This window comes from Haliotis cracherodii, unplaced genomic scaffold (assembly GCF_022045235.1).
Source record: "Haliotis cracherodii isolate W230 unplaced genomic scaffold, xgHalCrac1.p SCAF_4, whole genome shotgun sequence".
Taxonomy (NCBI): Eukaryota; Metazoa; Mollusca; class Gastropoda; order Lepetellida; family Haliotidae; genus Haliotis; species Haliotis cracherodii.
The window spans coordinates 1,768,339-2,001,815 of record NW_027266297.1 but is presented as its reverse complement, the minus strand read 5'-3'; the positions used below and the strand labels follow the sequence as shown (position 1 = coordinate 2,001,815).

Genomic DNA, 233,477 nt, shown 5'->3' with positions numbered 1-233,477 from the left:
GCCCGCCATCAGCCACTTATTCGGGATATGCCCAACGGAAAAGATGGGACTTGAGTAGAGATGTGACAGAACTTGACAGAAAATCAGAAATCACAACTCGCACACATGATATGTCGTCATGGCTGAGCGCTCCTAATCATGACCTGGACCGAAGCTATCCTGCTACCACAGTTGTGATGTTAACATGCGTAGAAGGATAATTTGGGGAATGTGAACTGTTCATACTCTACTCCACTGTTCCACATTGTACCCTTAGATTGATCAATACCAAAGCTGTGTGGCTCTTTACACCTCTGCACAGACCATGTAAAACCAGTATTGTTGTGATATGAAATCTCCCCTTCATAAATTCAATAGTTGAATACACAATGGAGATGCAGAGTTAAAAAATTATATGCACCGATCAATAAATGTGCAATGAGCGTAACACAGTTTGGCCGGGTATTTCACTTCCTCGTTCGTCAACATGGCGGGTGTCAGGGTACTCGGTGTGGTGGTGCTTGTGGGGTGGATACAGCTGACACGGGGTGAGTAGATCAGACTGGCTTATCACGATGATATGTTTATGTATTCCTCAAGTATGTATACATTTTTGAACGTTAGCTTATGTTAATTTCACTACACAGACACCCGTTGGTCAGCAATATCAATAGCATCGAAATATCGTGTACACGCCTAACGAAACAATTTTGTTAGTGCTTTATATATATATATATATATAATCGAAGATGATGTGATGACACCAGGTGTTCGCGAAAGTGTAAGCATGTCCTGTTCTACCGGTAGCACCCTCTACTCACACAATTTGCATACAAATGTAAGTGTGTGTTGCCTGACGCCGCACATTGTTCAGGGCAAACATGGAGAATATGGGACCTCGCTTCCATAATGTCACGCTTGCATCCAGGCGCAAAGTTGTCTTTCCTCTTCGTTCTCGGTGCCTTAGGTTTGTCGTGTCAGCTTAATATGGGAGAAAAGACCGAAGTGATGCAGGTCTCAGACGTTAACCACGTCGGTGAAACCCGCGAACACGGATATGATGCTGACAAACCTAGAAACATAATCGAGTCGAACCGGGATTCGAACCAACAGTGATAGGTTTCAAGCGTGCCCAAGGGACGCAACGCTGCACAGCGAATCGCAGCGCCTTAGACCACTGGGCCACCCGTGCCCCCTTTAAATTTCGTGATTTAAGTATCCATGCTTGACACATGATGCGAAGAATTACATTAGGATTTTACTTATACAATAAGACAACATGATAATTTATGATGTTTTTATATCAGATTATTTGGTTATGTAACTTACTGCGTGATTTTGGTTGTTTGCATTACGCATGCGATTGATTTCTAACAGGAAGTATCTATAATTTCTAAATCTATCGTACACACGTATCTGTCAGCTTTCTCAAAGAAATCAGTGTCGTGAAGAGAATTGATAGCTTAAAGATGGATTGTCCCTGATAAATCCTACTGTACTGTGCATTGTGAATATTGTTTAATGTATTCCGAGTATGACAATATGTAATTACACAAGCTATCAATAACCGTGTGATAAACGTGATTTATGTACTTTTCACTCTGCCTTCAGTGTACACGTTCATTGATGGTAGATATATCCACACCAAAAATAGATTTGTGTATCAAGCATTCTGTCAAATGTGTTCATGACCAAAGAACTGCCAGGATTTATAAGGAGTGGTACATCGGTGATCATATTGCAGTTTTCCTAAAGATGCGTTTCCTACCTGCAGAACAGCCGATGAGGTAGCCACAAAGATTTACAATGTCGTGAACACATGTTCATCTGTATACCAGTCATAGTTTATTGTATTGGACCCTTAATTCACAAATGTACGACGTGACCGCACAGTGTTGTAAAACTGTAAAATTAAACATTGTGACCACGACTGCAGGAAGTTTTCCCTTCAACAATTTCCTGGTGTAGGTGGTCATAGCTTGTATGTATCTGCATTAATCCAGGATAAACATGGCTTTGTATTCATTGTATGTTGAGTCCTTTCAGTCTGCCAATTATGGTACATTTGCTTTACACAAATGCCATTCTTCAAACCCTGCGGGCCGCACGGGTGGCCCAGTCGTCTGAGGCGCCGCGATTCGCTGTGCAGAGTTGCCTCCCTTGGGCACGCCAGAAACCTATGATTGTAGGTTCGAATCCCAGTTCGAACCGATTATGTTTCCAGGTTTGTCAGCTACGTGGTAAAGACCTGAGACCTGCATCACTTCGGGCTTTCCTCCCACATTTAGCTGACAAGCCGTGATATTACTGGAATACTGTCACTCCTGCAGAACATGAATGGTAGAATGTATTGGTTGGTATACATGTAAAGTAGGTCAACTGCAGCTTCTGTATGCTTCGTCCTTTCAGCATTGGACTTTGATTTGTTGTAAGAATCTATTCATACTTGAATGAGGGCGACTTGACGAGAAGTTCAAGCCACACCTGTAAACAGTTACACATATATATGACCCGGTTAGTGTATTGCCAACCTTGCTTAAATGCGGTACGAATGTAGCATGATTGTGTCTTAAATACCTCAAGTGTGATTGACTGGGCCGAACTGTTTGATTACATTTAGCGCAGGTAGATATGAGTTATACAGACGACAGTTTTTACTTCATCAGGATCATTCTCTAACACTATAAATCAGCTTCAGAGAGCGAGACACCAACAAGTCATGATGGATTGAGTGAACGTTGATCAGTGAGTGAATGTTTGGCGCTGTCAGTAATATTCCAGCTATACCGGATGGGTTCAAGGGTGTACATTTGTGAGGTGAAATAGGCTTAATATCTGCAGCGTGTACATTTCTAAGTTTTAATCTCAACGTACTATGCTCATATTCATTACGCTTTCACAATGTGATGCCAACTACAACTTCTGTATTACAATTAAACTATTTTCTCAGACATACTAGAGTACACATGCTTGTGATCTGTATAGCTGACGTCCCAGTCAGTCAACGTGTGTTGACACAGGATATGTTATTGTTTGACAACTGCTAAAAATGAACATTAAATCTGACATAACACCATCCAATGAAATTTGAAATGGAGCGGTAGTTTGCAGTTAATTCAGTTTCTCTGTAGGTGTACCATTTCACAAACATCTCTAAGTCACAATTCATGTTTTCCTAACAAATCACAATGAACAAGAAAGGGATGCGGTATCATTTATCCATAACACATCCTTACTGTATGTCCTGCATCGATGTTGGAATATTTGCTGAGATCGATGTGAAACAACAAACAAAACGATGTCGTTGAAATGATCACAAACACTATGTGCAAATATGCAAGTGCATGAAATATGTATGTGTGCGTATGACAAAATGATTAAGGTGTGAGTGGCTTTTAGCAATATTCCAGCAATATCATTGCAGGAAACATCAGAAAAAAACCTTCATACTGTACCCATGCGGAGAATCAAACCCAGATCTACAGCATAACGAGTACACACTTTGAGCTACAGTGTCGTCACCATAAGGTATGGCGATAGCTGGAAGTGTATTGTGTATGGTGTCCGTGCCTTGTATAAGGACTAGGCTATGGTTGTCGAAAATGCAAAGTGTGTCCTTGATAACGCCACGATTGCTATCACTGGCATGGTATAGCTATAGCGTCAAACACCTGATTTGTTATGCAAATTGTATGCATGGTGGGTGCTACCGTTAGAGCATGACATGCCCACTATTAACGCCAGCACCTTATCAGTGTCACTTACTGTTAGTGCCCAATTCATATAATTGTCAATGGAATCTGTTTGGGCAGATAATTGTGACTGGTTATTCTCTGGCGTTGCCTTTCCATGTTTGGTGTATGTTCAATGGTTTATACTCAGGGGATGTTTCCTTTTCCAAATGTTATTTGCAAAATGTATTATGATATACAGGTAGTACAGAGGTACGTTATATATTTTACATTTCACATTTTCATTGTTACTGTTACACTGCGTGATTCTAAACATAATGTTTATTCCAAAGAAAATTGATATTCTATATCAATATTTGACAATACATTTTGAGAAAATATTGTGTATTGATTATAACCATGATATGAAGTCACATGTCCAAGTGATTATTAGCTCGTTAAGTACCATGTATGATAGTTTTCCATTTTACACTGAATGAGATAGGGATACACAGAGATCCACAATTTAGTCAACATATGTGTAGAGATATTTAGCAGTCAAAACTTGTTGTGTTCTGCTAACATTACTCGCATCAACGACGTGATAAAGCAATGTGTTGAAAGTTCCATGACAACATTACACTTCTGTCATGTGCTTCACTTGCAGATGAGCTATTTTCGTTATTGACTAACAGTCAAACATGCTGTTAACTTAATTAGGCTGGTTTACTGTCAACAACTTCCTGATGTAGGTGATTAAAATTCATCGACCATATAGCAAGGCCAAGTTGAATATATTCAAGCGAAATATGACTCGATTTTCTTTGTTGGTGGATGTCAACAGCTGCTCCTTCAATCAACCCATTATCATATCTTTGCCATTGTTGAAATGACGCAATGTATGAATGGTAGAATTCATATTCGGTATGCTTTGTCCATTCAGCATTTAACTTTTCCAATGTGGTTACTCTGTCTGAATGCAAGCAGCAAAATGATCACAATCAAATAAGAATAACCGTCTGTAAACACAATGTTTGCAACTTGGTCGAAATGTTCGTTTAAAGACGCGGCTGTTTGAATTAAGTTATACAGACGATTATTTACATTTAATTGTGATCATTTTCAGATAGTATACTACTGTGTCTGTTTCAGAGAGTGACACTGATGCCTATTTAGGGTGAGATGATATGAAAGTTTAAAGTATGAGACATCAGCACAACCATGATGGAGTGAATACCGATGAGTTGGGGAATGTTGTTAGCGCCGCTGTCAGTAATATTAAAGCTATAACGATACTATTTGTTAGGAATAAATTGCACTGTATTAGGGGTCTTCAGTGTCTCAAGGGAATGTCTGAACCACTCGTCAAGCCATGGCGTTTTGCATTATTGTCAAATGATTACACACTTATACACTTATAGAGGCACGTCACTAACGTGAGGGTACATGTTTACAAGTCGGTTGAAACATCTTTGTGACCATTTGTAAATGTGCATTTTGTGTTGATGCATATGGAGCTGTCACAAATTAACGGCCAGTAACAACCCGTGACATCGGGAAATTCATCCAGTCCTCGCAGCCTGCGAGGTGTATGTTGGGTATTGTAACGTGAGGTTACGTGTTAGGTATTTGGCATCACAACTATTATAAAGTGTATTTGGCATCACAACTATTATAACATGAGGGTACGTGTTTCGTATTTGGTTTCACTTCTCTTGTAACGTGAGGGTATGTGTTAGGTATTTTGCATCATCACTATTGCAATATGAGGGTACGTGTTTGATAATTGGCATCACCACTATTGTAGCGTGAGGTCTTCGCGTGTTACGTGTTGGGTATTTGGCATCAGCCCTATTGTAATGTGAGGGTACGTCTTGGGTATTTCACATGACCACTATTGTAACGTAAGAATACGTGTTGGGTGCTTGATATGTTCATTTTGGTTTAGACATCACTACATAAGTTGTAGATTTCCCCGCGGGTGCCTATGGTGCCCCTCACCCAACTGATCTATTTCTCTCAGCATACAAGTCAGGTTCTTTTACTACTTTTGTAAATAAAGAAAGGACACCTTGCTTTGAAGTTCAACTTCAGTTTCAGATATATAGATCACCTCATGCATTTCAATTACATATTGATTTCATGACCATATGGTTTTATAATCTATGTTTATGATAGGCATAGTCACCCGTGGAGTGTCACTGTCTATATTTCATGTAGATCAACGTACATATATTATTTCTGTTACAGGCACGTGCCCTGCAGGTCAATACGGTTACATGTGCAGCTACCATTGTCACTGTCCCCCAGACTATTGTAACACTACTTCCAGTTGTCAACCTCCAAATTGTTCCAAGGGATGGTCCGGTCCAACTTGTCAGAAAGGTACGCATGATAATTTGATTCCTTTTTTGAATTTATGACAATTTATATTTGCTCGCACCATGCATGATACAATTATAAGCCTACTTCGAGTTATCAGCCTCTACACAGTTGTCCTGAACTTGTCAAAAAGAATAGCTTATCGCAGAAATGGCATGTTCATTCAAAGTAATAAATCCAGTTTATATTAACTGGTCAGTTAGCATCACTAGACCAATCATTTGTAAAAATTGAAACACTAATGGTTATGAGACTAATATGTTTTAAGAACAAAACGTATAAACGTGTAAAACGTATAATCAACGATATCCTTATGTTTGATAATAAACTATTTCTAGAAGTGAATCTCGTGAATATTTCGTACTGTCGTGTGCTGTGTTGCGATTTGAAAATAATTCTTCTTAATATCACAGAAAATATTGCCCTAAACAAAACAACAACTTCATCCGATGGATACACTTTGCCGTCATCAAATGCCGTCAACGGGGACACGAGCGGGAACGATGAACAGAGATGCATTCTGTCAGCTTTTAATGACCCCAATATAACAGCTGCCTGGTGGAGGGTGGATCTGGGACAGGAAACACTGATACATGACGTCATCATCTACTTCAGAACTAACCGTGAGTAACATGAATTAATCCTTTCTGTGCCATTTTAAAAATTGAATGTTCCTAAACGGAACATCATGTTCATCTTCATTTTAATGTCATCCGTCGACGATTTTATGCCAGGTTTATACACCTTTCTGCAGAACAAACAATACTTAGGAAGTATAACATTAGCTTCCACATCCCCGGAAACGAACCTCATTGATCTGTTGGAGGAAAGTGGACGACGTGTTCAACTTCAAATGTAAACGCTACGTGATGTTGCTGAAATCACCCAAACCTTGGTATGCGGTGTCAGGCACGTTTTTTTGCTAATTGTGTGAATGGTGGGTGCCACAAGTAAGGCAAGACATAGCTCTTTTTGCGAACACCTGGTTCAGTCACAGATTTTCAGTGATCCATTCATATAATTTTCACAGCTACTTTGTCTTTTATGCCAAGTGTAAACTGTTTCGAAGAATAATTGAGACTGGTTATTATCTAGCATTGATGTTTTATATTACAAACACACACAAACTCGCATTCAGCATTTATTTGACACTTCGTCGCTGCAAACATGTGTCAGATCAAAAGGTGTACACATATTGTACCTGTCTCCATCATCACTCCTGAATGCCAAAATGTTTGTTCTGCAGTGATTATGTTTAATGTTGACATTCACATTCAAATTCCGTTTGAGTACCTCTATGGACACTTGATATTTTGCAATAAGCCTCAAATTGGATCGTTACATGGGTGGCAGAGCATTGCGCGGACCAAATTATTGTTGACACGCTGTCATGACATTGGATACGGCGTCGACGGCAATCTTTGACTTGAAACGGACGTGCACGCGTGTGTAAGGACACCATAAATAAAAATAACTATTTGTGAATTAAATCTGTAAAGAAAACTTATTTTAATCCATCAAGTAAGAACATGATGTTGCAATTGTAGTGAAGCCTATTTGATGCGAGAGGGAGCTATGACCTCGCATTCGAATGCGTTATGATAACAAACAAACAGTTTCTGATCATATTTTTGCAACAACGCCAAAGTAACCCATTCCTGATGATGGTTACTATAAGAAACTGATAATACTTATCACGCACATAATGTTTTAACTCGCTCACAGTGATATTCTTTGAAAATTTGATTTTATTTCAATTAGACCTAACAGAAATGATTAATGATTTAATACAAATAACAACCTGCGAATTCAACTGGTGTTAACGATTCACCGTATCCCGTTGATGAACATACTGTTGTCATGTTCCCATAACGTTAATAACTTTGGTAATGGTTTGGGGCTATTTTCACATCGAGCCATGATAAAGAATACATATTAATGTTACTTCTCAGATATAAACTAAAACGTTCCTGAGGCTAAAGGTAATGTTTTAAAAAAAGACAAAATTACTAAGACTCGAACCTGTTACAAACCAATAATCATAATCCTGATGTTTGACGTGTAACAGATAAAGTTCGTCGGAATGGTATCCAGATCTACATAGCTGATACTGCCACCTCCCCTACTGATGGAACCAACTGCTATACGGTAACAGGGAACAGGAACGGGACAGACATACCTGATGTTTTGACGGCCACATGTTCTGGTGAAGGGCGGTATCTGGTCCTGTACACCACCACTGTCAACAACGATGGATTTTTTAACATTCCCATCATGGATTTCTGTGAAGTAGAGGTTAACGGTGGGGAGTTTCACATTATTCATTAGACAAACAGACATCCGCCAGATCTTCTCTTACCTTATGCAGCTGACAATAAATTAATACTGACCTTAATCGGTATTCTATCCAAGATCTAAACCACATGCACTTATATCTGAATCACACTATTACAAGAATCTTAATATTCTTGATGAAAGGATTGATTCTCTCAAGTTATAATAGTTATATTATATGTTGGTAGTTAAAGCTTTCGCTAGTCATGCCGAAGACCCGAGTTCGATTCCCGACATGGGTACAATGTGTGAATCTCATTTCTGGATTCCCTCTCCGTGATATTGTTGGAATATTGATAAAAGCGGAGTAAAACCATACTCCCTCACTCACTCGCGATTGTATTTAGTTTATGGTTTTCGTTTACTACAGAGGATTTTATCAATTTCATGATTCTAGCTTGTGATGATGGCAGTTATGGCACAAACTGCGCTCAGACTTGCTCAAACAGAAACTGCAAGGGCGACAGCTCTGGCTGTAACCACGTGACTGGGAAGTGTCTTGGGGGCTGTGAGGCTGGATGGGCTGGTACAGACTGTACGCAGGGTAAGAGGATAGTGCACCCAATTTCCGACAAAGTAGTAAAACACGTAATTACGACAGACCGGACAAACTTATTGAACTATCCCAAAGCTCGTGCTGAACAAAACAACAACTAGCAAGCATGAACATGTATTTTAAATAGATAAGCATTTCGCACGTGGCTCTTTTCAAATGGCCTGATATTGTGAAGAATACAGAGGCAATTCGTTGTAAGTGAAAATGTATATGCCCTCACATTATTTACCTGACATAATCAGATGCATAGTATCATAGTTGATATGATTAACAAGGAATACATTTTGCTAAATTCGGAAAGAGACATCAGAAACGTCTTCTTGCCTTATGTAGCTGAAACACCGAGAACATGATAAAAATAATTATAACAGTACTGACCTCAATCGGTTTTCTGTCCAAGATCTAAAACACATGCACTTAGATTTGAAACACACTATCACAAGATTCTTCATATTCTATAAGATGTGGATATACGATGAAAGGATTGATTCTCTCAAGTTAGAAATATGAATAACTCGTCACGCCGAAGACCCGAGTTCAATTCCCGACATGAATACAATGTGTGAATTTCATTTCTGGATTCTCTAGATCTCACCGTGATATTGCTGGAATATTGCTAAAAGCGGGGTAAAACCATACTCCCTCACTCATTCACGATTGTATTTAGTTTATGGTTTTCGTTTACTACAGAGGATTTTATCAATTTCATGATTCTAGCTTGTGATGATGGCAGTTATGGCACAAACTGCGCTCAGACTTGCTCAAACAGAAACTGCAAGGGCGACAGCTCTGGCTGTAACCACGTGACTGGGAAGTGTCTTGGGGGCTGTGAGGCTGGATGGGCTGGTACAGACTGTACGCAGGGTAAGAGGATAGTGCACCCAATTTCCGACAAAGTAGTAAAACACGTAATTACGACAGACCGGACAAACTTATTGAACTATCCCAAAGCTCGTGCTGAACAAAACAACAACTAGCAAGCATGAACATGTATTTTAAATAGATAAGCATTTCGCACGTGGCTCTTTTCAAATGGCCTGATATTGTGAAGAATACAGAGGCAATTCGTTGTAAGTGAAAATGTATATGCCCTCACATTATTTACCTGACATAATCAGATGCATAGTATCATAGTTGATATGATTAACAAGGAATACATTTTGCTAAATTCGGAAAGAGACATCAGAAACGTCTTCTTGCCTTATGTAGCTGAAACACCGAGAACATGATAAAAATAATTATAACAGTACTGACCTCAATCGGTTTTCTGTCCAAGATCTAAAACACATGCACTTAGATTTGAAACACACTATCACAAGATTCTTCATATTCTATAAGATGTGGATATACGATGAAAGGATTGATTCTCTCAAGTTAGAAATATGAATAACTCGTCACGCCGAAGACCCGAGTTCAATTCCCGACATGAATACAATGTGTGAATTTCATTTCTGGATTCTCTAGATCTCACCGTGATATTGCTGGAATATTGCTAAAAGCGGGGTAAAACCATACTCCCTCACTCATTCACGATTGTATTTAATAAAAGGTTTTCGTTTACTACAGAGGATCTTATCAATTTCATGATTCTAGCTTGTAATGATGGCAGTTATGGCACAAACTGCACTCAGACTTGCTCAAACAGAAACTGCAAGGGCGACAGCTCTGGCTGTAACCACGTGACTGGGAAGTGTCCTGGGGGCTGTAAGGCTGGATGGGCTGGCACAGACTGTACGCAGGGTAAGAGGACAGTGCACCCAATTTCCGACAAAGTAGTGAAATACGTAATTACGACAGGCCGAACAGATTTATTTGACCATCCCAAGGCTGATGGTGAACAAAAAATACAACTCTCAAACATAACCATGTCTTTTAAATCAATAAGCATTCCGCATGTGGACTCTTTTTCAAATGGCCTGATGTTGTGAAGAATACAGAGGCATTGTGTTGTAAATGAAAATGTATATGCCCTCACATTATTTACCTGACATAATCGGATGCATATTATCATAGTTGATATGATTAACAAGGAATGCATTTTGCTAAATGAGGAAAGAGACATCAGAAAACGTGTTCTTGCCTTATGTAGCTGAAACACCGAGAACATGATAAAAATGAATATGATAGTACTGACCTAAATTGGTATTCTATCCACGATCTAAAACACATGCAGTTATATTTGAGACACACTGTCAGAGGATTCTTTCATATCAATTTAGAAGATGAATATCTCACGTATTTTCATTACATATTGTAGTAATTAGAGATGAACTTTTCTGTCAAGAAAGTTGTAATGCAAACTGTTTTTATTCAATTCCCATGTCTGTAATCACCACTGTTAGAATCCTACATGAGATGTTGATAGCGATGAGATGATTGACTCTCACAAATTAGAAGTATGATTTAGAATATTTCCGCTAGCTTTTTATATGCCCCTACACGAAAAATTGTACACGAGCGAGTACATGTTTGATAGTATTCATGTCTATGGTTTAAAAGTGTGTGGTCCTGGTACTTTCGGTACTAACTGTAGCAAATACTGCCAAAGTGACCAACTTTATACCACACGTTACTATGTCTGATAAACATTTTAGCTAACAAACAGTACATGTTGAAATCAGTATAAACGATTTGTTCAAAATGACACTGGCAAATACTAAAAACGTCATAATTACACATCGAATGCTACTTACATTGCACACTATTCATATCCATATTTCAGAATGTGTACATTCCTACGGAGTTGGCTGTGCTCACCAGTGTTCCTCCAGAAATTGTAATGGAACCTCTTCCTGTAATCACGTGACCGGGCAGTGTGAAAATGGATGCAGACCCGGATGGAAGAATATTGATTGTACAGTAGGTTAGTTGTCTTATCATTTACTATCATATTACCGCCAGGTACGATTAGCATTTCAGAATTGACCAATAATGATCATACACATTAGAGAAGACATATTCTTTTCTCTGTCCACAGCATGCGTCCAAGGGCTGGAATACAGTGCTGGCTGTGGGCGTAATTGCAGTAGCCGCATGTGTGAGGGAGGGACGGACACTTGTCCCCAGGATACAGGCCTCTGTGAGTCGGGATGTCAGTCAGGGTGGAAGGGAGAAGACTGCTCCACTGGTAAAATACATATGAAAATATCATATTCCACCTATTGCATGAGTAAAACAAGTATTACATCCGTCACTAATGAATATCACTCTTTGTTTTCATGAAAAACATATGGTGTGTGCATGTATGTAATGTAAATTACTGCACACATGAAATGTCTGTAATCCAATCATAATCACTATACACCCATCAACTGAAGTAGGACACCCTAACACGAAGACAATATGTGTATTTGATTCAGTTTGTAGTCGTGGAACATATGGTGCCAACTGCACTGGAAAATGTGGACAGTGTCATGACTCCAAGACCTGTCACCATGTCAACGGTACCTGCCCGAGTGGATGCATTGACGGATGGACTGACCATCACTGTAAACAAGTTAATGTTTTATATATAATATACACGCGATACAGAGTTTCCAAAAATGTAATCTAAACGTATTGTACTATACTGCTAATACCAAAAAACAACATTACGTGCATTTTTTCATGTGCATTTTCCTGTGATGGCTAGAAAGGGAAGTATATATGTATATCTGTAGATATGTATATATGTATATCTGTATAACATACATGGAGCAGCATACGCTAAGATCTTGAAGGCGATCGCGAACTCCTGGTATCACCGATATCTGACAGTGATTCAAACAAACGGTATCATCACTGTTTGATAGCGATTCATAAACATATGCTTATGATAAATATGCAAATTGTTTTGTTTGACAGGCATCACTGTTGTAAAAGAGAGTATGTCTAAACAACGTGTAATATTCCTGGAACATAACAGATTATTAAATACAGTAGTGAAAACATACATGCTAACATTTGGCATAGTGACTTATTTTCATATCATATATTTCTCTGTTCTAGCAATCATCATTTTACTTGTAAATAATGCGAGCGCCATAGCTGGGTCTATTGTTGCTGTCCTCGCTGTAGTGTTCATGCCTTATGTAGCTGACAAACTGAGAACATGTTGAAAATGAATAATTTATTATGATAGCACTGACCTTAATCGGTATTCTGTCCACAAGCTTGATAGAAGGTTGGAATGCATACTGCTTTTATTAAATTCCCATGTCTGTAATCACCACTGTTAGAATGCTACTTGAGATGTGGATAGCCTTGAAAGGCTTGATATTCACAAATTGGAGCATGATTTAGAATATTTTTGTTAGCAGTTACATGTAGCTTTTTATATGGCTCTACATGAAGTTATGTACGCGAGCGAGTACATGATTGATAGTATTTATGTCCATGGTTTAAGTGTGTGGTTCTTGTACTTTCGGTACTATCTGTAGCAACTACTGCCACTGTGACCAAGTATATCAGTCAGTTAATTGTATTGCATCAGTACATAATAGCAGCGCTCGACGATTATCCCATGTTGATTCTGTTGTAGACATTATGTGTAATCCTTAGTCGCAAGAGATTACAGTCCATGGGGTTGTGAGAAAATTTAGTTTATTCAGGAAGGCATGAAGAAGACACTCCTGAAACGATTTAAAATCACAATATATCACGTGTTTCAGAATAAATCTACAATAACACATTAAATGCAAGGTATCGATCTTAATAACTCATTACATTGCTACAGCAGATAGACAAATATATTTCTGCCTCGATATCTAATCAGTACAGATGTACCTTCATATACAAAGACAATATAATTACATATTATTAAACACATAACTGAGGAAATAATTAAATCATTACATAATCATATTATGCATAATGAATGCACAACATGAACATATTACATAGATAAACTATATACAAAACATACCCTGTGTGTGACATCAGAGTGTAACATGCCTTCTGCCAGTCGTCTCATTCGACAGTCACATGACCCTAAATACAGATACAATATTAATTATAATATTGTAAATAACATATATAATTACGGCATATACGTGCATCACTGAAATACAATTTCAGTCATTCATTCATACAACTATCAATAAATACATGCATACATCTAGAGAGGTATGTACAAAGTCTAGAAATACACCAGGTTTACTAACTAATAGCAAATATGCATCAAATACCAAAATACACAAAATACCAAATAACCAATGCATTGAAATATAAAAGGAATTTTTAGATAAGCAATACTCATGAATCAGACTCCAATCTCATCACACTCACCTCATTCACTCAACCTATCGTTTGTTTTTGTTTACAAGTTATTTAAAACCTATTTTATTATTTATGTACTTGATTTAAACTAATGATTGAAATTATAACGTTTAGATTGATACAAAATTATTATGATTACTAACCTTGATAACTTGATGCTTAATCCATTGCTGTGCAGTGCAGGTGGGTGTGTGCAGCATAAGATTAGCAATGGCAGGTGAGAAAGGGATTTGAATTGAAAGGTATACTAATTGGCTAACAACAGGTAACCCTAATGACGAGCAAACAATAGAACGAAACACCCTTGGAAGTAAAATAGACTGGACCATTGACCTTTGATCCAGTAGAAAGTTATCAGTAGCAAATACTGATAAGGACACAACTAATAATAGATAGAACCAGGAAATGACACAACCCTCTGTTGAATCAACAAGCTGAAATAGAAAAGACATGATACTTTATCTACACTAAAAATACTAACATATTTACAAGCTGCAGAATTAACACCTACTACAATTTCATTTGGGAATTGTTGACACAGCAGCACATATGACACAGGACAAGGTTATCTGTACACATTGAATCGTTGTGAAGATTGTGTTGTTTTCAAATATATTTCCGTTGACCTGTGTCCTGCTGGATTTTGCGCAGCCTTCATTTAACCTGACATAACAAGGATCGGTCGTAACACTACATCGTGTGTGAAAATTGAGACTGGTTAATCTCTGGCGAATGGTACTTGTGTTCTTGATCAAGCATAATCATAAGGGGTCAATGAAAAGCTGGTGTCGTATTCAATTCTTACATATGTCATTTTGCAATATTTGCAATAGCCTGTACGTTTTAATTACAGAAACAAAGAACAATAATCCACCTCTCATACACAGCATTAGTCTTGTCATTGGCTTGGTTGTGGGTATCGTCATAACACTGTTGCTGGGAGGTGCTGTACATCTATACCTGCTAAAAAAAGGAAGGTAAGTGTGAAATAAATAAACTGCAAGTAGCTCACAAAGTAATTTTATTGTAATTTATTCTTCTTAACTCCGTGTGCACACATTCAATAAATTCGTCACGTGGATTTTACGTTTATCCCCCCTTACAAATATTGAAGTTAGTTCTTAGATAAATCTTGACTTGGCAAATACTTTAGAAGACCACAGCAAGATATGTTGTTGCAGTTTGGCATGGATCCATGGCAATGTGAAGGATGGCGACAGAAGGGATACAGTTGACCCCAACATGACACTAGGAGACAACTACACATCTATATCAGAACTGCCACGCATTGATGGGCGCAACACTCAGGACAGTGACTATGCTGGACTGGACGAAGACACAAGAACTGACAACAAACACTATGACGCCATCCAGAATAAATTATATGTAAACACATAAAACAACCAGCCTAAAAACATACTAAATAGAGTTGCATAAATATAAAACGTCAACGCCAGAGAATAACCAGTCTTGATTATCCGCCGAAACTTTCCTGTAGGCGCAAAAGTAAGAACAAGCTGCGAAAGTGATATGAATGGATTACAGGAAATCAGTGATGACACTATGTTATGCATAAATCATACAGTGATTCTCAGTGTGCATTCAACCACGAATCTTCAAAAACATTTAAATTTCAGAAATCAGCAAACGGGAAAAAGGTCTGAACCATAGCTGCTCAGTACGACAGAAACATACATGCGCATTTGATAATTATTTATTCAACTAACTGTAAAAGTGATGCGAATATATATGTATTCACATACTGTACTCCTTAGAATCATCCAGACCAAAACAATGAAATAGTTCATCTGCTTACATGTAGTCAAGAACCACAATCATGCACTCAACCTCACGTATATATAATAACACTAATACTATATCACCAATTACTTTTGAGCCACTATATGTTTGCTGGCAGAAGGTGTTCCGACACTGGGTCTGTGAATAACCTCTGGCAACTTGGAAGAAATACATATTGTACTCGTGAGATGCATGGACTTATGGTGCACTGTTCAAAGTAACGCAGGTTTCCTAAAAGCGGTATTGCCAAGCTCAACGTAAAGTCTCGGATCAAAAAAGGCTGTGGTTATTTAAGGATATATATTATTTTTAATGTTTACATGTCACACTTAATGTTATCCATACGGAGCATTTTGATCACTGTTTTGTTTGTTTGTTTGTTTGTTGTTTAACGCCACACTCAGCAATAGTCCAGCTATACGACGGCGGACTGTAAATTATCGAATCTGGACCAGACAAGTCAGCGATTGACATCATGAGCATCGATCTACAAAATTAAGATACGATGACACGCATCAACCAGGTCAGTGAGCCTGACCAACAGATCCCTTTGGAGTGTTTGTAATTATCATTGTCTGTCAAAGGAGATATACAATTAATAAGAATTCAAACATATTAATAGATACATGTCATCAACAACTTGCGAAAATATGTGCTTTTTATAGCTTTATGTAAAGAAATCAGTTCTTATTTCATTTCTCTCATTGCACAATAAATGTGATGTTTCCCACATGTCGTTCACGCCTTTTCCTTTCCGCCAGGAATACCCTGCATCTCACATAAAAGAGACAAAGCATACAGAAACTCTCTGTCAGATGACCTTCAGTTTTGACATTCTTGCTAAACATTTATTGGCCAGCTTTCCATCTTCAATTAACCGACATGGCTTAACAAATATAGCGATTGAAAAAAAATCATATTCACATTTAAATAATACAGAAAGATCTCTTGATAATGACACCATTAATGTGTGACATAGGCGACTTACACTGTTCCGACTATGGCATCGGGGATAGAAGTTCAAAAATTTTATTATTCCAGTATTGTACCATGGCAGGTATCACTCAGTAACTATCAGACTCGTGAAGATCCGGGTTAGAATAGGGCTTCAACCCAGGCTTGCCGCAAAAGGCCACGATGCTTGTCATAAGAGGCGACTAACGGTATCGGGTGATCAGGCTCAATGACTTGGTTGATACATGTCATCGTATCCCAATTGTGATGATCGATGCTCATGTTGTCAACCACTGGATTGTCTGGTCCATACTCGATTATTTACAGACCGCCGTCAATATAGCTGGAATATTGCTGAGTGCGGCGTTAAACAACACACAAACAAACAGTAACTATCAATCACTGCATGCATAGCGTTCCTTCTGTATACCACGGCTTTCCCACGCTGGATTATCGCTTCCCTTACAATATCACTGCATTCCCAAGCAATAATCTGCGCGTTCCCAAACAGTGGTTTCGCTTTCCCTTGCTGTGCATACTCTCACGCTTCATGTGTATTCATGTTATCTATGACTGCACAGGAAGGACAGTAAGTGTTTAGTTTGGGATATGATATTGAGGAAAACGTTTGTGCCATGAAAGTCAAGTCAAAAGAAGTTTATTGTACATAAATCCCCCAACCCATATACATATAAAATCATGAATGGTACACAAGGTAGGATATACACTATATATCATAGTTTAGTTTCGTTCTTTGTAGTTAGAATCAACACAAATCGTATAATTGTGACATTGATATTAAATATTCGTATTAACTTTTTCTGGTATCTGTTTCTCGGCTGGTTCTTCAGAAGTTTAACTTAAGTTTTATGTATATTGATGTTCTGATTTTTGTTCAATTACAATCAAATTGCCAATTCCCTTAACCAGAAATAAATTAGACCAGAGAGACCACTCCATCTGTTTCATAATTTGATCATATCAAGACGTATGACAAGAGGGATGACTTCAAATTTCCAAAAGTCAACTTTCCCTTCATGTTGAGTGATATTCCAGCAGCTTCAGGATTTGGTGTTTACATTTTACAACTTTTGAGATACAATCGAGCATGCTCTTTCTCCCAAGGGGCCACTGTTTTGTCTTTTTGCATAGATCTAAATATGAAACTGACGAAGCGGTCTCACTGGTTTCCTTTCTTTTCAGGTCCAGGTGGGTAAATCAATGGAAGGAGGTAGTCTATTTGATTGTTATTGAACAATATCAGATCATCGATATACATGAAGATTAAGTTAATCTTCTTGGCGACAAAGATTGCGTCCAATGCCATCGTTGGTGAAGAGACGGCTCGACTTATTGACCGAACGCGAACGTACTGACGTTTTCTGGGTGAAGGACGTCAAAAGTATTGCTTTAAATGACAATGATATGCCGCAGATGAAAGAAAACTCCGTCAATATACATTGCGGCAGACAGCCTGGAGAATCGGGGTATACAGAGGTCAGTTGAAATTAAATGAGATGTATAACATTATTTTGACCAATAAATGTTGTGGAATAAATTAATACATCAGGTCTACTTGCAATACATGCAGTCTGCTCCATCTACAATGTGAGTGCATCAAAGTTCACAACGTTTTACTTTTTTAGGTTCATGTAATCGACGGCAAAATGAGGTTGATTTCGACACAATCGCATTAAGTGACATGGCTAGAATGTTTCGCAAGTATTACATTATTATCCTGAACAAGGAAATGTAACATCTCCTCGTACGCTGAACTCACTAAGAGCTGCTATACACCGAAAACTGAAGCCACTATATATACTATGAACTACTATCAACTACAATGTAATCACAAAATCTGCTCCTGAAAACTGCGTAAACCAATAGTGACAACAAAAATATGATTTCAGCTTTCCTAAAGTCAATATTCCCTTTGTGTCGAGCAATGTCCCTACAGCTCCAGTCTTTGGTGTCTACATTTCCCAACTTTGGAGGAACGTTTAAGCAGGTTCTTATTTTGAAGGTTTGATCATGAAAGAGTTTTTGATCCAGGTTACAATAGTAAAGGATTCAGCATTAGAGATGTCGAGGACGTTTCCAAATTAGACGCATCTGTGACAGAAGTGATCTCCGATGCAATGTCCTATATGCTCAGTTATCCCGTGATATGCCAAGGAGAGGCACGGGCCACCGAGCCGTGGATGCCCGTGCCTATAATAAAAACAGAAGATGAGATTGGGTTAAATGGCCGAGGGTGTGCAGGTACTAGTGGGCTACTTAGCTGCTAATTGTGTATACCAAAATGCTACCGTTGCCATGGCCACGCGCGTGGCCAACGGCGATTGCAGCTAGCGCTGCTGGCCTGAGACTGCTACCGCTGTCCGGCCCCCACGGTAGCATATTTAAACGCTACCATTGCTTGGCAACTCCCACGCTGCCAAAAGCAGCTCCACGCTGCTGGCCTAAGTCAGACTACCGCTGCCCGGCCCCAGGTAGCCGGCCAAAGCAGATCCCACTGCCTGGCCCCATGAGCAAAACCATTATGCGGCTCCCGCCGCGGACCCAACTGTCAGCTACCGCTTGACAAGACGACTTCCGCCGCCGGGCCCATATACGTGGCAATTGTTTGCCCCAACGTATGTTATTTTACGATTCCCCGGCTGAAAAGTCGGGAAAGACAAGGTTCCCACTGAGAAGCAGGTAACCCCGGAAAGGTTCCCGCTGAAAAGCAGGTAGCCTTAAGCACGAGTATGAATTTGGAAGCAAGTTAATTTGTTACTAGCAGTGTAGCCCACAAGAACCCCACCACAAAGCACCAGAGTGCTACCCCACACCCACGGCCACGCGATACGCGGAGATAGCATTGTTGCCGGCTTGCCTATGTACTGAAAGGAAACATTAACCTGTGGAGATAATATCCTTACTGGCGCAAAACAAGCACCAGGGCATGCAACAAATTGTCCGTAAACACACACAGACCTGTGTCACTGAGGTGGACGCCCTCCCAGGCGTACCATGTCTTGTCTGATGCCAGGATCTGGGGATGTGGCACCATTGTACCGCCGAGCTCTTTGACTCGGTTGGCCAGTCGGCGGTTGATATTCTTCCGCATCCCCTCGATCTTTAGTGGGTCCCTGGCATCGTGCCAGTAGCGCCTGGGCAGCAATGATGATACCATGATCTTGGTGTCAGGAAGTTGGAGTTGTATCCGAAGGATTGATGCCACCATGTCAAGGTAGAGTTGGCTGCCCTTGACCGAGCACAGGTCGTTGGAGCCCAGGTGAATGATGAGCGCTCTGGGGCTGCGCCGTGTCGCCTTGACCTGTGCATCTAGAATGGTGTCCAGCTCCTTCCACCTCATCCCCCCTCGTGCCAGCCATAGCATCCTCGGTTGGTTCGGACTGGTGCCCTTAAGGAGCAAGTACTGCCGTGCCCTGGCCATGTAGCTGGATCCCACCATCCAAACTGTAAACAATAAGAAGTGTAGTAAGTACCATGAAAGGCTATTGGAATTAATTGTGCAACATTGAATTTGTTGGTAAGCGTATGTAAGCATTGTAGCAATCTGATTTCCACCTGCCGTATTGTTGTATGAGGTGTTCGGGCACCCCGTTCATGGCTGCTGATGTGGCTTTAGCTTTTAGCAATATTCCAGCAATATCATTGCAGGCAACACCATTCTCATTGTACCCATGTGGAGAATCAAACCAGGGTCTGCAGCGTAGCGAGTACACACTTTGAGCTACGCTGTCGTCACCACAAGATATAGCAATAGCTGGAAGTGTATTGTGTATGGGGTCCGTGCCTTGTATAAGGACTAGGCTACACATAGTCGTTGTGAATAATCCGTGCACTCAGTAAAAACCTGCGTTCTACGTCAGAACTTGAATGTAGACAGTAAGACTTCCTTGTGTAGATGTCCTCTCGTCAACATGGAGGGGTACAGACTAGGTGTCCTGCTGTGGAACTGTGTCTGTGTGCTGGATGGTGTGGCAGGTAGGTGCTGAACAATGTACAGGGAATGGTTGTCGAAAATGAAAAGTGTGTCCTTGATAGCGCCACGAATGCTATCACTGACATGGTATAGCTATGGCGTCAAACACCTAATGTTTTATGCAAATTGTATTCGTGGTGGGTGCTACCCGTAGAGCATGACATGCCTACTATTAAAGCGAGCACCTTGTATCATCACTTACTGTCAGTGCCCAATCCATTGATTGTTAGTGGAATCCGTTTGGGCAGATAATTGAGACTGGTTATTCTCTGGCGTTGCCTTTGTATGTTTACTGTCTGTTCAATGGTTTATGCTCAGGGGATATTTTCCTTTCCAAATGTTAGTTGCAAAATGTATTATCATATACAGGAAGTACAGGGGTACGTTATATATTTTACATTTCACATTTTCATTGTTACTGCTACACTGCGTGATTCTAAACATAATGTTTATTTTTAAGAACATTGATGTTCTATATCAATACTTGACAATACATTTTGAGAAAATATTGTGTATTGATTGTAAACCATGATATGTAGTCACATGTCCAAGTGATTATTAGCTCGTTAAGTACCATGTATAATATTTTTCCATTTTACACTAAATGATCCTCATTTTAGTCAACATATGTATGCAGATATTTAGCAGTCACAGCTTGTTATGTTCTGCTAACATTACCCGCATCAACGACGTGATAAAGCAAAGTATGGAAAGTTCCATGACAACATTACACTTCTGTCATGTTATTGACTCACAGTCAAACATGCTGTTAACTAGCTTAGGCTGGTTTACTGTCAACAACTTCCTGGTGTAGGTGATTAAAATTCATGGACGTTATAGCCAGGCCAAGTAGAATATATTCAAGAGAAATATGACTCGGTTTTGTTTGTTGATTAATGTCACCGGCTTCTCCTTCAATCCACCGATTATCATTTTTTTGCCTTTCTTGAAATGCCGCAATGTATGTATGGTAGAATTCATATTCGGTATGCTTTGTCCATTCAGCATTTAACTTTCCCAGTATGGTTAGATTTTACTCTGTCTGAATGCGAGCAGCAAAACGATCACAATCAAATGAAAATAATCGTCTGTAAACACAATGTTTGCAACTTGGTCGAAATGTTGGATTAAATACGCGGCTGTTTGAAATAAGTTATACAGACGATTATTTACATTTAATTGTGATCATTTTCAGATATTATACTACTGTGTCTGTTTCAGTGAGTGGCATGGATGCCTATTGAGGGTGAGATGATATGAAAGTTTAAAGTATGAGACATCGGGACGATCATGATGGAGTGAATACCGATGAGTGGGCGAATGTTGTTTAGCGACGCTGTCAGTAATATTAAAGCTATGACGCGACTATTTGTTAGGAATAAATTGCACTATATCAGGGGTCTTCAGCCTATCAAGGGAATGTCTGAACCACTCGTCAAGCCAAGGCGTTGTGCATTATTGTCAAATGAGTACACACTTATACACTTATAGAGGCACGTCACTAACCTTACTGTATTACATTGTTTACATTATTTACTCTACGAATGACCAAGTGGGAAAGTTGTTTCACAACGACATTATCTATTAATACATAACTAACAGGGATATCATCCATGATTTCACCACAAGACAACCGAAGTTGGATTCACCAACTGTAACCATGTGGGCATAGAACCCGGGTCTTCGGGATACTCATCCAGTTCTTGCACCCTGCGAGGTATATGTTGGGTATTGTAACGTGAGTGTATCTGTATTTGGCATCCTTCCTATTGTAACATAAGTGTACGTGTTAGGTATTTGTTATCACCACTATTATAACGTGTTAGGTATTTGGTAACACTACTCTTGTAACGTGAGTGTACGTGTTAGGTATTTGGCATCATTACTCTTGTAACGTGAGGGTACGTGTGAGGTATTTGGTATCACTACTCTTGTAACGTGAGGGTATGTGTTTGGTATTTGGCATCACTACCCTTGTAACGCGAGGGTACTTCTTGGGTATTTGGCATCACCACTCTTGTAACGTGAGGGTACGTGTTAGGTATTTGGCATCACTACTCTTGTAACGTGAGGTTACGTGTTCGGTATTTGGTATCACTACTCTTGTAACGTGAGGGTATGTGTTTGGTATTTGGCATCACTACCCTTGTAACGCGAGGGTACTTGTTGGGTATTTGGCATCACCACTCTTGTAACGTGAGGGTACGTGTTAGGTATTTGGCATCACTACTCTTGTAACGTGAGGGTACGTGTTAGGTATTTGGCATCACTACTCTTGTAACCTGAGGGTACGTGTTTGGTATTTGGTATCACTACTCATGTAACGTGAGGATACGCGTTTGGTATTTGGCACCACTACTCTTGTAACGTGAGGGTACGTGTTTGGTTTGGTATCAACGCTATTGTAACGTGAGGATACGTGTTGGGTATTTGGCAGCACCCCTATTGTAATGTGAGGGTGAGTGTTGGGTATACGTATTTCGTATCACTACTATTGTAACGTAAGAATACGTGTTGGGTACCTGGTATGTTCTTATGGGTTTATACATCACTACATAAGTTGTAGATTTACCTGTGGGTACTAATTGTGCCCCTCACCCAACTGATCTATTTCTCTCAGCATACAAGTCAGGTTCTTTTATTACTGTCCAGTTTCAGATATTTCACTACATGCATTTCAATTACATATTGATTTCATGACCATATGATTTTATAATCTATGTTTATGGTAGGCATAGTCACCCGTGGAGTGTCACTGTCTATACTCCATGTAGATCATGTATAGAAACGTTCTGTTACAGGCAGGTCAATACGGCTCCAGATGCAGCTACAAGTGTCACTGTCCCCAGGCCAAGTGTGACCCTACTTCCGGTTGTCAACCTCCACATTGTTCCAATGGATGGTCCGGTCCGACTTGCCAGAAAGGTACGCATGATAATTTGATTCCTTTATTGAATTTATGACAATTTATGTTTGCTAGCACCATACATGTTACAATTATGCGCCTACTTCAAGTTGTCAGCCTCTACACAGTTAGCAGGGATGACTAGGGCTAACGTGTCAAATAGGTAGTTTATCGCAGTAGTGGCATGTTCATTCGAAGTAATAAATCCAGTTTATATAAACTGGTCAGTTAACATGACAAGACCGATCTTTTGTAAAAATGAAAAACTAATGGTTCTGAGACCGATATGTTTTAAGACAAAAACGTATAAACGTGTAAAACGTATAATCAACGATATCTTTCTGTTTGATGATAAACAATTTCTAGAAGTGAATTTCGTAAATATCACGTACTGTCGTGTGCTGTGTTGCGATTTGAAAATAATTCTTCTTAATATCACAGAAAATATTGCCCTCAAGAAAACAACAACTCCATCTGATGGATACACTATCCCTTCATCAAATGCCGTCAACGGGGACAGGAGAAGGGACAATGAAAACAAATGCATTCTGTCAGCTCATAAGGATCCCAATATAACATTTGCCTGGTCGAGGGTGGATCTGGGACAGATTACACTGATAAATGACATCATCATCTACTTCAGAACTAACCGTGAGTAACATGAATTAATCCTTTGCGTGTCATTTTTAAGATTGAATTTTCCTATATGGAACATCATGTTCATCGTCATTTAATGTCCATCCGTCGACGATTTTATGCCAGGTTTCCAAACCTTTCTGCAGAACAATACTTAGGAAGTGTTACATTAGTAAGGCAGGACATAGCTCTTTTCGCGAACACCTGGTTTAATCACTGATTTTCAGTGATCCATTTATATAATTTTCACAGCTACTTTGTCTTTTATGCCCAACGGAAATTGTTTCGAAGTATGATCGAGACTGGTTATTATCTTGCATTGATATTTTATATTACAACCATGCCACAAGCTCCCATTCAGCATTTATTTGATGCCCCGTCGCTGCAAACATGTGTCAGATCAAAAGGTGTATACATATTGTACCTGTCTCCATCGTCACTCCTGAATGCCAAAATATTGCTCTGATTATGTTTAATGTTGACATTCACATTCAAATTCCGTTTTAGTACAACTATGGACACTTGATATTTTGTAATAACCCTCAAAGTGGATCGTTACATGGGTGGCAGAGCATTGCGCGGACCAAATGATTGTTGACAAGCTGTCGTGACATTAGATCTAGATACGCCGTCGACGGCAATCTTTGACCTGAAACGGACGTGCACGCGTGCGTAAGGACACCATAAAAAAAAAATGTTTCTGAATTAAATCATAACTGTAAAGAAAACTTATTTTAATCCATCAAGTAAGAACATGAGGTTGAAATTGTAGTGAAGCCTATTTGATGCGTGAGGGAGGTATGACCTCACATTCGAATGCGTTATGATAACAAACAAACAGTTTCCAATCATATTGTTGCAACAACGCCAATGTCACCCATTCTTGCTCAGATGATGGTAAGTATAAGAAACTTATAATACTTATCACACACATAATGTTTTAACTCGCTGAGAGTGATATTCTTTGAAAATTTGATTTTCTTTCAATTAGACCTAACAGAAATGATTAATGATTTAATACAAATAACAACCTGCGAATTCAACTGGTGTTAACGATTCACCGTATCCCGCTGTGAAACAAGAACATTGCATATACTGTTGTTATGTTCCAATATCTTTAATAACTTTGGTAATAGTTTGTCGCTATTTTCACCTCGAGCCATGATAACGAATATATATTAATGTTACTTCTCAGATATAAACTAAGACGTTCCTAAGGCTAAAGGTAATGTTTTCGAAAGAAGACAGCATAACTAAGATTCGAACCTGTTACAATACAATAATCATAATCCTGATGTTTGGCGTGTAACAGAAAAAGTTGATCGGAATGGTATCCAGATCTACATAGCTCCCTACTGATGAAACCAACTGCTACACCGTAACAGGGAACAAAGACGGGACAGACATACCTGGTGTTTTGACGGCCACATGTTCTGGTGAAGGGCGCTATCTGGTCCTGTACACCACCACTGCCAACAACGATGGTGATTTTAAAATTCCCATCATGGATTTCTGTGAAGTTGAGGTTAACGGTGGGGAGTTTTACATTTTTCTCTGGTATGCATTATACAAACGACAAACAGATATCCGCCAGATCTTCTCTTACCTCATACAGCTGACAAAAAAATAAGACTATGATAAAAATGAATATAATAGTACTGACCTTAATCGGTATTCTGTCAACGATCTAAAACACATGCACTTATATCTGAAACACACTATCACAAGATTCTTTTATAGGAAGTTAGATGATGAATGTATCTCGCTCTTAAATAATACATTGTAGTAACTATAGATGAACATCAAAAAGCTCATGGTGAACAAAACAACAACTAGCAAACATGAACATGTCTTTTAAATAAATAAGCATTTCGCACGTAGCTCTTTTCAAATGGCCTGATATTGTGAAAAAGACAGAGGCATTGCATTGTAAGAGAAAATGGATATGCCCTCACATTATTTACCTGATATAATCAGATGCATACTATCATAGTTGATATGATTAAAAAGGAATGCATTTTGCTAAATTCGGAAAGATACATCAGAAAACGTGTTCTTGCCTTATGTAGCTGAACAACTCAGAACATGATAAAAATGAATATGATAGTACTGACCTTAATCGGTATTCTAAAACGATCTGAAACAAATGCACTTATATCTGAAACACACTATCACAAGATTCTTTTATAGGAATTGAGAAGATGAATGTGTCTCGCTTTTAAATAATACATTGTAGTAACAATAGATGGACACTTTTGTCAAATAGGTTGGAATGCATACTGCTTTTATAAAAAAATTCCCATGTCTTTATTTACCACTGTCAGAATGCTACTTTAGATGTGTTTATGCGATTAAAGAATTGAGTTTCTCAAATCAGAAATATGAATATGTTCGTACAAGGCTTCTTTTATGCACATACATGATGGTATGTGCGTTTTCGAGTACATGTTTGATAGTATTCATGTCTATGGTTTAAGTGTGTGTTCCTGGTACTTTCGGTACTAACTGTAGCAACTACTAGTACTGCCACTGTGAAGGGAAGCTGTGCAACTCCGTGAACGGCGTCTGTCCGAGTGGAGTCTGTCATCCTGGATGGAAAATGGACAAGTGTGACACGGGTTTGTTGCTGAAAAACAGATGTCAATTAATGAGTGAGTTATGATTTTACATCGCATCGGCAATATTGCAGCCATATCGCGTCAATTAACTATGGCTACTTTAGTCATTCCTTTCAAACGGTATATCTGTTATGAAAAATAGTTATAAAATTTCATCTGATAAAAGGTCATTGTACTATTGTATTTAGAGGGGCGGTCGGTTAGCGTAGTGGTTAAAGAGTTCGCTCGTCACGCCGAAGACCCGAGTTCGATTCCCGACATGGGTACAATGTGTGAATCTCATTTCTGGATTTCGTGATATTGCTGAAATATTACAAGAAGCGGCGTAAAAAATATACTCCCTCACTCGCTCACGAATGTATTTAGTTTATAGGTTTCGTTTACTACAGAGGAACGTATCAATTTCATGATTCTAGCTTGTGATGATGGCAGTTATGGCGCCAACTGCACTCAGATTTGCTCAAACAGAAACAGCAAGGGCGACAGCTCTAGTTGTAACCACGGGACTGGGAAGTGTCTTGGGGGTTGTAAGGCTGGATGGGCTGGAACAGACTGTACGCAGGGTAAGAGGACAGTGCACCCAATTTCCGACAAAGTAGTAAGACACGTAATTACGACTGCCCGAACAATCTTTTTGAACTTGAACTATCCCAAAGGGTGATTGTGAACAAAACAACAACTATCAAACATGAACATGTCCTTTAAATAAATTTCGCATGTGGCTCTTTTCAAATGGTCTGATATTGTTAGTGAGTGAGTGAATGAGTGGGTTAGGTTTAACGTCGCTTTTAACAGTATTCCAGTTATATCGCAGCATGTCAGCTTAATGTGGGAGGAAAGCCCCAACTGATGCAGGTCTCAGACGTTTACCACTTAGGTGAAACCCACGAGCACGGGTATGGTGCTGACAAACATAGAAACATAATTGGGGCGAACCGGGATTCAAACCAACAATCATAGGTTTCTGGCGTGCCCAAGGGACGCAACTCTGCACAGCGAATCGCGGCGCCTTAGACGACTGGGCCACCCGTGCCCCCTCTGATATTGTGAAGAATACACAGGCATTGCGTTGTAAGTGAAAATGAATATGCTCTTATATTATTTACCTGACATAATCGGATGCATAGTATCATAGTTGATATGATTAACAAGACATGCATTTTGCTAAATACCACACGTTACTATGTCTGATAAACATTTAACCTAAAAAACAATAGATGTTGAAACCAGTATAAACGATTTGTTCCACATGACACAGGCAAATATTCAACAAATAGTCATAATTGTACATAGCATGCTACTTACATTACATAGTATTCATATCCTTATTTCAGAATGTGTACATTCCTACGGAGTAGGCTGTGCTCACCAGTGTTCCTCCAGAAATTGTAATGGAACCTCTTCCTGTAATCACGTGACCGGGCAGTGTGAAAATGGCTGCAGACCCGGATGGAAGGATAGTGATTGTACAGTAGGTTAGTTGTCTCATCATTTACTATCATATTACCGCGGGCCACCAGGTACTATTCGCATTCCAGCATTGACCAACAGTGATCCTACACATTGGAGAAGACATATGCTGTTCTCTGTCCACAGCATGCGTCCAAGGGCTGGAATATAGTGCTGGCTGTAGGGGTAATTGCAGTGCCTGCATGTGTGAGGGAGGGACGGGCATCTGTCCCCGGGATACAGGCCGGTGTGAGTCGGGCTGTCAGTCAGGGTGGAAGGGAGAAGACTGCAACACTGGTAAAATACATTTGAAAATATCATATTCCACCTGTTACATGTGTAAAACAAGTATTACATCCCTAACTAATGAATCTCACTGTTTGTTTTCAAGAAAAACATATGGGGTGTGCATCTATGGAATGTAAATTACTGTGGCAGCCATGAAATGTCTGTAATCCAATCATAACAAGACATGTCACCATGTCAACGGTACCCGCCTGAGTGGTTGCATTGATGGAGAGACTGACCACAACTGTAAACTACTGTAAATTATGTATAATTTATAACATACACACGATACAGATCTAAACGTAATTAACGATACTGTTTATAACAAAAAAACATCACATGTAATATTCCATGTGCATTTTCCTGTGATGCCAAAAAAGGGATATATATGTATATGTGTATATCTGTATACCATTGTATGATGCCAGTACTTAATGTGTGCGAACGGAAAATAGTAACTGTTACCTGTGCTTCCTTCCTGTGCCGATTTCCTTCAGCCGAGAGATTTACCCACCTAAACTAGAAATAGAACAGCTCAGTGAGACGGCCTCTTCTGGGTTTTTTTATTTAGATATATGCATACATATATTCAGAATAACAAAAACACTATCCACTGTAGGACAAGGGGGGTGACTTCGACTTTCGCATGGTCAACACTCATGGTTACAACATTCAAGGTTTCTGTAGAGCTTTCAAAACGTTTTGTGGTAGTCATGATGAGGACATGTCCAAACTGATTACATCATTGATCAAATGATGTACTATGCAATTCCCTATTTCGACCCTAACATGAAGACCATATGTATATTTGATTCAGTTTGTAGTCGTGGAACATATGGTGCCAACTGTACTGAAAAATGTGGACAGTGTCGTGACCCCAAGACCTGTAACCTTGTCAACGGTACCTGCCCGAGTGGATGTATTGACGGATGGACTGACCATCACTGTAAACAAGGTAATATATGAGAAAATAGTAACTGGGCTTCTTTCCTTCAATCGAGAGATTTACCCATCTGAACTCGAAATAAAACAGACTTGTACTATATGTTCCCGTGTTTGGTTAGGTGTACAATTGCCATTTCAGGATACGTTAAATCTTCGCGAACTCCTGGTATCCCCACAATCTGACAGTGATTCGTAAACACATGCTTTGTCGTTTTATTGCTCATGAATACATGTATGTATGTTTAACTTCCGGATCTACCAATGCAGAAAAGGTAGCGAATTTAGCATTTTGTTTAAGCAATGACGTTTTCGGACACGATGTTGTCAAAAATACACATACAAGCCTTGGATACAAATGCTATTTCGAAGTCACCCGTTTCAATGGAAACTGTGATTAGCTACAGTAATTCTTATGATAATCTTGTAATACGTGTATAGAAAACAGTTTTGACAATATTCGTATCGCCTTAAAAAGAACTAGGGACATATCAGTTAGTTAATTGTATTTCATCAATACATAATGGCAGCGTTAGACGAATATCCCATGTTGACTTCATTTGAATATTGTGGACGGTGTAGCAGCACATATGACACAGGATAAGGTCATCTGTAAACATTTAATCTTTGTGAAGAGTGTATTGTCTTCAAATATATTTCCGTTGACCTTTGTTGTGCTGCATTTTGTGCAGCCTTCATTTAACCTGACATTACAAGAATCGGTCGTAACACTACATCGTGTGAGATAATGGAGACTGGTTATTCTGTGGCGAATGGTACTCGTGTTCCCTGATCAAGGCATAAATAGAGGGAGTCAATAAAAAGCTGGTGTGGTATTAAATTCTTACATGTGCCATTTTGCAATATTTGCAAGTCTGTACGTTTTACTTGCAGGCACAAAGAACAATAATCCACCTTTCATACACAGTATTAGCCTTGTCATTGGCTTGGTTCTGGGTGTCGTCATGACACTGTTCCTGGGAGGTGCTGTACTTCTATACCTGCTTAGGAAAGGAAGGTAGGTGTGAAATAAATAAACTGCAAGTGGCTCACTAAGTAATTTTATTGTAATATATTCTTCTTAAGACCGTGTGCACACATTCCATTCACATGGATTTTACTTTTATCCCCGCCTTACAAATATTGAAGTAAGTTCTTAGATAAATCTTGACTTGCAAAATACTATAGAAGACCACAGCAAGATATGCTGTTGCAGTTTGGCATGGACGCATGGCAATGTAAATGATGGCGACAGAAGGGATACAGTTGACCCCAACATGACACCGGCAGAAAAATACACATCTATATCAACACTCAGGACAATGACTATGCTGGACTGGACACAGACACAAGAACTGACAACACACACTATGACGTCATCCAGAATAAAGTATATGTAAACACATAAAACAACTCAAAACATACCAAGTAAAGTTGCATAAATATAAAGTGTCAACGCCTGAGAAGGGCCTGATTAAGTAAGTATAAGAGTGATGCGAAGATATAAGTATTCACCTACTGCACTCTCCAGAACCAACCAGAACAAAACAATTAAATAGTTCAGCCGCTTACATGTAGACACGAAACACAATCTTGCACTCAATCTCATGTGAAAGAGAGAATAAAGGAGTAATTAGTATACTGACATATTCGCACTTATACTATATCACCAATTACTGTTGAACTACTATATGTTTGTAGGCGGGAGGTGATCTGAGAATAAGCTATGGTAACTTGGAAGAAATATATATTGTACTCGTGAGATGCATGGACTATTCAAATTAACGCAGGTTTCGTAAAAGCTCAACTTAAAGTCTCGGGTCACAAAAGGCTGTGGTTACTTTACGATATATACAATTCTACATGTTTAGATGTAACACTTAATGTTTTACATACGGAGTATTTTGGTCAATGTTCTGTTTGTTTGTTTGTTTGTTGTTTTACGCCACACTCAGCAATAGTCCAGCTACACGATGGCGGAATGTAAACAATCGAATCTGGACCAGACAAGTCAGTGATTGACATCATGAGCATCAATCTACAAAATTGATGACATGCATCAATCAAGTCAGTGAGCCTGACCAACCGATCCCTTTGGACTGTTTGTAATTATCTTTGTCTGTCAAAGGAGATATACACTTAAGAAGAATTCAAATATGTTAAGAGATACATGTCATCAACAACGTGTGAAAATATATACTTTTTATAGTCCTATGTAAAGAAATCAGTTCTTAGTTCATTTCTCTGATTGCACAATAAATGTGATGTTTCCTACATTTCTCACGCCTTTTCCTTTGCGCAAGGGATCCTCTGCATCTGACCTAAAAGGGACAAAGCATACAGAAACTCTCTGTCAGATGACATTTCAGTTATAACATTGTTGCTTAACATTCATTGGCTAGCTTTCCGTCGTCAATTTACAGTTTGGACTAAAGACATATAGCGATTGACGAAAGATCATTTTCGCATTTAAATAATGCAGAAAAATCTCTTGATCATGACATCATTAATGTGTGACATCGGCGGCTAAACAGTTCCGACTGTGACATCTTGGTTAGAAGTTCAAATTGTATCATTCCGGATCCATAATTGTACTATGGCAGATATCACTCAGTAACTATCAGACCCGTGAAGATCTGGCGTAGAATAGGTCTTCAACAACCCATGCTTGCCGTAAAAGGCGACTATGCTTGTCGTAAGAGGCAATTAACGGGATCGGGTGGTCATGCTCGCTGACTTGGTTGTGAATGTCATCGTATCCCAATTGCGAGGATCGATGTCAATCACTGGATTGTCTGGTGCAGAATCGATTATTTACAGACCGCCTTCATATAGCTGGAATATTGCTGAGTGGGGCAAGCAAACAAACCAACAAACATGAACTATCAATCACTGCATGCATAACGTACCTTCTCTGTACCATGGCTTTCCCACGCTGAATTATCGCTTCCCTCAAAATATCACTGCATTCCCGAGCAATAATCTTCGCGTTTCCTAAATGTGGGTTCGCTTTCCCTTGCTGTGCATACTCTCACGCTTCATGTGTATCAAGCACGAGATCTGCATTGAACACAACAATGTTATGTGTGTCTGCACAGGACGGACAGTAAGTGTTAGTGATGTTAGTGATGTCATATTGAGGAAAAAGTTTGTGGCATGAAAGTCAAGTCAAACGAATCATTGTACAAAAGTCAAATATATATATGACATAGAAAACTTATAAGAAAACTTTTCTGGATTCACTCAGTGGCATGTCCGAATTGATTGCTTTTGCTTAGTAGAATACGGATGTCTTGAGATGATGTTGTGATATAAAAGTTCTACCTCACTGTATCTCATCATACAGGATTGTTGATGATGTTATCACAGAAATAATTACAAGTGGAATTAATTTGGCCAAGGAGTTTAGCTTTAGCTTTATGTATATCGAAGTTCTGATTTTCGTTCCGTTACAATTAAAAAGCCAATTCCCTTAACTAGAAATAAATAAGACCAGAGAGACCGCCTCATCTGTTTCATATTTTGATCGATCCGTGAAGATTCCGGGGCAGAATAGGTCTTCAGCAACCCATGCTTGCCATAAAAGGTGATTATGCTTGTCGTAAATGGCAACTAACGGGATCAGGTGGTCAGGCTCGCTGACTTGGTTGATGCATATCATCGATCCCAATTGATCATGCCCATGCTCATGATATTAATCACTTGATTGCCTGGTCCAGACTCGATTATTTACAGACCACCGTCATATTGCTTGAATATTGCTGAGTGCTGAACAAACCAACAACCAATCATATTTTGATCATATCTTGACTTTCCAAAAATCAACTTTCCCTTCATGTCGAGCAATATTCCAGCTGCTCCAGCCTTTGGTGTTGATATTTTACAACCTTTGAGATACAATTGAACATGCTCTTTCTACCAAGAAGCCGCTGTTTTGTCTTTATGCAGAGACCTAAATATAAAACAGATGAGGCGGTCTCACTGGTCTCGTTGATTTCTAGGTCAGATGGGTAAATCAGCGGAAGGGAACTGCCTGTTTGATTGTTATTGAACGATATCAGATCATCGATATACCTGAAACTTTTGTTAAACTTCTTGGCGCCAAAGATTGTGTCCAATGCCATCGGCGGTGACGAAACGGCTCGACTTATTGACCGAGCACTTCACGTACGTACTGACGTATTGTGGGTGAAGGACGTCAATTTTATTGCTTTAAATGACAACAATATGCCGCAGATGGGAAACAAGTCCGTCAATATACATTGCGACAGATAGCATAGGGAATCAGGGCATTCAAGGTCAGTTGAAATTGAATGAGATGTCTAATATTATTTTGACCAATAAATGTCGTGGAATAAATTAACATATCAGGTCTACCTGCAATACATGCAGTCGGCTCCATCTACTATGCGAGTGCATCAATGTTAACAACGTCTTACTTTTTACATCTTCATGTAATCGACGGCAAATTGAGATTGATTTCGACACAATCACAATAAGTGACATGGCTTGAATTTTTCACAAGTATTTCAAGTATTACATGAACAAGGAAATCTAACAACTCCTCGTACACTGAACTCACTGAACACCGAAAACTAAAGCAACTATATATACTATGAACTACTATCAGCTACAATGTTATGACAAAATCGTCTCCTGAATACTGCGACAACCAACCATGACAGCAAAAATATGACTTCAACTTTCCTAAAGTCAACATTCCCTTTATGTTGAACAATATTCCTGCAGCTCCAGCCTTTGGTGTCTACATTTCACAACTTTCGAGGAACATTTAAGCATGTTCTTACTTTGAAAGTTTCAAAGAGTGTTTGGTCAAGGTTACAACAGTAAAGGTATCAGCATTAGAGATGTGGAGGACGTTTCCAAATTTGACGCATCCTTAACAGAAATGAAGTCCGATGCAATCCCCTATATGCTCAGTTATTTTTCGAGTGAGCAATTGAGTTTCCTTTGCATGTATTTATGATGGGTGAAAACGTTGGGGCAGGATACATGCACCTTAAATTAATTTCCAGATTAACTTTAACTATTCATATTGTATATATGCTGTATCACACACACTGATCAACTGAATTCAACACACACACACACACACACACACACACACACACAATTTGCATAAAACAACAAGTGTTTGTTGTCTTAGACGCTTACCACATTGTTCAGGGCAAACATGGCGAAAATGGGACCTCGCTTCCATAATGTCACGCTTGCATCCAGGCGCAAAGTTGTCTTTCCCCTTCATTCTCGGTGCCTTAGGTTTGTCGTGTCAGCTTAATATGGGAGAAAAGACCGAAGTGATGCAGGTCTCAGACGTTAACCACGTCGGTGAAACCCGCGAACACGGATATGATGCTGACAAACCTAGAAACATAATCGAGTCGAACCGGGATTCGAACCAACAGTGATAGGTTTCAGGCGTGCCCAAGGGACGCAACGCTGCACAGTGCCCCCTTTATAATTTCGTGATTTAAGTATCCATGCTTGACACATGATGCGAAGAATTACATTAGGATTTTATTTATACAATAAGACAACATGATAATTTATGATGTTTTTATATCAGATTATTTGGTTATGTTACATACTGCGTGATTTTGGTTGTTTGCATTACGCATGCGATTGATTTCTAACAGGAAGTATCTATAATTTCAAAATCTATCGTACACACGTATCTGTCAGCTTTCTCAAAGAAATCAGTGTCGTGAAGAGAATTGATAGCTTAAAGATGGATTGTCCCTGATAAATCCTACTGTACTGTGCATTGTGAATATTGTTTAATGTATTCCGAGTATGACAATATGTAATTACACAAGCTATCAATAACCGTGTGATAAACGTGATTTATGTACTTTTCACTGTGCCTTCAGTGTACACGTTCATTGATGGTAGATATATCCACACGACAAATAGATTTGTGTATCAAGCATTCTGTCAAATGTGTTCATGACCAAAGGACTGCCAGGATTTATAAGGAGTGGTACATCGGTGATCATATTGCAGTTTTCCTAAAGATGCGTTTCCTACCTGCAGAACAGCCGATGAGGTAGCCACAAAGATTTACAATGTCGTGAACACATGCTCATCTGTATACCAGTCATAGTTTATTGTATTTAACCCATAATTCACGAATGTACGACGTGACCGCACAGTGTTGTAAAACTGTAAAATTAAACATGGTGACCACGACTGCAGGATGTTTTCCCTTCAACAAGTTCCTGGTGTAGGTGATCATAGCTTGTATGTATCTGCATTAATCCAGGATAAACATGGCTTTGCATTCATTGTATGTTGAGTTCTTTCAGTCTGCCAATTATGGTACATTTGCTTTAAACAAATGCCATTCTTCAAACCCTGCGGGCCGCACGGGTGGCCCAGTCGTCTGAGGCGCCGCGATTCGCTGTGCAGAGTTGCCTCCCTTGGGCACGCCAGAAACCTATGATTGTAGGTTCGAATCCCAGTTCGACCCGATTATGTTTCCAGGTTTGTCAGCTACGTGTTCGTGGGTTTCACCGAAGTGGTAAAGACCTGAGACTTGCATCACTTCGGGCTTTCCTCCCACATTTACCTGACAAGCCGTGATATTACTGGAATACTGTTAAAAACGGCGTTAAACCCTACTCACTCACTCCTGCAGAACATGAATGGTAGAATGTATTGGTTGGTATACAAGTAAAGTAGGTCAACTGCAGCTTCTGTATGCTTCGTCCTTTCAGCATTGGACTTTGATTTGTTGTAAGAATCTATTCATACTTGAATGAGGGCGACTTGACGAGAAGTTCAAGCCACACCTGTAAACAGTTACACATATATATGACCCGGTTAGTCTATTGCCAACCTTGCTTAAATGCGGTACGAATGTAGCATGATTGCGTCTTAAATACCTCAAGTATGATTGACTGGGCCGAACTGTTTGATTACATTTAGCACAGGTAGATATGAGTTATACAGACAACAGTTTTTACTTCATCAGGATCATTCTCTAACACTATAAATCAGCTTCAGAGAGCGAGACACCAACAAGTCATGATGGATTGAGTGAACGTTGATCAGTGAGTGAATGTTGTTTGGCGCTGTCAGTAATATTCCAGCTATACCGGATGGGTTCAAGGGTGTACATTTGTGAGGTGAAATAGGCTTAATATCTGCAGCGTGTACATTTCTAAGTTTTAATCTCAACGTACTATGCTCATATTCATTATGCTTTCACAATGTGATGCCAACTACAACTTCTGTATTACAATTAACTATTTTCTCAGACATACCAGAGTACACATGCTTGTGATCTGTATAGCTGACGTCCCAGTCAGTCAACGTGTGTTGACACAGGATATGTTATTGTTTGACAACTGCTAAATAAGAACATTAAATCTGACATAACACCATCCAATGACATTTGAAATGGAGCGGTAGTTTGCAGTTAATTCAGTTTCTCTGTAGGTGTACCATTTCACAAACATCTCTAAGTCATAATTCATGTTTTCCTAACAAATCACAATGAACAAGAAAGGGATGCGGTATCATTTATCCATAACACATCCTTACTGTATGTCCAGCATCGCTGTTGGAATATTTGCTGAGATCGATGTGAAACAACAAAAAAAACGATATCGTTGAAATGATCACAAACACTATGTGCAAATATGCAAGTGCATGAAATATGTATGTGTGCGTATGACAAAATGATTAAGGTGTGAGTGGCTTTTAGCAATATTCCAGCAATATCATTGCAGGAAACATCAGAAATAACCTTCATACTGTACCCATGTGGAGAATCAAACCCAGGTCTGCAGCGTAACGAGTACACAGTTTGAGCTACAGTGTCGTCACCACAAGGTATGGCGATAGCTGGAAGTGTATTGTGTATGGTGTCCGTGCCTTGTATAAGGACTAGGCTACACATAGTCGTTGTGAATAATCCGTGCACTCAGTAAACAATATACCTGCGTTCTACGTCAGAACTTGAATGTAGACAGTAAGACTTCCTGGTGTACATGTCCTCTCGACAACATGGCGGGGCACAGACTAGGTGTCCTGCTGTGGATCTATGTCTGTATGCTGGACGGTGTAGCAGGTAGGTGCTGAACAATGTACCAGGAATGGTTGTCGAAAATGCAAAGTGTGTCCTTGATAACGCCACGAATGCTATCACTGGCATGGTATAGCTATGGCGTCAAACACCTATTTTTTTATGCAAATTGTATGCGTGGTGGCTGTTACCGGTAGAGCATGACATGCCCACTATTAAAGCAAGCACCTTGTGTCATCACTTACTGTTAGTGCCCAATCAATATAATTGTCAATGGAATCCGTTTGGGCAGATAATTGTGACTGGTTATTCTCTGGCGTTGCCTTTCCATGTTTGGTGTATGTTCAATGGTTTATACTCAGGGGATGTTTCCTTTTCCAAATGTTATTTGCAAAATGTATTATGATATATAGGTAGTACAGAGGTACGTTATATATTTTACATTTCACATTTTCATTGTTACTGTTACACTGCGTGATTCTAAACATAATGTTTATTCCAAAGAAAATTGATATTCTATATCAATATTTGACAATACATTTTGAGAAAATATTGTGTATTGATTATAAAACATGATATGAAGTCACATGTCCAAGTGATTATTAGCTCGTTAAGTACCATGTATAATAGTTTTCCATTTTGCACTTGATGAGATAGAGATACACAGAGATCCACAATTTAGTCAACATATGTGTAGAGATATTTAGCAGTCACAGCTTGTTCTGCTAACATTACTCACATTAACGACGTGATAAAGCAAAGTATGGAAAGTTCCATGACAACATTACACTTCTGTCATGTGCTTCACTTGCAGATGAACTATTTTCGTTATTGACTAACAGATGAACATGCTGTTAACTTGCTTAGGCTGGTTTACTGTCAACAACTTCCTGGTGTAGGTGATTAAAATTCATGGACGTTATATCCAGGCCAAGTTGAATATATTCAAAAGAAATATGACTCGATTTTCTTTGTTGATCAATGCAAACGGCTGCTCCTTCAATGCAACCATTATGATTATAATATCTTTGCCATTGTTGAAATAAAGCAATGTATGAATGGTAGAGTTCATATTCGGTATGCTTTGTCCATTCAGCATTTAACTTTCCCAGCGTGGTTAGATTCTACTCTGTCTGAAGGCGAGCATCAAAATGAGTGAGTGAGTGAGTATGGTTTTACACCGCTTTTAGCAATATTCCAGCAATATCACGGCGGGGGACACCAGAAATGGGCTTCACACATTGTACCCATGTCGGGAATCTAACCCGGGTCTTCGGCGTGACGAGCGAACGCTTTAACCACTAGGCTACCCGACCGCCCCCGCAGCAGCGAAATGATCACAATTAAATGAAAATAATCGTCTGTAAACACAATGTTTGCAACTAGGTTGAAATGTTGGATTAAAGACGAGGCTGTTTGAAATAAGTTATACAGACGATTATTTAAATTTAATTGTGATCATTTTCAGATAATTTACAACTGTGTCTGTTTCAGTGAGTGACACTGATGCTTATTTAGGGTGAGGTGATATGAAGGTTTAAAGTATGAGACATCATCACGATCATGATGGAGTGAATACCGATGAGTTGGCGAATGTTGTTTAGCGCCGCTGTCAGTTATATTCCAGCTATAACGCAACTGTTTGTTAGGAAAAAAATGCACTGTATCAGGGGTCTTCAGCGTTTCAAGGGAATGTCAGAACCACCACCCCATCCCATCGTCCAGCCAAGGCGTTGTGCATTATTGTCAAATAAGTACGCAACTATAGGGGCACTTCACTAACGTGAGGTTGCATGTAAGTCGGTAACGTGAGGGTACGTGTATGATAATTGGCATCCCCACAATCGTAACGTGAGGGTACGTGTTTGGTATTTGGCATCACCCCTATTGTAACGTGAGGGTACGTGTTTGGTATTTGGCATCACCCCTATTGTAACGTGAGGGTACGTGTTTGATAATTGGCAGCACCCCTATTGTAACGTGAGGGTACCTGTTTGGTATTTGGCATGTCCACTATTGTAAGAATACGTGTTGGGTACCTGGTATGTTCATGTGGGTTTAGACAACACTACATTAGTGGTAGATTTCACCGCGGATACTAATTGTGCCCCTCGCCCAACTGATCTATTTCTCTCAGCATACAAGTCAGGTTCTGTTACTACTTTCGTTAAAATATAGAACGGACACCTTATATAGGCACGCCAATAACGTGAGGGTACATGTAAGTCGGTTGAAACATCTTTGGGACCATTTGTAAATGTAAATTTTGTGTTGATGCATATGAAGCTGTCACAAAGTAACGTCCATTAACAACATTTCTGTATTACATTGTTTACATGATTTACTCTACGTAGGACCAAGTGGGGAAGTTGTTTCACTACGACATTATGCATGAATACGTAACTAGTAGGGATATCAGCCATGATTTCACGACAGGACAATTGAAGTTGGATTCACAAACTGTAACCATGTGGGCATAGAACCCGGGACTTCGGGATACTCACCCAGTCCTCGCATCAAGCGAGGTGTATGTTGGGCATTGTAACGTGAGGGTATGTGTTAGGTATTTGGCATCCACCCTATTGTAACATAAGTGTACTTGTTAGGTATTTGGCATTATCACTATTGTAACGTGTTAGGTATTTGGCATCCCTACTCTTGTAACGTGAGGTTACGTGTTTGATATTTGGCATCACCGCTATTGTAACGCGAGGTGTTCGCGTTTAGTATTTGGCATCACTACTCTTGTTACCTGTGGGTGCGTGTTTGATATTTGGCATCACCACTATTGTAACGTGAGGGTACGTGTTTGATAATTGGCATCACTGTTGTTGTAACATGAGGGTGCTTGTTGGGTATTTGGCATCACTACTCTAGTAACATAATGGTACGTGTTAGGTATTTGGCATCGCCACTATTGTAACGTTAGGGTACGTCCTTGGTATTTTGCATCATCACATTTGCAATATGTGGGTACGTGTTTGATATTTGGCATCACCACTATTGTAACGTGAGGGGTTCGCGTTTGGTATTTGGCATCACTACTCTTGTAACGTGTGGGTGCATGTCTGGTATTTGGTATCACCACTATTGTAACGTGAGGGTACGTGTTTGGTATTTAGCATCACCACTATTGTAACGCGAGGGTATGTGGTTGGTATTTGGCATCACCACAATTGAAACGCGAGGGTACGTGTTGGGTATTTGGTATCACCGTTATTGTAACGTGAGAGCACATGTTGGGTACCTGGTATGTCCATGTGGGTTGAGACATCACTACATAAGTTGTAGATTTCCCTGCGGACTCTTTGCTTTGAAGTTCATCTTCAGTTTCAGATATTTAGATCACCTCATGCATTTCAATTACACATTGATTTCCTGACCATATAGTTTTATAATCTATGTGTATGGTAGGTATAGTCACCGGTGGAGTGTCACTGTCTATACATCATGTAGATCATGTATAAAAACGTTCTCTTACAGGCACCTGCCCTGCACGTCAATACGGCGACATGTGCAGCTACCAGTGTCACTGTCCCCTGGCCAAGTGTGACCCTACTTCCGGTTGTCAACCTCCACATTGTTCCAATGGATGGTCCGGTCCGACTTGTCAGAAAGGCACGCATGATAATTTGATTCCTGTATTGAATTTATGACAATTTATGTTTGCTAGCACCATACATGTTACGATTGTAAGCCTACTTCGGGTTGTCAACCTCTACATAGTTAGCAGGGATGACTAGGGCTAACGTGTCAAATAGGTAGCCTATCCCAGTAATGGCATGTTCATTCAAAGTAATAAATCCAGTTGATATTAACTTGTCAGTTAACATCACAAGACCGATCTTTTGTAAATACTGAAAAACTAATGTTTATGTGACTGATACGTTTTAAGACAAAAACGTATAAACGTGTAAAACGTATATCCTTCTGTTTGATAATAAACTATTTCTATAAGTGAATGTCGTAAATATCACGTACTGTCGTGTGCCTTGATGCGATTTGAAAATATTTCTTCTTAATATCACAGAAAATATTGCCCTCAACAAAACAACAACATCATCCGATGGATACACTTTGCCGTCATCAAATGCCGTCAACGGGGACACGAGAGGGGGCAATGAAACCAGATGTATTCTGTCAGCTTATAATGATGCCAGTATAAGATCTGCCTGGTGGAGGGTGGACCTAGGACAGAAAACACTGATACATGACGTCATCATCTACTTCAGAACTAACTGTGAGTAACATGAATTAATCCTTTGCGTGTCATTTTTAAGATTGAATGTTCCTATATGGAACATCATGTTCATCGTCATTTAATGCCCATTCGTCGACGATTTTATGCCAGGTTTACAAACTTTTCTGCAGAACAATACTTAGGAAGTGTTGCATTAGCTTCCACATCCCTGGAAAAGAAACTCATTGATCTATTTGAGGAAAGTGGACGACGTGTTCGACGTCAAACATAAATGTTACGTGATCTTGCTGAACACACCCAAACCTTGTTATGCAGTGTCAGGCAACTCACGTTTTTATGCGAATTGTGTGAATGACGGGTGCCACCAGTAAGGCAGGACATAGCTCTTGTCGCAAACACCTGGTTTAATCACTGATTTTCAGTGATCCATTCATCTAATTTCCACAGCTACATTGTCTTTTATGCCAAGCGGAAACTGTTTCGAAGAATAATCGAGACTGGTTATCATCTTGCATTGATAGTTTATACAACAACCGTACCACAAGCTCGCATTCAGCATTCATTTGACACCCCGTTGCTGCGAACATGTGTCAGATCAAAAGGTGTACACATCTTGTAGTACCTGTCTCCATCGTCACTCCTGAATGCCAAAATGTTTGTTCTACAGTGATTATGTTCAATGTTGACATTCACATTCAAATTCCGTTTTACTGCAACTATGGGTACTTGATAATTTGCAATAAACCTCTAATTGGATCGTTACATGGGAAGGAGAGCATTGCGCGGACCAAATGATTGTTGACAAGCTGTCGTGACATTGGATACGCCGTTGACGGCAATGTTTGACTTGAATGGACGTGCACGCGTGTGCAAGGACACCATAAACAAAAAATTGTTTGTGAGTTAAATCATAACTGTAAGGAAATCTTGTTTTAATCCGTCAAGTAAGAACATGAGGTTGTAATTGTAATGCAGTCTATTTGATGCGAGAGGGAGGTATGACCTCGCATTCGAATGCGTTATGATAACAAACAAACAGTTTCTGATCATATTTTTGCAACAACTTTACTATAAGAAACTTATAATACTTATCACACACATAGGGTTTTAACACGCTCACGATGATATTCTTAGAAAATATATTTTATTTCAATTAGATGTTTAATGCAAATAACAACCTGCCAATTCAACTGGTTTTAACAATTCACTGTATCCCTTTGATAAACATACTGTTGTCGTGTTCCCATATCATAAAAACTTTGGTTATGGTTTGTCGCTATTTTTACCTCGAGCCATGATAAAGAGTACATATTAATATTACTTCTCAGATATAAACTAACACGTTCCTAAGGCTGAAGGTAATGTTTACAAAAGAAGACAAAATTACTAAGACCCGAAACCTGTTACAACGCAATAATTATAATCCTGCTGTTTCACGTTTAACAGATAAAGTTCGTCGGAATGGTATCAAGATCTACATCGCTGATACTGACAACTCCTCTACTGATGGAGTCAACTGCTACAACGTTACAAGTAATAGAGACGGAACAGGCATACCTGATGTTTTGACGGTCCCATGTTCTGTTAAAGGGCGTTATCTGGTCCTGTACACCACCACTGCCAACAACGATGGTGATTTTAAAATTCCCATCATGGATTTCTGTGAAGTTGAGGTTAACGGTGGGGAGTTTTACATTATTTTCTGGCATGACATTATACAAACGACAAACAGATATCCGCCAGATCTTCTCTTACCTTATATAGCTGACAAAAAAGACCTTGATAAAAATGAATATGACAGTATTGACCTCAATCGGTACTCTATCGACGATCTGAAACACATGCACTTATATTTGAAACACACAAGATTCTTTTATAGGAATTTAGAAGATGAATGTGTCTCGCTCTTAAATAATACATTGTAGTAACTATAGATGAACATCAAAAAGCTGATGGTGAACAAAACAACAACTATCAAACATGAACATGTCTTTTAAATAAATAAGCATTTCGCACGTGGCTCTTTTCAAATGGCCTGATATTGAGAAGAAGCGGAGGCATTGCATTGTAAGTGAAAATGGATATGCCCTCACATTATTTACCTGATATAATCAGGTACATAGTATCAGTGTTGATATGATTAAAAAGGAATGCATTTTGCTACATTCGGAAAGATACATCAGAAAACGAGTTCATGCCTTATGTGGCTGAACAACTGAGAACATGATAAAAATGAATATGATAGTACTGACCTTAATCGGTATTCTATCCACGATCTGAAACACATGCACTTATGTCTGAGACACACTATCACAAGATTCTTTTATAGGAATTCTGAAGATGAATGTGTCTCGCTTTTAAATAATACATTGTAGTAACAATAGATGGACACTTTTCTCAAATAGGTTGGAATGCATACTGCTTTTATTCAATTCCCATGTCCTTATTTATCACTGTCAGAATGCTACTTGAGATGTCTTTATGCGATTAAAGAATTCAGTCTCTCAAATCAGAAATATGAATATGTTCGTAAGCAGTTAGCTTCTTATATGCACATGCATGATGGTATGTGCTTGAGCCATGTTTAAAAGTATTTATGTCTATGGTTTAAGTGTGTGGTCCTGGTACTTTCGGTACAAACTGTAGCAACTACTGCAACTGTGAAGGGAAGCCATGCAACTCCGTGAACGGCGTCTGTCCGAGTGGAGTATGTCGTCCTGGATGGAATATGGACAAGTGTGACACAGGTTTGTTGCTGAAAAACGGATGTCAAATAACTATGGCTTCTTTATTCATTCCTTTCAAACGGTTTATCCCGTGATATGCCAAGGAGAGGCACGGGCCACCGAGCCGTGGATGCCCGTGCCTATAATAAAAACAGAAGATGAGATTGGGTTAAATGGCCGAGGGTGTGCAGGTACTAGTGGGCTACTTAGCTGCTAATTGTGTATACCAAAATGCTACCGTTGCCATGGCCACGCGCGTGGCCAACGGCGATTGCAGCTAGCGCTGCTGGCCTGAGACTGCTACCGCTGTCCGGCCCCCACGGTAGCATATTTAAACGCTACCATTGCTTGGCAACTCCCACGCTGCCAAAAGCAGCTCCACGCTGCTGGCCTAAGTCAGACTACCGCTGCCCGGCCCCAGGTAGCCGGCCAAAGCAGATCCCACTGCCTGGCCCCATTAGCAAAACCATTATGCGGCTCCCGTCGCGGACCCAACTGTCAGCTACCGCTTGACAAGACGACTTCCGCCGCTGGGCCCATATACGTGGCAATTGTTTGCCCCAACGTATGTTATTTTACGATTCCCCGGCTGAAAAGTCGGGAAAGACAAGGTTCCCACTGAGAAGCAGGTAACCCCGGAAAGGTTCCCGCTGAAAAGCAGGTAGCCTTAAGCACGAGTATTAATTTGGAAGCAAGTTAATTTGTTACTTGCAGTGTAGCCCACAAGAACCCCGCACACCTTGACGTAGTTTATTGTTGAGACAGGTATTGCATATATACACATATACAGCTATTAAGAAGTCATGTTTATTTACATATATCAGAATCGTTTAGAAGTATGTACATATATACAAGGGCCCTGAAAACCAATTTTACATATGTACAGGTTTATTTACATATATACAATCCGCTCTGCTGTTACCTGGAATAGGATAAATGCTGAAGAAAAGAAGTGATTAGCATTCCAGGTGAAGAGGACACGTCAGGCTGAAAAAGAAATAAAATGAGTGGCAAGCTGGGTGGGTGGGTGGGAAGGCGATTAGATACAGTGACACACGTGTGTACTTGGAGAAGGGCTGTTCGCGAATGACGGACTAACAAAGGGTGGGATGATGCTTGCGCGGGATTATTCCCCGGGCACGGTGCCGAGTGGTGGCCCGGGGGTGATTGAGTTACGAGGGGTGATTGGGTTACACACGTAATTAGCCCATGGTTTGGATACGCGTGATAAAGTCATTTAGTAGTTAGTACTAAATGTAATTATCCCGTGATATGCCAAGGAGAGGCACGGGCCACCGAGCCGTGGATGCCCGTGCCTATAATAAAAACAGAAGATGAGATTGGGTTAAATGGCCGAGGGTGTGCAGGTACTAGTGTGCTACTTAGCTGCTAATTGTGTATACCAAAATGCTACCGTTGCCATGGCCACGCGCGTGGCCAACGGCGATTGCAGCTAGCGCTGCTGGCCTGAGACTGCTACCGCTGTCCGGCCCCCACGGTAGCATATTTAAACGCTACCATTGCTTGGCAACTCCCACGCTGCCAAAAGCAGCTCCACGCTGCTGGCCTAAGTCAGACTACCGCTGCCCGGCCCCAGGTAGCCGGCCAAAGCAGATCCCACTGCCTGGCCCCATTAGCAAAACCATTATGCGGCTCCCGCCGCGGACCCAACTGTCAGCTACCACTTGACAAGACGACTTCCGCCGCCGGGCCCATATACGTGGCAATTGTTTGCCCCAACGTATGTTATTTTACGATTCCCCGGCTGAAAAGTCGGGAAAGACAAGGTTCCCACTGAGAAGCAGGTAACGCCGGAAAGGTTCCCGCTGAAAAGCAGGTAGCCTTAAGCACGAGTATTAATTTGGAAGCAAGTTAATTTGTTACTAGCAGTGTAGCCCACAAGAACCCCGCCACAAAGCACCAGAGTGCTACCCCTATCTGTTATGAAAAAAATAGTTATAAAATTTCATCTCATAAAAGGTCATTGTACTATTGTATTTAAAGGGGCGGTCGGGTATACTAGTGGTTAAAGCGTTCGTTCGTCACGCCGAAGTCCCGAGTTCGATTCCCGACATGGGTACAATGTGTGAATCTCATTTCTGGATTCCCTCGCAGTGATATTGCTGAAATTCTTCAAGAAGCGGCGTAAAAAAACATACTCCGTCACTCGCTCACGATTGTGTTTAGTTTATAGTTTTCGTTTACTACAGAGGAACGTATCAATTTCATGATTCTAGCTTGTGATGGTGGCAGTTATGGCACAAACTGCACGCAGACTTGCTCAAGCAGAAACTGCAAGAGCGCCAACTCTAGTTGTAACCACGTGACTGGGAAGTGTCTTGGGGGCTGTAAAGCTGGATGGGCTGGTACAGACTGTACGCAGGGTAAGAGGAGAGTGCACCCAATTTCCTACAAAGTAGTAAAACACGTAAGTGCGGCCGGCCGAACAAATTTAGTGAACTATTCCAAAGCTGATGGTGAACAAAACAACAACTATCAAACATGAACATGTCTTTTAAATAAATAAGCATTTCGCACGCAGCTCTATTCAAATGGCCTGATATTGTGAAGAATACAGAGGCATTGCGTTGTAAGTGAAAATGGATATGCCCTCACAATATTAACCAGACATAATCAGATGCATAGTATCATAGTTGATATGATTAAAAAGGAATGCATTTTGCTAAATTCGGAAAGAGACATCAGAAAACGTGTCCATGCCTTATGTGGCTGAAAAACTGAGAACGTGATAGAAAATGAATATGATAGTACTGACCTTAATCGGTATTCTATCCACGATCTGAGACACATGCACTTATATTTGAGACACATATCACAAGATACTTTTATAGGAATAGAGAAGATGAATGTGTCTCGTATTTACATTACATATTGTAGTAATTATAAATGAACATTTCTATCAACAAGGTTGAAATGCATACTGCTTTTATTCAATTCCCATGTCTGTAATCACCACTGTTAGAATGCTAATTGAGATATGGATGGCGATGAAAGGATTGATTTTCAAAAATTAGAAGTATTATTCAGAACATTTTCGTTACTGTGACCAAGTTAATATGTAATTATGTCTGATAAACATTTTACCAAACAAAACAGTACATGTTGAAAACAGTATAAACGATTTGTTCCACATGACACAGGCAAATATTAGCTACTTACATTGCATGCTATTCATATCCTTATTTCAGAATGTGTGGATTCCTACGGAGTTGGCTGTGCTCACCAGTGTTCCTCCAGAAATTGTAATGGAACCTCTTCCTGTAATCACGTGACCGGGCAGTGTGAAAATGGCTGCAGACCCGGATGGAAGAATATTGATTGTATTGTAGGTTAGTTGTCTTATCATTTACTATCATATTACCGTCAGGTACGATAAGCATTTCAGAATTGACCAATAGTGATCATACACGTTGGAGAAGACATATACTTTTATCTGACCACAGCATGCGTCCAAGGGCTGGAATACAGTGCTGGCTGTGGGGGTAATTAATAAATTAAGTTACTATTAAATCTCACTCTTTGTTTTGACGAAAAACATATGGAGTGTGCATGTATGTAATGTAAATTACTGTGGTACACATGAAATGTCTGTAATCCAATCATAACCACTATACACCCATCAACTGAAGTAGGATACCCTAACACGAAGACCCGATGTGTATTTGTTACAGTTTGTAGTCCTGAAACATATGGTGCCAACTGTACAGGAAAATGTGGACAGTGTCGTGATTTCAAGACCTGTCACCATGTCAACGGTACCTGCCCGAGTGGATGCATTGACGGATGGACTGACCATCACTGTAAACAAGGTAATCAATAATATATGACATACACACGATACAGAGTTTCCAAAAATGTAATCTAAACGTATTTTTACTATACTGTTAATAACAAAAAAAACATCACATGCATTTCTTCATGTGCATTTTCCTGTGATGGCTAGAAAGGAAAGTATATATGTATATATGCATATCTGTATACTAAGCATGACGCGTGTACTTTATATGTAGTAACAGAAAATAGTAACTGTGCTTCCTTTCTGTTCCGATTTCCTTCAACTGAGAGTTTTACCCACCGGTTAGATATATGCATACAGATTCAGAATAACAAAAAACTATCCACTATAAGACAAGAGGGATGCCTTCAACTTTCCCATGGTCAACACTCAAGAAAGGTTACAACATTCAAGGCTTCTGTAGAGCTTTCAAAACGTTTTGTGGTAGTCATGTTGAGGACATTTCCAAACTGAATGAATCAATGATCAAATGATGTACTATGCAATTCCCTATTTCGGCATTTACTATATGTTCCAGTGTTTGTTAATGTGTACAATTGACATTCCATGTATTTGCGAGAGATGCAACCGATGGGGCAGCAACGCTAAGATTTTCGTGAACTCTTGGTATCACCGATATCTGACAGTGATTCGAACACACGGTATCATCACTGCTTGATAGCGATTCATCAACACTAAGACATAATAAATATGCTAAATCATAGAGGTGTCCCGGTCTTTCAATTGTTAGTAACCAAAGTCTGTATACCTTAGGTGATCGTATAAGAGAGTATCGTTTTATGTTTTCTCTTGAATGATTCTCTGCATGAATTACGTTATGGTCACATACGCTTATTTGTTCTTTAACTCGACTCGCGCGCCCATGCATGTTTAATATTAATTTGGAAGCAAGTTAATTTGTTACTTGCAGTGTAGCCCACAAGAACCCCGCACACCTTGACGTAGTTTATTGTTGAGACAGGTATTGCATATATACACATATACAGCTATTAAGAAGTCATGTTTATTTACATATATCAGAATCGTTTAGAAGTATGTACATATATACAAGGGCCCTGAAAACCAATTTTACATATGTACAGGTTTATTTACATATATACAATCCGCTCTGCTGTTACCTGGAATAGGATAAATGCTGAAGAAAAGAAGTGATTAGCATTCCAGGTGAAGAGGACACGTCAGGCTGAAAAAGAAATAAAATGAGTGGCAAGCTGGGTGGGTGGGTGGGAAGGCGATTAGATACAGTGACACACGTGTGTACTTGGAGAAGGGCTGTTCGCGAATGACGGACTAACAAAGGGTGGGATGATGCTTGCGCGGGATTATTCCCCGGGCACGGTGCCGAGTGGTGGCCCGGGGGTGATTGAGTTACGAGGGGTGATTGGGTTACACACGTAATTAGCCCATGGTTTGGATACGCGTGATAAAGTCATTTAGTAGTTAGTACTAAATGTAATTATCCCGTGATATGCCAAGGAGAGGCACGGGCCACCGAGCCGTGGATGCCCGTGCCTATAATAAAAACAGAAGATGAGATTGGGTTAAATGGCCGAGGGTGTGCAGGTACTAGTGTGCTACTTAGCTGCTAATTGTGTATACCAAAATGCTACCGTTGCCATGGCCACGCGCGTGGCCAACGGCGATTGCAGCTAGCGCTGCTGGCCTGAGACTGCTACCGCTGTCCGGCCCCCACGGTAGCATATTTAAACGCTACCATTGCTTGGCAACTCCCACGCTGCCAAAAGCAGCTCCACGCTGCTGGCCTAAGTCAGACTACCGCTGCCCGGCCCCAGGTAGCCGGCCAAAGCAGATCCCACTGCCTGGCCCCATTAGCAAAACCATTATGCGGCTCCCGCCGCGGACCCAACTGTCAGCTACCACTTGACAAGACGACTTCCGCCGCCGGGCCCATATACGTGGCAATTGTTTGCCCCAACGTATGTTATTTTACGATTCCCCGGCTGAAAAGTCGGGAAAGACAAGGTTCCCACTGAGAAGCAGGTAACGCCGGAAAGGTTCCCGCTGAAAAGCAGGTAGCCTTAAGCACGAGTATTAATTTGGAAGCAAGTTAATTTGTTACTAGCAGTGTAGCCCACAAGAACCCCGCCACAAAGCACCAGAGTGCTACCCCTATCTGTTATGAAAAAAATAGTTATAAAATTTCATCTCATAAAAGGTCATTGTACTATTGTATTTAAAGGGGCGGTCGGGTATACTAGTGGTTAAAGCGTTCGTTCGTCACGCCGAAGTCCCGAGTTCGATTCCCGACATGGGTACAATGTGTGAATCTCATTTCTGGATTCCCTCGCAGTGATATTGCTGAAATTCTTCAAGAAGCGGCGTAAAAAAACATACTCCGTCACTCGCTCACGATTGTGTTTAGTTTATAGTTTTCGTTTACTACAGAGGAACGTATCAATTTCATGATTCTAGCTTGTGATGGTGGCAGTTATGGCACAAACTGCACGCAGACTTGCTCAAGCAGAAACTGCAAGAGCGCCAACTCTAGTTGTAACCACGTGACTGGGAAGTGTCTTGGGGGCTGTAAAGCTGGATGGGCTGGTACAGACTGTACGCAGGGTAAGAGGAGAGTGCACCCAATTTCCTACAAAGTAGTAAAACACGTAAGTGCGGCCGGCCGAACAAATTTAGTGAACTATTCCAAAGCTGATGGTGAACAAAACAACAACTATCAAACATGAACATGTCTTTTAAATAAATAAGCATTTCGCACGCAGCTCTATTCAAATGGCCTGATATTGTGAAGAATACAGAGGCATTGCGTTGTAAGTGAAAATGGATATGCCCTCACAATATTAACCAGACATAATCAGATGCATAGTATCATAGTTGATATGATTAAAAAGGAATGCATTTTGCTAAATTCGGAAAGAGACATCAGAAAACGTGTCCATGCCTTATGTGGCTGAAAAACTGAGAACGTGATAGAAAATGAATATGATAGTACTGACCTTAATCGGTATTCTATCCACGATCTGAGACACATGCACTTATATTTGAGACACATATCACAAGATACTTTTATAGGAATAGAGAAGATGAATGTGTCTCGTATTTACATTACATATTGTAGTAATTATAAATGAACATTTCTATCAACAAGGTTGAAATGCATACTGCTTTTATTCAATTCCCATGTCTGTAATCACCACTGTTAGAATGCTAATTGAGATATGGATGGCGATGAAAGGATTGATTTTCAAAAATTAGAAGTATTATTCAGAACATTTTCGTTACTGTGACCAAGTTAATATGTAATTATGTCTGATAAACATTTTACCAAACAAAACAGTACATGTTGAAAACAGTATAAACGATTTGTTCCACATGACACAGGCAAATATTAGCTACTTACATTGCATGCTATTCATATCCTTATTTCAGAATGTGTGGATTCCTACGGAGTTGGCTGTGCTCACCAGTGTTCCTCCAGAAATTGTAATGGAACCTCTTCCTGTAATCACGTGACCGGGCAGTGTGAAAATGGCTGCAGACCCGGATGGAAGAATATTGATTGTATTGTAGGTTAGTTGTCTTATCATTTACTATCATATTACCGTCAGGTACGATAAGCATTTCAGAATTGACCAATAGTGATCATACACGTTGGAGAAGACATATACTTTTATCTGACCACAGCATGCGTCCAAGGGCTGGAATACAGTGCTGGCTGTGGGGGTAATTAATAAATTAAGTTACTATTAAATCTCACTCTTTGTTTTGACGAAAAACATATGGAGTGTGCATGTATGTAATGTAAATTACTGTGGTACACATGAAATGTCTGTAATCCAATCATAACCACTATACACCCATCAACTGAAGTAGGATACCCTAACACGAAGACCCGATGTGTATTTGTTACAGTTTGTAGTCCTGAAACATATGGTGCCAACTGTACAGGAAAATGTGGACAGTGTCGTGATTTCAAGACCTGTCACCATGTCAACGGTACCTGCCCGAGTGGATGCATTGACGGATGGACTGACCATCACTGTAAACAAGGTAATCAATAATATATGACATACACACGATACAGAGTTTCCAAAAATGTAATCTAAACGTATTTTTACTATACTGTTAATAACAAAAAAAACATCACATGCATTTCTTCATGTGCATTTTCCTGTGATGGCTAGAAAGGAAAGTATATATGTATATATGCATATCTGTATACTAAGCATGACGCGTGTACTTTATATGTAGTAACAGAAAATAGTAACTGTGCTTCCTTTCTGTTCCGATTTCCTTCAACTGAGAGTTTTACCCACCGGTTAGATATATGCATACAGATTCAGAATAACAAAAAACTAACCACTATAAGACAAGAGGGATGCCTTCAACTTTCCCATGGTCAACACTCAAGAAAGGTTACAACATTCAAGGCTTCTGTAGAGCTTTCAAAACGTTTTGTGGTAGTCATGTTGAGGACATTTCCAAACTGAATGAATCAATGATCAAATGATGTACTATGCAATTCCCTATTTCGGCATTTACTATATGTTCCAGTGTTTGTTAATGTGTACAATTGACATTCCATGTATTTGCGAGAGATGCAACCGATGGGGCAGCAACGCTAAGATTTTCGTGAACTCTTGGTATCACCGATATCTGACAGTGATTCGAACACACGGTATCATCACTGCTTGATAGCGATTCATCAACACATGCTTATGATACATATGTTTGTTTGACAGGCATCACTGTTGTAAAAGAGAGCATGGTTATACCATGTGTAATGTTCCTGGAACATAACAGATTATTAAATACAGTAGTGAAAACATACATGCTAACATTTGGTACAGTGACTTATTTTCATATCACACATATATATTTCTCTGTTCTTAGCAATTGCCATTTCACCTGTAAATAATGCGAGCGCCATAGCAGGGTCTATTGTTGCTGTCCTCGCTGTAGTGGCCATCGTTGTTGTCGTTGTTGTCCTCCTCAGGTAATGAACACCCCCCCACACACATCATGCAGTATGTGGAGTAAATAAGTACAAAATGAAGTAGAAGTATGACCAACTTGTATTTTCAACAAATTATAACGCAGGGGGTGATTCCGAATGTGTTAGGTGACAAAAGGACTGAAGACCTACAACTTCTCAGAAAGTAAACCAAAACGTGTCATGCTTTTCAAAAATTCGTATATCCGCTTAGTTTTCATCGACATTACATTACAACTGAAACTAATGACATGACTTGTTCTTACCAACTCTGCAACGGTTTGAATGCCCATGGCCATGCGATATATTATAAGCTGAATTTCTGTTTAATCTCCCTCAAATGCATATAACGTTCTATAGCATAGCATAAAGAACGTGACAGGATATATGGACGTTCTGAACAGAGGTCAAAGTACATAATCCTGCAATGACAAACCTGTTTACATTTCTACTGGTTTACAAACCACTTTATCCATTTAAAACTGTTTCATAGAGAGCAAATTAACAATATACTTGTATAATTATATCTAGATATAACAATGTTTGGTACACACATCAAATACAAATCCTATTTTAATGTGATCTGCATGTGCAGAGAATTAAATTGTATTTTCTTGAGCAGAAGGCGGAAGAGTCTGAGGCAGCCTGATAATCACACAGACATGTTGCAAATTCACAAAGGTTCGTAGCAGTAACACCCAAATCGTCTGGGGAATTGTTGAATTTTTTATAAGGGAAATATTTTTTTAGAAAGGACATATATAGTTTAAACAAGTCTCAGGTCGCTAAGGCACACACGCCATGGTGCCCTACCTGTATAGATTTACTGCATGTCAATGAAAATGTATTGCCATGCAATGTCGACAACATGGATCTATTCATCATATGATAGATCACGTGTCTGACAAAGGACTTGACAACCCAGCGCATAACGGTGTCGTGGAGGAGACCGATGTTGACGACATTGCGGAGGACCACAATGCCACCTACTACAACATAGCGAGTGCTCCTGCAGTAACGGTGGTGTCTGTAGATCAGCTGGGGGAGAGGATTATGGAGCTGCAGGTGCCTGCCGGTGGATTCCAGGCAGAGTTTCAGGTGACAATCAACATTAAGGAATGTGATCAACAATTTATAAAATATATGCTGTTTCACAATACACATTTTGCAGTTATCATTATTCTATATTTAGTTATCATGTGGCTCGAAATCTGGCTCGGGCTAAAAAATACATTTTCATGATGATCGCATTCTGCTTTCTAACCTTCATCGATGATCACGTAAAGATCCGTGTAATATATGCGCATATATCTGCCTCCAACTGATTGTCAACCCTCCTTCATGAACATTAGTATATAACCAATATTTAGTAAAATAACCCATTGTTCCTCATTTATCGCAGAAGCTGTCCAACACCTTCTCCCGAACTTACAACGACTCCCAGCTGGAGGAAAACAAGGGCAAGAACAAATACATCAGTTATTACCCATGTAAGTGTGTACATGTTATTTTCCAATGTCTAACCGCTATTTGTAATAGCTCCAAGTACTTCAATGTCATTAGACTATTTTTTTCATTTCATGTTATATAATTGCAATCATGCTTCTTCTTGAATTGTATTAAGAAGGATAAAGATAAGGTTATAATTGCGTCAACTGTACAAACGTGTGGCGTTTTAAATATCAAACTAATGACATTCTATAGTTTCCTACATTTGACAGAATGGTTTTCTACCTATCATTATTTTCAATAACTTTTCCTTATACCCAATTCAAATAACTAAGACACCATAACTTGTCACACTGTTATCCTCAAACTTACTGGAGAGAGAGATGCGATTTCCTCCAGATGTCATTCCGAAGATTACAATGAAAATATATTCAATTACACGCGGTTAACACTATAAAAGAGGCTAAACATATTTACATTTACACACAGTTGATCAAATTCAGATACTTAAACGAAGTCAGATATTCATTAAAAGTTATATATCAAAAGATGCTTTTGTTTGTACGGATACGAGGCGAATTGGAGTATGATTGTTTCCCAGATGTGTTGATCCAGATTGTGAGTAAATTTTGTTTCAGCCCCCAAATAGATTGATAACATATCTTTTTTGTCTTGCATTTCAAAATCAACATATTTTTTAATGACAAAAAAAGCATTCTTTCTGGTATAAGCGCTTCCAAAGGTAAGACAATGTGCCAATTACAGAGTATGCACTCTTTATGACCTCGATACAATTAAAGAAAAAGATGATAAATGTAAAATGGCACCCGTATACCACATGCTTTCACTTGTAAACAAGTATGAACTCAATAATGATATAAACACATGTACCACCTATTCTCATTTCCCCCAAAAACATGCATGGGCGCGCGAGTCGAGTTAAAGAACAAATAAGCGTATGTGACCATAACGTAATTCATGCAGAGAATCATTCAAGAGAAAACATAAAACGATACTCTCTTATACGATCACCTAAGGTATACAGACTTTGGTTACTAACAATTGAAAGACCGGGACACCTCTATGATTTAGCATATTTATTATGTCTTAGCGCCTACAGTATACAATCTGATGAATGTTTATGCAGCACATTTGGTTTTGATATTATCAAACATGTGTTTATGTATTGTAAAAAGACTCAACAACAAAGAAATATTCTTGTTGAGTCTATTATTGATTTAATAGATGTGACAACTTTTTCTAGTATCTGTAACGATGATGACGATACCTTTCTGTCCTTTTTGCAGAAAAGTACAGAAAGTACTATGGCAATTGAATACAATCTATGGACAAATATAATGCTACGTGTATGTAAAACTTTTCAAATGTTGAAAAACCTGTTAAGAAACATTATTTGATAACGAGGTGAAACTGCCTGTACATACCATACATCAGCTGTTATATAATTATATATATATATATATACATTTGTAGAACACCGTAATATCTCATATCAATGTATCTTCATCAACTGGAGGAAACGAAATTGATCTATGTATCTATCTGTCTGTACTGTAAGAGATACGTAGAGCACATGTTTTTCAATTTTCTCATTGCACGGTGGTATTCATATGATCAGTTTATAGTCTCTGTCTGACGTCTGAACCCATTCTTAAACACGTCTTCATACATACAGTTTACATTCACTTATGTATGAAATATAGGCAACAGGGGCACCAGGTTTTGGGTGTTTAACTCTCCAAAAGAAGCCCCCAAACATGACATAGCTACAGAATGTTGTATGCCCTGTTACAGGTTGAAAGTAATATGCCAGTTCAACCCCAGTATATGTTTATTACATAATCTCCTACATTACAGATGATGCCACTCGAGTCGTGTTGAAGGAGGTGCCAGACCAGCCTGGTTCCGACTACATCAATGCCAGCTACATCGATGTGAATAGGATATCATGTTTCCTTAAATAAACATTTGGAATTAACTATTTATGTATGTCATTCGGTTAGTATTATGCCATATGATATGTCACATTGTATCTGTTATAACCATGTATTTTCGTTAATAGGGATGGTCCCAACCCAGAGCCTACATAGCAGCACAAGGTACAGTTACTTACACTCGTGTAGTGGTCTATCCTGGTACTTACACTCGTGTAGTGGTCTATCCTGGTACTTACACTCGTGTAGTGGTCTATCCTGGTACTCACACTCGTGTTGTGGTCTATACTCGTACTTAAACTCGTGTAGTGGTCTATCCTTGTACTTACACTCGTGAAGTGGTCTATCCTTGTACTTACACACGTGTAGTGGTCTATACTCGTACTTACACTCGTGAAGTGGTCTATACTTGTACTTACTCACGTGTAGTGGTCTATCCTGGTACTTACACTCGTGAAGTGGTCTATACTTGTACTTACTCACGTGTGGTGGTTTATCCTGGTACTTACACTCGTGTAGTGGTCTATCCTGGTACTTACACTCGTATAGTGGTCTATCCTTGTACTTACACACGTGTAGTGGTCTATCCTTTTACTTACAAGCGTGTAGTGGTCTATCCTGGTACTAACACTCGTGTAGTGGTCTATCCTGGTACTTACAAACGTGTAGTGGTCTATCCTGGTACTTAAACACGTGTAGTGGTCTATACTTGTACTTACACACGTGTAGTGGTCTATCCTTGTACTTACACTCGTGTAGTGGTCTATACTTGTACTTACTCACGTGCAGTGGTCTATCCTGGTACTTACTCACGTGCAGTGGTCTATCCTGGTACTAACACAAGTGCAGTGGTCTATCCTGGTACTAACACTCATGTAGTGGTCGTCTGGAACCTACACTCGTGCAGTGGTCTTGTCTGGTACTCGTGAAGAGGCCTTTTTGGTTAATTTGAATCAGGTAATCATAAATTGATGGGATAAGCCAGATGATGGACAAGCCTAACAGTTGGTGGTATTCAGCTCTTCCTGAACCAAACCTGTACTAAGAACCACGTGAGATGTTAAAAAATAGTTTACCTGAGCCATTGAACAGAGATGAATATGTGTTAGTTCAATATTGTGTACGTGAAATTGTCCGAAATTAAAACGCTATTTCGACACCAGTATCGATATCGATTTGATTCAAAGGGCGAACTTTAACGTTATTGTTATACAACAGTCAATGAAACTAAATACGCCATATGTTTATATACTTATTGCTTATTACGTATCATACAGCATTCCCTTCAAACGAAATGTTTTCACAAAAGCACACAGACTAACCTATATGTGATGTGCAGCTCCTAATGCGAAGACTCTGACTGACTTCTGGAGGATGATCTGGGAACAGAACTGCACGCGAATCGTCATGCTGACAAATCTCACGGAGTTGGGAAGGGTACGTTTCAGGGAACCACCATTTATCATTGAAGAGTAGACGGTGCTAACATTGAATTCATTGGTCAGACATGTCATGCATGTGTGTAACCTGTGCAAAATACCCGTTTTAGCAGCATCCTATTGTTTGTTTTCGCTCATGACCAGGTGTGAGCGTATCAGTATTTTGCTTTGGTTTTCAAAACTCAATAAACAACCAGTCAATGATGTTGTTATGTGAAACGTACAGGCTCTGGTTTTAATATTGCAAAGGTGAAAATCAATGTATTGGTCAACACCCAATCCCCAAATTACAAAGTTATTTTGTTTGTTAATCGAAGGTGAAGTGTGAAGCATATTGGTCAGATACATCAGACATGCATGTGGAAGACTTTATCATATCTGTGACCGACTCCAGAACGCGGGCTAACTGGGTCGTCAGGGAACTACAGGTTACAGAGAAAAGGGTAAGCCATTTCATATGAAATTACATACAGAACTTGACAGAAAATCAGAAATCTCAACTCGCACACACACACACACACACACACACACACACACACACACACACACACACACACACACACACACACACACACACACACACACACACACACACACACACACACACACACACACACACACACACACACACGTACGCCATTACATTAGAATTTAGCTTATTTAGAAGTTCGTAATACCAGCATCAGAGTAAAACCTGGAACCATTGTCTTGATAAAGCACAATTCTCAGATGGTCGGGTTTTGTCACAACTTCAGACTAACACAAGTCGATGTTTCCACCATTTCCACTTCACAACATGGCCGGATCATGGAACTCCTGAGGAGACGGCCTTGACTGAGTTTCTGTGGCTGGTCAGGATGCTGGGTAACACACAACATGACCCTCTGTTGGTACATTGCAGGTAGAGTAACTTATCTAATCTACTCGTGAATATCCCGGTTAGAATTGGCTTTCTGCAAGCAATGCTTGTGGAGGCGACCAACAGGTTCTGATAGCCACGATCATTTATTTGGTTGATACATGTCGTCGTAAGGCTCAAGATATCACTCATTGAGTTGTCTGGTTCAAATTCGAGCGTCGATTTATACCTGAAATATTGCTGAGTGCTGCGGTAAACAAAACAACAAACAAAATAAACAAATCTATTCCTATGTCATTATCTATTCCTAGTCAATATGTTCCTTGTAGTGGTGAGTGCAGTGTAAAAAGTCTGATCGGAAGATATCAACATCGTTACACACAAAGTTTATAATGTAAGCACGGATAGTAATTACAGCTTCGCGACCTAATTAAACTAAACTCATGCAGGTTCTTTCACAAACAGGCAATTGACAGGTTGAGCACATGTTTGTAAAAACGATGACATGGCAATAAGGTTCATATTTAAGGTGTTAAAAGGTCTGATTTAATGTATGCTTAATAAAATGAAATATGCGCTTATGATATTGACTCTACACTCAGTGCTGGGGTCGGCCGGACAGGGACTTACATCGCCGTGGACTACCTGCTGGACCAGGCACTGGCTGAAGATAGGGTGGATGTGTTTGGTTGTGTCTCGAGGATGAGAGACCAGAGGAAGGGCATGATACAGACAAAGGTGGGACACTGTAATAATATATAACACATTGCAACGCATACGAAAAGAGAAAACTGAAATGCATATACAACTGCGTACAAATCAGTACATCGACAACAGTTTTAGCAACTATTCATTGATCTGGAGAATGCATAATGGCATAATGCACGATATGTACTTGCTGTTAATGATGTGCTTGGCGTATTTGTGTATAGCAATGTAAGCAGTATACAAACCAAACACAACCTTGCTGGTGACATTGGTGAAATTAGTGTCACTGATATATTATTATACTCTCGGATTCATTGAATGTTTTATTGTATTAGGAGCAGTACACTTGTGTTTATATGGCCCTGTATGAAACACTCGAATTTGGTAATACTGCCATCAGCGTTGAGGACTTCAGAAGCAACCGAAATGTGAAAGGGACGTTCAGCACGGGACGAATGCCAATCACCAAGTTCATAGAGGTAGCTGTTTTGTCGTTATTTAACTTTGATCATGTATAATTGACAGCATCTTGTATTGATAATGAAACATAATGATAATGACATATAGAGTATAATAACGCTAACATTATCACATACAAAACGTGCAAACAAATGTTCGATCTGTTGTAGGCCCTGAACACACAAAGGCAGGAGCAATCCCAGGGTGAGTATGAAGTGGCAGACAGATTGATAGGATCTCAGCAGTTGGGAATCTCACATAAGTCATTGCCATTGATTCATTATTGAAGAGTTGCATTAAGAAAGCTGGTTGTGATAAGACCGTATCGGATTCAGTGCAGTCTGTGACCGTTTTCTCCAAAGGTAGTATAACTTCTCAAGTTATAAACTGTGACACGTAAAGAGTAGTTCTCAGTAATATAAATTAACTGTATCAAAGAGTTCAAAACCTATTCTTGAAACTGTTTATACAATTAAGAATGTTGGCACCTTTACAGGAACATAATGTTCATTACACATTGCCTTTTACGTGTATTGTTATTAAAATCCGAACAAAGGGATGTTTAGTACTGAATGAATTTTAGGTTGTCTGAAGTAATGTTATAACCGACTATTGAAGTCCTTCAGCAATAAAAGTAATATGTCAAAGCTTGTTGCACATTTAAGGTGACACAAATACTTGGCGTTTGCTGTACATAAACATATAAACACCTTTTGAAAATTATTACCAAAGACTGAAGATGGTATTGCCTGCTGATTGCATTGTTGTATTGTGTCACTGCTTTTGTGGAAGCATGGATGTGTTTGCTACCCCAAATTATTCTCATACGAGTTCTAGCCAGTCGGCAAAGGCGCCGCAATTCGCTATGCAGCAAGTGGAAACCTGTGATTGTATGTTCGAAATCTGTTTTGTAACTGGAATACTGATAAATGAGACGTTAAACCCCACTCATCTACTAATACATAAAGTAGTGAAACGAGAAAATCTATATCATCAGTCACTTGTTTTCTATGCATGCCAAGACAGCAGTTCTAACTGTTTGTTTCAGGACCCAGCGTCAAAGGCCATGTGTGGATAAATGGACGCTCCGACATCCTAGCTGTCAGCTTACGGGTAGGGCATTGTATTTGTTAAATGATGAATCAAGAAATACCTGAAACAACAGCGCAGCGTGACCCGGATTTTATTTATGACATGAGGAACTTAGAAGTACCTGTAAGTTCAGTTCACATAAGTAAACGTATTGCGTCTTATATACAAGATTTTGTAAATTTCAATTATGTCTTATATTCATTAATTAATCCATTCTTCACTACGTGAAAGACATCACGCGAAATCGCTTTAGAAACACAGTGGAACATTTAATAGCATTATTCCTTCAGTCCCACCTGTCAGTGAAAGGCTACCTGTTAACTGAGGCCCCCTCCGTCACCACGGCGTCTCTGTTCTGGAAACTCACAGATGAACAGGAGTCTTCCACTGTCATTGTCCTGCCAGACTCACATCAGGTGGGTTATATTTCTCCAATCATGATATCCGTTTGTGTACATGCTCCAATTCCATCGCTGCCTGATTTTGAAACTTGACTCTTTTGTTGTCAGAGTCTGTCCAGTCTGGTGCCATCTCCAGGTGATAGCCTGGATCTGGGCTCTGTGAATGTCAGATGCTCCACAGAAATCTCTATCAACACTGACATCACCCTCTTGAACATCCACAGAGAGATGGAGGTGGGTTCGCAAGGCATCGAGGAACGCTTATGAATAGCATCCAAATGGAGAAACTGCTTATGTAGCATGTTACAACATAATATTTGATGACATATTTTTTATCTTATCATTAATCAATTATTTACCTGTCTTCAGGTGCCAATAATCTTACCAAGGCATTATATTTCTTACAAAGATCACGTAAAAAGCTCACAATGATTAGAAAAGTATGACTTTAAAGATGAAATAATGTACTAATCTGAAACTGTAAAATCGATATGTCCAAGGAAACCTAGTACAGTGTGTCCGTTAAGGTTCTTAGAGACTAAGATAAAAAATAATCCCAATATATCGACTAATGGGCTTTATTGTGAGACATTACATTATGTCGTCGAATTGTCCGAGCTGCCACGACTCATCTTTATCAGATCACCACACCATAATACGTCACTGCGTTGCTCACATTTTGTGAGAGGATGAGATAAATATTGAAAACTCCAAAGTAATTTATGCAGATGAATTAATTTGATGAAACACAGGCCTATTTGCTGTTAGCTGGAGGATAATACAACTATATATAGCTTCGATATTCACTTGTTCAACATGTACAGAATTCTCGCCACATTGTCACTCGTGCTTGCGCTATATGTGATTGGGAAGATGAGCTCAACACCCTTTATATAAATAAAAGAAAATCTATCCAAAAGTGATAGATGATGATTTTCATGATGAAACACACATCGACCTTATGTAAGCTGAAGATTATTACGCTTATCACTTACGATTGTAATTTGCTCAACAGAATTCCCCAACAACGCTTGTGCGTGTGTATGTCTTGAACATCCTACCCTCGGAATCCCCCTCCACTTTCTTGGAGCTGCTGGAACAAGTCGACCGCCACACAGGAGATGCCGACAACCACACAGTTACTGTCTTATACAGGTAAGGGGCTTACATGAAACAAGGACTCAGGTCTAGCATGGGATCTCAAACAGCATTTCACAGCATGCAAAATCTGACAGAAATAGTTGTCAGGGAATTATTATATTATTAACATCTATTTGTCGAACACGTATTGCCAGAAAAATAAATAGATTTCATAAGGGCGAATAATTAGGTGCAACTGGTAAAATAATACCACTTCATAAATAGCACATGACGCACAAGTCATTGGATTAGGATATTTAAACAGTAAGCTTTTTAAGAGTCCTTTCTGTTAACTGAGGGTTTACCTGAATTCACCTGTACCTTCTGATCAACACAATAAAGCATAGTGATAACGTTTGGTTTCACATGGTATGTGTAATTCATGAACGGGTACATTTGATGCTGGTATCCCTCAACTACATGTTCCTACAATGAAACTGTGTGCGGGTTCCTGATACGAATAGGCCTCCCTGCCTGTAAAACAATCCCAGGTGGTAACTGTTTTTGACATGGTTTATGGCGTGTCATCGTACCTCAATCTTCTTTGTGTGACAAACCCTTACACTCTACCTGGCCTCAACAAGTCACTGTGAAATAGGTAGACTATTCTGACAACGAGGTGTTCATGATTCAGGCATTCGAATACACTTGTTTCCGATTGGCTAAGTCAAAACAAGATAAGTTTTAGCCAAGACGTTTACCTTAAAGTATATTGATGATCTGATATCGTTCAATAACCAGGAAATAGTCCCTTCCCTTCCACTGATATACCCACCTTAAGTAGAAATAGAGGAGAGGTGTGATCGATCTGTTTCATATTTAAATATACACAAAGAAAAAGGTTAAGCAAACCGTATTTCTGAACCATGACAAATGGCAAAAATCATGGCATGGGATGACTGACCACAGGAGCTGGGCGATACCAATGTCATCGGATAGAACAAACATTTAACAACAAATGAGAACATATTGGTGAGTTGTGATTTAAATTCACTGACAAAAACATCATGGTAACACAGGTACTCTTTTTGACCTTAGACAATGCCTAAACAAAGTTTGGAACTGCAGGATTATGGAAACGAGTTACGTTTGATGTTTCATGTGAAAATGTTCCTTAAAGTCTCTACTTGACATGACATGTGAAACAGATCAGTAGCGGGTATAACCATCACGTGCCCGGATTACGCATCCCACCAGACGTCTCATGCCTCCAGTCAGACTTTGGATCTGTTGATTGGTCAATAACAGCCACTCCAATTCGCGCAAATCTTGTACAGGAGGATCTCGTGCCAGAATGCGCCGCCCCAGAATATCCAACCAAAACCAACCTGCAATCGGTCAAACCATTACCGAGCTCCCGCGATAGGTAACAGTCAGTTTAATGTTCCTAGGGGTGCAGGCCGTATTTCGAAGCCTCCAAACTCTCGTTCTTTCATCAGTGACGTGGAGCAGAAAGCGATTTTCGTCTGAACGATGGATCCGTATCCATGTTCTCAGATTCCAGTTCTGTCGCACAATACACCATGCTGAACGAGCAGCTTTGTGGTGATCTCTCAACTCGGTCCTGCAGCTTTCAGTCGCCTCCTGGCATCTTGCGTTTCATAATCGCCTTCGTGCCATGGTCACACAATGTCATGGTATAACTGTTTAAAACCGAGGTTAAGAAAGAAATTTTAACGTTTGGATGTACCATTTATAGAGATACTCAAAGGTAGCACGCTGCGCGGGCATACCATGCATGACACGTGAGCTTCCGTCATGCATGGCTGATTTCATCATCTCGAGAAAACATAAATCTTCCCGTAATTATATATTTCATGACTTTTGCTAATATTGGGACCAAACAATAATTACATTTGTGTATATATGCTCAAATATTTAGAGTGAGTGAACACTCTCCACAAGAATGTATGACAATAGGCATGCTTTCTCCTTTTCAATAGTCAACTTTTCCTTTGTGTCGAGCAATATGCCAGCAGCTCCAGGCCATAGTGTCTACATTTCACAACTTTTTAGGCTCAATCAAGCCTGATTTTTCTGGCCAGATTTCAAAGAAGGTCAAAAGGCTCTTGCTCAGAAGGTGTTTGTACAAGGCCTCACTAAAGCTTTAAAAAAGTGTTTTGGTAGACATGTGGAGGACAATTCCAAATAAGACGCATCAGTGACAAACATTATATGTCTGATGCAATGCCCTATTTTGACTTGTAGTTTTTGCAGGTGAACAATTTACTTTATACTCACCTTTATACAACCGGGTGTCGTCATTATTTGACAGTGATTCAAAAATACATGGTCAATATAGTCGGAATATCTTGCCTCTGCTTTATCCTCTCAGGGGGAGAGTAACATAACTACTTGAACCCCCGTCGAGGGCATAGCCACGAACACCCCCAGTTATAAAGCATACACTGCCGATTTTCTATTTACATCAACATTTGTGAATCAGTTCTGTATGTTCTGGCAGAGATTAGATTATGAATATAGAAAGGGTTTTGTCATATAACTATACAACGTTATCACGCGTTCTAATATGGATCACCTTGTTTTGTTACAGCGATGGCGGCAGACAGAATGGAGCCATGTTGTGCATCCTTAGCAATATCATCCAAGGTTTGAAGCATGACAAACGAGTTGAGATCTACAACAACATGAGATCTATTGCCCACTGCCTGGATCATGACATCACACAGGTATGCCAACTTGTAGTTACAATACAATCAGCCAATCGTATGTATAAGTGAATATTTACCTGCATTGTGTACGTGTTAAGCATAAATCTTAAGGACTTAGCGATGCGATGAGATGGGGCAGGGTGCGCTCAGCGTTTCGCGAACATCATCACCTTGTCATTACTTTTATTTGATTAACTTCCTCAAATAACTTCCTGGTAGGAATGCATCTATGCTTGATTTCATGCACTCACTTTTTCATCACTTGTTCAGAAAGCTGTATGTTGAGCAGGTCAATGTGGTTAAAATGGGCGTGCTTTTGATACTTGTGTCTGCGCGAGCATCGTTGCCTATTGGCAGTACTACTACATTTATACAACTCGAATTAATTCTACATATATTCTGTAATATAATGTCATGCATGTAAGGAGGCACTGCCATATATACAGGGATCTTACATTCGACGACGCATGGCATAAAAAGCTTCATATGAGATGTAACTGGATACAAGTCACGATGAAATACTAATCCTTCGGTGATATTGAATACGTTCAGTCCTGGCGATTTCTCCTTCCCCCACCTGTGTAAATATCATAGTTATACAACACTGGCTGCACACGTGTATCGCCTTCTGTCTTCCAGGCTGACGTTGCCCTGTGTTACGACATGGCCTCGGCTTACATCGAGTCCCAGAACATCTACGCCAACGTGTGATGACCAGCCCTGTGTGTTGCATCAATACTGCACTAACAGATTGGGAACCTTCAAGGATAGAGATCTCAGTATCAGATCTTGATACGTCTAGTTATTAATCTTTAGGTAATATTTGTGCTTTATTATCTTACCTATAAACAGCATCGTTGTGGATTTCTTAAAACAATCAGACTATATATTTCTTTTTGATGAAATCATGATGTAATGGATGACATCTTGAGATCACTGACATGGCTTCATACGTGTGTATCTTTATTAACTGTTTGTAGTTTTTCATTCCGGAAGAAATAATGTCTTGGGTAATTATTCTTAATTTAGCAGCACAATATAAAATATTTGAATATTCATATCCTCAACCACGAGTCATATGTATTTAAGTGTGTCTTAAATCGACGGAGGCATCTTTGATTTGATTTATATTTGGCAATGGCCGAACCCTTGCCAAAAACTGATAACAATAATTCTGACATCACGCGTGGAACCATGTTTTTTTTTTTTAAAAACACACTTTTTAAAAGTTTATGTTTCAAAAAGTTTTGGGGATGTGATCAATTTGCTAAGAATCATAGTGTTCAGATTTCCAATTATGTATGTGTGTATGCTGCATTTCCTGAAGGACAATATTTTTGTCAAATTTGAGGATAGCACATTTAGACAAGTAGTAGATATCCCCATGTGCCCTGTGCTTGCTGATATGGCTTTCTGTATATGCAGATCGGATTTGGACCTTTGTACATTACGTATTGCAGGAAGATTTAGTGGAGATTCCTATGATTATAGAAATGTTTTGAGGCTTCGTCATGAGTTAAAACAAGGAGCTAGCCTCAATGTAAGATATGACATTAATATGTAGATGACATCATTCTTTTGAATAAGATAGATGAGTATCTTCACCTTATCTTTCTACTAAGATGAAATCAAATTCATTATTTTATCTGTGACATAAATGCAACATGGTGGTAAACCCCTGCACCAGCAGTAATTGAAGAGGGAGGAATTCGATTTTTTATTATTTAGAGGTGAATTTCCCCTTCATGTTGAAAAATGTACCAACAGCTGTGCATTTCACAATAGCTTGTCAGTATGTTTTTGAGCATGTACACTTTAGTCAGATTTCTGTCACCTCTATAGGACTGGTTATATCACTCCACGTTGCCAAGGTTTTTACGTACGACACGGCAATGTGATTGGGACCATGATGCAGGATTCAGTCCCATGCACAGTCTTTACCATAGGGTTTTTACTCTTCATGCCTCAAACGTAATTGCCAATGACAGGTTCTACCAATAGTTGAGGACATGCTGACACTTTCGCGAGCATCTCGCGTCATCAGTCATTTTCAGTGATCCATTTATGTCATTATCTGCACTAATTTTCATTACACGCCAAATTGAATCTGTTTCCGCCCCAAATCGAGGCTGATTATTATCTTCAGAATTGACGTGTTATACATACTACAATGGTGACATGGGACTTCCATGTATTACAGCAACTGATTCAGTACTCTAGAATATATTTCACCAAGTATAGTACATTTTCTTGAGTACTGAATCAGTTGCTGTAATACATGGAAGTCCCATGTCACCATTGTAGTATGTATAACAGAGCTGTACTTGTATTGTAATGTTTAACAAATAGAGAAATATGAAATAATGTGATACGAGAGTAAATAAAACATATTTTCCATAATATGGTTGTACTGTTGTTATGACTCATTCTCAGGAGACCAATTTGAACTTCATGTGTTTACATAAAACAGAAGAAAGACACAGTGTATGTTGGTGTAATGTGCAAAAGTTTGCTTTCACGCGTCAATATACGATTTCTTGTAGACAATGTGTAACAGCAAACTTTTGTCTGTTCAGTGTGTTGGTGAAACACACCCAAACGGTGAGAACAGATACATACATGTTCAGTAGCATTTAGAACCATATGTTAAAATATTGTGATTTTGAAGAGTTGAACGTCGTCCACTGAAGGAAGCACAGAAAGCCAATACATACATACATGAGTTAAGACACACTGTAACATCTGAATCCCGCAAATGTTCTAAATGTTTGAAGCGTGATTGATATCATGAAGTGTGATGTGGTACGTGTGTGGAAATAGGAAGTATACATTGTCTCACTTGGTGTGTCGTGTAGTACGCACTGTGATGTGATGCGTTTCCTTTTTTGAACGTTAGATTGTGGTGTGATGCATACGAAATTATGAAGTATTGATTGTGGTGTCGTATTTTGTTAAGCAAGCCCAGGGACATTTATACACAATACATATGTGGTAAAAATATAAAAATGTATTTCTCATAATTATGTAAAAAATAGTTTCTTCCTTTTCGTCATCAATTCAGAAACATTAATGCAAACAGTTCTGACAATTGTCTGGAGTAAACCTGAAATAACCTACAATGCGTCACCAGCCCACTGTAGGATTGCGATCAGATATATCCTCCCATGTGGTTATCGTGTGAAAATATAATACGTGTGTCATATATTTGATATGGTCATTTGGGGTAAACATTATGCAATAGTCCCTGCGTGTGAATAAGCAATACATGTCAGTGATGTCAGACGAAACTGGTTTGGGTCGTGTTGCATGGTATAGAAGGAAGTTATCTAACAGGTCCTACTGACAAGTTAAAGATGTGATGAAATACATTTAGAAGGATCTCCCATATGACCAATATGTCAGGGAGTCGGTTCTATGAAGATACAATAGTAGTATCTCCGTGACACTTGGCTATTGGCAATCGAATAGTTATGTGCCGACGTTGAGTGAACAGAAATCTCCTGAGCTATGCGATATCTTTACAAAACATTGTAAACATTTCAAGTGGGCTCACCTACAAATATGTTTTCTATACATTGTGAATTGTTGGGTGGGTTCAGACCAGGCAGTTTATCGGGGGCGCCCTCTCATGCACTGACTAAACTCCCTGACTATTTCCAGCCTGCCACGTACGGCACAAAAACAGAGCACGCATTCACTCGTCAGTGTTTGGCGCGATTTTGAATACAGTTTCATGCTATATCACGGCGTGGCTATTCAATGTTGGAGGAAAACCGTAAGTAGTGCAGATCTTGGACTTTAATGGCTGGTCAGAGAGTCTGATCGGTGTGTCCTGTACATGTAACGTGAAACCAAGACTTTAGTCAGTTGGCTTACGGAATAAAACGATTAGAGCAGCTGTTGATTTTTTTATTCCATTGAAACATTATGGAGATCGCCACATAATATTGTTTTGGATACAATAGGTTAATCTGCAAGAAAATAAGTTATAATAAATGGATACAATAGGTTAACTGACGACCAGGCTTTTTCCACACAAACAATCAAGGAAACAAATTAAACAAATTGATATTGTGGGAAAATTTAATATACAATACGTCCCAAAGAAAGGCTGGGCAGTGGTTGTGCAATTTCATTATTATTTCTTTCGTTTGAGGTACGAATAAGAAAGAAATTACTTTCTCCTATCGTAAGAAAATACAACATGGTGTTGTGTAATAGTAGAGGGCGCTTATAAGGGGCTATATAAGGTCAGGCATGTATAGAGTGGTCATTCTCGCTTGCAGTGCGCCACTGAAAACATTACTTTATTAATGATTGATTCTAAGTTGCAGTATGTGCGGTTAACGGTGTTAACCATGATGGCCTGTCGCCCACGACGATGTATGTCGCCAAAGATGGAGGCTTGTCGCCCTGAGTGTTGTGTTATTTGTTGTATTGGAAGGTGATATTTAGGAGAAGCGTGGAAGCCGGGGATGTGGAACACACGTAAGGCCTGGTGCAGGTCGTGGAGCTGTTGTGTCAGGGTGGTAAGTAGGAGATGGTGCAGGTCGTGAAGCTGTTGTGTCAAGGTGGTAAGTAGGGCTGGTGCAGGTCGTGAAGCTGTTGTCAGGGTGGTAAGTAGGGTCAGGTGCAGGTCGTGTGGCTGTTGTGTCACTGTGGTAAGTAGGGCTGGTGCAGGTCGTGAAGCTGTTGTGTCAGGTTGGTAAGTAGAGCCTGGTGCGGGTCGTGTTGCTGTTGTGTCAGGTTGGTAAGTAGGGCCTGGTGCAGGTCGTAAAGCTGTTGTGCTAAGGTGGTAAGTAGGGCCTGGTGCAGGTCGTGAATCTGTTGTGTTAAGGTGGTAAGTAGGGCCTGGTGCAGGCCGTGTGGCTGTTGTGTTATGGTGTTAAAAAGGGCCTGGTGTATGTCTTGGAACCTTTTGTGTCAAGGTGGTAAGTAGGGTCTGGTGCAGGTCGTGAAGCTATTGTGTCAGGTTGGTAAGCAGGGCTAGGTGCAGGTCCTCTATATGTTGTGCCAGGTTTGTAAGTAGGGCCTGGTGTAGGTCGTGTGGCTGTTGTGTCAGGGTGATAAGTAGGGCCAGGTGCAGGTCGTGAAGTTGTTGTGTCAAGGTGGTAAGTAGGGACTGGTGCAGGTCGTGAAGCTGTTGTGTCAAGGTGGTAAGTAGGGCCAGGTGCAGGTCGTGAAGTTGTTGTGTCAAGGTGGTAAGTAGGGACTGGTGCAGGTCGTGAAGCTGTTGTGTCAGGGTGGTAAGTAGGGCCAGGTGCAGGTCGTGTGGCTGTTGTGTTAGGGTGTTAAATAGGTTCTGGTGCAGGTCTTGATCCTTTTGTGTCAAGGTGGTAAGTAGGGTCTGATGCAGGTCGTGTATATGTTGTGCCAGGTTTGTAAGTCGGGCCTGGTGCAGGTCGTGAAGCTGTTGTGTCAGTGTGGTAAGTAGGGCCAGGTGCAGGTCGTGTGGCTGTTGTGTCAGTGTGGTAAGTAGGGACTGGTGCAGGTAAACATAGTAGTATCACATCCACCACCACACGTAGGTTATATGTTTATTTGACGAAATACGGGATAATTGATAATGATGTCGATGGTATCTGTATACCTATCTATGCTGGGAATATTTTTGAGGAAAATTTGACTCGAAAAGAGTAAGCGCTTATCATAAAAGCATACGGACAGTGTCAGGTACACGACGTTATATATATGATCAGGGTGGTAAGTAGGGACTGAAGTGGTTAAACAAAGTGTAATCACATCCTCTACATTTAGGGCACCGAAAAAGTCATGTCATTGTAGAAGGCAACGTACAAATCGATAGATAGTGTCTGACTGTGTGAGGCAGCCACTGGATTGGAAGACGATAAGCCTCCATTACACCCATATTAAACGAATGAGGACATGATTTCATCATAAGAAAGCCCAAGTGACTGTGTTTACAACACTCTGGCGCGTGGGGTGTGGCGACTCAAGTTGATAACGTCCTTGTCATCTTTATGAGGACACTACAATAAACATCCTGGTTTGTTCACTCGGCAACATGGAGGTCTCCGTGCTCGGGGTGCTGCTCTGTGTCTGCATGCTGGACGTTGTGGCAGGTAATGTCGCGTTGTCTTTAAAATAAGTTATATGGTATTTGCTATCCTGCCTGGTAATCGGCATTACAGTGATAAAACAACTTAGTCGTAGACCGTCTCTGAGTAGGATAGCACTATTTAACCGGCATTAGCCAGGACCAGTAGACGCAGTCACACACACACACACACACACACACACACACACACACACACACCCATACATACATACACGTGCATGCACGTTGTTATATAAGTGAAATGATCTTGATGAACGCGACGTTAACCCCATTACATTTCACATCATCATTAATTTAAGTACGTTGATGTTGAAGTTATGTTAATTATATGTATGTTTATCTGCTTAAGTTGAATATAAAACAGATTCTAATGAAATGAAAACTATTGTCAATATATCAGAGCATTCGGGTGAAACCAGACACTGCGCTGGTTTTTTTCAACGTAGGAAAAACAGTGACAATGAGCTCTCCAATGGTGCTGCTGGTTACAACATCTGGCGGCACTGTTGATGTGAGATCTCAGGGATATGTGTGTATCTTTATGTCAGGAAGTATATTTTGTTTGTCTCCTACGTGTGTCTCAAGTCGGCAATAAAGCATCACAGAGGCTGAGGAGTTTGAGTGTTTGCAGGCATCAACCTCCTTTTTTATATTGACCCCATCACAGGTTCATTGGGGATGTTTAAGCGGCAACTGGAGCAAATAAAACACACATTGCTAATACCTGTGTAGAAGTAGCTGGTAACGTTATCTACAGACCGGGTAACACATGGCGGTCTGATCTGGGTGCATGCCATAGTGTTGTGATTTATAGCGGAATGCAAGTCTGACCTGAGTCTCTCTGTGTTTACATACCGTCAGCCATTTTGTTGATGTGATATAAAGCTATATCACCCGACACAATCTGTTTTGTATTTATCGTAACCTATACTTCCACACCAACTGTTTAAATATCTTTAACTTAAAGTGCTACTTTGGTCGCATATTTTTTCTTATGATCGCAATTTCCAGTTATTTCAATTATGTATTTATTTTTTTCGAATTTTTATGTTTTTCTCGTAATTTAAGTTATTTTCTCGCAGTTTCAGTCATTTAATTGTTATCTAAATTTTATTTCGAAATTATGGATTTATTTCTCGAAAATTAATTTACATTCGCGCAAAGCGGATTATTTTCTCCTTATGACAAAATACTTCTTTCGACAGTGAGATTAATATTTCCCCTATACTTATGTTCTCGTAATTTAGAAAATATTCGTTCCAGGTGCTTCCGTACAGAACGTCCTGCAGCTCATATGCGTCCTTTCATCGTATGCACCTTGTCTATTGTGTGACAAAGTAAAAACAATATTCCAATAACTGGACAAACTTGAATTATCTAGAAAATAATAGTAGTGAGTGAGTGAGTTGGGTTTAACGCCGCTTTTAACAATATTCCAGTTATATCGCGGCGTGTCAGCTTAATGTGGGAGGAAAGCCCGAAGTGTTGCAGGTCTCAGACGTTTACCACTTCGGTGAAACACGCGAGCACGGGTATGGTGCTGACAAACCTAGAAACATAATCGGGGCGAACCGGGATTCGAACCCACAATCATAGGTTTCTGGCGTGCCCAAGGGACGCAACTCTGCACAGCGAATCGCGGCGCCTTAAACGACTGGGACACCCGTGCCCCCAGAAAATAGTAGTAATATCGAGGAAATACTCGAAATTACGACCAAAAAACGGAATTTCTAAAAGAAACAGACAAGTGAAATGAGGAAAACAGTACGAGATATTATTCACTTAAAGATAAGATATGCTTCCCTTGGTATCTCGTAGCTATCTTTACACTAAAACTATCCATGTTTTGATAATAAGGTTATAAGTGATCGGGCTTTACAGTTGCTAGTTACAGGCAGCTGTTCTGATGGTACATACAGCTACCAGTGTCACTGTCTATCTCTGATATAATTCTGTTATAGACAGCTGTGCTGATGATACATACAGCTACCAGTGTCACTGCCTATCTCTGATATGATAGGTCTGTTACATACAGCTGTCCTGATCGTACATACGACTACCAGTGTCACTGTCTCGCTCTGATATAATACTTCTGTTACAGACAGCTGCCCTGATGGTACATACGGCTACCAGTGTCACTGTCTGTCTCTGATATAATTCTTCTGTTACAGGCAGCTGTCCTGATGGTACATACGGCTACCAGTGTCACTGTCTATCTCTGATATAATAATTATGTTACAGGCAGCTGTCCTGATGGTACATACGGCTACCAGTGTCACTGTCTATCTCTGATATAATACTTCTGTTACAGGCCGCTGTCCTGATGGTACATACAGCTACCAGTGTCACTGTTTATCTCTGATATAATACTTCTGTTACAGGCCGCTGCCCTGATGGTACATACGTGTACCAGTGTCACTCTCTATCTTTGATATAATACTTCTGTTTCAGGCAGCTGCCCTGATGGTACGTACAGCTACCAGTGTCACTGTCTCTCTCTGATATAATCCTTCTGTTACAGGCAGCTGTCATGACTTTGGCGTTTTATATTCATGCTACAACCAGTGCTGCTGAACATATCTGTTATAGCTCATATGTATTCAGTGTCAGGCATCTGCCCTTACGTTACATCTATATTATGTTACAGCCATATGTCCTAGTGGAACATACGGGTACGGATGTGGGTACCAATGCCATTGTAATTTGGCGAATTGTGATCCTGCCAATGGCTGTAACTCTGAAGATTGTGACACAGGTTGGTCAGGACTGACATGTCAGAAAGGTGAGTCTACATTGTCGATTGAAAGTTTAATTAGCTAAATTTGTGTGTGTGTGTGTGTGTGTGTGTGTGTGTGTGTGTGTGTGTGTGTGTGTGTGTGTGTGTGTGTGTGTGTGTGTGTGTGTGTGTGTGTGTGTGTGTGTGTGTGTGTGTGTGTGTGTTTATATACCTTGGAAAAACCAAACTAAAATGCAATTGAGCTTCAATTACTGAAGTGGTACCAAGATGGGTGTTATTTAAATAGAACATAGTTGATTGGGAGCTGCCATCACTTTCAGAACTGTGGAGGCAACAACATATATTTTGGTAAGAATGTACTATTACTATTATCATAGCGACTTTGCAGTCATCAACATGTCATCCAGTGTGATTAAAGCATTTCGTGTGTCGTCAGAGTCGTAAAGTATTCATTATTCTACGTCACATTTCACACGAATCAACACGAATAGGAAGAATAGATTTATATCGGTCACTTTATCTTCGATCTAGCAGATGTTATTGCGTGCATGTATTGTAAACTTTAAGGCTACTCCCAATCAGTGTTAGAAAGGCACCTCATGGGAAACGAGTAAACTCAACAGTGTATGTGATTTTCAATTCAGAAGTAAGTTTAATGTTTTGTTACAGCTAGAAGTCTGCTCTCTATGAATTATAGCTTGTCTGTTTAAACATATGTGGATAATATATGAAGCTGTGGGGGATCATAGCAAAACGGAAATAAACTGTACCTCTATCATCAACTCGCAGAAAGCATCGATACATTGCAAGGAACCTAAATCTTGAACGTTCACCTTAAACTGTATTGATTGCTACTCACCAGGACCGCCACTCCGCTTGAATAATTGTGGAACATGCACCGTACAAGAACTAACCAGCAAACCAAACAGGAGCAACACAGAAGTTCATTGCTTGAAACATCCAAAATTTCATTTTTCAACAAACAACATATCACTCATCAAAGGCTGTATTTACGTGTATATTTTTGGGCAAAACATCACACTGCTTCGTTTCTCGGTCCGATAATCGTCTTTGCAAGCATTACACCACTATGCTGGCACTAACTATCGAGAAAAGCACTGGAGTCAACTCTTAACTCTCCAATCAACACATGGCCAATAGTATTTTGGACAATTAACATTGTAATGGCTGTATAACTGGTTGACGCGTGCTGTGAAATGTTTCTGGCCATGAGATTATTATCAAAAACAAAAACATACATTGTCACAATACAGGATTATGGTAAATCAAAGCCTGTTATGCAACGCGATCATAAGTTCTGATGATATATCCGAGATGGGATTTATATTTATGCTTTGTTTAATACCTGTATACGTGATATAGTCTCAAAATAAACAACTTTAAATGTGTGTGTACTTCTATATATATATATTCCTTTCACCAGATAATTACAGGCAAGACATAATGCACGAACCCATGTATTTCATTACAGGCAACATGGCTCTAAAAAAAACCACATCAGCCAGCTCGGTCCATTGGCAGCCAAGCAATGCTGTAAATGGCGACACCACAGGAAACAACGGGGACGTGTGCTTTCATTCACAGTGGGAGGACGGCAACATAACAGATGCATGGTGGAGAGTTTATCTTGAGGAGGAAATACTGATATATAACGTCACCATATACTTCAGAACAGACTGTGAGTACAAAGGAATCCAACTGACCACAGTTTTGGCCAAATTATATGTTACGTTAAAATACACCAGGAAAAAGAGCCAAGGACAAACTGAAATATTTCAGTGACTGATGAAACAAGTGCATTGACGTAGAAGACAAAATGCGATCAGTTTAACGATGGCGATCTGGACAACCCACTGACAATGATAAATAATCACCATTGTAAGTTGAGTTTAAATGTTAATCGCGATATTGTAGCATGACCGTCAGTTACGTTTTGGTCCAGAAACAGGGTCCCTTTGAAATATGGAGCTGCAGTCTCTATACAGAGCTTACAGGGGTGTTTGTTCTGAACAAAAAGGTCACTTTGAGTCCTTAAATGACACCCGAAAGTTTAGTAACGAGTAAATCTTTTTCATGCCCGGATGACGGCCTCCACCCTGCGCGTCATTCCTCCAGTGAGACATCGAGTCTGCTGACGGGGCAACTGCAGCCACTCCCGATGCAAATATGCTTCCAATTCACGCAGATTCTGTACAGTAGGCCCCTGTGACTGCATACGGCCCCCAGGCATGTCACACATGACGGAAGTAGGCTGACATTGATGGAATGAGGGGGTCTGGCGTTATTATCCATGAACTGAGGTCTGGTGACTAGTTAATGGTTGTCGAACAACAACTGGTTCTAGTATTTCGCGGATGTGCTGATAACCTGTAAGCTTGACTTGTATGGTAACGCGGCCGGGGATCAAACCCCCGACCTTCCGCTGTCCGTACAGATGCTCTATCCCTAGACCAAGGAGACAGTAGTTTAGTTTGGAGAAAAGTAGATATAGGAATATGTAAGTAGAGGAATAAGTATAGGTATTTTGAAATATAGGTGGTTTAAACATAAAGATTTATCAGAAGTACGTGAGTTTTTATACATCATTTTTTTTTATTCTGTTTTAATGTTATGATTCATATTGTACATTTTGTTTGGTGATATACTAAATTCCTTATGTTTCTGCACATATTGTGTCATTATTCTCCTCATGCCTTGTTCATGAGCCGAAACAATGTGCTTTCCACGACTGTCCCAACTCGCTGATTCGCAGATGAAACCGACTGCACCATCTTAATGAAACACAATGCAAAGTGCTGTGAGTCAGAGTGTTGGATGCGAACTGAGCACTCAAAGATCAGTGAACTCCTCGGTCACTGGGCAGGTTCACGCTAGGAGCGCCCTTACAATGTATTTAGAATTGTCAGACGTTAAAGGTAAAATATTAATCAAGAATACGCCTTATTATTATACAGACTTTGACATGGTGCAACATGCGGAAACATACCATGAAGTAGTTAAACTTATAAGTCAGCGCAGATGTTCACCTGGGGTATCTAAAATTATTGACCATAATCATGTACCACAAAAAAAATATTACTTAAAGGCTTCGTGAGTATATCTCAACAGGCTACGTATGGGACTCTGAGCACATTTATAGCATTTTAGTATATTAATTATTGTATACAGCGGTAATGTTGAAGTACTAACATTGGTGATTTATTGATCAGATATAGTACGTCGGAACGGTATCCAGATTTACATAGCTGATACTGCCACCTCCCCAACTGATGGAGTCAACTGCTACAACGTGACAGGGAACAGAAACGGGACAGACATACCTGATGTTTTGAACGCCACGTGTTCTGGTGAAGGGCGCTATCTAGTCCTGTACACCACCACTGTCAACAACGAAATTGATAATATCAGCAAACCAATACTGGATTTCTGTGAAGTGAAGGTTGACGGTATTGGTTATGTTTCATACTACACTTAAGCCGTCATTAGAACCCAATAACTTTAAATGTGGTTACATAATTTAATTTTATAATTTTCCCTCACAAAACAAACCATATTCATCCCAAAAGCATCTTATCTCTTCGTATAATTTGGTACCTTCAAGAAGCACACACAAGGCAAATAACACAATTACCCATCTTCTTTTATAGTTTTGGAATTGGAAGCGTTAAATAACTTGTGTTTGCAATACGAATACATAACTCGCAGTGTACATATGTATATATACGTATAAAGGAGGACGAACCTTTTTATTGACATAATAACAGCATATATTTGTGATTTGATTTTTGTTAGATTTCAGAACTTCTGTTGAAATCATTGCAATGCTAGTTTACATGTTTTGAATGACTCTTGTGCTGGTAAAGGGCACTATCTTCTCCTGTATACAAACCAGATATTATAACTATCCAACAATGTTTTCTTTGAAGTAAATGCTCATGGTAAAAAGCAATGATCTCTTTGTGTCTACTTCTATTGTTCTAAAATGTAAATACATGTATTCTGTTAGTGAATGTACTGTATCTATTCTAACAACTATACAACCACAGACTGAGATATATTTTACTTGAAAGCTAAAAATAATTTTGGCGAATTTGTCGTGACAAAATCAAGGTTTGAACACAAATCTGCTGCATGGAAACGAATTGCAGACAAACTTGTCAAAACAATTTCCGTAATGATTGAATGTTGTATCAAGGTAAATATTGATAAATATGTTTGTTTGACTTCATGAAAGACAACAATGTCAAATAGTGAATCAAATAGAAGAATGGTGGTTATTGGGAATACATGCTGCAAACCTATTTAAACATAAGCAGAGTATATTGTATGCTTCCGACTGTACCTTAAGCATGTGTTTATGAATCACTAACAATAACTCATGATACCAGGTTCTCACGAATAGATTACCTATCCTGTGCCACTGTTGGCACCTTTGCCCTAAATCCTTCAATAAGTCGACGTCGAATATGGAATAGTACGTGTGTGGTTCGTTCAGATCAAGGACAACCAACTTGGAACGTAACACGTTTGTGAATGTTCGTTCAAGCCACAGAATGTTATATTATAACTGGCTGAAATCCAGAGGCCACAAAGTGCACGAGTGCTTGATTGAATGAATATTAATCAATACAATAACACACACTTAGACAGATCAATTGTTGAAACAAACGCTATAAAGCTACCCAGGATCTACCTGATAATGTTTTCTCAAATAGATAGGAAAGGTACCGATCTAGAAATCCATCATGTGTACAAAGGACTTGACATTCAATCAGACGAATATGTTTGCGCCAAAGGAAGACTTAGTGTACATGCATAAGATGGTTTGTTCGGTTAAGCATGCGTTGAATTCATACTCTTCAACTTAAAATCCAGACATGTTATACTTTTCTCATAGCGTTTTACTCTAAATGAAAATGAATCACATTTTTTTCTCTCGACCAAATGTACAAAACGTGTTGAACATGTTGCTCTGCAGGGTGTTTTTTATGGACTTCATGCATTAACAGTGTGCAGCAATGGTACTTTCGGCGCTGACTGTGACAACTACTGCCACTGTGACGGCGAGGTGTGCGACTACGTGAGCGGTGTCTGTCCTGGTGGAGTATGCCTACCTGGTTGGGCAACAGAGATGTGTGATACAGGTCCGTGCGTGTTGCCTGCGTGTACTTTTTAATGAAAACGTGTTCTTCACTGTCATTGTGTATACATTTAAATGGCCTATTCATTCAATATATCACGGAATTAATCAAGCATTATACGACTCGCTAGAATATCACTGGGTATTGTTTTATCTTTAAGAGTGTGAATCTGGCAACTATGGAGCCAACTGTAGTGAGATTTGCCCGAACAGAAACTGCAAGGGCAACAACTCTAGTTGTGACCACGTGACAGGGACGTGTGCTGAAGGCTGCAAGGCAGGATGGAATGGAACAGATTGTACACAGAGTAAGAAAATAATTCACCAATCAGCTGCATACAAATAGCTTTCCAACCGACACAGAAGGTGTGGTAAATGACATATTCAGAAAAAGAGTTTCACTAACACAATTAGTCGTTTAAAACGTTCTGCATGTGCCATTTATCACAGAATGCTTACAATCGTATGGCGACGGCTGTTCCAAAATGTGCTCAGAGAGGAATTGCAATGGGACCTCACCAGACAACTGTGATCACGTGACCGGCGAGTGTGAAAGTGGTTGCAAGCCCGGATGGAAAGACACTGACTGTACAGCAGGTTTGTTGCCGATTGTTTTCTTTTTGCGTTGATTGAAACCAAACTATAACATTGCATGTCAGCAGTTAGAAGACATACATCACAATTCTTCACTTTCCTGTCGACAGCATGTGTCCTTGATGTTGAGTACGGAGCTAACTGTGTGGGTAACTGCAGTGCCCGGATGTGTGAGGGAGGGACGGGCACCTGTCCCTGGGATACAGGCCGGTGTGAGTCAGGATGTCAGTCAGGATGGAAGGGAGAAGACTGCATTCAAGGTTATATACAACAACATTTGTCCACGTGGTTATGAATCTTTTCCACATTAAATCATCCTTTCTTTCATTACCCTTGATCGGATTTCGTTGATTTATATGAACCATTACAGTGGCCTTGCACACAGGTCACAGACTGACTGTATCATCCATACATGCACATACATTTTGATGTATTGTAACTGCATGAAAAGGATGTGATTAGGTGTAAACAAATAATTGATAGCAGTATTTTTGCTGACAAAACTAGATACATAAACAAACGTAACATTCTTATCAGTTACTTTGATTCCAATTAGCATCAACAAGCATATGCAAATATGTTTATTTTTTCTTGTTTTATCATTTATGTAATGTATATTCTGTTCGTACATGTCCAGATTCCAATGCGGTACAACACCAAATTTCAAAATAGAGTTTTGTGATGGATTATATGAATCAGCATCCAAAAATACGACATGTTGGATTTATCTGTATTTATCTGTTTTAGAAAATGCAGTGTTGTTACGTCTCAGCATCTTTGGCTTGTTGGTACGACTTTGAAACAAAAGTCATGAATGTGATGTCATTTAGCCGGAAGTATTCGGCACAGGACGTTATGTTTTGTAAATTTGCTTCATAGTCGTGTTGAATTCTTTGTGATTCAGTGTGTAGTCCTGGAACATATGGTGCCAACTGTACTGGAGAATGTGGACATTGCCGTGACTCCAAGACCTGTCACCATGTCAACGGTGCCTGCCCGAGTGGATGCAGTGATGGGTGGACGAGCCAGACCTGTACACAAAGTAAGAGGCGAATCATTTCTTTCTGCACTTGTAATATAATGTGATTGTTTATATATCAATTGATTTGTTATTTACGTGTTCACTTATTACCTTCAGACAAACATACAGCGTTCTTGATGTAAGAAAAGATGATGGATTTATCATCAAATTTGAAAATAGTTTTTCTATTATTCTCATCAATACGAAGTAATGCCATAGCAGACGGGATTGTGACATATGGAGGAGTATGTTGCCACCTTCACTGACGTATAATATCAAAACATTGCTTGGTTTGCTTCCCTGAAGGATGCAGTCACGGCACATTCGGAGCGAACTGTTCCCGCGTGTGTGGTGAATGTCAGGACAAACAAGCTTGTCACCACGTGAACGGCACGTGCTGGGGACTGTGTGGCCCAGGATGGGCAAGTGACGGCTGCAGGGAAGGTAAGATTTGTCTGAAGTCGGAAACTTTGACATGGAGAAAAATCGAAATTGATACACTAACGTTTCCTGCCATCTGATGACATAAGGTAGTGTTATACTGGGAACAGTTCACAACATTTGGTTGATATTCTGCACTGTTGATATATCGGTTTAAAATACTGCGAAAATTCCCAATTTAAACCAGATGATTAATAGTGGTTTAATGTGCTAACCTCATGTTTCAGCCTAATGTTTAGGAAGTACCAGTCTGCATAGCCAGATACGTTTCAAGAGAGTGTACATTGGAAACAATAGACCCCAAATCAAGAAAGTAGCTTCCCTGCTGTTGTTAAAGAAATCTTCTATAGTTAGCCTTTTCGCGTAAATACTGTAGCAATTCAACAACAAATACAATAATCTGGGTGTCTTCTGTGACCAGAGTGTCAAGACGGAAAGCACGGTGCTGGGTGTGGCGAGGGATGTGGACACTGTTTGGGTGATGTCGTGTGTAACAAGACTAACGGGGCGTGTCCTGGAGGATGTCGGGAGGGATACACAGGAGACATGTGCATTGTGCAAGGTGAATCTGTGTATGCTGTGTGATAGTACTCGTTTGACTTGACTTTCAAATACATGTATACTCACGACAATACACGCATGACGCAGAGCTGTGATGTATTCATGTTCAGCAGATATTCATAAACGTCACTGCGAAGTTTTTGCTTAGATTCATTTGGGGAAATTCCGTTGAAGTGTTACAACTAATACCGTTTTGTTATTTTTGGAAAAAGATTTCTATTATTGGAAATAACACTAACGATTACTGTCACTTTCCGTTGTAGAGCCTGTAGAAGCACCGCCGACGGATGCAGGTGTCATAGCAGGATCTGTAGTTGCCGTGGTCATTGCAGTAGTCGTCGTAATTGTGGCTGTGGTCTTCATTAGGTGATGCCCACAGAATGTACATAAACACTCCCGACTGATATCATCAAACAATATTTTTAGTCTTCTTAGTTCAATCTCATTTATCAGTTGGATGTGTAACTTGTGGCAGTGTATCATTACTGATATATGTTGTTAATGCACAAATTCCAATACAGTCACGCAGGTCATTGGCAGCACTGAATAAAGCCATAATGGAAGGTGATCATCCCACCAACCTCGCCACACGTAACAACGTTCAGCATCCGATGTCCCTGCAAACTGTATAAGTTTAAACATTAATGTATAACAATCTATATCAAACAAGTATCATATGCCATAGATCAAGAGCAACAAGGACAATTATACTAAAAAACATCTTCGTTTTGTTCTTAATAGTAAGATGGATATGATGTAGTAATGTTGAGCATAATCTGTTTTTCCAGAAGAAGAAGAGGTAATCATCAGAAATCTGAAAACGAAACCAGTATGGTCAAGATGAAGGAAGGTCAGTTTCGGAAATGTATCTTATACATGTACTACTTGTCGATTGGTGGCCGGTTTCAAGACGGGTGTCTCATGAGATTTCTGGGGCTTAAGCCGTGCTTAACACTAAAACACGTGATCCGCTTTGCGTCACTTTAGGCAAGTGTCCGATATACGTACACATTGGTTCACCCAGTAGCGATTTGGTACCATGATGAAATGGAGATAGTTAACCCTCAAAGGCCGGCCTTTTTTCAAATTTTGAAATACGTAACCTTGATCAAACAACTTTTGATGAAAAGTCATATGACGTTCATTACATCTTAGTAGAACGAGCTGGAGCTCAGCACGTATTACTTCCATGTATGCAACAGAGGATGCACACGAGACGGGAGTAGACAACCCTGTACGTGTCCTAGAGGAGGACGAGGGTGATCTAGAGGAGGACCACGGTGCCACGTACTACAACATAGCGAGTGCTCCTGCATTGACGGTGGTGTCTGTAGATCAGTTGGGGGAGCGGATCAAGGAGCTGCAGGTGCCCGTCGGGGGATTCCAGGCCGAGTTTCAGGTCAGCTGGATGAAAGTCAAAGAATGCGTTCATGAACATAATATGCCTTGTATAACTGCCTGTTACTGATGTTCAATGACCAATCATCTGTATACAGATCTAAGACTTATATATCAACTGTTAACCGGTTGTCTTAAATTCCAAGATATCAATACTAAAGTTCGTAATATTTCAATTGTCATTTGTCACAATAGGTTATATTTTAACGACCGCAGTCAGTTTTCATATGCTTTCTAGTGTTTGAATATATGCAAGTTTCATCAGCTGGGTGATTTGGCAATGTCAATGTTGATGTAAAGACCCGCGTCATATTATGGACATATACATAGAGGTTATCACGCGAGTGAGTTTGGGGATTGTAAATATCCTGCATTAGGAATAAACATTGTATTTAGCGAGCCTTGGCGAGCTAAATACATTGTGTTTATTCCTAATTTAGTACTTAAATATTTTAGTATAGTTTATGGCATCCTCTGGTTGGACAAGGTCCCTTCATGTACATACCACACAATGTATGCCTCATACGTTTTTCTCCAACCTGGTTTTTAATAACCTTACATTGCATCACAACGGTACAATCACTTTCCGTTTCATATATTCCCATTTTTTGGTAAAACTTTTGGAATACACAGCGGCTGCAATCACTGTCTATTAAATATTAGTCTTATTTGTATAACAAACTTAATTATCCTAATGCCCTTTTATCATCAAAGTTTGTGTATCAGTCCGTAATTAGCAGTTGTTGTTTTGGTGGGGTTTTTTTTGTTCGTTTTTTTTATTTTTTAACTTGTAATATGCGTATGCAGTTCAACCACGGTTCGTTTATGAATCCATATTTTGGTATAAGCCAGGTAAACATAGGTCGCGCGCATGCGCAACTTTTCCCTTTGTTCTACCAAGTCAGCCATTAATCGTGTCTCGGGTAATTTGAAGTGCAACGTTATCCCACCTCCACCCACATCACCACCTTTATTTTCAGGTCATCGATTGCCTCCAGCATGTTGATCTTCTTCTCATCCGTTTAGGTGATGCCCTCCGACTCTTATTAACACATTTATTTCAACTTGCTCAAATATGTTTATATCATCTTCTAATCTAGCTCATGCCTTTGCATGTCCTTTGTTTTGTACCACCATGCCACGTACATCATGGAATTCTAGTGGAGCCGGCATGTATTACCCCAAAATTATCTTCAATAATTCACTTTGCTTAGGTAAGGCATACACCTTCAGTCGGCCACACCCGCCGGGGTATTGTCGGTTGGCTACACAGTTATGTAGCTAGTTATACCCGTCGGGGTATCGTTAACGTTGGCCAGCTACACTGTCATCTGTAGCAAGTTATACCCGTCGGGGTATCGGTTTGTCTGGCGTCAGACTATAGCCGACTGAAGGCGTATCTCAATTCTATCACGTAGCATACCCTTAGTTAGCTTACCCATCGGGGTAAAGCAGTACCGTTCTATTTCGTCAAATAACAGGGGGCTACTGGCTCCACGAGAATCCCCAATCAACCCAAAAACAATAAATATTTTATTTTATCAGTTGCCTTATGTTGTCTTGTCCGAATCCGAGGAAATAAAACAGGATATTTACCATCCCCAAACATACAAGCGTGATAACCTCCTGATCATATAATGTCATTCTTAAATTCTGTGCTTTAAAATCGCTTTCCCTCTCTCACAAACATTACCGAAACATTGCCACTTTTCCTTGAATGCGCGCATTAATATTTATTACGTCACAGGGTAAGTGATGTGTCAGTCGGACAGTGACAGTAGCCAATATAGTTCCAACTGAAATCTGTTTCTTATACACTGGCGAAGCAAACATATACGCAAAACAACAGTTGTTTTTAATTGCCTTTCGCGGCAATCCATCGGTCTGTCCGCTAGAGTAACTGCCCTTTGTCAAAGGGAAGCTACTCTTACCCTAGTCTATGAGTGAGTGAATGAGTTTGGTCTGTCCTGTCATAACGTTAAGAAGTGTAGTCAGATGTACACACAGCGGCAAAACGAAAGGTAACAATTCAAACATATTTCGGCCAAATCCAACTATTTTAATTTGTGGAGAAGGTTTCAAGCCGCAGAGGTCTACAAGCGCATATATGGCTACTGATCCCGCTTGGCTAGGCCTCGTCCCCTCGCAAAATTGTTTCGAAATTTATATCTCCAAAGTTGCCAAAACTGCCTTAGCTACGTCACAGTTAGACACTGGTTTTCAGTGTATTAGACTGTTCTTTTGATAATGATAGCAATTATCCCTGTAGTTTATCCAGATTCCGAATGGTTAATTCTGACTCGATCGCCGAATGACGAGGGCGACGCCATGTTTGTTTATAAACAGTGAAAGTAGTCCTACTTGACCTTTGATATTTGCATCTCTATCCGCATATGACCCCAACGGATATCGTTTTTATCGAGAAACCTACCCATTATATGATAAATGTGTTTATATCTGATCCTCAATTGATTATCATCCATGCTTCATAGATGTCAAGTTTAACATAAGTTGTTCCTTTATTTCATTTACCACAGAAGCTGCCCTCCACCTTTACCAGATCTTACAACATCTCCCAGCTGGAGGAAAACAAGGGCAAAAACAAGTACCGAAGTTATTACCCCTGTGAGTATTTTAATGCTTAAACATATAATATGGGCATTATGAGAACTAAACGTATCATAATGATAGTAGGTTTTTATCTGCCTTTGCATTAATGTCAGTAGCGTGACATGCTTTTTCATTTTATTTCAATTGCAGTTGTGATATATGTCATAGCTGTCATAATTTGAGCATATGTATCAAATCAACAAGGAGGCAAATAGGACATGAGATGCAGGGTTTTGACTCACTGTCACTCCTTTATGCTAATAGCATGTGTTATTCATATAATCAATAAGGTTAGTTTTCACCTCATGTAATTCTAAGTCTGTTTTGTAGATATTGCACTACTTATGCTTGTGCCTATTCTACGAAGCGAGTGAAGTTTTATGCATTGCAAGGTATTATGTCCGTCTCAAGTTTCCTAAGTTTTCAAAAAATGTGCTTCTAGTCTTCCAGGTTTCAGTATTCGTGAATGTTTTGTCACTTCAATTAACTTTGCATATGAATACTACAGCATTAAGTAGTTGGTTGGTTTGTTGTTTAACGCTGCACTATTCCAGCTATATTACCGCGGTCTGTAAATATTCGAGTCAATCCGGTGGTTATTATCAGGAGCATCGATCCACGCAGTTGGGATCGATGACATGCATCAACCAAGTCAGCGAGCCTGACCACCCAATCCCGCTAGTCGCCTCTTACGACAAAAATAGTCCTATTCCACTCCAAATCTTCACGGGTCACCTGTATTAGTGTACATTGGGATCCATTTCACTTCATTGCAACATGGCTTATATACAACAGATGGTACTTAGAGTACACATTCAAAGTGTCTTTATGATTCCACTGTTACTTAGATGTCAGTTTATTATGACTCAACATACAAGAAGCAGCCTCTCTGAACATGTTCATGTGTACATTGTACGTGCATTTAGGTATGTAATCCAGCCAGCAGGGACACCTATAGCTGGGTGTTTAGCTCTCCAAAATGAATCCCCCATCATAACATATCAGCAATATATGGTAAGCTCTATCAATCACAATTTGGAAGTAATATGATATGCACAACTCTTATATATTCCTATATGTCCCTCTAAATTACAGATGATGCCACTCGGGTCGTGTTGAAGGAGGTGCCAGACCAGCCTGGTTCCGACTACATCAATGCCAGCTACATCGATGTCAGTAGGATATCATGTTTCCTTAAAGAAAGAGTTTGTTGACTTATCAAATTATTATTATTTTTATTTTCAGGTAATGTTATGACAAAAACAATGAGATATGTGACACACTTTAACATCTTATATATTTTTACTAGGGGCATTCTCAACCCAAAGCCTACATAGCAGCACAAGGTACAGTTATTTATGCTTACACTCGTGTAGTGGTCTATCCAGGTACTTACGGTCGTGTAGTGGTCTATCCTTGTACTAACACTCGTGTAGCGGTCTATACTGGTACTAACACACGTGTAGTGGTCTATCCTTGTACTTACACTCGCGTAGCGGTCTATCCTGGTACTAACACTCGCGTAGTAGTCTATCCTGGTACTAACACTCGCGTAGTGGTCTATCCTTGTACTAACACTCGTGTAGTGGTCTATCCTTGTACTTACACTCGTGTAGTGGTCTATCCTTGTACTTACACTCGTGTAGTGGTCTATCCTTGTACTAACACTCGTGTAGTGGTCTATCCTGGTACTAACACTCGTGTAGCGTTCTATCCTGGTACTTACACTCGTGTAGTGGTCTATCCTTGTACTTACACTCGTGTAGTGGTCTATCCTTGTACTTACACTCGCGTAGAGGTCTATCCTGGTACTAACACTCGCGTAGGAGTCTATCCTGGTACTAACACTCGCGTAGCGGTCTATCCTTGTACTTACACTCGTGTAGTGGTCTATCCTGGTACTAACACACGTGTAGTGGTCTATCCTTGTACTTACACTCGTGTAGTGGTCTATCCTTGTACTTACACTCGCGTAGTGGTCTATCCTGGTACTAATACTCGTGTAGCGGTCTATCCTGGTACTAACACTCGTGTAGTGGTCTATCCTTGTACTTACACTCGCGCAGTGGTCTATCCTGGTACTTACACTCGCGTAGTGGTCTATCCTGGTACTAACACTCGCGTAGCGGTCTATCCTGGTACTTACACTCGTGTAGTGGTCTATCCTGGTACTTACACTCGTGTAGTGGTCTATCCTTGTACTTACACTCGTGTAGCGTTCTATCCTGGTACTAACACACGTGTAGTGGTCTATCCTTGTACTTACACTCGTGTAGTGGTCTATCCTGGTACTAACACACGTGTAGTGGCCTATCCTTGTACTTACACTCGTGTAGTGGTCTATCCTGGTACTAACACACGTGTAGTGGTCTATCCTTGTACTTACGCTCGTGTAGTGGTCTATCCTTGTTCTTACACACGTGTAGTGGTCTATCCTTGTACTTACACACGCGTAGTGGTCTATCCTTGTACTTACGCTCGTGTAGTGGTCTATCCTTGTACTAACACACGCACGTGTAGTGGTCTATCCTTGTACTTACACGCGTGTAGCGGTCTAGCCAGGTACTAACACACGTGTAGTGGTCTATCCTTGTACTTACACTCGTGTAGTGGTCTATCCTGGTACTAACACACGTGTAGTGGTCTATCCTTGTACTTACGCTCGTGTAGTGGTCTATCCTTGTTCTTACACACGTGTAGTGGTCTATCCTTGTACTTACACACGCGTAGTGGTCTATCCTTGTACTTACGCTCGTGTAGTGGTCTATGCTTGTACTTACACACGCGTAGTGGTATATCCTTGTACTTACGCTCGTGTAGTGGTCTATCCTTGTACTTACACACGCGTAGTGGTCTATCCTTGTACTTACGCTCGTGTAGTGGTCCATCTTGGTTCTTATGTAAAAGGTTATAATAGCTGTCTGATACGTTTCGACTGTGAGAAGATGCCAACAACTAGCAGTGGGATGTATACAACCATATATGGATCGAACCTGAATATAAACCACATGCATGAGATGCGAAAATGAGTTGAACAAGCATTTTCTCCTCAGCCACGAGGGAGATTGATCAATGTGAATTTGATTTCAAATGTTTGCTTTAAAACGGGTGCTTAACACTCAATAAAAAATTCTAACTTATTGCGTTTTGGAACCCATGTATTCCCTTCAAACGAAGTATTTATATCATGTACAGCTCCTAACGCGAAAACTCTGACTGACCTCTGGAGGATGATCTGGGAACAGAACTGTACACGAATCGTCATGCTGACAAATCTTATGGAATTGGGAAGGGTACGTTTCAGGGAACCACCATTTACTATTGAAGGATGGATTAGGCAAAACCACGAGCGCTATAAAAAACATGATCATCATGGTATTGTAACTGGATTTGTTGGCTTGACATTATTCTCTAACCTCTGCTAAATGATCCTTTATTCTTTGTGACCGAGAGTTGAACAAACGTATCTTCTAGTTAGTCCATTTGACACAATTTAATTCGTTGTAAGTGCCAGATGGATAACACAGCATCTTTTTTGTTGCAAGTGGTTTTTCTCTCATGGACAGTGAGAACGTTTCAAGATCGTGCTTTAGAATTTCTAACTGAATTACCAGACAATGATGCTGTTGAATAAAGCGTCCATACTTTGTATGTGATGTTAAGATCACTGCAGTCTGTCAAGACCCCAACCACAGACAACAGAATGTTTTAGTTTGTTAATTGTAGTTGAAGTGCGATGCAAACTGGTCCGACACATCAGACATGCGTATAGGAGACTTCGTCATATCTGTGACCGACTCAAGAATACGGGCTCACTGGGTCGTCAGGGAACTAGAGATAACAGAGAAAAAGGTAAGGCATCGTTTCATCTGAAATAAGATTCAGATGGTATTAGTAAAAACGTTTAGCTGCAAACATAAATTTATCAAATAATCATGCTTCATCAACTCATCTCCATTTTGTGCATAGTAAACCATTGTTTTGACTTAAGAAAATCAAAATCCTCACCAAAAATGGTTTTCTTTAACATGTCTTCAGGCAAACACCACACGGCGTGTTCATCATTTCCACTTCACAACATGGCCGGATCATGGGACCCCTGAGGAGACGGCCTTGACTGAGTTTCTGTGGCTGGTCAGGACGTCATACAACATCCAGGACGACCCTCTACTGGTACACTGCAGGTGAGGGAGATTGCCTCATCAAATCATATATACAGTAAAAGGGCCTGTGTAGTTTCACACGTTCCAATGGTAAGAGGACCACCTCCGTGGTCTAGTAGTAGAGCTTCCGCCCGGAGAGCGGAAAGTCCGGGGTTCGTCATACCAAAAACGTTAAAAGATGGTACTTGTTGTTACCCTGCCTGGCGCTCGGCATTAAGGGGCTAAAACAATGACTGGTCGGCTCGGAGTCAGTATACTGTGTCTGAGTGTGGTATTCATGTTAAACTGCGGCATGGTATCTCAGTGAGCTAGCACTATAAATCGGCATCAGTCCGGACTAGTACAAGCAGCCAAACACATACTTGCACCTCTCTATATAAGTGCAATAATCTTGGTATTTAATGGTAAGTACTGTGTAAAATGTCTGATTATCAACAACATGACACAGACCCTTCAGGACACTACTGCCGTGAGAATTGTCAAATTAAAATATCTTTAGGTTGACCATGATAACATGGCAGAATCTTGAGGAAAACTATAATACACGAATTAAATTGTAGATGCAGGGATAGTATTGCCAGACAGTGCACGCACATGTTTGTAAACACCATGACATAACAACAAGTTTCATATTTAAGGTAATGATATGCGAAAAAAGTACACATGATATTGAATCTATCCCTAGTGCTGGGATTGGTCGGACAGGCACCTTCTTCGCTGTGGACTACCTGCTGGACCAGGCTCTGGCTGAACAAAGGGTGGATGTGTTTGGTTGTGTCTCGAGGATGAGAGACCAAAGGAAGGGCATGATACAGACCAAGGTGGGACACCATTATCAACAACAGTGCAACACATTGCAATGACAGGTGTTTTCAGTGCTGTTCATAGATATTCTATCATGTATCTGGAGCATGACATCATGCACGATATATACTTGTCTATAACTATTTGCGTAGCATTGACGTATTTAACAATGCAACCAGTATACGAATCGATTATTACAAATCAACAGCCATGTTGTTGAAATATATTATTCTCATGTGACATCAACACGAGATAATCAGGCTCGCGTATATATCCTAACAGATTATACCCGGCGCAGAAGGCCATGAATGGGTTACTAAAAAGGAGCCATGACACTAGATGTTTGGGAAAATAAGTCGATTCTACTTTAATAGAATGCCATATATTCTAAGACAGAGATATACATTCATGTTTATCTTGTGAGCCAAAAGTAATAAAATGTGTTGTTATATATTAGGAACTTGGCTTCACCTCAATATCAAACCATGTACAACCTCTGATTCTTGTATTGCATTAGAAGCAATGCACATAATTTCATAGTTTTATAATCATGTTTAACTACTAAATGTGACATTACGTCAGGAGTCGTACACATGAGTTTAATTTCATACATATGTCCAACTACTGAATGATTTATTGCACTAGGAGCAGTACACCTGTGTTTATATGGCCCTGTATGAAACACTCGTATTTGGTAATACTTCCATCACCGTTGAGGAATTCAGAAACAGCCGAAATATGAAAGGGACGTTCAGCACAGGACGAATGCCAATCGCCAAGTTCATAGAGGTAGCTGTTTTATCACAATACAACTTCGATCATGTATAATTGACAGCATTTGAGCATATTGAAGTAATAATGACACCTGCATTACCACATACAAAACGTGAAAAGAAATGTTCGAACTGTTGTAGGCCCTGAACACACAAAGGAAGGAGCTGTCCCAGGGTGAGTGTGAACAGTCTGACCGGTTAATAGAATCTCAGCAGATAGTGTTGCTCAGTTGTGGTTTCTTAAATACAAATGCTGACTTGCTGATGTTTTTATATTGGTATAAACAGCATGGTGGACTGAACTGATCTCACCAGACAGCATTGTGTATCATCTCGCAGAAGATATTAATACCCTGGTCACTGATTGCTTACTTAACAGTTGCATTAAAGAAATTATCACCAAACAAGCTGATATTGTCAGCTGATTGCAGTTGTGTGTTTCTTAAATGTGGATGCTGAATTGCTGATGTTTTAGGAGTCCTTTACTTATTTTTAGGATGTTCAAACTTTCAAACAGGTGTTACTATCAATATTAAATGATTAAATTACATCCAATTAACTTGCTGAAGTATTAAAGGAATCAGGCATGGAAAGAAGTATAATGAAACTGCTGCTTCAGAACCATATTGAAACTGCTGTTTCAGGAACCAGTGTCAAAGGCCGTGTGTGGATAAATGGACGCACAGACATCCTGGCTGTCAGTTCGCGGGTATCGTATTTGTTTGTTTGTAAATGCACCGAGACCATACCTGTACAGAGCAATGTATCGGAGTATTTTACACACTCCAAAAAACGACAGTGTTCAAAACACACATGTAATGACGTTCATGCGCCTTGTATTTGTCTTACATAAGTCACTTCATCCTGCAGTACGAGCAAGGCATCACGACAATCCCTTTCACACAGCATGGTATATTTATCCTCATTATCCCCTTTTAGTCCCACCTGTCTGTGAAAGGCTACCTGTTAACTGAGGCCCCCTCCGTCACCACAGCTTCTCTGTTCTGGAAACTCACAGAGGAACAGGAGTCTTCCACTGTCATTGTCCTGCCAGACTCACACCAGGTGGGTAATGTTAATCCAATAGTGACACCCATTTGTGTACATACTCCAATTCCATCGTTACTAGATTTTCAAACTTAACTCGTTTTTTGTCAGAGTCTATCCAGTTTTGTGCCATCGACAGGAGACAGCCTTGATCGTGGTCCTGTTAATGTCAGATGCTCCACAGAGGTCCCCATTAACACTGACATCACCCTCTTGAACATCCACAGAGAGATGGAGGTAGGCTCACAATGCACCAGGAACACATCCAAATGGGGATAGTGTCCACGTAGCAAGTTACTACATAAATTGTGATGAAATATTATGAATGTGATTATTTATCCATTGTTTAGCTGTCTTTATCTCACAATATTGTTACCATGGCATCCGAATTCACAGTAAGATCATGCAGAAAACTCACAATGATTAGAACAATTGGTCCTCAATTATTATTGTTCATTTAGTGAATGAGTTGGGTTTAACGCTGCTATTAACAGTATCCCAGCTATATCACAGCGTGTCGGCTCAATGAGGGAGGAAAGCCCGAAGTGATGCAGATCTTAGACGTATACTTCTTTGGTGAAACCCACGAGCACAAGCATGGTGCTGACAAAACTAGAAACATAATCGTGGCGAGCCGGGATACAAACCCACAATCGTAGGTTTCTGGTGTGCCTAAAAGATGCAACTCCACACAGCGAATTGCGGCGCCTTAGGCGACTGGGCCATCCGTGCCCCCCCAAAACTATTATTATGTAACATCTATATTATCCAGGAAACATAATTTAGTGTGCCAAATGTCAATATGGTTCTCAGAGGCTAAGATAAACATAATCCCGACAAGTAGACTAATGGGCTGTATTGTGACATAAGAATGTTTATCCCATCGAATTGTCCGAGTTTGCGGAGGTCACCACATTATCACTTGTGTCTGCGCCATATGTGTTTGCGAAGATGAGCTCAATATCCTTCATGTATAACACAAAAATATCTATCCAAAGATTATAGATGATGATTTTTTGTGATGAAACACACATCGACCTAATGTAAGCTAAAGATTATTACACTTATCACTTACGATTGTAATTTGTTCAACAGAATTCCCCAACAGCACTTGTGCGTGTGTATGTCTTGAACATCCTACCCCAGGAGTCCCCCTCCACTTTCTTGGAGCTGCTGGAACAGGTCGACCGCCACACAGATGTCAACCCCAACACCGTTACTGTCGTATACAGGTAAGGGGCGTACATGAAGCAAGGACTCAGGTCTAGCATGGAATCTCAAACAGCAACGTCCGTGTTATGAATGGCAAAATCTGACAGACATCATTGTCAAGGGATATTCTTGATATCGATTTGTCGAACAGAAAAATAGAAGATTTTGATAAGAGGAAAGAAATAATTACGTGTTACCGGTGAAATATGTATGTTTTTTAAAAAGCAAATTAGCACACTTGGCCAGCATGAGTGACATATTACCTTTTGAATTAGGATGTTGAACCGAAGTTTTTTAGTGTTCTGTCTGTCACACTAATTTATACTTTGGTGCAGTTTCTGTTCAACACAAGGAAGCATTCATATAATGTTTGGTTTTACACAGTAGTTGTAATTCATGAACAAGTGGTTTGATTGTTGTTATCCCTCAACTACATTATATTATTCCTACAATGAACGGTGTGCGGAATACTGATGCAAACATGCATACCTAATCGTTAAAACTCCAGCTGAAACAAGGATCAAGTGGTCTTCGTCCCCAGTCGTCGTGGATCGTGCGACAAAACCATAACAATCTGGCTGGGTTAAACACGCTTATTGACAAGTCATTGTGATGTAGGTAAACAATTCTAACTTTGACGTTTACATGATTTAGACATTCTTATACAGTTGCTTCGAATGGTATATAACCCCATCACCACCTGTTTGTGTTACAGCGATGGCAGCAGACAGAATGGAGCCATGCTGTGTATCCTGAACAATATTGTCCTCGGTCTGAAGCATGACAAACGAGTTGAGATCTACAACAACATGAGAGCTATGGCCCACTGTCTGGACCAGGACATCACACAGGTAGTGGCGATACTGCTACAATTCAGCCACTGTCACGGCCATCGTATGTGTATGTGAATATTTACCACCAGGATGTACATATTAAGATGTTACGTCAATGCGATCTGAGCCTCTAAATAACTTTGCGATGAGATGGGGCAGGATACGCTTAACTTTTCTCGACCACCTGGCATCAAAACTATTTCATTACTTATATTTAATTAACTTCCTAACATACATACGCTGATAGGAAGGCATCTCTACATTATTTTTTGTAATCATGTACATTATTTAAAGCTGTATGTACAGCAGGTCAATAAGTGCAGAATGGACGTGCTTTTGATAGGTGTTCGATAGTTCTCCTCCCCACCTGTGTAAATATCACAGTTATACAACACTTACCGCACACTTGAATCGCCTTCTGTCTTCCAGGCTGACGTTTCCCTGTGTTACGACATGGCCTCGGCGTACATCGAGTCCCAGAACATCTACGCCAACATGTGATGGCCAGACCAGAGTGTTGCATCAATACTACACTGAAAGATTGGGAAGATTCAAGAATCTCGATTGCACGATACTTCTAGCCATTGATCTTAAAATAGTATAGAAATCAGATATGAAATGCTGATCTCACTAACATATCTTCACAGGTGTGCAGATCAATAGACCGTTTTGGATGCTTCATCCCTGAAATACGGTGTCTGAAGTCATTCACATACTAATTCAGCTATACCAATCTCACCACATGACATGGATAGATGAATTGTGATCATATATAATTTACTTTATCTCAACCAAGATTTAGAGAATATTCAAGAACGACAAGAAAGTCGCTTATGATCTATTGCTTACAGAACCATATATCGTCGGCTGTGTTTAAAAGTTGTAGGTTTGTACCCCCTTTCCTCCCTAATACATAACCTACTTTAACCTTTATGACCCTCTGCGTGCTAGGTGTGGGTGACAGATCTATGACCCCCTCTGTGTGGGTGACAGATCTATGACCCTCTGCGTGCTGGGTGTGGGTGACAGATCTATGACCCCCTGTGTGCTGGGTGCGGGTGACAGATCTATGACCCCCTCTGTGTGGGTGACAGATCTATGACCCGCTGCGTGCTAGGTGTGGGTGACAGATCTATGACCCCCTCTGTGTGGGTGACAGATCTATGACCCGCTGCGTGCTAGGTGCGGGTGACAGATCTATGACCCTCTGTGTGCTGGGTGCGGGTGACAGATCTATGACCCCCTGTGTGTTGGTTGTGGGTGACAGATCTATGACCCTCTGCGTGCTGGGTGTGGGTGACAGATCTATGACCCCCTGTGTGCTGGGTGCGGGTGACAGATCTATGACCCCCTGTGTGTTGGTTGTGGGTGACAGATCTATGACCCCCTGTGTGCTGGGTGCGGGTGACAGATCTATGACCCTCTGTGTGCTGGGTGCGGGTGACAGATCTATGACCCCCTGTGTGTTGGTTGTGGGTGACAGATCTATGACCCTCTGCGTGCTGGGTGTGGGTGACAGATCTATGACCCCCTGTGTGCTGGGTGCGGGTGACAGATCTATGACCCCCTGTGTGTTGGTTGTGGGTGACAGATCTATGACCCCCTGTGTGCTGGGTGCGGGTGACAGATCTATGACCCGCTGCGTGCTAGGTGTGGGTGACAGATCTATGACCCTCTGCGTGCTGGGTGCGGGTGACAGATCTATGACCCCCTGTGTGCTGGGTGCGGGTGACAGATCTATGACCCCCTGTGTGTTGGTTGTGGGTGACAGATCTATGACCCTCTGTGTGCTGGGTGTGGGTGACAGATCTATGACCCTATGTGTGCTGGGTGTGGGTGACAGATATATGACCCTCTGTGTGTTGGTTGTGGGTGACAGATCTATGACCCTCTGTGTGCTGGGTGTGGGTGACAGATCTATGACCCCCTGTGTGTTGGTTGTGGGTGACAGACCTATGACCCCCTGTGTGCTGGGTGTGGGTGACAGATATATGACCCTCTGTGTGCTGGGTGTGGATGACAGATCTCTGACCCTCTGTGTGCTGGGTGTGGGTGACAGATCTATGACCCTCTGCGTGCTGGGTGTGGGTCACAGACCTATGACCCCCTGTATGCTGGGTGTGGGTGACAGATCTATGACCCTCTGCGTGCTGGGTGTGGGTGACAGATTTAGGGTTCACTCTGTCCCAGTCATGTCGACACTGAATGCAGCAACAGAGTTGACATGCAATGATCATATAGCATTGGGTTCGAATCCCAGATTCACGCGACACGTCGGCACTACATCCGAGCTCGTCGTTTTCTCAGAAGCGGTAAAAGGTAGAAAAACCCTCCATCATTTCGGCCTTCCTCCCACATCAAGCTGGCTCGCTAAAATAAAACTGAAACGATGCTTCGTACAACTACGTACATACCCAACGTATGGATTGGATTTGCGTAACATTTAAACTTGAAACATTGAAAAGACTTTCTTGAGATTATACATGTACACTCTCATACCAGAACATTTGGTGTATTACACGTATTTATTGATGTAGTCAATTTGTTAATCTGAAAGAAGCTCTACTCGAACATATTCAGATAGCAATATACATGTATGTCTTTTGCTGGATTTCCTGATGAACATAATCTCTGTCACAATTGGGCATAGAATATTTAGACAACAAGTAGACACACCCTGAATGCGAATGGGTGATGAATGCGACCCTGGCTTTCCCGATCGTTCTTTCTATGTGTTCAAACAGAATTTTTACATTACTTTAGTCTAGGGGACGCAACACAAAAATATCCAGACTCAAGTTCAGACAAATCCTCAATTTGTAGATGGCATTATGTCTTTAGTCAAGATAATTGAGCATCTCCACCTCTATCTACAGAATTGGAAATCAAATCAATTGTATTATCTTTATTTGTCCGTGTGTAATCAAACTGGTGGCAGGATCTGCACGAAACTGTACCTAAAGAAGTATTTAACCATAATTATTATTATGTCTACACTTGAGCATGCCCGTTATGTTTCATGTACACATTATCTTGTTTCACGTCTTGAGAGCTGGTTAAATAAAAGTGAGAAAACCCTTTCCATATTCATAAGAAAAGCAGAGTCGATTATACGATTCCGACTATATCATGAGCATGTGTCTATGAATCACCATCCAATGGTGATGATACCAGTTTGATCTCGAAATCCTGTCCACACGGTATTGGTACAAGACACTCAAACAGCGTCACCTCATACACACCAGGAGGGTTTCATTTTGAACAATATCATCAATTATTTTGATTCTGATTTCTCTGCTGTCGTCAATAGTAGAATACACTAAACGACATTACATACAAAAGTGAGATGAAGAATACAATAACATCTGGATCCCTCTATGCAATGGAACTATATGAAGCGCGGTCAGCGAGCTTGACACAACCTACAATGTTTGAAGCCCATCATATGAATGCGATTTAACACGTCATGTACATGTGATTATCATCTGCAGGTGTCCATGGAACATTGAACGTGTAGTATGAGGTCAACAGCTGTGTGTGGTATCTCATACCTGTGAACGAGCAATAAATGTCACTGATGTCGCCAGTAATTCATTTGCTTATTGCTGCATGATGCTTGACCAAATAAATACACAACATGATCTCACAATTGCAACAGTCCTGTTAACATTTAAAAGAAGAAGCGAACAATATGAATACACAAGAAATGCGCATCGCATGTATTAGATGGTGTAAATCAGAAATACAAAATACAGTCTCATAGGAATAAGTGTCAGAAAACGAGTGAGGATTAATGTTGTTTTAATATGCACTTAAGCTCCAGTCTACATTCTAAATGCTGCAAAGCTAAATCAGTAGGTTAGACCAAAATTCAATAAAAACGTTCAACGGGTAAATATCGTCTCGATATTCATAGCCGTGTGTGCAAACTTTCAACATGAACAAATAAAAATGATTTATAATACGAACTCTAAAATGACATACATAAAACATGTCAGGAAAATAAGGTAACCGGTAATATTTATGGGAAATATATGACACTATAGGCCGTTGGCAATTATATATATCATATATATATTCAACATTCACACAATTGAGGTTAAAAATACAAAATGGTGTAAACATTTAGAGCGGGCTCATTTACAAATATGTTTCTATACATTGTGACGAGAGTGTGCTCAGCTTATTGAACACGCCCGGCGTATTCATTCGCTCAACTCCCGGACTATGTCCTTTTCCTAAATCCAACCTTTCAAAATTTTCCACGCACAACATCCACGCACTGTACACTCATAAAACATGCATTCACTTATCTGAGATGTGTTTAACACGCTTTCAATACATTTTCATTGAATAATGAATCTAGATTTCGAACCTAATATCAAAGGATTCTGGCGCGATTAAGGGCCGCACCTTACAGAACGCACAACAGAGTCAGAAAAGAAGGATGTAAAACTGTACATGCTGTGCGCGAACTATAAATGATATAACATGGCTGTCTAAACACGTAGACAAGTGCAAACTCTCTCTCTCACAATCTTGTATTTGGAACACACGTAAGTTCAGAATATGTATTGTACAAACAACGAAAGTTAAAGCTGGGATGTTAATAAATCGTAGTTTACATGCTATCGCGCGTCGGTCATGCAGATAAAGAGTCAAACATGATCAAAAGCGTACACTTCTTATTGGAGGATTTACCCATAAAAAACTGAACGTACCTTCAGTTAAACTCAAACGTCAAACAACTTATATCAGAAATACATCTTATTGTAGGATTATATTTATATTGTTGGGGAAAACGAAAGCGAGACTTCAACAAATAACGTTCTGCTTTTTACTCGACTGGAAACAAACTATCGTGATCAGTACACAAAATGTGTTAGGATTCACTGGGTTAAGTACGTACTTAAAACAAGAACAGGGATCATGGACGTACTCTAAGCACATGCAAGGCACAGACAGACACATGATGGATGTGAAATTCTCTGAGCACATGCAGGGCACATACACACATATTGTACAGACTGTGACATTCTGTGGATGTGAAACTCTCTGAGCACATGCAGGGCACATACACACATATTGTACAGACTGTGACATTCTGTGGGTGTGAAACTCTCTACGCACATGCAGGGCACATACAGACACATATTGTACAGACTGTGACATTCTGTGGATGTGAAACTCTCTCAGCACATGCAGGGCACATACAGACACATATTGTACAGACTGTGACATTCTGTGGATGTGAAACTCTCTGAGCACATGCAGGGCACATACACACATATTGTACAGACTGTGACATTCTGTGGATGTGAAACTCTCTGAGCACATGCAGGGCACATACACACATATTGTACAGACTGTGACATTCTGTGGGTGTGAAACTCTCTACGCACATGCAGGGCACATACAGACACATATTGTACAGACTGTGACATTCTGTGGATGTGAAACTCTCTCAGCACATGCAGGGCACATACAGACACATTTTGTACAGACTGTGACATTCTGTGGATGTGAAACTCTTTGAGCACATGCAGGGCACATACAGACATATTGTACAGACTGTGACATTCAGTGGATGTGAAACTCTCTACGCACATGCAGGGCACATACAGACACATGATGCAGAGACTGTGACATTCTGTGGGTGTGAAACTCTCTGAGCACATGCAGGGCACATACAGACACATAATGCACCGACTGTAACCATTCTGATGATGTGAAACTCTCTACGCACATGCAGGGCACATACAGACGCTTACTGCACCGACTTTGATATTCTGTCTACAAGAAACTATCTTAGTACATTATCTCCTGATTCACACACATTGGCTGCACGTAAACCACTACATAGGTTGCGGTAAGTTTAATTTCTCATGTAATACATTACTTATGTACTCGACAACAATGACAATCGCCCGAAAAAAGAGAACTATTTTCATCCTGCCTTTTGATAATGATTACTTTCGCTACTGATATGACAAAAACACATGGTTTTTTTCATATTTGCCTTACAAGTTTTGACTTGGTGTTTAATATTGTTAAAATAATAAGCTGAAGTCCAAGTACCATTTCAGCGACATAACGAGATGGCCCGAGTGATCTACCCTATTTAAACCAGGGATAATATTCAAATTGAAAATCCTAACAGTTATATTACTGTCCTTTGATGTATTGTGGAATGATATAGTACATTTCTGTAGTCGCTATATGACTAAACTATTGCAGAGACGACATTAAATTATCATCCATTGCTCAGATGTGCAATCGGCCACAGCAAAAGTTCCATACAGGAATTACAGTGTCTCTGTTGTCATCTTTCTCATATCGCCCCCAATCTATGAAGAAACAACAGGTATCTCATAGGAAGAATCATCACTCCTGGAGCCAGCGTCATCTTCTGTGTGGCCCATAGGGAGGTAGTTGGAGTCAGTAGGCAGAGCAGGAGGAGGTACGTCGTAGTCAGTGTCCTGAGTCGGGTCCTCTTCATCCTTGCTCCCTTCCTCGGCGTGGTGCATGTTCAAGTCCATGTTGAGGTAGTCTGGCGTGACAGGGACTTCATACATATCGCCCTCGTCTGGGGCAGCTTTTTCCTGTCTTGAAACTTTATCTGCATCTCTATCGTCCTCGTTGGTGGTTCCAGGTTGATCTGCGTGGGAGATAGGCTTAGTCTTAGGCTGGGTTGACGACATGGCTGATTCTCTCTTCGCCTCGGTCCTGAACGTATTTGATAAATAATTTAATAGCACGTACTGTTTGAAAAGGCATGACGGAAGCACATAAACATTTCGGTTGTTTCCCTGTATATCAGAATTAATTCTAATCAGGGAGTGGCACTCTCAAAGTGCCTTATATTACCCAGGCAACGGATCATTGTACATTCCTTTGGCTTTTTTCCAGCCATATGATGGCGGTCTGTAAAAAACTCGAGTTTAGACAAGACAATCCAGTCATTGACATCATGAGCATCGATCCACGCAATTGGAAAACGATGACATGCATCAGACAATTCAGCAAGCCTGACCACCTTATCCCGTGAGTCGCCTTTAACGGCAAGAAGGGGTTGCTGAAGACCTATTCTACCCCGGATCTTGATGGTTATTGACATGAATAATGAGTAATGATCATCTCGCCTAGTGAATATATTTTGTCCTCCGATTTTGCTACCCCTCCTTTCCCCCTCTCCCCTCCCACTACAACCTCCCCCAAACACAAATAAATAAATAAATAAATAAACAAGATTAATTCTTTTATTTAAATAAATAAATAAACACATAGATAAATCGTTCATTGGATATGCTGGATGTTTTGAGACATGTGTTTTTTGTTTGAAATGACAATCACTCACAGACAAAATATTGATTAATTACTTTTTTTGTCCTCGTGTTCCTTTTGTCACCTCCTCGTCAACATACGTGTTCCTGTTGTTGCTACCTTTCCTGTACAGCGACAAGATCCGCGGTGCCACTTGCTCCTTAGACGGAAGTGATCCTGATTCAAGGTTCCCGTGTTCGATGTTCCTGCATCATAATGTTACAAAGTATTCCTGTCATGTATTGCAACCTTGTGCCATGGAGACTCGGGTTCAAAGCGGCTATTATATTGGATAAAGTTGTCTGGTTGTGTGACTTGATTGTCATCGTACCATGCGTACAGGCACCAGTATTTCCCGATGGCGTGGGACGCTGCTTATGGTTTTAGTCATTGGTTTGCCTTGAATGGTTATGACGGACCGCTATGGAGTAGGCGAGTGTTTCTTAATCTGGTTGTGACGGACCGCTATGGAGTAGGTGAGTGTTTCTTAATCTGGTTGTGACGGACCGCCATGGAGTAGGTGAGTGTTTCTTAACCTGGTTGTGACGGACCGCCATGGAGTAGGTGAGTGTTTCTTAATCTGTTTGTGACGGACCGCCATGAAGTAGCTAAGTGTTTCTTAATCTGGTTGTGACGGACCGCCATGAAGTAGGTAAGTATTTCTTAATATGGTTGTGACGGACCGCCATGGAGTAGGTGAGTGTTTCTTAATCTGGTTGTGACGGACCGCTATCGAGTAGGTGAGTGTTTCTTAATATGGTTGTGACGGACCGCCATGGAGTAGGTGAGTATTTCTTAAACTGATTGTGACGGACCGCCATGGAGTAGGTGAGTGTTTCTTAATCTGGTTGTGACGGACCGCCATGGAGTAGGTGAGTGTTTCTTAATCTGATTGTCACGGACCGCCATGGAGTAGGTGAGTGTTTCTTAATCTGATTGTCACGGACCGCCATGGAGAAGGTGAGTGTTTCTTAATCTGGTTGTGACGGACCGCCATGGAGTAGGTGAGTGTTTCTTAATCTGATTGTCACGGACCGCCATGGAGTAGGTGAGTGTTTCTTAATCTGATTGTCACGGACCGCCATGGAGTAGGTGAGTGTTTCTTAATCTGGTTGTTGCAAACCACCATAATGTGGGTGAATACAAGACTACTGTTGTTCTGAGCCAGGAAATAAATACCTATTTTTGTATGCAAGCTATGTGAATGGCGGGCGACATTTAGGGCATGATATGCTTATACATTTTTCACAGCTATTTTGCCCTTCACATCAAATGGAAACTGTTTCTGTGGAAATCTAGTCTGATTATGCCCTTGCATTGACATTATCTATTTACTGTTGTAGTTTCACTAAAAATACTATTTTCATACAAGATAGGCCATGTTTTCAGAGGATGAATATGCGTTACCTTTGTCGTTTCTTCCACAGATAGTGGGCACCTATGACGATCGCCGCGATGACCAAAGCGACCACCAGCATGACAACCCCCCCAGCAAGTCCCGCTTGGAATGGGCTGGTAGAATCCAGTGTCTCTTTACAGCTGTGACCAGTGAAGCCGTCCTGACAACCCCTCAAACAGACGCCGGTGTCCTGGTGGCAGGGCTCGCCATCTATGCAATGACCACAGGTCAGGGAACAGCTCGGTCCAAACTGACCAGGGCATAGTACACGTGTGGCACCGGTGCTAGTGGAAACTGCTCCTGCAGATTGCATTGTATAATATGCATTTTATAATTGTACCACAAGTTAACTATATTCATAAATACGATGGGATACATATGTTTTGGTTGTCACTATCTATACTCAATAGTTTGGAAAATTCATAGGTGTGCAGGTCTTTTCGTAGAAAAGGACCCGAAGAGCTACTGTCAAATTCTATCACCATAAGTATTGTGTATAAGGTATTGTAATACCATTGACAACTGAAACTCGTTTATAGCGTGATAGATTGGTGCCTGTAAGTGTATTAGCTACAGATAAATGGGCCTCATTATATTTTTTGTCACTCGTTGTTATGTCAAGCATACATTGTATGAATGCGTCATAATTCACCATTTGATGTTATGTCATACATTCAGAGTATCAATATGTTTATCATACCTCGTCATTCGCTGTTATGTCATACATTCAGTGTATCAAAATGTTTGTCATACCTCTTCATTCGCTGTTATGTCATACATTCAGTGTATCAATATGTTTATCATACTTCGCCATTCGCTGTTATGTAATACATTTTCGTAATAAATACATGTGTCACTACTTCATCATTCACTGGCTCAATCCTGGTTTTGTTGCAGTTTTGATCAAATTGTAAACATAACCAACCAAATACACAGTACCGAGTAGTATAGGTAATGATGGTTCTGCCGCAACCCCACTGGAGCTGGATTTATTTACCTATACCGCTACTACAGGTGACATTTTTTATGCCAAAATGATTATGCGATTCAACGATAGTCATGAGATTAAGTTAAATTGGCTCTAGCTCACCAATACCTGGGGCCAATCATTGCTTTAGATGAGCCTAAATGGTAATAAAAATATTCTTTATTATTTTTATCGATAAAGCGATATTCAACATTTTTATTAAGTTCTTCGTTCATTTTACTAGGAGACCAGGCTATATAATTACACTTTTCTTGTAAATTGATAAGAAACAATTGATAACTGTATTTGGTTGGTTTGACATCACTGATATAATAAAAACCTTGTGGTAATTCTCTCCATTTAATAGCTTTTTCGATCTCCATTATTATATATATTTATGTAAGCATTTCTCATCCTCGCTAATACCACTGGTCTTATGAGATTTTGATCGAATCTCCTGCTTCATTTCGTTGTATTTGGTGAGTTCTGACAGCACTAAACCAAACTCATCCTCGGATATCTTACAATCGACAATTGCTGTCGAAATATGATCCTCATGATGTTCAACTTTGCTTCGGCTAGTATCCGAATACTATCGTGTTTTAATGCTTTCTTTTGCAACCTACGAGAAATGAATTTTATCGCTATTCCTGCCAGTCCTGAGACTCCGGCAGCTATTTCCATGCCGAGCACGATAGGCGCGGCGATTAAAGTTGATAGTAAACCGACACCGGCTACACCGAGTCCCATGCCAGCTGCTACAAGCGCGGTGTCAACTCCGTCGAGAGCATTCACGGCTTTGCAATACTTTTTATATAATCCAAGTCTCAACTCCCTATCCTTCTCTATTCGATGTTTTATGTCGCTTATTTGATGTAATCGAAATCCATCAACAGTTTCCATCTTTTCAATTGCTTCATCGAGCGCTGGATATTAACTCATTGTGTATATAATAGTCTTTAATTGGTCTTGCTTAAATGTTTTGAGAGTATACATCAACCTTATCAAATGTATATTATACGGCAAGAATATCTTAGAAAGAGAAATCCTACCACTTTTAATAATTTGAACCCCCTCGAGGGTTGCAACGGGTGATGCTCCGATATGAATAATACTGCAACGTTGACGCTCGTGTTTCTTGAGCCATTTAATCGATAGACCTGGTAATATTTTGAAGGCATCTTCCGGTGCATATCCGAACAAGACATCAATAATAAGCGTAGAAATATTAGGTATTGCACTCAAGTTAACTTTAATATCATCGAATTCTGTAACCAAATTTAAACTGACACATTTTTTAAGGCCGGACGACTATATAACATATGACCTGGGTTTTCTGGCAGGGGAGTGACTAACACACTTTTTCGTTTTGAAGGGATATAAGCCGCGAGTATGATGCCACTATTTATTATCTAAGTTAAATTATGTCCCTTACCCATCATCACATAAGGTGGGGTAATGACGATATTCAGTAGCCACTCGATGTTTGCTTCGACTATAGTCCATTTATTCTCACCGTTGCGAATAATATTGTACGAAGTGCTTTTAAGGAGTCTACTAACGTTGACATCGCTTAAATCTTCTAGATTTTTCGGGAATGTAACTTCTTTCCACTTGTATACATTATCGTGTAAGTGTAAAGCGTATAACTTACCATTGGTACCGGGTTTATCAAATCCTTCCGTGTCTCCGAGATCGGAAAGCGCAATTGTATTACATTGTCTGAGCGTTCCAGGGCCTGATGCATCAACCATTATTTATAATATGGAGTGTTACACTTAAGTATCCTTTATGTACAGGTTGGTGTTTACATCTAATACAGAAATTTTGAGGTCTGAAATAATACCCCGCTTTAATTTTTTATATTGTAATAACGAGAAAGATTCCGTTCTACCGCTATTATATTTTTCATTTTTCACTGGAATACATCTGAGCAGAGTTGAAGGACTTTCTAGTTGAATATTATCCGTCGTGCTTATTTGATCAAGATGGATGCACAACTCTTTATAGCGAACTAAGTCGGGTAATGTATCTCCATGTATTGTTATGTTGGGTTTTATAGGTTCGTCGTCGAGTGTAAATCCAAGTTTAGGTACTAAGTTAACGGAAATAATTACACTTTTTTCTCCAGTGTTTAAATTCAGCATCCCATTTGACTCATTTTGTGTGAGATTCATTCCATTAGGCTTAAAAACTTCATCATTGAGTGAGCATACGCTGTAATACCCATCAGGTATAATAATAACTTTGTCAATAATATATCTTTCATTCATTATTAATATCAAATTATTTTCTTTCATAGCATTTATATTGGTCCACAGCGGGTAATACGTTCGCATAGAGCGACTTCGAGTTGTCCATCTGAGTTATCGATAGTATGAAGAAATTGAACAGACTGACCATTTGTTATTCCCAGGAGTGTAACATACATATCAAATATACAATGATACTATATCATAACTTAAATATGGAATCAACCATTATTTATAATATGGAGTGTTACACTTAAGTATCCTATATGTACAGGTTGGTGTTTTACATCTAATATAGAAATTATGAGGTCCGATTGGTATAAAGGCTGGGAACTTTATAGTAACGATTGGAGAGGTGATATTATGAGTTTTAAGAGTGGTTTAATTTATATTGTTACAAAATTTATACAAATGAACGATACCGCAAACGCTTGGAATGAATTTCTTAATGATAAAACGGAAAATAATTTTACTAACCCAAGATTTAATGAATCGATAAGAACCTATGTATGGGCAATTCTCGGAGCACAATTGCAAACACGAACGTCCATTATCGGTTCTGGGACGGCGCTCGATGCGCAAAAACAGTTTCTCTCAAACGTGGAGGACGCCATTAATTCACCAGTTGAGATACCATCGATAAGACGATCTATAAAACGTTTTCAAGATGTATTACAGTACGCTCAATCCAAAGTGGACTTCGTTTATGCTCCGGGATTATACATGTCTCCGAGTAATATGGAACTTAAGATCGGTCAAGTGATAGGCTATAATAATAAAATTGTTATTGCTACCGATCAACAAAAACCAGGTATAAATTCAGATATGAATGTCGAATTAATAACGCAAACAATCACAGGCGAAAAGGGAATAGTCTAGCCACAAACACCACATGTTTCACAAACATCTACTGACGCACAACCACAAGTGTCACCGCATATTGCGGCTAAAAATCAACAACATATCGATGAAAAAACAGCGCTTGTATTAGGTGGAGTCGCGGCTGGTTTACTCATGATTTGGTTAGCGAACTGATTTGGTTAAATAGTTCTTAGCGGATACGTACAACAGCCCTGCGATTGCTACGATCAGCCCCCACAAGTTTTGACTAAGCCAAGTTGTGGTCTTAGCTAATAAATTCAATAGCCAGGAAACGACACTCCCTATTATACCGGGAAGTGCGGCCGATGGTTTCTCGAATTCGACTGATTTGCGAACGAAGTGCCTTTCTATTACTGGAAACTGCTTCGAGGCGGGCCGATCTTTCCTTTTCTAAGTTACGTAATCTTTCCGCTACGCGGCGTCTACTGAACTCATCGCCTGCCTGTTCAAGTTTTGTTTTCTCTTGAGCTATATGCTTGTCGATTTCGGATATCTTGGCGGTATTATTCATGAGTTCTCCCCGCATTGTTTGCATTGCCTTGTCAAGACCTCGTAATTCCCCAATACTAAACTCCGAGGATGGTACCTGTAACTTGGAATTATCGTAATAGGTATCTAAGATTTCTCCGAGTCCGTTCGAGGCCACCATCGAGGCTGCTTCCAAATTATCTGTGTTACTGAGTTCAGTGCGCACAGTCCTAAGAACCTTAGTAGTCTTCGCGGAAAGTCGTGAGTAGTCCACAAAACCTAATTTATCACGAACAGTGCTGATACCGTGTTTACCGGCTATCGTAGGCAAGGCTAGGGGCTTACGAGTACGAGAATGCATAAGATCAATATCCGGAGCGACACGCAGTCGCAATATTCCTTTACTATCTAGCTCAAACTTTGAATAGTCACGGCCAATAGGGGTATCTTTAAAGGTATCGTAATAATCATCAACGGCTGGTTTCAAAAGTTCATCATTTACGGTTGGGTTCAAAAGTTCATCGTTAAGATTCATAAAGCTGGTTTCATCAGTATCTTCGATTGGATTCTGATTATCAACGTCATCAAAGGTATCTAGATCAAAATCAGTCATTTTTATATTAAACATAGGGTCCATGTTTTCAATATAACAATGTCTTCGCAATACGGACGCAAGTTAAACCCACAACGTAGACTTCGAGATCCATTAGGGGTAAAGGCAATTCGTCAGTCTGTAACTATAACTAATAACCCTAGTACCATCGATCAGAATCAAACGCTTCTGGTTCGCTTTCCTAATCTCGGCGCACACGATGTGTTAGTTCCGGGAACTTTCCGACTAGCGTTTACGATTAGTTTGACTTCTACCGACGTTAACAGGGAGCCCGTTCAGAACATAGGTCGTGCTATCGTTATGAAAATCGCGATTAAAATTAGCGGTAATGAGGTTTTGAGTATCGACGATAGCGATGTATACTATTGTTACATGGATCTCTGGAGAACGGATAATGAGCGGGAAAACTCACAGTACCAAGGTATTTGTAATATGAACACATTGAGACTGCGCGTGGGCGCTGAAAATGGTGATGATACCTTCGTAAATGATAAGGCCGTTGCCGACGCATTAGGTAACTGATTCTATGTTCCCCTAGACTTTAAATTACTAGATTCCCACATGCCCTTTTATCAAGCAACCCTAGGCGATAGGTTAGAATACGAACTCACTTTTAATGACTACAGTAGAGTAATCAGAGCTGCTGAAGATGCTAGCTATTCCATTGACAATATCTCGCTCGAGTACGATATGATAACGGATCCCGAATTAGCCAGACACATTCGTAACCATTATACCGGAAGTTTAGCCATTTTGTACGATCGCGTGCTGTGACACCGAAAGATCACGATGGACAGAAAAGATACGATGTGGAATATCAATCTAAACGTCCCCACGAGGTCGTTGAAGGGTATTTTAATGTTGTTCGAGGACCCCTCCGATGCGTTTAAAAGAAATACCGAGACGTTCTACAATCCCAAGATTACAAAAGTAGAATTGACTATCGAGGGCGTTCCTAATCAACTATATAGCCAAGGAATGCTAGCGTATCACCAGTGGGATGAGATTAAAAAAACTTCCTTCTATAAAACGTTCCCCGGAAGTTAACGGGGTCGTGAAAGATCTGTCTCTCGGGAGTGTATCGATGGGTGAATACCTCACCACGAAGTACGCGCTATGGCTCGACATGCGGACAACGGACGATGACCAACTACACAGCAGTGGGAGGAGAATAGAAAATGCTAGTGTCATGTCTTCCTCCCAGTATCAGCGACATTACTAACCTCACATCGTGAGTCAAGTCAAAGAATAATCTTTCTCTGAAAAAAACATTCCATTGGGCGTAAAAGGCAAAATTTCGATGATACATATATGAGCCCAGTGAGGACACCATTAAGTGATACACTAGTACGAATGGAAATCTTACCCGTTGTACGCCAACGTCCTAGTGCTATCAAGAAGCATAGGAGCATGGCACTGTGAAGCAGAACCGACATGGTGGATGACGGAGGGCTGCAAGTGTCACATTGGTGTGATGTTGATATCAGTTGTATGTAATAGGAAGTAGAACACGAGGAAAACATGAACGTTGAAACTTATCAATAGACGGGATGTATACTTCAGAGAGGGGACCACGATTCACACTCCAGCTGAATAGAATGCATTGCGGAACAGCGTTGTGTGCTCACCACGTCCGGATACATTATCCTGAATGTGTGTGTGTATGTAACTATTTGTGAACTGCAACATTGTGTAAATAAATGTAAATACTAACGTGTTTACCGATTTGAATGTGGCCAATGTGTAAATAAATGAAAACACTGTTCATGTAAGAATGAGCGTGACACTGATTGAGAATGGTGAAGCTGTAACATATGCAGTGACACTGGCTGAGAGTGGTGAAGCTGTAACACATGTAGTGACACTGGCCTAGAGTGGTGACGCTGTAACATATGCAGTGACACTGGCCTAGAGTGGTGAAGCTGTAACATATGCAGTGACACTGGCTGAGAGTGGTGAAGCTGTAACAGATGCAGTGACACTGGCTGAGAGTGGTGAAGCTGTAACAGATGCAGTGACACTGGCTGAGAGTGGTGAAGCTGTAACATATGCAGTGACACAGGCCTAGAGTGGTGAAGCTGTAACAGATGCAGTGACACTGGCTGAGAGTGGTGAAGCTGTAACATATGCAGTGACACTGGCTGAGAGTGGTGAAGCTGTAACATATGCAGTGACACTGGCCTAGAGTGGTGCCGCTGTAACAGATGCAGTGACACTGGCTGAGAGTGGTGAAGATGTAACATATGCAGTGACACTGGCTGAGAGTGGTGAAGCTGTAAATATGCAGTGACACTGGCCTAGAGTGGTGAAGCTGTAACAGATGCAGTGACACTGGCTGAGAGTGGTGAAGCTGTAACAGATCCAGTGACACTGGCTGAGAGTGGTGAAGCTGTAACATATGCAGTGACACTGGCTGAGAGTGGTTAAGCTGTAACAGATGCAGTGATACTGGCTGAGAGTGGTGAAGCTGTAACAGATGCAGTGACACTGGCTGAGAGTGGTGAAGCTGTAACATATGCAGTGACACTGGCCTAGAGTGGTGACGCTGTAACAGATGCAGTGACACTGGCTGAGAGTGGTGACGCTGTAACATATGCAGTGACACTGGCTGAGAGTGGTGACGCTGTAACAGATGCAGTGACACTGGCTGAGAGGGTAGAGGCTGTAACACATCCAGTGACATTGGCTGAGAGTGGTGAAGCTGTAACAGATGCAGTGACACTGGCTGAGAGTGGTGACGCTGTAACATATGCAGTGACACTGGCTGAGAGTGGTGACGCTGTAACATATGCAGTGACACTGACTGAGAGTGGTGACGCTGTAACATATGCAGTGACACTGGCTGAGAGTGGTGACGCTGTAACATATGCAGTGACACTGGCTGAGAGTGGTGACGCTGTAACACATCCAGTGACACTGGCTGAGAGTGGTGACGCTGTAACATATGCAGTGACACTGGCTGAGAGTGGTGAAGCTGTAACAGATGCAGTGACACTGGCTGAGAGTGGTGAAGCTGTAACATATGCAGTGACACTGGCTGAGAGTGGTGAAGCTGTAACAGATTCAGTGACACTGGCTGAGAGTGGTGAAGCTGTAACAGATGCAGTGACACTGGCTGAGAGTGGTGAAGCTGTAACATATGCAGTGACACAGGCCTAGAGTGGTGAAGCTGTAACAGATGCAGTGACACTGGCTGAGAGTGGTGAAGCTGTAACATATGCAGTGACACTGGCTGAGAGTGGTGAAGCTGTAACATATGCAGTGACACTGGCCTAGAGTGGTGCCGCTGTAACAGATGCAGTGACACTGGCTGAGAGTGGTGAAGCTGTAACAGATGCAGTGACACTGGCTGAGAGTGGTGAAGCTGTAACAGATGCAGTGACACTGGCTGAGAGTGGTGAAGCTGTAACATATGCAGTGACACTGGCCTAAAGTGGTGAAGCTGTAACAGATGCAGTGACACTGGCTGAGAGTGGTGAAGCTGGAACATATGCAGTGACACTGGCTGAGAGTGGTGAAGCTGTAACATATGCAGTGACACTGGCTGAGAGTGGTGAAGCTGTAACAGATGCAGTGATACTGGCTGAGAGTGGTGAAGCTGTAACAGATGCAGTGACACTGGCTGAGAGTGGTGAAGCTGTAACATATGCAGTGACACAGGCCTAGAGTGGTGAAGCTGTAACAGATGCAGTGACACTGGCTGAGAGTGGTGAAGCTGTAACATATGCAGTGAGACTGGCTGAGAGTGGTGAAGCTGTAACATATGCAGTGACACTGGCTGAGAGTGGTGACGCTGTAACAGATGCAGTGACACTGGCTGAGAGTGGTGAAGCTGTAACAGATGCAGTGACACTGGCTGAGAGTGGTGAAGCTGTAACATATGCAGTGACACTGGCTGAGAGTGGTGAAGCTGTAACAGATGCAGTGACACTGGCTGAGAGTGGTGAAGCTGTAACAGATGCAGTGACACTGGCTGAGAGTGGTGAAGCTGTAACATATGCAGTGACACTGGCTGAGAGTGGTGAAGCTGTAACAGATGCAGTGATACTGGCTGAGAGTGGTGAAGCTGTAACAGATGCAGTGACACTGGCTGAGAGTGGTGAAGCTGTAACATATGCAGTGACACTGGCCTAGAGTGGTGACGCTGTAACAGATGCAGTGACACTGGCTGAGAGTGGTGAAGCTGTAACATATGCAGTGACACTGGCTGAGAGTGGTGACGCTGTAACAGATGCAGTGACACTGGCTGAGAGGGTAGAGGCTGTAACACATCCAGTGACATTGGCTGAGAGTGGTGAAGCTGTAACAGATGCAGTGACACTGGCTGAGAGTGGTGACGCTGTAACATATGCAGTGACACTGGCTGAGAGTGGTGACGCTGTAACATATGCAGTGACACTGACTGAGAGTGGTGACGCTGTAACATATGCAGTGACACTGGCTGAGAGTGGTGACGCTGTAACATATGCAGTGACACTGGCTGAGAGTGGTGACGTTGTAACACATCCAGTGACACTGGCTGAGAGTGGTGACGCTGTAACATATGCAGTGACACTGGCTGAGAGTGGTGACGCTGTAACATATGCAGTGACACTGGCTGAGAGTGGTGACGCTGTAACACATCCAGTGACACTGGCTGAGAGTGGTGACGCTGTAACATATGCAGTGACACTGGCTGAGAGTGGTGAAGCTGTAACATATGCAGTGACACTGGCCTAGAGTGGTGAAGCTGTAACAGATGCAGTGACACTGGCTGAGAGTGGTGAAGCTGTAACATATGCAGTGACACTGGCTGAGAGTGGTGAAGCTGTAACAGACGCAGTGACACTGGCTGAGAGTGGTGAAGCTGTAACAGATGCAGTGACACTGGCTGAGAGTGGTGAAGCTGTAACAGATGCAGTGACACTGGCTGAGAGTGGTGAAGCTGTAACATATGTAGTGACACTGGCTGAGAGTGGTGAAGCTGTAACATATGCAGTGACACTGGCTGAGAGTGGTGAAGCTGTAATATATGTAGTGACACTGGCTGAGAGTGGTGAAGCTGTAACACATCCAGTGACACTGGCCTAGAGTGGTGAAGCTGTAACATATGCAGTGACACTGGCTGAGAGTGGTGAAGCTGTAACATATGCAGTGACACTGGCTGAGAGTGGTGAAGCTGTAACACATCCAGTGACACTGGCCTAGAGTGGTGAAGCTGTAACATATGCAGTGACACTGGCTGAGAGTGGTGAAGCTGTAACACATGCAATGACACTGGCAGCTACAAAGGCTATACGGTATAGAGCTGAATTGATTACAGCTGAATACCGTTGTCAAACTCGAAAAAACGGGGAAAAGTTCGATTTATTCGAGTTTTTTTTATTTCAGGAAAAACGGTTTGACACATCGGTGTACGTATTTGTGTGCGTATGATGACGCCGCACCAAGAAATATGTCAAATTTATAACGGCAGTCTGTAAATAATCGACCCCTGGCTAGACAGCCTAATGACTGACATCATGACAATCAATGAACGAGATGTATCTATGCATATTGCCCTTACAACATCATAAAACATAAAACAAAATGTCTCCCAAATGTGGAATCAGAAACAGCCATAACTTCCTTACGGGTAACAAATTGAAATATTTTCTTCTGGCTTAACTCGGTGCTATCTATACTCACACGCAAAAGAAACGCAAGTGGTTTTAAGCAAATAGGTAACAAACACGGAACCATACATTGATACGAGTTTTAGCATGTAGTGAAGCCTGATGGTGTTATCAATATTTTTGGTTGCATTTTCGAAGCCCCAAGTAAAAAAGTAACATAGAAAACGAATCGTCAAAACGCACCATTTCAATTAATATGTGGGTATCATGCACCCATTTCTCGCGAAATCGAAAATGCACGAACTGTAGTGGGTATAAAACTGTGGCAGATTCATCTCTGGCAATTTCAACGTTAACATAACCACAATTTACCGTCTCCTGCATCGATACAATGCTACACAGACCACAGATGACCTTCCTCGGAGCGGTCGTCCTAGGGTCACCACACCTCGACAAGATCGGTAGGTTACCCGTCAACACCAGCGTCATCCGTTCCTAAGGGCAAGTGAAAGTGACAGATCATAGGAAAACATAATCGACACATTAGCCCGGACACTGTGATCGGACGTCTCCGTTCCAAAAACCTCAGATGTCGCCGACCAGCACGTCGTTATGTTGTCCAACCACGGCATCGACAAGCACGACTTCAGTGGACACAGGATCATCGCAATTGGCTTCATCGTGAGTGGAGGCGTGTCATCTTCTCTGATGAAAGTCGCTTTTGTGTCTCCCATGCAGACGGAAGAGTCAGAATTTGACGGCGTCGAGGTGATCGTTTCGCTGACAGAAACGTTGTGGAAAGGGATCCATGGGGTTGACCTAGCGTCATGATATGGACAGGGATTGGACTTGCGAGACTTGGATCCATGTGCTTTCTGAATGTTGGTCAAGGTCGGGGGCACGGCGTCACTGCTCAGCGTGTATATCGACCAAGTGATCAGACCCCACGTTGTTACACTTTTTGCACAACATCAACAACACATTTTCCAGCAGGACAACGCTCGTCCCCATGTTGCCAGAGCTACCATGGTCTTTCTGCAACAACACAACATCCGTGTTCTACCAGCCCACAGCCCTGATCGGAAACCCATTGAACACTTGTGGGATGAGGTTGAAAGGCGTCTGCACAATATGTGCCCAGTCCCTACAACTGCCGATGAACTACGCACAGCTGCTCTGGATGTGTGCAGGAGGATCCCTTGGCCTTCACAAATCGTCTGATCCACTCAATGTACAGGATATGTGTGGCAGTGTTCAATGCTAATGGTGATCACACCAGGTATTGACTGACATTTTGGGTATTGACCCGAAACTGTGTAAGCCCTTAACACTTGAAAAAAATAATTATTTCATCTGCCTTTTAATCCATTAAACTGTCTTTAGTCAATTTTTTGCCAATCTTTCCATATTAGTATGTCTTGTCTTTACTGTTGAAACTAAATAACATGTATACTTCATACACGACTTGCGTTTCTTTTGAGTGTGAGTATACTTATCATAGGGTGGTACAGAATAAGGATATAATCCCACATGTCTATTCACATGCATGACTACATCTGCGATACAGACTCGCTGTGCTCACTTTCAGAGAATGTGCTGGGCTTCCTCACTGATAACATTTACGTACAATACAAGGGTAAGACATTTAAGCAAGAAGGGGGCATCCCCATGGGCACCAATTGTACTACCCTTCTTGCTGATTCTATTTCTTTAATACAAATGAATCGGAATTTCTGTTCGGATTCGCAAAGTCAAAACAAGGTAATTCAATTTAAGTTTAACTTAAGCTTCAGGCATATCGATAATCTGATATCGTTCAATAACAATCAAATAACCTATTCCCTTCCACCGATACATTTTCACGAACACCTGGTATCATTACTTTTTGATAGTGATTCATAAAGACATGCTCATGATATCGACTCTGCTTTATGCTTTGTGCAGAGATTTCTATTAGATATGGGTTGGGTTTTGTCGCTTTATATACATTAGCATATGTATTTAGAATCCGTATATGTGTGTCGTGCGGAAGGTTCATGTGTTGTTACATTGTTGGCGATGGTTGACTTTTCTTAAATATACACTTAGTTTATTTTTTCAACTGATCACTCAAAAAAACTTGATTGTAAGTTTGGTGTTGAAATAAACGTATACCATGGTTTGAATAACTTTATTAAAACATCCAACAATTGTGTAAATAATAACATGATAAAGAATCATCACAGAGCATAGCACATAACGAGAGCGGAGAATACACAGATCCCAGTGTTCGTTATCACGTGACTGCTGTATAAACAGATAGCGATACTGGGCCAGAAGGCTTTGTGTTCTTTTTCAATAGCACAGATAATAGATTCGCACACACAGTTTGTCAAATGCATATATTTCACTGCAGTCATGGAGAGGATGTTACATGAATCTGTTGGCAGGCGTCATAACGTATTTCCCCAGAATCTCGATTTTTATGAAGATAAGCAGACAATGACATATCCTCCAGGCATCAGTTTTCTCAGGGTAGGACTTCAAATCTAGGCAGGTCCGCAGCGAAATGCTTTCTCGCTGAAAATACCTTATTTCATCGGTAGGGGGCGGTGGGGTGGCCCTGTGGTAAACGCGTTCGTTTGTGACGCTGAAGACTTTGTTTCGATTCCCCACATGGGTAGAATCTGTGATTCTGTTGTCCCACGCTGCGATTTTGCAGGAATCTTGATAAAAGCGGCGTAAAACTATACCCCCTCACTCATCGGCATCTGCTCGGGTAATTCTTCTTTGGGACAGATCGTGTGATATTCAGTGTGCGTGGTGGTAGTGGTGGTGGTGGGAGGGTGGTGTGGTTCCAGAACAAAAAATATATATTTAAGGCAAATAATCATTTGTCCTCTGGTTGTACAAAAAAAACAATGTGTGCTGGTTATGATGGATATCAGGAACACCAACATCTGGCTAGCGATCAAATAAGTGCATCCAACACCACACGTCACACAGCACATGGTACGCGTATCCAGGAGTTCGTGCTATTTATCCTGTTTTCCTTTTCCTTATTCTACGTCACACATCGCTGACGTTGACATACACCGAGCCCCTGTCGAGGTCAGCTTGATATGGGACACTTCTGTACAGGGAGGCAAGGTCACTCTGAAAGCATTGAAACAGCAGAGCTGACAGAAATAGACACCAGAAACACATGCCTAAATGACGACAACTATACGAGGTGGTAACAATACTGATATTTGCGACAATCACATGCGGAAGTTGTCCGTGTACGGTGAACATGGTTCTCTCCCTTGAAAGATTATGTCAGAGCGCAGGTTGCGTTGTGGCTGCACAGCAGCAAGGCGTACTACAATTTGAATTCAACCCAGCAGCAAGACAACGAATAAAAACTGGTCATAATTTTGCACAAATGGCGAAACCACATTCTATGTTTGAGTGTTTCAACCGCGGTCACTACTATTCAAGCTGCAAAAGGACGGCCAGAAAACCAATGTTGACAACAACTCCACCTTAGTATGATGTCACGTGATCCTCCTGGTCTCACACTGTGACCCAGTGATCCTCATCCGCCGAGTAGGGTTCGAGAGTCAAACCCGGAAATAATTAATGCATATCCATATTTATGATTCCCCATTTAAGCATGACATTGCCATTGGTAATTGACCAGTAATGTCACGGTATTAGTAAATAATCAGTGAGTACGTTAGCTGAAAGTATTACAAAGTCAGAATTAAGACGTCAAGCAATATGCTTCTCCAAATGTGCCAAGCGAACCCAAGTGTGTATAGAGGGGAGATAATTTTACCTTAGTCACATCGTGTGTGAACAAATATGACAGTCTCCTGGTGTTGTTGAATATCTCAACTTCATCGTCATGGATACAACGTTGAAGGATGTTGCTGATGACGCAGAACATCACTGCATCTTGTTTCTCCTTTGGTCTGTCAATGTACAATCGGTAACATTCCCGAGACATGCATATGTTCTGGGTGTGATATTGTGTATTTATCGGTTTAACATATCGGGTACGCTCTCCAATCTTCTACAACAAAATATCACCTCGCCTCTGACTTTTTTTACGGTTATTTGCAGCTTATAACATCCCTGGAACATGTGAGATCGTTAACAGATTTAATTTCCCAGTAACAGATGACGCTATTTAAATATTGATACAAGATCTACATGTGCAACCCTAATATACCGGTGTAATCACTTTTTCTATACCGTTAGAGAAATGGCGAACATTCTTGTAGTTACTGTAAAGGACATGTTTGACGGAAACCATACTTATACTTATTAAATATATTGGATTGAACATGAATGAATGACACAACTATGTGCCAAGACTTGTCAGATTATTGTTGGATGAAAATGACATACATCGTAGGCTACTACTGTAGTGCCACCCACGCGCACTGTCATGGTGCATCCAAACCACGAATCTGAGATTCAAACCCCCGATCAACAAACTGCCCAAACAATTTGATTCCACGTAGATAATAAACAATTGGGAATGAACATTTGTTTAAAGGCACTATACCCGAACACTACGGTCATCGGTCGTGAGTCTCCTTCAGAATTCCTTGGTCGATCCAGATGATTGATGACCTCTGGAAAGTCCTGCAATGTCAGTTTCGATGACGTCGATGTGGAATACACGTTGACGTTCATGTTGACACCAGGGTTGCTCTGTAAGCCGAGAGTGAGAGAGCGGATGAGTGAACGAGTTTGGTATAACAGTATTTCAGTTATATCACTGCGAGTCATGATCAGCTTGATGTGGGAGGGAAGCCCGAAGTGTTGCAGGTCTTAAACGTTTACCAGGTGTGTACTTGAGCCTCGTCAAGATGCTCTTATCTTGTGGTCCAATCTCTGGTTCGCCCTGATTATGATCCTTGGTTTGTCGGTTTCCACAAAGTGTATGATCACTTAAAGCTCCCCTACCCGAAATCAAGCTGACACGCTCCCATGAACATAAGTCATAACCGCCCCCCGCCCCCCCCCATGCCCCCCCCCCCCCTACTCCACCCCCACAACATCAAGCTGACACGCTCCCGTTTACGTAAGAACACTGAAATACTACTGATTACGACATGTACTTAATACGAATCTCTCTTAACAAAGTTTTACAACGTTTCATTTCCTATATGTGATGCTTGCCCAGAGTCCATTAAGTGGCCTCGTATGAAAAGCATAGAATGCTGGAGAGTAGGACTTCCTACGGGTGTTATTAACAAACGCTACATGGATTACCTTTGCTTTAAGCTGTATGTTCCGACACGCCAGCTCATTGTTGATGTGGACCATCTTCCTGCTCCTGACTGCTATGGAGTTCCAGTGATTAGCGCCTCTCTCTGGGCACACACTGGGCAGATACTGGCGGAAACAATATGATCTTTGACTGTCCAGGGTATTATTTCTACATGCTATTTTGATAATCCTTACGTAATTGACATCACCATCTCAATGTTCCCAATCACTAACCCAGAACAGCACTACTCTTGCGCGTGGTGTTATTTTATTACCATGTTCGTTTGTTTGTTGCTTAACGCCGCACTCAACAATATTCCAGTTTTATGACGGCGGTATATAAATAATCGAATCTGGACAAGACAATCCAGTGATTCAAATCATGAGTATTGATTCACGCAATTGGGATCAACATGCATCACCCAAGTCAGCGAGCCTGACCACCCGATCCCGTTAGTCGCCTCTTACAAGCCTAGTTGCCTTTTACGGCAAGCATTGGTTGCTAAAGACAACGAATAGGTCCGGGCTATTTATCATAATACATGTAGAATAGATATGTCTTATTATACACTGGGTTGTCGAGGATGACATGATGAAGACACAATATTATACTGTAAGCATTCGAATAATAGCATAATTCTTATGAGATGGATGCAGTAAGTGATCACTTCCCCGGCGAATTGCCCGCCTATCCATTTTTCTATCCCGAACAAAGGACCAAGGATGGATATCCGACACTGATCTTAGCATCATTGTTAGGATATTGGAGGAAATTTCAACTTATTGAACGCGGCGAACATCTGTACTCATAGTACTCACCACCACCCCGACCCCCCACCCCTCACCCTCCTCTCCGCTTCACACACACGCACCACCGACTCCCACCAAAATCGGAAACGAGTTCTTTCCTCGGACATTATTGTGTCCAACATTAAGCTGTCGCGTCTTGATGCAACTGAAATACTGTACCATTACTGACGATTTTAAAACGTAAATACCTTGCTGGCTTCCGGAAGGAAGACGACGACATCCGATCCTTGGTCCTCCACCATCTTCCAGAATCCCTCGGTGCTGGACAAGGAGGGTACCTCGCTCAACACGTAGCCGTGCTTACACAGGTAGGACTGTCATATATAGAACACTGCTATATATGTTTGATTGTTTCATGTGTCATGTATAAAAGGTAATAGCGTTCGTATTATAACTTAGACTGATGTTTCTGGATCGGGTGTTGAACATTGCGGAGAGGACAATGATTGGCATGTAAGGCTGCACAAGAAACGGTAAATGTTTCTCGGCACATTTTGCTCAGAAGTGAATAGGGAGGCATGCTTTTATATGTTTTTTATTACAAATTTTGGGAGGAACACTTTTATATTTTGTCCCACTAACAATACCAACAAACGCATCTGGGCACACATTGAACTCGCCCTGTAAACCTTTGTCAGCTGTCAAACATGTATTCTTCCTATAACGCGGGTATGTGTAAACATATTCCTTTTATTGGCTATACAACAGACACCCATGATTTAAAGTGATGAGCCTATTCCCGAAGAAGATTTACTTTGTCAGCCTCTTATAACATGACATAAAGACATAATATCATATGTTATATGTTTCGTGAACATGATGGGTACAGAAATGAATGTTGATATTGTAACTTGCAGAAAGTTCGAAGTTGAAGTAATAATAACTGTTCGAGAAAGAACACCAATCATAAGAACGTTTTGAACGTTGTAGCTTAAGGGAGATAACTTGTACCAACTGCGATTGCATGGCCACGTTTAGACTCATCAGCACCTGTACAGCATAGTGGTCCTGTCTGGCATTTACCCACCAGAACTTGTACAGCATAGTGGTCCTGTCTGGCATTTACCCACCAGTACTTGTACAGCATAGTGGTCCTGTGTGCCATTTACTCACCAACACTTGTACAGCATAGTGGTCCTATCTGGCATTTACTCACCAGCACTTGTACAGCATAGTGGTCCTATCTGGCATTTACTCACCAGCACTTGTACAGCATAGTGGTCCTATCTGGCATTTACTCACCAGCACTTGTACAGCATAGTGGTCCTATCTGGCATTTACTCACCAGCACTTGTACAGCATAGTGGCTCTGTCTGGCATATACCCACCAGCACTTGTACAGCATAGTGGTCCTATCTGGCATTTACCCACCAGCACTTGTACAGCATAGTGGTCCTGTCTGGCATTTACTCACCAGCTCTTGTACAGCATAGTGGTCCTGTCTGGCATTTACCCACAGCTGACCAGCTTTACCTGATGACAGTAAATCTATCTATGATTGGTAGTTTGACTAGCTAGATTAAGTTCTGACCAATAAATGAATACATTGTAAATTGCAATAATCAAAGAAGAAATGTTCATCAGGTGAATAAATCTTTTACGAAATCTGGGAATTAGATCACGACTTATCCTGCTATTACCTGACATCCCCTTGTAATGAGACAGTAACATGTACATGATAATATCACACAGTTCATAACAGTTGATAATTTCATCTTCATTTTGTTGTAAAGATAAGAGACGAAACATTTTCCATATTCCTGAGAAATATCTGCTGTAACCAGCGTCCAATGTCCGATCCCAACTACACTATAAACATGTGTGTTTTTTCAGATAATGGTGATACCAGGTGTTAAAGTGAAGAAGCAAATTACCTGTGTTCCTTGGTGCTTTCCGTTCATTGTTCAGAACCTTAAATATGAGGAATGACAGTCAAAAGATCAGGGACATGATAAAGTCAGTTGTCACACTACAGGGAGACCCGTTAGTCCGGACGGTAGTGTATACGTATATCGCCCGGATCAGCTAATGTCCGGATAAACGGCAGTAAGCATGAGGAAGGTATAGAGAATCAAGCTTAAAGAACCATCATGGGAATGTATCGTGTCCCCTGTGCACATGTAAGCATTCCCAGCAGTAATTACCCTCGAAGGTTCAGGATTAACAGGGTCAAGACTAGCAATGTTTGGCTGGATAGCACTTTTATCACAAGGACACTTTACATTTGCTCAGAGTAGGATACCGAGTTGTCTGGTTGGTTGGTTGTTTAACGCCGCATTCAGCAATATTCCAGCTATATGACGACGGTCTGTAAAAAATCGACCCCGTCAGTCGCCTCTTACGACAAGCATAGTCGCCTTTTTGGGCAAGCATGGGTTGCTGAAGACCTATTCTGCCACGGATCTTAACGGGTAAGGACACAGAGATAGCAAGTTTCTTAAAGTTAAAATGTTACATCGGTAATATTGCAGCATTGGCGCAAAGACCACACATATGAGGTGAGGTGAGGTGAGGTGAGGTGAGGTGAGGTGAGGTGAGGTGAGGTGAGGTGAGGTGAGGTGAGGTAAAAAGTTGAATCAATAATAATGTAGCACTATAGCACGATACATAAAAGAGATTAAGTGAGGTGAGGTAAAGTGGGGTTTAATGCTACGTTCAACATTACTGTACTTATATAGCCAAGTGCAGCAATAGCAAAGGACATGAAGGAAACGGTACAATAGGACTGAGTGTGACCTAGAATTCATGTCATTCCCTACCCTGAGTAGTTTCGCTTCTGAGCAGTTTCCCATCTGGAAGACCCCACTGAGGCTTATTCTCTCTCGGAACTTCTGGGACGACAGTGTTGTATCCCCCATGGAGAATGCTTCATCCAGGGCGAGATGGACACTTTTATATTGCTCCTGGATAGGGAGTAATATACAGTTAGTGTTGTAAAGACTACAACCTAAATGTCGACAAGGATTGTATTATTTGACATAGACTCTTGTTTTGATGTACTGTTGAGCGCAGTTTGCATAAGTCATGACATTTAACCATCATTCAACGTATACATCCACGTGAAAGACTAATGTAATAAGGATCAGGAAACAATTCATGGGGAGCTGGTGGTGTAGCACTGCTGCTGATGTTCCAACCAGGGACCGATTGAAGTAGCAGGGACATATACCACATCATCTAGTAAAAACCTTTGTCCTCTGTGTGTAATACCTGCTCAACAGGTAAAGCTGTTGAATATCGTTTTCTATCAATGTGTATGCGTATTACTACTAGGAATCGTATCATTATATATTCGTTTGCAAAGTTTGTACTACGATTTAAGAAACTCAACAAAGGCTTTACGTCCATATCACCAAATGAGCTCCTGGATATTGTTTTCTGTAAGTTGCATATATATATATATATATATATATGCTAATTAGGTAATTAGGCCAGCGAACTACTTTCTGTAACAAAGATTCATTCACCCTTAATTGGAGAACGTCACACCAAGGTGGGTGTTTCACAGACGCCTGACAATACTCACGACATGTTTTGTAAAGGTTTGGAGGTTTCCGTAAGTGTTTACTATTCAATTCAATTCATTTTTTTACTGTATGAAAGGCCACAGGCCCATATACAACGGGGTTACATAACATAAACTGAGGGCCTAAGGAAACGTGACCAACATTAACTGATTTGCCACTTTGAAACAAAGATGCCAACCTGTTCAAAAACAGTAAAGAACACATCTCACGAATACAGCCTTCATGTTCTCTGTCGTTCTTTGCACGTGCTTTGCGGATTTTGGGAGATATTGGTGTTTTTCAGCAATTTTTTAAAACAATCTTTCCAAAATTTCCGGGTATAAATTACGCACGTATCTGTTCCCTTTCATTGGTTGCGATGATTAACACCAACGAACATGCCAAGAATGACCTCTGTCAGCCATAGGTACGTTGCAGATGGGAGCGACACCGAGAGCGGTTGCCATTAACATGAACTGCTCCAAGATGACCATTACCAGACTGGTAGCACGTCTCCGACAGACTGCCAGAACCGCAGACAGACCACGGAGGATGACCGCTTTTTATGGGTACTTCATCTGAGGAACAGATTTCTTACTGTGACATCATCAGCTGCCAACAGCTTAGGACATCCGGTCAGCAGACAAACAGTGATTTACTGAAACCTACGTTATCAACACACCACAAAACTAAAATAATAGTTATAGCTTTTATTCCTGTAATACAACGTCACCAGAAAGTTTATAAACTATACATTATAAAATCAAAAGAAATAGAAAAAAATGCACCAACAGGAAGTGACGTCAGCAAAAGATACGTATTTCTTCTGCTGATAATTATTAGTTTGTGGTGTGTCCTAACTACTGCCAGACGACTACGACATGGTCTCCGGGCTTATCAAGGGCATGACATTGACCCGTCAACATCGACGTGCCAGATTGACGTGGGCAAACTCAGCGATGGCAACAAAGGGAATGGCGGCGAGTGCTGTTTAGTGACGAGAGCAGGTTCCAACTCTTCAAACCTGATGGGCGGACGCGAGTTTATCGACGACGTGGTGAACGTCCAGGAGGTGGAATCTTATGGGGGCTGAAGTGTGATGGTCTGGGGCAGCATTTGCGGGGACGAGAAGACAGAATTTGTCATCATCGAAGGCAATCTGACAGCACAACGCTACTTTGACAATATCTTACGACCAGTGGTTCTTCCTTTCATCCAGCGTCAACAACGGACGGTGTTCGAACAAGATAACGCCGCACCCCATAAAGCCCGTATTGTTAGAGACTTCCTAAACGCCAACAACGTGACTGTCCTGTCGTGGGCAGGTCTGTCAGCCATAGAACATCTCTGGGACCAGCTGGGGCGACGCCTTCGGAAACGTCAACATCTTCCCTTAACGAGACAAGCGTTGGTCGTTGCCCTCCGTGAGGAATGGAATCGGATACCTGCAGTCGATTTGAGGACGCTTGTCCAATAAGTTCGAGGCCGCATTCGAAGATGCATTGCCGCTCATGGAGGTCATATCCCGTATTGAACGGTCTCGGCCGTCGTCACCTTAAAGTTGTAACCAATGCTGTTGATCGAATACTGGACGAATGACCCCTTGTCAAGAAATGTCACTGTTGGAGGTCTAGGACTTTTTGTTGTTGTTGTTGTTGTTGTTGTTGTTGTTGTTAGTAAATTCGCATTTTACTGTTCTGAATGATGAATTTCTACAGTATAATTGTTATTGCTGCTTCAAATTGTGTTGGTCATATTTTATCCTAGAAATTCGTTGGTAACGTTTCTTTTGGCCGTCAGTTTATTTTATAAGATACAAAGTCAAGGTAACAGTTCACTTCGTAACAAAAACGCATGATGTATGTAAAAGGCAGTTGATGTTGTGTTATAAGATCCTTGCAGGACAGTAAAGAAGACAATCTTATAGCATTAAATTGAGATAAAGACCACTGCGGTAAGTACTTGTTTCTCAGATGTTCGTATATAGGACAAATAAACATAAAATGGTATTCATCTTCGACAACAATGTCACAGAATGGGCATAACCTTAGGGATTTCTCAATAGATGAAAATCTCCCTGTGTTAATTTCTAGATCATTCAGGCGAAGTCTGAAACGAATAATGATGTTACGAAAATTCCTGTACCGTAAGTTTGATAAATAAGATTCTGGTTCAAGCAATGGCTTGAACTGGCGATAAGTATCATATCTTGAACTTTCGTAAATATCTGAATGCCATTTCTGATGAAACATATCAATGGCATGCGAAAGTACTTCATGACTAACAGGGGAGTTGTGGCGATTCCGAAGTACCCCATGACGCCGGAGATACACAGAATGAGGATCGGGAGGTTTCAATACAGGGGCGGGTTGATTCTGTTTTATTATACCCGACTGGTAGCGACCGTTCCGCGACGGTGTGATCGGTGCTCACGCTGTCACCCACTAGTTTGCCTGACCCAGACTCGATTAGTTAAAAGCTGCCTTTGAATACTGCTGACTGTGGGGAAATTAATTTTACTGTAGCCGGGTAAGAAATACAGAAGTATAAACACTCCTTTACACTGATTATTTATGGACTTCACTTCCTTGAACTACAGGGCGATAGGGGAGACGAGTGGTTCGAAGTTGATGCAATGTGTGAACACTATTCCTGGTGTCTTCCGCCTTGATTCTAAACTGGAACCGCGTCAAACTATATTCACACACTTCTATTCTGGAGACTTACATGGGTCTGGATCATGTCCTTTCTCTGGCTCCTCAGTTGGGACACATACCCAAACACGTCCACTCTCTGTTCCGACTGACCTCTGTCCAGACAGTAGTCTATAGAGATGTACGTCCCAGTACGACCTATGCCCGCACTAGGCAGACACGATCATGTCATTGTATTTATTTTATCCACAAACGTAAAAGCGTTCTTGTCATGCAGCCATAAACAAATATGCAAATGGATATAGTTTTAGACCATTGATGTCATTAAGTAAGGATAAGATAACACTCAGCTTGATAACGGTAGGATCTAACTCCGTCATCAAGCAAGTGATAGAACCCACATCGAAAACGTCGCTCCTAATGGTAACACAGAAGTTGTTCATCCACATATCTTCTCCTTACTTAGTACTCCAATTTCTAAATGGTTCTCAAAGAAGACATCAGTATCATCGCTTATGGATCCGCTTATAGACATTGAAACGTACACATTCAGATGAAAATATAGCCATGGAAGGTAAATCTAGTATTGCTTTTTTCCAATCTTAGCAAATATAAACACTTTCAAAATGTGTTGAAATGAAAGGGAAATCCATCAATGACTTTACTATACAGAAACACTTTACGTCTATACCAGCAAATCGTGCAGATCATCTTGAAAAGTTGGGTTTTGGTATATCTTATTTGTATTTGTAGTACTATTATTCACTCCTTTATTTAGGAAAAATCACGTTAAATCTACTGTCCTTCATATATCGAAATTGAAGGTAGAATCATATGAACTATACAAACATGTACATAATGCAGAATGTTCTGTTATTAACACTGATTCAAATGAATACAAGGAACACTCTCTCGACTAATGGAATGAGACGAAAACTTGGGCGGAATACTTCACCTGCAGTGAACGAGAAGGGGACCTTGTAACGATGACTTTGTTTTCCGCACCCGCCAAACGAACTCCATCAGTGACGTCACTTCCGGCACACCATGATCAGGCCATACCGTGAAGTGAAACTGAAGGACTGTTTTCGTGGGTCGTTTCTGTGAACGTTATGGAGGAAGTCTTTTAAAAAATACTAAATATAAACACGTTTTAATATAGGCGTTATGAATAATATGCTTATACATGTAATAAATACATGCTTGGGTAACGTTATTGCATTGATTTATGGTCCGGCTGATAAAAGTAGTGTGCACATTTATCATGTCTCTCCTTCTCCCTCGTTCTCTCCCCCCGCCCTCTCTCTTTCTAGTGTGTGTGTGCGTGTGTGCGTGTGTGCGTGTGTGCGTGTGTGTGTGTGTGTGTGTGTGTGTGCGTGCGTGCGTGCGTGCGTGCGTGCGTGCGTGCGTGCGTGCGTGCGTGCGTGCGTGCGTGCGTGCGTGCGTGCGTGCGTGCGTGCGTGCGTGCGTGTGTGTGTGTGTGTGTGTGTGTGTGTGTGTGCCTTATCAACTAATAGGAAAGTCAGTTCAGGACGTAAGTTGTCAAAGAAGACATACTAGCATTATAAAACGACGTAAAACTATTCACACACTTGTGTTATCTTATACATATTACTCTTCCCTAATTTAAGAAAATTGAAGCGTTTCAATAAAGCCTTGCCATAAGTACAGGCTTGGGTAACTTAGTGCATTGACTTATGGTCGGGATGATAAAAGCAGTGTACAAATGTGTCATGTCTGTGTATGTATGTACCCCCTTCTGTGTGACCGTGAGTTCTCTGATGGTCCAGTGTGACCTCTTGTCCTCTCTTAGAACAGTGACTGTGTATACCCCAGCTTGTAGTGGAGCCTCCGCATTCCAGTACCTTTCACACTTCACCTGTAGAGAAAATACATGTAGATGCACCACACGTGACACAGTGTGTATACATGAGGCATATAGACACGTGACACTTCAACTAGACAGATAATACATGTAGATGCACCACACGTGACACAGTGTGTATACATCAGGCAAATAGACACGTGACACTTCACCTGGACAGATAATTCATGTAGATGCACAACACGTGACACAGTGTGTATACATACGGCATATAAACACGTGACACTTCACCTGTAGAGATGATACATGTAGATGCACCACACGTGACACAGTGTGTATACATAAGGCATATAGACACGTGACACTTCACCTGTAGAGAAAATAAATGTAGATGCACCACACGTGACACAGTGTGTATATATAAGGCATATAGACACGTGACACTTCACCTGGACAGATAATACATGTAGATGCACCACACGTGACACAGTGTGTATACATAAGGCATATAGACACGTGACACTTCACCTGTAGATATGATACATGTAGATGCACCACGCATGACACAGTGTGTATACATCAGGCAAATAGACACGCAACACTTCACCTGGACAGATAATACATGTAGATGCACAACACATGACACAGTGTGTATACATCAAGCATATAGACACGTGACACTTCACTTTGACAGATAACACATGTAGATCCACCACACGTGACACAGTGTGTATACATCAGGCAAATAGACACGTGACACTTCACTTTGACAGATAATACATGTAGATGCACCACGCATGACACAGTGTGTATACATAAGGCAAATAGACACGTGACACTTCACCTGGACAGATGATACATGTAGATGCACCACACGTGACACAGTGTGTATACATAAGGCATATAGACACGTGACACTTCACCTGGACAGATAGATCATGTAGATGCACCACACGTGACACAGTGTGTATACATAAGGCATATAGACACGTGACACTTCACCTGTAGAGAAAATAAATGTAGATGCACCACACGTGACACAGTGTGTATACATGAGGCATATAGACACGTGACACTTCACCTGTAGAGAAAATAAATGTAGATGCACCACACGTGACACAGTGTGTATACATAAGGCATATAGACACGTGACACTTCACCCATTAGAGAAAATAAATGTAGATGCACCACACGTGACACAGTGTGTATACATAAGGCATATAGACACGTGACACTTCACCTGGACAGATAATACATGTAGATGCACCACACGTGACACAGTGTGTATACATAAGGCATATAGACACGTGACACTTCACCTGTAGATATGATACATGTAGATGCACCACGCATGACACAGTGTGTATACATCAGGCAAATAGACACGCAACACTTCACCTGGACAGATAATACATGTAGATGCACAACACGTGACACAGTGTGTATACATCAAGCATATAGACACGTGACACTTCACTTTGACAGATAACACATGTAGATCCACCACACGTGACACAGTGTGTATACATCAGGCAAATAGACACGTGACACTTCACTTTGACAGATAATACATGTAGATGCACCACGCATGACACAGTGTGTATACATCAGGCAAATAGACACGTGACACTTCACCTGGACAGATAATACATGTAGATGCACCACACGTGACACAGTGTGTATACATAAGGCATATAGACACGCGACACTTCAACTGGACAGATACTACATGTAGATCCACCACACGTGACACAGTGTGTATACATGAGGCATATAGACACGTGACACTTCAACTAGACAGATAATACATGTAGATGCACCACTCGTGACACAGTGTGTATACATAAGGCATATAGACACGTGACACTTCACCTGGGCAGATAATACATGCAGATGCACCACACGTGACACAGTGTGTATACATCAGGCATATAAACACGTGACACTTCACCTGTAGAGATGATACATGTAAATGCACCACACGTGACACAGTGTGTATACATAAGGCATATAGACACGTGACACTTCACCTGGACAGATAATACATGTAGATGCACAACACGTGACACAGTGTGTATACATCAGGCATATAGACACGTGACACTTCACCTGGACAGATAATACATGTAGATGCACAACACGTGACACAGTGTGTATACATAAGGCATATAGACACGTGACACTTCAACTGGACAGATAATACATGTAGATGCACCACACGTGACACAGTGTGTATACATAAGGCATATAGACACGTGACACTTCACCTGGACAGATAATACATGTAGATGCACAACACGTGACACAGTGTGTATACATAAGGCATATAGACACGTGACACTTCAGCTGGACAGATAATACATGTAGATCCACCACACGTGACACAGTGTGTATACATCAGGCATATAGACACGTGACACTTCACCTGGACAGATAATACATGTAGATGCACAACACGTGACACAGTGTGTATACATAAGGCATATAGACACGTGACACTTCACCTGGACAGATAATACATGTAGATCCACCACGCATGACACAGTGTGTATACATAAGGCATATAGACACGTGACACTTCACCTGGACAGATAATACATGTAGATCCACTACACGTGTCACAGTGTGTATACATCAGGCATATAGACACGTGACACTTCACCTGGACAGATAATACATGTAGATCCACCACTAGTGACACATTGTGTATACATAAGGCATTTAGACACGTGACACTTCACCTGGACAGATAATACATGTAGATGCACCACACATGACACAGTGTGTATACATCAGGCACATAGACACGTGACACTTCACCTGTAGAGATGATACATGTAGATACACCACACGTGACACAGTGTGTATACATCAGGCATATAGACACGTGACACTTCACCTGTAGATATGATACATGTAGATGCACCACGCATGACACAGTGTGTATACATCAGGCATATAGACACGTGACACTTCACCTGGACAGATAATACATGTAGATCCACCACACGTGACACAGTGTGTGAGTGAGTGAGTTGGGTTTAGCGCCACTTTTAACGGTATTCCAATTATATCAACCCGGACAGCTTAATGTGGGAGGAAAGTCCGAAGAAATGCATGTTCCAAACGTTTACCACTTCGGTGAAACCCACGAGCTATGGTATGGTGCTGACAAACCATAATCGGGGCGGACCAGGATTCGAACCCACAATATATGAACCACCTATATGTTTCTGGCGCGCCCAAGGGACGCAACTCTGCACAGCGAATCGCGGCGCTTTAGACGACTGGGCCACCCGTGCCCCCGGACACAGTATGTATACATAAGACATATACATCGTAAGGTGAAAAAATGAAATATTTTAGGATAATTACTGTTTATCAAATTAATTGGTAATGTGAATTGAACAAAACAAACTGTATGTATACATTGTATGTAGCCTCAAACAAAATAGGCTATACCTTTGTTTTTTCCACCAGGTTTGTGAGCATGACAATTTTACCACAGTTTTGTTCCCATACCATTCTCCAAAAGTCCTTGAGTGTTTGTTTTTTCGGAGCTGCAATAATATTAAATGACATATTCATTCTTCATCGTTTACATTAAAAATTATATGAAAAACGTAATAATTATTAAATATTATTGTCACTCACTCACTCACTCTCTCACTCACTTCACCTCACCTCACCTCACCTCACCTCACCTCACCTCACCTCACCTCACCTCACCTCACCTCACCTCACCTCACCTCTTTTATTGAAAGGTTTCGCAGGTATTCATGCGGGGTATATTAACTTACCCTGAGCTGCTATGTAGCTTTTATCTTTCCTGTACCCCTACAAGGATATGGAAATAACAAAGGAATTAATTTGAAGCGTGGGTGCTTTCAGATACAACGCCTATGTAATACGAGGTACTATTAACGCAGATTGTATTCCACTATTACTCGTGATTAATGAACGCGTAGGTTTCGCAAAGGAAAACGTGGCTGGTGATCGATTACACACAATCTCATAATCATAAGTTCTCATTGATCACTGCAGAAAATACCATGGCATATATTGTTTATCTCCCGCTGAAACGTTAGCGGAATGCTAAGTACCAGGTTAATTATTCTTGTTATACAACTGACACACACCACTGGTAACGTCCAGGTGAGTTGTCAATCTCCTAATCTATGCCATTTCATTTTGATAGAATTGAGTAGAAATTCGATGAATGAAATGTCAATAAACATTTCTACTAGTTGACAATGTTATTAAATTCATCAACTCGTAAGGCCAAGGCAAATGTTCATTGGGCGTCAGCATGTCACTTTAAATCGTACTTTATATTCCCAATGAATCTAATGTCTCTCAATTTCTCTGTCATCCATAACATGAAGAGTTTTGCAACTGGCATTGTATTAAAGAGTTCAGTGTGTGCTTAATTATGTCTGTTCATATTCTTTGCAGGGAATCAATATTGCTTAAAGTAAACATAAGGTGGTTAGAAACATACCTACCATTTCCTTCAAGTTTGAGGAAATGTGCCGGAAAAATATTGCATGCGTTAACAGAATTGTGAAACGGAACAAACACATCTATGAAATCTGATATAAACGTAATTTATATGTGTTGCAAATGAGCAGCGCCCTCATTTGATAGAGTGAAACTTTCTGTGTGTGGGAACTAACTCGGCACGTCATGTGGGAAGAGAGGGGCATCGTTACCTTACGTTCCTTCTGAACACTACGGACACTGTAGCAGAACTATTGCTTTGACAAATGCCTCCAACACACACCTCCCTACCCTCTACTCGTATAATCAGTCCAGGAAAACCAAGGAGTCCCAATTTCGACGATATTACATACATTCGACTTGCAATACATGTGCACTAAATTACATCATTTCATGCGAGCTATATAGATATATTCTATTCTATTTTTTTCTATATTCTATTCTGTATTGGCTAGAATAACCAGGTGCGAAGATTCGAAATGGCAGCTCCCAGTCACCATACAAAAAGATAAATTGTGCTTAGCCCATGGTCCTGTTGTTACAGATGCAGACAGTTGTTGGTGATGTAAAACTTACGTTGACGTGACTGGCGTTGATGTAGGTGGAGCCAGGATCTCCGGGGATGGCGGTTAGAACAACTCGGTTATAGTCATCTACAAGTTTAAGGTCAGTTTGCTCAGTGTTGCTATTTGAGTTGAATGTTTAACATCTACAGTTATATTCATGACACATACACAGAACCTACTGCATTAAGGGAAACATTTCACAAATAACATCAATGCATCGTTATAAATCGGGATGTTTCTCTTAACACTTCCAACGACGGATTTAAAAGGTTAACAAGTTTAAAATCTTTGAAATACCTTTGTAAATACTACCCATTGCGTCTTTTCATAAATCAATGTGTGTACATAAATGTAAGAGGTTGTGTATATTTACAGGGGTATAGTGTACATAAATGTAAGAGGTTGTGTATATTTACAGGGGTATAGTCCGGTAAACTTGTTCTTCCCATTATGTTCCGGCTTCTGCGATACTTCATATGACCCCGTGAACCCGGAAGGTAATTTCTGAATAACAACCAGTGATATATTGTTGTGTATAGCATAAACACAAATGTCTCGTCAGCCAGCTTGCTCATGAACTGAAAACACATGAGAGAAAAGTCCCAATATATTATATTAAGATCTGATAGGGTCCATGCATCTCAAAGGCAAGGCGAGTTTACTGAGACGCTTGTGTTGAGTGACATACACGCTTTTGGCACGTTACGAAAAGAGACGTATGTCCTCTGTGGTATAACAGTGATAACAATCTGTATGGAGCGTCGTTATAACGTTATAAAGATAATGAATATCTACACTACCTTGTGATTAGTTCCAGATCGAACATCGAAATGCAAGAACACAATTTGAAGATAATATATGTACGTTGAAGGTTGTGAAGCTCGGGCAGAAACAAATAGACACAAGTATAAGAGAAAAAGTTAGAATTTCATTGCCATTTGACGTCAAACATTACGAAGAGAAAAAAGACGACATTGTCTATTATGTTTTGACATATTTCGAATCCAGATCATGCTGAAACGTACAGGTGATGGAATAAAAGACGACTAGTTGTCTGTCATATGGACATTGCCTGCTAACTTTCATTACAAAATATTCCCTTTTCAACGTGACCTTGCCAGACGTTGCATTCAATACCGGTATAGTTCGAATAGGCTGGTAGACGGAAGAGAAAGCAAGTCAACGTCAACGTCAGAGGAATGCATACATGAAGCTACAATACCCTTAGTGTTCACTACCACATCTATTCTTTCGCACTTTCTTGCTGACTGACTCTATACTTACAATATCACTGAAGAGAAAGCTTGCAAATGTCCTGCCTGCCCATCTCTGCTGATATTGAATTCGATTACCGATGAACGATTAAAGCAAACATACACTTGAGTCTGTCTAATAGTATTAAGGAGGCGTTATGACGATGCGATGGACGTAATACTCACCAAGTATTCTGTTTCAAAGCTTCCAGTCTTCTTCATTTGAGCGACGTATGTACCCAGTGTGGAGATGGGGATCTCTGTGCTTGAGGTGGCGTTGGGCGACACAGTCTCCACATCCAAGGACGTCTGTCTCTTCTTCATCTCAGCTAGGGCGTTGTCAGTAGTACGCTTCTTCCTGTTTGTCTTTCGTGTTTCCTCTGGTTGTTCTTTTCATATTAATTCAAAAGGAATTACCAAATGGAATATTTACAAGCATACCATGCAAAGCAGTAGATGTACCGATCGGCCGCCATGTATAATGTTACATGACGCGATTACATGTGTACTGTCATATCATAACAAGCGAGGCATGACATGTGTGGCAACTCTATGCTCCATGCTCTTTTCCATTCTGCTACTCTCTCCTACTTTCCCCGACTTCCTCCAACATCTCCCTTAAAGTAGCATTCTCCACACCCTTTTTTGCACAGGTCACACCCTCCTCTCTCTCTATGTTACATTCTTCGTCACTCTCTCGCACTCACCTCCGCTCTCCCACATTCACATACACCCTCCCACATTCACCTACAGCCTCCAACATTCACCTACGCTCTCCAAAGCTCACCTTCACTGCCCCACGCTCACCTACACTCCCCCACACTCACCTACACCCTCCAACATTCACCTACGCTCTCCAACACTCACCTTCACTCTCCCACGCTCACCTACACTCCCCCACACTCACCCTCCCTCTCCCACGTTCACCTACGCTCCCCCACACTCACCTTCACTCTCCCACACTCACCTTCACTCTCCCACACTCACCTACGCTCCCCCACACTCACCTTCACTCTCCCACACTCACCTACGCTCTCCCAAGCTCACCTACGCTCTCCCACGCTCACCTTCACTCTCCCACGCTCACCTACGCTCCCCCACACTCACCTACACCCTCCAACATTCACCTACGCTCTCCCACGTTCACCTACACTCCCCCACACTCATCTTCACTGTCCCACATTCATCTACACTCCCCCACACTCACCAACGCTCTCCCACTCTCTCTTACACCCCCACTCTCTCCCACGCTCACCTACTCTCTCCCACGCTCACCTACCTTCTCTGTCCCACTGTCTCCTACTCTCTCCCACGCTCACCTATACTCTCCAACTGTATCCTACCCTCTCCCACGCTCACCTACACTCTCCCACTGTCTTCTAAATTCTCTCGATCTCACCTACGCTCTCCCACTGTCTCCTACTCTCTCCCACGCTCACCTACACTCGCCCACTGTCTTCTAAATTCTCACGATCTCACCTACACTCTCCCACTGTCTCTTACCCTCTTCCACGCTCACCTACACTCTCCAACTGTATCCTACCCTCTCCCACGCTCACCTACACTCGCCCACTGTCTTCTAAATTCTCACGATCTCACCTACACTCTCCCACTGTCTCCTACCCTCTCCCACGCTCACCTACACTCTCCAACGCTCACATATGCTCTCCCAACCTCCCCTACACTATCCCACGCTCTCTCATACTCACCCACGCTCTCGAACTCCCTTCTACACTCACCTACTCTCTTCCAATCTCACCTACACTTTCCTGCTCTCGCCAACGCTCTACAACTCCCTCCTACGCTCTCCCACACTCACCTACACTTTCCCACTCTCGCTAACGCTCTCCAGTTCCCTTCTACATTCTCCTACACTCGCCTACCCTCTCCCACACTCGCCTACACTCTCCCACACTCGCCAACGCTCTCCAACTCCCTCCTACTCTCTCCAACACCCACTCACATTCTTACCTGCTTCTGTCTCCTTACGTCCACTACCTCCACATATTTCCATACAAATTGACACATTCCTACACACAGCTTTACATTAACACACAACTACTCCCAGCAGACAACTATACATTTCCACACTCACTTGTTTTTGACATTTACAAATGCATACAAACAGGAGTATTTCAACGTCTCTATAGACACATCTATATTGGTTTGGAATGTCACAATGCACTACCTCCAGCACCAACTGGTAGAACTGTCCTTGGGCGAGACACGTTCTCGTAGATTGCCCCAGCGTCTGAGAAGAAATGTCGTTGTCGCCGTCTCCTGAAGAAGGAACATAACACTGATGTCAGGACACGGTATTTGTGTGCATGATTGGTATATCTTGACAAGCATGCGTATTGATTTTGTCCAGAATAAAGAATGGAAAGTCATCTATTTAAGTGTCTTCCTTATTCATCGAAGCATTTATACCGAATTTACCAAGATAATTCTGGTCGATTAGCTTGATAAAAGAATGTTGATATGGTGTCGGGAAATGTATTCTTTCAATGGCTAACGAATAGAGACAAGTTGGATGGCCGTGGTTGGCGGTTCGGTACAACACGGTTTAAAGAATATATATTACTATATGTTAAGCGTCATTTGTTTCAGAAACACCAAAAATAAATTGTTCAATGTTGGACGTTGTGAACAAAAAAATGTCGTTGTTCTAAATATTGTTGGAAAATGATTGTATGGGACTATATGTATATCTCGTGAAGATGACTTCTTCGCTTTGGTCTGTTTTGTATAGTTCGTGCATGTACTGTATTCAAGGTTCCAATCAATAATGTATGGTAATTTGTACAATACAATAATGTATGGTATGGTATATTAGTGACATCTTTGCTGTCAGAAATCCTGTACATTCTTTTTCCTCGCTTTTCCCCGATAATGTAACAACATCCTGGTGACTCAACTTGCTTTCCGATATATATTCTGATATCAAAGCCACTACGCGTTCACGGGACAGATTGAAACTTTCGAAAATGGGATAATAATCCTAATTCCCAACAAGGTTTAATATTTGTCTTTCACTGACCTGTATTCTAGCTTGGAGGGACATAACATACTCTTTTACATGTTAAAGTTTTCCTTGGACGTTTTCGCTCAGTCCATGTTGCTATTGAACACCAGAAAGACATTGGAGTATGAAACTTCATAGAGGGAGGGCCAAACGAGGGATTTCATAGGATGTATACTCAACTCTGTTTAGTACGTGTGACGTCATGTTTTTACTGACAACAACCTATATTTCGTGTAATAAATACAGATGGAATGGAATAAAGGGGAAAAAAGACGCATGCCGTGTAATCGTCACATTCAAAACATATTTCACTATGATTCCTATGTTACCATCATCTAAAACCAAAACCAAACAGAATGGAAACCTGCCATAAATCGGCGCCCTTCACATGTACAATAACTGAAGCCTCACATGAGTATAGCACATGGATTACTATGAACGGCTAAATACAAGTCATGTTCTGAAAACGGCGCACCTCTCTCAGATAGTTTGTGAGTGAAGTGATTGTGTTTAACGCCGCCTACGGCAATATCATGGTGTGAAACACCAGGAATGGGTTTCACACACTGTACCCATGATGGGAATAGAACCCGGGCTATCAACATGACAGGAGACCATTTAACCACTTGTCTACCCCCACCGCAACATATTTCTGGATAGAGCTGCACCCTGCGTGAAATTTATTGTGTTAGACTTGTTAATGAGAATAGTTATGAGCAGGAAAACTGCAACAGCTATGAAAGTCTCTCGTTAACGATAATCAGATTACGTGACTGATAGTTTATCCTTTAAAGTGAGGTTTTCCATGCACTTCAGGATATATGACATCCTTATCCAATCCAAATAAAACTACCCGCTAGTGTGTATTACATGCACATGTGGGTAGATACCAAACGAGAATTATGAAACACCCGAATAAACTTGGTTTTACTAACAAAATCATGGACTGCTGAACAAATATTTACAACTTCGGAGCAGCATTATAGATGTTCATGGATTATTTGGTTTATGCTTAATTGCAAAAGAAACTGTACATAAATTATGTTCTATCCAAGAAATACAAGAATAAAGCAACCAGTTGCTACTTGCTGCTCAACTGCGCCATCTAATGTATGAAGTGTTTTAAAAGCTTCGAGTAACGTACATATTTCGGGTCAGCTTAAAGGGTATTACTATTCAAGTAAAGAGTTTTCCGGAAGCATTTTTCCAGGGGACAAAAACTCAAGAATTAAAATATGTATAGTCCTATGTAAATCAGGAAAAGTGTCATATACTCTGACTTACCTCCGCAACAACAATACAATGACAACGATGATGATGATGATGATGACAACAACGCCAATTCCCCCAACACAGCCGGCAATAATGATCTCGGTCATGTCTACAATAGAAGGCTGCAGTTATACATCCATTGTATGTGAGTATGGTGAGGGGTTAGTGAAAACATGTGTGCAGAGAAATAGTATCGTTACAACGTGATAATGATAATTAGTGATGCCTGTGAATGATCGAGTCTGATTCAGGCAAACCAGTGGTTGATGGCATGATGACATTCAGTCAGTCGAGAGACTTATTCAGTCGACTGATACAACAAGCATGGGCTAATCAAGCAGCCTTCTTCACACCAAAGTGTTCGTACAACCTGGTTGTCGTGCAACATGACAAATTAATTTCTCAAACATAAATCTAACATCCTGTCCTTTAATTTTAAAGAATTCAAACAGAATAAACGTCTCCCCGCCGAGCCGTAATCGTGTACTTTGCCCACTCAGTGAGGTGCGAGAGGAAAATTTGAAAAGTATTTTACTATAATCGCAAGCCAATAAGTATGCTGATCCAAAGGTCACTCGTAATTACCTTCTCCTCACCATACTCCCCGTGCCATGTAAAGAGGACTCACCAAAAGAAAGTGGTTTCACCTTCTATCTATCTTTTAATCAACATTACAGACAGCCGTAGAATATAGGCAGCTGCTGATTAGAACGTAGAATATCCCGAAACGTGTGTGAAGAAGACAAAATTGCAGTCCATTGATGTAGAGACATCGAAATGCCTATGAGAGGTGTGAGTGAGTGAGTGAGTGAGTGAGTGAGTGAGTGAGTGAGTGAGTGAGTGTTTAGCAATATTCCAGCAATACCACACCAAAAATGGGCTTCACACATTGTACCCATGTCGGGAATCGAACCCGGGTTTTCCGTGTGACGGGGCAATCGCTTTAACCACTGATTACCCGACCGCCACTGAGAGGTCTGACGATGAAAAAGTGTTGAATGTGAATACAACTATAGATTAACACTAATATACGTCAACACACCTATTGACAATCAAGCAGGAAGTAAGGAATTCAGGTCGGGCAAGCTTATGAACACATACATTGCTTACTACAGTGTATTCTGAATCAAACGTTTCGGTATCACACAAACAGAAAACATGTTTTGTACTTACCCAGAGCTGTACACGGCTGCCATACAACAAGAAGGGCGGTAAGGCAGAGTGTGTTAGAGGACTGCAAGACAGCCATGTTAGACACCGCGACAAGGAACAAAATAGGTTCCAGGTATGTCATGCGTGTGTAAACAAACCTGGTGACTGAAACGATAGCGAGTGAATGTATTGTTGGATACTGACAGCTCAGTCGTTAATGGCGCAATGATTAAACTTGTCGAGGCACATGAATGTCGCTTTGTGATGGCTGAGTTAGATTTGTAAAACATTCTGAATTCTAATGGGTTTGTAAAGAGTTATGTTATTCTTTGTCTTTTGTAAACATTGTTTGTGTGTTTGTTTGTTTGTTTGTTTGTTTAACGTCGCACAGCTATATGACGGCGTTTGTAAACATTGCATATCAATGGGTGTATTTGTATAGTAATCAATATCACTTATCAATCACTGGTTGATATAACACATAAGAGAAGTATTGCTAGTAGTTGTGTTGATATTTGTATTCGTTTACACACCTGTAACAATCTATTATTTACTTTTAGCTCTTCAGTCTTGTCCCTGTCGCGTCTGCGTGTCAAGTTATATATAAAGAGCTTACTGAAGAGAATCGGTTGGTTACTATGTATGACCTGGCTGAGTGTCACCGCGACCTGTGACCATTGTTCAATACTTCGTGCCTGATTCAGATTCGGTAATGTACTGACAGCCCCTGGCTTGAGTATTGCTGATTGCGGCGTTGCACAGCATTCAATCACTCATGATAATCCTGCTCCAGTGTGCAAGTAAGGAGATAGGATTTTACGCCGGTTTTGACAATATTCAAGCAATATCACGACGGAGGACACGAGGAGTAGGCTTAACACAGTGTACCTTTTTTGGAATTGAACCCGGGGCATCGGCATGATGAGCGACCGCGTTAGCCACTAGGCTAACCCAACCCCTCTGCCCCAGTGAATATATACTCAACATTGGTTGGCCTATGATATGATTATGACTATGACTATGATTGGTAAGCCTTAATACATGTAGTCACATACACAAACTATACACTCCCGATAGATCATATCGCTACGAACGCTTTGTGGGTCGGGCGCCTGCTCCAGTAAGTGAGTGAGTGAGTACAGTTTACGCAGCGTGACGAGAACACTAAGTGACCTCACTGCTACCTGCCCGAGTGAATGTATACCCGCATGGGACCCTGCACCAGGACGCACACATGCTTTGAACTGTAAACCGTCAAACCAGGAAGCAAGTTGATTTCATGCTACAGACAGGCAACTGCACAAGCAATTGTTGGTATGTTCTGAGTCGCCTCAGTCTTGTGATGTCACGATTTGTAGATAAGGTTATATATACACATTGAGTCCAGTCCTTGCAACATGAATGTTTTGGCCTGGGCGTTTTCATTCGGTGGATTTTAATAGCTGCACAGTGCGGATTATTTTACATTTCATTAAATGTAGATTTCAACACTGTCAAGCACATAATGGTGAATACAGTTCTATATTATTATTGGCGTGACAAGTGTTTCATGTAAAGACTTAAGGATTGTGTGTGTGTGTGTTCGTGTTCGTGTTCGTGTGTGTGTTCGTGCGTGTGTGTGTGCCCGTGTGTGTGTGTGTGTGTGTGTGGGGGGGGGGGGGGGGGGGGGGGGGGGCGTGGGTGTTCGTGTGTGTTAGTGTGGGTGTGGTGCGCGCGCGTGTGTGGGTGGGTGTTAGTGTGTGTTCGTGTGTGTGTGTGTGCGTGTGCGTGTGCGTGTGCGTGTGTGTGTGCTCTCATTTCGTGTTTATGCATATTTTATCATTATTATTTTGGTGAAGTGCAATTAATACATTGTTCATCGTATATAATACATAACACATACTTATATAATACATAACACATACTTATATAATACATAACCTCGTACTTATATATTATTACCCACATGGTGAAGATACAGGTGGTAAGAAACTAAATCCGTACGTCACACGTGTGTCGTACAAGGTTGACCTCGTTTTATTCGTTTTGATTGGATAACCGTGACCTCGGTCACACCGGGACTACTTTTTTCATTCATAAAAAATCGCGAGACGTCATTCATTTTGCAACTACAAGGCAGAACTGAAGCAATCTCATGATAGCGAGAGATATTTACAAACACTGAAACCAAACAAGATAGTCACACGCATCAAATTCGGTTTATATAGGTTCTGCATAGAGCTTCAACAGACATTATATCATCGAGCTATATCCATTTACAATGTACGACTACCGATGAATAGAGCGAGGGTCCCCATGAGCGTGACGCACCCGACCACATTCGCAACTTTCAATTTGATTTAACGTAAAAGGATAAGTGTGGTGAAATGGAGTCTGTTTAAACTATCTGGACAGATATCTAGACTTACTTGGGATGATCCGGTTGTGCCATCAGTGTCCCCTTCGAAGTGTATTTTGTGACGCTGTTTCGGGAGGTGTTGTTCATGAATGAACGTACACGACTGCACGACCAGATCACTAAAAGTGAACAGTTGTGAAGTGTGCCTGACTTCTGATTTTGTGGCCCCAAACATCACAAAAGTGAACAATAACATTCCCTATATCTAGCTGTGAGAAGATCACGGTTGTCTTTTTCTTATTCCGGTGGTGACCTTGCCCTTCGATCGTTCGAAGCTGTCACTGACATGCAAGCAGACTTGAGTTTGTTGATTTTCACGTCTTCAGTATAGGGTGGTACAATTAACATGAATGTCTTTGGCGAACACTCTGATTTCCCTCTCCCAAAATGGTACGAACATGATATAAATTCAGCTGATAGATCATTTTGACACCGGCAATGTGAGTGACCGACTGTTGGTCCAATATACAATCATAACAAATACTTATATAATCATAACACATACTTTTATAATCATAACACATACCTATATAATACATAACACATACTTATATAATACATAACACATACTTATATAATACATAACACATACTTATATAATACATAACACATACCTATATAATACATAACACATACTTATATAATCCATAACACATACTTATATAATACACAACACATACTTATATAATAAAAAAAATAATTATATAATACATAACACATACTTATATAATAAAAAAAATAATTATTTAATACATAACACATACTTATATAATACATAACATATACTTAAATGTAAACAATCATAACACATACTTTTATGATCATAACAAATACTTATATTATACATAACACACACTTTTATAATACATAACACATACATATATAATACATAACACATACTTATATAATACATAGCACATACTTATATAATACATAGCACATACTTATATAATACATAACACATACTTATATAATACATAACACATACCTATATAATACATAACACATACTTATATAATCCATAACACATACTTATATAATACACAACACATACTTATATAATAAAAAAAATAATTATATAATACATAACACATACTTATATAATAAAAAAAATAATTATATAATACATAACACATACTTATATAATACATAACATATACTTAAATGTAAACAATCATAACACATACTTTTATGATCATAACAAATACTTATATTATACATAACACACACTTTTATAATACATAACACATACATATATAATACATAACACATACTTATATAATACATAGCACATACTTATATAATACATAGCACATACTTATGTAATCATAAACATTCATCGCCTGTACAGACTCGTTATGTGGAACGTGGGAACTAGATAGACAACAGTAGGAACTAGATAGACAACAGTAGGAACTAGATAGACAGCAGTAGGAACTAGATAGACAACAGTAGGAACTAGATAGACAGTGGGAACTAGATAGACAACAGCAGGAACTAGATAGACAACAGTAGGAACTAGATAGACAACAGTAGGAACTAGATAGACAACAGTAGGAACTAGATAGACAACAGTAGGAACTAGATAGACAACAGTAGGAACTAGCGCAAGCTAGCCTCAGATCAATCGAGCAGCTGATTGCCATTAATTTGAAATTTGTTTGAATTCTTTTACAATATCAAATTAAAATATATCAGTAAGATATATTCGCTGTAGCATGATACATGGGATCACATGGGCTTTTATGCGTCCCTCGATAAGTCGTGGTATGAAACCTAACATGAGACACATAAAATCCCATGTACCCCTCGTGATCCTGCTACAACGTATCTACAAAACACAGCTACGATATGAATTACAAACAACACTGAAGAACGAAGCGATGATTCTTTCACGATAAAACATTGGTCTATCATAGTGTCATTTCTTGAGATACGAATTTGTAGTCGCAACTTGATGACGTCATATATTGGACGACTGTATTTTTAAGAGGGAAATGTCTGGTGGGTTGTTCCCCTTAGATATAGCTGGGCTACGCAGATAAACACAGCGGCCGAACGATCCCCTTTGACATGGGAGAGATGTGACAATCGGTATCAGGAAAAACATACAGATAATCGACGTTAGGATTGTGAGAATATGCGGGAAATATCACACATAACCCACCTGTTCATATAATGGACTTGTTAGTCCAATATATATTGTCTATATATTGAAACGAAAAGCGAAATATCCCCTCTCTATATATATGTGTCTTAGCATTGACGAGTTACCTGACCTGATGCCTGGAAATGTGATCCTTATATCGACTTCGGTAACGTACATGCACACCTATCACTGATACTGATGGACAAATAGCGTGATTTTCCAGATGTAAATAAGTGAACATGAAGATATGCGTTCGCGTTTTCGTTCTTTCACGAACACATGACACTGTGAAAGGCTGCATCAGGATCCATATGTATGGGTAATATTTGATATTTCACATATATTCATTATTGTAGTATTTGAACATATGCCTGAATGTATTAATAGTACATATGCTTGGTACATTGTATGTATTTGGTAATATAAATTTCTGCAATTTAGCGAAATGTTTTATTTGAAGATATATCCGGCGGGAGGGACAGTCAGATCATAATCTGTCACTTATCGTCTGTGCTTCCGTCAATTTTGATACTTACGTATATTTCATGAAAATGCAAGCGAAAATACTGTAAATTCAAACCGTAACAAACCGTAAAATGTTGCCCGAGATTAAAACTGGTCACGATACCTCACTTTTCATTTTCTGTGTCTCCTCTGTTCAATTGTACGATTCCGACTAAATCATGAACACAGTTCAATGGATCACTATCAAATAGTGATGATCCTTCCCTGCCTCGTTGGTGGCACCGTCACAAACACATGCAAAAGCAAGTCAACAGTTCACTGGGATTAACCCTGACACATTTGATTCAAGTCAAAATTGGGAATTGCATCGGACAGCATTTTTGTTACTGATTTAGGAGTATCCTCCGCAGATCTACCATAAAACGTTTTGAAACAATTGATCCATGTTGGGCTAGCAACGGTTGCAGGAAGGTTTGGCGGTGTCACGTTAGTATGTGATGCTGATTATTCCTCCTGTGTGTTGACCATTCCTCCTGTGTGTTGACCATTCCCCTTGAGTGTTGACCATTCTACTGTGTGTTGACTATTCTACTGTTTGTTGACCATTCCTCCTGTGCGTAGACCATTCCCCCTGTGTGTTGACTATTCCCTTGTGTGCTGAGCATTCCCCCTGTGCTGAGCATTCATCCTGTGTGTTGACCATTCCGCCTGTGTGTTGATCATTCCCCTTTGTGTTGACCATTCCCCCTGTGTGTTGACCATTCCCCCTGTGTGCTGAGCATTCCCCCTGTGCTGAGCATTCATCCTTTGTGTTGACCATTCCGCCTGTGTGTTGACCATTCCCCTGTGTGCTGACCATTCCCCCTGTGTGTTGACCTTTCTCCTGTGTGTTGATCATTCCCCTGTGTGCTAAGCATTCCCCCTGTGTGCTGAGCATTCTTCCTGTGATTTGACCATTCCCCCTGTGTGCTGAGCATTCTTCCTGTGTGCTGAGCATTCTTCCTGTGATTTGACCATTCCCCTGTGTGCTGAGCATTCCTCCTGTGTGTTGACCATTTCTCCTGTGTGTTGACCATTCCTCCTGTCTGCTGACCATTTCTCCTGTGTGTTGACCATTTCTCCTGTGTGTTGACCATTTCTCCTGTGTGTTGATCATTCCTCCTGTGTGTTGACCATTCTTCCTGTGTGTTGACCATTTCTCCTGTGTGCTGACCATTTCTCCTGTGTGTTGACCATTCTTCCTGTGTGTTGACCATTTCTCCTGTGTGCTGACCATTTCTCCTGTGTGTTGACCATTTCTCCTGTGTGTTGACCATTTCTCCTGTGTGTTGACCATTCCTCCTGTGTGTTGACCATTCTTCCTATGTGTTGACCATTTCTCCTGTGTGTTGACCATTTCTCCTGTGTGTTGACCATTCTTCCTGTGTGTTGACCATTCCTCCTGTGTGCTGACCATTTCTCCTGTGTGTTGACCATTTCTCCTGTGTGTTGACCATTTCTCCTGTGTGTTGACCATTTCTCCTGTGTGTTGACCATTCCTCCTGTGATTTGACCATTCCCCGTGTGCTGAGCATTCCTCCTGTGTGTTGACCATTTCTCCTGTGTGTTGACCATTCCTCCTGTGTGTTGACCATTCTTCCTGTGTGTTGACCATTCTTCCTGTGTGTTGACCATTTCTCCTGTGTGTTGACCATTCCTCCTGTGTGTTACGGTCCATGCTCCTCGTGTTGCGATTCCCATACAAACAACCATGTGATTTGACGTCGACATGATTTGTGGGCACGGGTGGTCTGCGATGACCATAGGTTCGAGTTCCTGACACACCCTGCAAAAATGTTGGCTTTTCTCCCACATTAAGTTGAGGCACTGTGATATTACATATATACTGTTCAAACTCACATCATTCTTCTGAATCCGAAGATATTGGAATTCAAATAATCGACAACCTTCAGCAGATTGTAATTGTAGTCACTTACCTTGTTTCAGAAAATCATGAAGACCACAGCCTTTAAATTTCTCTCTGTGGTGTCGCTGGTTATTACCATCGTGAGTTATTTACTATTCAATGACTTATTTGACAATTCTCATCCTCAGCCTATATATAGTACTACTGGAACAGTGCAGCAAGTTGAGACTCATTCCGACCTGCATGGCGTCACCCCAGAAGTAGCATCACCAGTGGACGTCCTGATTGACAAATACATTATTTATAAGTGTGATGAACGTAGATGTGGTGGTGTGGCAGACAGGCAGAGAGGCATAATTACATCTTATTTACTCCCACAGATGCTGAAGCGGCTCTTTAGATTAATCATGTCAAAGCCATGTGAATTTTTAAATTTTGTAATTCCAAATCAGGTTGAATGGCGTGTTCAACAAAAAACAAGTAATGGCCAAGACACGTAACAACTCATGAATAATCATCGGTTTGGACACAGAATGGCGATCTGGGAATATTGAAAAAATGTATGATAAGGACGTGACTTTCTACACTAGGAATTTAGATTATGTTCCTTATCTCGTGAAAAACCCATTGTTTTCTTCTGTACAACGGGCACAATGGTCGCACAATATTCAGAATCGCATTCTTTCAGCTCAGCTCTTTTGGCGCCAAATACTCAGGCAATGGTTGATCCCTTTGAAGCAAAAACAGAAAGAGCACCCAGAAGGTTAATTTGTGCACATATGAGAATGGGAAAGTCCACAACCATACCCAATGATGGTGGTAGAAATAATGCGACGGGCCCTGTTGAGGGTGCTTTGGTCCTATTTCTACAAAAACACCTGCAGGTTGCTGGTTCATGTCAATTGGTTATAGCTACGGACTCAGATGAGGCCAGGGCTATGTTAAAGGGGGCGTTTCCCGAACATGTCATCGAGATTGGAGGTCGCATAGTTCACATTGACCGCTCACGAGGAGGGGATCTTTGTTCTGGCGTAGAGAAAGTTATTTTAGATGAATATATTCTATCAACGTGACTATACTTTGCAATTCAGACGAACATAACAGGAAGCAAACAATAAAACCCACTCCTTTAGTGCTATCTTTGTGAGACAGACCCTTGACCCAAATGCATTCAATACGTATATAGCAATCCTTAGCAAACGTGACAAATTACAACCTAAAAACTAACCTTTTGAAACTCTAAAGCTTATAATCAACACACATATCATTATGACATTGTAAACTATTAAAATACGAGCTAAATACCATATGTAACCAAAGATAGCCCACCTTACAGGGAACCATAGGCATTAAACCCCAGTAGGATTAAGCTCTACATCGTCAAGCAAAACGTGCTTCCTGTGATGCTCTTATCATCACCTTATCAGGATCCTCACCTTCCAATAGATATTCAAAGAGTTTTACGGCTGTGGCAAATGCGACATCGTCGCAAAACGACTTCGTCATGCCTTGGCAGGTATTACCTTCAGTTTGTTTTATCTCATGAAGTTTGTTTGTACCTAAATGGGTGGTGTTCCACCTTGTCTGGATTATCTACCCGATGTAATCTCTGTTATATGGTAATAATTAGAGTATGGCATCAGAAGGTGAGAGATATATTTGTTCAGACTTGCTTTAGCTGCAGCATCAGCTTTTGTGTTTTACCCTTTTCAGTACCCGAAGGCATGGCAGGGAATCTGGAAAGATGACAGTGAATCTGAAAATTGTTCATTTTTTGACCGATGTTGAATATACTCCAAGCTCTTGTCTGGTATTCGGAAAGAGTTACTATTAGATCAAGCGAAAGTGGCACTTGATACTTTGTCACCATCCTTGGATCTATCTGTAAATATTGAGCGATGTGAATCATATTTTACACTCAATTGTATATATTTCTTTAGAAAAAAACAATTGATTTGTGTCCGTCTTTTTATTAAAATGAGTAAGTGTAAGGTCTACTTTCGACTGGACTATTTGCCAAAGAATTTCCCTGAATTACTCTTAGAGGCTCCACCATAAACAGTGGAGCCATAGTCCAATTTAGAGCGAAGTGAAGGAAAAATTGTTTGATCTCCAACCCCCTTTGAATTTGGAACGATTTTCATTAAGGCTAGATCCTTCAGTCTTAAGATATTTGACATGTCAAATGTGAAAAGGTCAAAAATGAGTCCCACGAACTTGGCTTCCCCATGACCTACCTCGACCGACTAATTCAGAAATGTTCAGATGCATTTTCAGATGAATGATGAACGTTTGATGATCACTATTATAATTCTTTTGAAAATTTACATGCAATGTTTTTGTTTTAGGAAATTGTATCAACAAATTATGGATTGTAGTGAGTGAGTGAGTTTGGTTTTAAGCCGCTTTTAGCAATATTCCAGCAATATCGTGGCGGGGGACACCAGAAATGGACTTCACACATGCCCATGTCGGAATTCGAACCCGGGTCTTCGGCATGACTGGCGAACGCTTCAACCACTAGGCTACCCGACCGCCCTATGGATTGTAATTTTGGAGGGGAGTGTAATGTTTATAGAGCTTTTTGCGAGAGTTAAGAGTCTTGACGAGGGTTACCTCACTTGGGAAAAATGCCAGGCAGACAGATTGCGAACTGTGAATGACTAAGCTGCGTGCGAATGCCGGAAAATCGATGTGTTTGAACTGTTTCCATGTGTAAAATATGTGATGAAATGTGAGAGAGATGATCTTGTCCAAATGCAATGCAATGAGCTTCCACCGAATCTCAATAGAAAAAATGCAACACAGTCACGATCAGTGTTTCACAACGAAATACACTGCCATATAACAATAGACAGACGAGATGGAGTACCCTTGACCTCTTTTATTGAAGCCCTTATGTTTGGTTGAGAGGATCTGGACTGGGGAATTGGATTGCTGGTGGTCTGAGAGGGCAGATTTGGTGTCTGCTTTGGCTGATGGACCCGTGAAGATCCGGGGTAGAATAGGTTTTCAGCTACCCATGCTTGCCATAAAAGTCGACTATGCTTGTCGTAGGAGGCAACTAACGGGATCGGGTGGTCAGGCCCGCTGACCAACGTTAAACAACAAACAAGCAAACAAGCTTCGGTGTTGAAGTATTATGTTCTTTGTTGCGGGTAGATATGGGCGGGTGTTTCACAAACGTACGACTCAAGTCCCGGAGCATGACCATTCGATTCATATAGTCAGTCGCCTTTGACGACAAGCATTGGTTGATGGGATCTCTATTCTTACCCACAATCCCTGCTCTTGTCGAATAATCAAGTCATGTACGTCAGTTTGTGAATAATTTAGTATGGTCCAGACAAACCAGCGTTTGCTATCATGACGAATCGTTCACATCAATCGGATTATGATGATACGCCATAAAACACGTCGCTGAATCTGGACACTCGAACCGACATAAATATGAAAAGGTGTATTCTAATAGTGTTATTACAAAAATGCGTTCGCCAAGAGAAACGATTATGATGACGTCACGCTTTTGTTCTTGGAGCTGATTCCGAGCCAGGAATCCACTGGCCATTCTGGACGTGCATTTTAAACCAGTCTACCCGACGCAACTATCGGCCATTACCCCAAATTATCGTGAAATTATGTCTCAACCATAAAAATCGTTTAAGTCAGCGAAATAACTCAAATATGTTTATTCGGGAATAAGACAATCTCGGGGCATAATAAACAATCAAAGTAATCGTGTTCTTTTATTGACGGTAAGTATCAGAAATATCAATCATGAGCGATAGATGTTACACAGTGTGAATAAACCAAGTAATACAATACATGCACACGTTTCGTATAGACAGTTCTTTACACAACGTTTACATCACTTCTACCATTCCATTCTTCGAGGAAACTCTGCAAATAACCTTCTCTCTCTCAACCAATGGACATTCTTCTCCCATCAGTAAACACAATCCTTGTACATTGTGCATCTGTGTTTACAGTATGTCTTCTATGATGTTTACATTGTTCGTGTCTTTTGTAGCATGTACATCAGCGAATTTAGGCACGTCAATGATCTCTTGTCCCTGCACCGGTCGACAATTCCAGTGCAACCTGTATATTACAAAGACAATATAATGAAGCAATTCCTTATTCATGATTCATGCAGTTATATTCCCCCAAATAATATCAATTAATTTGCACAAGCTTAACGTATTGTGAATCAGTTGTTCCTACTTTTTTTTCGGACGCTTTTATTTAATTTTTATTAACGCTGACGAAACTTAAAAAAAACTTTGAAAGGACAATGGTACAACGCACATCGCTATTTTGACGTCACATCGATCGTTGTGCCGTCCTCAGAAAAACGACACAGTTTAAACTCTCTGTTGTCACTTAAACTGTTAATATATATTTCCGGTTCAGCATGGATTACTATAAATACTATTAATATAGTAGTAACCACACGTATGCATTTGTAAGCATACAATGTACATTTCATTATTTCAATTCAGGAAATATTAGTTTCTCTCAAAAATGGTTATTGTAATATGAAACCTCTGATTAACCAATCAGATCGAACATTTTCCAAATTCATGATAGAATGTGTAATCATACTCACTTCCCATTTTTAAGTGAACGAAGGTAAAGCCCAAGAACCAGCATGAGTAGCACGCCCACCATTATGCCCACAATGATATCAAGAACACTGATATTGTTGGGGGAGAGGGTGCATGTACTTAATTCTGAAAAAAATAAACATTGGAATGTGAACCGCAAAAAAAACCAAAAACAGGACGAAACCGTTATGGTATATAAACTTATTCCTAAGTTGCTAATAACGGATAATCACACACATGTAGATCGCACGACATTCATACAGAGTCCAAGAGACTTGTGTACAAGGCTATACTTGAACAATGCTTGGAATAATGCTTGAAGGCGTTCTTGCAAGTGGTCCAAGTATAATAATACAATAATGTAGTGAAGCATTCTGTCTCAAACAGCCAACTGTTAAAATGAAGGGTCAAAATTAAATATTCATGCCAATTTTGTTCTCATGTCCCTGATTCTGATGAGGCTTTCAAAGTGTCACCGCAATGACATATAAACAATGAACACCATCTAAACGTATATCATTACTTGTTTTTTTCATCATTGTGGAGAAGTGATATTATATAGGAAAAAATATGTTTATTCCGATCTTCGCACAGAGAAAGGCATGTGCTATGAGTGATCACATTGAAGTATTTACTGGTGCTACCAGCTAGCATGGGGCTAGTCATCCATCCTATGGTCAGTGTGAAACCTTGAGGTAAGCATAATATAAGCATTTTTAGCGTGGTACAACATCTGCCTTCAGACATGTTACATTCCAAATAATTAGTAAGATACTCTTCATAAAAGAGAAATACCATGATATCAGTTTTACTGTCTTCATTGAACATGTGTCATGTTAAAGGTAATATACAGTCTTATATAAGCTGTCCTTTTACCTTTGATGCAGTCTTCTCCCGTCCATCCCGACTGACAGCCTAACTCACATCGGCCCGTATCCCGGGGACAGGAGACTGACCCTCCCTCGCACATTCGGCTACTACAGTTACCCACACAATTAGCTCCATATTCCAGTCCCTGGAAGCATTCTGTACACAAAGATGAGCATGTATATAAATGACGTCTTTTCAACTGCGTTAAAGGCAAGAACACATTTTATGGATACATGCACTAACTTCTGCATTGGTTCAAATATAGTTTCATGGCTACTTACGTTATGTGTATGACTGAAGTATGGCTGCATTACTGATGTAAATCAAAGTGTATACACAAGAGAGCAACTAACTATTGGCCGGTTTGTCTGCATGAAGGGTAATCGGATATCATATTTACAATGGCACCACGTACAAAACAGACGTTAGTTCGTATTTGTTGCCCTGCTACACTTTTCGATAGACAGTTGTTTTCTCTGAAAGGATGAACATTAATTTGCACAACATCATACATGTCCAATGAACGACAGATATAACAGCTTATTTGCAACATCGAGGTCTTAAAAACCCACGTTGTTGATACACATCCATCTGACACTCTAGATTGGCTTATTTACAACATCGAGGTCTTAAAACCCCACGTTGTTGATACATATACATACTGGCCTTTTTACACGATGTTGGTTTGTACCCCACCTTGTTGACACACTCCCAGCTTTGTTGGCTTTTTGACACAATTGTTGGCTTGTTGACACAATTGATGTCGTAACCCCACCTTGTTGACATATACCCAGCTGCAGCCCTATGTTGGTCGACTGACACAATGGGTGTCTGAACCCCACCTTGTTGACACGCATCCAGCTGCCACCCTATGTTGGTCGACTGACACAATGGATGTCTGAACCCCACCTTGTTGACACGCACCCAGCTGCCACCCTATGTTGGTCGACTGACACAATGGGTGTCTGAACCCCACCTTGTTGACACACTCCCAGCTGCCCCCCTATGTTGGTCGACTGACACAATTGATGTCGTAACCCCACCTTGTTGACATATACCCAGCTGCAACCCTATGTTGGTCGACTGACACAATGGATGTCTGAACCCCACCTTGTTGACACGCACCCAGCTGCCACCCTATGTTGGTCGACTGACACAATGGGTGTCTGAACCCCACCTTGTTGATACACTCCCAGCTGCCACCCTATGTTGGTCGACTGACACAATGGGTGTCTGAACCCCACCTTGTTGACGCACTCCCAGCTGGCACCCTATGTTGGTCGACTGACACAATGGGTGTCGTAACCCCACCTTGTTGACACGCACCCAGCTGCCACCCTATGTTGGTCGACTGACACAATGGGTGTCTGAACCCCACCTTGTTGACGCACTCCCAGCTGCCACCCTATGTTGGTCGACTGACACAATGGGTGTCTGAACCCCTACTTGTTGACATTTACCAAGCTGCCACCCTATGTTGGTCGACTGAAACAATGGGTGTCGTAACCCCACCTTGTTGACATTTACCCAACCGCCACCCTATGTTTGTCGACTGACACAATGGATGTCTGAACCCCACCTTGTTGACATATACCCAGCTGCCACCCTATGTTGGTCGACTGACACAATGGGTGTCTGAACCCCTACTTGTTGACATTTACCCAGCTGCAACCCTATGTTGGTCGACTGACACAATGGGTGTCGTAACCCAACCTTGTTGACACGCACCCAGCCGCCACCCTATGTTGGTCGACTGACGCAATGGATGTCTGAACCCCACCTTGTTGACACGCACCCAGCTGCCACCCTATGTTGGTCGACTGACACAATGGGTGTCGTAACCCAAACTTGTTGACATTTACCCTGCTGCCACCCTATGTTGGTCGACTGACACAATGGATGTCGTAACCCCACCTTGTTGACATTTACCCAGCTGCCACCCTATGTTGGTCGACTGACACAATGGATGTCGTAACCCCACCTTGTTGACACACTCCCAGCTGCAACCCTATGTTGGTTGACTGACACAATTGATGTCGTAACCCAACCTTGTTGACATTTACCCAGCTGGCACCCTATGTTGGTCGACTGACACAATGGATGTCTTAACTCCACCTTGTTGACATATACCCAGCTGCCACCCTGTGTTGGCTTATTGGCACAATGGAGTCCTGTAAACCATTTTGTGGACACGTCTCCTACGGTAAAACAGATAATAACCGAACACTCTTACCCTGTGTACAGTCTGTTCCATACCATCCAGCCATGCATCCACCATCACACCTCCCTTGCATCACATCACAGTTGGACACACGCTTACATTGACGGTCAGCACATGACTTCATACAATTGGTTCCATACCATTCTCCTGCTCCACATTCATGTTCTGTGGTTAATGGCATGACACTTGGTGCTTGAAAAGAATCAGAGAAAGCAATCAATACAGTTCAGAAACACATAACTTTCCCAGTATATCAGTGTTTTTTAAGATCTGTCTGCAACAACTTATATACCTGGGTATGCCATATGTGTTGATGGTGCACTTGGTAAAGGTCGATTTCTAAACTATTGTATTAATTATAATCAGTTTGAAGTGAACTTGACCACTGGACATGCAATACTAAAATAATAACGGTTGTTTTAGCAAATAGCATTTTAAGGAATCCTTGACGTGGACTCGTCTTCAATAAACAATTATTCACAAAGTCACCACTTTTGTTGATGTTGATCTCTTATATTGATCCCATCTCGACAAGGCGTGATCAGACAATCCTTATCCGTTAGTAAGTCTCCATTTATTGTTGTGTCGTGATACATGTATGTGTATTTTGCATGTGGCTAGATATTTAAAAATCTGCAAATGAGATGAACAAAAATGAAATGTTGTTTCTAAATTGTAATGAATTATTCCAGATAAAACTACATATATGTGAGTATGTAACAAAATACCAGGCGGATATATACGTTTTGTTAAACATATTTTAAAACAGAAGCAAACTATATTTACTCAACACAACTGACGTTGTAGTCTGTGAGAGAGTCTCCTGACCATCATCGCTCGTTTCGATATTTTCCTTCCACACCTGTATCTCGGCAAAGTCTAGGATAGGGCCATGCTTATCATTTCCTGTCTCTGTGTAGACAGTCAGGTAGCGCCAGGCTCCAGGACAGGTCACATTCAGTACGTCAGGGATGTCCGCGCCACTTTGCTGTCCTCTGACCGTATAACATAAATCGCCCTCTTTAGGATCAGATGAATTTGTCACTGACGTGTAGAACTGTACTCCGTTACGTCGAAGCTTGTCTTGAAAGAAATATATATAAGTTATATAGAGCGGTAATAACAACCTTTGTAACACTGACTATCGTGGACAATTATAAATAAATGCAAAGAAAGAAACAGAACAATATGCAACAGAAAAATATATTGATATCCATGTGTCCATCCCAGGGTAGAATAGGTCTTCAGCAAACCATACTTGCCGACTATATTTGTCGTAAGAGGCGACTAACGGGATCGGGTGGTCTGGCCCGCTGACATGGTTGATGTATGTCATCGATCTCAATTACGTGGATCGATGCTCATGATTTCAATCACTGGATTGTCTGGTCAAGACTCGATTATTTACAGACCGCCGACATATAGCTGGAACATTGCTGAGTGCGGCTTTGAAAAACAAACAAAAAACCATGACTTGTCCATGTCCAGCGATGTAACGTCAATGGGTCTGAAGGAATGGAAAGATGTGAGGATGGATAATTGCGTCACCGTACCATACACCTGTCATCGATGACCAATAGAGCGCTCCTAACCCGGAGTAATCTGTGAAGAGGAGTAACCTTCAGTCTTGTAGCCTCAACCCCAAAATGATGTTGTCTTGACCTGTCTTGACCGAGGGTTTGTCGTCAGCAAGGTTGCTTTCCACAGTTAAACCATATTCACTCCGTCTCAAGTGTACCGTAAATGTCTTACGATTGTCTTTCTTAATGGAATTTTATGCGTGCAATGACCGAGTGTTATCATGCATGATACTTAAACATACATGGCAATTTAAGACTAATGATTTTACGGTGCACATGACTTCAATTCATTCGTCAATAATGTGCGTTTAATGACTACATGATCAGTGACTTATTATTAACTGCTGCAATGAGCAGTGAGTCTTCATACCAGGTTTACTTTCATTGACACTTGGGTACATGGACGCTGTATATATTCCATCACGTACGTAATGACATTCCAAATATGTTCAGATATGGGGCCACCCAAACACAAATCAATATGGCCGCTATGGTGTAATGAAATTTTCTAGTATATCTCGTTTGAGCCTGACTCACAACCTAAATATATAAAGAAACATGAACATGTTGGAACGTATTTACCCAACACTACATCTGTAAAGTAAATACATCTATGACAATAGACTATTTATGTTGCTTTAGGTAATCTAAAGTGAGAAAAACATAATATGCATCTCTTACTTTTTCGGCATATCTCCCATATGTTAAGAAGTTTGTTGATTGCTCACAGCAAATATTTTCACACATGGTAGGCATCTCTAAGAACTGACGAGAACAAGAGAGAACTGTTAAAGTTCTTGACTTGAACAAGTTATTTCATTAGAATTCGGGGGAAAAGATTTTAAAGACTTGCGGCAAAATGGTTCTATGTAACAAAGGGTGAGATGTTGTCAATGATCTACATCCATATTCTCATGGAGAGAGTGACACAAGACTCTTTATGCACAGGTCTAATGCTGCCAGACCGGGTCCTGATTTGCTGCCAGACAGGGACATGCTTTCATCACAAAGTGCACAATTGACCCAATATCTGTCACGAAACGGCTCCACTACTTACTGCAGATTGTGTACACCTTCATTTACTTCGCGAACACTGCATATACCTTCAGTTACTCCGTGGACACTGCATATACCTTCAGTTACTCCGTAAACACTGCATATACTTTCAGTTAGTCCGTGGACACTGTATATACTTTCAGTTACTCCGTAAACACTGCATATACTTTCAGTTACTTTGTGGACACTGCATATACCTTCAGTTACTCCGTGAACACTGCATATACATTCAGTTACTCCGTGGACACTGCATATCCCTTCAGTTACTCTGTAGACACTGCATATACCTACCGTTACTCCGGAGACCCTGAATATACCTTCATTTACTCTGTGGACACTGCATATACATTCAGTTACTACGTTGACACTGCATATACCTTCAGTTACTCTGTAGACACTGCATATACCTACCGTTACGCCGTGGACACTGTTTATACCTTCAAGTATTTCGTGGACACTGTATATACTATCAGTTATTTTGATGAAACTTATCTTTGCTTATTCAACTGATATAACATTTACCTTCGTCATTTCCGTGAGTAAATAAAATCCTGATATCGCCAATGATGTGTACATGTATCCTCGATACCTTTGGTGAATTTACAGGTGGTGTATAAACTTTGGGCTTTTGAATTATTTTTTTTATTTGAAGACAACGGATATACCTTGACCGACTTCACTGGCGCTATGCATAACCTCGATGATGATGAACGTACATTCTAATGCTGGCACTTGTAGTCAGTCGCCAAACAACACCATACAGCTATCTTATGCTTTAAATAGAAGATATTGTTCAAGTCCTCCTGCAGCGGCAGCTCATACATCCTGACTGCTTCGTCTTGTCCGTTAGATTTTCTTTTTGTAATCTGCAGTCAGAAACTCGCTAAGGATGTGCGCCATCAAGTACGATAATATCTCATAAAGGCACAGCTATTTGTCCACTTGCAAAGCTAACAAATACAGTTTGTTCTGATTGTTGCACGTCAATACTGTTATGAGGGTCCTGGTCTCGATATGCGAGTCGCGAAGTGTTGTATGCGATGTATACATTAAGTTTTACTTGATATTATTATGGGAAATATTACATGTGGAATACTAGTATACACATTTAAAAATACTTACAGTCGCTTCGGAAATAGATAAGTACTTGAGGTGACCGTACTTCGCTCTGCAGATCCACCTTCCACCAAGCTGATGGTTGGTACACATCAGTATGAACTGACATCCACCAGGCCTTTGTATTTATAACTCCGTCTACAGCTTTACTGGCAGTGCAGTTTTGCCAGGATGTGCTCATCCATGCTGGTTTGTTCAGAGCAATGTTTTGCCCTTTACCTGTATCAGAGGGTACTGACTGAGTAGTAGTTGACAAGATCAAACAAAGCACACATGCTTACCCATGTGCCACCAATAGCTCTTCCGTGGAAGTAGCAGATATGGAGTTGTTTTGTTTCTTAAAATGCACATGTGGACCACAATGTTATAAACCCAAACATCTGCATTGGAATTAAGGCGGCTTTCTTAGTATTCCCCGCCACGGGCAACCTCTCAACGCAGACATGAATATGTAATACACTCTATTGCAAAAACGATATTTTGCTTTATTAGGCTTGCATCATAAATCTGACACGCCATGAGATGACTACAGTACTGTTCAAAGCGCCGTTAAACCACAAGTTTCTTGTACCACACTGACATTAACCGAAAGGACTCTGTTAATTAAAATCTCCTCTCGTCTATAAAGTCCCCCGAAGTTTGTAGTGCAAATGAAATGAATATTATATCTCTAATGCTAAATAAAATGATACACTATTATATCCAGTGAAAATTAAATATCGAGACATATACAACTTCATTTTTCTAAATGTGCCAAAAACTTCCAGAAAGGTAAAAGGCTTACCCTTATTTTTTATGTAGCCTAGTGGTTAAAGGGTTTGTTTGTCATTCTGAGCACCAACATGGAGGTTCGAGCCCCAGAAAAGGATTTGTTCTGCTCTAATGAGGTCATATATCTTATAATTAACTTTCACTTTGTGTGAGTTTATGGACTATGAACGTTCATAGACTCACGGCCAAACTGCTTCGACGTTCATACAATGTTTGACCTTCACTCCAATGAACTCACACAAAGTGAAAAGTCAATTCTTATAATTTTTTATAACCCTATTTTATAGCGCTGGCGATCAAGCACCAAAATTAACGTGTGACTTGTTTCCAGGAACAGCCGGATTGTCCGGTTCAGACTCGATTATTTACAGACCACCGTCGGAACCACAGACCACAGCCGGAATATTGCTGCGTGCGGCGTTAAAGAACAAACAAACAAACAAAAAAAGAACAAAAAAAAAGGAACAGCCATACAACAACCAGCTGTGTCGCGGAACAAAATAGTTCCCCACAAAGAGAGATGACATTAGCGTATGTATGCTGAAATTGATTTACAGGAATATTTGTTGTAGTTTGTTCACAAGGTACAGTGTATGTATTAAAATAGAATCATCATAGAAAAAGGTGTGTTAAGAAGTACCCCCGCAAGTCAGTCACAATGACAGCGCGTCGTACTACATTCATATCAAGTACAAGACGTCAAAATGGCCGACACCATAACCGTGACGGGAGAGATTTCCGAATTTGTTAATGAACCTGTGGCGGTTACATGTGTTAGTCATCACTCATCAGTTGACCGATCATTATAGAGACGTGTAAAATAGATATAAAGGTAAAGTCAAAGACTGCTGTGGAAAGTAACTGTCAGTCGAGACATTTATCGAGTCGATACTACGACAGTTGATGAACATTTCTACGATTTTTCACTGGGATGGGTCGTAGTGGGGATATTCGTGAACGAACGTGCAGTCAAACTCTCTGGTGTCTTTCGATGTATGCTCAGTTCCAGTTTAAAGGATCTAATGATCAGACACAACGCCTTTGTAAGAATTCGTGCAAGGGATATCCAGAGTGTCACCCCAGGAATGTAGAATTATTCTGTCAGTGTTTACACACACACACACACCAAACACACACCAAACACACACCAAACACACACACACACACACACACACACACACACACACATCAAACACACACACACACACACACACACAGTCATTTTACGTTGGTGGTCACATAGGCGTATGTATATATATACAATTGGATCGAAACAAATTAAGCTTACCTGCTGAGAGACTGACAAAAGCCATAAGTAACACTGCGCCGCACAGCACAGTCATTATTGGTGTGAATAAAGTTCGTACAGAACGTGTACTACTAATTATTACTACAACAGGCGATAGTGACAGACTGGTTGTGGTGGCCTGACATCGCTTACACTTTACACTATCCCACTTGTTGCATTGGACATAAACCACGTGGGACGAAGTGGGGACAAGGAGAGAACATAGCTCTTGTGGAAAGTCCCAAGTGACAACTCACGATGTCAGTAAGAGTTAAACCTTCCAGTTTCATATTAACACACAATTCTTTTGATTTCCAAATTCTGAAATTTATTATAACTCTGTGTTGATTTGTACCAATTCTGTGAATTTAGAACATAACATTTTTGGCTAGAAGTTTGAATAAATACATGTGATTCTATTGTGTATATGGTGAATACATTGGCCGTTTAGAACATATGCTACTTGGATAATGATATGTGTTCACATTTTACTGACTGCAATAATACAGTTTTAATCTGAAGTACATGCGCATTTTCATCCACTTCGTGACGCTCTTGATTGTTTTCTAAAAAGCTTTCTATACATATATTCGTTTTGGAAAAACACTTCAGGCTAAAGGTGTTTTTTTCAAGATCTGTTTAAAACGCATTCAGTTCCATATATCTGAATTTGTTTTATCGACAAAGCAGGTATAGGGATAGATAATGTCATTGCGAATACCATGTATGTAGATAAAGTAATACCCGTGAAGATCCGGGTTAGAATAAGTCTTCAGGAACCCATGCTCGCCGTAACAGGCGACAATGCTTGTTGTAAGAGGCGACAAAGGGGATCGGGTCGTCAGGTTTGCTGACTTGGTTGATGCATGTTATCGATCCAAATTACATGGATGCTCTTGATGTCAATCACTGGATTGTCTGGTCCAGATTCGATTATTTACATATCGCCTTCATATGACTGGAATATTGCTGAGTGCGGCGTTAAACATACACACAAAGATAAAGTAATGGAACGCACTGAAATGTTGTCAATGTTGTGTAAATAAACATTGACATTGGTCGGTTTTCCTTTCCCATATTCGATCGACCCCTTAACTTTCAGAAGATAAAGTTTATACACGAAATCTACTCTAAAACAGCATATAGGAACAAGACTGTCCAAATACCTTTCACACCCCTACGCTGTGTTTGCGTACTCAGAGTAACTAGCAACTTATGTCAGGGACCAGAGCGTCTACCATTTGTGTTGGGATTTGCAGTATAAACATTATTAGAAAATCGGTTACTTTTGTTGAACAATAACGCACTGTATGTGTATACGTTTGAGAGACATTACCTATCCTTGACATAAAGGTTACACTATTATAATTGTTTAGAATAACCCATCAGCCAACGGCTGTTATGAACCTCAGAATTATGTTCTATTATTATAGATAATAACTGCTAGTAGTTTATTCCATATATTACCCAATTTATCACAAGTGGTTACATTAGCTCAGTCAATCCATTCAGAACGTTATATAAAACCGACGGTGGCGTCATGCCATTTGATGACGTCATATGTAAACACTTGCGACATCATACTGGTATCATGACACGTTTCTAAAGGACGTTTCGCAAATAACGGAAACAGCAAGAACTAGCTAATACACGGGAAAAAGTATGTATCATGCTCAGTCAGAAATACTGAATATAATTGCACGAATACCCCTCTCTCCTGCGGGTAACACTACATTATGTCTTGAATGTATGGTTCAATTTAGCTGTTAGTTTGTTCCAGTGTACTACAAGATATTTTACAAAGGATCGTGACACGAATATAAAAAATAGCAGCACAATGCTACCTGGGTCTCGATATCCACACACTCAACACGTTATATCCTTTTGAAAAATGGCCGCAATACTACCGATATGACACATTGAACGTGACGTTAAACCATATTTACACATCATTTGGTTAACTCTGAGAAAAGTCAGATAATACATTGTTTTTATCCAAAAATACCATAAAACTATTCCATGCAATTTTATTACTACAATTCTGTATGTGTATCAGTGCAAAAAACAATACATACATTTATAAAGAGGTGATATTATTTCACTTTATTTGTGAGACCTACACACGTCTGACACATATACGTCGTTGACTTCACATCCCATCTGATACAAGTCCATGTGCCTACTCAGACCTACTTCCAGTATTCGGACGGCCGTTCATAGACACAATTATAGTATCCTGTTTGTGTAACCGTAAAGTTGAATAAATTGGCCGATGTACCAGCAAGTTTTCGGAAATGCCCATTCAAACTTTGAAAGAATAGGAAATGCGTACTTATATAACGAAAGGCTATGTCCCCTGACACTTTAATGTGCGACAATAAGCTAACACATAGATGCTCCTAATCAAACGGTCCTCTAGAAAGAAAATAAATTGGGGCATGCAACCTTTTGTAGACACACTTTTATGGTGCTATAGTGTCGGTCAAATTGGGAGGTTACATGTGCTTGAATACATGTCACCATAACTCAGTAGCTTGAGTCATTTGTCCTGATATAGGGTCGATTCACATTATTAACAACAAAAAACTGCAAATAGTTTTAGAATATTGTCTTCTATTTCCATATTTTCTTGTCTTGTTACAGTAAATCCGAATGTCATTTTGTCTTGTACATAACATCATTTTTGTCTAATAAGAGGTGTGATTAATAGTGCAAAGAAAAGTAAGTGATGTTTAGTAGATTTTTTTTCAGCAATATCAGAGTCGGGGACATTCAAGTGGGATTTCTCACATTGTGCCCATGTTGGTTCGGGCGTGAGGAGTGAATGAATGAATGAATGAAGACACATAGTTTTTCGTCGCATCAGCAATATGTCTTGTTCCTTGTGTACATAAATGTTTGTTGGTTGTTGGTTGTTGGTTTGTTGTTTACCGCCGCACTCAGCAATATTCAAGCTATATGACGGCGGTCTGTAAATAATCGAGTCTGGACCAGACAATCCAGTGATTAATATCATGAGCATCGATCCACACAGTTGGGATCGATGACATGCATCAACCAAGTCAGCGAGCCTGACCACCCGATCCCGTTAGTCGCCTTTTACGACAAGCATAGTCACCTTTTACGGCAAGCATGGGTTCCTGAAGACTAATTCTACCCCGGAATCTTCACGGGTCGAGTACATAAATTATATTACTGAAACATTGAAGTGTTCAACAAGATTATTTGCCGATGACACATCCCTGGGCATAAAATCTAATAGCATTGAATATATAGAAACTACTATGAATAGCAATTCAATATAATCCGAGCAAAACAAAATCAATTCTTGTTTCCACAAAGGAGCCGCAGAGAACTGTGAAATGGGTCTGATATTGTTGGCATCGGGGAAGTGGTCAGGTCATATTGATTCAGTTATTAAAACTACATCAAAGATGAGTCATTCAATAAGCAAGATTAAGTTTATCCTCCGTCGTAGTGTGTTGAATAAGATTTATGTAATGTTTATTCGACCGCATTTTGAATATGCATGTGAAGTTTGAGACGGTTGTACAAAAGAGCAGAGTGACAGATTAGAAAAACTCCAACTAGAAGCAGCAAGAATTGTAACTGGTTTACAAACCTATACTTCTGTCAAAACATTATATTTCGAAACTTCCTGGCAGCCCTGTCAGAGCGTAGGAGGAAACGTAAATTGTATTTATTTTATAAAATATATTACAATATGACACCTTTATACCTTAAAGATCTAGTACCTCACTCTGTCGGGACAAACGTCACATACAACCTTAGAACTGCTCACAATATAACTATGCCTTTATTCCGTTCTAAGTTATCTGACTCCTCGTTTATACCATCCGCTCTTAAATTGTGGAATATATTTTCTATTCAGCAAAGGAATATTTGAAACCTTCTCTCGATTTAAATCCAGTTTAGGAACTGATAAATCTACAGTTCCATCATAGTTCTCATATGGTCTAGGGAAAATTAAGATAATAAATCCAAAATTAAAATATTATGACAGTGAATTAATAACTGACTTAGTTAGAAAAGGTTTAAACGAGGATCCTAAATGCCGATGTGGTAGCCCATGTGAACATTTATAGCATGTTTTCATTGAATGTCCTTTATTTAAATCAGCTGGAAACGAATTGATGCAGTCGCTATTGTTTATTGTGATAGATACTTGTGATGTAAATATTGACCTGATGCTAGATGGCAATGCAATTTTACCTAATCATGTGAACGAAAGCATTTTTAGGAATGTACATACATATATAAAGAAAACAAAAAGGTTTGAGTGTGCAATCCGAATGTATAAACGTTTCTTTTCTTGCCTCTCTGTCAGTCAATTTCTTAATTGTAAATAAGCATACATGTAAATCTATGGGCGAGGGCGTTCTAAGATGTGTGCACCCCCCTCTCCACGTCCATTTAGCCCCCATCATCTGCCTGGAAACAATGAGACAGTTCCTGTTTATGGTGTGTCAACCAGAATGATTATGCAACGTTTATTAACACAAACACTTAGTTTGTTCAATGTCAATTTCTAATGTGTTATGTGTATCCTTGTTTGAAAGGTAGATTGAGTGTGTGGGTGATTTTATAAGAGGATCCCTCCTTCTTGAATTACAAACATCACATTACAAGAAAAGCAAACAGTTACTGAGAAGAAGTTCTTTCTTAAAGTCTGCCTTTGCCCAGATTACTTTTGACAACGTCTATGTATAATTAAGTCCTACATTCCTTTATCTCGAATTTTGTAAACTAAGTGTGTGTCACACTACACCTAATGGATCATAATGAATAATAGCCCAACTGACCAGCTGACGGATGCATATCGACAAATAAGGAAATGCCGAATAAAATATAAAGTACAATGTAGGGACTCCTTTCGACCCATTTGATTTTCATAACAACCATGCAATATTTTAGAAAGTGCCATCAGATGTGGTAATCCTCCTGAAAACTAGACTGTAAGTTAGTTAATCAGTTGCCGGATTTGGACTAATATGAAAAAAACAAAATTCATTATTAAGGATAGAATGTGTCAAAAATGCTGAGGTTTAGAGGTTTTCATAAAGAGTAGTTTTATAGTTGAACATGAGCAGTTGTTTCACCCAAACTGATCTTTCATAAGAAAAGGAACATAACAAACACACTGTCAGTTATTCATCTTCGTTAACGAACATGCTCATATTTACATTTTCAGTTGAATTTTAGAAATTTGACTTTTTCACTCATATTGTACAGTTCGCCTTGTCGGAAGTCAAAAGTATTTCGTTTTTCGTAATACGAATCTCGCATGACGAATGACAAAGTAACCTTTTATAGCCGGGCTCTCTTTCCTGTAGATTTAAATGGTTTAAATTGCATTTGGAACCACATATGCAAGTGTAGTAATACAATATTGTAGTAATAGTTTACTGGCAAGTACTCCACACGCGATTGTCTTCCCTGATATTAATTAATCGACATCTGGGCTTTTGTATTGTGTCGAGTTTGAAATGTTAAATTACGTGCAGTTAATGTCAAGGAATAGATGTGACTTCAGATGCTAACTTCCCTGTTCATTTAGTTGACAAGTGTACTGTTTCAATCAGTGGTTGTTATTGTCATTTGAAACCTTTGATTTACCAATCAGATTCAAGTTTATTACAAAATCAGGGCAGAACGATGGTTCCAAATATCTCCGTTTTTGGGGGTTACAGTGGCAATCCACTAAAACGTTTAACGCAGGGTCGTCAAGTATTATTATCAATTATTATAATTGTTACCTATGGACAAGTAAATGTGTAAAGATTTATGTCCTGCAATGTAGCTTGTGAAATTATAATTTTCGATAGTGTTTAAGATAGCAATCATAAATCCCCATCCCGTTATACTACAGTAACAATGAGTATTTCCTCTCACATATCATAGAATATATTGTCCGAGTCAACATAATTCAAAACGTTTTGCTCTGTTCATATATTGCATTGAGATTAACGATAGTAAAACGATTGTGTGTGCTACAATGAGGTTTTTTTTGTTAAATTGGATTGGGTACCTGTAATCCTTCAGACAATTCACTGCAAATGAATACTTTACATTGCTGAAAGGTATGGGGTTTTATTAGTCCAAAATTCGAAATAAATTATACATCTGATTATAATCCACAAAATATTTTGGCAAGATGTATGCATTCCTATGCAGACCAGTTGAGGTCCCCTTCTTACGGATCTTGCGTTTCTTTATGCATATGAATCGAAATTTCTGATTTGATTGGTAAAGTCAAAAGAAGATAATTTATTCAAGAAGTTTCAGGTATATCGATGATCTGATATCGTTCAATGACAATCAATTAGCCGATCCTCTTCCACTAATTTACCCACCTGAATAAGAAAAAAAGTGAACAACGAAGCTGCCTCATCTGTTTCATATTTAGATCTGTGCATAAAGATTCCGAGTGACACAACGCTCTGCAAAAGAGTGCATGGCAAGAGGGATGACTTCACATTTCCAAAAGTCAACTTTCCCTTCATGTCGAACAATATTCCAGCAGCTCCAGTCTTTGGTGTTTCAATTTCACAACGTTTGATATACACTGGAGCATGCTCTTTCTTCTAAGATTTCAAAGAGCGTCCTACGACTCTTGCGTAGATGTTGTTTGATCACGGTTACAACATTCAAGGCCTCAGTAAAGCTTTCCAAACGTTTTATGGCAGACATGTGGAGGATATCACCAAATATTGACGCATCATTGACACAAATAACGTCCGATGCAATTCCCTATTTCGACTTTTACCATATGTCCCCGTTCCTTTTCAGGTGAACATTTGACATGCCTTTGCATGTGTTTGAGACGGGTGTCACTGGTGGGCAGAATACGGTTCCTTTTTTTCGCTAACACCTGCTATCATCACTATTTGATAAGGATTCATAAACACATGCTCATTACATAATCGGAATCATACACTCGAGATTTCAGCGTACAACAGTTTTGTCGCTTTTAATCCAACTGTGAGAAATCACATAAAGAAGGATGGACTGCTGTCGGAAAATACTGATACCCTTAGTCATGGAATACTCAACAACACCGGTTAAACTGAAACCCATGATATGTATCTCCCTAACGTTGAAGGGGGTTTTCATAGCGTTATCCACAGGCACACATGTCGACATTACACGCATATGCATCTAGGTGTATAAGATACAAATTTCACGTCATGTGTTATTAGATTATGTGTTATTGGTCTCTTTATATTGCACTGTAACATCAATCGTACCAATTATCGAGCTAAAACAAATGGGGACTCCACATGTATTTTTACCACTGTACATTTCAGCTTTTCCATGTTATATTCAGTGATAGGCAGTTACTAAAAATACAACTTTCACAAAGAGCAATACCACCAGTAAAAAGAAACAAACACTTCATAAAGATCATGAACATTTAAAATTCATGTCAGCAAACAATCTTTCACTATATATCCCTGACAACTAGTACTAATCACAGCACTGACTTTATGTCAATACGTAACACCAGGAATATGTGAAAGAATTCCGGATTTTTGTACGTCATCTTAAAGCAATCTTGTGAAGAAACAAAGCAACGTTTCATTGATGTAATGGTCAGTTCATTACCATGTACACGTGCATTATACTTATAGGCCATGTTTGATTGATGGTACTAACATAGACGCGGCAGCATGGCTATTTTACTCTGGACAAAGTTCAAGCTGAGCAGAGAAAATGATTCCGCGTACGTTTGTAAACAATGCTTACTCAAAGAGTAAGGACATGAAAAGACTCGTGCACTCAACGACTCAAAAGGCTTTCCCCATACCGCGAATGAACATGGTGTGTCCTTTATACGTTCCATGTCCTGTTCGTGTCACGAGCATCGCAAGAGGAACCAGAAACTCGACCTTCCGAGGTACGCATAAAACCCAATGTACCCCGAAGGATCCTGCTACAACGAATTTTTTTACCGACTTTTTGTTAGTGGGACAGTGTAAAATAATTCATACAAATACAGAATTGATAGAAAACAGCCGTTCGATTGAACTGAGATTAGCCTGCGCTATGTCTCGTGACTTCCAGAGTGGCTGTTTCCTTTGAAGCGGGGTATAAGGGATATATTCTGCCTCTCAGAAATCCACGTGCAGCCTGACTTTCTTGTGGCAGGGTATAAGAGATTAATTCCCCCGCTGAGAAATTTATGTGGGATACAAGTCTTTTATCAAGATCACGTTGACCAATCAGATCTCATCATTCTGACATGGAGGTATGATAATGATATTTCACTTTTACGATGAATCATCCCATCCCACTCAGTATAGCCAACACCACAATTCTTCAATCGCCTAGGCTCTTCTTCGCAGTGAAAGTTTCTTAGCTGAATTATGATAGGTGTAGTAGGATAGTATGGCTATTTATAGCTTTATTTTATGGCTAGTATATAGCTTGTCCCTTCTTGTTTTTTTCTGTTTTTGTTTAACACCGGTATTGTTTTAGATACACACAGACCAAAACATTTCAATTATCAATAAAGTTAAGTGCACATTTATGTAACCATGCAACATCCGAACAATAAATTGAATGTAGGAAATCCATTTAGACATCACTGTGTGTCAATCATTAAGCAACAAATGTACTTCGTGTTTCGTGTTTGATGTATAATAACGAAGGTTCCTCGAAGATGAATGTTCTATTTCATACAACGTGTACTTGCATTAAAGACAATATGACAAAAAATTAATGGATTTTGTACCTTTCACATTCTCGTTTTGATAAATTCTTCTCATTCAATTGATATATCCTCATTGCCAAATCGTCGGTGTTACTTCACGCGTCCGAAAAAGCGCTCACTTGTATTCTTTGTTTACTTTACTCTTAAAAACTCTCCAAAATACCCAAGCAGAGATCTGTATCTGGATTAATTTGCTTACATCTTACCTTGAAACGTCCGTTAGTGAGTATCCTTATCGTGATGTTATATTTACGATGTTTCAATGCAAAAATGGAATGCCATTTTGATTATATGCCCAACAATACACTCACACATATGATAAATGACTTTGATGATTTGCTTTTTGGCGCACATTTTATATACATACATGCATTACACACAATGGTGCAAGTTTAGGAGACTATATTATCGCTAACTTATACCTTTCTTCATATATCAGTGACTTTGGGAACCATCACAGAGATGACTGAAACCATTTCATGGCAAAGAACAATATGAAGAAGTAAATACTTATCGATATCAAATTAATGATGACCACAATGACCATAACACGTGGGATGAAAACTTTCATGATAATTTCATGGACGTGTATGATGAACTGTGCAGGTTAAGTGATATGAATATTGGCCTTCCTAATGGCAAACATACAGATCTATATGAGACTCTGACATGTCACACAAAGAGAAAATACAGGAAACTGCCTCCCAATCAGTCTAATTTACAACATCAACTGCCACCATGGTGGGATCAAGAGCTTGACGATTTGTCAAGTAGGGAAAATGCTACTTTGCGAGGTCACAGGACCAAGGGGGTTTAATCACGATGTACCTTTTAAGAACACCTGTTTCAATAAGACAGCAACATAGCAAGATAAAAACAAAGTAAAATAGTACAAGCGAGATTTTTTTTTGAATATGTTGAGGCATTCTAAATGTCATCACAACACAACTCTGACTGGCTTTGACAGAAAAATATTGATGAATTATATATGCTTTTCACTATATTTTGGATATGGGATAGCGGTCCTGTTGTGACGAAACTATTATTATACGCGAAGCTCAAGCTGGGTTAAGACCTGGATACTCAGCTTTTGTCACATTTATACTACTGGCAATTGCACAAACCTATCTCTCCAAAACTAAGAGTTGATTTTACAGCTTCTTCGTTGACCTTTCATTTCTTAGAGTCAGTTTTGAAGTTCTATTATTGAGTGTGAGAGCAATACGTATGAAAGGCAACATTATTAAATCACTTGTATCTACGTACTCTAATCTACATGTATCAGCGTGTGTAACAACCCCAACCAATGCATCTGATTACTTTATTTGAGACGTAGGAACATGTCACGGATGTGTTTTAAGCCCCATATTAATTATCATCTTTCTGAATAAATTTCATCTGGAGAAGAATAGTAGTGAAGCAACTTCATAACAACTGACTTTCAAAATATTTTCACTTTGCTATGTTGTTGATGATGTATCTTCCATGGCTCATACTACTTTAAAGCTACAAAAGAAAACACATGTGACATAAACATTTTGTGATACTATAGGAATGCAAGTGAATTTAAATAAGACCAAAATAATTGTCTGTACAAAAGGGGTTCTTTAAGGAACAATGAGAAATGTACATATAAAGAGACACATTTAGAAGTTATTAACTTCTGCACCAAATATGCTCTTCAAACAAAGAAACACAAAGCCAGATTTTTGTGAGGTAGGAAAATACATTTATAGGAGGAACCGTACAAGGTATCGAGCCAAAATGTTGTGGAGAGAACACTTGGTGATTGCAGTCATTTCAGTTATTGGTACATAGGAAAAATCCAAGGTGAAGGTCAGCTACCATCAATAACGCGTTAGTCCCCCGTTGGAATCGATAGCGGCCTGACATCTCCTGCCCATGGAAGAGACGAGTGTGCGTATCACATCCTAGGGAAGAGTAGCCCTCTCGGCCTGCAATGCAAAAGCCAACCGCTGCAACGTATGGGGTTGTGGCTGACGTCGGTGGCGAAGTTGGATGTAGCGATCTTTGGCGGAGGTGATAACTCTTGGTCGTCCCTCATATGTTGATCCATACTATTGTAACCGATCCCATAGCCTTGTGATGGTGCTGGGCGCTACATTGAAAAAATCCCGGCTGCAGCTGATCGGGATTCCCCTACAAGCAAGCGGCCCATAACGCTGTTTCTTTGCACTTCTGTTCATCTTGGCATGTTGTTGATCTGTCGCTGTTCGATTGATGCAGATGCCAGGCAATCCAAAACCCTGAACTGTAATACCGTTCATAGTGCTGCTGCACGTGCAATACGTGCAGCTCCATGGCCCTTTCGTTTATGCAATGGGTGCGTTTTTCCGAATCGTACGTGTTTCCCGACTAATGGTTTGCATGTCCTTGTTGTGATCATTTTGTTCCGGGAAATTTGTCACTGACACTTTAACGCATTAAACCTTTTGGTTGGGCAAAGTGCTAGCCAATATAAAAAAATACTCAGCTTAAAAACACTGGATGATGATAGTTACATCAATTATGATAGGATTACGTGTCACACAGGGGGGCAAACATTTTACAGAATTTTAACCGCCTGGACAGAGCCTTCAATAAAGTCAGTTGATAATAACATCACGCCAAATTTAAAACCAAGCTTTTAATTATTCAGATACATATTCAAAATTAACTATACAGACCACTTTCTTTCAAATAGCTGATGACAATGTCAACGCACATGTTGACGGGGAATTGGCTCTTGGGGTAATCAAGGACAAAATCGACATCACTGTCCCGAAACATTTTATGCACAACATGTAAACAATAAACAACAAATACACAATGAGCGGAATACTTGCTCTGACAACACAAACATGGCGATGAGCGGACCTTCCAGCTCAGGCATACAAGTGATATGGTAGCCCAGGTTGGCTGACATTCAATATGCAATGAAACGTTGGTGTGGAATAACAACGGGAATTAGCGTCTTATGATTAATTGCAATTAAGTTATGGAGACATATGCATGTCATGGCTACAGGGTAATTATCCTTTGGGATCAAGTGTTCTTCAGACAACGGTTGTCCCAAATCAGTCGCTATGACAATAAGATGCCCACTGACACGGAAAAATAGATCTTTCAGACTTATGCTTTGATAATATGAATCCCTTGCGATTGCAAAGTACTTAATATAAAAAGAAGTTTATAGAAACTATACAGACTTTATTCTGCAAGAGGATGCTCAGACTCCATAAGAATATGAACCTGGATTTTAGAAAGTATGGCAGACTCCCTTTATAATATATCTACATGACAAGAGCAATAAAATACTGGACTAAATATAATTTACCTCGATAAACAGCGATCTCACACTGTTGACAAGCCCTCAATCAACAGAGATGAAGGATATATCACCCCATCTGCCATCAATCAACCATTATCCTTTGTTGCCGTTGTTAATCCCCTTCATGAATACCCTATGCTCCTTATTAATTACATATTTAGAAGTATGTAATGTGTTCACCTTTGCTTGACAACTGTATATATAAGGATCTATCATAATAGTAAAACGAACTTGTCAACGATAACAATATCGTGCCTTCAATGTCGCTAAAACGTTCTCCGCCTGCCGACCCTTGCAAGACAACCAGGTCTGCCCAAATGAAATCATGACTCATCTGTGAACAGTATACACCCCAAGACCTGACTTCTGAACCTCAGATGCGGTCTAGATCACCCCAGGAGTGCCTGACGGTGACATGAGAGCAACATCGGGAGTCTCGCTGGACGGATGTTGTGTTCCCGCAACCGAGTGCGTACGGTTCTGCCACTATAATTGGTCTCAACCCAGGAATCGTCCGAGCTGTTAATGTGGACTTTGGTGTCATTTCCGTAGATGCACCAACCGAATCATGTTGGCGTGACGTCACACGTGGCCCATGGCATATCATAAGTATTGACCTACTGTAGATAACGTCTCAAAAGAGAGAATGTTGTGTTCCAATGAATATTAAACTGTCTGGCAACTTCATTTTGCGCGTTCCTGTGAGCAACATAACCAAGGCGCGTAGAAGTTGTTTTTTTAGCAAGCCATTGCTTTGCGTAAGTGTTATTTACGGTTAAACGAAAGTGTGTGTTTTTTTGGCACATGATAGCTAAACAACCATTCTGCTGTACTGTTCACATTACAAAAGAACACGTTTGTGAGCATCACAACAAACACGCAAATATCCAAAGTGTACGCCGTGCATAAACATGCACCTTCAAATGACTTACTATGATAACACTTGAAAAGTTTCTGATCCCAGTGTGACATAATTGCAACGTCTCTGACCGTCAAATCATGAATTTGAGAATATACTTTGTCAGGGTTGGTTTGTGTGTTTGTTGCCGCGCTCAGCAATATTCGAGCTATTTGACGGTGGTCTGTAAAAAAATCGAGTCTAGATCAGACAATGCAGTGATTAATATCATGACATGCATCAGCCAAGTCAGCGAGCCTGACAACCCGATCCCGTTAGTCGACTCTTACGACAAGCAAAGTCGCCTTTTACGGCAAGCATAGGTTGCTGAAGACCCATCCTACCTCGGATCTTCACGGGTCTTATATTTTGTCATGAAAACCCTTGGCTTCACAGTCGGGAAAAGGACATTCAGGTTACACAACTCTTTCACAGTCTGAACATGCGAACACGAGCATAAATGTGCATTTCATTGTGAAGATGCGTAATTAAATTAATTTTGCATATCTACTCAATACAAAGCTATGGCTATCGTCACAAATTAAGAGAAGGTCGACATGTTAATTTGCATGTCTTCAGGCTGGAGCGTACGGCCCGGGGTGCAGGAAAGCCTGCAGAGAAGGATGTATAGGTGGCGTATGCAGCGGGACGGACGGGACATGTTGTCAGGACGGCTGAAGGGGAGACACGTGTCACGTACGTGAGTGTGACAGTAATATACGTGCCTCTTTTAATAATTTGTTTAAATTTACAATTAATAGCATTTACTCATGTAAATTGTTTGATGAAGGATAAAGGAGCCTGGAATCAATTGTGGTGACCTCATCTCAGTTACCCTGATTAGCTTTGGATTATTCCACACTGCTGAAGTCTCAAGTCCTTGCCGAAAGTATAATCCTTTTTATCGAATTTCTAAAGAAGTTGAAATGTCCAGTGACCCAAAATGCTGTTTGGTTTCATGTGGAGCGATGTGATATGGATGCCAGAGGTTGGAATCTCGTCTTGGCCTTCTCTCCTTACATGCATTTTCAGAATATGAACAAATGTGCCATTTAGTGTCTTATTAGCACGTAGTAAGGTTGTTGGATATTATGCAAGTCTTTCGACAAACAACGGTTTTATGTTCTTTACTTTATATTGTTTACATTGTCATATGCGGACGATATTATTCACAACTACCAGACTAATGTGAATGTGCATGTTATCCCGTCTCCTGTTACAAGTGGCGTCATAAGCGGAGCAGTCGTATTGGCTGTGATACTGTTTCTGATAGCTTGGTTGATGATATGTCCGCTAAAGTCCGAAAGTTAACTTTTCATAACGTTTGCAATGTTGTAAATATGTTGTATATTGACATTGTTGCCTAACGTTGTAGCGTTAACACAGACCCCTATTATACCATACTCCATATTAGAATGAAAAAGTGGCGCAGGCCATACAGAGAGGAGAGCGACAGACACTGGCTGAAGCTACACCGGAGAGATTCCAGCTTACGCGGCCACGCCTGGCGTGAATGATCATGACTGTGTTGAGTTTAATTACGTCACCAGAGAGGGAGAGGGGAATGACTACAATCAAATCGGGGAAAAGGGTCTTCTGTCTGTTCTATGAATTACGTATCCTGTCACGTTTAGTACCAGCTCAGCTGTATCTGTACACATCCACATGACTTGGTTGATGCTTGTCATCGTATCGCAACTGCGTGGATCGATGCTCATGACGTCAGTCACTGGATTTTCAGATCCAGACTTATTTATTTTCAGACCGCCGCCATATTTTGCTGGAATACTGTTGAGTGCGGTGTTAGACAACAAACAACTAAACAGCATGACCAGTGACGCTTTGAAGCTGCACACGTGATCCTTCTGAATAGGTTTATGCTATTTTACGATGTTTTGATTTATTGTTATCTGTTTTTTTCACGTTTGTTTAAATATGTTTGACTACCAACTCATCCAGTTCCACCCATTTCCTTGAGTTTGTTTTGAATATATATATATATATATATATATATATAATAAAATAATAAAGTCCACGTTAGTCTATCATCTTCTTTATATCAGTTTCATACATAGTACTTTCGCTGTCTCATGACAGCTCTTCAGTGTAACTGACATATGAAACCAAAGTTGAACTCTAGAATGTATTAATAGATTTGTCATTTCAATCGTAAATGTTGCACTGTTACTTTACAAATACTGTATATTTAATTCAAATGTCTCCCTACAATTGTTAAATTACTTGGTGTCGTCGCTGGAGTGTGTAAATACAGTGTGACGTCACAGTTGTAATTTATGACGTCATCATAAGTATGACGTCATTATATGTATATGTGAGTTACACTGAAGAGCTGTCATGAGACAGCGAAAGTACTATGTATGAAACTGATATAAAGAAGATGATGGACTAACGTGGACTTTATTATTTTATCATATATTACATGTACACCGAGTGAACATTTACCTCATTTTTGTATATATATATATATATATATATATATATATATATATATATATATATATATGTAAATAAGTTGCATAACCCAAGCTGTATTCCAAATCAAGTTCATAATAAAATCTGTTTTAAATTAACATTTCCTTCAAATTTCAATGGCCAGGTTTATTGCATCCTTACACCATTTACAATTTAATGAATCAATAAATCAATGATCAATGATAGTTGATGCCATGAATGACGCTCATCTGTTATATCTCTCCTCCCTCGCACATTCGATTAATTCGCTTTGTTTTTTCCTGACATAATTGACATGTGTTTATAAAGTCTTTATGTTACTTTCTTAGTCTTATGTTGAGGACAATTATACTTATTCAAACACGTTGAAAAACAATTAAATGGAGAATGTTTGTTGCATTGCTATATGCGCGAATGTATTCATGATGCCTTAAATGCACATACTCAAAATGCATTAATCATACAGCATGACATGATAGCCAAAACTATTGTGATAAGTTATTGAAATATTTATTTTAAATGTGAATCTTAATTAATATTGCTACTTCAATGTGCCCATGCATTTTTGTGAGTCAGTAGTATGGTTGTGTATATGTGGTTATCAAATGGATGTTTAGGACATGAGCTATGAAAGTATGGACACACAAAACAATACACAGAACCCTTGATACATTTACAAGTGGTGCATCAGATACTTTGTTTCATTCAGTGTCTTCCCTGACACGTTAAATTATGTCCTATTACAAACAGACAATTGTACTTTGTCTTCAAAGTGGAGCTAGTTTAGGTAGATTTAACCGCGCTAAACTTGGAATTTGAAAGTTCCAAATTCAATTAAGCACGGTCAAATCGCTAGGTATCCTAGATCTTAATTGTAATAGGAGACCAAGGATGTTTCTTATTAGTTTTAAGTAAATAGCTAAAAAGATTCACATTTGAGGAACAAACAGATCCGCACAAACGTAGGACATGTGTAGATGTTTATGGAGGATTATTCATATTGACATATATGTCAGTGGAATAATGGTTGAATCGTCCCTAGGGGTATGTTTGACTGGGTCCCGTGATTATGAATAACAAAGTTCCGGGTTTTGCCGGGCTAGGAATGAGTGGGTCCTGGCTATGAAGTAATAGGCCCTGGGGTATGAGTGACTTGCTCTCGAGATACGAATGACTCGGTAGTGGGGATGGAATGATTGACTAGGTCCTCGGTTTGAATAACTAGGTCCTTGGTAAGGTATGATTGACTAGGTTATGTGTATACATGACAATGTAAAGCCACAGTAATTAGTATCCTAACTATATCACGGCAACCTGGAAAGGCATAATAAAAAGTATGAACAACGTTGCCTCATTGGGGCACACAATCTGCCAAGTCACCGAGCCTGGCCATCTGAGCTCTGTAGTCGCTCCTCGTGACAAGCACGACATCCACGAACATGCAAGCGGGATCTATCCCAATTATTCCCGGATGTGGAAGATTTGTTTGTGTGGTGGGCGAGCGTCAATGCATGCCAAAAAAGGAAATGAGCTATCTTGTTTTGTAGGCGTTTTATTTACGACAGATTACAACAGTTTTCCATGAAAAAATATATAGACATTAAAAACATTTGTTTTGAGAGTTTTTTATAACCGTACTAAATACAGTAGTGTGTGGCTGCTGGCTGCTTGCGCCAAATGAGAGACATTGTCAGATATTTCCCCCAATCTGGAATTATCCTTATGAAAAGTTAATAAGTTTGGCTTATGTAATCATAATCTTTGCATGCAGCTCCTCGTTTATAATGGGATAATCTGCACAACGTTGGAACTTCATTGTTTCGTTTGATGGGGTAGCGTCGTGCTCATTCTTCCTCACACTGCAGTGGAATGGGTTTGGTCCTCTAGATACAATTATAAACATTTTCTTTTTCAGAAAATATAAGGTTCTATATAAAGGTTGTTCTTGGGTATTGTGGACATTTTGATAAACATGTGATGCTACAAAATACATGAAAATAATTAGCGCACATTTAACACAATGAACAAGCTTTACTATTAATATGGGCGATAAGCCGTGAATACAAAGGCCTACTAACATTTATGTCATGCAGAGGTGAAATAAGTAATTATGACAAGAGATATATGATGGGTAATTGAGTGAGTTTGTGTTGTAAAGAAGCACATATATACACAGGAATCTTGACAACTGGCAAAACGACTTATATAATGGTCGATGTTATTTTATCAGCGGGCGTGAAGTTTCTTCAGGGTCATGTGGTTACGTTGTCTGAGAAAGATACAGTTAATCAAATAGCCAATATACGATGTGATGACACTCAATCGGCGTGGATATCCACATGAAATCAAAGTATATACTTCGTGCCATATATTTCCTCTCGGTCTCATATAAATGAATCGTTTTAGTTCATCTGTACATTAGTACATGTATCTGATGTAAATGTGCATTTGGCTATATTAGTGAATGTAAGTGTGAACTAGAGCGTATAAAGTTTGAAAATTTGAATACTTGCTCGTGATGTTTGTTAGATGTTCAATGCAACACTCAGCAATATTCCATCTTCATAATGGTGGTCATACCAGACAAACGGATCATTAAACGGATAATGATAGTACACATGCTTTTCCATCTACCTCCCATCTTTGAACATGCGGCACGCAAGTAAAAATAATTATAGTGAGAAAAACATTTGACATTTTATGAGACGATTAAAAGAATCGATCTCAAGTATAGTTTGCTGTTACAGATCTACTTTCAGCATGGTGACTTATGTTCTGTTCTATATATTTTATATACATTTTCGTAAACTTGCGACGTCACAGTCCGTTCATCGAGGGCGGCATAGTCATTCTCAGCTTCTGTCTCCACATCCAGAGCAGCATAGTCGCTGTTGGAGATGTTGGGATCACCTTGCTCCGACACAGCTGTGTCCACTTCATGTGCACTGTTCCTGTGAACTGATCCCATCACGACATTCACACCTTCCTCCCGAGATGAGTTTCTCCACAACAACCTGTGACGTATAATGTAAAACGTAATTCAGTCACGACAGTGGCTTTTGCAAAGGACAATCCGTATAGGCAAATGGTTGCGTGTGTAGGGTTGACTTACCTGCCTCGCCTTACAAGACACACATAGAGTCCACCGGCCAAGATCAGAGTGAGGACAATCCCCGCAGCTAGACCAATTATGCCAGCAGAAGTTCGCGTGAGGGTAGAATCTACCTGTAATTCTGTTAAAAAACAGACACGTGTAAAATAGTAAAATAAAAGTTAAGTTTTCTTGTGTTCTATATACTCTTCAAAAGAAAAATGGGATGCTCGAAAATAACTTTAAATTTCCAAAATAGTAATAGTTGTACATGTATGATAATAGGGAACGAATTGGGAACACATTAGGACCGGTAGCAAAGTATGACAGGAGTTGTTATGACCGCCATTGATCTTGATGACCGCCAGTGAAATCCAGTGACTTAATGGTGCCACTTTTTGGGATCAGCTTATGGGTCTCCCAATGGCGATTTGCAGCACCTGGCAAAGTTCAGCCGACGTTGTCGGCGGCCTATGATATTGACTCACATGTCTTCCTATCATGTCCCAGGTCTGGGCTTATTGTTTAACATTGTATTCTATGGATGTTGGAATGATCGAGGTAAGCATTGACGGCTCATGCACAACGAGCACGGGCGTTGTACATGTCGTCCTGAAAGACAAAACGTTGACCACACGCCTTGCAAAGTGAACACCAAAGGGTGTTAGTACTGTCCAGTGATCATTCCTTTCACAATATGTAATGGTACGCTTAGTCACAGTAATGCAAACAATCACAATAACCAATCCACAGTCAAATCTCTCAGGAAGTCTCAGGTTGACATTGACTTGAAGGTCATTTCGACCTCTCCAGACACGACCACGACTATCAAGGAAGTGTAGACAAAACGGGAATCTGAAATTATGACACATGACCACCGATGATTACCCAAGTTTTGACGTGATCACAGCATTAAGGTCTCTTGGCAATATCACGCTTTGCAATTGGCCTTCACAACACGTGTCGGTGGAGATGAGCTGCATGTAGACACGTTGCAATCGGCTGCCCTATAACTAGTACTCCAGTAGCCTGATGACGTTTGCAGAAATTGGATTCGCTGTTTTGCTTGATTTGATTTCTTTGAGCCTTGTATTGGATCAATCGATTCAGTACTCTTGTCGTTGACCTGGGACGTTCTGAACGGGTTCGATCGTCAACATTTGAGTTTGTTGGTTCAAATGTCTGTGAATCACAGACTAAAACATTGAAGGTACTGCCCTCTACACGCTGACTCTTGTCAGTTTCTGTGACTGATATGCGGAATCACAGAGATTAATCGACCATTCTTGAAAGTGTCAAAATCAGGAATGACTATCTACGCACATGTGTTGCGTCACTTCGTGAGGCACGTGCAAACGGACGTTTTGGGGGTTAAGTTTTTATATACATAAACGTTATTGCATAGAGTGTTATTGCACCACTTGTCTTCGCTCAAATACTTGGCATTGACATTTATATTTAATGATCCCCTACTTCTTTAAAGAGTATATATTGTACTAAAAGACAAGAGGTTGAGATGTAGTAAATTTCGCATGAAATCGAATTATGTTGTACAGATGGAAAAACGTTATGTAGGATCTGTCCATAAACAACACACAAACATACCTTGTGTACAGTTGTCTAGTGTCCATCCCTCCTGGCACCCTCCACTACAGACACCATCAGCAGGACAAGAGCTTGTACCCTTGCAATGCCGGTCAGCACATCCAAACATACACCCTTCCCCAAATTGACCATCCAGGCAGCCTAGATCAAATAAATGCATTCAGACATTAGCAAGGTTTGCATTTTCAGAGTAACGTTGAAATATATGTAGCGTACATTGCATAAATGGAAACATTATGAAATCCCATCCATATAGATGTAATACAAATTACGAGAAAATAGAAAATGAACGATCAAATAGCGAAGGTTGTTTATTTCTTAGACAAAAAACATACTTCCTTCCACCACTGTAACTGGATCAGCAAGAGAACACCATTTGACACCCTCACAACCTTAGAAAATGTGTATACGTTACAATTCAGAGCAGTTGGTTCCCATCCGACCATAATGACATCCACCCGCTGGACACTCTCCGCTGACACGGTCGGAAGTAGCGTTTTACGAAATTATACACAATGATAACCATTGTTTGAAAATTCCTTTAAATATCCTACCTATATTACATCATAGCCAAAATACACCAGAGGGCAGGTGCGAGCTGGCATCTAGCATCCCTAGATAGATGGCAGTACTTGAATGTGAAATGTATACGGGAGGTGACAGGGTGTGACAAGAGGTGATCTGCCTTGTATTCCAGCTTCTAAGGATAAGGTTGTAAGGAGTAACTTGGATTCAGGTAAGGATCTAGAAAATATGTATACAATGTTACCTTCGGAGCAGTCTGTTCCCATCCAACCATCCTGGCATCTACCTGCTGGACACTCTCCGCTGGCTCGGTCACAAGTAGAGGAAGATGTCTTACAATGGCGAGAGTTGCAGTTTCTGCCACAATCAGGGCCGTATTTTCCAGAGTCACACACTGATTCAGAAACACGTCAAATTCGTGTATGTCTACTGACTATGAATATATTATGACACCTTTCGGTGAGTGAGAGAAATCAAACATGAGTTATCATTGTGTTTTATTCTAAGAATACTACCGCTATTACATCATTACCACTATTCCCGTTTTGTCTGCCAATCACATTATACATATATTTCGATTTTCAACAGGTAGTATTCTTAGAATTATACAAAATGGTAACAATTGTTTGAAAAATCCTTTGAATACCCTACCTATATTACATCACAGCCAAAATACACTGGAGGGCCGGTGCGATCTGGCATCTACCATCCCTAAATAGATGGCAATACTTGAATGTGAAATGTATATGGGAGGTGACAGGGTGTGAAAAGAGGTGATCTGCCTTGTATTCCAGCTTCTAAGGATAAGGCTGTTAGGAGTAACATGGATTCAGGTAAGGATTTACTATCTAGAAAATATGTATATTATATTACCTTCAGAACAGTCTGTTCCCATCCAACCATCCTGGCATCCACCTGCTGGACACTCTCCGCTGGCTCGGTCACAAGTAGAGGAAGATGTCTTACAATGGCGAGAGTTGCAGTTTCTGCCACAGTCAGGGCCGTATTTTCCAGAGTCACACACTGATTCAGAAACACGTCTAATTCGTGTCTATATACTGACTATGAATATTTATGACACCTTTCGGTGAGTGAGGGGAATCAAACATAAGTTATCATTGTGTATTATTCTAAGAATACTACCTATATTACATCATTGCCACTATTTCCGTTTTGCCTGTCAATCACATTAAACATGTATTTAGATTTTCAACAGGTAGTATACTTAGAATTATACAAAATGGTAACTACTGTTTGAAAAATCTGTTGAATACCCTACCTATATTACATCACAGCCAAAATACACTGGAGGGCCGGTGCGATCTGCCATCTAGCATCCCTAGATAGATGGCAGTACTTGAATGTGAAATGTATATGAGAGGTGACAGGGTGTGACAAGAGGTGATCTGCCTTGTGTTCCAGCTTCTAAGGATAAGGCTGTTAGGAGTAACATGGATTCAGGTAAGGATTTACTATCTAGAAATATCGTCGATATGGCCAAATTACCTTGTTTTGACTTTGCCACTTCGAGCAGCAAGTCATTCGTGTGAATCTTGAGAATAACAAACAGATCAGCAAGAATGGGGATGCTTACTTCTTGGCTTAATGTCTCACCCTCACATTTTATCAATGAACAAGTCCATACTGTCACATATTGTTTTCTTAGCAGCTTGAGATGGCATTTGCTTTCATTTCTGACAAATTGAGCTGAACCTCTGAAGATGGATACGTAACCACGTTTAGTAACAAATGCCCTATCGATCAAGGAATGAAGTTTGCTATGTGGCATGGAATAGTGGTCTAAAACGTTTTAAAAATCATATATTTTGAGAGCATTGAACTTAGTTCTTTCTGTGATTGCAAAACTGTAAACAAATGCTTTGAGTTCTTCATAATTCACATGGTATGGAATTAGTTCCCCCTGTCTCAAATACTTCCAACGAACATAAAGAAAGTCCTTCCTTGACAGTATCAAGGATTATGTTTAATCTTTGAAACAGGAATTAGGTAGCTTATTTGCTGGACCAAGCAATATATCTCTCATTGTACATATTTTTTCTGAGCTTTGGAAGCCAGTATAAAATATTGCTGGACATGTCTTCAGGTCTTAGCGTCAAGTTATAGAAGTGATACATGGTTATGGCAGGTTTAGCATGCTCATTCCACCAAGAATCAAAAGAGAGTCATAGAACTCTTGCTCAGGAGTTGTTTGATCAATGTAACAACATTCAAGGCCTCAGTAAAGTAAAGTTTTGTGGTAGACATGGGGAGGACATTTCCAAATTTTACGCATCAGTGACAAAAATGATGTCCGATGCAATTCCCTATTTTGACTTGCACGTTGTATTCCCATGTTTTTTTTCAGGTGAACAATTGAATTGCGTTTGCATGTGTTTGTGACGGGTGCCACCGGTGGGGCAGGATGCGCTCACCTTTTCGCGATCGCCTGGTATCAATACTATTTGATAGTGATTAATAAACATATGTTCATGGTATAGTCGTAATTCAACAATGCCTGATTTCTATTGGATATGGAAATGGTTTTGTCTCTTTTTTCCGCAGTTAACAAACTGACCTTAAATGCAGCATTATCTGAGATGTCACTTAAGTTCTTTAATCAAATATGTATTGTAGTAATGATAACATATGATTATTAAACTTGAGGCCATGGCAGTGGGAAAACTACAAAGTTTTTATGTTGGGCAGCCAGACTTTGGCAGGAACAGAGCGGGTTTGTTCCAATTCTGTTTTCTCTATTTCACGTTTGTGCATTCTACGCGCAGAGTTAACCCACTTTGAAAGACATTCCAGATTTTTCACCTCTTTTGGCCAATTTTTGGCATATGTTTCGACAGCAGCCATAATGATTTTAAAGTTGTGACCCACATCAATATACTAAGCTACTCAGGATATTTTGATCCATATTTAAACAATAGAGAAGTCACCAGTGATTATATTACCTACTGGTTGGTAGCATTGTGATGATTCGTAGGCAGCCACAAGTAGTGGAATTTACATTATGAGCTGCCGAGTCCACGTTTTGCAATACGTTCGTATAATTGAACAACCTGGATGAAATGGAATTCGTATAGGAAAATGAAATTGTTGTTTTTTTTCTGAAATTTTAATGTGACAAATTATAGTATTTCCCTTTGTGGACTCTGGTGAATAATAAAAAAAAACGTCAAGAGTATGTATTGTGCAACTGCAAACTTAAGATTGTTTATTTTTACGATAGCTATTGCCCCAGCCTTTTATCAAATAATCAACCTATCTGTTTTGAGCTGCTCGGCGCTTCTCTCTCAGCATTTGAGACATTACTATTTCATTTGATCGCTATTTGTATCAGAAGGATCTGAATGATGATGCTAAAAAGTATTTTGAGAAATCAAATAATGGCATTGCTTTAAATGTATGCTGCCATCATTTAGATGAATATACATAACATGCATACAGAAAAACGAAGGCTTTCATAATTATTATGAAAATCTAAGCTTTCCTTCAGCAAAGAAATGCAAAATGGTCATCAACATCATTGTCAAACAGAGGTGGCATACACTTGAGATTGTAAAATTACCTTCAGTGCAGTCCGAACCCATCCAACCATCCTGACAACCATCACTGCACTCACCACTGACTCGGTCATGTGTAGGGAAAGACTTTTTACAATGCTGGGAGCTGTAGTTTCTGGCACAGTTATAACCATACTTTTCAGAGCTGCAAACTGAATTGTATGTATGTGATTAATATGTGCACTATGAGAAACATTGACACAAACATCAATGACAATCGTTTGAAAAGGTAAATTCAAAACGTCAACGCCTGAGAATAATTAGTCTCGATTATCTTCCCATACAGAATCCGTTTGGTGTAAAAGACAAAATAGTGATGAAAGTAATATGAAGGGACAATGAAAATGGGTGTTAATTCCGAGTGTTTGCGAAAAGAGTAAGCATGCCCTGCTCTCATGGCAGCCCCCGACACATTTTTATTAAAAAAGTAAGCGTTTTTGGGGGGGAGGTTTTTTCGTCCATCGCAAACAGCATTATTCATACCATCCGACAGCCACCTGTAAACAATGTAGTCTGGACCAGAAAAAGCCTGTGTTCAGTATCGTTGAACCATGATACTATGCAATGCTGTCAACCTAGTCACCATTAAAGTAAAGATGAATGAGTAAGGAGGTGTGACAACTCCATGTGAACGTCACAGTATGGGTCAGTATGTTGTCAAGCACGGAGGGTAAACAAACTGGGAGAATCGAAATCATCCCTCTTGTGATACGGCTTGATACAGAGGTTGCTAGCTTAAATTTCTATGCATTGATCAAGATGCCTATTATAGTATCTCGGCTGGTTCAGAGGCACGGTTGGCCCAGTCGTCTAGGCCGCCGCCACTCGCTGTGCAGAGTTGTGTCCCTTGGGCACGCCTGATACCTATGATTTTGGGTTCGAATCCCGGTTCGCCCCAATTATATTTCTAGGTTGTCAGGTTAACGTCTAAAACCTGCATCACTTCGGGCTTTCCTCCTGCATTAAGCTGACACGCCGTGATATAAATTGAATTCTTTTAAAAGCGGCCTTAAACCCAACTCACTCACTCACTCTAGTTCTTCACTTCAAACATTGGTGGATAGATAAGGTGGTGACTATCTTGACATTGTTGTAAGAAATGACCTATGATGTCATCTGTTTTCCTGAAACTAACTTTCTTTTCAATGTGTCGGATGATGCAGACTGATCTTTCTCTGGCATTGACATGTATGTAGCTGATAACATAGTCACACATCAGCAAGGAGAGGAGTTGTCTAAATGTTCTATCAATCAGGAATTCCTGCAACTCTGAATACTTCTGAGTTGAGTTACTTTCAGTTTTATCAAATTGACCACATCCATTAAAATTGGAATAAATACAAGTTCCCAACTATTTTCATGCACACCAAAACCCTGTTGATTGAAAATTAAATGTTGCTCTCAATTTATCACGAGGGATAGCTATGTAAAAGTTTCTAGGATTTATAACTTCAATTAAATCCAAATGCTATTGTAATCTTTAAAACCATTATGAACACAGCCCAAATTGCGTCATTTCCATACAATGATTGAAACAACCAGACTTCATTATCAACGGGATCTTACACCATACATTTGACAGTCGGTTCTGAATAACATTTGTCGTTTCAAGTATGTCAGGGTGATCTCTGGTATCCCTTGTATTTCATTTATATCACGGTCACCGTTTGTTTTATCACTTTGTTGAAGCCCGTGAGCATTATACGGTGCTGACAGCAAGCACTCAGTATTGGGACGAATCTGGTATTCGCATCGAAGATCACCGGATCCAATGTTTTCCTCAAATACATCATTGAAACCTGAATGTTGTCAAAATTGTACTGTTTGATGAGGTCAGTTTTGCTTTTTGATAAAATGTTCTTAGCGTTCATAACCTATCGTACAAAATAGTATGGATAAAAAACTTCATAAATTTCGATGGATATTTGTTAACAGTCAGAGGGTCCGTGTGGCCCAGTCGTCCAAGGCGCCGAGATTCGCTGTGCAGAGTTGCGTCCCTTGGGCACACCAGAAACATATGATTGTGGGTTCTAATCCCGGTTCGCCCCGATTATGTATCTAGGTTTGTCAGCACCATATCCGTGCTCGTCGGGTTCACCAAAGACCTGCATCTTTTTGGCCTTTGCTCCCACATTAAGCTGATATGCCGTGATATAACTGAAATTCTGTTTAAAGGGGCGTTAAACCCAACTCACCCACTCATTCACTGTTAACAGTCATTTCTACATGAAGTTTCAGAAACATTTAAAAAATGGAATAAACCCAACCATTTGCGTCAATGAAGAGTACTCACTCCACACTTGTACCTCAGCAAAGTCTATCATAGGACTCAATCCATAATTACGTGTCTCAGTGTAGACAGTCAGGTAGTGCCAGGTCCCGTGACAGATCACATTCAGTACATCAGGGATGCCTGTGCCGTCACAGGGCACAGTGACTGTGTGACATAGCTCTCCCCCTTTTGGATCAGATGAATTCATTTCCGAGGTGTAGAGTTGAAGTCCGTTCCGTTGAGCGGTAACTGAAATAAATGCGTTGTTAACAACAAAGTATGACATTGTCACAATGTTAACTGTTTTGTCATCTTGTTAATTGTTAACCAAGAAAAACTTTCCACTCTGACTTCCCATTGTGTTCTTAACTATAAAGTCTGGAATTGTCATAATCTTAACATTTATGCCATGTTAAATGTATACCAAAGAAAATTCCTACTTAGAATTTCCAAAAATGTTTTTAAAAGATTTTCCGCTCTGAATTCCCAATAACGTTTTAGTTAAAGTGTGAATATTATTTTACCGTTTATTCGTATGTTGTCTTCCTAATTAATTTGTACCATGTGGATATGTTGTGTAAAGAAACAGCTCAAATGATATTGAGCAGTCGTGACTGTCCGTAAAAACAACAACCCAAAAAACAATAATACTTGTACAAGGCGACTTTTTAAATTGTGTTGACCGGCTGATTGTGAAAAAATGTACACCAATTACGTGGATGTGTTGCTCATACTATCAATCACTAGGTCATTATACAGGTCATCATGATATAGGAATATTGCTGAGAGCGACGTTAAGCACCAATAAGAAAACAACTCTTCCCACAATTATTCATGGACACAATGCACAGAAGTTGAAAATGGTTTACAATGATAAAGACAAATGGAAAGATCGAGTTACAAAGATGGTCATTGATTTGTAAAAATTATCCTTTGTATAAAGAGATTGCCCACATCCACCTTTTTTTAATCTAATAGTATGAGGTTATCATTATATGAGAGCAAATATTTAAAACAATCATTAGCTTATCCAACACCAGAGTGTATATTCATATGTGCATGTGTTACGTGTCGATTCCCAAACTGAAACTATAATTACGTTAATCCAGAAATCTGTACTTAACATAAGTTAGTGTGAAACCAACAATCAACCAGTGGCATACAATCATCAAATGTATTACACAATTCACAAAGTTTACAAATCAAAACAAACAAATGCACAGCAATTACAATGGCAGTAAACAATAGAGTCGCAACAATATTCAACGGCAATAAATAATTTAATGGCAGTGGTCAGTATCAAATAGACACTAATAACATTTATTACTTGCCCGTGAAGAGATCACCCGTTTAATAAACATACAGCTGTATTACAAATTGTGTAATACCAAAACGCGTTCTTATGTACTCTCGGAACACGTTTCTCTAACAAACATTGAAAGCTCTCAACATCCCTTGGCTTATTCAACGACGTAGCGTGTGGAGATGATAGATCACTGAGAGGAGCTTATGTACACTCGATGACCCCAGCAACCTTGTTGCTAGGTTGACGTTACATGGCATTGTTTCGCCGAAGGTTCTTGCAATAAAATTCCACAAATTACGTCATCGGGTATTGTGACGTGATTGTAAAATTGAGGTGCAAGGCCCCGTTCCACAAGGCGATCGTACGGTAGCGCAACGACAGTCGTTGGTCTAAATTAAAGTATATGAGTTGCGATAACCTTAACGCTACGATAATTTTGTGGAACGGACACCCGAATTCTAAAGGTGGACCGTTGCATGGTATTAAATTAATACGTTTCAACTTTTGACGTATTTGAAGTATTGCTGTGTTAAACACAGTTGGATTATGCCGTGGGTCGTGTAGGTGTCAGCCTATTCACATTCAACAGTATATAAAAACGTTATAAATGGCCAGTAATAAATAAAATACTAAACTCGCTCCCGTGTAAAACCAATTTTATGAAACTCGTGAATAGTTGTGGTATCTGACTCGCTTTTGCTCGTCAGATACCAGAAGTATTCAATCGTTTCATAAAATTGGTATTACACGGGAGCTCGTTTAGTATTCTATATATATTCATCCAGCAGTGACAGTGGGTAAGCTTCTGATATGGGCCCAAACACAACACAACGAGCGACTACCCAATCTCAACAAAAACAATACACTGTCACATAACAAATGCCTTTTCTTAAACAATGTGTTTACTTTTAAACTGAAAAGAGCAAGAGCATGTTTATACTTAATAGGTTTTATTCCCATCACATGGGTGTGTCATACATACAATCTATTCTGAAGTAGATTTTAACCAGTGCTGACTGTACTTGTGTCTGTAGGTCCACCTTCCACCAAGCGTGATGTTGATGATACTTGGTACGGGCTGAGTACTTGTAGTGTGTTGCAGTAGTCACTCCATCTACAGCATTACTGGCAGGCTGTGAAGATTGGAGTGTTGTACTCATCCATGCTGGTTTATTCAGGGCGACATTCACACTGGCACCTGTAGGAGTGAGTGAAAGCTGGATGACGTAAATTAGCATGTTCTTTTCATTATTAAAACCGCATTTGAGTTCATTCATTCAATCTGTCACAAGCGAGGTAGTCACGATATGGCTGAGATACTGACGATGTGACTAAATAAACTCACTCACAAGCGAGGTGGACGGGATTTTACGACTTGAATGTACACCTCGAGACGGAAAGTCGAATTTTGCATTGAGATTTATTTTCGGTGAAAAATGTGTAAAGGGTCAATTATTACGTGAGAAGCAGATGGCAACATATTGTTTTCCCCCTTCTTGCCTGTCCGTTTCTTTCTGCAAATGAGTAGGAATTTCTGCTCGGATTGGCAAATTCAAAACAATTGGACTAAAGTTGTTACCGGTAGTGCAGTCCGTCCCCGTCCATCCATCCTGACAGCCATCAGCTGGACAGTCTCCACTGATTGAGCCGCATGTAGGGGATGGCGTCTTGCAATGTCGGGAGCTGCAGTTCCTGATACAGTCGGGGCCATAATCACCAGTGGGACATGCTGTGGGATTGAGACAAATACAAATGTCTACAAATGAATACAAACAGAAACAGGAAAAGAACAAATCACAGAAACATGCGCAGGAATGAGGGTTTTAGTGACATTGTAGATTTCAATGTATTTAGTAATTTTCTATATTCCTAAATGGAATATTCTCGTTTCCAGTCTTATTTCATCCACTCCTTCTTTAACTAGTTGTAGGTTATATTCTGTTTCAGTTTCTACATCAATTCGCATTATAAAATAACATAACACAATTAAAGGCTGCATGATCAATAAAGAATGACATTGTAACGTGTTGCTCGAATACACTATTGATACTTGAATGTAATTACAATTGTACTATTTGAATAGGTCAGTTTTGCAATAAAATGGTCTTCTGTTAAAATCGCCTCTGAACGATATAGTTCATATTTCGATCAATTTCGATTGATAAAAGGACGACACAGATATTGTTAACAGTGATTTGTACAAACTGTTTCAGAAATATTAAAGAAATTGAACAAATCGTACCGTTTACTTCTATCTGCAATGATTGTGTCAGAACAATACTTACTCAACACCTGTACTTCAACAAAGTCTAACACAGCACCTTGTCCAGCATAACTCGTCTCGGTGTAGACAGTCAGGAAACGCCAGGTTCCACGACAGGTCACATTAAGGACATGAGGGATGCCTGTGCAGTCACAAGGTGCAGTAACTGAGTGGCAAAGCTCTCCCCCTTTTGGATCAGATGAATTCATTTCCGAGGTGTAGAGTTGAAGTCCGTTCCGTCGAGCGGTAACTGAAATAAATGCGTTGTTAACAATAAAGTCTGACATTGTCACAATGTTAACTGTTTTGTCATCTTGTTAATTGTTAACCAAGAAAAGCTTTCCACTCTGACTTCCCATTGTGTTCTTAACTATAAAGTCTTGAATTGTCATAATCTTAACATTTATGCCATGTTAATTGTATACCAAATTAAATTCCTACTCAGAATTTCTAAAAATGTTTTTAAAATATGTGCATATTCCTGTGTCAAATATTTATATTTAGTCTTCATATCAAACTTAACGGTCGTGTTTATGATCGTCCGGTAAAATAACCTCGTACTGGTTTCAGGCTGAATAGTTCCCAAGCAACCTGAACGTAAACAGGGACCTAATGAATCATGTTAATTTGTTGATTGTGAGCAATTGGATACTGATGAATGGTATGCAACCCATAATACCAGTCCTGATTAATTATTTACAGGTCATCCTCATATAGTTGGAATATTGCTGTGAGTGAAGTTAAATATCCAACAAAGAAATAACTCTTCCAACAATTATGTTATGCAGGAAAATATTGTACAGAAGGTACTTCAGGTGTTTAAATGTGGTTATAATTAAGAAATTGAGAAATTGAAAATCGGAGTCGTATAAAATGTTGTTCATTTAAAAAGTGTATCGTTGGTACATTGAGATTACTGTATTAATTAAGGTGACCATTATGTGAAAAAGACATTACAATTGTATGCAAAGGAATTAAGATGAAAATATTGTTCAAACAATCATTAAATTATCCAGAGACAGGGATTAATACATGCATGTTATACGGTGTTTTTGAAAAAAAAGCGATGTTAATATTGCAAATTATACATGTCACGTATTTTAAATTTTAAACAAATGAACGAAGTAATGACATGTCTTTCAATTAATAAGTATTTATGACAAAGACTTGTCATACTTACAATCTCTTCTGAAGTAGATTTTAATCAGTGCTGACTGCACATCTATCTGTAAGTCTACCTTCCACCAGGCCTTAGGTTCATGCTCCTTGGTGTGGGCTGAGTACTTCTCCTCTGTTGCAGAAATCACTCCATCTACAGCTTTACTGGCAGGCTGTGAAGATCGGCGTGTTGTACTCATCCATGCTGGTTTGTTCAGGGCGACATTCTCCCTGGCACCTATAGAAGTTAATAAAGGCCTAAATCTATTTGTTGACGTTATGAGCCTCTCCTGATACTTTGTAAAAACGCATATGAGTCATGTTGTCATATGTTGTGTCTGTTTCCAGCATCCCAAGGACGTTGAAGGCAGACATGGTTACAACGGACTAAGGACAAATGATAATATTCACTTTGAAGATTTGTTGTCACTCTTTCAGGAACCATTGGTTAAGAATAGAATAGAACTATCCTCTTTGTCAAAGAAAGATATTGATAACTCCAACAACTTGTGCTGATGAATGGGTGTACACATAGTAAGAGCCTACGGTATTGACGAGAAAGTATAGTTCTAGACATTGCCTTAAATCTACGAAGTATTCTCAGAAATCAGTTTCCAAAAATGTCGCACGATATTTCGTATTCCATTTAACCATGTGCAATCATTTTCCTGTACGAACACCATTTCATCCATTTTATTCAGTTACGTGTTGCAGAACATGGACTTGGAAGCCCATGATGTAAATTCCACTAGTTGTGGCTGCAAAGACTTATTATCCCCCGCCCAAAGAAGATGGCGGGGGATGTAGAAACGGGCTCCGTCCGTCCGTCCTTCCGTCTGTCCGCCATGTTTCGTTTTCCGGAGCATAACTCATAAACTGTATACTTTTCATCAAACTTTGCAGGTCTGTCAGGTACATGCTGAACTGGTGCCTTTTGCTATTGAGAAATTTTAGAAATTTTCATGTATTACGTTTCCATGGCAACAAGGTGGACTTAGGTTCTGTGAGGGTAGGGTTCGTTTCCGGAGCATAACTCATAAACCGTTCAATATTTTTTCATCAAACTTTGCAGGTCTGTCAGGTACATGCTGAATTGGAACCTTTTGCTATTGAGACATTTTAGAAATTTTTATTTTTTACGTTTCCATGGCAACAAGATGGACTTAGATTCTGTGAGGGTTGGGTTCGTTTCCGGAGAATAACTCATAAACCGTTCAAAAATTTTATCATACAAGGTGGAACTCATCTTTTTTCTAAAATTTCCATGAAAAGTTCTGCCTCGGTTAAAAAAGGTTAGGGTTTGTTTAGATTTAATTATGTCATAAATTCTGCAACAGGGGCGGGGGATATAGCCACGTGAGTAGCAAACTCTTGTAATACTGGTACCACCCTGTACGTCACAGTTCACTTATCTGTAGACAATAACAACCTTTGTCAATTATTCAAATATGGACAAAATATTATGAACAGTCTAATACCAACATTAAACTCATTATGGATGTTGTCGAAGCATATGCAAAACAAATGTGCAAAAAGAGAAGAGGAACATGTTGAATGTCTTTCAGAGTAGGTTAAGTGCGTGATGATGTCATTGGTAGAATGTACAAACTGAACAAGAGGAAACGGAATTGGATAAACCATTCTGATCCAGCCAGCTGTCATCCAAAGTAAAGCAGCCCTACAAGAAAATGTTGTTGTTGTTCTCACCGACAAGGTCTCAAATAGCATCACCCTAGCAAGCATCACTACATTCATTGTTTTATCAAAGAATGTCACATATAATGTAGGTGCTAACTGAGAAAGAAATCTGCCAAAACCACTCATCAATTTGTTTATTTGTTTTTTTTTATTGTTTAACGCCGCACCCAGCAATATCCCAGGTATATGACGGTGGTCTGTAAATAATCGATTTGGACCAGACCATCCAGTGACTGACATAATTAGCATCGATCACTCATTTGGGATACAATGACATGCATCAACAAGGTTAGTGAACCTGACCACCCGTTCCCGTCAAGCATAGTCGACTCTTACGGCAAGCATTGGTTGCTGAAGAGCTATTCTCTTCCCAGATCTTCAACTCAACAGAACAATTAACTTTTTACTTGACTCTAAAATCTTAAGACATGTTCATTCCTCATTTATTTTACTGGATTCAAAACCTCCATAAATTGTCCAGTAACCCTAATTCTTAATGCAATCAATGAATGACTTTCTATATATTCATAGAAGGTATTTGAAGTGGAATTAAAAATACAATACTTTCAGGATTTAACGTTGTTCAGATTTGCAGGTACTGGCAAAACGTGATGGAACGTTCATAGTTAGCCAATACTTATAGCTGAAATGAGGTTCTCTTAAGTACCGTTCGCTGTCCATAGCACAACCAATGTACACCGCCTTCATCACTGCACATATCAAAATATGCAATGCCCAGATCGCAAAATATGTACACTGCCGACATTTCAACATATTTACCATGCCAATATCCACTCAGCAAATTACTACAAGGAACCTTCAACATACTACGTAATTCGTAAAATATCAATATTCAACAAACTTTGGCGCCTCTGACGAGGTGCATGTCAGAGTGTCTGACCAGGCTGAAAAGCAGAGCCATCCCACCGCCGATGACTCGAGCACGACAGGCCGCATTTCTTCATATCAGATTGATTGAAAAAGGTGAAAAGCAGAATTTGCTGTTTTGGGGACTCGAATCTAGAAATGTCCTTAATAAATCCTTTACTCGTATCGAAGCATCACATGGAGATTAACTTGATAAACCGGTGAAAATGGCCGCTCTTTCCTTCTCAGTCTGTAGGGTAAACAAGCCATTTATGATGTTGACATTGAGTCACTATTACAATGTTATGTGAGAAATAAACCTTAGTTTATTTTAATTTAAACGGCAATGCCATGGCATCTGATTTACTGTCCATTTATTTAACAGTCAAGGGGAGACAATCCAGACTGTCAGTGGCTGATTATGCTGTAAGCGGTATTTGTTTTTTATTGTTGCAAGGGACACGTCACAGGCGCCAAACGTAACTTGCAAACTACACGTTGTGCAGGTGATTTTTCTCAGTCTGTTTGTTTAAATTCACTCAAAGAAGAATGTCTGTGAATAATAAAGGCGAAGGAAACGAACAGCCAAGTCAGTTCGACTTTCGACAATGGTGCAGTGACAGCCATCTGAACAGTAAGACCGCACAAATTTTGAATGACGAAGACATTGATAGTCCAGATGCGTTGTGCTTGATGTCACTAGATGACATTACTGAACTAAGATTGTCCGTAGGTCAGTGGAACATCCTAATTCAAGCAATAAAACAATTGAAATCGCCGCAACCAGTACAGTCGCTGCCGTCGCCTGTCACAACAAAAACACTTGCGGGTGACAAACAGTTGAGTGACCTTGTAAACAGCTTGTCGGATGTACACCTCAAAGACTTCCTAGACCACACCACATCGTTAGACATGGGACAACCCGGAAATGCTTCACTACAGGGACGAGGTGAGAAACCACTTCTAATTCCTGACTTTGTATCTAAGCCCAGGTCATCAATGACCAGCGAAGAGACGCCTATAGTAGGTGATGGGTCAGCACAGCTGTATCTAAGGTCGTCGAGGGGGAAACCCCTTCCAGAACATGTGCCATTATCACAGTGGGTTTCAGCCAATGTCCGTATTTTGTCAAAATTGATCGACCACAGGAAAGCAGGTATTGATGAAATTAAGGACTATCTGGAATACTCAGCTCAAATTGGGGATCTCTGTCAAACATATACTATCCCTTCAGTTATGCTTCTTGACAACGCACACAGATTGAGACAAGCACAGACCCAGTGCGGCTGGAGTGAAATATCGTTCCATGACCTATTCTACTTTTTAGAAAAGAGAACATTCCAACCCCGAAAAGCAAACTCATTTCAGAATGCCCATTCCAGCTCTCAGAGTGACAATCGTCCAACAGATGAGTCAGGCAGATCCATTTGCATTAATTACCAGCACCCCTCGGGTTGTAAGTTCCCAAACTGCAAGTATGCACACACATGTATAGTACCAGGCTGCAAGCAAAGGCATCCCCAGTTTGAACACCAGGATATCCCACCACGGTTTCGTACCTATAAACAATAAAGTCTCCAGCCCAATAGGGAATTGTACTAACGTGTGGGAAAGGGAATTAGAAGAGGACAGTGATTGTGAGTTTTTGATTGATGGGATCAAAAATGGTTTCTGGATTATTGAAAAAAATGTAACAATTAGTGATGTTCTTTGTAAAAACTACAAGTCTGCCACAGATGAGTCTGTACGAACAGTTGTTGAAGACCAAATTTCAGAGGAAATCAGCCGAGGCAATTATGTTATTGTAGACAGAAAACCAAAGCTTGTTAGTAGCTTGGGAGCAATACCAAAAGGCACTGGGAAGGTACGCTTAATTCATGATTGCTCTAGACCATGTGATCTCAGCCTCAATGATTATGCAACGACACAATCTTTTAAATATCAAACCATTGACGAAGCAATCAAACTTCTGCCGAGGGGTGGATACATGGCAAAACTGGATCTGAAAAATGCTTACCGTGTGGTGCCGTTACATCCTGACTGCTATGAAGCTACCGGCCTGCTGTGGCAGTTCAAAAACTCAAGACTTCCAGTCTACATGATTGACACAAAGCTCCCATTTGGAGCTTCCAAGAGCCCTGAGATATTTAGCCGTTTGTCGTCATCTGTTCGTAGAATGTTAAGGCGCAGAGGTTTTGTGGTAGTTGTATACCTTGATGATTTTCTATGCATTGCAAAAACAAACTCTGAGTGTTGGAAAGCCTTCAGGACATTGAGAAGATTATTGACCGATCTAGGTTTTGCTATAAATGAAAGCAAAACGGTTGAACCTACTCAGAAACTGACTTTCCTAGGGATAGAGATTGACTCTACTACCTGTACCTTATCCTTACCTGCGGATAAATTGCTTGACTTGAAGCACATATTAGGGAAGTGGGTGACGAAAAAGAAAGCAACAAAGCGTCAACTTCAGGAAATTGTAGGTAAATTGAATTGGGCAGCACAGGTAGTTCATGGAGGGCGCACATTTATGCGCAGATTAATTGACTTATGTAATACCCTTAAAAAACCCAATCACCATACCAGGCTGAATGTATGCGCAAAGGCTGATATCAAGTGGTGGCATGAATTTTGTGAATGTTTTAATGGTACTGTGAAATTTATTGAAAATGAACCGGTGCCCGCAGCAAAGTTCTCCACGGATGCCTGCAGTGATGGTGGCGCAGCATGTTTCGGCCCTGACTGGGTCTATTATAATTGGCATACAGACTTCCCATTTGTTGAACATTTACACATCAATGTGAAAGAGTTGTTCACTGTGTATTTAGCAGTCAAACGCTGGTGTGTAACCTGGACAGACAAACATATCATTGTCTACACAGACAATACTTATACTATGCATACCCTTAACAAAGGTACTAGTCGTGACCGATTAGCCATGCGTTGGCTGCGCAAGATATTCTGGTTTTCTGCTGTGTATAACTTTAAATTTTCAGCCAGATATATCCCAGGCAAAGATAACCTTGCAGCTGACTCTCTGAGCAGGTTGCACAATGTTACATTTCTTTATATATCAATACAGTTTATTCCGTTCTATTGGTTGTGTTGTGAAACTTGTTACAGGAAGTATATTCTAGTGCCAGCATCCTCACACGTATCCAAACTAACTTTGTCCTATCTACAGGGCAAGTGGCTCAACAGTGGCGACACCTATATAGCGAGATGCAGCAGTTTCGACGGGCAACATATGCCGAAACTACTAAGCGCACATATTCCTCAATGAAAACTGCATATCTGAGATTCTGTTTGTACTTTAGTAGGACACCAGTTCCAGCCGACCGCATGACAGTACTGCTTTACAGAGTGTTCCTAACAAGATCCCTTTCAGCAACTAGTATTCCAGGATATATGAATATCATTCGCCTGCTTCATCTTGAGGTGGGGTTACCAAACCCCTTGGAGACATGGGAACAAAAGGCCCTGCACAAAGGTATCTTAAGACTAAAAGGTACACCAACGAAACAAAAACTTCCTATAAAACCAGATATACTAAGGCGGATGCACAGTCATATGGACATGTCAGAACCATTCCTGGTAGCTTTTTGGGCAGCCTGCATCATTGCGTTTTTCTGTTTCTTGAGGAAATCTACCATGCTCCCTGAAACTAGAGGCAGTGGTTCAAGAAAGCAGACCTACTTGAGTCTGCACGATGCCAAGATTTCCCCTGACAAAGATAGTGCCATGATTACTGTCAGACACACAAAAACTATACAGTTTGGTCAGCGAGTGTTAAAGTTACCGCTGGCTAGGGAACCCGACTCTGTGCTTTGTCCTGTTAAAGCACTTGAACATTTGCTTTCACAATATAGTGAAGAACTTCAACATTCAAATGCACCTTTGTTTTCATATGTGGACAGAAGTGGAGTCCTCAAGAGTTTAACTTACAGAAGTTTTGTTAAAACATTGAAATATTATCTGGACAAATGTGGTTATGATTCTGGTGCATACAGCGGTCACTCTTTCCGCAGAGGCGGATGTTCCTATGCATTTGACATTGGCATTCCACCCTTGCTTATAAAGCTACGTGGTGATTGGCGCTCCAATGCATATGAGCGCTATGTTACAGTGTATGCTCAATCTCTCAGTGCAGGGATAGTGAACTAAGTTAAACCACAGAACTTTCACCAGGTTATTCCTCTTGGGGGGTTTGGAGGTTTTATGTTTCGATTAAACATTTGTCATTATTAAATGACCTTTGCCCCCAAGAGGAATCGTTTGTTTTCCTTTTCCAGCCCATATGGCACTAGCGCTGGGTTTCTTGTTGTTTGTCGTTTAAGACAATTACTTTGTCCGTGTGCTACTAGCATATCAACCAAGGATTGGATGATGGAGTTTAAGATGTTCAAAAAAATACGTGATGAGCAAGCATCACAACTTGAAGGTGATTACGCATATGAAGAAATTGTAAGGGGTCTGAAGTGTTTAAACAATTAGAAAAGTCTAGGCACTGGTTGATTTACTAACGAGTTTCTGAAGTTCTTATTGGAATGACTTAAGAACATTTCTAATCCGCTCTTTAATTCAAACCTATGTAGATAGCAAGTTAACTGTAACTAAAAAAATTGGTTTAATTTAATCAAAAAGGCAATAACCGAAACAATATTTTTTTGAAGATGGCGTACGCGTCCTATCTCATTGCTGTCTGCAGTTTACTAAGTTTCATCATTTATTATTTCTCATAGGATTAAATGAGTATCATAAAGGTATATTGTCCCGCTATTATGAAAAGGAATAAACATCGGTAACGTAGAATATCTCTTACATCAGTTTGCAGGCGACACAACCTATACTTTAGATGATTGAGAACATGCGACCACTTGTGAAAGTGCTAATTATTTTGTTAGACTCTCCGATATAACAGTAAATATAGATAAAACAATAATTATATGTGCAGGTCAGAAAAAAGACATTCTCTTAATGGAAACAGAACTTGGATCAGAGCACATATGAATTACTTGTAATCAAATTTGGTTAACTCATAACTTATCATATCCTAACAGAAACACTTTTCTAACATTGCATTTCATTCCAAAACTCAGTCACTTGTTTTCATCTCTTCCAACTCCGCAGGGAAAAGACTTACTGAAGATTTCCAACGTAAGTGTTTTGGATGTATATGGGGGAGGAAACAAGACGAAGAGAGAACAGCTAGTTTTCGCATTTAAAACAATAGTCACTTCAATGATCCTAAACTGACAGAAATAATACAGTCTAAAAAATGAACAAAGATAAGGAGATTCTTTAAACAGTCTGCGAAGTGGGACCAGCTTGTTGCTAAGAATCTGCCTTAGTTCCGAAATAATGTTTCAATAAAATTGTCAAAATCTAAAGAATGTTATTGTGCAATTAGTACGAGACAACTATTACAGTGATATCCTTTCTGCTTGATGGGACTTTAAAGCCAGTTCAAACTCTTCGGAAACTCTCAGCACTAGTTTAAAACCCGAAAATATTTGGTACAATGAAATATCCGAAATGACAACAATCTACTTCTCAAGATTGAATGAAGAGGGAATTTGATACCGAAATAATATTTTAGATTTTTCAGGACATGTTTTGACCTGTCAAAGTTTTCTAATAAGTATCAGTTAAATACAGGTGAGTTGTAAGCTAAATCAAAATTAGCTGTATTCTGAACTCCACTGACCTAAATAAATCTCATGTATTAAAAACAAAAAAAGAAACAGTATTACTACAGAATATAAATTTCGAAAAGCAAAGCTTAAAGAGTAATCAACATTGTAGAAAATTAGAAGCAATCCTGGATAAAAATATATGTTTGGCGAAATCTTGCCTTTCTACGGCCATGTACCTTTCAGATGTTCACGTGATACTTCTTTGGAATGGTTTCAGTATAACATCTTGCATCACATTTTACCTACTAATTCTAGATTTGTAAAAAAGGGAATAACAGCAATGATACTTGCAGCTATTGTTCAATTGTGACCAGAAACGGCACCGCATATCTTTTCCGATTGTTGCAGGGTAACACTGATCTGGCAGGATCTGATGATTTGGATTTTTACAAAAATATATGTTTGGATACAATTTACCAATAACAGATTTTACTCGGATTCCCCGAAGGAAAAAAACGACTTGTAAAATGTGATACCATTGCTCTTCAAAGAACTGATATTCAAATATAGAATCCCAGAAAGAAGTCCAACTTTCCAGTTCCTACAATGGGAATTGCATCAATATTATATCGTTACATTAATGTGCGGCAATTGTTAGCTCAAAATTGGATATCGTTAACACATTCTGGTCTTCCTCCCATCTCTTGTTTAATTGATTCACTTTGGCCAATTTATATACATGATAAAATCATCTTGTGTTGTATAATAACTGGACATGTATATATAAAATGCAACCAAACTCTTACAAAAAAAATCATTAAAAAGTTTATCTACATTATCAACGGTGACTTTTGCAGAAGACATTCATGAATCTCAGTAACAAGCGAACACAATATCTGTGTCCTCTGGCCAATACACCTATGAACATCACAAAAATGTTGCACCGGAAGGCTTAACACTGGCAACCAGCAGCAACACAGCACACAGCCCCGTCATGATCTAGTGGCTCACATAAGGAAACACATACTAGACATGTGACTTGGATTTTGTGAAGGTTGAGAAATATTAATGTGCAACATTACTGCCGTATTTCAGTTGGCCATATGAAACAGATCCGGTCGGTAATGATGAACATGAGTGACAGAAGATGAAGACTGACAGAATTCTATTGCACGTTAGACAGCAGATCCAAGTTTTGGAAAAAAAGATTCGTTTATATCAAAACCGGAACACTCATTAACCAAACATATCAGCAAATGAATGTTATTTTAACAATCTATTTTCATCTGTAGATGTCTGTAGACATATACTAATTCTGGAATCACTTATCACGCCTACAGATATCAAAGACGCCATTTCCCACCTTAAGACTGGAAAATCTGCCGTTGTCGTCAAAAATTATATCGGAAAAGATCAAATAATCTCTGCCTAACTCTATTCCATTTCTTGTGAGAAGTTTCAATACAATATTTCATTAGGGTACGTTCCCATCCACATGGACGAAATCAGTAATGATCCCCATTTCTAAACATAGAAATGTGAACAACCCTGCCAACTACCGTGGTATTTCTATAACTAGTATTTTAGGTAAGGTATTTACCAGTATTATCAATAACAGACTGATTCAGTGGTCGATCATGCGGGACCTGCTACCCGACGTGCATGCTGGATTCAGGAAAGGCTCTTCCACATTTGACCATATTTTAACTCAGCATGCCGTCATTTAAAAATACCTCTCATATACTAAACATATATTATATGTTGCCTTTGTGGACTCTAAAATGGCATTCGATTCTGTGGATAGACGTCGATTGTGGAAATGTTTACAAAAGCACAACTTGGAATGCAAAATGTATACAATACATTTTTCATCAATGAACTACACGATTAAATTTTACTTTCTGGAGAACATGGAGTCCAACTATTTCCTGACATAATAGAACTGTTGATTTTGCTGTTAGCGGATGATGTAAGTATTATGTAAAGTACCATATCAGGATTAGAGAACCAACTGGATATTCTGCCAGTCCACTCGGATAAATGGAAACTTGAAGTAAACTTAGATAAGACAAATATTGTGATTTTTTAGAAAAGGGGGGCCTACTGCATTGAAGAAAAAGAGACATATAAAGGTGAATATATGTATATCGCCGGAGTATAAACATACCTTGGAATATTTTTCACAAGTACATTAAGGTTAAGTAAATCGGTGTAAAATTTATCAACAAGAGCAATGAAAGCTTTCTTTAAATTGCAGTCTGTTGAGAAAAAACTTGGTGTGTTGCACCTCACATTTCCTTTAAACTGTTTGATTGTCAAATACAGCCGATCTTATTGTATGGGGCACAAATATTTGGCTGTGGAGAGTTTTATTCAATGGAAAAGGTTCACCTGTTCGCCTGTAAAAGATTTCTTAATGTGGGCATGTCAACTCCCAGTAATATGGTTTATGGTGAATGTGGGAGGTTCCCACTTTATATAGCATCTTACACTCGATGCCTACGCTGTTGGCTGAAGTTATTATGCATGCCTGAACATCGTTTGCCAAAGAAATTCTATAATGTGCTGGTATATCTTGATAATATTGTGAAGAACACATAGGGTTCCCGTATACGCTTAACTCTTTTAAATATGGCTTTGGATTAATACAGATCTCACAATCTATTGGTGACATAAATATGTTTTTACAATAATTTCGTACTCGTGATATAGATATGTTCGGACGGGATTGGCATTCTACACTTTCAGGATGTTCGAGATACGAAACATATTGTAATATTATGTCTCTCCTTGAACCTGAGTCGTATCTTTCAAATTTACGATTTAAATACCTCCGCAATACCTTATACGTTTTAGACTTGGTCTGAATGATTTAAAAGTAGATAGAGGAAGATATTTAAATATTGAAAAGTAAAATGAAATATCTACCCGTCTGGACATTTTCATTTATATCTACAGATATCTTGAATGTCTGCTGTCGAGTAAAAGGTTTTGCGTTCAACGACAAGTATCTTTATACATTCATCATGCTTTTGTGTTACGTCAGTTGTTGTTGTCTTGATACTCTGTATACTACAATGTTTGTTAATATAACTGTATGTCTATGTAATTCACATGTATATTGGCCAATGGCCTTTCATACAATAAACCATTGAATTGAACTGAGTGTAGGTGATGACGTCGTGCTGGCTTAGTGTGCATAAATCACCCTATTGGGACACCTTGTTATGTTTTCTAGTGGTATTCTAATGCACTGATTAGTGTTCCTGAATTTATCATCCAAAGCTGGCTCCTACAGGAGATATCGCTTTGGTGAGATCAAGCGATATCTATACTGTAGATGTCGCTGCAATGAAATTGCATCACAATGCTATGCAGACCATTGTGACGTCATTGGTTACCATGACGTCACAATCAAATGACATCACTGATGGCTCTTCTACTGAAGCTGTTAGCAGTACATTTAACACTGCTTATTACTTTCTACAACTGAAAATGTCATTTGAATTATATTTAAGTGGTATTAAACATTAAAAACAATCAATTCCCATTGATTGGTGAGAAGCCAGTTCCGTGCAGCCAGTTATCAATGATTGTTTTCGAACTACCATTGCATTGTTATATGAATTATTGTCCACAATGTCTGTGTTTTTAATCGGGAAATTGAGGGTGTACACCGATGGATAATGACTAGTGAGCGTCTTAAAATATTGGTTAAAAATATTAAATAGTCACACAGACAGGTACATAAATGCAATTTGTAAAGCACTAATGAATATATCTGGTGTATCAGTAAGAGAATCTGGGTAGCTCTATTTAACAGACAGTTTATGTAAATATGGTTTTGGATACAGATGGATGGGACGAAATAGTTTGAATCGCGATGGATTTGTTAATGAATTTAAACAGAGACTACGAAATGTACATAGCCTGAGGTGGCGAAATAAGCTTTCATCACTCAGAGACAGTGGACTCTAATTTGCTATAAAAGAAGGAGATGTAAAACGTATTTAAAGTAATTAACTGGTATTGAAATTAAACGGTTTAAAATCTCATTGACACATATTCATGGAAGAGAAGGGCATAAGGACTAGTCCAAATTTACGGCTAGACCAAAGACTAGTGGCTTGTAAAACCGATATAGGGGACGAATATAATGTTTTCATTATTTGTCCGCAATATGAATCTATCCGATTAAGATATTAAACTACACATGTCATTGGCAATCATATTATGTTCAAGTATGTGCATGTATTAAAATGTGAGACATATTGTGAGGCATTTGATCTTTCCAAATGTGTATTTGTTATCATGCATGAGTGAAATAGGTTTGACTTGATAAGATTATTTTGGGGCAACTTACATGGGCTGCATTTTGGGTTTGGGAAGGGGGAAGGGGACTCAGGGATAAATACTAAGTATAAGTGCGTACTTGCAGTGCGAAATGCTGATTTTTTGTGTGTACCGTTTGTTTGTCATTATCATACTCTTGGGCAGATGTATTTAGTCTGGATTAGTAATTTTTGCTGGTAGTTAAACCTCAGAATATATAATTATATATATATTATATATATATATATACAGAGAGAGAGAGAGAGAGAGAGAGAGAGAGAGAGAGAGAGAGAGAGAGAGAGAGAGAGAGAGAGAGAGAGAGAGAGAGAGGTTATCACGCGAGTGTGTTTGGGGATGGTAAATGTCCTGCATTAGGAATAAACATTGTATTTGGCGAGCCTTGGCGAGCTAAATATATAGTGTTTATTCCCAATACAGGATATTTACCATCCCCAAACACACAAGCGTGATAACCTCTTTATCATAAAATGTCATTCTTTAATTCTGTGCTTTAAAATCGCTTTCCCTCTCTCACAAACATTACCAAAACATTGCGAGTTTTCCTGGAATGCGCGCATTAATATTCATTACGTCACAGGGTAAGTGATGTGTAAGTCGGACAGTGACAGTAGCCAATATAGTTCCAACTGAAATCTGTTTCTTATACAGTGGCGAAGCAACATATACGCAAAACAACAGTTGTATTTAATTGCCTTTCGCGGTAATCCATCGGTCTGTCCGCTAGAGTAACTGCCCTTTGTCAAAGGAAGCTACTCTAACTCTAGTCTATGAGACGTCACGGTCACGGTCAGACGTTGTTGACAGTCGGTCTGTCCTTTCATAACGTTAAGAAGTGTAGTCAGATGTACACACAGCGACAAGACGAAACAAGGTAACAGTTCAAACATATTTCGGCCGAATCCAACCATTTTGATTTGTGGTGAAGGTTTCAAGCCACAGAGTTCTACAAGCACAAATATGGCTACTGATCCAGCTTGGCTAGGCCTCGTGCCCTCGCAAAATTGTTTCGAAATTTATATCTCCAAAGTTGCCAAAATTTATAAAATGCCTTAGCTACGTCACAGTTAGACACTGGTTTTCAGTATATTAGACTGTTCGTTTGATACTGATAGCAATTATCCCTTTAGTTTATCCAGATTCACGATTGTTAATTCTGACTCGATCGCCAAATGACGAGGGCGACGCCATGTTTGTTTATAAACAGTGAAAGTAGTCCTACTTGACCTTTGATATTTGCATCTCTATCCGCATATGACCCCAACGGATATCGTTTTTTATCCGTTGGCTTTATCCTGCCGAGAAACCTAACCCTTATATGATAAATATATATACGTGAGTACGTGCATTGGTAGCATGTGGTTCTTTGTCTAAATAATTTCTCGCGTCAATAAAATGAAGTCACATTGCCACCTGAAGAGGACGTTTTGATGATCGAATATTACTACGCTTTCTTTACAGAGCATGCAAGCATATTCAGTTTGTGTAAATGGCATGGTTGTCTCAGAGAGCTTAAAGGCTTTAAAAAGATGTCAAAAACACCTATCGGTGTCTTCAAACAAAGCATTTTATCTAAAGAGCTTTGGAATGGTATAACGGCCATATGACGTGAACCGACGAGATATGTTTGAATAGTCCTTATAAATCTAGAATAAGCTGACAGAAGCTGACAAAATTTGAAAGTTTGAGAGCATGTTCATGTAAACAAAAAACAAAATTTTAATATTAAACACATGGTTATCCTCATTCTATGTGCACCAAAATGAAACGTAATATGCATTACATAAATACTCCTAGTGTAAATATAAAATATCAATGCCATAGAATAACCGATCTCTATTATACACCGAGAACAGATTCCATTGGGCGTAAACGGTGAAACATCTGGAAAAATTATATGACTGGATCACTGACAGTTGGTGAAGACATCAGGTGTTGGATGAAAGGGTAAGCATGTCATGCCCTACCGGTAGCACCATTCATTCACCAAATTTGCATAAAAAGGTAAATTGTTTGTGGTGTACTCCTCCATTGCTATGGCGGCCTGAAATCAAACAAGACGTTGACGTGACGGCCGACACTCTCAATGAGAACTACTGAACAGCGAAACATATTCGCATTTATCGGTATAAACAATACTTTGTATCTGTGTACATTCCTGCGTACAGTATACACCCATAATTGTGTTCTCCTTGGTCCATCTTGGTACAATATCGCATGTTTTGTTCGTACACAGAGGGGCGTGTCCTTCAAACAGACCCTACAAGTCAAGGTCGGAGGAGTCATTCTACCGATAACACAAAGTTGGATTTTGAGAAATATTTACTTGAATCTCAGGCAGCGGTAAATGGCATTGCTGGTAATTCAAACAGCGAATCCGAAAAGCGTGAACTGATATTGTATACACTTTGGATCGGAATACCGTACATTTAAAGTAGGTTGTGTTAAGAGTATTTGTATTTGTAAGTTGTATCAACGTTAAACTAGTGAATTGAGGAGGCAAAACATATTCTCTCTTATGTCTTTTCCTACACATCTATCAAGATCGCGAAGCAGCAAATAGAATTCCAGAGAATACCCATTGTGTAGGTACGACCAACTTAAAGATGACATGGGGGCAGTCGCCTAAGGCGCCGCGATTCGTTGAGCAGAGTTGCGTCCCTTAGGCACGCCAGAAACCTTCTGGGTTCGAATCCCGGTTCGCCCCGATTATGTTTCTAGGTTTGTCAGCACCATAGCCGTGCTCGTGGAGGGGTAAACCTGCATCACTTCGGGCTTTCCACCCACACGCTGACATGCCGTGATATAACTAGAATACTGTTAAAAGCGGCGTTAAATCAAACTCACTCACTCACTCAATAAAGAGGACATGCAGGGCGACGGGAACAAGAAGACGCCGAAACCAACCAGTACGTACAACCAGTGACCATGGACAGGTCAGAGAGTGTTATTTCAAGCAAGTCACTGGCCATCATTCATATTAAGTGACCTTGGTCAAGGCAAACATGGTTTACTTTGTTATATCACACTTGTGGGATTATTTCTAATTAGATAAAAGCGACAGACAACTTTCCACTACAAGACATCTATATTCAAATATTCCAGAACTATCAGAAAATGTTCATAAATACTTATCATTGTTTTTCTTGTTTTTCTTGATGATGGCGATAATTTAATCGTAGACTGATGTTACATGTGCTAGGATTCCATACATGTGTGTGTAACCTCGGCTTTGAACTATTTCAATAATATCCTGCTGATCCTCCAAGAATAATTATGAGAATGAATGTATGTGAACTCACGAACAGCATATCCCGACATAGCTGAGAGAAATTAGTCAGACATTTAAATTCAGACGATTGACTCTGACAGCTGCCCATTTTGATACTCCCGGCCCACTCACAGTCATTCTGCCCAACTGTTGCTACACACCACTGACAGATAGCAAGTGTCCCGGCTGATACTCCCACCCCACTCACAGCCATTCTGCCCAACTGTTGCTACACACCACTGACAGATAGCAAGTGTCCCGGCTGATACTCCCGGCCCACTCACAGCCATTCTGCCCAACTGTTGCTACACACCACTGACAGATAGCAAGTGTCCCGGCTGATACTCCCACCCCACTCACAGCCATTCTGCCAAACTGTTACTACACACTACTGACAGATAGCAAGTGTCCCGGCTGATACTCCCACCCCACTCACAGTCATTCTACCAAACTGTTACTACACACTACTGACAGATAGCAAGTGTCCCGGCTGATACTCCCACCCCACTCACAGTCATTCTGCCCAACTGTTACTACACACTACTGACAGATAGCAAGTGTCCCGGCTGATACTCCTGGCCCACTCACAGTCATTCTGCCCAACTGTTACTACACACTACTGACAGAAAGCAAGTGTCCCGGCTGATACTCCCGGCCCACTCACAGTCATTCTGCCCAACTGTTACTACACACTACTGACAGATAGCAAGTGTCCTGGCTGATACTCCCGGCCCACTCACAGTCATTCTGCCCAACTGATACTACTCACTACTGACAGATAGCAAGTGTCTTCAGCGTGACGAGCGAACGCTTTAACCACTAGGCTACTGCCCCTTGATCAGTAATAATAAGTATGAGTGTATTTGATAATATGTTTGATTTGTATTTCCTGTCATTCAATGAGAGTTACTTTGTCACTGTTGTGATATTTGCTCATCAGTAACAATTAAGATGAACATCGCATTCCCAATGAAGTGAGGGTGTGAGTATGGTTTTACTCCGCTTTTAGCAATAGTCCAGCAATATCAAGGTGGGGGACACCAGAAATGGGCTCTACACATTTTGCCCATATTTTGGAAACGAAGCGCTGGCGTGACTCGCGACCGCTATAACCCCCCGCATTCCCCATGTAAGTGAATATGAGTGTCTTTCGCCACTCAACGAATAACGCTATGTTTATCCTACACATACAGGTTTGCACGCTGTGGCCTTCCGATCATCCGATCATCATTCAAGTCCCCTGTGGATATTTCTGGTAATGAAAAGGTCCGGGAACATCGTTAATTCATTCATGCGAGGCATTTGGCGTCCTCAAACAGAGTCAAAGTTACTAACCTTTTTCCCACATTCCATCTGTCCTGAATTAGATTAATTTAACTCTTAAGAAGATGTCCACTTTGTAGCCATCTATCCCACCCACGCACCCAAAAGCAACTACAGCTGAGAAGGGGTGGGAATTAAATGGTGCTGAATGTTTAGGTCTATGATACATGAGTGAAATGTTGCACTCACCTAAAGACAGATTGACGGTGACTACAAGCAGTAACACCGCACACAGCCCCGTCATGATCGAGTGGCTACATAAGGAAACAACGTCAAGCGAAGAAAGTGGAGATACGATTCTTTGTCGTAATGATCATTTGCTGCTCAAGATTTATGCAAGTGCAACATCATTCATTTCAATTGCCCCATTGAGTACTATATCTGAGTACAGATCATCAGACCTGAACAAGGCTCAGCTGAACAGTGATGATGGGAAGAAAACAATGAGAAAGTCTCTTTGGTGTATATTACTGTGTGTACGTTTGCGAGAACGGCTTCTTAATATGCTGTTTGTTTGAAGTATTGATGAATTGATATGTTGTATTGATACATTGATGTATTAATGTACTGAAGTATTGACATGTCCATGTATTGATGTATTGATGTACCAAAGAGATGATGACTTAAGGTTTTCGTAGGTAAAGTATAATTTTACTTTTAGTACATGAGTTGGTAGCGTTAATAACCTTAATGTTAATGTTGAGAGTGACAGAGTGAGGGTGAAGTGTTTGAATTGTGTGCGGTGTGTGAAGGGGGTTGTTATTGGATACTAGTTGAACGGGTGTGAGTATGTAAAATGTTAAGTTATTATTAGAATATTTACCTAATAAAATTATTCTTAAACCTTACTTGTGTTGTGTTGTTACACCGTGTTGTGACATGCACCATACCAGTGCTCGTTGGTTCCATCTGAGACATCCATCACTTCCGGCTTTTCTCACACAATAAACTTACACTCACTCACTCACTCACTCAACCCACCAACTCACTCACTCAACCCACCCTCTCACTCACCCACCCCGTCGTTCCTTATGTTAATCACAACCTATTTCATTGCTATTGAAAATATTGAGTTCACGCTTGTACATCAGCCTTTGCTCTACAAAACATAATTATATATGTACATTTTCCTGTTTACGATAACCAAGCCAGACTTGCGTATACAGGGAACTGCCCTTATAAGGTCACACACCACTGAGGTTGTTAACCACCGGTAAAAGTTCATTGTTAATACAGACACTTCAAACCGATCACTTTCAATGGTAGTGTGAAGTACCTTGTCTAAATAATATAGAACGTCAACACAATCACGTCATATCGCCACCTGCAGAGGAAACTTGGATAATCGATTATTACTACGTTTCCTATAAAGAGCATGTATACGTCAGTTTGTGTACAAAAGGCACGGGTGTCGAAAACAGGTCTGAGATTTTCCAGTCTTACAAAAATATGTCCAAAAGGCTATCGGTTTCTTTATACAAGACGTTTTATCTAAAGAGATTTCAAATCACGTGCACTGACGAGATATTCCGTTAGTGTTTGATTATTTCTCATAGAATAATGGCAACCAGAAGATAAGAAAGGTCAAAAGCATGTTATGAATATATGAAACATAATGTTGACATTTAAACACGTGATTAATCTCTTTCAATGTGAATTAAAATCACCCGTAATGGGCAGGAGATCGATACTCCTGCTGTTCGTACTATTCTCAGTCGGGCTGCTCTTGTTGATACTACCACCTCACTCACAGTCGACCTGTCACTGCTGATACTTCCACACCACTCACAGTCGAGCTGTCACTGCTGATACTTCAACACCGCTCACAGTCGGGCTGTCACTGATTATACTACCACCTCACGCACAGTCGACCTGTCACTGCTGATACTTCCACCTCACTCACAGTCGAGCTGTCACTGCTGATACGTCCACACCACCCACAGTCGGGCTCTCACTACTGAAACTACCACGTCACTCACAGTCGGGCTGTCACTGCTGATACTACCACCTCACTCACAGTCGGGCTGTCACTGCTGATACTACCACCTCATTCACAGTCGGCCTGTCGCTGCTGATACCCCCACCTCACTCACTGTCGAGCTGTCACTGCTGATACTACCACGCACTCACAGTCGGGCTGTCACTGCTGATACCCCAACCTCACTCAAAGTAGGGCTCTCACTGCTGAAACTACCATGACACTCACAGTCGGGCTGTCACTGCTGATACTACCACGCCACTCACAGTCGGGCTGTCACTGCTGATACTACCACGTCACTCATAGTCGGGCTATCAATGCTGATACTACCATCTCACCCACAGTCGGGCTGTCACTGCTGATGCTACCACCCGACTCACAGTCGGTCTGTCACTGCTGATACTACCACCTCACTCACAGTCGGACTGTCACTGCTGATACTACCACCCGACCGACTCACAGTCGGTCTGTCACTGCTGATACTACCACCTCACTCACAGTTGGGCTGTCACTGCTGATACTACCACCTCACTCACAGTCGGGCTGTCACTGCTAATACCCCCACCTCACTCACAGTCGGGCTTTCACTGCTGATACTACCACCTCACTCACAGTCGGGCTGTCACTGCTAGTACCCCCACCTCACTCACAGTCGGGCTGTCACTGCTGATGCTACTATCTGATTTACAGTCGGGCTGTCACTGCCGATACTACCACCTCACTCACAGTCGTACTGTCACTGCTAATACCCCCACCTCACTCACAGTCGGACTATCACTGCCGATACTACCACATCACTCACAGTCGGACTGTCACTGCTGATACTACCACCTCACTCACAGTCGTACTGTCACTGCTAATACCCCCACCTCACTCACAGTCGGACTGTCACTGCTGATACTACCACGTCACTCACAGTCGGGCTGTCATTGCTACTACCCCCACCTCACTCACAGTCGGGCTGTCACTGCTGATACTACCACCTCACCTACAGTCGGGCTGTCACTGATGATACTACCACGTCACCCACAGTAGGTCTGTCACTGCTGAAACTACCACCCGACTCAAAGTCGGGCTATCAATGCTGATACTACCACCTCACCCACAGTCGGGCTGTCACTGATGATGCTACCACCCGACTCACAGTCGGTCTGTCAATGCTGATACTACCACCCGACTCACAGTCGGTCTGTCACTGCTGATACTACCACGTCACTCACAGTTGGGCTGTCACTGCTGATACTACCACCTCACTTACAGTCGGGTTGTCAATGCTGATACTACCACCTCACTCACAGTCGGGCTGTCACTGCTGATACTACCACCTCACTCACAGTCGGGCTGTCACTGCTGATACTACCACCTCACTCACAGTCGGACTGTCACTGCTGATACTACCACCTCACTCACAGTCGGGCTGTCAATGCTGATACTACCACCTCACTCCACTGCTGATGCTACCACCTGATTTACAGTTGGGCTGTCACTGCTGATACTACCACCTCACTCACATTCGGGTTGTCACTGCTGATACTACCACTTCACTCACAGTCGGGATGTCACTGCTGATACTACCACTTTTATTACAGTTGGGTTGTCACTGCTGATGCTACCATCTGATTCACAGTCGGGTTGTCACTGCTGATACTACCACGTCACTCACAGTCGGGCTGTCACTGCTGATGCTACCATCTGATTTACAGTCGGGCTGTCACTGCCGATACTACCACCTCACTCACAATCGTACTGTCACTGCTAATACCCCCACGTCACTCACAGTCAGACTCTCACTGCTGATACTACCACCTCACTCACAGTCGGGCTGTCAATGCTGATACTACCACCTCACTCACAGTGGGACTGTCACTGCTGATACTACCACGTCACTCACAGTCGGGCTGTCACTGCTAATATCCCAACCTCACTCACAGTCGGCTGTCACTGATGATACTACCACCTCACTCACAGTCGGCCTGTCACTGTTAATACTCCAACCCCACTCACAGTCGGGCTGTCACATATGATACTACCACCTCATCCACAGTCGGGCTGTCACTGCTAATACTACCACCTCACTCACAATCGGGCTGTTACTGTTGATACTACGACCTCATTCACAGTCGGGTTGTCACTGCTGATACTACCACGTCACTCACAGTCGGGCTGTCACTGCTGATGCTACCATCTGATTTACAGTCGGGCTGTCACTGCCGACACTACCACCTCACTCAGAGTCGGGTTCTGATTGCTGATACTACCACGTCACTCGCAGTCGGGCTGTCACTGCTGATGCTACCATCTGATTCACAGCCCGGCTGTCACTGCTGATACTACCACCTCGCTCACAGTCGGGTTGTCACTACTGATACTACCACTTCACTCACAGTCGGGTTGTGACTGCTGATACTACCACGTCACTCACAGTTGTACTGTCACTGCTGATGCTACCATCTGATTCACAGTCGGGCTGTCACTGCTGATACTACCACCTCACTCACATTCGGGTTGTCACTGCTGATACTACCACTTCACTCAGAGTCGGGATGTCACTGCTGATACTACCACTTTAATTACAGTTGGGTTGTCACTGCTGATGCTACGGTCTGATTCACAGTCGGGTTGTCACTGCTGATACTACCACGTCACTCACAGTCGGGTTGTCACTGCTGATACCCCCACCTCACTCAGAGTCGGGCTGTCACTGCTGATACTACCGTGACACTCATAGTCGGGCTGTCACTACTGATACTACAACGTCACTCACAGTCGGGCTGTCACTGATGATACCCCCACCTCAGAAAAAGTCGAACTGTCACTGCTGATACTACCACCTCACTCACAGTCGGGCTCTCACTGCTGATACTACCTCCTCACTCACAGTCGGGCTGTCACTGTTAATACTCCAACCCCACTCACAGTCGGGCTGTCACATATGATACTACCACCTCATCCACAGTCGGGCTGTCACTGCTAATACTACCACCTCACTCACAATCGGGCTGTTACTGTTGATACTACGACCTCATTCACAGTCGGGTTGTCACTGCTGATACTACCACGTCACTCACAGTCGGGCTGTCACTGCTGATGCTACCATCTGATTCACAGCCCGGCAGTCACTGCTTATACTACCACCTCGCTCACAGTCGGGTTGTCACTGCTGATACTACCACTTCACTCACATTCGGGTTGTGACTGCTGATACTACCACGTCACTCACAGTCGGACTGTCACTGCTGATGCTACCATCTGATTCACAGTCGGGCTGTCACTGCTGATACTACCACCTCACTCACATTCGGGTTGTCACTGCTGATACTACCACTTCACTCACAGTCGGGATGTCACTGCTGATACTACCACTTTAATTACAGTTGGGTTGTCACTGCTCATGCTACGGTCTGATTCACAGTCGGGTTGTCACTGCTGATACTACCACGTCACTCACATTCGGGTTGTCACTGCTAATACCCCCACCTCAGTCACAGTCGGGCTGTCACTGCTGATACTACCAACTCACTCACAGTCGGGCTTTCACTGCTGATACTACCTCCTCACTCACAGTCGGGCTGTCACTGATGATACTACCACCCAACTCACAGTCGGGCTGTCACTGCTGATACTACCGTGACACTCACAGTCGGGCTGTCACTGATGATACCCCCACCTCAGAAAAAGTCGAACTGTCACTGCTGATACTACCGACACACTCACAGTCGGGCTGTCACTGCTGATACTACCAACACACTCACAGTCGGGCTCTCACTGCTGATACTACCTCCTCACTCACAGTCGGGCTGTCACTGCTGATACTACAACCTCACTCACAGTCGGACTGTCACTGCTGATACTACAACCTCACTCACAGTCGGGCTGTCACTGCTGATACTACCACCTCACTCACAGTCAGGCTGTCACTGCTGATACCCCCACCCCACTCACAATCGGGCTCTCACTGCTAATACCCCAACCTTAATCACAGTCCTGCTGTCACTGATGATACTACCACCTCGCTCACAGTCGGGCTGTCACTTATGATACTGCCACGTCACCCACAGTCGGGCTGTCACTGCTGAAACTACCACCTCACTCACAGTCCATTGTCCACTGCTGATACTACCACCCCACTCACAGTCGGTCTTTCACTGCTGATACTACCATCCTTCTCACAGTCGGGCTGTCAGTGCTGATACTACCATCTCACTCACAGTTGGGCTCTCATTGCTGATACCCCCACCTCACACACAGTAGGGCTGTCACTGCTGATACAACCACCTCACTCACAGTCGGGCTGTCACTGATGATACTATTACCCAACTTACAGTCTGGCTTGTCACTGCTAATACCCCCACCTCGCTCACAGTCGGGCTGTCACTGATGATACTACCACCTCACCCACAGTCGGGATGTCACTGCTGATACTACTACCTCACTCACAGTCGGGCTGTCACTTATGATACTAACACGTCACCCACAGTCGTACTGTCACTGCTGATACTACCACCTCACTCACAGTCGGGGTCTCACTGCTAATACCCTTACCACACTCACAGTCGGACTGTCACTGGTGATACTACCACCTCTCTCACACTCGGGCTATCACTGCTGTTACTACCACCTCACTCACAGCCGGGCTGTCACTGCCGACACTACCACCTCACTCAGAGTCGGGTTCTGATTGCTGATACTACCACGTCACTCGCAGTCGGGCTGTCACTGCTGATGCTACCATCTGATTCACAGCCCGGCTGTCACTGCTGATACTACCACCTCGCTCACAGTCGGGTTGTCACTGCTGATACTACCACTTCACTCACAGTCGGGTTGTGACTGCTGATACTACCACGTCACTCACAATCGGACTTTCACTGCTGATGCTACCATCTGATTCACAGCCGGGTTGTCACTGCTGATACTACCACTTCACTCACAGTCGGGATGTCACTGCTGATACTACCACTTTAATTACAGTTGGGTTGTCACTGCTGATGCTACCATCTGATTCACAGTCGGGTTGTCACTGCTGATACTACCACGTCACTCACAGTCGGGCTGTCACTGCTGATGCTACCATCTGATTTACAGTCGGGCTGTCACTGCCGATACTACCACCTCACTCACAGTCGTACTGTCACTGCTAATACCCCCACCTCACTCACAGTCGGACTGTCACTGCTGATACTACCACCTCACTCACAGTTGGACTGTCACTGCTGATACTACCACCTCACTCACAGTCGGACTGTCACTGCTGATTCTACCACGTCACTCACAGTCGGGCTGTCACTGCTAATACCCCCACCTCACTCACAGTCGGGCTGTCACTGCTGATACTACCACCTCACCTATAGTCGGGCTGTCACTGATGATACTACCACGTCACCCACAGTAGGTCTGTCACTGCTGAAACTACCACCCGACTCAAAGTCGGGCTATCAATGCTGATACTACCACCTCACCCACAGTCGGGCTGTCACTGCTGATGCTACCACCCGACATCACAGTCGGTCTGTCACTGCTGATACTACCACTTCAATCACAGTTTGGTTTTCACTGCTGATACACCAACCTCACTCACAGTCGGGCTGTCACTGCTAATACCCCAAACCTCACTCACAGTCGGCATTTCACTGCTGATACTACCATCCTACTCACAGTCTTGCTGTCACTGCTAATACTACCACCTCACTCACAGTCGGGCTGTCACTGCTGATACTACCACCTCACTCACAGTTTGGCTGTCACTGCTGATACTACCACCTCACTCACAGTCGGGCTGTCACTGCTGATACTACCACCTCACTCACAGTCGGGCTGTCACTGCTAATACCCCCACCTCACTCACACTCGGTCTGTCAGTGATGATACTACTACCTCACTCACAGTGTGGCTGCCTTTCCTAATACCCCTACCTCACTCACACTCGGGCTGTCACCGATTATTCTACCATCTGACTCACAGTCGGGCTGTCACTGTTGACACTCAAACATCACTCACAATCGGGCTGTCAATGCAGATACTACCAACTCACTCACAATCGGGCTGATACCCCCACCTCACTCACAGTCGGGCTGTCACTGATGATAATACTACCCAACTTCGAGTCGGGCTGTCACTGCTGATACTACCACCTCACTCACTGTCGGGCTGTCACTGCTGATACTACCACCTCACTCACTGTCAGGCTGTCACTGTTGACACTACCACCTCACTCACAGTCGGGCTGTGACTTCTGATACTACCACCCTAATCACAGTCGGGCTGTTTTTCACTGCTAATACCCCCACCTCACTCACAGTTGGGCTGTCATTGCTGATACTACCACCTCACTCACAGTCAGACTGTTACTGCTGATATTACCACCTCACTCACAGTCGGGCTGTCACTGCTGATACCCCCACCTCACTCACAGTCGGGCTGTCACTGCTGATACTACCATCCTTATCACAGTCGGGCTGTTTTTCACTGCTAATACCCCCACTTCACTCACAGTCGGGCTGTCACTGATGATACTACCACCTCACTCACCATCGGGCTGTCACTGCTGTTACTACCACCCTAATCAAAGTCGTGCTGTCACTACTGATACCCCAACCTCACTCACAGTCGGGCTGTCACTGCTGATGCTACCACGTCACTCACAATCGGGCTGTCACTGCTGATACCCCCACCTCACTCACAGTCAGGCTGCCAATGCCGTTACTCCCACGTCACTCACAGTCATGCTCCTAATGCCGATACCCCCACCTCACTCACAGTCAGACTGTCACTGCCGATACTCCCATCCCACTCAAAGTCAGGCTGCCCCTGCCGATACTCCCACCTCACTCACAGTCAGACTGTCACTGTCGATACTCCCATCCCACTCAAAGTCAGGCTGCCCCTGCCGATACTCCCACCTCACTCAAAGCCAGGCTGCCCCTGCCAATATACCAGGCTCACTTAAAGTCAGACTGTCACTGCCGATACTCCCATCCCACTCAATGTCAGGCTGCCCCTGCCGATACACCAGGCCCACTCAGAGTCTGGCTTAACTGCCGATACCCCCATCCCACTCTAAGTCATGCTGCCTCAACTGATATCCCCAACCAACTTACAATCAAACAACCCTTCTTGCTATTCCGTTCCACTTTTTCAAATCAAGCTAACCCTCCTGCTATTCTCGCTCCACTTACAATCAAGCTACCCCTCCTGCTATTCCGCCCCACTTACAATAAAGCTACCCCTCTTGCTATTCCCGCCCCACTTACAATCAGGCTTCCCCTCCTGCTATTCCCGCCCCACTTACAATAAAGCTACCCCTCCTGCTATTCCGCCCCACTTTTTTATGAAGCTACCCCTCCTGCTATTCCGTCCCACTTACAATCAAGCTACCCCTCCTGCTATTTCGCACCACTTACAATGAGGCTACCCCTCCTGCTATTCCCGCCCCACTTACAATCAAGCTACCCCTCCTGCTATTCCCGCCCCACAAACCATCAAGTTACCTCTACTGCTATTCCGTCCCACTTACAATCAGGCTACCCCCCTTCTATTCTCGCTCCACTTACAATCAAGCTACCCCTCCTGCTATTCCCGCCCCACTTACAATCAGTCTACCCCTCCTGCTATTCCGCCCCACTTTTTTATGAAGCTACCCCTCCTGCTATTCCGTCCCACTTACAATCAAGCTACCCCTCCTGCTATTCCGTCCCACTTACAATAAAGCTACCCCTCTTCCTATTCCCGCCCCACTTACAATCAAGCTACCCCTCCTGCTATTCCCGCCCCACAAACCATCAACTTACCTCTACTGCTATTCCGTCCCACTTACAATCAGGCTACCCCCCCCTTCTATTCTCGATCCACTTACAATCAAGCTACCCCTCCTGCTATTCCGCCCCACTTACAATAAAGCTACCCCTCTTGCTATTCCCGCCCCACTTACAATCAAGCTACCCCTCCTGCTATTTCCACTCCACTAACCATCAAGCTACCCCTGCTACTATTCCCGCTCCACTTACAATCAAGCTGCCCCTCCTGCTATTCAGCCCCACTTACAATCAAGCTACCCCTCCTGCTATTCCCGCCCCACTTAAAATCAAGCAACCCCTTCTGCTATTCCGCCCCACTTTCAATGAAGCTACCCCTCCTGCTATTCCGTCCCACTTACAATCAAGCTACCCCTCCTGCTATTCCGCCCCACTTACAATCAAGCTACCCCTCCTGCTATTCCCACCCCACTAACCATCAAGCTACCCCTGCTACTATTACCGCTCCACTTACAATCAAACTGCCCCTCCTGCTATTCAGCCCCACTTACAATCAGGCTACCCCTCCTGCTATTCACGCCCCACTTACAATCAAGCAACCCCTCCTGCTATTCCGCCCCACTGTTAATGAAGCTACCCCTCCTGCTATCCTGCCCCACTTACAAACAGGCTACCCCTGCTGCCAATCCCGCTCCACTTACATTCAAGCTACCCCTCCTGTTATTCCCTCTCAAATTACAATCAAGCTACCCCTCCTGCTATTCCGACCCATTAACCATCAAGCTACCCCTCCTGTTATCCCATCCCACTTACAATGAAGCTACCCCTCCTACTATTCCGCCCCACTTACAATCAAGCTACCCCTCCTGCTATTCCCGCCCCACTTAAAATCAAGCAACCCCTTCTGCTATTCCGCCCCACTTTTAATGAAGCTACCCCTCCTGCTATTCCGTCCCACTTACAATCAAGCTACCCCTCCTGCTATTCCGCCCCACTTACAATCAAGCTACCCCTCCTGCTATTCCCGCCCCACTAACCATCAAGCTACCCCTGCTACTATTACCGCTCCACTTACAATCAAACTGCCCCTCCTGCTATTCAGCCCCACTTACAATCAGGCTACCCCTCCTGCTATTCACGCCCCACTTACAATCAAGCAACCCCTCCTGCTATTCCGCCCCACTGTTAATGAAGCTACCCCTCCTGCTATTCTGCCCCACTTACAAACAGGCTACCCCTGCTGCCAATCCCGCTCCACTTACAATCAAACGACCCCTCCTGTTATTCCCGCTCAAATTATAATCAAGCTACCCCTCCTGCTATTCCGACCCATTAACCATCAAGCTACCCCTCCTGTTATCCCATCCCACTTACAATCAAGCTACCCCTCCTACTATTCCGCCCCACTTACAATCAAGCTACCCCTCCTGCTATTCCTGCTCAACTTACAATCATGCTACCCCTCCTGCTATTCCGTCCCACTTACAATCAAGCTACCCCTCCTACTATTCCGGCCCACTTACAATCAAGCTTCCCCTCCTGCTATTCCCGCCCCACTTACAATCAAGCTTCTCTTCCTTCTGTCCCCACCCTACTTACAATCAAGCTACACATCTTGCTATTCCGCCCCACTTACAATCAAGCTACCCTTCCTTCTGTCCCCACCCTACTTACAATCAAGCTACACATCTTGCTATTCCGCCCCACTTACAATCAAGCTACCCCTCCTGCTATTCTGCCCCACTTACAATCAAGCTACACATCTTGCTATTCCGCCCCACTTACAATCAAGCTTCCCATCCTGCTATTCCCGCCCCACTTACAATCAAGCTTCCCTTCCTTCTGTCCCCACCCTACTTACAATCAAGCTACACATCTTGCCATTTCGCCCCACTTACAATCAAGCTACACATCTTGCTATTCCCACCCCACTTACAATCAAGCTTCCCTTCATTCTGTCCCCACCCCACTTACAATCAAGGTTCCCCTCCTGCTATTCCGCCCCACTTACAATTAGGCTACCATTCCTTCTGTCCCCACACTACTTACAATCAAGCTACACATCTTGCTATTCCGCCCCACTTACAATCAAGCTACCCCTCCTGCTATTCCGCCCCACTTACACTCAAGCTACACATCTTGCTATTCCGCCCCACTTACAATCAAGCTTCCCATCCTGCTATTCCGCCCCACTTACAATCAAGCTTCCCTTCCTTCTGTCCCCACCCTACTTACAATCCAGCTACACATCTTGCCATTCCGCCCCACTTACAATCAAGCTACACATCTTGCTATTCCGCCCCATTTACAATCAAGCTTCCCTTCCTTCTGTCCCCACCCCACTTACAATCAAGCTTCTCCTCCTGCTATTCCGCCCAACTTACAATCAAGCTACACATCTTGCTATTCCGCCCCATTTACAATCAAGCTTCCCATCCTGCTATTCCCACCCCACTTACAATCAAGCTTCCCTTCCTTCTGTCCCCACCCTACTTACAATCAAGCTTCCCCTCCTGCTATTCCGCCCCACTTACAATCAAGCTCCCCTTCCTTCTGTCCCCACCTTACTTACAATCAAGCTACACATCTTGCTATTCCGCCCCACTTACAATCAAGCTACCCCTCCTGCTATTCCCACCCCACTTACAATCAAGCTTCCCTTCCTTCTGTCCCCACCTTACTTACAATCAAGCTTCCCCTCCTGCTATTCCGCTCCACTTACAATCAAGCTCCCCTTCCTTCTGTCCCCACCCTACTTACAATCAAGCTACACATCTTGCTATTCCGCCCCACTTACACTCAAGCTACCCCTCCTGCTATTCCCACCCCACTTACAATCAAGATTCCCTTCCTTCTGTCCCCACCCTACTTACAATCAAGCTTCCCCTCCTGCTATTCCGCCCCACTTACAATCAAGCTCCCCTTCCTTCTGTCCCCACCCTACTTACAATCAAGCTACACATCTTGCTATTCCGCCCCACTTACAATCAAGCTACCCCTCCTGCTCTTCCGCCCAAATTACAATCAAGCTAACCCTCCTGCTAATCCGCCCCACTTACAATCAAGCTTCCCCTCCTGCTATTCCGCCCCACTTACAATCAAGCTACAAAGAAGCATGTAATGTTACACACTGTGATTAATTTTCCTTAAACTTCTCTATTTCAGAAGAATGTTATTTTCTAAATAAGCAATATTTTGAGAGAAGGTGAATAAGTATTGTTTATAAAAAATGTAATTGAAGTAGGAATATTTTTACAATATTATTGAATTATTCATTTCAGGACAGCGAGTCAACACAATGAAGTACTAGTATCCGGGTGACGGATGTCTGGAGGAGCTTTCTTCTGACAGTAACACAATGGTTACAATGTGCGTCCTGTCAAAGGACGAGGAAGTGGAAAGCCATATTCATTCAATCAACAAATGTGCTTCCTGTCAGATTTTACTTAAATAGGACGAGGAAGTGAAAAGCCTTATTCACTCACAAAACAACATGGCCAATATTTATCAGACACTGAAAAACCACATTGTACCATTTGTTTACAAGCAAGAAAATTATTTTCTACTGGAATTTAATTAGGTGCTTTTGACTGACAATGACACCCAGTCCATGTTAAGTTTTGAAAACTTATATTGTAAGAAATAAAGATATGAAAATTTTGGTTTGTTTTTCTTTGTTAAATATGAGAAATCCAGATTGTTCCATCAACATAATTTGTACCGATACATATATTTTATCTTGGCTTGATTACCAATTGAAGTTGATTCCTTTTTATCTTTTGTTATTTTATCTGTACTCGTATCTGATCAAGACATTTTCAAACTATTCAGGATAAATGTATTAGTAGCTTCCTTTTGATATACAATTACCTATCATCATACAGGATTAGGTAAGGGTGTTCAAGAAGTTGATAGTTGTATCAATTCTTATATTTCTTCAATTTCATGCATTATTTATATTTATCAATTTTTAGTTTCCTTTTAACTCATTTTAAACAGTTCACACATTATTACTTTTGTCGTGCACGGTGCCATCTCAGTCGGCGATAATCAGTTAAGTAAGTGATGTTTGAAGAACAAGTAAAGTATCATCTGTCATTGAACACACTGAATAGAGTTATCGCCCCTTCTGAATATTTATTTTGACACACGAATTAATTTTATAATTAACATTGTAATATGTTAAAATGAAAATCATAGCAGAAAAAGTTTATTTTGTCAATTGGACTCATGGCAAGACGATAGTGCGTTGTGCAGCAAACACCACTATGAAACGTGAAATAAACATGATCTCGATCTTGATCTCGAGTTCGCCAAGCATTGACTGAGCAATTTTGCAAAAGTACACTGACATGTTTCATTTTATGCGGTTTATTTACGATACAAAACTTCTGTCATTGAATGTACTGTCACATTGTACCTATATGCCGACGAGGTTATGATATAACAATCTATTTCTGAAATACGTATCTCGAAATGCACCTTTCGATTCACTTCCGGGATCCTGACAGCAAAATGCTAATTCCAGTGTATTACAGGCATATTTTAGTTGGACCTCACGATTAAATGTGAAATATCTTCTGTTAACGATACAGAGGATACCATTTTTTGTTTGTTTGAAATGTCCATCAATGAAATTAAATGCACAACATGCTGTCTGTTCCCTATGAGCTGATGCGACTCACACTGCATGGAGCTATGCTCTCCAAGCCTCGTTTTCGATCCAAGATGGCGAAAGTGTGAAATGGTCAATAGCCCGTGTTTTAAAACTGTATTGTTATGCTCAAATATGTTTCATAAATTGTTTTTAAATATGGTATACATGAATTGATTTTAAATATTACTTTGTTAAATGACTCAATTGTGAACACATTAAACTTGGTCTAGTCGCTATATGGCTGACCACATTTTACCTATTCTAGACTTGTAAAAATGGGAATAACATCAACGATACTTGCAGCTATTGTTTAATTGAACCAGAAACGGCTTCGCATATGTTTTCTGATTGTTGCAGGGTAACACCGATTGGGCAGGAACTGGAGAAATGGATTTTTACCAAAATAGATGTTAGAATACAATTTACCAAACAACAGATTTTGCTCGGATTCCTACAAGGAAACAACGATCCTTTAAATCTTATACTAATACTCTTCAAAGAACTAATATTCAAATATAGAATCAGAGAAAGAAGTCCAACTTTCCAGTTCCTACAATGGGAATTGTATCATTATTATATCGTTACATTAATGTGCGGCAATTTAAAGCTCAAGATTGGATATCTTTAACTTATTCTGGTCTTCGTTTCATCTTTTGTTTAATTGATTCACTTTGTCCATTTGATATACATAATAAAATCATCTTGTCTTGTATAATAAGGGACATTTATATATAGAATGCAACCAAAACATAAAACAAACGAATTAAAATTTGATCACTGTAAGAAAACCACGATTTTCGCAGGAAACATTCATGGATCGCAGTAACAAACAAACAGAATATCCCTGGCCTCTGGCCACTACACCAATGAACATCACAAAAATGTTGCACTCACCAGACGAAAGATAAACGCTGGCTACTAGCAGCAACACGACACACAGCCCCGCCATGATTGAGTGGCTCAAAAGAGGAAATACATACTAGATATGTGACTGGGATTTTGTAAAGGTTAAGAAATATTAATGTGCAACATTACTTCCTTGTCCAACATTACGACCCTATTGGGTCACCTTGTTATGTGTTCTAATTAGGAGATAAATATTTCGTTTTGTAAGATTTGAGTGATTTGAGCACGGAAATTTCATTTGAACACGACGCCGTAAGTGGGAGTAATTTGTTATTAGTCCTATTACGGCGTCGTGTTTAAATGAAATTTCCGTATATCCATTTAGCATAACATATATCAAACCTTACAAAACGAAGTATTTAATTTACGTTAAGATTTTGGTCAATCTCTTTACGCTCTACGGAAACGCTGGCTGTATTTCCTAGTTCAGGGGCCATCTCTGGACGGTTTTCAGCTTCAACAGCTGTTGTGAGTAATAATAATAACAAAATTATTTGGGTGTATGAAAGTCATAACTATTATAGAGTTGCAATAAATGTTTTTACTCTGTTAAAAAATGATTTTCTTTTCTTTTCCCTTTTGCCAAGCCCAAGAAAATTACATCATTTATGATTATGATTGGGTAATTAATGAAAAAAGGTAAATTTCATTTACCTTCAAATTCTTGAATTATCTCAGAAAATGTATCGTTGTCCCAATCACTCAATATTTCATCGAAATCTCCTATGTGGAAGTCAGGGTAAATTTCCATCTGTTCCTCCATGTTGATGATTTCAAAAATAGTTCCATTAATTAATGTATACATACACGGTGATGAGACCCCAAAAATTCAGCGATGTTATGCTCATTCGACAACACTTTTTAACCAATCAGATCAGAGAACATACCTACTTTTATGTTACAATGCTATTCTAATGCACCTTTAAGTGTGCACATTTTACCACATGCTTAACTGTTCCAATGGATCATTTTTGGATCCTTACTTTCTGAGTCAGCTTCTTGATGATGTTGCATTCTACTGTTGTTTCTATTCCAACCAGAAGATACAAGGCAGGATTCGCAATGGTGTTGTGTATTTTTGTGTGTGTGTCTGTCTGTGTGTATGTGTTTAAAAGATATTTTATGTTAAGCTTAATTTAAATTAGCATACGAGGATTTTATTCAATCCTCGTTTCTATAAGTTAGTTATGTCAATTAAGAAGTATCTGTAACCTAAACTGTATTATTGTATTGAACAGATGACATATGAATTAAATTTAAATGGTATTAAATATTTAAAAACAATCAATGCCCATTGGTTGGTGAGAAGCCAGTTCTGTGCAGCCAGTTACCAATGATTGTTTTTGAACTACCATTGCATTGTTATATGTTTTATGTTCCACAACGTCTGCGTTTTTAATCAGGAAATTGAAGGTGTACACCGATGGATAATGACTAGTGAGCGTCTTAAAATATTGGTTGAAAATATTAATATTAAATAGTCACACAGACAGATACATAAATGCAATTTGTAAAGCAGTAATGAATATGTCTGGTCTATCAGTAAGAGAAAATGGGTAGCTTGATTTGACAGACAGGTCATACGAATAGAGTTTTGGATACAGATGGATGGGACAAAATATTTTGAATCGCGATGGATTTGTTAATTAATTTAAACAGATACTATGAAATGTACATGGCAAAATGTGGTTGAATCAGCTTTCATCACTCAAAGACACTGGACTCTAATTAGCTATAAAATATTGAGATGTAAAAAGTGTTTAACTGGTATTGAAATAATACGTGTTAGAATCTCATAGACACGTTTTCGTTTAAGTTCACACATGTGCATGAAAGAGAAGGGCATAAGGACTAGATCCGAATTACGTCTAGACCAAAGACTAGTAGCTTGCAAAACCAAAACCAAAAGTCTTGGCCCACGAACCTGGCGCCTACTTCCCCCAAAGAATTAAAATAAATAAATATAAATATAAATATATTCTTTTAATCTACGATAGAAATAAGCACGATATTCTTGAACGTGTTGCAAATAACGACTATGCATATGTATATACAAGTATTAACTACAGTGAATGGTCTTAGTGGCTCAGAAACTGAAAGCAGAAAAGCAGGACCAGCATATTAAACTTCATACGGCATCATAAGGCATTGACATTATGGAATGTTCCCGAGGAATGTTTCATGGTCATAGACGAAGTTGTATTGTTCTGTGTGAAACCATTGAAGGAAAATGAATTATAATGTTGTTCCTTATTTTAATTTCAGCCTATTGTTTAACTGATATTTGAAATATTAAATTCACACGTTTACATCAACCTTTCCCCTTCGAACATTAACTGATAGATATTCATGCACATGTCCTACCTTACAATTTTCCTGTTTACGACAACCAAGAAAGGCTTGTTTATACAGGGAACTGCCCTTATACCATTGCAAAATCCAGTGGTAATACAGATACCGATCACTTGCATTGGTAGTATGTGGTTCTTTGTCTAAATAATGTCTCACGTCAATAAAATCAAATCACATTGCCACCTGCAGAGGACGCTTTGATGATCGAATATAACTACGCTTTGTTTACAGAGCATGTAGGCGTATCCAGTTTGTGTATAAATGGCATGGGTGCCTAAAGGCTTGAAAAGATGTCAAAAACATCCATCAGTGTCTTCAAACAATGCATTTTATCTAAAGAGCATTGGAAACGTATAACAGCCATATGACGTTAACCGTCGAGATAAGTTTCAAGAGTTCTTATAAATCTAGGATAACCAGAAGCTGACAAAGTTCGTCAGCATGTTATGAATACATAAAACAAAATTTTAATGTTAAACACATGATTATCCTCAGCGTAATATGCAGTAGATAAATACTCCTAGTGTAAATATAAAATATCAATGCCATAGAATAACCGATCTCGATTATACGCCAAGAACAGATTCCATTGGGCGTAAACGGTGAAACATCAGGAAAAATTATATCACTGGATCACTGACAGTTGGTGATGACATCAGGTGTTGGAGGAAAGGGTAAGCATGTCATGCCCTACCGGTAACACCTGTCATTCACCAAATTCCCATAAAAAGGTAAATGTTTGTGGTGTACTCCTGCCACTCCTGTGACGGCGGCCTGAAGTCAAGACAGACACAGAAGTGATGGCCCACACACTCTATAAGAGGTACTGAACAACAATGCTTTGTATCTATGTACACTCCTGCGTACAGTATACACCCATAATTGTGTTCCCCTTGGTCCATCTCGGCACAATATCGCATGTTTTGTTCGTACACAGAGGGGCGTGTCCTTCAAACCAATCCTACAAGTCAAGGTCGTTGGGGCCACACTGCCAATAACACGAAGTTTGATATTAAAGAAAATATTTACTTGAATTTCAGGCAGCGGTAAAAGACATTGCTGCTAATTCACACAGTGAATCCGAAAAGCGAAAACTGATATTATATACATTTGAAATAGGTTGTGTTAATAAAATTTGTATTTGTCGTATTAACGTTAATCTAGTGAATTGAATTATACTCCTTATGTCTTTACCTACACATGGCTCAAGATCGTGAAGCTGCAAATAGGATTCAAGAGAATACGAACTTAAAGAGGAAAAACAAAACGACGAGAACAAAAGGACGCCGAAACCGACCAGTACGTACGACCAGTGACCATGGACAGGTCAGAGAGTGTTATTTCAAGCAAGTCACTGGGCATCATTTATATTAAGTGACCTTGGTCAAGGCAAACATGGTTTAGTTATACTTTATGTCACATATGTGGGGGTATTTCTAATTTAAAAAAAGCGACAGACATCTTTCCATCATGTTAAGACATGCCTTTTAAAAGCAAAGTCCATTGTATGATGATGAGTACGTACTGAGACTGTGCATATATATTTTGGATATGTTTATGAATCACTATCAACTAGATGGCACCAGGGTGAAAGGGTGAACGTACCCTGCCCCACAGGTGTGAATAACACACGCAAATGCAAGTCAAGTATCCACATGAAAAAAGATATTGCAAAATAGGAAATTGCATAGGTCACAATTTTTGCCACCGATGTGTACAATTTGGAAATGCTCTCCACATTTGAAGGCAATCAACGTTCCCTGGCCAACCAGTATCGTTTACATTTGTTTGTTTGTCGCATGTGGTAACATCGCACCATCAGGAATATATTGCCTATGATGTTGTTTCAGATATTCTGGTATGTTAACCACCAGAAAAATGATATACTTGATATTTTCTACTTTTCTTGATGATGGAGATTATTTGATAGTAGACTGATGTTACATGTGCTAGGATTCAATACATGTGTGAGATAGTAGGTTTACTTTAACCTCTGCTTTGAACTATTTCAATAATATACTGCTAAATATAATAATTATGAAGGTGAGTGTATGTGAACTTACGAACAGCGTATCCTGACCTAGCTGAAAGAAGTTAGTCAGACAATGCAGAGCTTTAGACGATTGACTCTGACAGCTGCCCCTGCTGATATTCCCACCTCACACACATTCATCCTGCTCAACTGATACCATACACGACTGTCCCAGCTGATACCCTCAACCCACTCATCACCCGTTTCTGCTGATATTCCCAATTCACTGACAAATTGAGACAATGAGTCCGATGAGCAACAGAACACTCAACACAGTCGACATTGTCGGTCTGTTCCTCCTGATACTCTAATCACACTCACACCCGGGGGCTGTCACTGTTTCAAATCCCCTCCTGCCAAATCCTTACAGTGATGGTTGGCGGAGTTGGCAATGAATATAGATCACAAAAAAGGTTTGAAAACAACATCTAGTCATGAATAGAGTCTTTTCAAACACCTTTTTATAATGTAACGTTTAACTTTCACTGTCATTTGTTTCAATGTGCCTGTAATATCCCCCAAACAGTCTGGTTATGGCCTAGAACATTATATCATCGCAAAAATACCACCGTTTTACCCCTTTTAGACACTAGGTCATCGAGAACTGTTGACCAAGCGTGCATTTTGAGACCTGGCTTACATCAGAGACCTAGCATGTAATAGTGGAAATATCGATACGTTTACCAGTTCCTATGGGTTATCTATTGGCAGCCATTTTTATATGAATCTATCAGTATGCTATCGATGTATTCATGCGTACGTTTTTTTGTGTGAAGAGGATTAATATAAATTATAACACGTCCCATTTTAATTCTGGAAACCCAAAAGTCCAGAAACTCTACGGTCTTTGCCGACTCTCGGTCAAAGGTAATTACAAAATTAAACATTTTGTTTTCATGGAAACATACCAAGGAAGAATAAATGAAAAACAAATTGTTCAAAAACTCAATATTTACACTATGTTGCCCTTGAGCCTGTGTGGGGTGCTCTATTGCTCATCGGACACACACTCATTATCCTGGCAAAAGCATACACATCTCCATCGAGACGGATCCTGCATCCGAGAACAGTGTGTCATGTGAACTGCGAGCCTCGCTCGCTCTCTTTGTTAGAGACATCGGATACTACACGATTCAGCGACATTCGAGAATTTTCACTTCAGCATTTCGCCATGGCTCCCTATTATCAACATAATACCCTCTAACGCCGCAATATGATGTCAGGGCTGTCTGCAGCGTTGACATACTGCTGGATATGGGATTTCATCGGGGCGATTTTGCGGTAAAAAATATCCTTTTCCGATTGTGCCTTGGCACAACAATAGAGAAAATTGTGGACTGCTTGGATATACCCTATCAAATGGCTAACTATCCTGACCCAACTGGAAATAGTGCGTTCTTCTTCTTAAAAACGTCATTTGAGACCAAGGCATGAATGCCTCTGCATACATTTCGTTTTGATGTGACTGAATGTAATGGATCAACACACTTTCTAGGCTTCAGCCAAATCAGTCCCAGTTAGTACCGATGTACAGGGCAAATGGTCGATCTGTCCAGTGCATTCGCATTCTGTCTTTACATCATTTAAAGGCACGTTGTTCCTTTGCAAATGCGTACGTAAGTCCTTGTTACATGATTTCAGGTTGACGATATTCAAATTATTTTTGTACGAGGGGAATAATTCACATGTTAAGGTTGAACATGTCGAAAATCCCAATCGAATTGTGTGGGCCGTCGCCATTTTGAGCGTCACAACGAAATTGGGCGAGAGTGACAGAACAAGGTCTCGGATGTTCACTTCGCATTAGGATCTTTAAGTGAGTTCTTCATAGAATGACAATACTTTGATGGTGTGATAGGTGAAAGGAAGGAGGCAGGGGGAGAGTTATATATGAGCCTATATTTCAAAGGGGCCTTTTTCGTTATTGAAAGGCGCGGGCATTTCATTTTCAAGAGCTGTCATAGATGAACCAATGGCATGAAATACATGTACAAGAGCCAGCTCCCTGCAAAGTAAATGATACAGAGGTCTGAACATGGCGCATATTTTGGGCATAATGTATTAGGCCACTTTGCAAGCTGTCTCTCGCTTGAAGAGGGCAACTCCAATCTTCAAGTCCGGCTTTATCGGAAATCCTTCATTGTCGACTGCCCATAAGTCATTGGGGAAAGAGGACATACTTATCACAAGCTTCACGAAACAATCAAACAATATCGTACATAATTGTGAAAAAAAGGTTGACATAAACCTGAAACTTACAGCTGCTGATAATATATTTACTAAACATCTTTAATGAAAATGCTATCCGCTAGAAATTAATAAAACTGTATTATGCATTCATAGATTTTACCAAAGCAATTGGTACAGTGTGGAGGGTTGGACTTGGTCAAAATTACATAAAACTTGTATACGAGGAAATTTTCACAAACTAATATGCACGTGATCTATAATAGGACATACAATCAAAGGTAAATTCAAACATTACCTCATCCTCGTATTTCTCATTCAACTCTGGTGTTAGGCAGGAAGTAAAGGTGTACTCACAATATACCAACATGATTTAGAATCATATTTATTTGAAACAGGATGTACAGGTATAAAAGTCGAACAGGAACAAGAAAGTGACATACTCGTGTGGGTTCAACGTATTTTGCTGTTTCAGTGACACCAAGCAGCCTTGAAAAAACCTTTACATTCTTTTAACATGCATTGTTCTATCTGGAAACTAGGCGTTACCGTTTCAAAAACCAAAACTCTCTTATTTGGAAGAGGCCAAGTAATTTAGACAAAACTATCCTTTTACTTTTAAAAAATGTTATTGCAGATGGATGATAACTTTGGCTTTTTAGCAACAAACAAATGGTAACAAGTATTAGGTCATTGACTGAAAATTGAACACAAGCTATGTATTTTTTATTCAAACTATCCTGCCATGCAAAATTGCCACTTGACTGCCAACTTTTGATGTTAAGGTTGCTCAGATTTTACGGTAAAATTCTGAAATATATGGATTTGAAAACCCAAATATAATAGAAAACAGCCATATTACATTCTTTAAGTTAGCTAGCGAATTAAGAAACTCAAAACCTCATTTTATGGTATTCTGTAAACTCGGAAGAGAACCCATTTATGTTAAAATAAATAAACGAATAATAAAATTTTGGCGTATATTTACCTATAATATTGGACAGTTGAACGTATCCAATGTACGTACTACATGTATATATAACTATGATTTGTCAAAATATAAATTAGACTATATACCATACCCGAAGGAATAGAGAATTTACTTGATAGTTAGAGGTTATCATGCGAGTGTGTTTGGAGTTGGTAAATATCCTGCAATAGGAATAAACATTGTATTTAGCGAGCCCTGGCGAAAATTGCCACAAATTATAAAATGCCTTAGCTACGTCACAGTAAGATATTGATTTTCAGTATATTAGACTGTTCTTTTGATAATGATATCAATTGTCCCTGTAGTCAATCCAGATTTCCGATGGTTAATTCTAACTCGATTGCCGAATGACAAGGGCGACGCCATGTTTGTTTATAAACACTGAAAGTAGTCCCCTCTTGACCTTTGATATTTGCATCCCTATCCGCATATGACCCCAACGGATATCGTTTTTATCCGTTGGCTTTATCCTGCTGAGAAACTTACTCATCATATGATAAATAAGGATTATCAGAAATATGTTTAGAAACAATTTGGCTAAATATCACGAATGGCCAGTTAATTCAACATTCTATACAACATTGACTCCATCAAATGTATCAGCTCTCAAACATTCGACCAGAAAATGTATTCAACTTTAAAATGAATTTCATCAAATCACTTTATGATCTCACCTTTGTAAACATACATGTATTATATACATATATATTATACGACAATATTTATGTGTAAGCCGTCTTCTATATCATGTATATGAACTGTCTTGTAATTTATGTTCACCTTCAAAGTGTTTTTCGTCAAGTCAGTTCATGATATCACCTTTGTAAACATATATGTATCATATAAATATATATTATACGACATGATTTATGTGTGATATGTCTTCTATATGATTTATATGAACAGTCTTGTAATTTTGGTTCAGGTATCACCGAGTGCGGTTGTTTCTGGGATTAAACAGAATTCAGATAATCTGTGTGTTTTCTGCTGTTTTCAGTTCATTGTGTCTGTCCGTTAAAGTAAGTTGGCAATGGTTGGTGATTTGGGAGTCGACACCTGGGTGCCACATACCGAAGCTAAACGTAGATTTGTTATGATATAGCTTTTAGAAACAATAATGACTTCAAGCTCGTGACTGAATAAAGTTTGTAAAATTAGTTCAACCATATTTTGACCAGGAATTTAACACACGTCTCCACATTTTGCGTGCTTACACGCCCATTACGTGTTCCTCGTCCTTTTAATCACGTGTTGCGTGCTTGGTAATTTACAGTAGGTTGTTGGGGAATATTTATATTCTTTGAAATCATTTAGGTTTATGTATAATATTGTAAAAAAATGCTAAGAAATTCAAAACTACGATATTTAAGGCAATGTTAGTCCG

The 233,477-nt window shown here is 40.5% G+C and overlaps 9 protein-coding genes and 2 pseudogenes across 9 annotated transcripts; 6 read left to right on the top strand and 5 right to left on the bottom strand.

The window, feature by feature from the left end:
- The first annotated feature begins 466 nt into the window (after positions 1-466).
- On the top strand, positions 467-65,181 carry LOC139478366 (uncharacterized). The gene is made up of 30 exons (XM_071260804.1): positions 467-527; positions 5,901-6,035; positions 6,446-6,655; positions 8,101-8,334; positions 8,764-8,910; positions 9,640-9,786; positions 10,516-10,662; positions 27,502-27,648; positions 28,420-28,560; positions 46,979-47,125; positions 50,992-51,138; positions 51,964-52,104; positions 53,428-53,530; positions 54,153-54,208; positions 54,420-54,625; positions 54,930-55,017; positions 56,855-56,931; positions 57,060-57,096; positions 58,271-58,368; positions 58,688-58,813; positions 59,126-59,271; positions 59,832-59,967; positions 60,273-60,416; positions 60,567-60,600; positions 61,445-61,509; positions 61,779-61,904; positions 61,998-62,123; positions 62,905-63,044; positions 64,307-64,395; positions 65,075-65,181. The coding sequence occupies exons 1-30, from the start codon at positions 467-469 to the stop codon at positions 65,179-65,181; spliced, it is 3,708 nt and encodes a 1,235-aa protein (XP_071116905.1).
- Positions 65,182-71,726: 6,545 nt separating this feature from the next.
- On the top strand, positions 71,727-96,181 carry LOC139478827 (receptor-type tyrosine-protein phosphatase epsilon-like). Its single transcript, XM_071261487.1, has 29 exons — positions 71,727-71,784; positions 74,428-74,562; positions 76,010-76,216; positions 77,748-77,984; positions 79,548-79,682; positions 79,840-79,986; positions 80,129-80,275; positions 80,383-80,532; positions 81,177-81,314; positions 81,600-81,737; positions 82,156-82,296; positions 82,559-82,661; positions 83,084-83,145; positions 83,498-83,694; positions 86,231-86,318; positions 87,399-87,475; positions 87,613-87,649; positions 89,499-89,596; positions 90,030-90,155; positions 90,342-90,487; positions 91,152-91,287; positions 91,916-92,059; positions 92,185-92,218; positions 92,688-92,752; positions 92,983-93,108; positions 93,202-93,327; positions 94,186-94,322; positions 95,018-95,153; positions 95,565-96,181. The coding sequence occupies exons 1-29, from the start codon at positions 71,727-71,729 to the stop codon at positions 95,634-95,636; spliced, it is 3,543 nt and encodes a 1,180-aa protein (XP_071117588.1). The 3' UTR covers positions 95,637-96,181.
- Positions 96,068-98,108, top strand: LOC139478842 (uncharacterized; annotated as a pseudogene).
- A 2,580-nt stretch (positions 98,109-100,688) lies between these two features.
- LOC139478851 (uncharacterized) lies at positions 100,689-110,475 on the bottom strand. The gene is made up of 4 exons (XM_071261516.1): positions 110,406-110,475; positions 103,866-104,157; positions 102,515-102,664; positions 100,689-101,861 (listed from the first exon to the last, which is right to left on the bottom strand). The coding sequence occupies exons 1-4, from the start codon at positions 110,473-110,475 to the stop codon at positions 101,483-101,485; spliced, it is 891 nt and encodes a 296-aa protein (XP_071117617.1). The 3' UTR covers positions 100,689-101,482.
- Positions 110,474-113,758, top strand: LOC139478365 (uncharacterized). Its single transcript, XM_071260803.1, has 5 exons — positions 110,474-110,528; positions 111,594-112,163; positions 112,491-112,670; positions 112,770-113,099; positions 113,193-113,758. Exons 1-5 carry the CDS (start codon positions 110,474-110,476, stop codon positions 113,756-113,758), a joined length of 1,701 nt encoding a protein of 566 aa, XP_071116904.1.
- Positions 113,759-116,810: 3,052 nt separating this feature from the next.
- LOC139478364 (receptor-type tyrosine-protein phosphatase T-like) lies at positions 116,811-141,118 on the bottom strand. Its single transcript, XM_071260802.1, has 20 exons — positions 141,088-141,118; positions 140,462-140,605; positions 139,301-139,397; positions 137,180-137,271; positions 135,178-135,380; positions 134,155-134,242; positions 133,749-133,825; positions 132,473-132,509; positions 132,135-132,232; positions 128,601-128,726; positions 127,803-127,948; positions 126,921-127,056; positions 123,447-123,590; positions 122,562-122,598; positions 122,102-122,160; positions 120,876-121,001; positions 119,881-120,003; positions 119,168-119,316; positions 118,433-118,568; positions 116,811-117,768 (listed from the first exon to the last, which is right to left on the bottom strand). The coding sequence occupies exons 1-20, from the start codon at positions 141,116-141,118 to the stop codon at positions 117,682-117,684; spliced, it is 2,136 nt and encodes a 711-aa protein (XP_071116903.1). The 3' UTR covers positions 116,811-117,681.
- Positions 141,119-146,035: 4,917 nt separating this feature from the next.
- LOC139478362 (hornerin-like) lies at positions 146,036-147,106 on the bottom strand. The gene has a single exon (XM_071260796.1). It carries the CDS (start codon positions 147,104-147,106, stop codon positions 146,036-146,038), a length of 1,071 nt encoding a protein of 356 aa, XP_071116897.1.
- Positions 147,107-147,444: 338 nt separating this feature from the next.
- LOC139478361 (uncharacterized) lies at positions 147,445-148,431 on the top strand (annotated as a pseudogene).
- A 2,626-nt stretch (positions 148,432-151,057) lies between these two features.
- LOC139478845 (uncharacterized) lies at positions 151,058-161,014 on the bottom strand. The gene is made up of 7 exons (XM_071261510.1): positions 160,868-161,014; positions 158,815-159,027; positions 155,843-156,139; positions 155,069-155,248; positions 152,842-152,991; positions 151,968-152,091; positions 151,058-151,459 (listed from the first exon to the last, which is right to left on the bottom strand). Exons 1-7 carry the CDS (start codon positions 160,920-160,922, stop codon positions 151,342-151,344), a joined length of 1,137 nt encoding a protein of 378 aa, XP_071117611.1. The 5' UTR covers positions 160,923-161,014; the 3' UTR covers positions 151,058-151,341.
- Positions 161,015-179,057: 18,043 nt separating this feature from the next.
- Positions 179,058-192,294, bottom strand: LOC139478360 (multiple epidermal growth factor-like domains protein 11). Its single transcript, XM_071260795.1, has 11 exons — positions 192,117-192,294; positions 190,959-191,186; positions 190,253-190,402; positions 189,656-189,871; positions 187,389-187,616; positions 185,101-185,247; positions 182,397-182,546; positions 181,768-181,917; positions 180,999-181,139; positions 179,415-179,535; positions 179,058-179,316 (listed from the first exon to the last, which is right to left on the bottom strand). The coding sequence occupies exons 1-11, from the start codon at positions 192,292-192,294 to the stop codon at positions 179,058-179,060; spliced, it is 1,968 nt and encodes a 655-aa protein (XP_071116896.1).
- A 5,587-nt stretch (positions 192,295-197,881) lies between these two features.
- Positions 197,882-198,823, top strand: LOC139478850 (uncharacterized). The gene has a single exon (XM_071261514.1). The coding sequence runs from the start codon at positions 197,882-197,884 to the stop codon at positions 198,821-198,823; it is 942 nt and encodes a 313-aa protein (XP_071117615.1).
- The last annotated feature ends 34,654 nt before the right edge of the window (positions 198,824-233,477 follow it).

What these genes read in the sequence shown, in the direction of transcription:
- LOC139478366 (XM_071260804.1), top strand. Translation starts at nt 467, where the DNA reads ATGGCGGGTGTCAGGGTACTCGGTGTGGTGGTGCTTGTGGGGTGGATA. An exon ending in TGGTACAGACTGTACGCAGG is followed by an intron (nt 9,787 to 10,515) that starts GTAAGAGGATAG and finishes TCATGATTCTAG; the next exon opens with CTTGTAATGATGGCAGTTAT. An exon ending in ATCTCACGGAGTTGGGAAGG is followed by an intron (nt 58,369 to 58,687) that starts GTACGTTTCAGG and finishes TGTTAATCGAAG; the next exon opens with GTGAAGTGTGAAGCATATTG.
- LOC139478827 (XM_071261487.1), top strand. Translation starts at nt 71,727, where the DNA reads ATGGAGGTCTCCGTGCTCGGGGTGCTGCTCTGTGTCTGCATGCTGGAC. An exon ending in CAATCGCCAAGTTCATAGAG is followed by an intron (nt 92,060 to 92,184) that starts GTAGCTGTTTTA and finishes GAACTGTTGTAG; the next exon opens with GCCCTGAACACACAAAGGAA. An exon ending in TCCTGCCAGACTCACACCAG is followed by an intron (nt 93,109 to 93,201) that starts GTGGGTAATGTT and finishes GTTTTTTGTCAG; the next exon opens with AGTCTATCCAGTTTTGTGCC.
- LOC139478365 (XM_071260803.1), top strand. Translation starts at nt 110,474, where the DNA reads ATGGTGGATGACGGAGGGCTGCAAGTGTCACATTGGTGTGATGTTGAT. An exon ending in AGTGACACTGGCTGAGAGTG is followed by an intron (nt 112,164 to 112,490) that starts GTGAAGCTGTAA and finishes AAGCTGTAACAG; the next exon opens with ATGCAGTGACACTGGCTGAG. An exon ending in AGTGATACTGGCTGAGAGTG is followed by an intron (nt 113,100 to 113,192) that starts GTGAAGCTGTAA and finishes ACGCTGTAACAG; the next exon opens with ATGCAGTGACACTGGCTGAG.
- LOC139478851 (XM_071261516.1), bottom strand. Translation starts at nt 110,475, where the DNA reads ATGTCGGTTCTGCTTCACAGTGCCATGCTCCTATGCTTCTTGATAGCA. An exon ending in AGGACGTTGGCGTACAACGG is followed by an intron (nt 104,158 to 110,405) that starts GTAAGATTTCCA and finishes TGCAATCTGCAG; the next exon opens with GAGCAGTTTCCACTAGCACC. An exon ending in GGAACACGAGGACAAAAAAA is followed by an intron (nt 101,862 to 102,514) that starts GTAATTAATCAA and finishes AAATACGTTCAG; the next exon opens with GACCGAGGCGAAGAGAGAAT.
- LOC139478364 (XM_071260802.1), bottom strand. Translation starts at nt 141,118, where the DNA reads ATGGTCACAGGTCGCGGTGACACTCAGCCAG. An exon ending in TCTACCAGTTGGTGCTGGAG is followed by an intron (nt 135,381 to 137,179) that starts GTAGTGCATTGT and finishes TAATATGAAAAG; the next exon opens with AACAACCAGAGGAAACACGA. An exon ending in ACTATGCTGTACAAGAGCTG is followed by an intron (nt 121,002 to 122,101) that starts GTGAGTAAATGC and finishes TATATATGACAG; the next exon opens with TCCTACCTGTGTAAGCACGG.
- LOC139478362 (XM_071260796.1), bottom strand. Translation starts at nt 147,106, where the DNA reads ATGGTCAACACACAGGAAGAATGGTCAACACACAGGAGGAATGGTCAA.
- LOC139478845 (XM_071261510.1), bottom strand. Translation starts at nt 160,922, where the DNA reads ATGACTGTGCTGTGCGGCGCAGTGTTACTTATGGCTTTTGTCAGTCTC. An exon ending in TTTTGTCAGTCTCTCAGCAG is followed by an intron (nt 159,028 to 160,867) that starts GTAAGCTTAATT and finishes CCTCTGATACAG; the next exon opens with GTAAAGGGCAAAACATTGCT. An exon ending in TACAACGTCAGTTGTGTTGA is followed by an intron (nt 155,249 to 155,842) that starts GTAAATATAGTT and finishes ATTCTTTTCAAG; the next exon opens with CACCAAGTGTCATGCCATTA.
- LOC139478360 (XM_071260795.1), bottom strand. Translation starts at nt 192,294, where the DNA reads ATGAGTACAACACGCCGATCTTCACAGCCTGCCAGTAAAGCTGTAGAT. An exon ending in GGGGACGGACTGCACTACCG is followed by an intron (nt 189,872 to 190,252) that starts GTAACAACTTTA and finishes TCACTCCTACAG; the next exon opens with GTGCCAGTGTGAATGTCGCC. An exon ending in TGTCTTGTAAGGCGAGGCAG is followed by an intron (nt 179,317 to 179,414) that starts GTAAGTCAACCC and finishes TATACGTCACAG; the next exon opens with GTTGTTGTGGAGAAACTCAT.
- LOC139478850 (XM_071261514.1), top strand. Translation starts at nt 197,882, where the DNA reads ATGCAGCAGTTTCGACGGGCAACATATGCCGAAACTACTAAGCGCACA.